This window comes from Festucalex cinctus, chromosome 7, assembly GCF_051991245.1.
Source record: "Festucalex cinctus isolate MCC-2025b chromosome 7, RoL_Fcin_1.0, whole genome shotgun sequence".
NCBI lineage: Eukaryota > Metazoa > Chordata > Actinopteri > Syngnathiformes > Syngnathidae > Festucalex > Festucalex cinctus.
Window position 1 is genome coordinate 29763662 of NC_135417.1, and position 244206 is coordinate 30007867.

Genomic DNA, 244206 nt, shown 5'->3' on the forward strand with positions numbered 1-244206 from the left:
TAGATACACTGTAAGACATACTTATTTTAGACTACAAGTTACTAAATAATTACGAGTAATACTACTACGAGTAATACTGTTTCTACTACTGCTAATACTACTACTACTACTACTACTACTACTACTACTACTACTAGTACTACTCCTACTACTACTACTATTACTAGTAATTAATAGTTAATTACGATGTAATTTTCACGGAATTTCTTCTTATTTCCTTCATTAGCATTCTGCTATTAGCAGTCAGCTTAGCATTCAGCTATTAGCATTCGGCTTTCAGCATCCCACGCAATTTCTTCAGAAATTGCTTAGTCTAGTTGTGGGATGCTGAAAGCATCCCACATATGTTGTTTCTAACCTTTATTATACTTATTATTATTATTATTATTATTATTATTATTATTATTATTATTATTATTATTATTATTATTATTATAGCATTTTATTCTCAACACTTTTTGCAATCAAACTACTCCTACATTTAAATAAATATTTATTTATTTATTTATAAATACATATTTATCGTTTGACTTCATATTACTTACAGTACTCGCATAATTTAATGTTAAAAATCTACTTTTCCCCATTCAGTTTTAATGGGACTGACACTGAATTTTTTCTAAGTCCCATTTGCCACGCCCACTTCCATACAAACAACAGACCATCTTGACTTGCTTTCTGATATTGCTCAGTGGCGCAGTTGGGAGAGTGCATGTACAGTATGCAGGAGGTCGCAGGTTCAAAGCCCACCGCCGACTCTACATTGCACATATGTCGTGGCAATTACATAAACGGATATTAAGTATACCAACTGACTATCACACCAGGAAATGCGTTATACTGACATGATCAAACGCATGTGTCCCAAATCAGCGCTGATGACTTTCAGCGTCAGGTGACACTTTGAATTACAAATACGCCAATTCGCTCTGCTGCTCACAGGTCTGGTGGCTCACTGGCTTAAGCGCTTGCGCCAGGTGAATAGCAAAGACAGTCCGATGAATGGTTCGCTGGTTCAAACCTCGGATGGAGCAACTTTTGGACATACTTCTTTTTTTTTTAGTTAAAACTAAAACTTTCATCTTTTCATTTATAATTTATCCATAATTTCTCATTTGTAATTTACAACCAATTTATCTTTCTTTATTCATTTAACATACATTTTATTGCATGTTCAGACACATACGCTGCTTCCATTTCACAACACTTCAGTGATGCCACCAAGTCTTCTGTGGGTCAGTGGATAGATTGGCAGTGCAGTAGCTCATTGAACAGTAAACAGGAGGTGAGGGTTCAATATCAGTCTCAGACTGGTTGAATTTAAACTTCAGTCTTTTCATTTATAATTCATTCATAATTTCTCATATGTAATTTACAGCCAATGTATCTTTCTTTATTCATTTAACATACGTTTTATTTAATGTATTCTGGTTCAGCAAGACATCTCTCAATTACATTTCACACTTCAATGATAACAATAGCATTCTGCTATTAGCAGTCAGCTTAGCATTCAGCTATTAGCATTCGGCTTTCAGCATCCCACGCAATTTCTTCAGAAATTGCTTAGTCTAGTTATTATAGCATTTTATTCTCAACACTTTTTGCAATCAAACTACTCCTTAATAATACTTCCGATTTACACCGTTCAAATTTCAACTTGCTGACAAAATTCACGCCTTTCGGGCTATTTATCGTTTGACTTCATATTACTTACGGTACTCACATAATTTAATGTTAAAGATCAACTTTTCCCCATTCATTTTTAATGGGACAGAGACTGAATTTTTTCTAAGTCCCATTTCCATGCCCACATCCATACATACAACAGACTCTCATTACCGGCTTTCTGATACTGCTCAGTGGCGCAGTTGGGAGAATGCATTGTACAGTAAGCAGGAAGTTGCAGGTTCAAAGCCCACCGCCGACTGTACATTGCACTTGTGTCCGTGGGAATTATGTAAAAGTATATTAAGTATACCAACTAACTATCATACCAGGAAATCCGTTATACTGACATGATTATACACGTGTCCCAAATCAGCGCTGATGGCTTTCAGCATCAGGTGATACTTTAAATTACAAATACACCAATTCGCACTGATACTCACAGGTCAGGGTAGCTCACGTGGATAAGTGCTTGCCAGGTGCATTACAAAGACAGCCGTATGAATGGCGCGCTGGTTCAAACCCCGAATGGAGCAGTTATTTTTTATTTTCCTTTTCACTATAGTCATAATACAAGTTATCTATTTCGTTCAATGTCATTTGACAAACTATTTCTTCAAAATTAATCCATATTGCATAATGCATTCTATAATTTTATTGAAGTGATTGAACATGTGACCCCATTATTCAGCATCATATGTCACTTTTCAATATAGATACACTATAAGCCATGAGTTTTGAGCCATACAAGTTAGGTCAGTGGATAGCTTAGTTGCCTGCCGCATAGAGAACCTGGGTGCGAATACAGTGTGGGTAACTCTTTAGTAGGAATGCAATATTTAACACTAATCATTGTCACTAATAATTATTTCACATTCATTACGTTTGATGTCATTTGTCATTATTAGGGCCCGAGTAGCGACCGTTGCGAGGTCCCTATTGTTTTTGTAAAAATTCTTCTTCTTCTTCTTCTTCTTCTTCTTCTTCTTCTTCTTCTTCTTCTTTATTCTCCGCAAACGATCGCGATTTTGGGTACCTAAACATTCACGAAAACTCACCGAACTTTGCACACTCCTCAGGTCCGGCGAAAAATTTGACATTATAAAGTCGTCATAACGACGCGACTCTATAGCGCCCCCTAGCATAGAAAAATTAAAACCAAGCCCGGCACGTTTGAGCTAGAGCAACGAAAATTGGCAGGCACGTGGAGCACCCCGAGACGCACAAAAAAGTCTATTGGGACCATGTAGCTAAAATGTACAGGAAGTGAGCTATGAATTTTTTAATGTCCAATTTTGGCCTATTTTGACACATTCACTGTGGTCATGCTTTTCCCCCCTTTGAAAACACTTTTCATCCAATTGACTTCAAACTTGGCATTTATCATCTCAAGACCTAAGGGAACAACTGGGCAAAAAATCTTGCCTTTTCGAAATACTATATGACGGAGGCGGGGCATCAAATATTGCCTTTAAAATTTCATTTGTCCAGAAAGACAAAATGCTGAATAACTCCCATGTAAAAGCTCCAAAAAATCTCAAACTTCTCAGGCAACGTAATAGTCACGGCCTGAAAACATCTATATGATAAAATTCAGTTATACATATAGCACCACCTAGTGGTAACAATAAATGTCATACTTTACGTTTTTAGCTACTGCGCTGAGCTCGTTGTAGGGATCCAGTTGAAAATTGGTCAGAAAAGCCTTAAGATGTTGATCATGCCCCACACAGAATATTGTAACTTTTCGCCAAAGGGCGTGGCCGTTAGGGTGCCGCAAAATCTGAAGATTTTTCGTGAAAATAAAAGCTGCATGAACTTGACCGAGATGATCCTATCTTCTCAAAATTTTACACATTTGATGAGAGTCCAGCCCTAAAGACATCTACGAACTTATATTTCATCTAACTGATAGCGCCACCTAGTGGCAATTTTTTTTCTTACGAATTTTCTTCTACGTTTTTCTCCGAACACGTTAACTGGACCTACTTCATATTAGCTCAGATGAGGGTTTCGGCCTTCATGATGTCACAACACGAAGTTTGTGAGTTTTCGCGAATTGCTGTGGGCGTGGCTAAGCGCTGTTCGCCAAGAAAACAACGCCAGTTTTGAGGGTCTAAACATGCACAGAAACCCATGAAACTTGGCACACACATCTGGCCTGGTAAAATGAGCAATATTTTATTGTTGATTGTGCTATTTTTACAAAAATGACTCAATAGCGCCCCCTAGAAATTTTTAACGAAGCAGCCCCGGTTGTACGTTTAAGCAAGAACGACGAATATTTTTAAGTGTATGAGGGAGCCCAAGACCTACAAAAAAGTCTCTTGGACCCATATGCTAAAATGAACAGGAAGTGAGCTACGAATTTTTGAATGTCCCATTTTTGACGATTTTTGCACATTTTCAGGGGGCATACTTTTGCCCACTTCTCCTACATGTTTCATCCGACTGAGTTAAGACTTGACCTGGACCATGTCAAGACCTGAGCCAACAACAGATGGAAAAATCTTGACTTTTGGAAATACTATATGATGAGGGCGGGGCATCAAAATTTGTGTTTCGCACTGAAAAAGGATATGCTTAAAGGAACACTTTACTTATTGGTCCATTTTTAGCAGCAAAAAGTTGCTACTTTTTCAATAATTAATTTGGTGACGTGATTATTTTTTTATGTACATTTAATAACTTTTAAACCGATGTTAAAATGAATCGAACGCCGGCATGTTTGTTACACGTGACTAAATAACCCGGATGTTTACGTCACTAGTGTGTAAACGACGCTTCACTATGAAACGCAGCCGTGCATCTAGCGTCAAACCCGGAAAGATTAAACCTTATCGCTTCGAGCCAACACGACAAAATAACCCTACCGAAGGAAAGTCTGCCTTGGATGTGAAAGTTGTGGCGCCAGATGGTCTTTTCGGGCACAAAATAAACTTTAACGAACGAGTGAATCAGGCGGGGGGTGAGTGGTGTTCGTGCGGGAGCTGCAGGAATGGACAATCCGCTAATGAATGTGTGCTGTCTGGAAATGAAAGAACTCGAGGATCGGTTCCTTGCGGACAATCTCAACTGCCAATATCCAACAGGTAAAGTGACACACAGCACGAGCAATGCAAAACGTGTGGAACTGACGAACTATTTCAGGAAAAAGAAAAAAATAGTAAAATTAAATGTATCATCGTTACAGCGCCCAACCTCCCCTAGCTGTTTTTTTTCTTTTATTTTTTTGCGTAGCGTCCCGATGATGTAAACGAAAGGTTGCAAGAATTGCAACTCGATTTGTGCCTCGATTTGTGCCGGCTGTTGTGAGAGTGAAGGCTCCGTGTTGCTAGCAGTTGCGGAAGTAGCCGCCAGAGATCCTCCATCGGCTTGATTATTTCCCACGTCTGGTTCTTTAAAGATACTCGGTACTGCGTTGGGCTTTAGTATTAGGCGTGTGGCGTACCCCATCTCAAATTGTAACATATATTCGAAGTCCTCATGCCTGAAATGTTCGCTGCGCGCACGCCTGCTTGTCCTTCGGGAGGTTGACAGCACTTAGCAAACAAACCATTGTCTACTCAAGTATCTTTTTTTTTTTTTTTTTGGGGGGGGGGGGGGGGGGGGTCGGGGGGGGGGGGGGTCTCGCGGGTTTTTCCTTGCCGACGCCTTGCAAAATTTTGCAATACACAAAGGCATAAGTGACGTTTGTGTCCTCTCGTTGTTATGTCTGCGTTCGCCAAGCGAGTATACACACTTGTTACGTCACCACTTGGGGGCGTTCCAACACGGAAGTACTTCTATGTTGAAGAAAAGTTAAATAAATCAATATAAGGGTGTATTCTTCAGCTCTTATGCATTTTTCGTAGCTAAACTAACTATTTACTGCCGATCAAGCCATACATGTAAAATTAAAGGAGCCTTCCTTTAATAACTTCCCGATACATGCTCCAAAAAATCCCAAACTTGACATGTATGTTTATCGTCAAGGCCTGAAGGTATCTCTATGACAACATTCAGTTATATATGCAGCGCCACCTAGCCCTTGAGGCATGAAAAAAAAATACCCCACTTACGGTATTTTGTACAAAAAATGTAAACTCATTCTAAGTGTGATAACTCAGTCATTTAGGAATATTCTTTTACTTTCCACCACTCAAAATATTCACTGGCATCAGACCTAACCAAACATACATATTTTTGTTATTTAGTTTTATGTATTTTTGATAGCCTCTATGGACATTAAAAGCAATATCGTGAATGAAGGCTATGCTTAATAACTCCCCGGTACATGCTCCAAAAAATCCCATACTTGAAATGTATATTTATAGTCAAGGCCTGAAGGTATCTCTATGACAAAATTCAGTTATAAATACAGCGCCACCTAGTCCTTGAGGCTTAAAAAAAAATGCCTCACTTACGGTATTTTTGCAAAAATTGTAGACTCATTGTAAGTGTGATAACTAAGTCATTTACGAATATTCTTTTACTTTCCACCACTCAAAATGTTCACTGGCATCAGACTTATCCAAACATATATATATTTTTATTTATTTTTGATAGCCTTTATGGACATTAAAAGCAATATCGTGAATGAAGGATATGCTTAATAACTCCACGGTACATGCTCCAAAAAAAAATCCCACACTTGACATGTATGCTTATAATCAAGGCCTGAAGGTATCTCTATGACAACATTCAGTTATAAATACAGCGCCACCTAGCCCTTGAGGCTTATATATAAAAAAAAAAAACCCACATACGGTATTTTGTACAAAAAATGTACACTCATTCTAAGTGTGATAACTAAGTCATTTATTAATATTCTTTTAGTTTCCACCACTCAAATTGTTCACTGGCTTCACACCGATCCAAACGTATGTACGTTTCCATTTTGTTTTATTCATTTTTGATTGCCCCTTTGGACAATAAAAGTAACATTGTGCAATGAGTACAACGAGCGATGATGTGTATATACACTTTTACGAAAAATACCAATCAGGGCAACTCATTGCCTAAAAATAAAAAAAAAGACGCTGATTTTTGCAGATCTTAACAATCACCAAAACCCATTGAGCTTGACGCACTCATCACACCTGGCAAAAAAAAAAAAAAATCCACATGTTTATCATGCCATTTTCAAAGAAATTCTGCTTCCAATGTGCCAGTACCCCAATGTGCAAGTTCCCCAACGTACAAGTACCCCAACGTGGCCCGGGCTGCGAGGGCCCTTTATAGCTGCTCGCAGCTCTAGTTAAGTTTTGTTTCTATATTATCCGTTCTATATTCAAGGCAAGGCAATAAGTTTATTTGTGTAGCACATTTCATACACAAGGCAACTCAAGGTGCTTTACACAAGGAAAGACAACACATTAGTATCAACAAACACAGTAGTTAACATTCAGAGCAAAGAAAAGAAAAGTAGGTTACATTGACAATGTTAAAACCTTATACAGCAAACTTTAAAAAAAAATAGCGTATGGAAGTTTAAAATGATAAACATAATAAGGGGGGAAAACACGACATTCAAAAATCAATTTCAGTGTAGACAAGTTAACATCTATTTCGTTATTGTCATTTGACAAACTTTTTTTCAAAATTAGCTTGTACAATTGATCACTAAGGGCGGCACAGTGGCCGATTGATTAGCACGTCCGCCTCACAGTTCTGAGGTCTCCGGTTTGAGTCCAGGCTCCGGCCTTCCTGGGTGGAGTTTGCATGTTCTCCCCGTGCCCGCGTGGGTCTTCTCCAGCTACTCCAGTCACCTCCCACATTCCAAAGACATGCATGGCAGGTTAATTGGGTGCTCCGAATTGTCCCTAGGTGTGCGTGTGAGTGTGGATGGTTGTTGGTCTCTGTGTGCCCTGTGATTGGCTGGCAACCAGTCCAGGGTGTCCCCCGCCTACTGCCCAAAGCCAGCTGAGATAGGCGCCAGCACCCCCCGCGACCCTTGTGAGGAATAAGCGGTCAAGAAAATGGATGGATGGATGGATGGAATTGATCACTAAATACAGTGGTATGAAAAAGTATCTGAACCTTTTGGAATTTCTCACATTTCTGCATAAAATCAGCATCAAACGTGATCTGATCTTTGTCAAAAACACACAGATGAAACATCAGTGTCTGCTTTAACTAAAACCACCCAAACATTTACAGGTTTTCATAATTTAATGAGGATAGCATGCAAACAATGACAGAAGGGGGAGGAATAAGTAACTGAACCCTCTGCCTAAGGATACTTAAAGAGCAATTGAAACCAATTTTTACCAAACAATTTAAGTCAGGTGTGTGCCCAATCACTGATGAGTGGCTTAAAGCTGCCCTGCCCACTATAAAACACACACCTGGTCAGAATTGTCTTGATGAGAAGCATTGTCTGATGTGCACCATGACTCACTCAAAAGAGCTGTCGGAAGACCTGCTATCAAGAATTGTTGGTTTGTATAAAACTGGCAAAGGATACAAAACCATCTCTAAAAGTCTGGATGTTCATCAATCAACAGTCAGCGAAGTTGTGTACAAATGGAGAGAGTTTGGCACTGTTGCTTCCCTCCCAAGGAGTGGCCGCCCACCAAAGATGACGCCAAGAGTTCAGCGCAGACCACTCAAAGAGGTAAAAAATAACCCTAGAGTGTCTGCTAAAGACTTACAGAGATCACTGGCACAGTCCAATATCTCTGTGCATGCATCAACTATATGTAAAACATTGGCCAAGAATGGTGTTCATGGGAGGACTCCACGGAGGAAGCCACTGCTGTCTAAAAAAAACATTGTGGCTCGTTTGATGTTCGCAAAAAGGCACTTGGACACTCCACAGAAGTTTTGGCAAAATATTTTGTGGACTGATGAAGCCAAAGTTGAATTGTTTGGGAGGAACACACAACGTCATGTGTGGAGGAAAAATGGAACAGCTCACCAACATCAACACCTCATCCCCACCGTGAAGCATGGTGGAGGGTGCATCATGGTTTGGGGCTGTTTTGCTTCCTCAGGGCCTGGACAACTTGCAATCATTCATGGAAAAATGAATTCAAAAGTTTATCAGGATGTTTTGCAGGAAAACCTGAGGCCGTCTGTCAGACAGTTGAAGCTAAAAAGAGGATGGATGCTGCAACAAGACAATGATCCAAAACACAGAAGCAAATAGACTTCAAAATGGTTTCAGAAGAACAAAATACACGTTCTGGAGTGGCCAAGTCAAAGTCCAGACTTGAACCCCATTGAGATGCTGTGGCATGACCTCAAGACAGCGATTCATGCCAGACATCCCAGGAATCTGACTGAACTACAGCAGTTTTGTAAAGAAGAATGGGCCAAGATCAGTCCTGATCGATGTGCCAGACTGATCTGCAGCTACAGGAAGCGTCCGGTTGAAGTTATTGCTGCCAAAGGGGGGCCACAAAATATTAAATGTGATGGTTCAGTTACTTATTCTTCCCCCCTTCTGTCATTGTTTGCATGCTATCCTTGTTAAAATATGAAAACCTGTAAATGTTTGGGTGGTTTTAGTTAAAGCAGACACTGTTGTTTCATCTGTGTGATTTTGACAAAGATCAGATCACGTTTGATGGTGATTTTAGGCAGAAATGTGAGAAATTCCAAAAGGTTCAGATACTTTTTCATGCCACTGTACAACACCATATATTGTCAGAGTCACCTATGTAGCGATAATTGGGTCGTCTTTTGGACGAATAATCTGGACGTTACAGAGGTAAATTGTATTTACCTCGATAACCTCTAGGGGCACCATGTTGGCTTTGCTTTGGGTTAACAGGAGCAACCAACGACCAAAATCCTTTCTTCATCAATCATTTATAATCTAAAGTCGCCACACTCGATATTCAGTGGTTCGTTGTACTAACAAAAGAATAATAATCCACTCGGAAACACAGATGACTTAGGCGGAATAGAATTAATAAAACATACATTTATTCACGATTGCTACACTACAGAATCAAAACACTGCCTATCTAACTATTCTATCGTCAGAAGAAAAGAAATAAAATAAAGCTAATGAAAATAAGGAAGGAATGCGAATGAATAAGGAAACAGGGAAAAGAGAAATTTGACCTGCCAGATCTGTGATAGGTTTCAAACGTAAGTTGCACACAGGGGTACGTTGAATTGGAAATCAAACGCAGACTTACGAGAATAGGTGTTGCGTCAAAGCGAGTAGAGACGGCGGTCTTTTTAAAAGGGGGAAAAATAGTCAATGTTCGTTGAAAAAAGGCAAGAAAAAAAAAAAAAAGGGGGTTATTCCACAGGTAAGCAAGGGAGCCGCTCGGGGGCTGACGTAGTTGCGCGGCTCGTCCCTTGATTGGTTGGCGACTCGGCGAGGTTGATTCTCCGGCGAGGTTGGTTCTGCCGGACAGCTGTCCGACTCCAGGTGTTGGAGCTCGGTCCGCTACGCGCCTGCGTACGGGGAAGGCCAGCCGTTGGAGGTGAGCTAGCCGCGGCGGGGCGCCACCGAATAGCAGGTGGCTTAGGTGCACAACCTTGAGTCCGGCGGTACGTTGCAAGTGCACCCCGGGGCCGTGGAGTTCGCCGCTGGCGGGCAATCACCGATGGTGAAAAAAAAAAAACAGGAAAAAAAAAAGGGGCAAAAGAGAATTTAGTCAGCGTTGCAGTTTGCACCTGCTTTGGCGTGGCGTGGAGCGAGTGGCTGCTCTCGTGGCAACGGTTGCTGCCAGAAAAAAAGGGGCCACGTGTTTAGCAAGTTTCTTGGAACAAAGAGTTCGAGCACGCTGGGAAACTTGCAGGTAGAGAGCGATCGGAAGATGATGTTGGAGGAGCGAAGTTGGAAGAGGAAGTTGCATCGGAAGAGAGAGCGCGAGGGGGTCCCCTCGTCTTTTTAAAGTCTATGGGCGGGGCTTCAGTAGGGGGTGGCACACCCTTTCTGTTCGCTCACGCAGACTTAAAAAAAACAACAAGTTATTAAAGGGATTAATAATTTGGCATTAAATTTGGTCAGTCTGGCAAATCAGTTTTCCCACACAACCCGTTTAACACACATCGTAATTAATACATCATAAACTAACTCGTGAGGTAACTTCTACTTGTCTAATCTGACTGAACTGAAAGATATTGATTACCTTTCATTCTTATAGAGTACAAATGAAATAGGACGTTCATACACACGAAGACATAACATGAATCATTTGTAGTTCAGTTATCTGTCAAGAATGATCATGGTATAAATGTGTAACATGCGGTTACTTATATGAATTGTCACTAAGGATAGTTCCAAGTTTCACCACTTGACGGTGCTATTGCTCCATCTAGACGTTCCAGGAGGGGCCCCCTGGAAGGGCGAGACGCCAGAATATCCTTTGTGATTGATAAGAGGTCATGAACATTCCTTTGATCAGTCGTTTGTGTATTCCAAATCATTGGAGCCATTTGCTCGGGCTCCGAGATGGCGGGCTTGAATACACTCCTTCGGCAGACACATAAATTTCTTTGTCACCTGGTCAGCGGCTTCAAAAGAGCTTTGTTGGTGGTTGGGTGACCACCTGCAGAGCTAACCAAACTTAGATCCTGTCTGGGCTTTGGAATTTTTATGCAACTGCATAGAGTTTACTTTAGAAGAAGCAAACCAAAAAAATAAAAAATTTGAGTGTGGACTGGGCCATAGTTGTTACACCTACATGTCCGTGATAACTGAATGGATTGGCCCGCACGAGATCATGGTTCGAACCCTGCTTGGGAAACATTTTAGCACAACTTTGATTTCACATAGTAGTCATTGTATAATTCTTTATAGTTGCGCTTTGTAATAATTTGACACAAAATATCTTCACAATAGTGTTTTTGTTTGACTATTTTATGACTGAAAAGGTTTTAAATGGAGCGATTCACAAACCCCAAAACGTTGAATACTTTGCATTTCAATCCCAAACACGTGTACATGTTGCTGACAAGTTAGGTCAGAGGAAACCATGACTTTGTCAATTGTATGAATGGCAACAGAGGGATACACACAGTTTGGTTTTACCTTTTGCCATCCAATTGAAGAGCAGTTATTTGCTATGCCTGCCACGATATGCCACTGGCATAATTTCAAGAATAATTTAAATGATAATTCAATAATAATAATAATAATAATAATAATAATAATAATAATAATAATAATAATTAGCTGTGAATAAAAAACACTTTCACTTTTAACTCCATGATATACTAGATTTTGTTTAAAATCACTGCATACTGAACTAAACAAAACCGAAATCCGAACCGAACGGTGGATTTTGCTCCACCCCTCTATGTATATATATATATATATATATATATATATATATATATATATATATATATATATATATATATATATATATATATATATATATATATATATATATATTAGTGCTGTCAAAGTTAACGCGTTAAATTTGGCGATTAATATAAAAAAAACGCTTTAAAAAAATTAACGCCGTTAAAGGTTTTTTTTTTTTTTTTGTAAACGTTCCTTTGCTGCCTTGAACCGAGCAAACCGCCACTTAAATTCACAAGAAGAAGAAGAAGAAGAAGACGACGATGACAAAGAAGAAGAAGAAGAAGAAGAAGAAAAACAAGAAAAACAAGAAGAAGACGACAACGACGACGAAGACGACTTCTGGTCACGTGACTTATGTAGCGTCCCTGGCCCGAAGATGGACCGCGACGGACTTTTGGGCGGAAAGTCTCACTTCAAAAATATCACGACGGCTCGTTGGAGAAATCTACTGGTTTGCTCACTTTGTAAAGCTGAATTCAAATATCACCGAAGTTGTACATCGGAATGGAATTGGAGTACTGCCCACTACAATGGTGGTCAGAGAGAGAAGGAGCACACAGCAGGCTGGCATCCATTGCACGCAAGTACCTGTCAACTCATGCAACCACAGTACCCTGTGAGAGGTTGTTCTCGCTCTCAGGCCACATCATTCAAAAGAAGCGAGCTTCTTTGTCCCCTGATAATGTGAACAAACTGGTTTTCCTCAGTAATTGGCTAAGTATAAAGAAGGATTAAGCCAAATTTCTTTCCATGGAGAAAAAAAATATTCAAACGAAACTTTCAGCAATATATATATTTTTTTACATTGACTCAGGCACTTTTTTTTTTTTTTTGAGTGATAAAAAGAACACATTTGTTGTTATTCAGAATTTTATTACACTTATATTACCAGTGGAACATGCACGACATCGCCCTCTGCACTTTTAAATAGGTATGGGTTGTTTTTAAATCTACATTAGAGTAAAGAGTATTTAAAAAAAAAAAAAAGTGCCCGCAATATTGAGTCAAATTTGATGTTTTTGTTTAAAGTTTATATTTTACAGGAGAATAATCGTTTTCAAAAATTAAGGAAGGCGCTTAAAAAATAACTATTAAAAGTTTTTGACTCAAAATATTCTTTGTATGTGATGATTCTACATTAATTTAAACACTGTGCTTGGGTAAATATTTGTTCCAACATTTATATAAAAAAAAAAATGTATCAGTAAAAGTAAAACAAACAAACAAATTAATCGCAATTAATCGCGATTAACTATAACAAATTGTGCGATTAATTAGTTAATTTTTTTTAATCGTTTGACAGCCCTAATATATATATATACAGTGCTACCTCAGCTCACGAACATAATTGGTTCCCAGAAAGGGTTTGTAAGGCGAAAAGTTTGTCTTCCGAACATTTATTTCCCATAAGAAACCATTAAAATGAGATTAATCCGTTCCCAGGTCCCTATAAAACATAATTTTCTACTAAATAAGCCTTAAAACTACACAAAAATATACCTTATTTTATGTATAATAAATGTGCTATTGTATTGTAATTAAAGAAATAAACTGTACTGTATAAATAGTCATTTTATTTACCTTTGTGATGGTAGTTCTTAAGGATGGTAGCAATGGTAGACTTACTTCATTCGCGAGCGTTTCACCGCGTAGAGTGTTTATGGAACGGTTGCCGCTCATTCGCACTTTCGTGCTCACCGGAGCGGAGGAGGTGTGTCCCTTGGTGAACAAGGAAGTGGAGCACTTTAGCGAGTCAACAAAAAGTGAGCACCGCCAACTACTTTCACCTCTTTCCTGGGACTAAACTGCCGTGGCACTATTTTCTCCTATTTTGAGGTACGTGACAGCACTTTCGCTTTTTTTAGTGGCGCGAACTCCATTGACTTAAATGCAAACGCGCCGCCGTCCCTCGCCGTCCCTCGCTTTTGGTGAGAACGTAGCATTAGGCTTAACACTAGCCAGTGGTGGGGTCTTTTTCGGTCCCATAATAGCAAAAGTACACTCAATATGGTCCAAAATGTCTATCAAACAGAAACCGCGCCCGCACTAAAAGAAAGGGGGTGACGAACTGGGAAGCCGCGAGCGAGCGTCATCTTCTCTTGGCCGCCACCGTGGTGCTGTTCGACCGCGTGGTTTGGTTCGTCCGCCGAAAAGTAGTTCGTCAGCAGAGACTATATCCTCGCGAATTTAATGTTCGTGAGGCGAAAAGTTCGTGAGCTTAAGCGTTCGTCAGCCGAGGTATCACTGTATATATATATATATATATATATATATATATATATATATATATATATATATATATATATATGTGTGTATATATATATACATATATATATTAGGGCTGTCAAAGTTAAAGCGTTAATAGATTAATTAATCACAGAAAAATGTCGCATAAAACACGTATTAACGCATATTAATCGCACTATTTTTGTTTTTGGCCTGCACTTGGCCTTGAACGTTACCGCGGATGGTTACATTGAAGGCTGCGCAGGTCAGTGATTAGGTCAATGCACGGCATTTCCTACACCTGTTGTTACAAAATGAGCGGGGTGACTCCAGTTGGTGTGCTTTAAAAAACACCCCGACGGGACTTTAGATAAAACAAAAGTCATTTGTGTTTAATTAATTAATAATTGCTGAATTGCACCCAATTGATATGATGCTGTTACGTTTTGAGCAATACACGCATGCATGCAATTGCGTACATGCATTTAATCAATGTTTGCAAATGACATTCAGATAATAAAATGCATTAATGGCAAAATATTACAGTATTTTGTGTTTATTTTATATTACGCAAATACGCAAGTAATTTAGCTGATTAATCGTGATTAATCAAAATTAAAAAGTGTGATTAATCAGATTAAGAATTTTAACGTTTGACAGCACTAATATATATATATATATATATATATATATATATATATATATATATATATATATATATATATATATATATATATATATATATATATATATATATATATACATACATACATACATACATACATACATACATTTTCTTGACCGCTTATTCCTCACAAGGGTCGCGGGGGGTGCTGGCGCCTATCTCAGCTGGCTTTGGGCAGTAGGCAGGTTCACTTAAAAACGACCCTCTCTCTGTCATACACAACTGTATAATCTGTTAGGGCTGGGCGATTTTGCCCAAAAATAAAATCTCCATTTTTTTTTCCACAAAAAAAATCAATTTACGATTTTTTTCCTTTTTATTTTATTTATTTATTGATTTATTTTAAGAAAACAAGTAAAAATGACATAAGTCAAAGTAATATTTGCTTTTATTTTATCAAACAACAAATAAAAACTTCCCTTTCAAAATTAAAGTGCAAAATGTCTGGCTTAAATAAAATACTTCTAGAAACCAATCAAATACAATGAATTACATTTATAACATGCAACTTAGAACTTTTTTTTTTTTTTTTTTTTTTTTTTTTAGTAATTAAATGACAGAAAACTTAAAACAACTTTTGCTTCTATTGTAACATTAGTAAACATTTTCTTTTAAAAATTAAAGTGCAAAATGTCTGCATGAAATAAAATACTTGTGGAAACAAATGTAACAATACATATTGAATTACATTGCAGTGCAAACTTGTAACTTTTTGTTTTAGTAATTAAATGACAATAAACTCGAAACCTTAGCTTCTATTGAATCTAACACTTAACATAACTAATATTTCCTTTTCAAAATTAAAGTGGAAAATTTCTGCCTTACATAAAATACTTTTTGAAAGTAATAAAAATGCATTTAATAAAATATTTCATTCATAATGACTGTGGCTTAATTGATCATATGGATGTACAAAATCTACAATTGAAATGCTTTAAACAATTCACTAAGTCAATATTTATTAAAAAAAAAAAAAAAAAAAAAAAAAAAAAAGCGGGTTTGGGGAAACTTGAATTAATTAAAGCAGGGGTATCCAAACTTTTTCATTTGAGGGCCACATACAGAAAATCAGAAGGATGCAAGTGCCACATAATGTTATGAAGACAAATGTGTTTAGTCTTAAAAATTGTACAAATAATTTATTTGTGATTTTGCATATTTAGAAAAACGCTACAGTATATAAACCAATTTATTTGTAATATGGCAGTAGGGTTATTATAGTTTTGGAATTTTTCATTTTAGTTTTTACTGTTTTGAGTTTTGTTTTTTTAAATTTGGTTAGTTGTAATTAGTTTTCAGGGTGGTTCTGTTAGTTTTTTTTAATTAGTTTTAGTTCTTTAATAAATGCTTAGTTTTAGTTTTTTTAAATGTGTATTACTTGTGTGCAATATTTTTATTTTGTTTTATTGTAGTTAGTTTTGTAAACATAAAATGTAGTTTCAGTTTTATTTTTTTTTAAAAAGCATCTTCGTTTTTATTTTATTTTGTTAACGAAAGTGTTTTTATTTTATTTTAGTTTTTTCGTTAATTTTAGTTAACTAAAATAAACTTTAATAGCACCTGTGATTTTCGACACCCTCCCTTCTTACTTTGACCATCTCCAAACATTTTTGTTTTTATTTTATTTGAACTGAGTCAAATGCCATTTTTAGCATATGTCGAGGGCCACTAAAAAATGGACGGCGGGCCGCAAATGGCCGTAGTTTGGACACGCCTGAATTAAAGTTTAAATCGTCCACAACAAACAATTCGAATTAATTAAAAAAAATCTATATATCGCCCAGGCCTACAATCTGTCATTTCCTTCTCATTGTTGTTGGTTATGGCGCAATAGTAGTGCCGGGAGTGCTGAAAAATATGCTCCTCCCTCCCCTCACACTGTTCCGTTGGGGTACGCCACTCCCGTTCTGAGTGGACTAGTAAAGCTGCAGACCACCACTCCCACTCACAGCGGAGCCATCTGCATTGCAACTGTTTCTGACTGTACTCCTTCCTCATCAGGGTCCTCAACTCTTCAAGGTAAGAAACATCTCTAGTCTTCTTCACATATAAGATGAGAGGAAGACAATATTTATTTTGAGGACTAGTTCCTACAAGTAGAGGCATCAGCATGTGCAAATATGTATTGTTTGCCGGGAAACACCTTGTGGTTGTTCCACCAGGGCCAGGGAAGTTGTCAGTGTTCCAACCCCAAGTGCAAACTTTTCTGTGCAAATTAGACTTGATATTTCGAGTATCTTTCCAACACCCCAAATTTGCTTGGGTAATACATAAAGATGCTGACATAGAGCCAATATTTTGATTGAGACATAATTCATAATGTCTGGAGACTAATTAATATTATTGAACTGATGTTATATTGAAAACATTTTGACCGCTCGCTGTCATTTACTTTGTGTTGATTATTTTTTGTTGTTGTTGATTAGGGGCAGATAACAAGTTTTACTTCTTTCTGTCCCCTTTCATTTGTCTTTTTTTAAAGGAATGAAATAGAAAAATTGAACTGATGTAATAGTTGAATTTATCAATCATCTAACAATGCATACTTTAGTACAAAGGAAACACACACAACTCCATTCCAGATTTTAAACTACCCAAATGGTAGGCTCTACTTTCTAGTTAGACGCTAGTGAAATGAGCAGGAGAGGCAGTAATGTTACTCAAGAATTGTCTGGTTCTACAAAACAATAACTTTAAAGATAGGAACATTGAAGCACAGACTGCCGGTAAAGTCATGAATCAATGAGCTCATGTTTCTACATGTTTTTTAAGGATTCCTCCCTCCACCCCCCCTTCTTGAGAAACACATCTCACTCATATCCTATTAAGCATAACCAGTAGGGGTGTGCCAAAAAATCATGTTGAGATTCTCATTTATTAATCGAATCGAAATTAATATCCAAAAAATGATTTTATTTAAATTAGAAATGAAGAAGAAGGGGAAAAGGCAGTTGTAGCCCACATGCTGTTTTTGTGGAAAAAGGCACTTACAATACAAAATTAATAAATGTTTAAACAACAACAACAACAAAAAGACACTTTAATGTCTCTATTTGTCATTTTGTCTTGCAAAGCAGACTGGAATAGATCATGACAATGTGCATATCTATAAATTGAAGCAGAAATCATTTGTCAATCAAATCATTTTGAATCGAAAATCGTTTGAATCCAGAATCGAAAATCGTAATCGAATCGAATCGTGAGACAGTCAAAGATTCCCAGCCCTAATAACCACATTTACGTATTCATACAGTGAAATGTTCTCACACTTCCAATGCCTGTGCAAACTATAACAAACACTCAACACGAGCAGTAGGAAAAACAAATCAGCATTTACAAAGATAATATTTTATTTCAAGTTATTTTAATTCTTACTTTAAACTGTACTGTATCATGATAACGGATATGATAAATATAGGCAATATTTTTAACATTTTTAACTTTCTTTTTTTTAATTTTTTTATTTAACAACATTATATGGCTAAAATATAAGAAAAGGAAGTGTGTAAAGTGTACCAGTGAGACTTCTTGTGTTTGTAAAAGCAGCATTTTTGAAACAGATCTTCATACTTGCCAACTTTTGGTGAAAAAATAGGGAGATTTTTGTTCCTTGGTGTCTCGATCGGCCCACTTGCCATTGGGGGTTGGATGGGTTGTTCACCCAAAATCCAGCCATTACTATTAGCAATTAGTTGCCGTGAGAAGGGAGGCGCTGCAACAAGCTCTGATTGATATTTATCGATTGAAGCAAATGGCCACTGTCCGGAAAATGGACTGGGCCTTTGGGGAAACTCAAGAAATTTTCGATGGCCAGTCCTCCCCAAGTGTCAAGTGTCTGGTCATCTCTTTCATTATCCATCTATGCTATGTATGAACCAGTACAGCACTACGGGTTGCAGTCCCCTCTAGGGCTGCCGCTAGTGAATATTTAGGTATTCAAATATCCTACTTCTAATGCATAATCGGGTATTAGGATCAAAATAAAATGTTTCAGCTTGTTGAAAGAACAAGTATGGCAGCCGTGGCTGGCTGGCTCCTCTACCCCTGGTAGAGCCAGTCATCCAGTAACCGGAAGGTCCGTTGTTCAATTCCCTCTCTCGCCAAGTCATGTTCGACAAGACACTTCACACACATTGCCTCCAGTGACACTCACACTGGTGTTCGAATAGTGCGAATGCTTGGTGGTGCTCGGAAGGGCTAGAGTCGCACGCCGGCAGCCACACTTGCATCAGTCTGCCCCAGGGCAGCTGTGGCTACATATGTAATTTAAATCTAAAAGTCGAGTCTCTTATCGATTAATCAATTATTCAATAATTCAACATATGAAAAATCCAATTTGGTCAAAATATGAACTTAATTCATTCTCTGTTTACTAAGCCTGACATATTCACTTGTCTCATTCAATATAAATATATATATATATATATATATATATATATATATATATATATATATATATATATATATATATATATATATATATATATATATATATCAAATGTAAAAAACAGCCATTTAAAAGACTGATAGTTACTAATTTGGTCTGCAACATGTTAGAACATTACAGATCGCTGTATTTACAAAATAAAAGCAGATTTTACAACACATTTTGATCACTTTAAATTAAACAAGTAATTCAAACCATTAATTGAGTAACAAACTAATTGGAAATTAATTTGACAATTAACTAATCGTTGAGTAATTAATCGTTGCACCGCTACACACACACACATATATATATATATATATATATATATATATACATATATATATATATATATATATATATATATATATATATATGTGAAAGTAGTTGGTGGTGCTCACTTTTTGATGACTCGCTAAAGTGCTCCACTTCCTTGTTCACCAAGGGACACGCCTCCTCACACACATACATACACACACACATATATATATATATATATATATATATATGTATATATATATATATATATATATGTATATATATGTATATGTATATATATATATATATATATATATATATATATATATATATATATATATATATATATATATATATATATATATATATGTGTGTGTGTGTGTGTGTGTGTGTGTATATGTATATATGTGTATATATAGATGTATGCATGTACCGGGAGTACATGCTCCAAAAAAATCCCAAACTTGACATGTATGTTTATAGTCAAGGCCTGAAGCTATCTCTATGACAACATTCAGTTATATATATGCACTTACGGTATTTTTACAAAAAAATGTAAACTCATTCTAAGTGTTATAACTAAGTCATTTCTGAATATTCTTTTACTTTCCACCACTCAAAATGTTCACTGGCATCAGACCTAACCAAACATACATATTTTTGTTATTTAGTTTCATTGATATTTGATAGCCTCTATGGACATTAAAAGCAATATCGTGAATGAAGGATATGCTTAATAACTCCCAGGTACATGCTCCAAAAAATCCCATGCTTGAAATGTATATTTATAGTCAGTTAATTCAGTTATAAATACAGCGCCACCTAGTCCTCGAGACAAAAAAAAAAAAAAAGCCTCACTTACGGTATTTTTACAAAAATTGTAAACTCATTGTGTGATAACTAAGTCATTTTTTTTTTTTATGAATATTCTTTTACTTTCCACCACTCAATATGTTCACTGGCATCAGACCGATCCAAACATATGTACTTTTTTATTTAGTTTCATTTTTTTTTTAATCGCCTCTATGGACTATAAAAGCAACATTGTGCAATGAGTACGAGCGATGTGTATATGTACTTTTGCCCAAAAAAAAAAGGCAACTCATTGCCTAAAAATAAAAAAAAGACGCTGATTTTTGCAGATCTTAACAATCACCAAAAACCATTGATCTTGACACACTCATCACACCTGGCAAAAAAAAATAAAAATCCACGGTAATGATTTATCATGCCATTTTCAAAGAAATTCTGCTTCCAATGTGCCAGTACCCCAACGTGCAAGTACCCCAACGTGGCCCGGGCTGCGAGTGCCCTTTATAGCTGCTCGCAGCTCTCGTTTGGGCCCGAGCAGCGACCCCTGGAGGTCCCTCTTGTTTTTGTAATTCTTCTTCTTCTTCTTCTTCGTAAACGTATCGCATTTTTGAGGGCCTAAACATTTACGAAAACTCACCAAACTTTGCAATCTCTTCGGACCCAGCGAAAAATTTGATATTATGAAGTTGTCATAACAACGCAACTCTATTGCGCCACCTATCGTAGAAAAATAAAAAACAATCCCGGCCTGTTTGAGCTAGAGCTACGAAAATTGTCAGGCACGTGTAGCACCCCGAGACGCACAAAAAAGTCAGTGGAAGCCATTTCCTAAAATGTACAGGAAGTGAGCTATGAATTTTTGAATGTCCAATTTTGGCCCATTTTGGCACATTCACTGTGGTCATGCTTTTTCCCCCTTTGCAAACATTTTTCATCCAATTGACTTCAAACTTGCCATGTATCATAGTCCTCTCTTTTTAAAGTCTATGGGCGGGGCTTCCGTAGGTGGTGGCAAACCCTTCTGTTCGCTCATGCAGACTCAAAAAAAAAAAAAAAAAAAATTATTAAAGGGATTAATAATTTGGCATTAAATTTGGTCAGTCTGGCAAATCAGTTTTCCCACACAAACCGTTTAACACACATCGTAATTAATGCATCATAAACTAACTTGTGAGGTAATTTCTACTTGTCTAATCTGACTGAACTGAAAGATATTGATTACCTTTCATTCCTTATGGAGTACAAATGAAATAGGACGTTCATACACACAAAGACATAACATGAATCATTCGTAGTTCAGTTATCTGTCAAGAATTATCATGTTATAAATGTGTAAAATGTGGTTACTTGTATGAATTGTCACTAAGGATAGTTCCAAGTTTCACCACTTGACGGTGCTGTTGCTCCATCTAGACGTTCCAGGAGTGCCCCCTGGAGGGGCGACACCAGAGAGTCCCCCCTGGTTGATAAGAAAGGTCATAAACATTCCTTTGATCAGTCGTTTGTATATTCTAATTCATTGACGTTGTTTTCTCGGGCCCCGCGAAGTCGGGCTTGAATAAACTCCTTCGGCAGACGCATAAATTCCTTTGTCACCTGGACAGCGGCTTCAAAAGAGCTTCGTTGGTGGTTGAGTGACCACCTGCAGAGCTAACCAAACTTAGATCCTGTCTGGGCTGTGGAATGTTTATGCAACTGCAGAGAGTTTGTTTTAGAAGAAGCAAACCAACAAAAAAAATATTAGAGGGTGGACTGGGTCATAGGCCATAGTTGTTACAGCTACTTAGCTGTGTAATTTGGTTTGCAGTGTTTTTTTTTTCTTCCCTTCTTTCTTCCCTTTCTCTTTTCCTATTTCCACTATAATTTGACTGACGTCGTGTTGTGCTGAATTACCGACTTGTGGTCAAATATGGACAAATATGGTCATTTAATAATTTATTAGTAATTTATTAGGGCCCGAGCAGCGACCGCTGCGAGGTCCCTATTGTTTTTGTAAAAATTCTTCTTCTTCTTCGTCTTCTTCTTCTTCTTCTTCTTCTTCTTCTTCTTCTTCTTCTTCTTCTTCTTCTTTATTCTCCCCAAACGATCGCATTTTTGAGGACCTAAACATTTACGAAAACTCACAGAAATTTGCACACTCTTCGGGCCCGGCAAAAAATTTGATATTCTGATGTTGTCATAACAACAAGACTCTATAGCGCCCCCTAGCAAAAAAAATTTAAAACCAATCCCGGCACGTTTGACCTCGAGCTACGAAAATTGGAAGGCACTTGTAGCACCCCGGGACGCACAAAAAGTCCATTGGGACCATGTAGCAAAAATGTACAGGGAGTGAGTTATGAATTTTTGAATGTCCAATTTTGGCCCATTTTTGCACATTCACTGTGGTCATACTTTTCCCCCCTTTGCAAACAGTTTTAATCCGATTGACTTCAAACTTGGCATGTATCATCTCAAGACCTGAGACAACAACTGGGCAAAATATCTTGACTTTTCGGAATGCTATATGACGGGGGCGGGGCATCAAATATTGCCTTTAAAATTTCATTTGTCCAGAAAGACAGAATGCTTAATAACTCCCATGTGCAAGCTCCAAAAAATCTCAAACTACTCATGCAACTTAATAGTCACGACCTGAAAACATCTATATGATAAAATTCTGTTATATATATATAGCGCCACCTAGTGGTGACAATGAATGTCATACTTTACGTTTTTAGCTACTGTGCCAAGCTTGTTGAAGGGATCCAATTAAAAATTGGTCAGAAAAGTCTTAACATGTTGATCATGCCCCACACCGAATACTGTAACTTTTCGCCAAAGGGCGTGGCCGTTACGGTGCCGCAAAGTCTGAAGATTTTTCGTGACAATAAAAGCTGCATTAACTTGACCCAGATTATCCTATCTTCTCAAAATTTCACACAATTGATGACAGTCCAGCCCTTAACTCATCTACAAACTTATATTTCATCTTACTGATAGCGCCACCTACTTGCGATTTTTTTTCTTACGATTTTTCTTCAACGTTTTTTCCAACCACGTTAACTGGACCTACCTCATATTTGCTCAGATGAGGGTTTCCGCCTTCATGATGTCACAACATGAAGTTAGTGAGTTTTCGTGAATCGTTGTGGGCGTGGCTAAGCACTGTTCGCCAAGAAAACAACGCCACTTTTGAGGATCTAAACTGGCACAGAAACACATGAAACTTGGCACACACATCTGGCCTGGTAAAATGAGCAATATTTTATTGTTGATTGTGCTATTTTTCCAAAAATGACTCAATAGCGCCCCCTAGAAATTTTTAACGAAGCAGCCCTGCTTGTACGTTTAAGCAAGATCTGTGAATATTTTTGGGTGTATGAGGGAGCCCAAGACCTACAAAAAAAGTCTCTTGGACCTATATGCTAAAATGAACAGGAAGTGAGCTACGGATTTTTGAATGTCCCATTTTTTACGATTTTAGCACATTTACAGGGGGCATACTTTTGCCCACTTCTCCTACACGTTTCATCCGACTGACTTCAGACTTGACCTGGACCTGGACCTCAAGACCTGAGCCAACGACAGGCGGAAAAATCCTGACTTTTCGAAATACTATATGATGAGGGCGGGGCATCAAAATTTGTATTCCGCAATGAAAAAGGATATGGTTAATAACTCCGGTTAACGGTACATGCTCCAAAAAATCCCAAACTTGACATGTATGTTTATAGTCAAGACCTGAAGCTATCTCTTTGACACCATTCAGTTATATATGCAGCGCCACCTAGTCCTTGAGGCATGAAAAAAAAAAACACCCCACTTACGGTATTTTTACAAAAATTGTAAACTCATTGTAAGTGTGATAACTAAGTCATTTATGAATATTCTTTTACTTTCCACCACTCAAAATTTTCACTGGCATCAGACCGATCCAAACATACGTACTTTTTTATTTTGTTTTATTTATTTTTTATCGCCTCTATGGACAATAACAGCAACATTGTGCAATGAGTACGAGCGATGATTTTTGTAGATCTTAACATTCACCAAAACCCATTGAGCTTGACACACTCATCACACCTGTCAAAAGAAAAATCCACATGTAAAGGTTTATTATGCTATTTTCAAAGAAACTCTGATCCCAATGTGCAAGTACCCAAACGTGCAAGTACCCCAACTGGCCCGGGCTGTGAGGGCCCTTTATTTTTTATTATTATATTATATTATATTATTATTTTTTATTATTATTTTTTTAGTTGTTATTGTTTTTTTCCCCAAACACAATTTATGGCTTTGGACTTAGAGGCTAAATGCTATTGCTTGCAAAGTAATGACTTGTGTTTTACTGTGATCATTAAGTGGACTCACTAGCATTAATTAGCACCATAGATATAAATGTATATGTATGCATCGGCAGCCAGTCTTCACTTTGCTCTAATTCTGTCTCCAAGTCCAGGCTTATATGCTTATATGCTTATATAGTTTAGCATTGGCATGCAAAATCTGAAATAATACATTTAAGTTGGACAAACATTCAAAACACATTTTATAAACTTCGTATTTCCAGCAAATCGATATGCCAACCAGTAGCTTTCAAGCTAAAACAATAACTGTCTCGATTGAGTGCTGTCATCCTCTGCATTCTACAGTGTAATTTCTATATACAGCAGTAGTGTTGATACAGTTGCATTAACCCTTATTCCATGTTCAAACAATATAGTATAGAGAACTAATTAATAGTACTCTCTTTAAGTACATGCATTACAGTTGACCAGTAAGGACTTCGACTACTTTGTTGTGGTGTAACCATGCTCTGATGTAAACGTGCTGCATACAAATGGAAGTTAACGACCAAGTCGAGAGTATTTGCAAAGACGAAAAAGAGACCAGGACAATGGCCAGATTTCTGCGATAAATGACGCTATATATTAATCAATACAGGCTGCTTGAAAGTAGTTGGCTTGTTTTTAAGCGGCCTCAGGTTAGCGGTTAGCACTTGTCCTTTCTCCCCTTTCTCTCCACCACAACACTCCGCTCTCCTTCTTTGCTAGGAAATCACATCCTTCTCAAGGAAAGAGACCACCACTGCCATCAAAGAGGGCACAGTTAGTCACTACAGTGCTTCACTGGCTCAGTACTCAGTAGGAAGTTGCCCAAGACTCTCATCCACCCATTCATAAAAAACAAAAAAACAAAACAAAAAACAGATTTGACGAGACTTCTCGTCTGCGGGTGACAACTTTTGGGTGTCACGTGACAAGACTTCTCGTCTGCGGGTTGTAAAGAGTTAATATTGAAGCTGACAGAAATCCAAAGTAAATGTTCTCTGCCCTCAATGTAATTCCTGGTAAACATGACATCAAGGTCTTCTTCAGTCAATAAATACTATTAAGGATGACAGCTAAATGATCCCTTTTAGAGTAAATACCTGAACTATAATTGATCATGGGTGGATGACTGGTTAGCACGTCCGCCTCCCAGTTCTGAGGACTTGGTTCGAATCCAGGCTCCGACCTTCCTGGTTGGAGTTTGCGTGTTGTCCCCATGCCTGTGTGGGTCTTCTCCGGGCACTCTGGTCTCCTCCCACATTCCAAAGACATGCATGGCAGGTTAATTGGGCCCTCCGAATTGTCCCTAGGTGTGCTTCTGCGTGTGGATGGTTGTTCGTTTCTGTGTGCCCCGCGATTGTCTGGCAACCAGTCCAGGGTGTACCCCGCCTACTGCCCAAAGCCAGCTGAGATAGTCTCCAGCACCCCCCATGACCCTTGTGAGTAAGGGTTAAGGAAATGGATGATGGATGGATATAATTGATCATCATTTTCCCAGTATGTCGTCATCTTCATTACTTTGGAAGGTTTTAAGTGAGAATCACACATTTCTATTTTTTGCTAACAGGAAATGGCTTCAAAGCGAAAAGTGGGTTACAAATGTCGCATAGCCACTGTTCTCTTCCTCCTCCTGGCAAGCATCGCTGGGCTCATTGCTGTTGCCGTCATCCAGGACAACTGGCGGTCCAAAGAATATACTTTAGAGGTAAGCATTGACAAACTAGCACATATCGCTAGCCACCATCGCTAACACAGATGGTGTTGTTCAGCCTCTTTCACGAAGACGTCAACCAGCAAGCAGCTACTTAACTTGTAATAAATTATTTTAAACAGAGGAGCTGAGAAATGTAACTCATCATTTCTGTTACTGCAGTACGGCATAGTGGTTGACTCAGGATCATCTCGGTCCAATATCTATTTGTATGAGTGGCCAGGGGAGAAGGAGAATGAGACAGGAGTGGTAATGGAGAAGTTGAACTGTAACGTTCCTGGTGAGTCCAAACTTGTGTTGCAAGAGAAGTAATAGATAACTTCTTTTTTTTTTTTGCAAGACCATGAAACTCATATTTCCTTGTGCTTGTAGGTGTACCAATCTCTGAATTGAAAATTGATTCGAAGAAAGATGAACAGACATGGGAAGGCTTCAAAAATTGCATGAAAAACATCGCTGCAGCCATTCCTGCTAAGAAGCACAAAACAACCCCTCTCTTCTTGGGAGCTACTGCTGGAATGAGACTCTTACAGTAAGTAAGCAAGTGAGAATTTTACAGTACCTTTGCTGCATTCTCTCAACAGTTTTAGAGGGCCACAGGCACAGATTTAGAGGGTAGAGGCAGCAAAAGCATGTGCAAGGTGGGTTGGAAGGATTTTCGGTCCATTACCTGCACCTTTTCCTCTATTTGGTCAGTGTTTTTTTTTTTTTTTTAATTCTTTTTGTTTGTGGTATGTCCGAGCTGCCCCTGAACTCATATGATATGCACACAAAAGCTGTTACACACATAACTCTCGTTTCGACATACAGTACACAATGATGCTCGCCTCCCTCTGGAGACTGGCCTGGAGGTGGGGCTCGGAGGTCAGTGCTTGGTGGCTGGACCTGCACTGATGAGGCCCAGTCGGGCCCAAAAGGACATTGTGGGATCCCCCTTCTAGCGGACTTACCACCTGTGAGAGGGGCCTTAGATCAGGTGCGATGGGACCTTGGCGGCGACTAAAGTCAGGGAGCTTGGCCGTCCGATCCCCAGCTGGAGAAGCGAGGGACATGGAATGTCACCTCTCTGGATGGAAGGAGCCTGAGTTGGTGTGCGAGGTCGAGAAGTTGACACATAGCCTGGATTTTTTCTACAAGCTTTTCAGAGGTGTTGTACTCTCACTCTGGAGTTGCTCATGGAGAGAGAGGCACAGTGCAGGTATGGGCATATTTGTTGCCCCTGGCTCGATGACGAGAGGTTAGCCTCCCTCCACCTTCGGGTTGGGGAGATGGGTCCTAATTGCTGTTTGGTGCATAAGCAGTACCCACCCTTTTTGGAATCCTTTGAGGAGGTGCTGGGGCTTATCTAGCTGGGGTGCGTCAGCGCTCACATCAACAATGACAGTGAAACCTGGAAGGGCGTGATTGGGAAGCACGGTCCTTCCTATCAAAACCCGAGCGATGTTCTGTTACTGGACTTCTGTGCTTGTCACAGATTGTCCATAACGAACCACCATGTTCAAACATGCGGGTGTCCGTATGTGCACTTGGCATCACCGACTACAGCTTGATGATCGATTCTGTGGTTGTGTCATCAGATTTGCAGCCATATGTCTTGGAAACTGAGGTAAAGAGAGTAGTAAAGCTGTCAACGAATCACCACCTGGTGGTGCCTTGGCTCCATTGGTAGGGGAAGATGCCAGTCCAACATGGCAGACCCAATCGTATTGTGAGTGTTTACTGGGAACGTCTGCCAGGGTCCCTTGTCAGAAGGAGTTTCAACTCCCTGCTACGGCAAAGATTCACCTATGTCCCAGGGGAGGTGGGAGACATTGACTCTGAGTGGACCATGTTCAACGCCTCCATTGTCGGGGCAGCCGACTGGCGTTGTGGCCATAAGGTGGTTGGTGCCTGTCGTAGCAACCCGAGCGGTAATTGATGCCATCAAGCTGAAGAAGGAGTCATATTGGGCCTTTTTCGCCTGTACAACTCCTGATGCAGCTGTTGGGTACCGGCTGGACAAGTGGAATGCAGCTTCAGCGGTCACGAAGGTAAAAACCCGAGCGGAGGGAGGAGTTCACTAAGGCAATGGAAACGACTCAGGAAGGGGAAGCAGTGCACCAGTAAAAAATTAACTGTGTACAGTGGAGATGGGTGCTACTGACCTCAACTTGGGACATTGTGAGTCAGTTGGGGGACTACTTCGAAGACCTCCTCAATTGCACTGCTACGCCATTCTTTCAGGAAGCAGAGTCTGAGGTGACCCTCTCAGGTGGAAGTGACTAAGGTGGCAAGAGCCCAGGGGCGAATGAAACCCGCCTGGAATGCCTCAAGTCTCTGAATGTTGTGGGGCTGTCCTGGTCAACACGACTCTACAACATTACATTAACTGGGGACTGTGCCTCTGGATTGGCAGACTGGGGTGGTGTGTTCCAACAATACGGTTATCACAGCTCCTCAGCCTCCTTGGTAAGGTCTATTCACGGGTGCTGGAACTTAGGGTCCAACGGGAAATTAAATCTGAAATTCAGGAGGAGTAGTGTGATATTGTCCTGGCTGTGGAACTGGGAACAAGCTTTACACACTCGACAGAGTCCACGAGGTGAATGGGAATACGCCCAACCAGTTTACATGTGTTTTGTGGACTTGGCAAAGGCCTTTGTCTGTGTCCCTCGGCGAGGTCTGTGGGGTGCTTCAGGAGTATGGGGTAACGAACCCCTTCATTTGGGCTGTAACGTACCATGACCAATGTCAGACGGGGTTTTTTCTAGCTCAAACTGAGGCAGAGGTGGTGCCATCATGACTATGATGGGTGACTACCGATACCAGGTATCGGCGCACAGGCCGATACCATTATTGGCCGCCCTCCTGCAGCCATTTTATGATCAGGAACTAGAAATTAGAAAGTATATGAATATAAAGTTCCATTACTTTCACACAATTGTAAGGAAAAATAATATACTGGGATATATAGGTCCATCCATCCATCCATTTTCGAAACCGCTTGCTCCTCACAAGGGTCGCGGGGGTGCTGGAGCCTATCCCAGCTGGCTTCGGGCAGTAGGCGGAGTACACCCTGAACTGGCTGCCAGCCAAGAGAGGACCGCTGCTGAACGCCGTCGTCCGAAACTATAGCGGCGGGCGCACGCTGGTTGAGCGTGGCCGGTAGCCGCTGGTCGAAACGCTGTCGTCTGTGCCGCTGGACCAGAGAGAAGACGTGGAGAAGAGATCCAGCAACGAACACATTTCTCAGACGGCACCGACAGACAGTGAATCGTGAAGGGCTAAAGAACAGCATCACATAGGCTCCACCTAAAGGATGAAAGGTTGACATCACGAACCGCACGTTTTGCAAACAGACACTTGTTACGTCGGTACCTACATAGACACATAACAGGCACATAACAGGTCATGAACTCTGGCGCATGCCATGACAATAGCAAGGATGTTTTGGCGGATGATAAATAAAAAGCTACAACAACAACAAACGCAAATCCACTATCTATTTTTATGTACCTGTAATAGCAGCACATAACAAGGGTACCAACTAGGGATGACCCTATCACACTTTGGACCCGAGTCCGAGTCTCTTGGTTGTCTGCCCATCTTGCAATGAGGTGCAGCAGTTAGCAACACATTGCACACAGTGCCTCCGCTTTTCACATTAAAGATAACTTCAGTATCTCCACTCCCAAATGCCTCGGTGCCATTTCCTTGTTTAGCCCTCGGTGCCATTTCCTTGTTTAGCCCCGTTGCTTGATGGCATTAATAGTGTCACTGTAGTAGAGAGAGGCCATGTCGCACACATTGTGTTGAAAATTGAAATGTCACTCTATGGCACCGCCCAACTCCAGATTTAATAAAAAAGTTATAATAATAATGAGGGGTTGGCGGTCGTCGGGGGGGGGGGGCGGCTTGTTTGGGGGAGGGGGGGGTGGAGGTATGGGTGGGTGGGGGGTTGGGTGTTGGGGGTCGGGGTGTGTTCGGGGGTTTGGGGGCCGGGGGTGGCGGGGCCTGGGTCGTGGTGGGTGGCGGGTTTGGGTGGGGTGCGGTGGGGTCGTGGGGGGATGGGGGCTGGGGACCGGTGGGGCTCTGTGGGGGCCCGCTGGGCCTCGTTCTGCGGTCTTGGGCTCGGGGGTGTGGGCCGGGGCTGGGGCGGGGGTGTTCCGGGCGTCTGGGTCAGCTCGCCGACCAGTGTCCGCTCGGGTAGCTTGGGGGTGGCCTTGGTGCTGCCGCGGCCTGGGGATTCCGGGGGGCTGGGGCGGTGCTCGCTTTGCTGGACCGCGGTTGACGGCTTCTTTCTTTGGTGGTGGTCCTTATGCATGCCAGATCCATCGCACCAGCATCTACTGAAACTCAAACAGAAGTTGTCTCTCCCTCCCACAGCCCCTTGAATCAGTGGGTGCTGGTGTCTGTGGATCTCACTTTGCTTTATCTATCCTTCCCTCCTTCCTCTCTTTAGTTTTTCCTCTGGTCACTTGAGATCTCAATTTATTGGAAGTTTGAGGTTTCTGGGGTTGGCATAAGACTCTGGTTTTGTAACCACGCAGGACGGGTTTGGTTGGTGCTGGATTTCACTTTGATGGATTGGATGTACTGGCTTCTTTGGATCTCACTCTGCCTTATCGATCCCTCCCTCCTTCCTCTCTTTAGTTTTTCCTCTGGTCTCTTGAGATCTCGCTAATTTGCTGGAATTTAGAGGCTTCCGGGGTTGGCGTAAGACTTTGATTTTGTAATCATGGGGAAGGCAGGAAGTGTTTGGTCGGTGCTGGATTTCACTTTGATTTATCTTTCTTTTCTCTTTATTTTTTTCTGACCTTTTCTCTGGTCTCCTGACCATTTAAACCTCATGACTCTGGCAAGATTCTGAAGTACCTGGTTAAGGCAAAGGGTAATGGGATATTTATAAGGTTTTAGGTGAATTAATGAGTATAAATTTATACGTATTTGCACGCACACGCACGCACACAAACGCACGCATGCACGCAAACGCACGCACACATACACACACAAAAAAAAAGAGCAATGATGATAAGACGTTGAATCGGTAAGACTACCGAATGAACAATTCTGAGCTCTTAAAAAAAAAAAAAAAAAAGGAGAAACAATAATGCTCAATGTCCTTGACGTAACCCCATGAAGCCTGTTTTCCATGTCTCCCATAGCCAACACAGCTGAGGATCTTTATCAGGCTTCATGCAGATCTTGCTAATTAGCTCATCGTTTGAAACACCTGTGTTGGCTGTGGGGGACATGGAAAACTGAATAGGGGAACTCGAAGACCGGGGATAAGAACCACTGCTTGAAGAGTTCCAATAAGAACTAGAGCTGCGAGCAGCTATAAAGGGCCCTCGCAGCCCGGGCCACGTTGGGGTCCTTGCACATTGGGATACTTGCACGTTAGGGTACTGGCACGTTGGGGTAATGGCATATTGGAAGCAAAATTTCTTTGAAAATGGCATAATAAACGTTTACATGTAGAATATTTTTTTTGCCAGTGTGTGTTAAGCGCAACGGGTTTTGGTGATTGTTAAGACCTGCAAAAATCAGCGTCCTTTTTTATTTTTAGGCAATGAGTTGCCCTGATTGGTATTTTTTGTAAAAGTGTATATACACATCATCGCACGTTGTACTCATTGCACAATGTTACTTTTATTGTCCAAAGGGGCAGTCAAAAATGAATAAAACAAAATGGAAACGTACATACGTTTGGATCGGTGTGAAGCCAGTGAACAATTTGAGTGGTGGAAACTAAAAGAATATTCATAAATGACTTAGTTATCACACTTAGAATGAGTTTACATTTTTTGTACAAAATACCGTATGTGGGTTTTTTTTTTATATATATAATTATTCCTCAAGGGCTAGGTGGCGCTGTATTTATAACTGAATGTTGTCATAGAGATACCTTCAGGCCTTGATTATAAGCATACATGTCAAGTGTGGGATTTTTTTTGGAGCATGTACCGTGGAGTTATTAAGCATATCCTTCATTCACGATATTGCTTTTAATGTCCACAGAGGCTATCAAAAATAAATAAAAAAATATATATGTTTGGATAAGTCTGATGCCAGTGAACATTTTGAGTGGTGGAAACTAAAAGAATATTCATAAATGACTTAGTTATCACACTTAGAATGAGTTTACATTTTTTGTACAAAATACCGTATGTGGGGTATTTTTAAGCCTCAAGGGCTCGGTGGCGCTGCATATATAACTGAATGATAACTTCAGGCCTTGACGATAAACATACATGTCAAGTTTGGGATTTTTTGGAGCATGTACCGGGGAGTTATCAAGCATATCCTTTTTCATTGCGAAACACAAATTTTGATGCCCTGCCCTCATCATATAGTATTTCGAAAAGTCAAAATTTTTCCCCCTGTCGTTGGCTCCGGTCTTGACATGGTCCAGGTCAAGTCTTAACTCAGTCGGATGAAACGTGGAGAAGAAGTGGGCAAAAGTATGCCCCCTGTAAATGTGCAAAAATCATCAAAAATGGGACATTCAAAAATTCGTAGCTCACTTCCTGTTCATTTTAGCACATGGGTCCAAGAGACTTTTATGTAGGTCTTGGGCTCCCTCATACACCTAAAAATATTCGTCATTCTTGCTTAAACGTACAACCGGGGCTGCTTCATTAAAAATTTCTAGGGGGCGCTATTGATTCTTTTTTTTTAAAAAATAGCACAATCAACAATAAAATATTGCTCATTGTACCAGGCCAGATGTGTGTGCCAAGTTTCATGAGTTTCTGTGCATGTTTAGACCCTCAAAACTGGCGTTGTTTTCTTGGCGAACAGCGCTTAGCCACGCCCACAGCAATTCGCGAAAACTCACAAACTTCGTGTTGTGACACCGTGAAGGCCGAAACCCTCATCTGAGCAAATATGAGGTAGGTCCAGTTAACGTGTTTGGAGAAAAACGTAGAAGAAAATTCGTAAGAAAAAAATATGCCACGAGGTGGCGCTATTAGTAAGATGAAATATAAGTTCGTAGAAGTCTTTAGGGCTGGACTTTCATCAAATGTGTGAAATTTTGAGAAGATAGGATCATCTGGGTCAAGTTAATGCAGCTTTTATTGTCATGAAAAATTACCAGACTTTGCGGCACCGTAGCGGCCACGCCCTTTGGCGAAAAGTTACAATATTGGGTGTGGGGCATGAGCAACATCTTAAGGCTTGTCTGACCAATTTCACATGACTATTAAGTTGCATGAGAAGTTTGAGATTTTTTGGAGCTTGTACATGGGAGTTATTAAGCATTTTGTCTTTCTGGACAAATTTAATTTTAAAGGCAATATTTGATGCCCCGCCCCCGTCATATAGTATTTCAAAAAGTCAAGATTTTTTGCGCAGTTGTTGTCTCAGGTCTTGAGATGATCCATGGCAAGTTTGAAGTCAACTGGCCGAAAAATACTTCCAAAGGGGGGAAATGTATGACCACAGTGAATGTGCCAAAATGGGCCAAAATTGGACATTCAAAAATTCATAGCTCACTTCCTGTACATTTTAGGAAATGGCTTCCACTGACTTTTTTGTGGGTCTCGGGGTGATACACGTGGCTGGCAATTTTCGTAGCTCTAGGTCAAACGGGCCGGGATTGGGTTTTATTTTTCTACGCTAGGGGGCGCTATAGAGTCGCATTGTCATGACAACTACATAATATCAAATTTTTCGCCGGACCCGAAGAGACTGCAAAGTTTGGTGAGTTTTCGTAAATGTTTAGGCCCTCAAAAATGCGATCGTTTACGGAGAAGAAGAAGAAGAAGAAGAAGAAGAAGAAGAAGAAGAACTAGAGCAGCGAGCAGCTATAAAGGGCCCTCGCAACCTGGGCCACGTTGGGGTACTTGCACGTCGGTGTCCTGGCATGTTGGGGTACTGTTTCATAGGAAACTGTCTAAATTGCCATGCTTTGTGTTTGCAAAATTTCATGGAAAGGCCAAAAATGATGCACAATTAACAAAATCAAATCAAAATGGTTTGGCACATGGCTATAGAAACTTTTTATAGGTATTAGGCTGATAGGTATGCTTCCCAATATTCACACATCTAGCTGAATCATATAATCGGAAATACTTCATAAAAATGTCTAGAGGGCGCTATTGAGCCATTTATTACAAATTGCACAATAAATCTCTAAAATATTCATTTTCCAGACAGGTCTGGTGTGTGTGTAAAGTTTTGTGAGTTTTCGTCCATGTTTAGACTCTCAAAAAAAGCATTTTTCTTTGCAAACAGTGCATCGCTGCGTGACAAAATAAAAACTTTTCATCTTAAATATCTTAAGATGAAACATGACAAAGTTGAAGACGATTGGGTAAGTTTTGTAGGAGTTTGTTAAAATATGACCCCTATAAAATGGCTTCAAACACCAAAGTAAATCAAAATGGCGGACTTCCTGTTTGGTTAACATATGACTACAGAATACTTTTTTGTAAGACTTAGGCTGATAGGTATCCCAATTTTTACAAATCGAGCTGAATCATACAATCGCAAAAGCTTCATACAAATGTCTAGAGGGCGCTATTGAGCCATTTATTTCAAATTGCACAAGAAATATCTAAAATATTCACGTTTAAGACAATGCTGATGTGTGTGCAAAGTTTCATGAGTTCTCACATGTTTAGACCCCCCCCAAAAAGCAGCATTTTACTTGGCAAACAATGCATCGCTATGGCAACAGCGTGCTACAAAATAAATAGCTTTCGATAACTTTTCATCTTAAACATCTTAAGATGAAAGACACCAAGTTTGAAGATGGTCCAATAAATTTTGTAGGAGGAGTTCGTTAAAATATGACCCCTAAAAAAGGCCACAAAAAATGGCTACAAATCCCAACATAAATCAAAATGGCGAACTTCCTGTTTGTTTAAGCATATGGCTCCAAGAGACTTTTTTGTACATCGTGGGCTCTTATGTATGCCTCCAAATTATCATAGCTCTAGGTGAAACGTACATCTTCAACATCTTAAGATGAATCACACCAAGTTTGAAGATGATCAGATAAACTCTGTAGGAGGAGTTTGTTAAAATATGACCCCTATGAAATGGCCAAAAAAAATGGCAACACATTCCAAAGTAAATCAAAATGGCGGACGTCCTGTTAGGTTTAGCATATGGTTCAAAAAGAGTTTTTTGTACCTCGAGGGCTGTTATATACCTCTACAAATTTTGGTAACTCTAGGTGAAACGTACAGCCGGGCATGCTTTGTTAAAGAGGAGTTTTTTAGCTCAAAATGTGATGCCCGCCCCCTGGGGGACTTCCTGTTGTGTTTAGCACAGGGCACCAAGAGACTTTTTTGTATATCTTGGGCTGTTACATATGTCTACAAATTTTTGTAGCTCTAGCTGCTTCGTACAACTGGGAATGCTTCTTTAAGAAGAATTTTTTTCCTTTGCAAACAGTGCATGCCATGACAACAGCGTGCGACAAAATACAAAGCTTTCAATAACTTTTCATCTTCAACATCTTAAGATGAATCACACCAAGTTTGAAGATGATCGGATAAACACTGTAGGAGGAGTTCGTTAAAATAAGACCCCAATGAAATGGCCAAAAAAATGGCAACACGTTCCAAAGTAAATCAAAATGGTGGACTTCCTGTTAGGTTTCGCATATGGTTCAAAAAGAGTTTTTTGTACCTCCAGGGCTGTTACATACCTCTTCAAATTTTGGTAAGTCTAGGTGAAACGTACAGCCGGGCATGCTTTGTTAAATAGGAGTTTTTTTTTTAGCTCAAAATGTGATGCCCGGCCCCTGGGGTACTTCCTGTTGGGTTTAGCACAGGTCACCAAGAGACATTTTTGTACATCTTGGGCTGTTACATACGTCTACAAATTTTAGTAGCTCTAGCTGCTTCGTACAACTGGGAATGCTTCTTTAAGAAGATTTTTTTTCCCTTTGCAAACAGTGCATGCCACGACAACAGCGTGCGACGAAATAAAAAACTTTCAATAACTTTTCATCTTCAACATCTTAAGATGAAACACACCAACTTTGAAGGTGATCAGATAAACTCTGTAGGAGGAGTTCGTTAAAATATGACCCCTAAAAAAGGCTACAAAAAATGGCTACAAATCCCAACGTAAATCAAAATGGTAGCCTTCCTGTTTGGTTTAGCATATGGCTCCAAGAGACTTTTTTTGTACATCCTGAGCTCTTATGTTTGCCTGCAAATTATCATAGCGCTAGGTGAAACGTACAACCGGGAATGCTTTGTTAAAGAGGACTTTTTTAGCTCAAAATGTGATGCCCGGCCCCTGGGGGACTTCCTGTTGGGTTTAGCACTTGACACCAAGAGACTTTTTTAAACATCGTGGGCTGCTACATATGTCTACAAATTTTCGTAGCTCTAGGTGGTTCGTACAACTGGGAATGCTTCTTTAAGAAGGATTTTTTTCCTTTGCAAACAGTGCATACCACGACAACAGCGTGCGACGAAATAAAAAGCTTTCAATAACTTTTCATCTTCAACATCTTAAGATGAAACACACCAACTTTGAAGATGATCGGATAAACTCTGTAGGAGGAGTTCGTTAAAATATGACCCCTATGAAATGGCCAAAAAAATGGCAACACGTTCCAAAGTAAATCAAAATGGTGGACTTCCTGTTAGGTTTAGCACATGGTTCAAAAAGAGTTTTTTGTAGGTCATAGTCTGTTCCACATGTGTACCAATTTTCGTAGCTCGAGATTAAACGTACAACCGGCAATGCTTCGTTCAGTAAGAATGATTAAACTCTAAATTTGATGCCCCGCCGCCGTCATATAGTATGTCAAAAACTTTAGATTTTTTACCATGATGTTGTCCCAGGTGTTGAGATGGTACATCCCAAGTTGGAAGTCAATCGGGTTAACCGTGGAGGAGAAGCGGGCAAAAGTATGACCCCTGTAAATGTGCAAAAATGGGCCAAAATTGGACATTTAAATACTCATATCTCACTTCCTGTCTATTTTAGGGTACACATACCAAAGAGGTTTTTGTTCATCTGGATGTGCTCCAGGTGCCACACAATTTTCATAGCCGTAGGACAATCATAGCGGGACAGGGATCCGTTTAACTTATGTAGGTGGCGCTCCAGAGCCATTTTTCTGTTATCATCTATGGTGACTTTAAAATATCAAATTTTTCGCCAGGCCTGATGTGTGTGTAAAATTTGGTGAGTTTACGTTCACGTTTAGTGTCTCAAAAATGCGAAGCTAATAGGTATGCCTCCCAGTTTTCACAAATCTAGGTCAAGTCATCTTTAGTTGTGTATCGCTTGAATCATACAATTGGAAATGCTCCATAAAAATGCATAGAGGGCGCTATTGAGCACAACGTTGGGTTACTTGCACGTCAGGGTACTGGCACGTTGGGGTACTGTTACATGGAACAAGGACCATTTAAAATGTTAGTTTTTTTCCCTGCCTTGTCTGTGCAAAGTTTAATGAAAAAGGCCAAAAATGATGTATAATTCCCAAAATAAAATCAAAATAGCAGACTTCCTCTTTGGTTTGGCAAATGGCTACATAATACTTTTTTGTAGGTCTAGCATAATCATACAATCGGAAATGATTCATAAAAATGTCTCGAGGGCGCTATTTATTGCAAATTGCACAATAAATCTCTAAAAATTCATGTTCATGACAAGTCTGATGTGTTTGTGTTTCATGAGTTTTCACACATGTATAAATAAAAAAAAAAAAGCAGCACTTGGCAAACAATGCATGGCAACAGCGTGTGACAAAATAAAAAACTTTCGATTACTTTGCATCTTAAACATCTTAAGATGAAACACACCAAGTTTGAAGACAGTCGGATAAATTTTGTAGGAGGGGTTCGTTAAAATATGACCCCTGAAAAAGGCCACAAAAAATGGCAACAAATCCCATCATAAATCAAAATGGCGGACTTCCTGTTTGGTTTAGCACATGGTTCCAAGAGACTTTTTTTGTACATCGTGGGCTCTTATGTATGCCCTCTTATGGATGGCGAAGTGATCTCGTGCCTCAAGTGGGGGATTGGACTGATGTAATGTTAGAATCTGTAATATGGAAAACCTAACTGCCTCTCTTAGAATGGAAGTTGGGAAATTCAAAACGATTTGGGATGGCTGGTTGATATACGTTACCGGGGGTTTACACCGGTTGCATGTGCGGTGCGGCTGCGGTGCGGTGCGTCTTGACTGCGTGCTCCGGACGCGTCAATTTTTTGGCCAATCCACACCAGCTCCGCACAGCTGTGGTCCGGCAGCTCCGTCACCGACCACTTCCCGCCGTGTCTCGCGCGACCGCGCACGATCATGTGGCATTAAAAACAACGACAAACACACAGAAAGTCTGTGCTCAACAGAGAAGCAGAAAGAGAGGTGGACTTTTATTATTTTGTGGCTTTCTAACTCCAATATAAACCTCTCCTCGTCCATGTTCGCTGGTGTCTAAACCGTGAATGAGCACCTCGCACGTTAACTCCAGGCCCGTCTACGCCCACATCACGTTTTGCTAGCATGCTTGCGAAATAGGAGCTGGCGAGTGTTTTATCTTGAAAGGTAACCAGAAATTTATTTTGAAACTGCTTCGGTCTTCCTGTCCCGCTCGATGTGTTTTGTGCTAGCTTGCCATTTGCCGGAGGCCTACCGCTGCGGCGTCCGGCAAAAATATAAAATAGGTCTATCTTTGCCCAGACTTCCCTCTCCCCGCCACTTCAACCAGCTCCTCCGGCGGGATCTCAAGGCGTTCCCAGGTCAGCCGAGAGACATAGTCTCTCCAGCATGTCCTGGGTCGTCCCCGGGGCCTCCCGCCAGTGGGACTTGCCCGGAACACCTCTCGCGGGAGGTGTCGAGGAGGCATCCGAACCAGATCCCCGAGCCACCTCAACTGCTTCCTCTCGACGCGGAGGAGCAGCGGCTCGACTCAGAGTCTCTCCCGGATGATCTAGCTTCTCACCCTATCTCTAAGGGAGAGCCCGGACACCCTGCGGAGGAAACTAATTTCGGCCGCTTTTATCCGGGATCTCGTTCTTTCGGTCACGACCCACAGCTCGTGACCATAGGTGAGGGTTGGAATGTAAAATGACTGGTAAATCGAGAGCTTTGCCTTTCGACTCAGCTCCTTCTTCACCACAACGGACCGATACAGCGTCCGCATCACTTCAGACGCTGCACCGATCCCCGTCGATCTCCCACTCCATCCTACCCTCACTCGTGAACAAGACCCCAAGATACTTGAACTCCGCCACTTGGGGCAGGATCTCATCCCCGACCCGAAGACGGCACTCCACCCTTTTCCGACTGAGGACCATGGTCTCGGATTTGGAGGTGCTGATCCTCATCCCAACCGCTTCACACTCGGCTGCAAACCGCTCCAGTGAGAGTTGGAGGTCCTGGTTTGATGAAGCTAACAGCAGCACACCATCTGCAAAAAGCAGAGATGCAATGCTGAAGCCACCAAACCGGACTCCCTCGATGCCTCGGCTGTGCCTAGAAATTCTGTCCATGAAAGTTATGAACAGAATCGGCGACAAAGGGCAACCTTGGCGGAGTCCAACCCTCACTGGAAACGAATTCGACTTACTACCGGCAATGCGGACCAGACTCAGACACCAATCGTACAGGGACCGAACAGCCCGTATCAGGGGGCCCGGTACCCCGTACTCCCGAAGCACCCTTCACAGGATTCCCCGAGGGACACGGTCGAACGCCTTCTCCAAATCCACAAAACACATGTAGACTGGATGAGCAAACTCCCACGCACCCTCAAAGATCCTGCCGAAGGTGTAGAGCCTGGTCCACTGTTCCACGGCCAGGTCGAAAACCACACTGCTCCTCCTGTATCCGAGATTCGACTTCCCGACAGACCCTCCTCTCCAGCACCCGTGAATAGACATTACCAGGGAGGCTGAGGAGTGTGATCCCTCTATAGTTGGAACACACCCGCCGGTCCCCCACTTAAAAAGGGGGACCACCACCCCGGTCTGCCAATCCAGAGGCACTGTCCCCGATGTCCACGCGATGTTGTAGAGGCGTGTCAACCATGACAGCCCCACAACATCCAGAGCCCTTCGGAACTCTGGGCGGATCTCATCCACCCCCGGGGCCCTGCCACCGAGATAAAGATCCCATAGAGATAAAGGGAAAAACTCAATCTTCCGGGAGAGACTCAGAGTTGTAGCACTGCTGTTCCAACTTGAGAAAAGGCAGATGAGGTGGCTCTGGCATCTAGTTTGAGTGGCTGCTGGACGCATCCCTGGTGAGAGGAGGCCATGTGGACGATCCAAGACGTGCTGGAAAGACTATGGGGCATATTCACGAAGAATGCGCTGCGTCAGTTAATAGCGCGAAATATTGCACCGCAACTGCACCCGCAGTCTGCGCCCAGTTACCCACCTATTCACTAAGGATATTACTCGAATCATGTACCGACGCAAACACGCCCACAAAACTGACAGTTTGGAGCAAATTTGCACCTGATTTACTACACATGGCAATGGATTTGCGCCAAGAACATGGTTGTAATAGTAACAGTTGCGAGAAAGATGACATTATCAGAAAGCCAGGTTGGGCCGAGAGTAAGCGTTTATAGCGCTGTACGGAGCAGAGAGGACGACAACGATTTTCATAAACAGGTTCATGTGTACTCAGCATAATAACTGGCGCATCTCAATTTTTGTAGCAGTGCAAAACTGGTCTTATCTGTCTTGCAACATTCTAAGATTACATGGCTGCTAACAATCGATATAAACCTTTTCAGTCTGGATTCAGGGCCGTTCACTCTACTGACACAACCCTTGCTAAAGTGACTGAATGAGCTTCTCCTAGCGGTGGACTCCAATACCTCGTCAGTATTATTAATACTCGATCTTAGCGCAGTGTTCAATACCGTCGATCATAATATTCTACTAGAACGCCTCCAAACATTCATTGGTATTTCAGGCTTAGCACTCTCGTGGTTTTGTTCGTACCTCTCAGAGAGAATGCACCGTGTCATCCATGGCAATGCGACCTCTGAGCTCTGTATCGTTACGTGTGGAGTCCCACAGAGGTCGGTACTTGGCCCTCTCTTGTTGAACATTTATATGTTTCTGCTTGCCGATATTATACGTAAATATAACAAACTTTTACTGTTATACAGACGATACTCAATTATATTTGACTCTAGAAATAAATCAAACAAATGTCAAGCCCTTTGAGACTTTGATGTGATTAAGGGCTATCTAAATAAACTTGACTTGACTTGACTCAGTGTGTGTGTGTCGTGTGCTCGGTACATCTGGCAATTTGATAACAGAAAATAGACTGTGCTTGGTGTAAAGACAGGTAAATCCTGATTTTCGTGCTGGGGCAAGTATATTCTCGGGGTTGGTGAATTTGGTAGGCGCGCTACGACTTCCTGGGTGTTCCAACGCACTATGCCTGTCAACGTGTCACGATTTGGCCACAAAAAGTAGCCAAAATGAAGGTGTATTGTGCAGCGTAGGTGGTGTGATGATCTTGATTTTAATGCAAACTCGAGAATCCGATTTCTGGAGAAATTACATTAGAAGGCTGAGCGGCTGGATGAAAATATTGGAATATTTTGGAATTATGTTGAATGATGTTGAATGACATTGAATGGCATGGAATGTTATTCATTGACTTGGAATGAGCTGCATGTTGAAGTTGGATTGGTTTGAATCCGTCAAGAAACGTAGCAATAGTTGAAGGAGGAAACACAGCGGCATAAGAAAAATAAAGTAGCAGGGGAAAAAAATAAGCTGGTTAACAAGGAAGCAAGGCAAGAAGGCAGGAAGGAAACATTGAACCAATAGGCGTGAATCCATGGTGTACCTAATCATTTGTCCAAGATTAAGGTCTTTACCTCTACCTTAAGTTTCATAAAAGAAGCTTTTAATTTCCTAACCCAACTTTCCAGTAGGGAGCTACAAATCTATGTTGAATGGCGAAAAAAGCGTTTTATGCAAACATATTCTTTCCACATTAAATTAACAAAAAAAAAAAAGTTCCATGTGTTACATCGTTTTCAACTTTGAGCAGCTGCCTCTCCTGAGGTCTCTGCACGCCCCTGCAGGTAAGGACGGCAGTTTCTGTATGCCACGTGTTGTGTAGTACCCATAGCAGTGATGCAGCAAAAGTTCCAAATTGGATATACTCCCCATTCATGGAAGTAATATAAGATGTTTATGCTAGCTAAAGAGCTAATACAGTAAATGTCATGTTAGACCAGTGCTACTCAAATAGTGGGGCGAGCCCCCTCAGGGGGGCGTGAGGCACCATCAAGGTTTGACCTCGGGGAACATGCTTTTTTATGTTGATGTTTTTTTTTACTGTCCTAGAACAAAGTGCAAGTTGCGCTCTCATTATTGGTAGAGTGTGCGCAGGGAGCATTCGCTCGGTGGTGTAGGGTTTTGTTTGCACTGAGCATGCGCGCTTTGCACACAGCAAAAAAAAAAAAAAAAAAAAAAATCAGCACAAATTATTTTATATATTTTTGTTTTGCAGGTTAAAGGTTTTTTTTTTTTATGTTTTTTTGTTTTAAATATTGTGCTCCTGAGCTAATGTTGGTAATCAGTTTGAATGCATTATTATTTATTGATTTTATGTAATTTTATTTTTCCGTGTCATATGGTTTGACATGGTCAGTCAAAAAATGTTTATAGTTTAATTAAGGATTTAATTTTATTTTTGAATTACAGATGTACTTTAAATCTTTTCTGTTACAGTTAATAAAGCTATATGTTGTAAGTTGTTCCATATTTCTTTCTTCTTTTATTCTCTTTTACGTTATTAAGGATACAGCGTTATGCAGAGGTGTGCTTATAGCAATTTTATATACAAATGATACTATTTATAGTCACGGGGGGGGGGGGTTTCTTCTTAGTTTCGGGGGGCATGACAGAAAATAATTGAGAAGCACTGTGTTTGACAGACTTCATTCAAATACAAGTTAATTCACTGTGCTACACTGTGCATTTCCTTCTAGGATTGATGACCATCTTGTTTTTGATGAATGTAGTGTAGATACAACTTTTTGATGCACAATTGTTGTTATATTTGCTTCCATTTTTCTCTGCTTTTTTAAAAGAGCGAAGGATATGCAGCGTGCTAGTGAAGTCCTGGATAGTCTGAAACTATATCTCCAAACTCTGCCCTTTGACTTCCAAAATGCATCTATCATTACCGGTCAAGAAGAAGGACTGTATGGATGGATTACTGTCAACTATTTGATGGGAAACTTTCTTGAGGTAAAACCAACCAAGCATAAAAACAGCTTTAAAGTGTGTCTCACAATTTTCTAAAAAAAATAATTAGATGCCACTAACGATAAAGCCCAGCCAAGGCAAGCTTTCTTGTCAGTTTGTAAGCACGTATGCATGACAATTTCAATATGTATTACATGACTGACCATTCCTTTCGCAAATACATTTGTTTCACTATTTCTGAGCTAAGTTTCCTTGTAGCTGATCATCATCATTTCATCATTAACTCATACCAGACTATACAGTATTAATCAAAATAGGCTCATAATGATGTTCATTTTATTAATAAATGTATGTGATATTTATGCAGTATTTATGAGTGTAAAATACATTGGAATTCATTTGGAAAAAGGATTAAACTAGACAGAGTACAGTAGAAGAGCGCATATAAAATTGGCCAGTGTTCCAAAACAGAGCCATGTCTTTTCATACCTACATGCTTTACTTTGTCTTTGCAGAAAAGCCTATGGAACACCTATGTTCGTCCACAGACATCACAGACTGTGGGCTCAATGGATCTTGGTGGTGCATCAACACAAATTGCCTTTGCAGTTAATGAACAACTCAGTGGGCCTGATTACATGCACATCAAGCTCTACGGCTACCCTTACAATGTCTACACTCATAGTTTCCTCTGCTATGGCAAGAATGAAGCTGAGAAGCGGGTCCTGGACAAAGTCATTCAGGTATACCAACTTTATCAGCAGAGGTGGGCATTCTGTCAATATTGATGGAAGGTGATGGAAAGATGAATGACATTTTGTTGACGATAAAGAATGACGGTAAACTTCGAAAAATTGACCAAGCATTGCCGGAAGTCAGTTTTGGTATGTCAATGTAATAATCAATAACCAGGTCAGTACCAACACAACAGACGCCAATTTCGTCAACGAATGAGAGAAACACTGAATGGACGCCCATTTTGCTGACACACCGCAGAGTACTTCCTCTTATTTCCTGGGACTGCGGCCAAGGCATTTTTCTTCCCTCCTTACAGTAAACAACTAAATATACACTTACCAGGGGTCCATTTCACAAAACAGTTTTAGTGAGATCCCTGAGTCTGTTAACCTTGAAGCGTGGGAAATTCTGCATTTTCCGTTTCAGAAAGGAAGGTAACTGAAACCAGAGAAAAAGACATGAGTGAAGAAAGGAATAGTAAAATAACCAATGTCAAGTGGAAAACAGTGGTGACAAAATGTAATTTGGCATGACAGAATTGTGGTTAAAATGAGGTTGACGGGCTCAACAATTGACAGACTGCTCCCATGAAATTTAATGTCAGTCCTAAAATAGAGCCACTATCAGCATTGACGTAAGCCCTGTTAAAATAGCCTTGACAGATTGATGATTACAATTTGGTTAGGAATGAAATATTGACGGATTGACGATGACAGAAGGGAGACCCGACTTGACAATTGGAGAATGACACAAAAATTCACCAAATTCATTGAAGTGCCCAATTTTGTTTAGCAGAGTGCAAGTGTGTGTGTAATCTCCAGGGCCCGGTTGTTCAATTATCGGTTATTTTAACCACTGTTAACTGGGGTTTTAACCCCTAACCGCCGGTTAAATTCTTAACCCGTCATTTACTAACCGGCCGCTAAATAGGTGTTCTTCAAAACATGGTTAGTCACGCCGTTTGTAAACGGCACCGTCAAAGTTAACGGTGTCGTTTACGTTACTGGTTAGCACCGATATATCCCACAATTCCTCTTTTTGTTTACTTCCGGGTCGGAGAAAGCAATGGATACTATCCAAATGACCCCTGGCACTCGCCGGAAAAAAAAGACGCCGAAGTTTTCTGCTGACGAAGAAAACGTTAAACAATCAATGGTTGAAGTAATTTCGGAGTTGTGACATTATTTATTTATTTTTAATTCATCATAATTAGGGCCCTAGCAGCGACCGCTGCGAGGTCCCTATTGTTTTTGTAAAAATTATTAGGGCCCGAGCAGCGACCGCTGCGAGGTCCCTATTGTTCCTGAAGGAATTCTTATTATTAGGGCCCGAGCAGCTACCGCTGCGAGGTCCCTATTGTTTTTCGATCGGATTATTATTAGGGCCCGAGCAGCGACCGCTGCGAGGTCCCTATTGTTTTTGTAAAAATTATTATTATTATTATTATTATTATTATTATTATTATTATTATTATTATTATTATTATTATTATTATTATTATTCTTTATTCTCCGCAAACAAACGCGATTTTGGGTACCTAAACATTCACGAAAACTCACCGAACTTTGCACACTCCTCAGGTCCGGTCACTGTGGTCATGCTTTTTCCCCCTCTGCAAACATTTTTCATCCAATTGACATCAAACTTGGCATTTATCATCTCAAGACCTGAGAGAACAACTGGGCAAAAAGTCTTGCCTTTTCGAAATACTATATGACGGGGGCGGGGCATCAAATATTGCCTTTAAAATTTAATTTGTCCAGAAAGAGCAAATGCTTAATAACTCCCATGTTCAAGCTCCAAAAAATCTCAAACTTCTCAGGCAATGTAATAGTCACGGCCTGAAAACATCTATATGATAAAATTCAGTTATACATATAGCGCCACCTAGTGGTAACAATAAATGTCATACTTTACGTTTTTAGCTACTGCGCTGAGCTCGTTGAAGGGATCCAGTTGAAAATTGGTCAGAAAAGCCTTAAGATGTTGATCATGCCCCACACCGAATATTGTAACTTTTCGCCAAAGGGCGTGGCCGCTCCGGTGCCGCAAAGTCTGAAGATTTTTCGTGACAATAAAAGCTGCATGAACTTGACCGAGATGATCCTATCTTCTCAAAATTTCACACATTTGATGAGAGTCCAGCCCTTTAAGATTATCTACGAACTTATATTTCATCTTACTGATAGCGCCACCTAGTGGCAATTTTTTTTCTTACGAATTTTCTTGTACCTTTTTCTCCAAACACGTTAACTGGACCAAACTCATATTTGCTCAGATGAGGGTTTCGGCCTTCATGATGTCACAACACGAAGTTTGTGAGTTTTCGCGAATTGCTGTGGGCGTGGCTAAGCGCTGTTCGCCAAGAAAACAATGCCAGTTTTGAGGGTCTAAACATGCACAGAAACTCCTGAAACTTGGCACACACATCTGGCCTGGTAAAATGAGCAATATTTTATTGTTGATTGTGCTATTTTTACAAAAATGAATCAATAGCGCCCCCTAGAAATTTTTAACGAAGCAGCCCCGGTTGTATGTTTAAGCAAGAACGACAAATATTTTTAGGTGCATGAGGGAGCCCAAGACCTACAAAAAAGTCTCTTGTACCCATATGCTAAAATGAACAGGAAGTGAGCTATGAATTTTTGAATGTCCCATTTTTTACGATTTTTGCACATTCACAGGGGGCAGACTTTTGCCCACTTCTCCTACACGTTTCATCCGACTGAGTTAAGACTTCGCCTGGACCATGTCAAGACCTGAGCCAACGACGGGGGGAAAAATTTTGACTTTTCGAAATACTATATGATGAGGGCGGGGCATCAAATTTTGTGTTTAGCAATGAAAAAGGATATGCTTGATAACTCCCCGGTACATGCTCCAAAAAATCCCAAACTTGACATGTATGTTTATCGCCAAGGCCTGAAGTTATCTCTATGACAACATTCAGTTATATATGCAGCGCCACCTAGCCCTTGAGGAATAAAAAAAAAAAAACCCACATACGGTATTTTGTACAAAAAATGTACACTCATTCTAAGTGTGATAACTAAGTCATTTATGAATATTCTTTTAGTTTCCACCACTCAAATTGTTCACTGGCTTCACACCGATCAAAACGTATGTACATTTCCATTTTGTTTTATTCATTTTTGATTGCCCCTTTGGACAATAAAAGTAACATTGTGCAATGAGTACAACGAGCGATGATGTGTATATACACTTTTACAAAAAATACCAATCAGGGCAACTCATTGCCTAAAAATAAAAAATAAGACGCTGATTTTTGCAGATCTTAACAATCACCAAAACCCATTGAGCTTGACACACTCATCACACCTGGCAAAAAAAAAAAAATCCACGTTTATCATGCCATTTTCAAAGAAATTCTGCTTCCAATGTGCCAGTACCCCAATGTGCAAGTACCCCAACGTGGCCCGGGCTGCGAGGGCCCTTTATAGCTGCTCGCAGCTCTAGTTATTATTATTAGGGCCCGAGCAGCGACCGCTGCGAGGTCCCTATTGTTTTTGTAAAAATTATTATTATTATTATTATTATTATTATTATTCTTGGGCGGCACGGTAGTCGAGTGGTTAGCACGTCCGCTTCCCAGTTCTGAGGTCTCCGGTTCGAGTCCAGGCTCGGACCTTCCTGGGTGGAGTTTGCATGTTCTCCCCGTGCCCGCGTGGGTCTTCTCCGGGTACTCCGGTCTCCTCCCACATTCCAAAGACATGCATGGCAGGTTAATTGGGCGCTCCGAATTGTCCCTAGGTGTGCGTGTGGATGGTTGTTCGTCTCTGTGTGCCCTGCGATTGCTTGGCAACCAGTCCAGGGTGTCCCCCGCCTACTGCCCAGAGCCAGCTGAGATAGGCGCCAGCAGCCCCCGCGACCCTTGTGAGGAATAAGCGGTCAAGAAAATGGATGGATGGATGGATATTCTTCTTCTTCTTCTTCTTCTTTATTCTCCGCAAACGATCGCGATTTTGGGTACCTAAACATTCACGAAAACTCACCAAACTTTGCACACTCCTCAGGCCCGGCGAAAAATTTGATATTATGAAGTCGTCATAACAACGCGACTCTATAGCGCCCCCTAGCATAGTAAAATAAAAACCAAGCCCGGCACGTTTGAGCTAGAGCAACGAAAATTGGCAGGCACGTGTAGCACCCCGAGACGCACAAAAAAAGTCTATTGGGACCATGTAGCTAAAATGTACAGGAAGTGAGCTATGAATTTTTTTATGTCCAATTTTGGCCTATTTTGGCACCTTCACTGTGGTCATGCTTTTTCCCCCTTTGCAAACATTTTTCATCCAATTGACTTCAAACTTGGCATTTATCATCTCAAGACCTGAGAGAACAACTGGGCAAAACATCTTGCCCTTTCGAAATACTATATGACGGGGGCGGGGCATCAAATATTGCCTTTAAAATTTCATTTGTCCAGAAAGAGCAAATGCTTAATAACTCCCATGTTCAAGCTCCAAAAAATCTCAAACTTCTCAGGCAACGTAATAGTCATGGCCTGAAAACATTTATATGATAAAATTCAGTTATACATATAGCGCCACCTAGTGGTAACAATAAATGTCATACTTTACGTTTTTAGCTACTGTGCCGAGTTCGTTGAAGGGATCCAGTTGAAAATTGGTTAGAAAAGCCTTAAGATGTTGATCATGCCCCACACCGAATAGTGTAACTTTTCGCCAAAGGGCGTGGCCGCTAAGGTAACGCAAAGTCTGAAGATTTTTCGTGACATCAAAAGCTGCATGAACTTGGCCCAGATGATCCAATCTTCTCAAAATTTCACACATTTGATGAGAGTCCAGCCCTAAAGACATCTACGAACTTATATTTCATCTTACTGATAGCGCCATCTAGTGGCAATTTTTTTTTTAACGAATTTTCTTCTACGTTTTTTCTCCAAACACGTTAACTGGACCTACCTCATATTTGCTCAGATGAGGGTTTCGGCCTTCATGGTGTCACAACACGAAGGTTGTGAGTTTTCGTGAATTGCTGTGGGCGTGGCTAAGCGCTGTTCGCCAAGAAAACAACGCCAGTTTTGAGGGTCTAAACATGCACAGAAACTCATGAAACTTGGCACACATATCTGGCCTGGTAAAATGAGCAATATTTTATTGTTGATTGTGCTATTTTTACAAAAATGACTCAATAGCGCCCCCTAGAAGTTTTTAACGAAGCAGCCCCAGTTGTACGTTTAAGCAAAAACGACGAATATTTTTAGGTGTATGAGGGAGCCCAAGACCTACAAAAAATTCTCTTGGACCCATGTGCTAAAATGAACAGGAAGTGAGCTACGAATTTTTGAATGTCCCATTTTTTACGAATTTAGCACATTTACAGGGGGCATACTTTTGCCCACTTCTCCTACACGTTTCATCCGACTGACTTCAGACTTGACCTGGACCATGTCAAGACCTGAGCCAACGACAGGGGGAAAAAATCTTGACTTTTCGGAATACTATATGATGAGGGCGGGGCATCAAATTTTGTGTTTCACAATGAAAAAGGATAGACTTAATAACTCCCCGGTACATGCTCAAAAAAATCCCAAATTTGACATGTATGTTTAGAGTCAAGGCCTGAAGGTATCTATATGACAACATTCAGTTATATATGCAGCGCCACCTAGCCCTTGAGGCAAAACAAAAAAATACCCCACATACGGTATTTTGTCCAAAAAATGTAAACTCATTCTAAGTGTGATAACTAAGTCATTTATGAATATTCTTTTATTTTCAACCACTCAAAATGTTCACTAGCATCAGACCTATCCAAACATACGTATTTTTTATTTAGTTTTATTTATTTTTGATAGCCTCTATTGACGTTAATAGCAGTATCGTGAATGAAGGATATGCTGAATAACTCCCCGGTACATGCTTCAAAAAATCCCAAACTTGACATGTATATTTATAGTCAAGGCCTGAAGGTATCTCTATGACAAAATTTTGTTATAAATACTGCGCCACCTAGTCCTTGAGGCATAAAAAAACAAAAAAAAAAAAAAAAAACAACCCCACTTACGGTATTTTGAACAAAATTTGTGAACTTGTAAGTGTTATAACTAAGTCATTTATGAATATTCTTTTACTTTCCACTACTCAAGGTGTTCACTGGTATCAGACCGATCCAAACATCTGTAGTTTTTTTATTCAGTTTCATTTTTTTTTTGATCGCCTCTATGGACAATAAAAGCAACATTGTGCAATGAGTACAAGCGATGATGGGTATACATACTTTTGCAAAAAAAAAACAGTCAGGTCAACTCATTCCCTAAAAATAAAAAAGGAAGCTGATTTTTGCAGATCTTGACAATCACCAAAACACATTGAGCTTCACACACACATCTCACCTGGCAAAAAAAAATTCACATGTAAAGGTTTATCATGCCATGTTCAAAGAAATTTTGCTCCTAATGTGCCAGTACCCCAATGTGCGAGTACCCCAACGTGCAAGTACCCCAACGTGCAAGTACCCCAACGTGGCCCGGGCTGCGAGGGCCCTTTATAGCTGCTCGCAGCTCTAGTTATTAGGGCCCGAGCAGCGACCGCTGCGAGGTCCCTATTGTTTTTCGTTCGAATTATTATTATTATTATTAGGGCCCGAGCAGCGACCGCTGCGAGGTCCCTATAATTTTTGTAAAAATTCTTCTTCTTCTTCTTCTTCTTCTTCTTCTTCTTCTTCTTCTTCTTCTTCTTCTTCTTCTTCTTCTTTATTCTCCGCAAACGATCGCGATTTTGGGTACCTAAACATTCATGAAAACTCACCGAACTTTGCACACTCCTCAGGCCCGGCGAAAAATTTGATATTATTAAGTCGTCATAACAATGCGACTCGATAGCGCCCCCTAGCGTAGAAAAATAAAAACCAAGCCCGGCACGTTTGAGCTAGAGCAACAAAAATTGGCAGGGACGTGTAGCACCCCGAGACGCACAAAAAAGTCTATTGGGATCATGTAGCTAAAATGTACAGGAAGTGAGCTATGAATTTTTTAATGTCCAATTTTGGCCTATTTTGGCACATTCACTGTGGTCATGCTTTTTCCCCCTTTGCAAACATTTTTCATCCAATTGACTTCAAACTTGGCATTTATCATCTCAAGACCTGAGAGAACAACTGGGCAAAACATCTTGCCTTTTTGAAATACTATATGACGGGGGCGGGGCATCAAATATTGCCTTTAAAATTTCATTTGTCCAGAAAGAGCAAATGCTTAATAACTCCCATGTTCAAGCTCCAAAAAATCTCAAACTTCTCAGGCAACGTAATAGTCACGGCCTGAAAACATCTATATGATAAAATTCAGTTATACATATAGCGCCACCTAGTGGTTACAATAAATGTCATACTTTACGTTTTTAGCTACTGTGCTGAGCTTGTTGAAGGGATCCATTTGAAAATTGGTCAGAAAAGCCTTAAGACGTTGATCATGCCCCACACCGAATATTGTAACTTTTCGCCAAAGGGCGTGGCCGCTACGGTGACGCAAAGTCTGAAGATTTTTCGTGAAAATAAAAGCTGCATTAACTTGACCGAGATGATCCTATCTTCTCAAAATTTCACACATTTGATGAGAGTCCAGCCCTAAAGACATCTTCTGACTTATATTTCATCTAACTGATAGCGCCACCTAGTGGCAATTTCTTTTCTTACGAATTTTCTTCTACGTTTTTCTCCAAACACGTTAACTGGACCTACCTCATATTTGCTCAGATGAGGGTTTCGGCCTTCATGATGTCACAACACGAAGTTGGTGAGTTTTCGCGAATTGCTGTGGGTGTGGCTAAGCGCTGTTCGGCAAGAAAATAACGCCAGTTTTGAGGGTCTAAACATGCACAGAAACTCATGAAACTTGGCACACACATCTGGCCTGGTAAAATGAGAAATATTTTATTGTTGATTGTGCTATTTTTACAAAAATGACTCAATAGCGCCCCCTAGAAATTTTTAACGAAGCAGCCCCGGTTGTACGTTTAAGCAAGAACGACGAATATTTTTAGGTCTATGAGGGAGCCCAAGACCTACAAAAAAGTCTCTTGGACCCATATGCTAAAATGAACAGGAAGTGAGCTACGAATTTTTGAATGTCCCATTTTTGACAATTTTTGCACATTCACAGGGGGCAGACTTTTGCCCACTTCTCCTACACGTTTCATCTGACTGAGTTAAGACTTGACCTGGACCATGTCAAGTCCTGAGCCAACGACAGGGGGAAAAATCTTGACCTTTCGAAATACTATATGATGAAGGCGGGGCATCAAAATTTGTGTTTCGCACTGAAAAAGGATATGCTTAATAACTCCCCGGTACATGCTCCAAAAAATCCCAAACTTGACATGTATGTTTATCGTCAAGGCCTGAAGCTATCTCTATGACAACATTCAGTTATATATGCAGCGCCACCTAGCCCTTGAGGCATAAAAAAAAAATACCCCACATACGGTATTTTGTACAAAAAATGTAAACTCATTCTAAGTGTGATAACTAAGTCATTTATGAATATTCTTTTAGTTTCCACCACTCAAAATGTTCACTGGCATCAGACTTATCCAAACATATATATATTTTTATTTATTTTTGATAGCCTCTGTGGACATTAAAAGCAATATCGTGAATGAAGGATATGCTTAATAACTCCACGGTACATGCTCCAAAAAAAATCCCACACTTGACATGTATACTTATAATCAAGGCCTGAAGGTATCTCGATGACAACATTCAGTTATAAATACAGCGCCACCTAGCCCTTGAGGCTTAAATAAATAAAAAAACCCACATACGGTATTTTGTACCAAAAAACTTAAACTCGTTCTAAGTGTGATGACTAAGTCATTTCTGAATATTCTTTTAGTTTACACCACTCAAATTGTTCACTGGCTTCACACCGATCCAAACGTATGTACGTTTCCATTTTGTTTTATTCATTTTTGATTGCCCCTTTGGACAATAAAAGTAACATTGTGCAATGAGTACAACGAGCGATGATGTATATATACACTTTTACAAAAAATATCAATCAGGGCAACTCATTGCCTAAAAATAAAAAAGGACGCTGATTTTTGCAGGTCTTAACAATCACCAAAACCCGTTGAGCTTGACACACACTGGCAAAAAAAATATTCTACATGTAAACGTTTATTATGCCATTTTCAAAGAAATTTTGCTTCCAATATGCCAGTACCCCAACGTGCCAGTACCCCAACGTGCCAGTACCCTAACGTGCAAGTACCCCAACGTGCAAGGACTCCAACGTGGCCCGGGCTGCGAGGGCCCTTTATAGCTGCTCGCAGCTCTAGTTATTCTTCTTCTTCTTCTTCTTCTTCTTCTTCTCCGTAAACGATCGCATTTTTGAGTACCTAAACATTCACGAAAACTCACCAAACTTTGCACACTCCTCAGGCCCGGCGAAAAATTTTATATTATGAAGTCGTCATAACAACGCGACTCTATAGCGCCCCCTAGCGTAGAAAAATAAAAACCAAGCCTGGCACGTTTGAGCTAGAGCAACGAAAATTGGCAGGCACGTGTAGCACCCCGAGACGCACAAAAAAGTCTATTGGGACCATGTAGCTAAAATGTACAGGAAATGAGCTATGAATTTTTTTATGTCCAATTTTGGCCTATTTTGGCACATTCACTGTGGTCATGCTTTTTCCCCCTATGCAAACATTTTTCATCCCATTGACTTCAAACTTGGCATTTATCATCTCAAGACCTAAGAGAACAGCTGGGCAAAAAGTCTTGCCTTTTCGAAATACTATATGACAGGGGCGGGGCATCAAATATTGCCTTTAAAATTTCATTTGTCCAGAAAGAGCAAATGCTGAATAACTCCCATGTACAAGCTCCAAAAAATCTCAAACTTCTCAGGCAACGTAATAGTCACGGCCTGAAAACATCTATATGACAAAATTCAGTTCTACATATAGCGCCACCTAGTGGTTAGAATAAATGTCATACTTTACGTTTTTAGCTACTGTGCTGAGCTCGTTGAAGGGATCCAGTTGAAAATTGGTCAGAAAAGCCTTAAGATGTTGATGATGCCCCACACCGAATATTGTAACTTTTCGCCAAAGGGCGTGGCCGCTACGGTGACGCAAAGTCTGAAGATTTTTCGTGACAATAAAAGCTGCATTAACCTGACCGAGATGATCCTATCTTCTCAAAATTTCACACATTTGATGAGAGTCCTGCTCTAAAGACATCTACTAACTTACATTTCATCTAACTGATAGCGCCACCTAGTGGCAATTTTTTTTCTTACGAATTTTCTTCTACGTTTTTCTCCAAACACGTTAACTGGACCTACCTCATATTTGCTCAGATGAGGGTTGCGGCCTTCATGATGTCACAACATGAAGTTTGTGAGTTTTCGCGAATTGCTGTGGGAGTGGCTAAGCGCTGTTCGCCAAGAAAACAACGCCAGTTTTGAGGGTCTAAACATGCACAGAAACTCCTGAAACTTGGCACACACATCTGGCCTGGTAAAATGAGCAATATTTTATTGTTGATTGTGCTATTTTTAAAAAAAATGACTCAATAGCGCCCCCTCGGAATTTTTAACGAAGCAGCCCCGGTTGTACGTTTAAGCAAGAACGACGAATATTTTTAGGTGTATGAGGGAGCTCAAGACCTACAAAAAAGTCTCTTGTACCCATATGCTAAAATGAACAGGAAGTGAGCTACGAATTTTTTAATGTCCCATTTTTGACGATTTTTGCACATTCACAGGGGGCAGACTTTTGCCCACTTCTCCTACACGTTTCATCCGACTGAGTTAAGACTTGGCCTGGACCATGTCAAGACCTGAGCCAACGACAGGGGGAAAAATTTTGACTTTTCGAAATACTATATGATGAGGGCGGGGCATCAAAATGTGTGTTTCGCAATGAAAAAGGATATGCTTGATAACTCCCCGGTACATGCTCCAAAAAATCCCAAACTTGACATGTATGTTTATCGTCAAGGCCTGAAGTTATCTCTATGACAACATTCAGTTATATATGCAGCGCCACCTAGCCCTTGAGGCATGAAAAAAAAAATACCCAACATACGGTATTTTGTACAAAAAATGTAAACTCATTCTAAGTGTGATAACTAAGTCATTTAAGAATATTCTTTTAGTTTCCACCACTCAAAATGTTCACTGGCATCAGACTTATCCAAACATATATATATTTTTATTTATTTTTGATAGCCTCTATGGACATTAAAAGCAATATCGTGAATGAAGGATATGCTTAATAACTCCACGGTACATGCTCCAAAAAAAAATCCCACACTTGACATGTATGCTTATAATCAAGGCCTGAAGGTATCTCTATGACAACATTCAGTTATAAATACAGCGCCACCTAGCCCTTGAGGCTTATATATAAAAAAAAAAAAAATACCCCACATACGGTATTTTGTACAAAAAATGTACACTCATTCTAAGTGTGATAACTAAGTCATTTATGAATATTCTTTTAGTTTCCACCACTCAAATTGTTCACTGGCTTCACACCGATCCAAACGTATGTACGTTTCCATTTTGTTTTATTCATTTTTGATTGCCCCTTTGGACAATAAAAGTAACATTGTGCAATGAGTACAACGAGCGATGATGTGTATATACACTTTTACAAAAAAATACCAATCAGGGCAACTCATTGCCTAAAAATAAAAAAGGACGCTGATTTTTGCAGGTCTTAACAATCACCAAAACCCGTTGAGCTTGACACACACACTGGCAAAAAAATATTCTACATGTAAACGTTTATTATGCCATTTTCAAAGAAATTTTGCTTCCAATATGCCAGTACCCCAACGTGCCAGTACCCCAACGTGCCAGTACCCTAACGTGCAAGTACCCCAACGTTCAAGTACCCCAACGTGCAAGGACTCCAACGTGGCCCGGGCTGCGAGGGCCCTTTATAGCTGCTCGCAGCTCTAGTTAGGGCCCGAGCAGCGACCGCTGCGAGGTCCCTATTGTTTTTGTAAAAATTATTATTATTCTTCTTCTTCTTCTTTATTCTCCGCAAACAATCGCGATTTTGGGTACCTAAATATTCACGAAAACTCACCGAACTTTGCACACTCCTCAGGTCCGGCGAAAAATTTGATATTATGAAGTCGTTATAACAACGCGACTCTATAGCGCCCCCTAGCGTAGAAAAATAAAAACCAAGCCCGGCACGTTTGAGCTAGAGCAACGAAAATTGGCAGGCACGTGTAGCACCTCGAGACGCACAAAAAAGTCTATTGGGACCATGTAGCTAAAATGTACAGGAAGTGAGCTATGAATTTTTTAATGTCCAATTTTGGCATATTTTGGCACATTCACTGTGGTCATGCTTTTTCCCCCTTTGCAAGCATATTTCATCCAATTGACTTCAAACTTGGTATTTATCATCTCAAGACCTGAGAGAACAGCTGGGCAAAACATCTTGCCTTTTCGAAATACTATATGACGGGGGCGGAGCATCAAATATTGCCTTTAAAATTTCATTTTTCCAGAAAGAGCAAATGCTGAATAACTCCCATGTACAAGCTCCAAAAAATCTCAAACTTCTCAGGCAACGTAATAGTCACGGCCTGAAAACATCTATATGACAAAATTCAGTTATACATATAGCGCCACCTAGTGGTTACAATAAATGTCATACTTTACGTTTTTAGCTACTGTGCTGAGCTCGTTGAAGGGATCCAGTTGAAAATTGGTCAGAAAAGCCTTAAGATGTTGATGATGCCCCACACCGAATATTGTAACTTTTCGCCAAAGGGCGTGGCCGCTACGGTGACGCAAAGTCTGAAGATTTTTCGTGACAATAAAAGCTGCATTAACTTGACCGAGATGATCCTATCTTCTCAAAATTTCACACATTTGATGAGAGTCCAGCTCTAAAGACATCTACTAACTTACATTTCATCTAACTGATAGCGCCACCTAGTGGCAATTTCTTTTCTTACGAATTTTCTTCTATGTTTTTCTCCAAACACGTTAACTGGACCTACCTCATATTTGCTCAGAGGAGGGTTTCGGCCTTCATGATGTCACAACACGAAGTTTGTGAGTTTTTGCGAATTGCTGTAGGCGTGGCTAAGTGCTGTTCGCCAAGAAAACAACGCCAGTTTTGAGGGTCTAAACATGCACAGAAACTCCTGAAACTTGGCACACACATCTGGCCTGGTAAAATGAGCAATATTTTATTGTTGATTGTGCTATTTTTACAAAAATGACTCAATAGCGCCCCCTCGAGATTTTTAACGAAGCAGCCCCGGTTGTATGTTTAAGCAAGAACGCCGAATATTTTTAGGTGTATGAGGGAGCCAAAGACCTACAAAAAAGTCTCTTGTACCCATATGCTAAAATAAACAGGAAGTGAGCTACGAATTTTTGAATGTCACATTTTTGACGATTTTTGCACATTCACAGGGGGCAGACTTTTGCCCACTTCTCCTACACGTTTCATCCGACTGAGTTAAGACTTGGCCTGGACCATGTCAAGACCTGAGCCAACGACAGGGGGAAAAATTTTGACTTTTCGAAATACTATATGACGAGGGCGGGGCATCAAAATTTGTGTTTCACAATGAAAAAGGATATGCTTGATAACTCCCCGGTACATGCTCCAAAAAATCCCAAACTTGACATGTATGTTTATCGTCAAGGCCTGAAGTTATCTCTATGACAACATTCAGTTATATATGCAGTGCCACCTAGCCCTTGAGGCATGAAAAAAAAATACCCCACATACGGTATTTTGTACAAAAAATGTAAACTCATTCTAAGTGTGATAACTAAGTCATTTATGAATATTCTTTTACTTTCCACCACTCAAAATGTTCACTGGCATCAGACTTATCCAAACATATATATATTTTTATTTATTTTTGATAGCCTCTGTGGACATTAAAAGCAATATCGTGAATGAAGGATATGCTTAATAACTCCACGGTACATGCTCCAAAAGAAATCCCACACTTGACATGTATGCTTATAATCAAGGCCTGAAGGTATCTCGATGACAACATTCAGTTATAAATACAGCGCCACCTAGCCCTTGAGGCTTATATGAAAAAAAAATAAAATACCCCACATACGGTATTTTGTACAAAAAATGTACATTCATTCTAAGTGTGATAACTAAGTCATTTATGAATATTCTTTTAGTTTCCACCACTCAAATTGTTCACTGGCTTCACACCGATCCAAACGTATGTACGTTTCCATTTTGTTTTATTCATTTTTGATTGCCCCTTTGGACAATAAAAGTAACATTGTGCAATGAGTACAACGAGCGATGATGTGTATATACACTTTTACAAAAAAATACCAATCAGGGCAACTCATTGCCTAAAAATAAAAAAGGACGCTGATTTTTGCAGGTCTTAACAATCACCAAAACCCGTTGAGCTTGATACACACACTGGCAAAAAAATATTCTACATGTAAACGTTTATTATGCCATTTTCAAAGAAATTTTGCTTCCAATATGCCAGTACCCCAATGTGCCAGTACCCCAACGTGCAAGTACCCCAACGTGCAAGGACCCCAACGTGGCCCGGGCTGCGAGGGCCCTTTATAGCTGCTCGCAGCTCTTGTTCTTCTTCTTCTTCTTCTTCTTCTTTATTCTCCGCAAACGATCGCGATTTTGGGTACCTAAATATTCACGAAAACTCACCGAACTTTGCACACTCCTCAGGTCCGGCGAAAAATTTGATATTATGAAGTCGTTATAACAACGCGACTCTATAGCGCCCCCTAGCATAGAAAAATAAAAACCAAGCCCGGCACGTTTGAGCTAGAGCAACGTAAATTGGCAGGCACGTGTAGCACCCCGAGACGCACAAAAAAGTCTATTGGGGCCATGTAGCTAAAATGTACAGGAAGTGAGCTATGAATTTTTTAATGTCCAATTTTGGCCTATTTTGGCACATTCACTGTGGTCATGCTTTTTCCCCCTATGCAAAAATTTTTCATCCCATTGACTTCAAACTTGGTATTTATCATCTCAAGACCTAAGAGAACAGCTGGGCAAAAAGTCTTGCCTTTTCGAAATACTATATGACGGGGGCGGGGCATCAAATATTGCCTTTAAAATTTCATTTGTCCAGAAAGAGCAAATGCTGAATAACTCCCATGTACAAGCTCCAAAAAATCTCAAACTTCTCAGGCAACGTAATAGTCACGGCCTGAAAACATCTATATGACAAAATTCAGTTATACATATATCGCCACCTAGTGGTTACAATAAATGTCATACTTTACGTTTTTAGCTACTGTGCTGAGCTCGTTGAAGGGATCCAGTTGAAAATTGGTCAGAAAAGCCTTAAGATGTTGATGATGCCCCACACCGCATATTGTAACTTTTCGCCAAAGGGCGTGGCCGCTACGGTGACGCAAAGTCTGAAGATTTTTCGTGACAATAAAAGCTGCATTAACTTGACCGAGATGATCCTATCTTCTCAAAATTTCACACATTTGATGAGAGTCCAGCTCTAAAGACATCTACTAACTTACATTTCATCTAACTGATAGCGCCACCTAGTGGCAATTTTTTTTCTTACGAATTTTCTTCTACGTTTTTCTCCAAACACGTTAACTGGACCTACCTCATATTTGCTCAGATGAGGGTTTCGGCCTTCATGATGTCACAACACGAAGTTTGTGAGTTTTCGCGAATTGCTGTGGGCGTGGCTAAGCGCTGTTCGCCAAGAAAACAACGCCAGTTTTGAGGGTCTAAACATGCACAGAAACTCCTGAAACTTGGCACACACATCTGGCCTGGTAAAATGAGCAATATTTTATTGTTGATTGTGCTATTTTTACAAAAATGACTCAATAGCGCCCCCTCGAAATTTTTAACGAAGCAGCCCCGGTTGTACGTTTAAGCAAGAACGACGAATATTTTCAGGTGTATGAGGGAGCCCAAGACCTACAAAAAACTCTCTTGTACCCATATGCTAAAATGAACAGGAAGTGAGCTACGAATTTTTGAATGTCCCATTTTTGACGATTTTTGCACATTCACAGGGGGCAGACTTTTGCCCACCTCTCCTACACGTTTCATCCGACTGAGTTAAGACTTGGCCTGGACCATGTCAAGACCTGAGCCAACGACAGGGGGAAAAATTTTGACTTTTCGAAATACTATATGATGAGGGCGGGGCATCAAAATTTGTGTTTCGCAATGAAAAAGGATATGCTTGATAACTCCCCGGTACATGCTCCAAAAAATCCCAAACTTGACATGTATGTTTATCGTCAAGGCCTGAAGTTATCTCTATGACAACATTCAGTTATATATGCAGCGCCACCTAGCCCTTGAGGCATGAAAAAAAAATACCCCACATACGGTATTTTGTACAAAAAATGTAAACTCATTCTAAGTGTGATAACTAAGTCATTTATGAATATTCTTTTAGTTTCCACCACTCAAAATGTTCACTGGCATCAGACTTATCCAAACATATATATATTTTTATTTATTTTTGATAGCCTCTATGGACATTAAAAGCAATATCGTGAATGAAGGATATGCTTAATAACTCCACGGTACATGCTCCCAAAAAAATCCCACACTTGACATGTATGCTTATAATCAAGGCCTGAAGGTATCTCTATGACAACATTCAGTTATAAATACAGCGCCACCTAGCCGTTGAGGCTTATATAAAAAAAAAACCACATACGGTATTTTGTACAAAAAAATGTAAACTCATTCTAAGTGTGATGACTAAGTCATTTCTGAATATTCTTTTAGTTTCCACCACTCAAATTGTTCACTGGCTTCACACCGATCCAAACGTATGTACGTTTCCATTTTGTTTTATTCATTTTTGATTGCCCCTTTGGACAATAAAAGTAACATTGTGCAATGAGTACAACGAGCGATGATGTATATATACACTTTAACAAAAAATACCAATCAGGGCAACTCATTGCCTAAAAATAAAAAAGGACGCTGATTTTTGCAGGTCTTAACAATCCCCAAAACCCGTTGAGCTTGACACACACTGGCAAAAAAAAATATTCTACATGTAAACGTTTATTATGCCATTTTCAAAGAAATTTTGCTTCCAATATGCCAGTACCCCAACGTGCCAGTACCCTAACGTGCAAGTACCCCAACGTGCAAGGACTCCAACGTGGCCCGGGCTGCGAGGGCCCTTTATAGCTGCTCGCAGCTCTAGTTATTATTATTATTCTTTATTCTCCGCAAACGATCGAATTTTTGAGGACCTAAACATTTACGAAAACTCACTGAAATTTGCACACTCTTCGGGTCCGGCGAAAAATTTGATATTATGATGTTGTCATAACAATGTCACTCTATAGCGCCCCCTAGCATAAAAAAATAAAAACCAATCCCGGCACGTTAGACTTAGAGCTACGAAAATTGGCAGGTACGTGTAGCACCCCGGGACGCACAAAAAGTCAATTGGGACCATGTAGCAAAAATGTACAGGAAGTGAGTTATGAATTTTTGAATGTCCAATTTTGGCCCATTTTTGCACATTCACTGTGGTCATACTTTCCCCCCCTTTGCAAACAGTTTTCATCCGATTGACTTCAAACTTGGCATTTATCATCTCAAGACCTGAGAGAACAACTGGGCAAAAAGTCTTGCCTTTTCGAAATACTATATGACGGGGGCGGGGCATCAAATATTGCCTTTAAAATTTCATTTGTCCAGAAAGAGCAAATGCTTAATAACTCCCATGTTCAAGCTCCAAAAAATCTCAAACTTATCAGGCAACGTAATAGTCACGGCCTGAAAACACCTATATGAAAAAATTCAGTTATACATATAGCGCCACCTAGTGGTTACAATAAATGTCATACTTTACGTTTTTAGCTACTGTGCTGAGCTCGTTGAAGGGATCCAGTTGAAAATTGGTCAGAAAAGCCTTAAGATGTTGATGATACCCCACACCGAATATTGTAACTTTTCGCCAAAGGGCGTGGCCGCTACGGTGACGCAAAGTCTGAAGATTTTTCGTGACAATAAAAGCTGCATGAACTTGACCGAGATGATCCTATCTTCTCAAAATTTCACACATTTGATGAGAGTCCAGCCCTAAAGACATCTACGAACTTATATTTCATCTAACTGATAGCGCCACCTAGTGGCAATTTTTTTTCTTACGAATTTTCTTGTACATTTTTCTCCAAACACGTTAACTGGACCAACCTCATATTTGCTCAGATGGGGGTTTCGGCCTTCATGATGTCACAACACGAAGTTTGTGAGTTTTCGCGAATCGCTGTGGGCGTGGCTAAGCACTGTTCGCCAAGAAAACAACGCTAGTTTTGATGGTCTAAACATGCGCAGAAACTCATGAAACTTGGCACACACATCTGGCCTGGCAAAATTAGCAATATTTTATCATGTATTGTCCTATTTTTACAAAAATGACTCAATAGCGCCCCCTAGAAATTTTTAACGAAGCAGCCCCGATTGTACGTTTAAGCAAGATCTACGAAAATTTTTAGGTGTATGAGGGAGCCAAAGACCTACAAAAAAGTCTCTTGGACCCATATGCTAAAATAAACAGGAAGTGAGCTACGAATTTTTGAATGTCCCATTTTTGACGATTTTTGCACATTTTCAGGGGGCATACTTTTGCCCACTTCTCCTACACGTTTCCTCCGACTGAGTTAAGACTTGACCTGGACCATGTCAAGACCTGAGCCAACAACAGACGGAAAAATCTTGACTTTTGGAAATACTATATGATGAGGGCGGGGCATCAAAATTTGTGTTTCGCACTGAAAAAGGATATGCTTAATAACTTCCCGATACATGCTCCAAAAAATCCCAAACTTGACATGTATGTTTATCGTCAAGGCCTGAAGGTATCTCTATGACAACATTCAGTTATATATGCAGCGCCACCTAGCCCTTGAGGCATGAAAAAAAAACACCCCACTTACGGTATTTTGTACAAAAAATGTAAACTCATTCTAAGTGTGATAACTCAGTCATTAAGGAATATTCTTTTACTTTCCACCACTCAAAATATTCACTGGAATCAGACCTAACCAAACATACATATTTTTGTTATTTAGTTTTATGTATTTTTGATAGCCTCTATGGACATTAAAAGCAATATCGTGAATGAGTACGAGCGATGATGTGTGTATATATACTTTTACGAAAAATACCAATCAGGGCAACTCATTGCCTAAAAATAAAAAAAAGACGCTGATTTTTGCAGATCTTAACAATCACCAAAACCCATTGAGCTTGACACACTCATCACACCTGGCAAAAAAAAAAAATAATCCACATGTTTATCATGCCATTTTCAAAGAAATTCTGCTTCCAATGTGCCAGTACCCCAATGTGCAAGTTCCCCAACGTACAAGTACCCCAACGTGGCCCGGGCTGCGAGGGCCCTTTATAGCTGCTCGCAGCTCTAGTTATTATTATTATTATTATTATTATTATTCTTTTCCGTAAACGATCACGATTTTGGGTACCTAAACATTCACGAAAACTCACCAAACTTTGCACACTCCTCAGGCCTGGCGAAAAATTTGACAATATGAAGTCGTCATAACAACGCGACTCTATAGCGCCCCCTAGCATAGAAAAAAAAAAAACAAGCCCGGCACGTTTGAGCTAGAGCAACGAAAATTGGCAGGCACGTGTAGCACCCCGAGACGCACAAAAAAGTCTATTGGGACCATGTAGCTAAAATGTACAGGAAGTGAGCTATGAATTTTTTTATGTCCAATTTTGGCCTATTTTGGCACATTCACTGTGGTCATGCTTTTTCCCCCTTTGCAAAAATTTTTCATCCAATTGACTTCAAACTTGGCATTTATCATCTCAAGACCTGACAGAACAACTGGGCAAAAAATCTTGCCTTTTCGAAATACTATATGACGGGGGCGGGGCATCAAATATTGCGTTTAAAATTTCATTTGTCCAGAAAGAGCAAATGCTTAATAACTCCCATGTTCAAGCTCCAAAAAATCTCAAACTTCTCAGACAACGTAATAGTCACGGCCTGAAAACATCTATATGATAAAATTCAGTTATACATATAGCGCCACCTAGTGGTAACAATAAATGTCATACTTTACGTTTTTAGCTACTGTGCTGAGCTCGTTGAAGGGATCCAGTTGAAAATTGGTCAGAAAAGCCTTAAGATGTTGATCATGCCCCACAACGAATATTGTATCCTTTCGCCAAAGGGCGTGGCCGCTACGGTGCCGCAAAGTCTGAAGATTTTTCGTGACAATAAAAGCGGAATTAACTTGACCGAGATGATCCTATCTTCTCAAAATTTCACACATTTGATGAGAGTCCAGCCCTGAAGACATCTACAAACTTATATTTCATCTAACTGATAGCGCCACCTAGTGGCAATTGTTTTTTTCTTACGAATTTTCTTCTACGTTTTTCTCCAAACACGTTAACTGAACCTACCTCATATTTGCTCAGATGAGGGTTTCGGTCTTCATGATGTCACAACACGAAGTTTGTGAGTTTTCGCGAATTGCTGTGGGCGTGGCTAAGCGCTGTTCGCCAAGAAAACAACGCCAGTTTTGAGGGTCTAAACATGCGCAGAAACTCATGAAACTTGGCACACACATCTGGCCTGGTAAAATGAACAATATTTTATTGTTGATTGTGCTATTTTTACAAAAATGACTCAATAGCGCACCCTAGAATTTTTTAACGAAGCAGCCCCGGTTGTACGTTTAAGCAAGATCTACGAAAATTTTTAGGTGTATGAGGGAGCCCAAGACCTACAAAAAAAGTCTCTTGGACCCATGTGCTAAATTGAACAGGAAGTGAGCTATGAATTTTTGAATGTCCCATTTTTGACGATTTTTGCACATTTACAGGGGGCATACTTTTGCCCACTTCTCCTACACGTTTCATCCGACTGACTTCAGACTTGACCTGGACCATGTCAAGACCTGAGCCAACGACAGGCGGAAAAATCTTGACTTTTGGAAATACTATATGATGAGGGCGGGGCATCAAATTTTGTGTTTCGCACTGAAAAAGGATATGCTTAATAACTCCCCGTTACATGCTCCAAAAAATCCCAAACTTGACATGTATGTTTATAGTCAAGGCCTGAAGGTATCTCTATGACAAAATTCAGTTATATATGCAGCGCCACCTAGCCCTTGAGGCGTGAAAAAAATATACCCCACTTACGGTATTTTTACAAAAATTGTAAACACGTTTCGCAATGAAAAAGGATATGCTTAATAACTCCCCGGTGCATGCTCCAAAAAATCCCAAACTTGACATGTATGCTTATAATCAAGGCGGGAAGGTATCTCTATGACAAAATTTAGTTATAAATACAGCGCCACCTAGCTCTTGAAGCATAAAAAAACAATACCCCACATACGGTATTTTGTACAAAAAATGTAAACTCATTCTTAGTGTGATAAGTAAGTCATTTATGAATATTCTTTTACTTTCCACCACTCAAAATGTTCACTGGCATCAGACTTATCCAAACATATGTACTTTTTTTATTTATTTTTGATAGCCTCTATGGACATTAAAAGCACCTAGTCCTTGAGGCATAAAAAACAAAAAACAAAAACAATCCCACTTACAGTATTTTGAACAAAATTTGTGAACTCGTAAGTGTAATAACGAAGTCATTTATGAATATTCTTTTACTTTTTCCACTACTCAAGATGTTCACTGGTATCAGACCGATCCAAACATATGTACTTTTTTATTTTGTTTATTTATTTTTGATAGCCTCTATGGACAATAAGAGCAACATCGTGCAATGAGTACGAGCGACGACGGGTATATATACTTTTGCAAAAAATACTAATCAGGTCAACTCATTCCCTAAAAATAAAAAAGGACGCTGATTTTTGCAGTTCTTGACAATCACCAAAACACATTGAGCTTGTCACACACATCACACCTAGCAAAAAGAACTCACATGTAAAGGTTTATCATGCCATGTTCAAAGAAATTTTGCTCCAAATGTGGCAGTACCCCAATGTGCGAGTACCCCAACGTGCAAGTACCCCAATGTGGCCCGGGCTGCGAGGGCCCTGTATAGCTGCTCGCAGCTCTAGTTAGGGCCCGAGCAGCGACCGCTGCGAGGTCCCTCTTGTTTTTGTAAGAATTATTAGGGCCCGAGCAGCGACCGCTGCGAGGTCCCTATTGTTTTTGTAAAAATTATTATTATTATTAGGGCCCGAGCAGCGACCGCTGCGAGGTCCCTATTGTTTTTGTAAAAAGTATTATTATTATTATTATTATTAGGGCCCGAGCAGCGACCGCTGCGAGGTCCCTATTGTTTTTGTAAAAATTATTATTATTATTATTATTATTATTAGGGCCCGAGCAGCGACCGCTGCGAGGTCCCTATTGTTTTTGTAAAAATTATTATTATTATTATTATTAGGGCCCGAGCAGCTACCGCTGCGAGGTCCCTATTGTTTTTCGATCGGATTATTATTATTATTCTTCTTCTTCTTCTCCGTAAACGATCACGATTTTGGGTACCTAAACATTTACGAAAACTCACCAAACTTTGCACACTCCTCAGGCCCGGCGAAAAATTTGATATTATGAAGTCGTCATAACAACGCGACTCTATAGCGCCCCCTAGCATAGAAAAATAAAAACCAAGCCCGGCACGTTTGAGCTAGAGCAACGAAAATTGGCAGGCACGTGTAGCACCCCGAGACGCACAAAAAAGTCTATTGGGACCATGTAGCTAAAATGTACAGGAAGTGAGCTATGAATTTTTTTATGTCCAATTTTGGCCTATTTTGGCACATTCACTGTGGTCATGCTTTTTCCCCCTTTGCAAACATTTTTCATCCAATTGACTTCAAACTTGGCATTTATCATCTCAAGACCTGAGAGAAAAACTGGGCAAAACATCTTGCCTTTTTGAAATACTATATGACGGGGGCGGGGCATCAAATATTGCCTTTAAAATTTCATTTGTCCAGAAAGAGCAAATGCTTAATAACTCCCATGTTCAAGCTCCAAAAAATCTCAAACTTCTCAGGCAACGTAATAGTCACGGCCTGAAAACATCTATATGATAAAATTCAGTTATACATATAGCGCCACCTAGTGGTTACAATAAATGTCATACTTTACGTTTTTAGCTACTGTGCTGAGCTTGTTGAAGGGATCCATTTGAAAATTGGTCAGAAAGGCCTTAAGATGTTGATCATGCCCCACACCGAATATTGTAACTTTTCGCCAAAGGGCGTGGCCGCTACGGTGACGCAAAGTCTGAAGATTTTTCGTGAAAATAAAAGCTGCATTAACTTGACCGAGATGATCCTATCTTCTCAAAATTTCACACATTTGATGAGAGTCCAGCCCTAAAGACATCTCCTGACTTATATTTCATCTAACTGATAGCGCCACCTAGTGGCAATTTTTTTTCTTACGAATTTTCTTCTACGTTTTTCTCCAAACACGTTAACTGGACCTACCTCATATTTGCTCAGATGAGGGTTTCGGCCTTCATGATGTCACAACACGAAGTTTGTGAGTTTTCGCGAATTGCTGTGGGTGTGGCTAAGCGCTGTTCGCCAAGAAAATAACGCCAGTTTTGAGGGTCTAAACATGCACAGAAACTCATGAAACTTGGCACACACATCTGGCCTGGTAAAATTAGCAATATTTTATTGTTGATTGTGCTATTTTTACAAAAATGACTCAATAGCGCCCCCTAGAAGTTTTTAACGAAGCAGCCCCGGTTGTACGTTTAAGCAAGAACGACGAATATTTTTAGGTGTATGAGGGAGCCCAAGACCTACAAAAAAGTCTCTTGGACCCATATGCTAAAATGAACAGGAAGTGAGCTACGAATTTTTGAATGTCCCATTTTTGACAATTTTTGCACATTCACAGGGGGCAGACTTTTGCCCACTTCTCCTACACGTTTCATCTGACTGAGTTAAGACTTGACCTGGACCATGTCAAGTCCTGAGCCAACGACAGGGGGAAAAATCTTGACCTTTCGAAATACTATATGATGAAGGCGGGGCATCAAAATTTGTGTTTCGCACTGAAAAAGGATATGCTTAATAACTCCCCGGTACATGCTCCAAAAAATCCCAAACTTGACATGTATGTTTATCGTCAAGGCCTGAAGCTATCTCTATGACAACATTCAGTTATATATGCAGCGCCACCTAGCCCTTGAGGCATAAAAAAAAAATACCCCACATACGGTATTTTGTACAAAAAATGTCAACTCATTCTGAGTGTGATAACTAAGTCATTTATGAATATTCTTTTAGTTTCCACCACTCAAAATGTTCACTGGCATCAGACTTATCCAAACATATATATATTTTTATTTATTTTTGATAGCCTCTGTGGACATTAAAAGCAATATCGTGAATGAAGGATATGCTTAATAACTCCACGGTACATGCTCCAAAAAAAATCCCACACTTGACATGTATGCTTATAATCAAGGCCTGAAGGTATCTCTATGACAACATTCAGTTATAAATACAGCGCCACCTAGCCCTTGAGGCATTTATATATATATATATATATATATATATATATATATAAACCCACATACGGTGTTTTGTACAAAAAATGTACACTCATTCTAAGTGTGATAACTAAGTCATTTATGAATATTCTTTTAGTTTCCACCACTCAAATTGTTCACTGGCTTCACACCGATCCAAACGTATGCACGTTTCCATTTTGTTTTATTCATTTTTGATTGCCCCTTTGGACAATAAAAGTAACATTGTGCAATGAGTACAACGAGCGATGATGTGTATATACACTTTTACAAAAAATACCAATCAGGGCAACTCATTGCCTAAAAATAAAAAAGGACGCTGATTTTTGCAGGTCTTAACAACCACCAAAACCCGTTGAGCTTGACACACACTGGCAAAAAAAAATATTCTACATGTAAACGTTTATTATGCCATTTTCAAAGAAATTTTGCTTCCAATATGCCAGTAGCCCAACGTGCAAGGACCCCAACGTGGCCCGGGCTGCGAGGGCCCTTTATAGCTGCTCGCAGCTCTAGTTATTATTATTATTCTTCTTCTTCTTCTTTATTCTCCGCAAACGATCGCGATTTTGGGTACCTAAACATTCACGAAAACTCACCGAACTTTGCACACTCCTCAGGCCCGGCGAAAAATTTGATATTATTAAGTCGTCATAACAATGCGACTCGATAGCGCCCCCTAGCGTAGAAAAATAAAAACCAAGCCCGGCACGTTTGAGCTAGAGCAACAAAAATTGGCAGGCACGTGTAGCACCCCGAGACGCACAAAAAAGTATATTGGGACCATGTAGCTAAAATGTATAGGAAGTGAGCTATGAATTTTTTTATGTCCAATTTTGGCCTATTTTGGCACATTCACTGTGGTCATGCTTTTTCCCCCTTTGCAAACATTTTTCATCCAATTGACTTCAAACTTGGCATTTATCATCTCAAGACCTGAGAGAACAACTGGGCAAAACATCTTGCCTTTTTGAAATACTATATGACGGGGGCGGGGCATCAAATATTGCCTTTAAAATTTCATTTGTCCAGAAAGAGCAAATGCTTAATAACTCCCATGTTCAAGCTCCAAAAAATCTCAAACTTCTCAGGCAACGTAATAGTCACGGCCTGAAAACATCTATATGATAAAATTCAGTTATACATATAGCGCCACCTAGTGGTTACAATAAATGTCATACTTTACGTTTTTAGCTACTGTGCTGAGCTTGTTGAAGGGATCCATTTGAAAATTGGTCAGAAAAGCCTTAAGATGTTGATCATGCCCCACACCGAATATTGTAACTTTTCGCCAAAGGGCGTGGCCGCTACGGTGACGCAAAGTCTGAAGATTTTTCGTGACAATAAAAGCTGCATTAACTTGACCGAGATGATCCTATCTTCTCAAAATTTCACACATTTGATGAGAGTCCAGCCCTAAAGACATCTACTGACTTATATTTCATCTAACTGATAGCGCCACCTAGTGGCAATTTTTTTTCTTACGAATTTTCTTCTACGTTTTTCTCCAAACACGTTAACTGGACCTACCTCATATTTGCTCAGATGAGGGTTTCGGCCTTCATGATGTCACAACACGAAGTTTGTGAGTTTTCGCGAATTGCTGTGGGTGTGGCTAAGCGCTGTTCGCCAAGAAAATAACGCCAGTTTTGAGGGTCTAAACATGCACAGAAACTCATGAAACTTGGCACACACATCTGGCCTGGTAAAATGAGCAATATTTTATTGTTGATTGTGCTATTTTTACAAAAATGACTCAATAGCGCCCCCTAGAAGTTTTTAACGAAGCAGCCCCGGTTGTACGTTTAAGCAAGAACGACGAATATTTTTAGGTGTATGAGGGAGCCCAAGACCTACAAAAAAGTCTCTTGGACCCATATGCTAAAATGAACAGGAAGTGAGCTACGAATTTTTGAATGTCCCATTTTTGACAATTTTTGCACATTCACAGGGGGCAGACTTTTGCCCACTTCTCCTACACGTTTCATCTGACTGAGTTAAGACTTGACCTGGACCATGTCAAGTCCTGAGCCAACGACAGGGGGAAAAATCTTGACCTTTCGAAATACTATATGATGAAGGCGGGGCATCAAAATTTGTGTTTCGCACTGAAAAAGGATATGCTTAATAACTCCCCGGTACATGCTCCAAAAAATCCCAAACTTGACATGTATGTTTATCGTCAAGGCCTGAAGCTATCTCTATGACAACATTCAGTTATATATGCAGCGCCACCTAGCCCTTGAGGCATAAAAAAAAAATACCCCACATACGGTATTTTGTACAAAAAATGTCAACTCATTCTGAGTGTGATAACTAAGTCATTTATGAATATTCTTTTAGTTTCCACCACTCAAAATGTTCACTGGCATCAGACTTATCCAAACATATATATATTTTTATTTATTTTTGATAGCCTCTGTGCACATTAAAAGCAATATCGTGAATGAAGGATATGCTTAATAACTCCACGGTACATGCTCCAAAAAAAATCCCACACTTGACATGTATGCTTATAATCAAGGCCTGAAGGTATCTCGATGACAACATTCAGTTATAAATACAGCGCCACCTAGCCCTTGAGGCTTATATAAAAAAAAAAAACCCACATACGGTATTTTGTACAAAAAAATTTAAACTCATTCTAAGTGTGATGACTAAGTCATTTCTGAATATTCTTTTAGTTTCCACCACTCAAATTGTTCACTGGCTTCACACCGATCCAAACGTATGTACGTTTCCATTTTGTTTTATTCATTTTTGATTGCCCCTTTGGACAATAAAAGTAACATTGTGCAATGAGTACAACGAGCGATGATGTATATATACACTTTTACAAAAAATATAAATCAGGGCAACTCATTGCCTAAAAATAAAAAAGGACGCTGATTTTTGCAGGTCTTAACAATCACCAAAACCCGTTGAGCTTGACACACACTGGCAAAAAAAATATTCTACATGTAAACGTTTATTATGCCATTTTCAAAGAAATTTTGCTTCCAATATGCCAGTACCCCAACGTGCCAGTACCCCAACGTGCCAGTACCCTAACGTGCAAGTACCCCAACGTGCAAGGACTCCAACGTGGCCCGGGCTGCGAGGGCCCTTTATAGCTGCTCGCAGCTCTAGTTATTATTCTTCTTCTTCTTCTTTATTCTCCGCAAACAATCGCGATTTTAGGTACCTAAACATTCACGAAAACTCACCGAACTTTGCACACTCCTCAGGCCCGGCGAAAAATTTGATATTATTAAGTCGTCATAACAATGCGACTCGATAGCGCCCCCTAGCGTAGAAAAATAAAAACCAAGCCCGGCACGTTTGAGCTAGTGCAACAAAAATCGGCAGGCACGTGTAGCACACCGAGATGCACAAAAAAGTCTATTGGGACCATGTAGCTAAAATGTACAGGAAGTGAGCTATGAATTTTTTAATGTCCAATTTTGGCCGATTTTGGCACATTCACTGTGGTCATGCTTTTTCCCCCTTTGCAAACATTTTTCATCCAATTGACTTCAAACTTGGCATTTATCATCTCAAGACCAGAGAGAACAACTGGGCAAAACATCTTGCCTTTTTGAAATACTATATGACGGGGGCGGGGCATCAAATATTGCCTTTAAAATTTCATTTGTCCAGAAAGAGCAAATGCTTAATAACTCCCATGTTCAAGCTCCAAAAAATCTCAAACTTCTCAGGCAACGTAATAGTCACGGCCTGAAAACATCTATATGATAAAATTCAGTTATACATATAGCGCCACCTAGTGGTTACAATAAATGTCATACTTTACGTTTTTAGCTACTGTGCTGAGCTTGTTGAAGGGATCCATTTGAAAATTGGTCAGAAAAGCCTTAAGATGTTGATCATGCCCCACACCGAATATTGTAACTTTTCGCCAAAGGGCGTGGCCACTACGGTGACGCAAAGTCTGAAGATTTTTCGTGAAAATAAAAGCTGCAGTAACTTGACCGAGATGATCCTATCTTCTCAAAATTTCACACATTTGATGAGAGTCCAGCCCTAAAGACATCTACTGACTTATATTTCATCTAACTGATAGCGCCACCTAGTGGCAATTTTTTTTCTTACGAATTTTCTTCTACGTTTTTCTCCAAACACGTTAACTGGACCTACCTCATATTTGCTCAGATGAGGGTTTCGGCTTTCATGATGTCACAACACGAAGTTTGTGAGTTTTCGCGAATTGCTGTGGGTGTGGCTAAGCGCTGTTCGCCAAGAAAACAACGCCAGTTTTGAGGGTCTAAACATGCACAGAAACTCATGAAACCTGGCACACACATCTGGCCTGGTAAAATGAGCAATATTTTATTGTTGATTGTGCTATTTTTACAAAAATGACTCAATAGCGCCCCCGAGAAGTTTTTAACGAAGCAGCCCCGGTTGTACGTTTAAGCAAGAACGACGAATATTTTTAGGTGTATGAGGGAGCCCAAGACCTACAAAAAAGTCTCTTGGACCCATATGCTAAAATGAACAGGAAGTTAGCTACGAATTTTTGAATGTCCCATTTTTGACAATTTTTGCACATTCACAGGGGGCAGACTTTTGCCCACTTCTCCTACACGTTTCATCTGACTGAGTTAAGACTTGACCTGGACCATGTCAAGACCTGAGCCAACGACAGGGGGAAAAATCTTGACCTTTCGAAATACTATATGATGAAGGCGGGGCATCAAAATTTGTGTTTCGCACTGAAAAAGGATATGCTTAATAACTCCCCGGTACATGCTCCAAAAAATCCCAAACTTGACATGTATGTTAATCGTCAAGGCCTGAAGCTATCTCTATGACAACATTCAGTTATATATGCAGCGCCACCTAGCCCTTGAGGCATAAAAAAAAAATACCCCACATACGGTATTTTGTACAAAAAATGTAAACTCATTCTAAGTGTGATAACTAAGTCATTTATGAATATTCTTTTAGTTTCCACCACTCAAAATGTTCACTGGCATCAGACTTATCCAAACATATATATATTTTTATTCATTTTTGATAGCCTCTGTGGACATTTAAAGCAATATCGTGAATGAAGGATATGCTTAATAACTCCACGGTACATGCTCCAAAAAAAATCCCACACTTGACATGTATGCTTATAATCAAGGCCTGAAGGTATCTCGATGACAACATTCAGTTATAAATACAGCGCCACCTAGCCCTTGAGGCTTATATAAAAAAAAAACCCCACATACGGTATTTTGTACAAAAAATGTAAACTCATTCTAAGTGTGATGACTAAGTCATTTATGAATATTCTTTTAGTTTCCACCACTCAAATTGTTCACTGGCTTCACACCGATCCAAACGTATGTACGTTTCCATTTTGTTTTATTCATTTTTGATTGCCCCTTTGGACAATAAAAGTAACATTGTGCAATGAGTACAACGAGCGATGATGTATATATACACTTTTACAAAAAATTACCAATCAGGGCAACTCATTGCCTAAAAATAAATAAGGACGCTGATTTTTGCAGGTCTTAACAATCACCAAAACCCGTTGAGCTTGACAGACACTGGCAAAAAAAATATTCTACATGTAAACGTTTATTATGCCATTTTCAAAGAAATTTTGCTTCCAATATGCCAGTACCCCAACGTGCCAGTACCCTAACGTGCAAGTACCCCAACGTGCAAGGACTCCAACGTGGCCCGGGCTGCGAGGGCCCTTTATAGCTGCTCGCAGCTCTAGTTATTATTATTATTCTTTATTCTCCGCAAACAATCGCGATTTTGGGTACCTAAACATTCACGAAAACTCACCGAACTTTGCACACTCCTCAGGTCCGGCGAAAAATTTGATATTATGAAGTCGTTATAACAACGCGACTCTATAGCGCCCCCTAGCGTAGAAAAATAAAAACCAAGCCCGGCACGTTTGAGCTAGAGCAACGAAAATTGGCAGGCACGTGTAGCACCCCGAGACGCACAAAAAAGTCAATTGGGACCATGTAGCTAAAATGTACAGGAAGTGAGCTATGAATTTTTTAATGTCCAATTTTGGCCTATTTTGGCACATTCACTGTGGTCATGCTTTTTCCCCCTTTGCAAACATTTTTCATCCAATTGACTTCAAACTTGGCATTTATCATCTCAAGACCTAAGAGAACAACTGGGCAAAAAATCTTGCCTTTTCGAAATACTATATGACGGGGGCGGAACATCAAATATTGCCTTTAAAATTTCATTTGTCCAGAAAGACAAAATGCTGAATAACTCCCATGTTCAAGCTCCAAAAAATCTCAAACTTCTCAGACAACGTAATAGTCACGGCCTGAAAACATCTATATGATAAAATTCAGTTATACATATAGCGCCACCTAGTGGTAACAATAAATGTCATACTTTGCGTTTTTAGCTACTGTGCCGAGCTCGTTGAAGGGATCCAGTTGAAAATTGGTCAGAAAAGCCTTAAAGCCCCAGTGTGTAGCTCACGACCGCCATCTATCGGTCAAACAAGATAATGCAATGATTTTAAGCACACGAACTACGGCGTCCCAGAGACCCTACTTCAACAGCCTACCACCAATTTCACCGGAACAGAACGCAAACAACTTCTGGTATCCCTCGAGTGATGACGTAAGTGAATTGCATTTGTTAGACATACTGTACAGACCCCTAATATTTGTGATTTAGTCATTTAATTTCAGAATTAATATTTTTGTCGGCATTGTTAGGAAATACTGTACGTCAGCTAATGATAATGGCTATCTATGTTCATATTTGTTAGTGCAACTAAACTATGCAACAGAGAACACACAGTTATGTTATATGTTTTATAGACATGTGGACCATCTCAAAGAGGGCGAGGGAGACGAGGAAGAGAATGCGGAAGTGAACGCGGTGTCTCGTAACGTACAATTATGTCATCATGGAAAAATAATTCCATTCGAGCATGCATGTGAATGGCTCAAAACATACCTTTGCTTGGAATATGTGGTATTTAGATTACATCGTTTGCTGATATGTTTAGTATATCGTACAAAAATAATGGTGTTAACTGAACTACACAGATGCAACTCAGACTCGTAACCCCCCCCGTGTCTTGTTGCTACTAACCACTCAGAAAAGTGCTGCTTACAAAAACATTTGAAACCCTTTACTCAGATATCGATTTGTCACCATGTTGAACAATTTTACCTAATAAATATCACTAAGCAACTTAATTAGTTTTGATTGAAGATACAACAGCTTCCTTGTACTTCGATGTGCAGGAATTTACATGGCTTTCACAAATAGTCTTGCTCATATAATAATGTACTTCATTGGCTCAGTGACTTTCAGTTCATTGTTTGGTACCTCATCTGACATACAATTGTTACCTTCTTGCAGAGACTCGTACAGGAAATGACCATGGAGGAACATGAAGATATCCAAGTCCAGCTGATAGACTGACACCAAGAAATACTTTTTGACACATTGCTGACACATCAGCACCACCATGATTTCCTGTACCTGGATCCCACATCAGCACCACCATGATTTCCTGTACCTGGATCCCAGACTGCAGCACCTTGGTGACTTGTGGCAAATAAGTGACACTTTCCCAGATCCTCGAGGACAATACAAAGGTTTTTTACCTGGCATATAATTAGTCCATGTCTGACACTTGCTGTAGTTTGTATAACTTGTATATTGTTGTTGTGTGTTAATTTGTACATTTTGAATAACTAAAAAATACTATTTCCTTTGGCGTCAACATGCAGTGTTCATTCGACACCTAACCTAACACTATTTTACATGACTAGAAATGTAAAACATCAAAAGCCTGGAGAATTATTATAAATGCTTGCAATGACAAGCAATTCTTCATTGGCCAATGAATGTAAGGTACAGTACATGAAAATGAATAAATAAAATAAAGTAAAATAAAAGTCTACATGAAATGAACATATTAACTAAAAAAAAAAAAAATGCTGTTATAATATAATGAGCGACATGAATTGCAGTTGATCCAGAAATTTACCAATACGCTGTGCATTTCAAAATATGGAAAATAGACATACAGGTTTTGGCCAAAAGTAGTGTTACAGAGCAGGTATGTGTTGTACACAGCTAAAATATCTGATTAACTCAATACCATGATGTTTTTTTGTGTGTGTGTGTGTGTGTGTGTGCTGACATTGTCCCCCATTAACATTGCAACATTCCTCAAACTCTCCCGAACACATAGTATGATCTGTAACACTACTTTTCGCCTACTCTATGATGTTATTGGGGCAAAATCAAGGAAGGCTTGTCCATTGATTGTGTGAACAGACTGCAGTAAAAATGAAGTCACTTCAATGTTTGCTGGTTTTATTAAGTTTGACATGCTCCTTGACTGCACAAGTACATGTTATGGAGTGAGGGCACGTTCCCACCAACGATGATATCATATTCTTCAAAGGCTTGCTGAGGAAAGTGAGGGAGGAGTCACTCCATGGCTTCAGACACCTGGTCAGCAGGTCCTGTGTAAAACAAGTGGTGCTTGTACATGTGACCATTCCGTATTGCTTCACACAAAAAGTTCATGTAGTGTGCAATGCCGTCCATATGTAAATGACATACCAAGATGTCGGCTGACTTCAGTTTGTTGCAGCTCAGATATGGTAGGTGGAGATACTGGTGGTACAACACCGAAGCCTTCTGGGGTCCTGCATTCAAGTGTCCTCATTTGGGACATTCCAATTTGGCTGCTGAGGAAAGTGAGGGAGGAGTCACTCCATGGCTTCAGACACCTGGTCAGCAGGTCCTGTGTAAAACAAGTGGTGCTTGTACATGTGACCATTCCGTATTGCTTCACACAAAAAGTTCATGTAGTGTGCAATGCCGTCCATATGTAAATGACATACCAAGACGTCGGCTGACTTCAGTTTGTTGCAGCTCAGATATGGTAGGTGGAGATACTGGTGGTACAACACCAAAGCCTTCTGGGGTCCTCCATTCAAGTGTCCTCATTCGGGGCATTCCAATTTGGCTGCTGACTCTCCCCTTGATATTTTTTTTTCTTGCAGGTCGGTGATGTATTTAAACGGTGCATGAATGCTTGTATACATCAGAATATGGTTCTGGAACCCCTCAAGTTTGGCTGTTGATCTAGTGTGACACAAACAAAAACACAATTATAAAATAAAATAGAATAATTGATGATACTACTATATGTCACCAACTTTCCAACAAAGCCCCCAAAATAGAGGTAAGATCTTTAGTTTTTGGGCCCAAAACATTGTATTAGCTAGATAAAAGTAACTTGACTGCATACTGCATAGAATATGCAAAGGCTGCTTGCTTGTCGAATTTCCGTGGAAAACGTGGCAGCCTGTAAATTCTTGTGCACCCAATTACACAATGGACCAGTACACACTTGAGTGAGAGAGTTCAGACTCTAGCAGTGCTTACGGTACAGCCAGCATTTAAGTCCAGAAAGTTATTCCCTGCCGAAAATTAATTTCGAGAACACTATTTTCACCAACCACAACGAAAATAATTTTCAACTCCTCCACTAATACAGTATGCTTTAGATTCTCCATTGAAGTTATGGGCAAATATACCTCCGAAATCACAGTTACATTACATTACACAATAACTTGCGCATTTACTCTAAATATAACGTGCCAGCGGGAATCTTTTTTTTTTCAAAGCAAGTACCTACATAACGAAATCGTTCGAGTGGTGCGGAGTTGCTAATCAACAGCTACAGTGATCGTAAAACAAAGGTACGAACATCGTATTAATTAGTACAGTGTATACTTTTTCTCTCGCTCTCAAAACGTAAACACAAATGTACTCTTACTTACCGGTCAAGTAGAAAGCAGTCGAAGGCACCGGCACGTCCCAAACCTAGTCTGTTCCTCATTTCTCTCCATCTGGCAAATGCGGCTACAATATAAACTCTTGTTTTGTCGCGCTGAGATAAAATAAATTCCCAAAGTAAGTGTGATGCTTGATAATGCTCTCTTCGGGGACCGGAAACTCTTCTTCTTCGTGGAAATGCGGTCGCCATACAAACCGGAAGTGCGTTCCAAAAACGCGTTAAGAAATGGAGCGCTGAAATTTGTGTTTGACGGCACCCGTAGCAGAAAGATGGCGGCGAAACATGGCGGACACTAGAAGCCGCGGCTCGGACATGTAAGATAATTTGCGATTTCTAGACTAACCGTTATATTTAAAAAAAGTACGTTTATGCGATACAACATATCTTTTTACATACTACTAACACAAACAATTGGTTTTTTTTTCCGAATGATTTATTGTTTCACCACTAGATGCCACTGTATAATACTGAGTGTACCTTTAAGATGTTGATCATGCCCCACACCGAATATTGTAACTTTTCGCCAAAGGGCGTGGCCGCTACGGTGACGCAAAGTCTGAAGATTTTTCGTGAAAATAAAAGCTGCATTAACTTGACCGAGATGATCCTATCTTCTCAAAATTTCACACATTTGATGAGAGTCCAGCCCTGAAGACATCTACTGACTTATATTTCATCTAACTGATAGCGCCACCTAGTGGCATTTTTTTTTCTTACGAATTTTCTTCTACGTTTTTCTCCAAACACGTTAACTGGACCTACCTCATATTTGCTCAGTTGAGGGTTTCGGCCTTCATGATGTCACAACACGAAGTTTGTGAGTTTTCGCGAATTGCTGTGGGTGTGGCTAAGCGCTGTTCGCCAAGAAAACAACGCCAGTTTTGAGGGTCTAAACACGCACAGAAACTCATGAAACTTGGCACACACATCTGGCCTGGTAAAATGAGCAATATTTTATTGTTGATTGTGCTATTTTTACAAAAATGACTCAATAGCGCCCCCTAGAGGTTTTTAACGAAGCAGCCCCGGTTGTATGTTTAAGCAAGAAAGACGAATATTTTTAGGTGTATGAGGGAGCCCAAGACCTACAAAAAAGTCTCTTGGACCCATATGCTAAAATGAACAGGAAGTGAGCTACGAATTTTTGAATGTCCCATTTTTGACGATTTTTGCACATTCACAGGGGGCAGACTTTTGCCCACTTCTCCTACACGTTTCATCTGACTGAGTTAAGACTTGACCTGGACCATGTCAAGACCTGAGCCAACGACAGGGGGAAAAATCTTGACCTTTCGAAATACTATATGATAAAGGCGGGGCATCAAAATTTGTGTTTCGCACTGAAAAAGGATATGCTTAATAACTCCCCGGTACATGCTCCAAAAAATCCCAAACTTGACATGTATGTTTATCGTCAAGGCCTGAAGCTATCTCTATGACAACATTCAGTTATATATGCAGCGCCACTTAGCCCTTGAGGCATAAAAAAAAAATACCCCACATACGGTATTTTGTACAAAAAATGTAAACTCATTCTAAGTGTGATAACTAAGTCATTTATGAATATTCTTTTAGTTTCCACCACTCAAAATGTTCACTGGCATCAGACTTATCCAAACATATATATATTTTGATTTATTTTTGATAGCCTCTGTGAACATTAAAAGCAGTATCGTGAATGAAGGATATGCTTAATAACTCCCCGGTGCATGCTCCAAAAAATCCCAAACTTGACATGTATGCATATAATCAAGGCCTGAACCTATCTCTATGACAACATTCAGTTATAAATACAGCGCCACCTAGCCCTTGAGGCATAAAAAAAAAAAAACACATACGGTATTTTGTACAAAAAATGTAAACTCATTCTAAGTGTGATAACTAAGTCATTTATGAATATTCTTTTAGTTTCCACCACTCAAAATATTCACTGGCATCACTTATGCAAACATATATATATATATTTATTTATTTTTGATAGCCTCTATGGACATTAAAAGCATTATCGTGAATGAAGGATATGCTTAATAACTCCACGGTACATGCTCCAAAAAAAATCCCACACTTGACATGTATGCATATAATCAAGGCCTGAAGGTATCTCTATGACATTCAGTTATAAATACAGCGCCACCTAGCCCTTGAGGCTTATATAAAAAAAAAATAATACCCCACATACGGTATTTTGTACAAAAAATGTACACTCATTCTAAGTGTGATAACTAAGTCATTTATTTATGAATATTATTTTAGTTTCCACCACTCAAATTGTTCACTGGCTTCACACCGATCCAAACGTATGTACATTTCCATTTTGTTTTATTCATTTTTATTGCCCCTTTGGACAATAAAAGCAACATTGTGCAATGAGTACAACGAGCGATGATGTGTATATACACTTTTACAAAAAATACCAATCAGGGCAACTCATTGCCTAAAAATAAAAAAGGACGCTGATTTTTGCAGGTCATAAGAATCACCAAAACCCGTTGAGCTTGACACACACACTGGCAAAAAAATATTCTACATGTAAACGTTTATTATGCCATTTTCAAAGAAATTTTGCTTCCAATATGCCAGTACCCCAACGTGCCAGTACCCCAACGTGCAAGTACCCCAACGTGCAAGGACCCCAACGTGGCCCGGGCTGCGAAGGCCCTTTATAGCTGCTCGCAGCTCTAGTTAGGGCCCGAGCAGCGACCGCTGCGAGGTCCCTATTGTTTTTGTAAAAATTATTATTATTATTATTATTATTAGGGCCCGAGCAGCGACCGCTGCGAGGTCCCTATTGTTTTTGTAAAAATTATTATTATTATTATTATTATTATTATTATTATTATTATTATTATTATTATTAGGGCCCGAGCAGCGGCGGCGGCGGTGCCGCTGCGAGGCCCTATTGTTTTTGTAGGAATTCTTCTTATTATTAGGGCCCGAGCAGCGGCGGCGGCGGTGCCGCTGCGAGGCCCTATTGTTTTTGTAGGAATTCTTCTTATTATTAGGGCCCGAGCAGCGGCGGCGGCGGTGCCGCTGCGAGGCCCTATTGTTTTTGTAGGAATTCTTCTTCTTATTAGGGCCCGAGCAGCGGCGGCGGCGGTGCCGCTGCGAGGCCCTATTGTTTTTGTAGGAATTCTTCTTATTATTATTATTCTTATTCTTATTATTCTTCTCCGCAAACAATCGCATTTTTGAGACACTAAACGTGACCGAAAACTCACCAAACTTTACACGCACATCAGGCCTGGCGAAAAATTTGATATTTTAAAGTCGCCATACATGATAACAGAAAAATGGCTCCTTAGCGCCCCCTACATAGGTTAAACGGATCCCTGTCCCGCTACGATTGTCCGACGGCTATGAAAATTGTGTGGCACCTGTAGCACATCCCAATGAACAAAAACCTCTTTGAAGTGTGTACCCTAAAATAGACAGAAAGTGAGGTATGAGTATTTAAATGTCCATTTTTTGCCAATTTTTGCACATTTACAGGGGTCATACTTTTGCCCGCTTCTCCTACACGGTTAACCCGATTGACTTCAAACTTGGGATGTACCATCTCAACACCTGGGACAACATCATTGTGAAAAATGAAAAGTTTTTGATATACTATATGACGGCGGCGGCGCATCAAATTTAGAGTTTAAAAATTCTTACTTCACGAAGCATTGCCGGTTGTACGTTTAATCTAGAGCTACGAAAATTGGTACACATATGTAACAGGCTATGACCTACAAAAAACTCTTTTTGAACCATATGCTAAACCTAACAGGAAGTCCACCATTTTGATTTATTTTGGAACGTGTTGCCATTTTTTTGGCCATTTCATTGGGGTCTTATTTTAACGAACTCCTCCTACAGTGTTTATCCGATCATCTTCAAACTTGGTGTGATTCATCTTAAGATGTTGAAGATGAAAAGTTATTGAAAGCTTTGTATTTCGTTGCACGCTGTTGTCATGGCATGCACTGTTTTTAAAGGAAAAAAAATATCCTTAAAGAAGCATTCCCATTTGTACGAAGCAGCTAGAGCTACGAAAATTTGTAGACATATGTAACAGCCCAAGATGTACAAAAAAGTCTCTTGGTGCCCTGTGCTAAACCCAACAGGAAGTCCCCCAGGGGCCGGGCATCACATTTTGAGCTAAAAAACTCCTCTTTAACAAAGCATGTACGTTTCACATAGAGTTACCAAAATTTGTAGAGGTATATAACAGCCTTCGAGGTACAAAAAACTCTTTTTGAACCATATGCTAAACCTAACAGGACGTCCGCCATTTTGATTTACTTTGGAATGTGTTGCCATTTTTTTTGGCCATTTCATAGGGGTCATATTTTAACAAACTCCTCCTACAGAGTTTATCCGATCATCTTCAAACTTGGTGTGATTCATCTTAAGATGTTGAAAATGAAAAGTGATTGAAAGTTTTTTATTTCGTCACACGCTGTTGTCGTGGCATGCACTTTTTGCAAAGGAAAAAAATCCTTCTTAATGAAGCATTCCCAGTTGTACGAAGCAGCTAGAGCGACGAAAAATTGTAGACATATGTAACAGCCCAGGATGTACAAAAAAGTCTCTTGGTGCCATGTGCTAAACCCAACAGGAAGTCCCCCAGGGGCCGGTATCACATTTTGAGCTAATTACTCCTCTTTAACGAAGCATTCCCGGTTGTACGTTTCACCTAGCGCTATGATAATTTGCAGGCATACATAAGAGCCCATGATGTACAAAAAAGTCTCTTGGAACCATGTGCTAAACCAAACAGGTAGTCTGCCATTTTGATTTATGATGGGATTTGTTGCCATTTTTTGTGGCCTTTTTCAGGGGTCATATTTTAACGAACCCCTCCTACAAAATTTATCAGACTGTCTTCAAACTTGGTGTGTTTCATCTTAAGATGTTTAAGATGCAAAGTAATCGAAAGTTTTTTATTTTGTAACACGCTGTTGCCATAGCAATGCATTGTTTGTCAAGTGCTGCTTTTTTTTTTATACACATGAAAACTCATGGAACTTTGCAAACACATCAGACTTGTCATGAACATGAATTTTCAGAGATTTATTGTGCAATTTGCAATAAATAGCGCCCTCTAGACATTTTTATGAAGCATTTCCGATTGTATGATTATGCTAGACCTACAAAAAAGTATTATGTAGCCATTTGCCAAACCAAAGAGGAAGTCCGCTATTTTGATTTTATTTTGGGAATTATACATCATTTTTGGCCTTTTTCATTAAACTTTGCACAGACAAGGCATGGAAAAAACTAACATTTTAAATGGTCCTTGTTCCATGTAACAGTTGTCAAGTGCTGCTTTTTTTTTTTTTTTATACACATGAAAACTCATGAAACTTTGCAAACACATCAGACTTGTCATGAACATGAATTGTCCGACGGCTATGAAAATTGTGTGGCACCTGTAGCACATCCCAATGAACAAAAACCTCTTTGAAGTGTGTACCCTAAAATAGACAGAAAGTGAGGTATGAGTATTTAAATGTCCATTTTTTGCCAATTTTTGCACATTTACAGGGGTCATACTTTTGCCCGCTTCTCCTACACGGTTAACCCGATTGACTTCAAACTTGGGATGTACCATCTCAACACCTGGGACAACATCATTGTGAAAAATGAAAAGTTTTTGATATACTATATGACGGCGGCGGCGCATCAAATTTAGAGTTTAAAAATTCTTACTTCACGAAGCATCGCCGGTTGTACGTTTAATCTAGAGCTACGAAAATTGGTACACATATGTAACAGGCTATGACCTACAAAAAACTCTTTTTGAACCATATGCTAAACCTAACAGGAAGTCCACCATTTTGATTTATTTTGGAACGTGTTGCCATTTTTTTGGCCATTTCATTGGGGTCTTATTTTAACGAACTCCTCCTACAGTGTTTATCCGATCATCTTCAAACTTGGTGTGATTCATCTTAAGATGTTGAAGATGAAAAGTTATTGAAAGCTTTGTATTTCGTTGCACGCTGTTGTCATGGCATGCACTGTTTTTAAAGGAAAAAAAATATCCTTAAAGAAGCATTCCCAGTTGTACGAAGCAGCTAGAGCTACGAAAATTTGTAGACATATGTAACAGCCCAAGATGTACAAAAAAGTCTCTTGGTGCCCTGTGCTAAACCCAACAGGAAGTCCCCCAGGGGCCGGGCATCACATTTTGAGCTAAAAAACTCCTCTTTAACAAAGCATACCCGGCTGTACGTTTCACATAGAGTTACCAAAATTTGTAGAGGTATATAACAGCCTTCGAGGTACAAAAAACTCTTTTTGAACCATATGCTAAACCTAACAGGACGTCCGCCATTTTGATTTACTTTGGAATGTGTTGCCATTTTTTTTGGCCATTTCATAGGGGTCATATTTTAACAAACTCCTCCTACAGAGTTTATCCGATCATCTTCAAACTTGGTGTGATTCATCTTAAGATGTTGAAAATGAAAAGTGATTGAAAGTTTTTTATTTCGTCACACGCTGTTGTCGTGGCATGCACTTTTTGCAAAGGAAAAAAATCCTTCTTAATGAAGCATTCCCAGTTGTACGAAGCAGCTAGAGCGACGAAAAATTGTAGACATATGTAACAGCCCAGGATGTACAAAAAAGTCTCTTGGTGCCATGTGCTAAACCCAACAGGAAGTCCCCCAGGGGCCGGGCATCACATTTTGAGCTAATTACTCCTCTTTAACGAAGCATTCCCGGTTGTACGTTTCACCTAGCACTATGATAATTTGCAGGCATACATAAGAGCCCATGATGTACAAAAAAGTCTCTTGGAACCATGTGCTAAACCAAACAGGTAGTCTGCCATTTTGATTTATGATGGGATTTGTTGCCATTTTTTGTGGCCTTTTTCAGGGGTCATATTTTAACGAACCCCTCCTACAAAATTTATCCGACAGTCTTCAAATTTGGTGTGTTTCATCTTAAGATGTTGAAGATGCAAAGTAATCGAAAGTTTTTTATTTTGTAACACGCTGTTGCCATAGCAATGCATTGTTTGTCAAGTGCTGCTTTTTTTTTTTTTATACACATGAAAACTCATGGAACTTTGCAAACACATCAGACTTGTCATGAACATGAATTTTCAGAGATTTATTGTGCAATTTGCAATAAATAGCGCCCTCTAGACATTTTTATGAAGCATTTCCGATTGTATGATTATGCTAGACCTACAAAAAAGTATTATGTAGCCATTTGCCAAACCAAAGAGGAAGTCCGCTATTTTGATTTTATTTTGGGAATTATACATCATTTTTGGCCTTTTTCATTAAACTTTGCACAGACAAGGCATGGAAAAAACTAACATTTTAAATGGTCCTTGTTCCATGTAACAGTTGTCAAGTGCTGCTTTTTTTTTTTTTTATACACATGAAAACTCATGAAACTTTGCAAACACATCAGACTTGTCATGAACATGAATTGTCCGACGGCTATGAAAATTGTGTGGCACCTGTAGCACATCCCAATGAACAAAAACCTCTTTGAAGTGTGTACCCTAAAATAGACAGAAAGTGAGGTATGAGTATTTAAATGTCCATTTTTTGCCAATTTTTGCACATTTACAGGGGTCATACTTTTGCCCGCTTCTCCTACACGGTTAACCCGATTGACTTCAAACTTGGGATGTACCATCTCAACACCTGGGACAACATCATTGTGAAAAATGAAAAGTTTTTGATATACTATATGACGGCGGCGGCGCATCAAATTTAGAGTTTAAAAATTCTTACTTCACGAAGCATCGCCGGTTGTACGTTTAATCTAGAGCTACGAAAATTGGTACACATATGTAACAGGCTATGACCTACAAAAAACTCTTTTTGAACCATATGCTAAACCTAACAGGAAGTCCACCATTTTGATTTATTTTGGAACGTGTTGCCATTTTTTTGGCCATTTCATTGGGGTCTTATTTTAACGAACTCCTCCTACAGTGTTTATCCGATCATCTTCAAACTTGGTGTGATTCATCTTAAGATGTTGAAGATGAAAAGTTATTGAAAGCTTTGTATTTCGTTGCACGCTGTTGTCATGGCATGCACTGTTTTTAAAGGAAAAAAAATATCCTTAAAGAAGCATTCCCAGTTGTACGAAGCAGCTAGAGCTACGAAAATTTGTAGACATATGTAACAGCCCAAGATGTACAAAAAAGTCTCTTGGTGCCCTGTGCTAAACCCAACAGGAAGTCCCCCAGGGGCCGGGCATCACATTTTGAGCTAAAAAACTCCTCTTTAACAAAGCATACCCGGCTGTACGTTTCACATAGAGTTACCAAAATTTGTAGAGGTATATAACAGCCTTCGAGGTACAAAAAACTCTTTTTGAACCATATGCTAAACCTAACAGGACGTCCGCCATTTTGATTTACTTTGGAATGTGTTGCCATTTTTTTTGGCCATTTCATAGGGGTCATATTTTAACAAACTCCTCCTACAGAGTTTATCCGATCATCTTCAAACTTGGTGTGATTCATCTTAAGATGTTGAAAATGAAAAGTGATTGAAAGTTTTTTATTTCGTCACACGCTGTTGTCGTGGCATGCACTTTTTGCAAAGGAAAAAAATCCTTCTTAATGAAGCATTCCCAGTTGTACGAAGCAGCTAGAGCGACGAAAAATTGTAGACATATGTAACAGCCCAGGATGTACAAAAAAGTCTCTTGGTGCCATGTGCTAAACCCAACAGGAAGTCCCCCAGGGGCCGGGCATCACATTTTGAGCTAATTACTCCTCTTTAACGAAGCATTCCCGGTTGTACGTTTCACCTAGCGCTATGATAATTTGCAGGCATACATAAGAGCCCATGATGTACAAAAAAGTCTCTTGGAACCATGTGCTAAACCAAACAGGTAGTCTGCCATTTTGATTTATGATGGGATTTGTTGCCATTTTTTGTGGCCTTTTTCAGGGGTCATATTTTAACGAACCCCTCCTACAAAATTTATCCGACAGTCTTCAAATTTGGTGTGTTTCATCTTAAGATGTTGAAGATGCAAAGTAATCGAAAGTTTTTTATTTTGTAACACGCTGTTGCCATAGCAATGCATTGTTTGTCAAGTGCTGCTTTTTTTTTTTTTATACACATGAAAACTCATGGAACTTTGCAAACACATCAGACTTGTCATGAACATGAATTTTCAGAGATTTATTGTGCAATTTGCAATAAATAGCGCCCTCTAGACATTTTTATGAAGCATTTCCGATTGTATGATTATGCTAGACCTACAAAAAAGTATTATGTAGCCATTTGCCAAACCAAAGAGGAAGTCCGCTATTTTGATTTTATTTTGGGAATTATACATCATTTTTTGCCTTTTTTATTAAACTTTGCACAGACAAGGCATGGAAAAAACTAACATTTTAAATGGTCCTTGTTCCATGTAACAGTTGTCAAGTGCTGCTTTTTTTTTTTTTTTTTACACATGAAAACTCATGAAACTTTGCAAACACATCAGACTTGTCATGAACATGAATTTTCAGAGATTTATTGTGCAATTTGCAATAAATAGCGCCCTCTAGACATTTTTATGAAGCATTTCCGATTGTATGATTATGCTAGACTTACAAAAAAGTATTATGTAGCCATTTGCCAAACCAAAGAGGAAGTCCGCTATTTTGATTTTATTTTGGGAATTATACATCATTTTTGGCCTTTTTCATTAAACTTTGCACAGACAAGGCATGGAAAAAACTAACATTTTAAATGGTCCTTGTTCCATGTAACAGTACCCCAACGTGCCAGTACCCTGACGTGCAAGTAACCCAACGTTGTGCTCAATAGCGCCCTCTATGCATTTTTATGGAGCATTTCCAATTGTATGATTCAAGCGATACACAACTAAAGATGACTTGACCAAGATTTGTGAAAACTGGGAGGCATACCTATTAGCTTAAGACCTAAAAAAAAGTATTCTGTAGCCGTATGCTAAACCTAAAAGGAAGTCCGCCATTTTGAATTTATTTTGGGAATTGCGCACCATATTTTGCGTTTTGATTAAACTTTGCACACACAAGGCTTGTCAAAAACATTTTAGATGGTCCTTGTCCTATTTGACAGTACCCCAACGTGCCAGTACCCCGACGTGCAAGTACCCCAACGTGGCCCGGGTTGCGAGGGCCCTTTATAGCTGCTCGCAGCTCTAGTTATTATTCTTATTCTTATTATTCTTCTCCGCAAACAATCGCATTTTTGAGACACTAAACGTGACCGAAAACTCACCAAACTTTACACGCACATCAGGCCTGGCGAAAAATTTGACATTTTAAAGTCGCCATACATGATAACAGAAAAATGGCTCCTTAGCGCCCCCTACATAGGTTAAACGGATCCCTGTCCCGCTACGATTGTCCGACGGCTATGAAAATTGTGTGGCACCTGTAGCACATCCCAATGAACAAAAACCTCTTTGAAGTGTGTACCCTAAAATAGACAGAAAGTGAGGTATGAGTATTTAAATGTCCAATTTTTGCCAATTTTTGCACATTTACAGGGGTCATACTTTTGCCCGCTTCTCCTACACGGTTAACCCGATTGACTTCAAACTTGGGATGTACCATCTCAACACCTGGGACAACATCATTGTGAAAAATGAAAAGTTTTTGATATACTATATGACGGCGGCGGCGCATCAAATTTAGAGTTTAAAAATTCTTACTTCACGAAGCATTGCCGGTTGTACGTTTAATCTAGAGCTACGAAAATTGGTACACATATGTAACAGACTATGACCTACAAAAAACTCTTTTTGAACCATATGCTAAACCTAACAGGAAGTCCACCATTTTGATTTATTTTGGAACGTGTTGCCATTTTTTTGGCCATTTCATTGGGGTCTTATTTTAACGAACTCCTCCTACAGTGTTTATCCGATCATCTTCAAACTTGGTGTGATTCATCTTAAGATGTTGAAGATGAAAAGTTATTGAAAGCTTTGTATTTCGTCGCACGCTGTTGTCATGGCATGCACTGTTTTTAAAGGAAAAAAAATATCCTTAAAGAAGCATTCCCATTTGTACGAAGCAGCTAGAGCTACGAAAATTTGTAGACATATGTAACAGCCCAAGATGTACAAAAAAGTCTCTTGGTGCCCTGTGCTAAACCCAACAGGAAGTCCCCCAGGGGCCGGGCATCACATTTTGAGCTAAAAAACTCCTCTTTAACAAAGCATACCCGGCTGTACGTTTCACCTAGAGTTACCAACATTTGTAGAGGTATATAACAGCCCTCGAGGTACAAAAAACTCTTTTTGAACCATATGCTAAACCTAACAGGGTGTCCGCCATTTTGATTTACTTTGGAATGTGTTGCCATTTTTTTTGGCCATTTCATAGGGGTCATATTTTAACAAACTCCTCCTACAGAGTTTATCCGATCATCTTCAAACTTGGTGTGATTCATCTTAAGATGTTGAAAATGAAAAGTTATTGAAAGTTTTTTATTTCATCACACGCTGTTGTCGTGGCATGCACTTTTTGCAAAGGAAAAAAATCCTTCTTAATGAAGCATTCCCAGTTGTACGAAGCAGCTAGAACGACGAAAAATTGTAGACATATGTAACAGCCCAGGATGTACAAAAAAGTTTCTTGGTGCCATGTGCTAAACCCAACAGGAAGTCCCCCAGGGGCCGGGCATCACATTTTGAGCTAAAAAAAACTCCTCTTTAACGAAGCATTCCCGGTTGTACGTTTCACCTAGCGCTATGATAATTTGCAGGCATACATAAGAGCCCATGATGTACAAAAAAAAAGTCTCTTGGAACCATGTGCTAAACCAAACAGGAAGTCTGCCATTTTGATTTATGATGGGATTTGTTGCCATTTTTTGTGGCCTTTTTCAGGGGTCATATTTTAACGAACCCCTCCTACAAAATTTATCCGACTGTCTTCAAACTTGGTGTGTTTCATCTTAAGATGTTTAAGATGCAAAGTAATCGAAAGTTTTTTATTTTGTAACACGCTGTTGCCATAGCAATGCATTGTTTGTCAAGTGCTGCTTTTTTTTTTTTTATACACATGAAAACTCATGAAACTTTGCAAACACATCAGACTTGTCATGAACATGAATTTTCAGAGATTTATTGTGCAATTTGCAATAAATAGCGCCCTCTAGACATTTTTACGAAGCATTTCCGATTGTATGATTATGCTAGACCTACAAAAAAGTATTATGTAGCCATTTGCCAAACCAAAGAGGAAGACCGCTATTTTGATTTTATTTTGGGAATTATACATCATTTTTGGCCTTTTTCATGAAACTTTGCACAGACAAGGCATGGAAAAAACTAACATTTTAAATGGTCCTTGTTCCATGTAACAGTACCCCAACGTGCCAGTACCCCGACGTGCAAGTAACCCAACGTTGTGCTCAATAGCGCCCTCTATGCATTTTTATGGAGCATTTCCAATTGTATGATTCAAGTGATACACAACTAAAGATGACTTGACCTAGATTTGTGAAAACTGGGAGGCATACCTATTAGCTTAAGACCTACAAAAAGTATTCTGTAGCCGTATGCTAAACCTAAAAGGAAGTCCGCCATTTTGAATTTATTTTGGGAATTGCGCACCATATTTTGCGTTTTGATTAAACTTTGCACACACAAGGCTTGTCAAAAACATTTTAGATGGTCCTTGTCCTATTTGACAGTACCCCAACATGCCAGTACCCCGACGTGCAAATACCCCAACGTGGCCCGGGTTGCGAGGGCCCTTTATAGCTGCTCGCAGCTCTAGTTATTCTTATTATTATTCTTCTCCGCAAACAATCGCATTTTTGAGACACTAAACGTGACCGAAAACTCACCAAACTTTACACGCACATCAGGCCTGGCGAAAAATTTGATATTTTAAAGTCGCCATACATGATAACAGAAAAATGGCTCCTTAGCGCCCCCTACATAGGTTAAACGGATCCCTGTCCCGCTACGATTGTCCGACGGCTATGAAAATTGTGTGGCACCTGTAGCACATCCCAATGAACAAAAACCTCTTTGAAGTGTGTACCCTAAAATAGACAGAAAGTGAGGTATGAGTATTTAAATGTCCAATTTTTGCCAATTTTTGCACATTTACAGGGGTCATACTTTTGCACGCTTCTCCTACACGGTTAACCCGATTGACTTCAAACTTGGGATGTACCATCTCAACACCTGGGACAACATCATTGTGAAAAATGAAAAGTTTTTGATATACTATATGACGGCGGCGGCGCATCAAATTTAGAGTTTAAAAATTCTTACTTCACGAGGCATTGCCGGTTGTACGTTTAATCTAGAGCTACGAAAATTGGTACACATATGTAACAGGCTATGACCTACAAAAAACTCTTTTTGAACCATATGCTAAACCTAACAGGAAGTCCACCATTTTGATTTATTTTGGAACGTGTTGCCATTTTTTTGGCCATTTCATTGGAGTCTTATTTTAACGAACTCCTCCTACAGTGTTTATCCGATCATCTTCAAACTTGGTGTGATTCATCTTAAGATGTTGAAGATGAAAAGTTATTGAAAGCTTTGTATTTCGTCGCACGCTGTTGTCATGGCATGCACTGTTTGCAAAGGAAAAAAAATATCCTTAAAGAAGCATTGCCAGTTGTACGAAGCAGCTAGAGCTACGAAAATTTGTAGACATATGTAACAGCCCAAGATGTACAAAAAAGTCTCCTGGTGCCCTGTGCTAAACCCAACAGGAAGTCCCCCAGGGGCCGGGCATCACATTTTGAGCTAAAAAAAACTCCTCTTTAACAAAGCATACCCGGCTGTACGTTTCACCTAGAGTTACCAAAATTTGTAGAGGTATATAACAGCCCTCGATTTACAAAAAACTCTTTTTGAACCATATGCTAAACCTAACAGGACGTCCGCCATTTTGATTTACTTTGGAATGTGTTGCCATTTTTTTTGGCCATTTCATAGGGGTCATATTTTAACAAACTCCTCCTACAGAGTTTATCCGATCATCTTCAAACTTGGTGTGATTCATCTTAAGATGTTGAAAATGAAAAGTTATTGAAAGTTTTTTATTTCGTCACATGCTGTTATCGTGGCATGCACTTTTTGCAAAGGAAAAAAATCCTTCTTAATGAAGCATTCCCAGTTGTACGAAGCAGCTAGAGCTATGAAAAATTGTAGACATATGTAACAGCCCAGGATCTACAAAAATGTCTCTTGGTGCCATGTGCTAAACGCAACAGGAAGTCCCCCAGGGGCCGGGCATCACATTTTGAGCTAAAAAACTCCTCTTTAACTAAGCATTCCCGGTTGTACGTTTCACCTAGCGCTATGATAATTTGCAGGCATACATAAGAGCCCACGATGTACAAAAAAGTCTCTTGGAACCATGGGCTAAACCAAACAGGAAGTCCGCCATTTTGATTTATGATGGGATTTGTTGCCATTTTTTGTGGCCTTTTTCAGGGGTCATATTTTAACGAACCCCTCCTACAAAATTTATCCGACTGTCTTCAAACTTGGTATGTTTCATCTTAAGATGTTTAAGATGCAAAGTAATCGAAAGTTTTTTATTTTGTCACACGTTGTTGCTATAGCAATGCATGGGAATTGCACACCATATTTTGCGTTTTGATTAAACACCTAAAGCTATGATAATTTGCAGGCAAACATAAGAGCTCAGGATGTACAAAAAAAGTCTCTTGGAGCAATATGCTAAACCAATCAGGAAGTCCACCATTTTGATTTACGTTGGGATTTGTAGCCATTTTTTGTGGCCTTTTTTAGGGGTCATATTTTAACGAACTCCTCCTACAAAATTTATCCGACTGTCTTTAAACTTGGTGTGCTTCATCTTAAGATGTTTAAGATGCAAAGTTATCGAAAGTTATTTATTTTGTCGCACGCCGTTGTCATGGCGATGCATTGTTTGCCAAGTAAAATGTTACTTTTTTTTTTTGGTCTAAACATGTGCAAAAACTCATGAAACTTTACACACACATCAGGCTTGTCATCAGCATGAATATTTTAGAGATTTCTTATTCAATTTGCAATAAATGGTTCAATAGCGCCCTCTAGACATTTTTATGAAGCTTTTGCAAATGTTTTGTGTTTTATGATTCAGCTAGATTTGTAAAAATTGGGATACCTATCAGCCTAAGACTTACAAAAAGGTTTCTAAAGCCATATGCTGAATCAAAAAGGAAGTCTGCCATTTTGATTTACTTTGGTATTTGTAGCCATTTTTTGGGGCCTTTTATAGGGGTCATATTTTCAACAGAACTTATCAGATCGTCTTCATTCTTTGGCGTGTTTCATCTTAAGATATTTAAGATGAAAAGTTATTGAATTTTTTTATTTTGTCACACGCCTTTGCTGTAGCCATGCATTGTTTGTGAAGAAAAATGCTTTTTTGAGAGTCTAAATATGGGTGAAAACTCACAAAACTTTGCACACGCACCAGACCTGTCTAGAACATGAATATTTTATTTAGAGATTTGTTGTGCTATTTGTAATAAATGGCTCAATAGCGCCCTCTAGACATTTTTATGAAGTCTTTCCGATTATATGATTCAGCTAGATGTGTGAATATTGGCAGGCATGCCGAATATATTCAAAAAGTATTCTATATAGCCATGTGCCAATCCATTTTGATTTTATTTTGTTAATTGTGCATCGTTTTTGGCCTTTCCATGAAACTTTAAAAACACAAAGCATGGCAAAAACGTTTACAATTTAGATGGTTTCCTATTTGACAGTACCCCAACATGCCAGTACCCCGACGTGCAAATACCCCAACGTGGCCCGGGTTGCGAGGGCCCTTTATAGCTGCTCGCAGCTCTAGTTATTATTCTTATTCTTATTATTCTTCTCCGCAAACAATCGCATTTTTGAGACACTAAACGTGACCGAAAACTCACCAAACTTTACACGCACATCAGGCCTGGCGAAAAATTTTATATTTTAAAGTCGCCATACATGATAACAGAAAAATGGCTCCTTAGCGCCCCCTACATAGGTTAAACGGATCCCTGTCCCGCTACGATTGTCCGACGGCTATGAAAATTGTGTGGCACCTGTAGCACATCCCAATGAACAAAAACCTCTTTGAAGTGTGTACCCTAAAATACACAGAAAGTGAGGTATGAGTATTTAAATGTCCAATTTTTGCCAATTTTTGCACATTTACAGGGGTCATACTTTTGCCCGCTTCTCCTACACGGTTAATCCGATTGACTTCAAACTTGGGATGTACCATCTCAACACCTGGGACAACATCATTGTGAAAAATGAAAAGTTTTTGATATACTATATGACGGCGGCGGCGCATCAAATTTAGAGTTTAAAAATTCTTACTTCACGAGGCATTGCCGGTTGTACATTTAATCTAGAGCTACGAAAATTCGTACACATATGTAACAGACTATGACCTACAAAAAACTATTTTTGAACCATATGCTAAACCTAACAGGAAGTCCACCATTTTGATTTATTTTGGAACGTGTTGCCATTTTTTTGGCCATTTCATTGGGGTCTTATTTTAACGAACTCCTCCTACAGTGTTTATCCGATCATCTTCAAACTTGGTGTGATTCATCTTAAGATGTTGAAGATGAAAAGTTATTGAAAGCTTTGTATTTCGTCGCACGCTGTTGTCATGGCATGCACTGTTTGCAAAGGAAAAAAAATATCCTTAAAGAAGCATTGCCAGTTGTACGAAGCAGCTAGAGCTACGAAAATTTGTAGACATATGTAACAGCCCAAGATGTACAAAAAAGTCTCTTGGTGCCCTGTGCTAAACCCAACAGGAAGTCCCGTAGGGGCCGGTCATCACATTTTGAGGTAAAAAAACTCCTCTTTAACGAAGCATTCCCGGTTGTACGTTTCACCTAGCGCTATGATAATTTAGAGGCATACATAAGAGCCCACGATGTACAAAAAAGTCTCTTGGAACCATCTGCTAAACCAAACAGGAAGTCCGCCATTTTGATTTACGTTGGGATTTGTAGCCATTTTTTGTGGCCTTTTTTAGGGGTCATATTTTAACGAACTCCTCCTACAAAATGTATCCGACTGTCTTCAAACTTGGTGTGCTTCATCTTAAGATGTTTAAGATACAAAGTTATCGAAAGTTATTTATTTTGTCGCACGCCGTTTCATGGCGATGCATTGTTTGCCAAGTAAAATGCTGCTTTTTTTTTTTTGGTCTAAACATGTGCAAAAACTCATGAAACTTTACACACACATCAGGCTTGTCATAAGCATGAATATTTTAGAGATTTCTTATTAAATTTGCAATAAATGCTTCAATAGCGCCCTCTAGACATTTTTATGAAGCCTTTCCGATTATATGATTCAGCTAGATGTGTGAATATTGGCAGGCATGCCTAATATATTCAAAAAGTATTCTATATAGCCATGTGCCAATCCATTTTGATTTTATTTTGTTAATTGTGCATCATTTTTGGCCTTTCCATGAAACTTTACAAACACAAGCATGGCAAAAACGTTTAAAATTTAGATGGTTTCCTATTTGACAGTACCCCAACATGCCAGTACCCCGACGTGCAAATACCCCAACGTGGCCCGGGTTGCGAGGGCCCTTTATAGCTGCTCGCAGCTCTAGTTAGGGCCCGAGCAGCTACCGCTGCGAGGTCCCTATTGTTTTTCGATCGGATTATTATTATTATTCTTCTTCTTCTTCTCCGTAAACGATCACGATTTTGGGTACCTAAACATTTACGAAAACTCACCAAACTTTGCACACTCCTCAGGCCCGGCGAAAAATTTGATATTATGAAGTCGTCATAACAACGCGACTCTATAGCGCCCCCTAGCATAGAAAAATAAAAACCAAGCCCGGCACGTTTGAGCTAGAGCAACGAAAATTGGCAGGCACGTGTAGCACCCCGAGACGCACAAAAAAGTCTATTGGGACCATGTAGCTAAAATGTACAGGAAGTGAGCTATGAATTTTTTTATGTCCAATTTTGGCCTATTTTGGCACATTCACTGTGGTCATGCTTTTTCCCCCTTTGCAAACATTTTTCATCCAATTGACTTCAAACTTGGCATTTATCATCTCAAGACCTGAGAGAAAAACTGGGCAAAACATCTTGCCTTTTTGAAATACTATATGACGGGGGCGGGGCATCAAATATTGCCTTTAAAATTTCATTTGTCCAGAAAGAGCAAATGCTTAATAACTCCCATGTTCAAGCTCCAAAAAATCTCAAACTTCTCAGGCAACGTAATAGTCACGGCCTGAAAACATCTATATGATAAAATTCAGTTATACATATAGCGCCACCTAGTGGTTACAATAAATGTCATACTTTACGTTTTTAGCTACTGTGCTGAGCTTGTTGAAGGGATCCATTTGAAAATTGGTCAGAAAGGCCTTAAGATGTTGATCATGCCCCACACCGAATATTGTAACTTTTCGCCAAAGGGCGTGGCCGCTACGGTGACGCAAAGTCTGAAGATTTTTCGTGAAAATAAAAGCTGCATTAACTTGACCGAGATGATCCTATCTTCTCAAAATTTCACACATTTGATGAGAGTCCAGCCCTAAAGACATCTCCTGACTTATATTTCATCTAACTGATAGCGCCACCTAGTGGCAATTTTTTTTCTTACGAATTTTCTTCTACGTTTTTCTCCAAACACGTTAACTGGACCTACCTCATATTTGCTCAGATGAGGGTTTCGGCCTTCATGATGTCACAACACGAAGTTTGTGAGTTTTCGCGAATTGCTGTGGGTGTGGCTAAGCGCTGTTCGCCAAGAAAATAACGCCAGTTTTGAGGGTCTAAACATGCACAGAAACTCATGAAACTTGGCACACACATCTGGCCTGGTAAAATTAGCAATATTTTATTGTTGATTGTGCTATTTTTACAAAAATGACTCAATAGCGCCCCCTAGAAGTTTTTAACGAAGCAGCCCCGGTTGTACGTTTAAGCAAGAACGACGAATATTTTTAGGTGTATGAGGGAGCCCAAGACCTACAAAAAAGTCTCTTGGACCCATATGCTAAAATGAACAGGAAGTGAGCTACGAATTTTTGAATGTCCCATTTTTGACAATTTTTGCACATTCACAGGGGGCAGACTTTTGCCCACTTCTCCTACACGTTTCATCTGACTGAGTTAAGACTTGACCTGGACCATGTCAAGTCCTGAGCCAACGACAGGGGGAAAAATCTTGACCTTTCGAAATACTATATGATGAAGGCGGGGCATCAAAATTTGTGTTTCGCACTGAAAAAGGATATGCTTAATAACTCCCCGGTACATGCTCCAAAAAATCCCAAACTTGACATGTATGTTTATCGTCAAGGCCTGAAGCTATCTCTATGACAACATTCAGTTATATATGCAGCGCCACCTAGCCCTTGAGGCATAAAAAAAAAATACCCCACATACGGTATTTTGTACAAAAAATGTCAACTCATTCTGAGTGTGATAACTAAGTCATTTATGAATATTCTTTTAGTTTCCACCACTCAAAATGTTCACTGGCATCAGACTTATCCAAACATATATATATTTTTATTTATTTTTGATAGCCTCTGTGGACATTAAAAGCAATATCGTGAATGAAGGATATGCTTAATAACTCCACGGTACATGCTCCAAAAAAAATCCCACACTTGACATGTATGCTTATAATCAAGGCCTGAAGGTATCTCTATGACAACATTCAGTTATAAATACAGCGCCACCTAGCCCTTGAGGCATTTATATATATATATATATATATATATATATATATAAACCCACATACGGTGTTTTGTACAAAAAATGTACACTCATTCTAAGTGTGATAACTAAGTCATTTATGAATATTCTTTTAGTTTCCACCACTCAAATTGTTCACTGGCTTCACACCGATCCAAACGTATGCACGTTTCCATTTTGTTTTATTCATTTTTGATTGCCCCTTTGGACAATAAAAGTAACATTGTGCAATGAGTACAACGAGCGATGATGTGTATATACACTTTTACAAAAAATACCAATCAGGGCAACTCATTGCCTAAAAATAAAAAAGGACGCTGATTTTTGCAGGTCTTAACAACCACCAAAACCCGTTGAGCTTGACACACACTGGCAAAAAAAAATATTCTACATGTAAACGTTTATTATGCCATTTTCAAAGAAATTTTGCTTCCAATATGCCAGTAGCCCAACGTGCAAGGACCCCAACGTGGCCCGGGCTGCGAGGGCCCTTTATAGCTGCTCGCAGCTCTAGTTATTATTATTCTTTATTCTCCGCAAACGATCGCGATTTTGGGTACCTAAATATTCACGAAAACTCACCAAACTTTGCACACTCCTCAGGCCCGGCGAAAAATTTGATATTATGAAGTCGTCATAACAACGCGACTCTATAGCGCCCCCTAGCATAGAAAAATAAAAACCAAGCTCGGCACGTTTGAGCTAGAGCAACGAAAATTGGCAGGCACGTGTAGCACCCCGAGACGCACAAAAAAGTCTATTGGGACCATGTAGCTAAAATGTACAGGAAGTGAGCTATGAATTTTTTTATGTCCAATTTTGGCCTATTTTGGCACATTCACTGTGGTCATGCTTTTTCCCCCTTTGCAAACATTTTTCATCCAATTGACTTCAAACTTGGCATTTATCATCTCAAGACCTGAGAGAACAACTGGGCAAAACATCTTGCCCTTTCGAAATACTATATGACGGGGGCGGGGCATCAAATATTGCCTTTAAAATTTCATTTGTCCAGAAAGAGCAAATGCTTAATAACTCCCATGTTCAAGCTCCAAAAAATCTCAAACTTCTCAGGCAACGTAATAGTCACGGCCTGAAAACATCTATATGATAAAATTCAGTTATACATATAGCGCCACCTAGTGGTAACAATAAATGTCATACTTTACGTTTTTAGCTACTGTGCCGAGCTCGTTGAAGGGATCCAGTTGAAAATTGGTCAGAAAAGCCTTCAGATGTTGATCATGCCCCACACCGAATATTGTAACTTTTTGCCAAAGGGCGTGGCCGCTACGGTAACGCAAAGTCTGAAGATTTTTCGTGACAACAAAAGCTGCATGAACTTGGCCCAGATGATCCAATCTTCTCAAGATTTCACACATTTGATGAGAGTCCAGCCCTAAAGACATCTACGAACTTATATTTCATCTTACTGATAGCGCCACCTAGTGGCAATTTTTTTTTTAACGAATTTTCTTCTACGTTTTTCTCCAAACACGTTAACTGGACCTACCTCATATTTGCTCAGATGAGGGTTTCGGCCTTCATGATGTCACAACACAAAGTTTGTGAGTTTTCGCGAATTGCTGTGGGCGTGGCTAAGCGCTGTTCGCCAAGAAAACAACGCCAGTTTTGAGGGTCTAAACATGCACAGAAACTCCTGAAACTTGGCACACACATCTGGCCTGGTAAAATGAGCAATATTTTATTGTTGATTGTGCTATTTTTACAAAAATGACTCAATAGCGCCCCCTCGTAATTTTTAACGAAGCAGCCCCGGTTGTACGTTTAAGCAAGAACGACGAATATTTTCAGGTGTATGAGGGAGCCCAAGACCTACAAAAAAGTCTCTTGTACCCATATGCTAAAATGAACAGGAAGTGAGCTACGAATTTTTGAATGTCCCATTTTTGACGATTTTTGCACATTCACAGGGGGCATACTTTTGCCCACTTCTTCTACACGTTTCATCCGACTGACTTCGGACTTGACCTGGACCATGTCAAGACCTGAGCCAACGACAGGGGGAAAAAATCTTGACTTTTCGGAATACTATATGATGAGGGCGGGGCATCAAATTTTGTGTTTCGCAATGAAAAAGGATATGCTTAATAACTCCCCGGTACATGCTCAAAAAAATCCCAAATTTGACATGTATGTTTAGAGTCAAGGCCTGAAGGTATCTCTATGACAAAATTCAGTTATATATGCAGCGCCACCTAGCCCTTGAGGCGTGAAAAAAAAATACCCCACTTACGGTATTTTGTACAAAAAATGTAAACTCATTCTCAGTGTTATAACTAAGTCATTTATGAATATTCTTTTACTTTCCACCACTCAAAATCTTCACTGGCATCAGACCTATCCAAGCATACGTATTTTTTATTTATTTTTATTTATTTTTGATAGCCTTTATGGACGTTAAAAGCAGTATCGTGAATGAGTGATATGGTTAATAACTCCTCGGTACATGCTTCAAAAATTCCCAAACTTGACATGTATATTTATAGTCAAGGCCTGAAGGTATCTCTATGACAAAATTCAGTTGTAAATACTGCGCCACCTAGTCCTTGAGGCATAAAAAAAAACAAAAAAAAAACTTAAGGTATTTTGTACAAAATTAGTGAACTCATTGTAAGTATTATAACTAAGTCATTTATGAATATTCTTTAACTTTCCACTACTCAAGATGTTCACTGGTATCAGACCGATCCAAACATATGTACTTTTTTTTATTTTGTTTTATTTATTTTTGATAGCCTCTATGCACAATAAAAGCAACATCGTGCAATGAGTACGAGCGATGATGTGTATATGTACTTTTGCAAAAAATAACAATCAGGGCAACTCATTGCCTTACAATAAAAAAAATAAAAAAAAGTCGCTGATTTTTGCAGATCTTAACAATCACCAAAACCCATTGAGCTTGACACACACATTACACCTGGCAAAAAAAAAAAATCTACATGTATATGTTTATCATGCCATGTTCAAATTAATTTTGCTCCTAATGTGCCAGTTCCCCAATGTGCAAGTACCCCAACGGGCCCGGGCTGCGAGGGCCCTTTATAGCTGCTCGCAGCTCTAGTTAGGGCCCGAGCAGCGACCGCTGCGAGGTCCCTATTGTTTTTGTAAAAATTATTATTATTATTATTATTATTAGGGCCCGAGCAGCGACCGCTGCGAGGTCCCTATTGTTTTTGTAAAAATTATTATTATTATTATTATTATTATTATTATTATTAGGGCCCGAGCAGCGACCGCTGCGAGGTCCCTATTGTTTTTGTAAAAATTATTATTATTATTCTTCTTCTTCTTCTTCTTCTTCTTCTTCTTCTTCTTCTTCTTTATTCTCCGCAAACAATCGCGATTTTGGGGACCTAAATATTCACGAAAACTCACCGAACTTTGCACACTCCTCAGGTCCGGCGAAAAATTTGATATTATGAAGTCGTTATAACAACGCGACTCTATAGCGCCCCCTAGCATAGAAAAATAAAAACCAAGCCCGGCACGTTTGAGCTAGAGCAACGAAAATTGGCAGGCACGTGTAGCACCCCGAGACGCACAAAAAGGTCTATTGGGACCATGTAGCTAAAATGTACAGGAAGTGAGCTATGAATTTTTTAATGTCCAATTTTGGCCTATTTTGGCACATTCACTGTGTTCATGCTTTTTCCCCCTAAGCAAACATTTTTCATCCCATTGACTTCAAACTTGGTATTTATCATCTCAAGACCTAATAGAACAGCTGGGCAAAAAGTCTTGCCTTTTCGAAATACTATATGACGGGGGCGGGGCATCAAATATTGCCTTTAAAATTTCATTTGTCCAGAAAGAGCAAATGCTGAATAACTCCCATGTACAAGCTCCAAAAAATCTCAAACTTCTCAGGCAACGTAATAGTCACGGCCTGAAAACATCTATATGACAAAATTCAGTTATACATATAGCGCCACCTAGTGGTTACAATAAATGTCATACTTTACGTTTTTAGCTACTGTGCTGAGCTCGTTGAAGGGATCCAGTTGAAAATTGGTCAGAAAAGCCTTAAGATGTTGATGATGCCCCACACCGAATATTGTAACTTTTCGCCAAAGGGCGTGGCCGCTACGGTGACGCAAAGTCTGAAGATTTTTCGTGACAATAAAAGCTGCATTAACTTGACCGAGATGATCCTATCTTCTCAAAATTTCACACATTTGATGAGAGTCCAGCTCTAAAGACATCTACTAACTTACATTTCATCTAACTGATAGCGCCACCTAGTGGCAATTTTTTTTCTTACGAATTTTCTTCTACATTTTTCCCCAAACATGTTAACTGGACCTACCTCATATTTGCTCAGATGAGGGTTTCGGCCTTCATGATGTCACAACACGAAGTTTGTGAGTTTTCGCGAATTGCTGTGGGCGTGGCTAAGCGCTGTTCGCCAAGAAAACAACGCCAGTTTTGAGGGTCTAAACATGCACAGAAACTCCTGAAACTTGGCACACACATCTGGCCTGGTAAAATGAGCAATATTTTATTGTTGATTGTGCTATTTTTACAAAAATGACTCAATAGCGCCCCCTCGTAATTTTTAACGAAGCAGCCCCGGTTGTACGTTTAAGCAAGAACGACGAATATTTTCAGGTGTATGAGGGAGCCCAAGACCTACAAAAAAGTCTCTTGTACCCATATGCTAAAATGAACAGGAAGTGAGCTACGAATTTTTGAATGTCCCATTTTTGACGATTTTTGCACATTCACAGGGGGCAGACTTTTGCCCACCTCTCCTACACGTTTCATCCGACTGAGTTAAGACTTGGCCTGGACCATGTCAAGACCTGAGCCAACGACAGGTGGAAAAATTTTGACTTTTTGAAATACTATATGATGAGGGCGGGGCATCAAAATTTGTGTTTCGCAATGAAAAAGGATATGCTTGATAACTCCCCGGTACATGCTCCAAAAAATCCCAAACTTGACATGTATGTTTATCGTCAAGGCCTGAAGTTATCTCTATGACAACATTCAGTTATATATGCAGCGCCACCTAGCCCTTGAGGCATGAAAAAAAAATACCCCACATACGGTATTTTGTACAAAAAATGTAAACTCATTCTAAGTGTGATAACGAAGTCATTTATGAATATTCTTTTAGTTTCCACCACTCAAAATGTTCACTGGCATCAGACTTATCCAAACATATATATATTTTTATTTATTTTTGATAGCCTCTATGGACATTAAAAGCAATATCGTGAATGAAGGATATGCTTAATAACTCCACGGTACATGCTCCAAAAAAAATCCCACACTTGACATGTATGCTTATAATCAAGGCCTGAAGGTATCTCTATGACAACATTCAGTTATAAATACAGCGCCACCTAGCCCTTGAGGCATAAAAAAAAAAATACCCCACATACGGTATTTTGTACAAAAAATGTAAACTCATTCTAAGTGTGATAACTAAGTCATTTATGAATATTCTTTTAGTTTCCACCACTCAAATTGTTCACTGGCTTCACACCGGTCCAAACGTATGTACGTTTCCATTTTGTTTTATTCATTTTTGATTGCCCCTTTGGACAATAAAAGTAAACATTGTGCAATGAGTACAACGAGCGATGATGTGTATATACACTTTTACAAAAAAATACCAATCAGGGCAACTCATTGCCTAAAAATAAATAAGGACGCTGATTTTTGCAGGTCTTAACAATCACCAAAATCCGTTGAGCTTGACAGACACTGGCAAAAAAAATATTCTACATGTAAACGTTTATTATGCCATTTTCAAAGAAATTTTGCTTCCAATATGCCAGTACCCCAACGTGCCAGTACCCCAATGTGCAAGTACCCCAACGTGCAAGGACCCCAACGTGGCCCGGGCTGCGAGGGCCCTTTATAGCTGCTCGCAGCTCTAGTTCTTCTTCTTCTTCTTCTTTATAGGTCGCTTGCACATGTCGTCACTTCCGCCTCGGATTTCTCGTAGTCGCCATGCTGGGTGGCCTCCATTTACGTAGCGATTCGGTCTAACACGTATCTATCACGTTTGTTTTCTGCGTTTAAAATGGTACATTGTTGCTGCATCGTTGGCTGTTCGAACAAAGCCAAGGGGGAAAATGGTCGGTCTTTTTTCCGAATTCCGAAAATAATTAGGAACCAGGGCCTGGAGACAGAGGAGTGCGGACTCCGGAGGGAAGTCGTTACTTTGGGCTCGTGTGTGCAGCGATCACTTTGTGAGCGGTAAGCTTGTTTACCTTTATTTCATGCATGAGGATTAATAACGTTTCGAGCGCCCATATATGGGCAAGTTGCTTATGTTTTGGATTCATGAGCAAGCAAGTTCGGTAGTACAAGCTGGCTAGCGGACGTTAGCCGAAAGCTAACATCGAACATTTTCACCCAAGTAGTGCCAGTGCAAAGTGTTTACTGCTGAAATTGGATTGATTAGTCTTGGGCTTTTAATGCCGATAACATGTTTTTTGGTGGCAAAATGTAAACTTGGAAAAAAAAGAGACAGAAGGGGCTGATGCAAGAAAACAGACCCCCGGGGGTGATGCAAGAAAACAGACCCCCGGTAGCCTACACATCATGCTAAAGAACTTATTCACGCCCACCCTACTGCGGTAAAATAACCAGTCTTTCCATATTTTATTTGTTTATTTTAACAGGTCGCCCTGCGCCCGTTTTTCTGTCCAATCATCCCGACTGGGCTCCAACATTAAAGTTGGGTCCCAAGTTACAACATCTATGTCTCAGCCCAGTCAGTGCCAAGATATGAACGTGCACAGGAGAGACAAGCAAAGAAAAGACGACTCGAAGTGGCAGAGATTGTTGCAGTTATGCAGCCAGATGGTTCCAGTAACCTGTACCCTCAAGTACTGCTGACATCATTGACTCTGGTATGCCACTCAGAATTCATTACATGATATATTGTATGCATGAGTGAATGTATGTGTTTGTTTGTGTGTGTACACGCACCTTATATTTTAGAGACATTTGGAAGTGTTTATAGAAATAAGTATTTGCCTGTAGCAATGTTCATACATTAAAAAATGCAACAAAATGTGTACATTTCTTTTACACTGACAAAAAAACTATACTACTTTACTATATTAAACCTATTACTGGTACCGTATTTTTTTGTGATTTTTTTCTTTATTTTTTTCTTTAGGGATCTCATGCCACACCGACTTGATTGCCAATGACATGATGGAAACGAAGGCGAGCATCAAAGCATTGCAGGAGGACAACATGCGACTGTTTGTTTGGCGCTAATAAAGGCAGCGTTTATACAAATTCTGTTGTTGGGTTTGTTTACAAAGCTATACATAAGACAAATGACAGGATTTGACTCAATGTGCAATATGGTCCCTCTTAAAGTAATGGCATAAATCTCTATTATTTCTAAAAGCACAAAAAATGAAGTGAATAATGATTAGATGTAGTAATTTCAGGGTTAAAAATTGAACTGTTAATTAATGTAGTTTATTTTAGCACAGGTGCCTACCATCCTGATGACGGTATGATGTAATGTTGATGGGGTACGCAATGACTTTCATTATGCTATGTACAGAGGAAAAAGTTGCTCTCTTTTAAATTTGTTTAATGTAAGACAAGTACCAGTACTGTGTTACAGTTTTCCCAATAATCCTTGTTTCACACTTGTCACAAAACCACTGTCCTTTTGGCAGTCTAGATTGGCACACTTCAAGTGATATCATTTGATTTTACAATCTGCTGCAGCACAAAAAACTACTTTATTCCGCATCTTTGAAGTACATGAGCAAGTGGTAGGTGACAGCGGCTGAGCAGGAACACTGGAAGTCCACTGCTGATCTAGTAAATGCTCTCCCGAGCAGTTCAGGTAAGGAGGGGACTTTGGGAAAAAAAAACTCTGGCTTTTCCAACTGGCCAAAACGAGCGATCTGGGTGGACTCGCTCGATCACACTTTGTCCACACCACAAAGTCGCAGAAGTTCGTCCAGTTAAACTCATCTGTGCCTGAATCTGAAAATATTACAAACATTGTAATGAAAATATGAAACATAGAATTAAATAAGAAACTACAAAAAGTAAAGCCATACATACCTGGTAATACTATTGGTGTTGTCGTGACAAGTGATGGGAATTGTTGCCATCTGGCACCAGACAGAAATTGGGTGTTGTGACAGCCTCCTTAACCGTGAGATCATAAGAAAAGCTGTCAGTATGCTCAGTAGTTACCATGAACACGTTTTATTGTACTGGAAACTGAAACTAAAAATACGTCCTCTGAGAGTGGTTAACCTTAACCATTTAGAATAAGTTGATTAAGTAACATGTAACTAGTGAAAGGGTAGCATTAAATTTAATTAAGCCACGGGGAGGCTGTGCAGTTACTTTTTATTCTTATACGCTCTGCCATATTTGCCTGTTATAAAATGATTAGAAAAACCACATCAGGTAAACCTAGCTGTGCATGTAAACACAATGATAACAGGAAGCCTGAGAACAAATCAACATTTTTGTGTGCAGAATTACCAACACCATGTGGTTTACTTACGTGCAACAGCAACCGTTTCTTCTGATGCGATGTTAAAGTTTACACTCTGTATCCACCCGCTTACAAAATAATTGTAAGCCTCCAGGGATTTGTTGGCGTGTTATGGAGCATGTTGTCAACACGAGGTAGGGAAAGATGTCCAGAGATGTCACATTTGGCCAGCAAGCTTTCTCCGTCAAAAAAAAAATCACCCTTGGTCAGGACGTAATTAGGATCAATCCCGCCACACAGAGACACCTTCTGCCTGTATCGTTGTTTTTGATCTTCCGGTGAATCGTGAAAATACTGCGAAAATTACATCAGGTTGATAAGCTCTACCGTGTAACTCGCGAGTTGTACCTTGTGAACCGGTGGACACCCAATATGGCGCCCGAAGGAAAAACTCCCATGATGCATTACGATGTGCAAGCGACCTATTCTCTGCAAACGATCGCGATTTTGGGTACCTAAACATTCACGAGAACTCACCGAACTTTGCGCACTCTTCGGGCCCGGCGAAAAATTTGATATTATGAAGGCGTCATAACAACGCGACTCTATAGCGCCCCCTAGCGTAGAAAAATAATAACCAAGCCCGGCACGTTTGAGCTAGAGCAACGAAAATTGGCAGGCACGTGTAGCACCCCGAGACGCACAAAAAAGTCTATTGGGACCATGTAGCTAAAATGTACAGGAAATGAGCTATGAATTTTTTAATGTCCAATTTTGGCCTATTTTGGCACATTCACTGTGGTCATGCTTTTTCCCCCTTTGCAAACATTTTTCATCCAGTTGACTTCAAAATTGGCATTTATCATCTCAAGACCTGAGACAACAACTGGGCAAAAAACCTTGACTTTTTGAAATACTATATGACGGGGGCGGGGCATCAAATATTGCCTTGAAAATTTCATTTGTCCAGAAAGAGCAAATGCTTAATAACTCCCATGTTCAAGCTCCGAAAAATCTCAAACTTCTCAGACAACGTAATAGTCACGGCCTGAAAACATCTATATGATAAAATTCAGTTATACATATAGCGCCACCTAGTGGTAACAATAAATGTCATACTTTACGTTTTTAGCTACTGTGCTGAGCTCGTTGAAGGGATCCAGTTGAAAATTGGTCAGAAAAGCCTTAAGATGTTGATCATGCCCCACACCGAATATTGTAACTTTTCGCCAAAGGGCGTGGCCGCTACGGTGACGCAAAGTCTGAAGATTTTTCGTGACAATAAAAGCTGCATTAACTTGACCGAGATGATCCTATCTTCTCAAAATTTCACACATTTGATGAGAGTCCAGCCCTAAAGACATCTACGAACTTATATTTCATCTTACTGATAGCGCCACCTAGTGGCATTTTTTTTTTCTTACGAATTTTCTTCTACGTTTTTGTCCAAACACGTTACCTGGACCTACCTCAGATTTGCTCAGATGAGGGTTTCGGCCTTCATGATGTCACAACACGAAGTTTGTGAGTTTTCGTGAATTGCTGTGGGCGTGGCTAAGCGCTGTTCGCCAAGAAAACAGCGCCGGTTTTGAGGGTCTAAACATGCACAGAAACTCATGAAACTTGGCACACACATCTGGCCTGGTAAAATGAGCAATATTTTAATGTTGATTGTGCTATTTTTACAAAAATGACTCAATAGCGCCCCCTAGAAAATTTTAATGAAGCAGCCCCGGTTGTACGTTTAAGCAAGATCTACGAAAAATTTTAGGTGTATGAGGGAGCCCAAGACCTACATAAAAGTCTCTTGGACCCATATGCTAAAATGAACAGGAAGTGAGCTACGAATTTTTGAATGTCCTATTTTTGATGATTTTTGCACATTTACAGGGGGCATACTTTTGCCCACTTCTTCTCCACGTTTCATCCGACTGAGTTAAGACTTGACCTGGACCATGTCAAGACCTGAGCCAACGACAGGGGGGAAAATCTTGACTTTTCGAAATACTATATGATGAGGGCGTGGCATCAAAATTTGTGTTTCGCAATGAAAAAGGATATGCTTGATAACTCCCCGGTACATGCTCCAAAAAATCCCAAACTTGACATGTATGTTTATCGTCAAGGCCTGAAGTTATCTCTATAACAACATTCAGTTATATATGCAGCGCCACCTAGCCCTTGAGGCATAAAAAAAAATACCCCACATACGGTATTTTGTACAAAAAATGTAAACTCATTCTAAGTGTGATAACTCAGTCATTTATGAATATTCTTTTAGTTTCCACCACTCAAAATGTTCACTGGCATCAGACTTATCCAAACATATATATTTTTTTATTTATTTTTGATAGCCTCTGTGGACATTAAAAGCAATATCGTGAATGAAGGATATGCTTAATAACTCCACGGTACATGCTCCAAAAAAAATCCCACACTTGACATGTATGCTTATAATCAAGGCCTGAAGGTATATCTATGACAACATTCAGTTATAAATACAGCGCCATCTAGCCCTTGAGGCATATTATATAAAAAAAAAAAAAACACATACGGTATTTTGTACAAAAAATGTAAACTCATTCTAAGTGTGATAACTAAGTCATTTATGAATATTCTTTTAGCTTCCACCACTCAAATTGTTCACTGGCTTCACACCGATCCAAACGTATGTACGTTTCCATTTTGTTTTATTCATTTTTGATTGCCCCTTTGGACAATAAAAGTAACATTGTGCAATGAGTACAACGAGCGATGATGTCTATATACACTTTTACAAAAAATACCAATCAGGGCAACTCATTGCCTAAAAATAAAAAAGGACGCTGATTTTTGCAGGTCTTAACAATCACCAAAACCCGTTGAGCTTGACACAGACTGGCAAAAAAAAAATTCTACATGTAAACGTTTATTATGCCATTTTCAAAGAAATTTTGCTTCCAATATGCCAGTACCCCAACGTGCCAGTACCCTAACGTGCAAGTACCCCAACGTGCAAGGACCCCAACGTGCAAGGACCCCAACGCGGCCCGGGCTGCGAGGGCCCTTTATAGCTGCTCGCAGCTCTAGTTAGGGCCCGAGCAGCGACCGCTGCGAGGTCCCTATTGTTTTTCGTTCGAATTATTATTATTAGGGCCCGAGCAGCGACCGCTGCGAGGTCCCTATTGTTTTTGTAAAAATTATTATTATTATTATTATTATTATTATTATTATTATTATTATTATTATTATTATTATTATTATTATCCTTTATTCTCCGCAAACGATCGCGATTTTGGGTACCTAAACATTCACGAAAACTCACCGAACTTTGCACACTCCTCAGGCCCGGCGAAAAATTTGATATTATTAAGTCGTCATAACAATGTGACTCGATAGCGCCCCCTAGCGTAGAAAAATAAAAACCAAGCCCGGCACGTTTGAGCTAGAGCAACAAAAATTGGCAGGCACGTGTAGCACCCCGAGACGCACAAAAAAGTCTATTGGGACCATGTAGCTAAAATGTACAGGAAGTGAGCTATGAATTTTTTAATGTCCAATTTTGGCCTATTTTGGCACATTCACTGTGGTCATGCTTTTTCCCCCTTTGCAAACATTTTTCATCCAATTGACTTCAAACTTGGCATTTATCATCTCAAGACCTGAGAGAACAACTGGGCAAAACATCTTGCCTTTTTGAAATACTATATGACGGGGGCGTGGCATCAAATATTGCCTTTAAAATTTCATTTGTCCAGAAAGAGCAAATGCTTAATAACTCCCATGTTCAAGCTCCAAAAAATCTCAAACTTCTCAGGCAACGTAATAGTCACGGCCTGAAAACATCTATATGATAAAATTCAGTTATACATATAGCGCCACCTAGTGGTGACAATAAATGTCATTCTTTACGTTTTTATCTACTGCGCTGAGCTCGTTGAAGGGATCCAGTTGAAAGTTGGTCAGAAAAGCCTTAAGATGTTGATCATGCTCCACACCGAATATTGTAACTTTTCGCCAAAGGGCGTGGCCGCTACGGTGACGCAAAGTCTGAAGATTTTTCGTGAAAATAAAAGCTGCATTAACTTGACCGAGATGATCCTATCTTCTCAAAATTTCACACATTTGATGAGAGTCCAGCCCTAAAGACATCTACTGACTTATATTTCATCTAACTGATAGCGCCACCTAGTGGCAATTTTTTTTCTTACGAATTTTCTTCTACGTTTTTCTCCAAACACGTTAACTGGACCTACCTCATATTTGCTCAGATGAGGGTTTCGGCCTTCATGATGTCACAACACGAAGTTTGTGAGTTTTCGCGAATTGCTGTGGGTGTGGCTAAGCGCTGTTCGCCAAGAAAACAACGCCAGTTTTGAGGGTCTAAACATGCACAGAAACTCATGAAACTTGGCACACACATCTGGCCTGGTAAAATGAGCAATATTTTATTGTTGATTGTGCTATTTTTACAAAAATGACTCAATAGCGCCCCCTATAAGTTTTTAACGAAGCAGCCCCGGTTGTACGTTTAAGCAAGAACGACAAATATTTTTAGGTGTATGAGGGAGCCCAAGACCTACAAAAAAGTCTCTTGGACCCATATGCTAAAATGAACAGGAAGTGAGCTACGAATTTTTGAATGTCCCATTTTTGACGATTTTTGCACATTCACAGGGGGCAGACTTTTGCCCACTTCTCCTACACGTTTCATCTGACTGAGTTAAGACTTGACCTGGACCATGTCAAGACCTGAGCCAACGACAGGGGGAAAAATCTTGACCTTTCGAAATACTATATGATGCAGGCGGGGCATCAAAATTTGTGTTTCGCACTGAAAAAGGATATGCTTAATAACTCCCCGGTACATGCTCCAAAAAATCCCAAACTTGACATGTATGTTTATCGTCAAGGCCTGAAGCTATCTCTATGACAACATTCAGTTATATATGCAGCGCCACCTAGCCCTTGAGGCATAAAAAAAAAATACCCCACATACGGTATTTTGTACAAAAAATGTAAACTCATTCTAAGTGTGATAACTAAGTCATTTATGAATATTCTTTTAGTTTCCACCACTCAAAATGTTCACTGGCATCAGACTTATCCAAACATATATATATTTTTATTTATTTTTGATAGCCTCTGTGGACATTAAAAGCAATATCGTGAATGTAGGATATGCTTAATAACTCCACGGTACATGCTCCAAAAAAAATCCCACACTTGACATGTATGCTTATAATCAAGGACTGAAGGTATCTCTATGACAACATTCAGTTATAAATACAGCGCCACCTAGCCCTTGAGGCTTATATGAAAATAAAATAAAATACCCCACATACGGTATTTTGTACAAAAAATGTACACTCATTCTAAGTGTGATAGCTAAGTCATTTATGAATATTCTTTTAGTTTCCACCACTCAAATTGTTCACTGGCTTCACACCGATCCAAACGTATGTACGTTTCCATTTTGTTTTATTCATTTTTGATTGCCCCTTTGGACAATAAAAGTAACATTGTGCAATGAGTACAACGAGCGATGATGTGTATATACACTTTTACAAAAAAATACCAATCAGGGCAACTTATTGCCTAAAAATAAAAAAGGACGCTGATTTTTGCAGGTCTTAACAATCACCAAAACCCGTTGAGCTTGATACACACACTGGCAAAAAAATATTCTACATGTAAACGTTTATTATGCCATTTTCAAAGAAATTTTGCTTCCAATATGCCAGTACCCCAATGTGCCAGTACCCCAACGTGCAAGTACCCCAACGTGCAAGGACCCCAACGTGGCCCGGGCTGCGAGGGCCCTTTATAGCTGCTCGCAGCTCTAGTTATTCTTCTTCTTCTTCTTCTTCTTCTTCGTAAACGATCGCGATTTTGGGTACCTAAACATTTACGAAAACTCACCAAACTTTGCACACTCCTCAGGCCCGGCGAAAAATTTGATATTATGAAGTCGTCATAACAACGTGACTCTATAGCGCCCCCTAGCATAGAAAAATATAAACCAAGCCCAGCATGTTTGAGCTAGAGCAACGAAAATTGGCAGGCACGTGTAGCACCCCGAGACGCACAAAAAAGTCTATTGGGACCAGGTAGCTAAAATGTACAGGAAGTGAGCTATGAATTTTTTAATGTCCAATTTTGGCCTATTTTGGCACATTCACTGTGGTCATGCTTTTTCCCCCTTTGCAAACATTTTTCATCCAATTGACTTCAAACTTCGCATTTATCATCTCAAGACCTGAGAGAACAGCTGGGCAAAACATCTTGCCTTTTCGAAATACTATATGACGGGGGCGGAGCATCAAATATTGCCTTTAAAATTTCATTTGTCCAGAAAAAGCAAATGCTTAATAACTCCCATGTTCAAGCTCCAAAAAATCTCAAACTTCTCAGGCAACGTAATAGTCACGGCCTGAAAACATCTATATGACAAAATTCAGTTATACATATAGCGCCACCTAGTGGTTACAATAAATGTCATACTTTACGTTTTTAGCTACTGTGCTGAGCTCGTTGAAGGGATCCAGTTGAAAATTGGTCAGAAAAGCCTTAAGATATTGATGATGCCCCACACCGAATATTGTAACTTTTCGCCAAAGGGCGTGGCCGCTACGGTGACGCAAAGTCTGAAGATTTTTCGTGACAATAAAAGCTGCATTAACTTGACCGAGATGATCCTATCTTCTCAAAATTTCACACATTTGATGAGAGTCCAGCCCTAAAGACATCTATTAACTTACATTTCATCTAACTGATAGCGCCACCTAGTGGCAATTTTTTTTCTTACAAATTTTCTTCTACATTTTTCTCCAAACACGTAAACTGGACCTACCTCATATTTGCTCAGATGAGGGTTTCGGCCTTCATGATGTCACAACACAAAGTTTGTGAGTTTTCGCGAATTGCTGTGGGTGTGGCTAAGCGCTGTTCGCCAAGAAAACAACGCCAGTTTTGAGGGTCTAAACATGCACAGAAACTCATGAAACTTGGCACACACATCTGGCCTGGTAAAATGAGCAATATTTTATTGTTGATTGTGCTATTTTTACAAAAATGACTCAATAACGCCCCATCGAAATTTTTAACGAAGCAGCCCCGGTTGTACGTTTAAGCAAGAACGACGAATATTTTTAGGTGTATGAGGGAGCCCAAGACCTACAAAAAAGTCTCTTGGACCCATATGCTAAAATGAACAGGAAGTTGGCTACGAATTTTTGAATGTCCCATTTTTGACTATTTTTGCACATTCACAGGGGGCAGACTTTTGCCCACTTCTCCTACACGTTTCATCTGACTGAGTTAAGACTTGACCTGGACCATGTCAAGACCTGAGCCAACGACAGGGGGAAAAATCTTGACCTTTCGAAATACTATATGATGAAGGCGGGGCATCAAAATTTGTGTTTCACACTGAAAAAGGATATGCTTAATAACTCCCCGGTACATGCTCCAAAAAATCCCAAACTTGACATGTATGTTTATCGTCAAGGCCTGAAGCTATCTCTATGACAACATTCAGTTATATATGCAGCGCCACCTAGCCCTTGAGGCTTATATAAAAAAAAAATACCCCTCATACGGTATTTTGTACAAAAAATGTAAACTCATTCTAAGTGTGATAACTAAGTCATTTATGAATATTCTTTTAGTTTCCACCACTCAAAATGTTCACTGGCATCAGACTTATCCAAACATATATATATTTTTATTTATTTTTGATAGCCTCTGTGGACATTAAAAGCAATATCGTGAATGAAGGATATGCTTAATAACTCCACGGTACATGCTCCAAAAAAAATCCCACACTTGACATGTATGCTTATAATCAAGGCCTGAAGGTATCTCGATGACAACATTCAGTTATAAATACAGCGCCACCTTGCCCTTGAGGCTTATATTAAAAAAAAACCCACATACGGTATTTTGTACAAAAAATGTAAACTCATTCTAAGTGTGATGACTAAGTCATTTATGAATATTCTTTTAGTTTCCACCACTCAAATTGTTCACTGGCTTCACACCGATCCAAACGTATGTACGTTTCCATTTTGTTTTATTCATTTTTGATTGCCCCTTTGGACAATAAAAGTAACATTGTGCAATGAGTACAACGAGCGATGATGTATATATACACTTTTACAAATCAGGGCAACTCATTGCCTAAAAATAAAAAAGGACGCAGATTTTTGCAGGTCTTAACAATCCCCAAAACCCGTTGAGCTTGATACACACTGGCAAAAAAAATATTCTACATGTAAACGTTTATTATGCCATTTTCAAATAAATTTTGCTTCCAATATGCCAGTACCCCAACGTGCCAGTACCCTAACGTGCAAGTACCCCAACGTGCAAGGACTCCAACGTGGCCCGGGCTGCGAGGGCCCTTTATAGCTGCTCGCAGCTCTAGTTATTATTATTAGGGCCCGAGCAGCGACCGCTGCGAGGTCCCTATTGTTTTTGTAAAAATTATTATTATTATTATTAGGGCCCGAGCAGCGACCGCTGCGAGGTCCCTATTGTTTTTGTAAAAATTATTATTATTATTATTATTATTATTAGGGCCCGAGCAGCGACCGCTGCGAGGTCCCTATTGTTTTTGTAAAAATTATTATTATTATTATTATTATTATTATTATTATTATTATTAGGGCCCGAGCAGCGACCGCTGCGAGGTCCCTATTGTTTTTGTAAAAATTATTATTATTATTATTATTATTATTATTATTATTATTATTATTATTCTTTATTCTCCGCAAACGATCCCGATTTTGGGTACCTAAACATTCACGAAAACTCACCGAACTTTGCACACTCCTCAGGCCCGGCGAAAAATTTGATATTATGAAGTCGTCATAACAACGCGACTCTATAGCGCCCCCTAGCGTAGAAAAATAAAAGCCAAGCCCGGCACGTTTGAGCTGGAGCAACGAAAATTGGCAGGCACGTGTAGCACCCCGAGATGCACAAAAAAGTCTATTGGGACCATGTAGCTAAAATGTACAGGAAATGAGCTATGAATTTTTTAATGTCCAATTTTGGCCTATTTTGGCACATTCACTGTGGTCATGCTTTTTCCCCCTCTGCAAACATTTTTCATCCAATTAACTTCAAACTTGGCATTTATCATCTCAAGACGTGAGAGAACAACTGGGCAAAAAGTCTTGCCTTTTCGAAATACTATATGATGGGGGCGGGGCATCAAATATTGCCTTTAAAATTTCATTTGTCCAGAAAGAGCAAATGCTTAATAACTCCCATGTTCAAGCTCCAAAAAATCTCAAACTTCTCAGGCAATGTAATAGTCACGGCCTGAAAACATCTATATGATAAAATTCAGTTATACATATAGCGCCACCTAGTGGTAACAATAAATGTCATACTTTACATTTTTAGCTACTGCGCTGAGCTCGTTGAAGGGATCCAGTTGAAAATTGGTCAGAAAAGCCTTAAGATGTTGATCATTCCCCACACCGAATATTGTAACTTTTCGCCAAAGGGCGTGGCCGCTATGGTGCCGCAAAGTCTAAAGATTTTTCGTGACAATAAAAGCTGCATTAACTTGACCGAAATGATCCTATCTTCTCAAAATTGCACACATTTGATGAGAGTCCAGCCCTCAAGACATCTATGAACTTATATTTAATCTTACTGATAGCGCCACCCAGTGGCACTTTTTTTTCTTACGAATTTTCTTCTACGTTTTTCTCCAAACACGTTAACTGGACCTACCTCATATTTGCTCAGATGAGGGATTCAGCCTTCATGATGTCACAACACGAAGTTTGTGAGTTTTCGCGAATCGCTGTGGGCGTGGCTAAGCACTGTTCGCCAAGAAAACAACGCCAGTTTTGAGGGTCTAAACATGCGCAGAAACTCATGAAACTTGGCACACACATCTGGCCTGGTAAAATGAACAATATTTTATTGTTGATTGTGCTATTTTTACAAAAATGACTCAATAGCGCCCCCTAGGAATTTTTAATGAAGCAGCCCCGGTTGTACATTTAAGCAAGATCTACGAAAATTTTTAGGTGTATGAGGGAGCCCAAGACCTACAAAAAAGTCTCTTGGACCCATATGCTAAAATGAACAGGAAGTGAGCTACGAATTTTTGAATGTCCCATTTTTGACGATTTTTGCACATTCACAGGGGGCAGACTTTTGCCCACTTCTCCTACACGTTTCATCCGACTGAGTTAAGACTTGGCCTGGACCATGTCAAGACCTGAGCCAACGACAGGGGGAAAAATTTTGACTTTTCGAAATACTATATGATGAGGGCGGGGCATCAAAATGTGTGTTTCGCAATGAAAAAGGATATGCTTGATAACTCCCCGGTACATGCTCCAAAAAATCCCAAACTTGACATGTATGTTTATCGTCAAGGCCTGAAGCTATCTCTATGACAACATTCAGTTATATATGCAGCGCCACCTAGCCCTTGAGGCATGAAAAAAAAATACCCCACATACGGTATTTTGTACAAAAAATGTAAACTCATTCTAAGTGTGATAACTAAGTCATTTATGAATATTCTTTTAGTTTCCACCACTCAAAATGTTCACTGGCATCAGACTTATCCAAACATATATATATTTTTATTTATTTTTGATAGCCTCTATGGACATTAAAAGCAATATCGTGAATGAAGGATATGCATAATAACTCCACGGTACATGCTCCAAAAAAAAATCCCACACTTGACATGTATGCTTATAATCAAGGCCTGAAGGTATCTCTATGACAACATTCAGTTATAAATACAGCGCCACCTAGCCCTTGAGGCTTATATATAAAAAAAAAAAAAATACCCCACATACGGTATTTTGTACAAAAAATGTACACTCATTCTAAGTGTGATAACTAAGTCATTTATGAATATTCTTTTAGTTTCCACCACTCAAATTGTTCACTGGCTTCACACCGATCCAAACGTATGTACGTTTCCATTTTGTTTTATTCATTTTTGATTGCCCCTTTGGACAATAAAAGTAACATTGTGCAATGAGTACAACGAGCGATGATGTGTATATACACTTTTACAAAAAAATACCAATCAGGGCAACTCATTGCCTAAAAATAAAAAAGGACGCTGATTTTTGCAGGTCTTAACAATCACCAAAACCCGTTGAGCTTGACACACACACTGGCAAAAAAATATTCTACATGTAAACGTTTATTATGCCATTTTCAAAGAAATTTTGCTTCCAATATGCCAGTACCCCAACGTGCCAGTACCCCAACGTGCAAGTACCCCAACGTGCAAGGACCCCAACGTGGCCCGGGCTGCGAGGGCCCTTTATAGCTGCTCGCAGCTCTAGTTATTCTTCTTCTTCTTCTTCTTCTTTATTCTCTGCAAACGATCGCGATTTTGGGTACCTAAACATTCACGAAAACTCACCGAACTTTGCACACTCCTCAGGCCCGGCGAAAAATGTGATATTATTAAGTCGTCATAACAATGCGACTCGATAGCGCCCCCTAGCGTAGAAAAATAAAAACCAAGCCCGGCACGTTTGAGCTAGAGCAACAAAAATTGGCAGGCACGTGTAGCACCCCGAGACGCACAAAAAAGTCTATTGGGACCATGTAGCTAAAATGTACAGGAAGTGAGCTATGAATTTTTTAATGTCCAATTTTGGCCTATTTTGGCACATTCACTGTGGTCATGCTTTTTCCCCCTTTGCAAACATTTTTCATCCAATTGACTTCAAACTTGGCATTTATCATCTCAAGACCTGAGAGAACAACTGGGCAAAACATCTTGCCTTTTTGAAATACTATATGACGGGGGCGGGGCATCAAATATTGCCTTTAAAATTTCATTTGTCCAGAAAGAGCAAATGCTTAATAACTCCCATGTTCAAGCTCCAAAAAATCTCAAACTTCTCAGGCAACGTAATAGTCACGGCCTGAAAACATCTATATGATAAAATTCAGTTATACATATAGCGCCACCTAGTGGTTACAATAAATGTCATACTTTACGTTTTTAGCTACTGTGCTGAGCTTGTTGAAGGGATCCATTTGAAAATTGGTCAGAAAAGCCTTAAGATGTTGATCATGACCCACACCGAATATTGTAACTTTTCGCCAAAGGGCGTGGCCGCAACGGTGACGCAAAATCTGAAGATTTTTCGTGAAAATAAAAGCTGCATTAACTTGACCGAGATGATCCTATCTTCTCAAAATTTCACACATTTGATGAGAGTCCAGCCCTAAAGACATCTACTGACTTATATTTCATCTAACTGATAGCGCCACCTAGTGGCAATTTTTTTTCTTACGAATTTTCTTCTACGTTTTTCTCCAAACACGTTAACTGGACCTACCTCATATTTGCTCAGATGAGGGTTTCGGCCTTCATGATGTCACAACATGAAGTTTGTGAGTTTTCGCGAATTGCTGTGGGTGTGGCTAAGCGCTGTTCGCCAAGAAAACAACGCCAGTTTTGAGGGTCTAAACATGCACAGAAACTCATGAAACTTGGCACACACATCTGGCCTGGTAAAATGAGCAATATTTTATTGTTGATTGTGCTATTTTTACAAAAATGACTCAATAGCGCCCCCGAGAAGTTTTTAACGAAGCAGCCCCGGTTGTACGTTTAAGCAAGAACGACGAATATTTTTAGGTGTATGAGGGAGCCCAAGACCTACAAAAAAGTCTCTTGGACCCATATGCTAAAATGAACAGGAAGTTAGCTACGAATTTTTGAATGTCCCATTTTTGACAATTTTTGCACATTCACAGGGCGCAGACTTTTGCCCACTTCTCCTCCATGTTTCATCTGACTGAGTTAAGACTTGACCTGGACCATGTCAAGACCTGAGCCAACGACAGGGGGAAAAATCTTGACCTTTCGAAATACTATATGATGAAGGCGGGGCATCAAAATTTGTGTTTCGCACTGAAAAAGGATATGCTTAATAACTCCCCGGTACATGCTCCAAAAAATCCCAAACTTGACATGTATGTTTATCGTCAAGGCCTGAAGCTATCTCTATGACAACATTCAGTTATATATGCAGCGTCACCTAGTCCTTGAGGCATAAAAAAAAATACCCCACATACGGTATTTTGTACAAAAAATGTAAACTCATTCTAAGTGTGATAACTAAGTCATTTATGAATATTCTTTTAGTTTCCACCACTCAAAATGTTCACTGGCATCAGACTTATCCAAACATATATATATTTTTATTTATTTTTGATAGCCTCTGTGGACATTAAAAGCAATATCGTGAATGAAGGATATGCTTAATAACTCCACGGTACATGCTCCAAAAAAAATCCCACACTTGACATGTATGCTTATAATCAAGGCCTGAAGGTATCTCGATGACAACATTCAGTTATAAATACAGCGCCACCTAGCCCTTGAGGCTTATATAAAAAAAAAAAACACATACGGTATTTTGTACAAAAAAATGTAAACTCATTCTAAGTGTGATGACTAAGTCATTTATGAATATTCTTTTAGTTTCCACCACTCAAATTGTTCACTGGCTTCACACCGATCCAAACGTATGTACGTTTCCATTTTGTTTTATTCATTTTTGATTGCCCCTTTGGACAATAAAAGTAACATTGTGCAATGAGTACAACGAGCGATGATGTATATATACACTTTTACAAAAAATACCAATCAGGGCAACTCATTGCCTAAAAATAAAAAAGGACGCTGATTTTTGCAGGTCTTAACAATCACCAAAACCCGTTGAGCTTGACACACACTGGCAAAAAAATATTCTACATGTAAAGGTTTATTATGCCATTTTCAAAGAAATTTTGCTTCCAATATGCCAGTACCCCAACGTGCCAGTACCCCAACGTGCCAGTACCCTAACGTGCAAGTACCCCAACGTGCAAGGACTCCAACGTGGCCCGGGCTGCGAGGGCCCTTTATAGCTGCTCGCAGCTCTAGTTAGGGCCCGAGCAGCGACCGCTGCGAGGTCCCTATTGTTTTTGTAAAAATTATTATTATTATTATTATTATTATTATTATTATTATTATTAGGGCCCGAGCAGCGACCGCTGCGAGGTCCCTATTGTTTTTCGTTCGAATTATTATTATTATTATGATCTTAGTGGCGGCGCATGAGCATGCTGCGGCTTCAAGCTCTCCCCATTTGTGCGTGTTTTTCGTGTTTTTCTATGTGTATTTTTGTAAGCTGTTCGACTGTACCGGACTTTAAAATCAACTATAACCGGGTGGACTTGCTAAACATCAGCTTCCAGCAGAAAATGACTGTTTGTGGCGACTTTCATCGCATGCATGATATTCCGGATGAGATAGTGAGACCAGCGGGGTCTCCGTGGATTGTTATCGGGTCTGGTAGGCGACGGAGGCGGCGCCGCGAGAGGAAGCAGAAGCGTGGCTGCAGAGCCGGCCTGCTAACTCGGCTCAGGAAACAGCCACTCAAACCATCGCTGCCAAGCATTTACCTCTCAAACGCCAGATCCATGGTGAACAAGACGGACGATTTGGATTTACAGCTGGCTGGAAGTCGTCACGTTCAAGAATGCAGCACGTTAATCATTACGGAGACGTGGCTGCACTCACAAATACCCGACGCTGCGATGCAGCTAGCCGGCCGCACGCTACACAGATCGGACAGGACCAGCGACTCCGGAAAAAGGAGAGGTGGTGGGCTTTGCATCTACGTGAATGAAGGTTGGTGTAATAACAGCACTGTACTGGACAAACATTGTTCCCCGGACCTGGAATTCATGTCGGTGAGATGCAGACCATTCTTCTTACCAAGAGAGCTAGCTGTTATTATCATCACTGCCGTCTACATACCACCGGATGCTAATGTAAAAACCTCTCTTTCTCTACTGCTTGACGCTATAAACAATCATCTGTATGCCTACCCAAATGGCGCGCACATCATTGCAGGAGATTTTAATCAGGCAAATCTCAAAACGGTTTTACCAAAATTTTACCAACACGTGAAATGTCCAACAAGAGGTGATAAAACATTGGATCATGTGTACTCTAACATTAAGAGTGCATATAGAGCCATACCCCTCCCCCACCTGGGACAGTCTGATCACATCTCACTGTTCCTGGCCCCAGCATACACCCCTCTCAGCCGTCAAAGCAAGCCCAAAAGACAGACCATTATCACCTGGCCTGACGACGCCCTCCCCCGACTCCAGGACTGCTTTGAACAGACTCAGTGGGAGACTTTCCACCACGAAGACCTGGCCACATTCACAGATACAGTACTGTCTTACATCAGGTACTGCATGGGCACGGTTACGGTGGAGAAGACCATCCAGGTGCACCCAAACCAGAAGCCGTGGATGACGAGCCAAGTCCGCTCGCTTCTCCGGGCCCGGGATGCAGCCTTCAGATCAGACGACGGTGCACTCTACAGCACAGCTCGTGCCAACCTGAGGAGAGGCATCAAGATCGCCAAAGCAGCCTACAAGGAGAAGATAGAAGGGCAACTCAACAACCCCCGACAGATGTGGCAGAGCATACAGTCCCTCACCAACTACAAGGGCTGTGCTGCGACTCCTGGGGACTCAGACGCGGCATTAGCAGAGGAGCTAAACAGTTTCTTTGCTCGCTTTGAATCCCAAACTCAGAACTCAGTCACACCACCCCATTCTCCATTACAACTCCCACCAACTTCTGGCACCACCTCACTGATTGTAGTGGTGGAAGACGTGAGACGTGTGCTCCGTGCTGTCAACCCCAGGAAGGCCACAGGACCGGACGGTGTTCCGGGGAAAATACTTAAGGCATGTGCTGACCAACTAGCACCAGTATTCACGGATATTTTTAACCTGTCACTGGAACAAGCCCACATTCCAGCCTGCCTAAAATCAGCCATCATCATTCCAGTCCCGAAGAAGTCACCCACAATAAATCTAACCGACTTCCGTCCGGTAGCACTCACCCCAGTCATCACAAAGTGTTTTGAAAAACTGGTACTAAGACACATTAAAGCTTGTCTCCCCGCCACTCTTGATCCATATCAGTTTGCATATCGGCCAAATAGATCCACTGAGGATGCAATAACAATCGCCCTCCACGCTGCATTGAGCCATCTCGAGAAAAGGGGAAGCTATGTCAGAATGCTTTTTATTGACTACAGCTCAGCCTTTAATACAATAACACCGGACATTCTTATCCCCAAGTTGGCTAACCTGGGGCTCCCACCTTCCACTTGCTCTTGGATTAAGGACTTCCTGGTCGATCGACCCCAGCACGTCAAGCTGGGTCCCCATCTCTCATCCACCTGCACACTGAGAACTGGCTCACCTCAAGGCTGTGTGCTGAGCCCACTACTTTTTTCACTTTACACACATGACTGTAGACCCACCCACCCTGAGAACATCGTTGTGAAATTTGCGGATGACACAACAGTGGTGGGGATGATTACAGAGGGAAATGAGGCGGCCTATAGGGATGAGGTCTTTAGACTGAGTGAGTGGTGTGCCCTCAACAACTTAACAATGAACATTTCCAAAACAAAAGAACTCATTCTGGACTTCCGACGGAATAAAACTCCCCCTGCCCCTCTGTACATCAACGGCGAAGGCGTGGTGCGCGTGGAGACCTTCAAATTCCTTGGGGTTCACATCTCTAAAGACCTCTCCTGGACAACTAACACCACAGCACTAGTTAAAAGGGCACAGCAGAGACTGCACTTCCTGAGATTACTAAGGAAGGAGCAACTTAACACCAAACTGCTGGTGACCTTCTATAGATCAGCAATTGAGAGTCTGCTGACCTATGCTGTGTCAGTATGGCACTCAAGCTGCACAGAAGCGGACAGGAAGAGACTGCAGAGGGTCATCAACACAGCACAGAAGACCATCGGCTGCCCCCTTCCTCCACTGTCTACCATCTACAACTCCCGGTGCCTCGGTAGGGCAAGAAAAATCATCAAGGACCCTACACACCCTGGTTTCCACTTCTTCAGCCTGCTGCCCTCTGGTAGGCGCTACAGAGCAATATCAACAAAAACAAACAGACTCAGAGACAGTTTCTTTCCAAAAGCTGTCATCATACTCAACTCCACTATGCACTGACAACTGACCTGGACTCATTTAAGGACTAGCATTGCACTTTTGCACATTTGTACATTGCAATATGTACAGTGGTTTTATACAGTATTGGTTTTATTTTATTTTTTAACCTATTTATTTTATTGTATATATTTTTATCTGTCTATTATGTGCGCACTTATGGCAGAGCTTTCATTTCATTGTACTTGTATAATGACAATAAAGGCTAATAATCTAATCTAATCTATTAGGGCCCGAGCAGCGACCGCTGCGAGGTCCATATTGTTTTTGTAAAAATTATTATTATTATTATTATTAGGGCCCGAGCAGCGACCGCTGCGAGGTCCCTATTGTTTTTGTAAAAATTATTATTATTATTATTAGGGCCCGAGCAGCGACCGCTGCGAGGTCCCTATTGTTTTTCAAGGAATTCTTATTATTCTTCTTCTTTTTATTTGTTATTATTCTTTTCCGCAAACAATCACATTTTTGAGACACTAAACGTGAACGAAAACTCACCAAACTTTACACACACGTCAGGCCTGGCGAAAAATTTGATATTTTAAAGTCGCCATAGGTGATAACAGAAAAATGGCTCCATAGCGCCACCTACATAGGTTAAACAGATCCCTGGCCCGCTACGATTGTCCGACGGCTATGAAAATTGTGTGGCACCTGTAGCACATCCAGATGAACAAAAACCTCTTTGATGTGTGTACCCTAAAATAGACAGGAAGTGAGATATGAGTATTTAAATGTCCAATTTTGGCCAATTTTTGCACATTTACAGGGGTCATACTTTTGCCTGCTTCTCCTACACGGTTAATCCAATTGACTTCAAACTTGGGATGTACCATCTCAAGACCTGGGACAACACCATGGTAAAAAATCGAAAGTTTTCGACATACTATATGACGGCGGTGGGGCATCAAATTTAGAGTTTCAAAACTCTTACTAAACGTAGTATTGCCGGTTGTATGTTTAACCTAGAGCTACGAAAATTGGTACACATATGTAACAGACTATGACCTACAAAAAAGTCTGTTGGTGCCATATGCTAAACCCAACAGGAAGTCCGCCAGAGGCGGGGCATCAAATTTGGAGTTTCAAAATTCTTACTTAATGAAGCATTCCCGGCTGTACGTTTCACCTAGAGTTACCAAAATTTAAAGACATATGTAACAGCCCTCAAGGTACAAAAAACTCTTTTTGAACCATATGCTAAACCTAACAGAAAGTCCACCATTTTGATTTACTTTGGAACGTGTTCCCATTTTTTTGGCCATTTCATAGGGGTCCTATTTTAACGAACTCCTCTTACAGAGTTTATCCGATCATCTTCAAACTTGGTGTGATTCATCTTAAGATGTTGAAGATGAAAAGTTATTGAAAGCTTTTTATTTCGCTGCACGCTGTTGTCGTGGCATGCACTTGTTTGCAAAGGAAAAAAAATCTTCTTAATGAAGAATTCTCAGTTGTACGAAGCAGCTAGAGCTACGAAAATTTGTAGACATATGTAACAGCCCACGATGTACAAAAAAAGTCTCTTGCTGCTTTGTGCTAAACCCAACAGGAAGTCCCGCAAGGGCCGGCATCACTTTTTGAGCTAAAAAACTCCTCTTTAACGAAGCATTCCCGGTTGTACCTTTCACCTAGCGCTATGATAATTTGGAGGCATACATAAGAGCCCACGATGTACAAAAAAGTCTTTTAGAACCATATGCTAAGCCAAACAGGAAGTCCGGCATTTTGATTTACTTTGCTATTTGTAGCCATTTTTTGGGGGCCTTTTATAGGCCTCATATTTTCTACAAAACTTATCAGATTGTCTTCATTCTTTGGCATGTTTCATCTGAAGTATTGCCAGTTATACGTTTAATATAGAGCTACGAAAATTGGTACACATATGTAACAGACTATGATCTACAAAAAAGCCTGTTGGTGCCATATGCTAAACCTAACAGGAAGTCCGCCAGAGGCAGGGCATCAAATTTTGCATTTCAAAATTTTTACTTAATGAAGCATTTCCGGCTGTACGTTTCACCTAGAGTGACCAAAATTTGAAGACATATGTAACAGCCCTCGAGGTACAAAAAACTCTTTTTGAACCATATGCTAAACCTAACAGGAAGTCTGCCATTTTGATTTACTTTGGAACATGTTGCCATTTTTTTGGCCATTTCATAGGGGTCTTATTTTAACGAACTCCTCCTACAGAGTTTATCCGATCATCTTCAAACTTGGTGTGATTCATCTTAAGATGTTGACGATGAAAAGTTATTGAAAGCTTTTTATTTCGTCGCACGCTGTTGTCGTGGCATGCACTGTTGGCAAAGGAAAAAAAAATCCTTCTTAATGCAGCGTTCCCAGTTGGACGAAGCAGCTCGAGCTACAAAAATTTGTAGACATATGTACACATTTGTCCACATATATATATTTACATATGCATGTAAAAAAATTATGTCAGGCTAAACTAAATGGTTGATTAGGCCCCACACATTCTCACCTTACCATACCCGGCCCTCTTTGCAAAAGGTTTGAACACTCCTGGCCTAAACCTAGGTGTATACTCAAACTATGCACGCACATAAAGCCTGGAACAAAATGTGTAATTTAGAGGGTTCTTGTTTTGTTTTTTGTATTCCTTATATTTCATGTCATTATACTTGACACACTATTTTTACTACTCACTGAATCAGTTATAAGAACATTTAATTGATACAATCCAATCACATCCTAGAGAATTGAAAACACATTCAATCATGAGGTTGTTAAGACACATTTACTTCTGTAGCACTTAACCACAAACAAGTTGCGACAACCCCCTGATCTAACCCTCCAACCGGGCAAGGAAAAACTTTCAGGGGTCATATTTTAACGAACCCCTCCTACAAAATTTATCCGACTGTCTTCAAACTTGGTGTGTTTCATCTTAAGATGTTTAAGATGCAAAGTAATCGAAAGTTTTTTATTTTGTAACACGCTGTTGCCATAGCAATGCATTGTTTGTCAAGTGCTGCTTTTTTTTTTTTATACACATGAAAACTCATGGAACTTTGCAAACACATCAGACTTGTCATGAACATGAATTTTCAGAGATTTATTGTGCAATTTGCAGTGAATAGCGCCCTCTAGACCTTTTTATGAAGCATTTCCGATTGTATGATTATGCTAGACCTACAAAAAAGTATTATGTAGCCATTTGCCAAACCAAAGAGGAAGTCCGCTATTTTGATTTTATTTTGGGAATTATACATAATTTTTGGCCTTCTTCATTAAACTTTGCACAGACAAGGCATGGAAAAAACTAACATTTTAAATGGTCCTTGTTCCATGTAACAGTACCCCAACGTGCCAGTACCCTGACGTGCAAGTAACCCAACGTTGTGCTCAATAGCGCCCTCTATGCATTTTTATGGAGCATTTCCAATTGTATGATTCAAGCGATACACAACTAAAGATGACTTGACCTAGATTTGTGAAAACTGGGAGGCATACCTATTAGCTTAAGACCTACAAAAAGTATTCTGTAGCCGTATGCTAAACCTAAAAGGAAGTCCGCCATTTTGAATTTATTTTGGGAATTGCGCACCATATTTTGCGTTTTGATTAAACTTTGCACACACAAGGCTTGTCAAAAACATTTTAGATGGTCCTTGTCCTATTTGACAGTACCCCAACGTGCCAGTACCCCGACGTGCAAGTACCCCAACGTGGCACGCCTTTGCTGTAGCGATGCATTGTTTGCAAAGAATTTTTTTTTTTTTATATGATTCAGCTAGATGTGTGAATATTGGGAGGCATACCTATCAGCCGAATACCTCGACAAAGCATTCCATAGCAATGTGAACAAACACAAAAAGCATGGAAAAACATTTACAATTTAGACGGTTTCTTATGAAACAGTACCCTAACGTGCCAGTACCCCGACGTGCAAATACCCCAACGTGGCACGGGTTGCGAGGGCCCTTTATAGCTGCTCGCAGCTCTAGTTAGGGCCCGAGCAGCGACCGCTGCGAGGTCCCTATTGTTTTTGTAAAAATTATTATTATTAGGGCCCGAGCAGCGACCGCTGCGAGGTCCCTATTGTTTTTGTAAAAATTATTATTATTATTATTATTATTATTATTATTATTATTATTCTTCTTCTTTATTCTCCGCAAACGATCGCGATTTTGGGTACCTAAACATTCACGAAAACTCACCAAACTTTGCACACTCCTCAGGCCCGGCGAAAAATTTGATATTATGAAGTCGTTTTAACAACGCGACTCTATAGCGCCCCCTAGCATAGAAAAATAAAAACCAATCCCGGCACGTTTGAGCTAGAGCAACGAAAATTGGCAGGCACGTGTAGCACCCCGAGACGCACAAAAAAGTCTATTGGGACCATGTAGCTAAAATGTACAGGAAGTGAGCTATGAATTTTTTTATGTCCAATTTTGGCCTATTTTGGCACATTCACTGTGGTCATGCTTTTTCCCCCTTTGCAAACATTTTTCATCCAATTGACTTCAAACTTGGCATTTATCATCTCAAGACCTGAGAGAACAACTGGGCAAAACATCTTGCCCTTTCGAAATACTATATGACGGGGGAGGGGCATCAAATATTGCCTTTAAAATTTCATTTGTCCAGAAAGAGCAAATGCTTAATAACTCCCATGTTCAAGCTCCAAAAAATCTCAAACTTCTCAGGCAACGTAATAGTCACGGCCTGAAAACATTTATATGATAAAATTCAGTTATACAAATAGCGCCACCTAGTGGTAACAATAAATGTCATACTTTACGTTTTTAGCTACTGTGCCGAGCTTGTTGCAGGGATCCAGTTGAAAATTGGTCAGAAAAGCCTTAAGATGTTGATCATGCCCCACACCGAATATTGTAACTTTTCGCCAAAGGGCGTGGCCGCTACGGTAACACAAAGTCTGAAGAATTTTCGTGACAACAAAAGCTGCATGAACTTGGCCCAGATGATCCAATCTTCTCAAAATTTCACACATTTGATGAGAGTCCAGCCCTAAAGACATCTACAAACTTATATTTCATCTTACTGATAGCGCCACCTAGTGGCAATTTTTTTTTTAACGAATTTTCTTCTACGTTTTTCTCCAAACACGTTAACTGGACCTACCTCATATTTGCTCAGATGAGGGTTTCGGCCTTCATGGTGTCACAACACGAAGTTTGTGAGTTTTCGCGAATCGCTGTGGGCGTGGCTAAGCACTGTTCGCCAAGAAAACAACGCCAGTTTTGAGGGTCTAAACATGCGCAGAAACTCATGAAACTTGGCACACACATCTGGCCTGGTAAAATGAACAATATTTTATTGTTGATTGTGCTATTTTTACAAAAATGACTCAATAGCGCCCCCTAGAAATTTTTAACGAAGCAGCCCCGATTGTACGTTTAAGCAAGATCTACGAAAATTTTTACGTGTATGAGGGAGCCAAAGACCTACAAAAAAGTCTCTCGGACCCATATGCTAAAATGAACAGGAGGTGAGCTACGAATTTTTGAATGTCCCATTTTTTACGATTTTAGCACATTTACAGGGGGCATACTTTTGCCCACTTCTCCTACACGTTTCATCCGACTGACTTCAGACTTGACCTGGGCTATGTCAAGACCTGAGCCAACAACAGACGGAAAAATCTTGACTTTTGCAAATACTATATGATGAGGGCGGGGCATAAAAATGTGTGTTTCGCACTGAAAAAGGATATGCTTAATAACTCCCCGATACATGCTCCAAAAAATCCCAAACTTGACATGTATGTTTATCGTCAAGGCCTGAAGGTATCTCTATGACAACATTCAGTTATATATGCAGCGCCACCTAGCCCTTGAGGCATGAAAAAAAAATACCCCACTTACAGTATTTTGTACAAAAAATGTAAACTCATTCTCAGTGTGATAACTAAGTCATTTAGGAATATTCTTTTACTTTCCACCACTCAAAATATTCACTGGCATCAGACCTAACCAAACATACATATTTTTGTTATTTAGTTTTATGTATTTTTGATAGCCTCTATGGACATTAAAAGCAGTATCGTGAATGAAGGCTATGCTTAATAACTCCCAGGTACATGCTCCAAAAAATCCCATACTTGAAATGTATATTTATAGTCAAGGCCTGAAGGTATCTCTATGACAAAATTCAGTTATAAATACAGCGCCACCTAGTCCTTGAGGCATAAAAAAAAAAAAATGCCTCACTTACGGTATTTTTGCAAAAATTGTAAACTCATTGTAAGTGTGATAACTAAGTCATTTATGAATATTCTTTTACTTTCCACCACTCAATATGTTCACTGGCATCAGACCGATCCAAACATACGTATTTTTTATTTAGTTTTATTTATTTTTTTGATCGCCTCTATGGACAATAAAAGCAACATTGTGCAATGAGTACGAGCGATGATGCGTGTATATATACTTTTACGAAAAATACCAATCAGGGCAACTCATTGCCTAAAAATAAAAAAAAGACGCTGATTTTTGCAGATCTTAACAATCACCAAAACCCATTGAGCTTGACACACTCATCACACCTGGCAAAAAAACAAAAAAAAATCCACATGTTTATCATGCCATTTTCAAAGAAATTCTGCTTCCAATGTGCCAGTACCCCAACGTGCAAGTACCCCAACGTGGCCTGGGCTGCGAGGGCCCTTTATAGCTGCTCGCAGCTCTAGTTATTATTATTATTATTATTATTATTATTATTATTATTATTATTCTTCTTTATTCTCCGCAAACGATCACGATTTTGGGTACCTAAACATTCACGAAAACTCACCAAACTTTGCACACTCCTCAGGCCCGGCGAAAAATTTGATATTATGAAGTCGTCATAACAACGCGACTCTATAGCGCCCCCTAGCATAGAAAAATAAAAACCAAGCCCGGCACGTTTGAGCTAGAGCAACAAAAATTGGCAGGCACGTGTAGCACCCCGAGACGCACAAAAAAGTCTATTGGGACCATGTAGCTAGAATGTACAGGAAATGAGCTATGAATTTTTTTATGTCCAATTTTGGCCTATTTTGGCACATTCACTGTGGTCATGCTTTTTCCCCCTTTGCAAACATTTTTCATCCAATTGACTTCAAACTTGGCATTTATCATCTCAAGACCTGAGAGAACAACTGGGCAAAAAGTCTTGCCTTTTCGAAATACTATATGATGGGGGCGGGGCATCAAATATTGCCTTTAAAATTTCATTTGTCCAGAAAGAGCAAATGCTTAATAACTCCCATGTTCAAGCTCCAAAAAATCTCAAACTTCTCAGGCAATGTAATAGTCACGGCCTGAAAACATCTATATGATAAAATTCAGTTATACATATAGCGCCACCTAGTGGTTACAATAAATGTCATACTTTACGTTTTTAGCTACTGTGCTGAGCTCGTTGAAGGGATCCAGTTGAAAATTGGTCAGAAAAGCCTTAAGATGTTGATGATGCCCCACACCGAATATTGTAACTTTTCGCCAAAGGGCGTGGCCGCTACGGTGACGCAAAGTCTGAAGATTTTTCGTGACAATAAAAGCTGCATTAACTTGACCGAGATGATCCTATCTTCTCAAAATTTCACACATTTGATGAGAGTCCAGCTCTAAAGACATCTACTAACTTACATTTCATCTAACTGATAGCGCCACCTAGTGGCAATTTTTTTTCTTACGAATTTTCTTCTACGTTTTTCTCCAAACACGTTAACTGGACCTACCTCATAGTTGCTCAGATGAGGGTTTCGGCCTTCATGATGTCACAACACGAAGTTTGTGAGTTTTCGCGAATTGCTGTGGGCGTGGCTAAGCGCTGTTCGCCAAGAAAACAACGCCAGTTTTGAGGGTCTAAACATGCACAGAAACTCCTGAAACTTGGCACACACATCTGGCCTGGTAAAATGAGCAATATTTTATTGTTGATTGTGCTATTTTTACAAAAATGACTCAATAGCGCCCCCTCGAAATTTTTAACGAAGCAGCCCCGGTTGTACGTTTAAGCAAGAACGACGAATATTTTTAGGTGTATGAGGGAGCCCAAGACCTACAAAAAAGTCTCTTGTACCCATATGCTAAAATGAACAGGAAGTGAGCTACGAATTTTTGAATGTCCCATTTTTGACGATTTTTGCACATTCACAGGGGGCAGACTTTTGCCCACTTCTCCTACACGTTTCATCCGACTGAGTTAAGACTTGGCCTGGACCATGTCAAGACCTGAGCCAACGACAGGGGGAAAAATTTTGACTTTTCGAAATACTATATGATGAGGGCGGGGCATCAAAATTTGTGTTTCGCAATGAAAAAGGATATGCTTGATAACTCCCCGGTACATGCTCCAAAAAATCCCAAACTTGACATGTATGTTTATCGTCAAGGCCTGAAGTTATCTCTATGACAACATTCAGTTATATATGCAGCGCCACCTAGCCCTTGAGGCATGAAAAAAAAATACCCCACATACGGTATTTTGTACAAAAAATGTAAACTCATTCTAAGTGTGATAACGAAGTCATTTCTGAATATTCTTTTAGTTTCCACCACTCAAAATGTTCACTGGCATCAGACTTATCCAAACATATATATATTTTTATTTATTTTTGATAGCCTCTATGGACATTAAAAGCAATATCGTGAATGAAGGATATGCTTAATAACTCCACGGTACATGCTCCAAAAAAAATCCCACACTTGACATGTATGCTTATAATCAAGGCCTGAAGGTATCTCTATGACAACATTCAGTTATAAATACAGCGCCACCTAGCCCTTGAGGCTTATATAAAAAAAAAAAAAAATACCCCACATACGGTATTTTGTACAAAAAATGTACACTCATTCTAAGTGTGATAACTAAGTCATTTATGAATATTCTTTTAGTTTCCACCACTCAAATTGTTCACTGGCTTGACACCGATCCAAACGTATGCACGTTTCCATTTTGTTTTATTCATTTTTGATTGCCCCTTTGGACAATAAAAGTAACATTGTGCAATGAGTACAACGAGCGATGATGTGTATATACACTTTTACAAAAAAATACCAATCAGGGCAACTCATTGCCTAAAAATAAAAAAGGACGCAGATTTGTGCAGGTCTTAACAATCACCAAAACCCGTTGAGCTTGACACACACACTGGCAAAAAAATATTCTACATGTAAACGTTTATTATGGCATTTTCAAAGAAATTTTGCTTCCAATATGCCAGTACCCCAATGTGCCAGTACCCCAACATGCAAGTACCACAACGTGCAAGGACCCCAACGTGGCCCGGGCTGCGAGGGCCCTTTATAGCTGCTCGCAGCTCTAGTTATTATTATTCTTCTTCTTCTTCTTCTTTATTCTCCGCAAACGATCGCGATTTTGGGTACCTAAACATTCACGAAAACTCACCGAACTTTGCACACTCCTCAGGCCCGGCGAAAAATTTGATATTATTAAGTCGTCATAACAATGCGACTCGATAGCGCCCCCTAGCGTAGAAAAATAAAAACCAAGCCCGGCACGTTTGAGCAAGAGCAACAAAAATTGGCAGGCACGTGTAGCACCCCGAGACGCACAAAAAAGTCTATTGGGACCATGTAGCTAAAATGTACAGGAAGTGAGCTATGAATTTTTTTATGTCCAATTTTGGCCTATTTTGGCACATTCACTGTGGTCATGCTTTTTCCCCCTTTGCAAACATTTTTCATCTAATTGACTTCAAACTTGGCATTTATCATCTCAAGACCTGAGAGAACAACTGGGCAAAACATCTTGCCTTTTTGAAATACTATATGACGGGGGCGGGGCATCAAATATTGCCTTTAAAATTTCATTTGTCCAGAAAGAGCAAATGCTTAATAACTCCCATGTTCAAGCTCCAAAAAATCTCAAACTTCTCAGGCAACGTAATAGTCACGGCCTGAAAACATCTATATGATAAAATTCAGTTATACATATAGCGCCACCTAGTGGTTACAATAAATGTCATACTTTACGTTTTTAGCTACTGTGCTGAGCTTGTTGAAGGGATCCATTTGAAAATTGGTCAGAAAAGCCTTAAGATGTTGATCATGCCCCACACCGAATATTGTAACTTTTCGCCAAAGGGCGTGGCCGCTACGGTGACGCAAAGTCTGAAGATTTTTCGTGAAAATAAAAGCTGCATTAACTTGACCGAGATGATCCTATCTTCTCAAAATTTCACACATTTGATGAGAGTCCAGCCCTAAAGACATCTACTGACTTATATTTCATCTAACTGATAGCGCCACCTAGTGGCAATTTTTTTTCTTACGAATTTTCTTCTACGTTTTTCTCCAAACACGTTAACTGGACCTACCTCATATTTACTCAGATGAGGGTTTCGGCCTTCATGATGTCACAACACGAAGTTTGTGAGTTTTCGCGAATTGCTGTGGGTGTGGCTAAGCGCTGTTCGCCACGAAAACAACGCCAGTTTTGAGGGTCTAAACATGCACAGAAACTCATGAAACTTGGCACACACATCTGGCCTGGTAAAATGAGCAATATTTTATCATTGATTGTGCTATTTTTACAAAAATGACTCAATAGCGCCCCCTAGAAGTTTTTAACGAAGCAGCCCCGGTTGTACGTTTAAGCAAGAACGACGAATATTTTTAGGTGTATGAGGGAGCCCAAGACCTACAAAAAAGTCTCTTGGACCCATGTGCTAAAATGAACAGGAAGTGAGCTACGAATTTTTGAATGTCCCATTTTTGACGATTTTTGCACATTCACAGGGGGCAGACTTTTGCCCACTTCTCCTACACGTTTCATCCGACTGAGTTAAGACTTGGCCTGGACCATGTCAAGACCTGAGCCAACGACAGGGGGAAAAATCTTGACTTTTCGAAATACTATATGATGAGGGCGGGGCATCAAAATTTGTGTTTCACAATGAAAAAGGATATGCTTGATAACTCCCCGGTACATGCTCCAAAAAATCCCAAACTTGACATGTATGTTTATCGTCAAGGCCTGAAGTTATCTCTATGACAACATTCAGTTATAAATACAGCGCCACCTAGCCCTTGAGGCTTATATAAAAAAAAAAAAAAAATACCCCACATACGGTATTTTGTACAAAAAATGTACACTTATTCTAAGTGTGATAACTAAGTCATTTATGAATATTCTTTTAGTTTCCACCACTCAAATTGTTCACTAGCTTCACACCGATCCAAACGTATGTACGTTTCCATTTTGTTTTATTCATTTTTGATTGCCCCTTTGGACAATAAAAGTAACATTGTGCAATGAGTACAACGAGCGATGATGTGTATATACACTTTTACAAAAAAAATACCAATCAGGGCAACTCATTGCCTAAAAATAAAAAAGGACGCTGATTTTTGCAGGTCTTAACAATCACCAAAACCCGTTGAGCTTGATACACACACTGGCAAAAAAATATTCTACATGTAAACGTTTATTATGCCATTTTCAAAGAAATTTTGCTTCCAATATGCCAGTACGCCAATGTGCCAGTACCCCAACGTGCAAGTACCCCAACGTGCAAGGACCCCAACGTGGCCCGGGCTGCGAGGGCCCTTTATAGCTGCTCGCAGCTCTAGTTAGGGCCCGAGCAGCGACCGCTGCGAGGTCCCTATTGTTTTTGTAAAAATTATTATTATTATTATTATTATTATTATTATTCTTCTTCTTTATTCTCCGCAAACGATCGCGATTTTGGGTACCTAAACATTCACGAAAACTCACCGAACTTTGCACACTCCTCAGGCCCGGCGAAAAATTTGATATTATTAAGTCGTCATAACAATGCGACTCGATAGCGCCCCCTAGCGTAGAAAAATAAAAACCAAGCCCGGCACGTTTGAGCTAGAGCAACAAAAATTGGCAGGCACGTGTAGCACCCCGAGACGCACAAAAAAGTTTATTGGGACCATGTAGCTAAAATGTACAGGAAGTGAGCTATGAATTTTTTTATGTCCAATTTTGGCCTATTTTGGCACATTCACTGTGGTCATGCTTTTTCCCCCTTTGCAAACATTTTTCATCCAATTGACTTCAAACTTGGCATTTATCATCTCAAGACCTGAGAGAACAACTGGGCAAAACATCTTGCCTTTTTGAAATACTATATGACGGGGGCGGGGCATCAAATATTGCCTTTAAAATTTCATTTGTCCAGAAAGAGCAAATGCTTAATAACTCCCATGTTCAAGCTCCAAAAAATCTCAAACTTCTCAGGCAACGTAATAGTCACGGCCTGAAAACATCTATATGATAAAATTCAGTTATACATATAGCGCCACCTAGTGGTTACAATAAATGTCATACTTTACGTTTTTAGCTACTGTGCTGAGCTTGTTGAAGGGATCCATTTGAAAATTGGTCAGAAAAGCCTTAAGATGTTGATCATGCCCCACACCGAATATTGTAACTTTTCGCCAAAGGGCGTGGCCGCTACGGTGACGCAAAGTCTGAAGATTTTTCATGAAAATAAAAGCTGCATTAACTTGACCGAGATGATCCTATCTTCTCAAAATTTCACACATTTGATGAGAGTCCAGCCCTAAAGACATCTACTGACTTATATTTCATCTAACTGATAGCGCCACCTAGTGGCAATTTTTTTTCTTACAAATTTTCTTCTACGTTTTTCTCCAAACACGTTAACTGGACCTACCTCATATTTGCTCAGATGAGGGTTTCGGCCTTCATGATGTCCCAACACGAAGTTTGTGAGTTTTCGCGAATTGCTGTGGGTGTGGCTAAGCGCTGTTCGCCAAGAAAATAACGCCAGTTTTGAGGGTCTAAACATGCACAGAAACTCATGAAACTTGGCACACACATCTGGCCTGGTAAAATTAGCAATATTTTATTGTTGATTGTGCTATTTTTACAAAAATGACTCAATAGCGCCCCCTAGAAGTTTTTAACGAAGCAGCCCCAGTTGTACGTTTAAGCAAGAACGACGAATATTTTTAGGTGTATGAGGGAGCCCAAGACCTACAAAAAAGTCTCTTGGACCCATATGCTAAAATGAACAGGAAGTGAGCTACGAATTTTTGAATGTCCCATTTTTGACAATTTTTGCACATTCACAGGGGGCAGACTTTTGCCCACTTCTCCTATACGTTTCATCTGACTGAGTTAAGACTTGACCTGGACCATGTCAAGTCCTGAGCCAACGACAGGGGGAAAAATCTTGACCTTTCGAAATACTATATGATGAAGGCGGGGCATCAAAATTTGTGTTTCGCACTGAAAAAGGATATGCTTAATAACTCCCCGGTACATGCTCCAAAAAATCCCAAACTTGACATGTATGTTTATCGTCAAGGCCTGAAGCGATCTCTATGACAACATTCAGTTATATATGCAGCGCCACCTAGCCCTTGAGGCATAAAAAAAAAATACCCCACATACGGTATTTTGTACAAAAAATGTCAACTCATTCTGAGTGTGATAACTAAGTCATTTATGAATATTCTTTTAGTTTCCACCACTCAAAATGTTCACTGGCATCAGACTTATCCAAACATATATATATTTTTATTTATTTTTGATAGCCTCTGTGGACATTAAAAGCAATATCGTGAATGAAGGATATGCTTAATAACTCCACGGTACATGCTCCAAAAAAAATCCCACACTTGACATGTATGCTTATAATCAAGGCCTGAAGGTATCTCGATGACAACATTCAGTTATAAATACAGCGCCACCTAGCCCTTGATGCTTATATATAAAAAAAAACCCACATACGGTATTTTGTACAAAAAAATTTAAACTCATTCTAAGTGTGATGACTAAGTCATTTCTGAATATTCTTTTAGTTTCCACCACTCAAATTGTTCACTGGCTTCACACCGATCCAAACGTAAGTACGTTTCCATTTTGTTTTATTCATTTTTGATTGCCCCTTTGGACAATAAAAGTAACATTGTGCAATGAGTACAACGAGCGATGATGTATATATACACTTTTACAAAAAATATCAATCAGGGCAACTCATTGCCTAAAAATAAAAAAGGACGCTGATTTTTGCAGGTCTTAACAATCACCAAAACCCGTTGAGCTTGACACACACTGGCAAAAAAAATATTCTACATGTAAACGTTTATTATGCCATTTTCAAAGAAATTTTGCTTCCAATATGCCAGTACCCCAACGTGCCAGTACCCCAACGTGCCAGTACCCTAACGTGCAAGTACCCCAACGTGCAAGGACTCCAACGTGGCCCGGGCTGCGAGGGCCCTTTATAGCTGCTCGCAGCTCTAGTTATTCTTCTTCTTCTTTATTCTCCGCAAACGATCGCGATTTTGGGTACCTAAACATTCACGAAAACTCACCGAACTTTGCACACTCCTCAGGCCCGGCGAAAAATTTGATATTATTAAGTCGTCATAACAATGCGACTCGATAGCGCCCCCTAGCGTAGAAAAATAAAAACCAAGCCCGGCACGTTTGAGCTAGAGCAACAAAAATTGGCAGGCACGTGTAGCACCCCGAGACGCACAAAAAAGTCTATTGGGACCATGTAGCTAAAATGTACAGGAAGTGAGCTATGAATTTTTTAATGTCCAATTTTGGCCTATTTTGGCACATTCACTGTGGTCATGCTTTTTCCCCCTTTGCAAACATTTTTCATCCAATTGACTTCAAACTTGGCATTTATCATCTCAAGACCTGAGAGAACAACTGGGCAAAACATCTTGCCTTTTTGAAATACTATATGACGGGGGCGGGGCATCAAATATTGCCTTTAAAATTTCATTTGTCCAGAAAGAGCAAATGCTTAATAACTCCCATGTTCAAGCTCCAAAAAATCTCAAACTTCTCAGGCAACGTAATAGTCACGGCCTGAAAACATCTATATGATAAAATTCAGTTATACATATAGCGCCACCTAGTGGTTACAATAAATGTCATACTTTACGTTTTTAGCTACTGTGCTGAGCTTGTTGAAGGGATCCATTTGAAAATTGGTCAGAAAAGCCTTAAGATGTTGATCATGCCCCACACCGAATATTGTAACTTTTCGCCAAAGGGCGTGGCCGCTACGGTGACGCAAAGTCTGAAGATTTTTCGTGAAAATAAAAGCTGCATTAACTTGACCGAGATGATCCTATCTTCTCAAAATTTCACACATTTGATGAGAGTCCAGCCCTAAAGACATCTACTGACTTATATTTCATCTAACTGATAGCGCCACCTAGTGGCAATTTTTTTTCTTACGAATTTTCTTCTACGTTTTTCTCCAAACACGTTAACTGGACCTACCTCATATTTGCTCAGATGAGGGTTTCGGCCTTCATGATGTCACAACATGAAGTTTGTGAGTTTTCGCGAATTGCTGTGGTTGTGGCTAAGCGCTGTTCGCCAAGAAAACAACGCCAGTTTTGAGGGTCTAAACATGCACAGAAACTCATGAAACTTGGCACACACATCTGGCCTGGTAAAATGAGCAATATTTTGTTGTTGATTGTGCTATTTTTACAAAAATGACTCAATAGCGCCCCCGAGAAGTTTTTAACGAAGCAGCCCCGGTTGTACGTTTAAGCAAGAACGACGAATATTTTTAGGTGTATGAGGGAGCCCAAGACCTACAAAAAAGTCTCTTGGACCCATATGCTAAAATGAACAGGAAGTTAGCTACGAATTTTTGAATGTCCCATTTTTGACAATTTTTGCACATTCACAGGGCGCAGACTTTTGCCCACTTCTCCTCCATGTTTCATCTGACTGAGTTAAGACTTGACCCTGGACCATGTCAAGACCTGAGCCAACGACAGGGGGAAAAATCTTGACCTTTCGAAATACTATATGATGAAGGCGGGGCATCAAAATTTGTGTTTCGCACTGAAAAAGGATATGCTTAATAACTCCCCGGTACATGCTCCAAAAAATCCCAAACTTGACATGTATGTTTATCGTCAAGGCCTGAAGCTATCTCTATGACAACATTCAGTTATATATGCAGCGCCACCTAGCCCTTGAGGCATAAAAAAAAAATACCCCACATACGGTATTTTGTACAAAAAATGTAAACTCATTCTAAGTGTGATAAATAAGTCATTTATGAATATTCTTTTAGTTTCCACCACTCAAAATGTTCACTGGCATCAGACTTGTCCAAACATATATATATATTTTTTTATTTTTGATAGCCTCTGTGGACATTAAAAGCAATATCGTGAATGAAGGATATGCTTAATAACTCCACGGTACATGCTCCAAAAAAAATCCCACACTTGACATGTATGCTTATAATCAAGGCCTGAAGGTATCTCGATGACAACATTCAGTTATAAATACAGCGCCACCTAGCCCTTGAGGCTTATATAAAAAAAAAGAAACCCACATACGGTATTTTGTACAAAAAATGTAAACTCATTCTAAGTGTGATGACAGTCATTTATGAATATTCTTTTAGTTTCCACCACTCAAATTGTTCACTGGCTTCACACCGATCCAAACGTATGTACGTTTCCATTTTGTTTTATTCATTTTTGATTGCCCCTTTGGACAATAAAAGTAACATTGTGCAATGAGTACAACGAGCGATGATGTATATATACACTTTTACAAAAAATACCAATCAGGGCAACTCATTGCCTAAAAATAGAAAAGGCCGCAGATTTTTGCAGGTCTTAACAATCCCCAAAACCCGTTGAGCTTGACACACACTGGCAAAAAAAATATTCTACATGTAAACGTTTATTATGCCATTTTCAAAGAAATTTTGCTTCCAATATGCCAGTACCCCAACGTGCCAGTACCCTAACGTGCAAGTACCCCAACGTGCAAGGACTCCAACGTGGCCCGGGCTGCGAGGGCCCTTTATAGCTGCTCGCAGCTCTAGTTATTATTATTCTTCTTCTTCTTCTTCTTCTTTATTCTCCGCAAACGATCGCGATTTTGGGTACCTAAACATTCACGAAAACTCACCGAACTTTGCGCACTCTTCGGGCCCGGCGAAAAATTTGATATTATGAAGGCGTCATAACAACGCGACTCTATAGCGCCCCCTAGCGTAGAAAAATAATAACCAAGCCCGGCACGTTTGAGCTAGAGCAACGAAAATTGGCAGACACGTGTAGCACCCCGAGACGCACAAAAAAGTCTATTGGGACCATGTAGCTAAAATGTACAGGAAATGAGCTATGAATTTTTTAATGTCCAATTTTGGCCTATTTTGGCACATTCACTGTGGTCATGCTTTTTCCCCCTTTGCAAACATTTTTCATCCAGTTGACTTCAAAAATGGCATTTATCATCTCAAGACCTGAGACAACAACTGGGCAAAACATCTTGCCTTTTTGAAATACTATATGACGGGGGCGGGGCATCAAATATTGCCTTTAAAATTTCATTTGTCCAGAAAGAGCAAATGCTTAATAACTCCCATGTTCAAGCTCCAAAAAATCTCAAACTTCTCAGGCAACGTAATAGTCACGGCCTGAAAACATCTATATGATAAAATTCAGTTATACATATAGCGCCACCTAGGGGTTACAATAAATGTCATACTTTACGTTTTTAGCTACTGTGCTGAGCTTGTTGAAGGGATCCATTTGAAAATTGGTCAGAAAAGGCTTAAGATGTTGATCATGCCCCACACCGAATATTGTAACTTTTCGCCAAAGGGCGTGGCCGCTACGGTGACGCAAAGTCTGAAGATTTTTCGTGAAAATAAAAGCTGCATTAACTTGACCGAGATGATCCTATCTTCTCAAAATTTCACACATTTGATGAGAGTCCAGCCCTAAAGACATCTACTGACTTATATTTCATCTAACTGATAGCGCCACCTAGTGGCAATTTTTTTTATTACGAATTTTCTTCTACGTTTTTCTCCAAACACGTTAACTGGACCTACCTCATATTTGCTCAGATGAGGGTTTCGGCCTTCATGATGTCACAACACGAAGTTTGTGAGTTTTCGCGAATTGCTGTGGGTGTGGCTAAGCGCTGTTCGCCAAGAAAACAACGCCAGTTTTGAGGGTCTAAACATGCACAGAAACTCATGAAACTTGGCACACACATCTGGCCTGGTAAAATGAGCAATATTTTATTGTTGATTGTGCTATTTTTACAAAAATGACTCAATAGCGCCCCCTAGAAGTTTTTAACGAAGCAGCCCCGGTTGTACGTTTAAGCAAGAACGACGAATATTTTTAGGTGTATGAGGGAGCCCAAGACCTACAAAAAAGTCTCTTGGACCCATATGCTAAAATGAACAGGAAGTGAGCTACGAATTTTTGAATGTCCCATTTTTGACAATTTTTGCACATTCACAGGGCGCAGACTTTTGCCCACTTCTCCTACACGTTTCATCTGACTGAGTTAAGACTTGACCTGGACCATGTCAAGACCTGAGCCAACGACAGGGGAAAAAATCTTGACCTTTCGAAATACTATATGATGAAGGCGGGGCATCAAAATTTGTGTTTCGCACTGAAAAAGGATATGCATAATAACTCCCCGGTACATGCTCCAAAAAATCCCAAACTTGACATGTATGTTTATCGTCAAGGCCTGAAGCTATCTCTATGACAACATTCAGTTACATATGCAGCGCCACCTAGCCTTTGAGGCATAAAAAAAAAATACCCCACATACGGTATTTTGTACAAAAAATGTAAACTCATTCTAAGTGTGATAACTAAGTCATTTATGAATATTCTTTTAGTTTCCACCACTCAAAATGTTCACTGGCATCAGACTTATCCAAACATATAGATATTTTTATTTATTTTTGATAGCCTCTGTGGACATTAAAAGCAATATCGTGAATGAAGGATATGCTTAATAACTCCACGGTACATGCTCCAAAAAAAATCCCACACTTGACATGTATGCTTATAATCAAGGCCTGAAGGTATCTCGATGACAACATTCAGTTATAAATACAGCGCCACCTAGCCCTTGAGGCTTATATAAAAAAAAAAAAAACACATACGGTATTTTGTACAAAAAAAATGTAAACTCATTCTAAGTGTGATGACTAAGTAATTTCTGAATATTCTTTTAGTTTCCACCACTCAAATTGTTCACTGGCTTCACACCGATCCAAACGTATGTACGTTTCCATTTTGTTTTATTCATTTTTGATTGCCCCTTTGGACAATAAAAGTAACATTGTGCAATGAGTACAACGAGCGATGATGTGTATATACACTTTTACAAAAAAATACCAATCAGGGCAACTCATTGCCTAAAAATAAAAAAGGACGCTGATTTTTGCAGGTCTTAACAATCACCAAAACCCGTTGAGCTTGACACACACTGGCAAAAAAAATATTCTACATGTAAACGTTTATTATGCCATTTTCAAAGAAATTTTGCTTCCAATATGCCAGTACCCCAACGTGCCAGTACCCCAACGTGCCAGTACCCTAACGTGCAAGTACCCCAACGTGCAAGGACTCTAACGTGGCCCGGGCTGCGAGGGCCCTTTATAGCTGCTCGCAGCTCTAGTTAGGGCCCGAGCAGCGACCGCTGCGAGGTCCCTATTGTTTTTGTAAAAATTATTATTATTATTATTATTATTATTATTATTATTATTATTATTATTATTATTATTCTTCTTCTTCTTCTTCTTTATTCTCCGCAAACAATCGCGATTTTGGGTACCTAAATATTCACGAAAACTCACCAAACTTTGCACACTCCTCAGGTCCGGCGAAAAATTTGATATTATGAAGTCGTTATAACAACGCGACTCTATAGCGCCCCCTAGCGTAGAAAAATAAAAACCAAGCCCGACACGTTTGAGCTAGAGCAACGAAAATTGGCAGGCACGTGTAGCACCCCGAGACGCACAAAAAAGTCTATTGGGACCATGTAGCTAAAATGTACAGGAAGTGAGCTATGAATTTTTTAATGTCCAATTTTGGCCTATTTTGGCACGATCACTGTGGTCATGCTTTTTCCCCCTTTGCAAACATTTTTCATCCAATTGACTTCAAACTTGGCATTTATCATCTCAAGACCTAAGAGAACAGCTGGGCAAAACATCTTGCCTTTTAGAAATACTATACGACGGGGGCGGAGCATCAAATATTGCCTTTAAAATTTCATTTGTCCAGAAAGAGCAAATGCTTAATAACTCCCATGTTCAAGCTCCAAAAAATCTCAAACTTCTCAGGCAACGTAATAGTCACAGCCTGAAAACATCTATATGACAAAATTCAGTTATACATATAGCGCCACCTAGTGGTTACAATAAATGTCATACTTTACGTTTTTAGCTACTGTGCTGAGCTTGTTGAAGGGATCCATTTGAAAATTGGTCAGAAAAGCCTTAAGATGTTGATCATGCCCCACACCGAATATTGTAACTTTTCGTCAAAGGGCGTGGCCGCTACGGTGACGCAAAATCTGAAGATTTTTCGTGAAAATAAAAGCTGCATTAACTTGACCGAGATGATCCTATCTTCTCAAAATTTCACACATTTGAAGAGAGTCCAGCTCTAAAGACATCTACTAACTTACATTTCATCTAACTGATAGCGCCACCTAGTGGCAATTTTTTTTCTTACGAATTTTCTTCTACGTTTTTCTCCAAACACGTTAACTGGACCTACCTCATATTTGCTCAGAGGAGGGTTTCGGCCTTCATGATGTCACAACACGAAGTTTGTGAGTTTTCGCGAATTGCTGTAGGCGTGGCTAAGCGCTGTTCGCCAAGAAAACAACGCCAGTTTTGAGGGTCTAAACATGCACAGAAACTCCTGAAACTTGGCACACACATCTGGCCTGGTAAAATGAGCAATATTTTATTGTTGATTGTGCTATTTTTACAAAAATGACTCAATAGCGCCCCCTTGAAATTTTTAACGAAGCAGCCCCGGTTGTACGTTTAAGCAAGAATGACGAATATATTTAAGTGTATGAGGGAGCCCAAGACCTACAAAAAAGTCTCTTGTACCCATATGCTAAAATGAACAGGAAGTGAGCTACGAATTTTTGAATGTCCCATTTTTGACGATTTTTGCACATTCACAGGGGGCAGACTTTTGCCCACTTCTCCTACACGTTTCATCCGACTGAGTTAAGACTTGGCCTGGACCATGTCCATACCTGAGCCAACGACAGGGGGAAAAATTTTGACTTTTCGAAATACTATATGATGAGGGCGGGGCATCAAAATTTGTGTTTCACAATGAAAAAGGATATGCTTGATAACTCCCCGGTACATGCTCCAAAAAATCCCAAACTTGACATGTATGTTTATCGTCAAGGCCTGAAGTTATCTCTATGACAACATTCAATTATATATGCAGCGCCACCTAGCCCTTGAGGCATGAAAAAAAAATACCCCACATACGGTATTTTGTACAAAAAATGTACACTCATTCTAAATGTGATAACTAAGTCATTTATGAATATTTTTTTAGTTTCCACCACTCAAAATGTTCACTGGCATCAGACTTATCCAAACATATATATATTTTTATTTATTTTTGATAGCCTCTATGGACATTAAAAGCAATATCGTGAATGAAGGATATGCTTAATAACTCCACGGTACATGCTCCAAAAAAAAATCCCACACTTGACATGTATGCTTATAATCAAGGCCTGAAGGTATCTCTATGACAACATTCAGTTATAAATACAGCGCCACCTAGCCCTTGAGGCTTATATAAAAAAAAATAAAAATACCCCACATACGGTATTTTGTACAAAAAATGTACACTCATTCTAAGTGTGATAACTAAGTCATTTATGAATATTCTTTTAGTTTCCACCACTCAAATTGTTCACTGGCTTCACACCGATCCAAACGTATGTACGTTTCCATTTTGTTTTATTCATTTTTGATTGCCCCTTTGGACAATAAAAGTAACATTGTGCAATGAGTACAACGAGTGATGATGTATATATACACTTTTACAAAAAATACCAATCAGGGCAACTCATTGCCTAAAAATAAAAAAGGACGCTGATTTTTGCAGGTCTTAACAATCACCAAAACCCGTTGAGCTTGACACACACACTGGCAAAAAAATATTCTACATGTAAACGTTTATTATGCCATTTTCAAAGAAATTTTGCTTCCAATATGCCAGTACCCCAACGTGCCAGTACCCCAACGTGCAAGTACCCCAACGTGCAAGGACCCCAACGTGGCCCGGGCTGCGAGGGCCCTTTATAGCTGCTCGCAGCTCTAGTTATTATTATTCTTCTTTATTCTCCGCAAACAATCGCGATTTTGGGTACCTAAACATTCACGAAAACTCACCGAACTTTGCACGCTCCTCAGGCCTGGCGAAAAATTTGATATTATGAAGTCGTCATAACAATGCGACTCTATAGCGCCCCCTAGCATAGAAAAATAAAAACCAAGCCCGGCACGTTTGAGCTAGAGCAACGAAAATTGGCAGGCACGTGTAGCACCCCGAGACGCACAAAAAAGTCTATTGGGAACATGTAGCTAAAATGTACAGGAAGTGAGCTATGAATTTTTTAATGTCCAATTTTGGCCTATTTTGGCACATTCACTGTGGTCATGCTTTTTCCCCCTATGCAAACATTTTTCATCCCATTGACTTCAAACTTGGCATTTATCATCTCAAGACCTGAGAGAACAACTGGGCAAAACATCTTGCCTTTTTGAAATACTATATGACGGGGGCGGGGCATCAAATATTGCCTTTAAAATTTCATTTGTCCAGAAAGAGCAAATGCTTAATAACTCCCATGTTCAAGCTCCAAAAAATCTCAAACTTCTCAGGCAACGTAATAGTCACGGCCTGAAAACATCTATATGCTAAAATTCAGTTATACATATAGCGCCACCTAGTGGTTACAATAAATGTCATACTTTACGTTTTTAGCTACTGTGCTGAGCTTGTTGAAGGGATCCATTTGAAAATTGGTCAGAAAAGCCTTAAGATGTTGATCATGCCCCACACCGAATATTGTAACTTTTCGCCAAAGGGCGTGGCCGCTACGATGACGCAAAGTCTGAAGATTTTTCGTGAAAATAAAAGCTGCATTAACTTGACCGAGATGATCCTATCTTCTCAAAATTTCACACATTTGATGAGAGTCCAGCCCTAAAGACATCTACTGACTTATATTTCATCTAACTGATAGCGCCACCTAGTGGCAATTTTTTTTCTTACGAATTTTCTTCTACGTTTTTCTCCAAACACGTTAACTGGACCTACCTCATATTTGCTCAGATGAGGGTTTCAGCCTTCATGATGTCACAACACGAAGTTTGTGAGTTTTCGCGAATTGCTGTGGGCGTGGCTAAGCGCTGTTCGCCAAGAAAACAATGCCAGTTTTGAGGGTCTAAACATGCACAGAAACTCCTGAAACTTGGCACACACATCTGGCCTGGTAAAATGAGCAATATTTTATTGTTGATTGTGCTATTTTTACAAAAATGAATCAATAGCGCCCCCTAGAAATTTTTAACGAAGCAGCCCGGTTGTATGTTTAAGCAAGAACGACAAATATTTTTAGGTGCATGAGGGAGCCCAAGACCTACAAAAAAGTCTCTTGTACCCATATGCTAAAATGAACAGGAAGTGAGCTATGAATTTTTGAATGTCCCATTTTTTACGATTTTTGCACATTCACAGGGGGCAGACTTTTGCCCACTTCTCCTACACGTTTCATCCGACTGAGTTAAGACTTGGCCTGGACCATGTCAAGGCTTGAGCCAACGACAGGGGGAAAAATTTTGACTTTTCGAAATACTATATGATGAGGGCGGGGCATCAAATTTTGTGTTTCGCAATGAAAAAGGATATGCTTGATAACTCCCCGGTACATGCTCCAAAAAATCCCAAACTTGACATGTATGTTTATCGTCAAGGCCTGAAGCTATCTCTATGACAACATTCAGTTATATATGCAGCGCCACCTAGCCCTTGAGGAATCAAAAAAAAATACCCCACATACGGTATTTTGTACAAAAAATGTACACTCATTCTAAGTGTGATAACTAAGTCATTTATGAATATTCTTTTAGTTTCCACCACTCAAATTGTTCACTGGTTTCACACCGATCCAAACGTATGTACATTTCCATTTTGTTTTATTCATTTTTGATTGCCCCTTTAGACAATAAAAGTAACATTGTGCAATGAGTACAACGAGCGATGATGTGTATATACACTTTTACAAAAAATACCAATCAGGGCAACTCATTGCCTAAAAATAAAAAATAAGACGCTGATTTTTGCAGATCTTAACAATCACCAAAACCCATTGAGCTTGACACACTCATCACACCTGGCAAAAAAATAAATAAAAAAAAATCCACGTTTATCATGCCATTTTCAAAGAAATTCTGCTTCCAATGTGCCAGTACCCCAATGTGCAAGTTCCCCAACGTGCAAGTACCCCAACGTGGCCTGGGCTGCGAGGGCCCTTTATAGCTGCTCGCAGCTCTAGTTATTATTATTATTATTATTATTATTCTTCTCCGTAAACGATCGCATTTTTGAGTACCTAAACATTCACGAAAACTCACCAAACTTTGCACACTCCTCAGGCCCGGCGAAAAATTTGATATTATGAAGTCGTCATAACAACGCGACTCTATAGCGCCCCCTAGCGTAGAAAAATAAAAACCAAGCCTGGCACGTTTGAGCTAGAGCAACGAAAATTGGCAGGCACGTGTAGCACCCCGAGACGCACAAAAAAGTCTATTGGGACCATGTAGCTAAAATGTACAGGAAATGAGCCATGAATTTTTTAATGTCCAATTTTGGCCTATTTTGGCACATTCACTGTGGTCATGCTTTTTCCCCCTCTGCAAACATTTTTCATCCAATTCACATCAAACTTGGCATTTATCATCTCAAGACCTGAGAGAACAACTGGGCAAAAAGTCTTGCCTTTTCGAAATACTATATGATGGGGGCGGGGCATCAAATATTGTCTTTAAAATTTCATTTGTCCAGAAAGAGCAAATGCTTAATAACTCCTATGTTCAAGCTCCAAAAAATCTCAAACTTCTCAGGCAACGTAATAGTCACGGCCTGAAAACATCTATATGATAAAATTCAGTTATACATATAGCGCCACCTAGTGGTGACAATAAATGTCATACTTTACGTTTTTAGCTACTGCGCTGAGCTCGTTGAAGGGATCCAGTTGAAAGTTGGTCAGAAAAGCCTTAAGATGTTGATCATGCCCAACACCGAATATTGTAACTTTTCGCCAAAGGGCGTGGCCGCTACGGTGCCGCAAAGTCTGAAGATTTTTCGTGACAATAAAAGCTGCATGAACTTGACCGAGATGATCCTATCTTCTCAAAATTTCACACATTTGATGAGAGTCCAGCCCTAAAGACATCTACGAACTTATATTTCATCTTACTGATAGCGCCACCTAGTGGCAATTTTTTTTCTTACGAATTTTCTTGTACATTTTTTCTCCAAACACGTTAACTGGACCAACCTCATATTTGCTCAGATGAGGGTTTCGGCCTTCATGATGTCACAACACGAAGTTTGTGAGTTTTCGCGAATCGCTGTGGGCGTGGCTAAGCACTGTTCGCCAAGAAAACAACGCCAGTTTTGAGGGTCTAAACATGCGCAGAAAATCATGAAACTTGGCACACACATCTGGCCTGGTAAAATGAACAATATTTTATTGTTGATTGTGCTATTTTTACAAAAATGACTCAATAGCGCCCCCTAGAAATTTTTAACGAAGCAGCCCCGATTGTACGTTTAAGCAAGATCTACGAAAATTTTTACGTGTATGAGGGAGCCAAAGACCTACAAAAAAGACTCTTGGACCCATATGCTAAAATGAACAGGAAGTGAGCTACGAATTTTTGAATGTCCCATTTTTTACGATTTTTGCACATTTTCAGAGGGCATACTTTTGCCCACTTCTCCTACACGTTTTATCCGACTGACTTATGACTTGACCTGGACCATGCCAAGACCTGAGCCAACAACAGACGGAAAAATCTTGACTTTTGGAAATACTATATGATGAGGGCGGGGCATCAAAATTTGTGTTTCGCACTGAAAAAGGATATGCTTAATAACTCCCCGATACATGCTCCAAAAAATCCCAAACTTGACACGTATGTTTATCGTCAAGGCCTGAAGGTATCTCTATGACAACATTCAGTTATATATGCAGCGCCACCTAGCCCTTGAGGCATGAAAAAAAAATACCCCACTTACGGTATTTTGTACAAAAAATGTAAACTCATTCTAAGTGTGATAACTAAGTCATTTAGGAATATTCTTTTACCTTCCACCACTCAAAATATTCACTGGCATCAGACCTAACCAAAGATAAATATTTTTGTTATTTAGTTTTATGTATTTTTGATAGCCTCTATGGACATTAAAAGCAATATCGTGAATGAAGGCTATGCTTAATAACTCCCAGGTACATGCTCCAAAAAATCCCATATTTGAAATGTATATTTAGAGTCAAGGCCTGAAGGTATCTCTATGACAAAATTCAGTTATAAATACAGCGCCACCTAGTCCTTGAGGCATAAAAAAAAATGCCTCACTTACGGTATTTTTGCAAAAATTGTAAACTCATTGTAAGTGTGATAACTAAGTCATTTATGAATATTCTTTTACTTTCCACCACTCAATATGTTCACTGGTATCAGACCGATCCAAACATACGTATTTTTTATTTAGTTTTATTTATTTTTTTTATCGCCTCTATGGACAATAAAAGCAACATTGTGCAATGAGTACGAGCGATGATGTGTGTATATATACTTTTACGAAAAATACCAATCAGAGCAACTCATTGCCTAAAAATAAAAAAAAGACGCTGATTTTTGCAGATCTTAACAATCACCAAAACCCATTGAGCTTGACACACTCATCACACCTGGCAAAAAAAAAAAAAATCTACATGTTTATCATGCCATTTTCAAAGAAATTCTGCTTCCAATGTGCCAGTACCCCAATGTGCAAGTTCCCCAACGTGCAAGTACCCCAACGTGGCCCGGGCTGCGAGGGCCCTTTATAGCTGCTCGCAGCTCTAGTTATTCTTCTTCTTCTTCTTCTTCTTCTTCTTTATTCTCCGCAAACGATCGCGATTTTGGGTACCTAAACATTCACGAAAACTCACCGAACTTTGCGCACTCCTCAGGCCCGGCGAAAAATTTGATATTATTAAGTCGTCATAACAATGCGACTCGATAGCGCCCCCTAGCGTAGAAAAATAAAAACCAAGCCCGCCACATTTGAGCTAGAGCAACAAAAATTGGCAGGCACGTGTAGCACCCCGAGACGCACAAAAAAGTCTCTTGGGACCATGTAGCTAAAATGTACAGGAAGTGAGCTATGAATTTTTTTATGTCCAATTTTGGCCTATTTTGGCACATTCACTGTGGTCATGCTTTTTCCCCCTTTGCAAACATTTTTCATCCAATTGACTTCAAACTTGGCATTTATCATCTCAAGACCTGAGAGAACAACTGGGCAAAACATCTTGCCTTTTTGAAATACTATATGACGGGGGCGGGGCATCAAATATTGCCTTTAAAATTTCATTTGTCCAGAAAGAGCAAATGCTTAATAACTCCCATGTTCAAGCTCCAAAAAATCTCAAACTTCTCAGGCAACGTAATAGTCACGGCCTGAAAACATCTATATGATAAAATTCAGTTATACATATAGCGCCACCTAGTGGTTACAATAAATGTCATACTTTACGTTTTTAGCTACTGTGCTGAGCTTGTTGAAGGGATCCATTTGAAAATTGGTCAGAAAAGCCTTAAGATGTTGATTATGCCCCACACCGAATATTGTAACTTTTCGCCAAAGGGCGTGGCCGCTACAGTGACGCAAAGTCTGAAGATTCTTCGTGAAAATAAAAGCTGCATTAACTTGACCGAGATGATCCTATCTTCTCAAAATTTCACACATTTGATGAGAGTCCAGCCCTAAAGACATCTACTGACTTATATTTCATCTAACTGATAGCGCCACCTAGTGGCAATTTTTTTTCTTACGAATTTTCTTCTACGTTTTTCTCCAAACACGTTAACTGGACCTACCTCATATTTGCTCAGATGAGGGTTTCGGCCTTCATGATGTCACAACACGAAGTTTGTGAGTTTTCGCGAATTGCTGTGGGTGTGGCTAAGCGCTGTTCGCCAAGAAAACAACGGCAGTTTTGAGGGTCTAAACATGCACAGAAACTCATGAAACTTGGCACACACATCTGGCCTGGTAAAATGAGCAACATTTTATTGTTGATTGTGCTATTTTTACAAAAATGACTCAATAGCGCCCCCTAGAAGTTTTTAACGAAGCAGCCCCGGTTGTACGTTTAAGCAAGAATGACGAATATTTTTAGGTGTATGAGGGAGCCCAAGACCTACAAAAAAGTCTCTTGGACCCATATGCTAAAATGAACAGGAAGTGAGCTACGAATTTTTGAATGTCCCATTTTTGACAATTTTTGCACATTCACAGGGGGCAGACTTTTGCCCACTTCTCCTACACGTTTCATCTGACTGAGTTAAGACTTGACCTGGACCATGTCAAGACCTGAGCCAACGACAGGGGGAAAAATCTTGACCTTTCGAAATACTATATGATGAAGGCGGGGCATCAAAATTTGTGTTTCGCACTGAAAAAGGATATGCTTAATAACTCCCCGGTACATGCTCCAAAAAATCCCAAACTTGACATGTATGTTTATCGTCAAGGCCTGAAGCTATCTCTATGACAACATTCAGTTATATATGCAGCGCCACCTAGCCCTTGAGGCATAAAAAAAAAATACCCCACATACGGTATTTTGTACAAAAAATGTAAACTCATTCTAAGTGTGATAACTCAGTCATTTATGAATATTCTTTTAGTTTCCACCACTCAAAATGTTCACTGGCATCAGACTTATCCAAACATATATATATTTTTATTTATTTTTGATAGCCTCTGTGGACATTAAAAGCAATATCGTGAATGAAGGATATGCTTAATAACTCCACGGTACATGCTCCCAAAAAAATCCCACACTTGACATGTATGCTTATAATCAAGGCCTGAAGGTATCTCGATGACAACATTCAGTTATAAATACAGCGCCACCTAGCCCTTGAGGCTTATATAAAAAAAAAAACCCACATACGGTATTTTGTACAAAAAAATGTAAACTCATTCTAAGTGTGATGACTAAGTCATTTCTGAATATTCTTTTAGTTTCCACCACTCAAATTGTTCACTGGCTTCACACCGATCCAAACGTATGTACGTTTCCATTTTGTTTTATTCATTTTTGATTGCCCCTTTGGACAATAAAAGTAACATTGTGCAATGAGTACAACGAGCGATGATGTATATATACACTTTTACAAAAAATACCAATCAGGGCAACTCATTGCCTAAAAATAAAAAAGGACGCTGATTTTTGCAGGTCTTAACAATCACCAAAACCCGTTGAGCTTGACACACACTGGCAAAAAAAATATTCTACATGTAAACGTTTATTATGCCATTTTCAAAGAGATTTTGCTTCCAATATGCCAGTACCCCAACGTGCCAGTACCCTAACGTGCAAGTACCCCAACGTGCAAGGACTCCAACGTGGCCCGGGCTGCGAGGGCCCTTTATAGCTGCTCGCAGCTCTAGTTAGGGCCCGAGCAGCGACCGCTGCGAGGTCCCTATTGTTTTTGTAAAAATTATTATTATTATTATTATTATTATTATTATTATTATTATTATTATTATTATTATTATTCTTTATTCTCCGCAAACAATCGGGATTTTGGGTACCTAAACATTCACGAAAACTCACCGAACTTTGCACACTCCTCAGGCCCGGCGAAAAATTTGATATTATTAAGTCGTCATAACAATGCGACTCGATAGCGCCCCCTAGCGTAGAAAAATAAAAACCAAGCCCGGCACGTTTGAGCTAGAGCAACAAAAATTGGCAGGCACGTGTAGCACCCCGAGACGCACAAAAAAGTCTATTGGGACCATGTAGCTAAAATGTACAGGAAGTGAGCTATGAATTTTTTTATGTCCAATTTTGGCCTATTTTGGCACATTCACTGTGGTCATGCTTTTTCCCCCTTTGCAAACATTTTTCATCCAATTGACTTCAAACTTGGCATTTATCATCTCAAGACCTGAGAGAAAAACTGGGCAAAACATCTTGCCTTTTTGAAATACTATATGACGGGGGCGGGGCATCAAATATTGCCTTTAAAATTTCATTTGTCCAGAAAGAGCAAATGCTTAATAACTCCCATGTTCAAGCTCCAAAAAATCTCAAACTTCTCAGGCAACGTAATAGTCACGGCCTGAAAACATCTATATGATAAAATTCAGTTATACATATAGCGCCACCTAGTGGTTACAATAAATGTAATACTTTACGTTTTTAGCTACTGTGCTGAGCTTGTTGAAGGGATCCATTTGAAAATTGGTCAGAAAAGGCTTAAGATGTTGATCATGCCCCACACCGAATATTGTAACTTTTCGCCAAAGGGCGTGGCCGCTACGGTGACGCAAAGTCTGAAGATTTTTTGTGAAAATAAAAGCTGCATTAACTTGACCGAGATGATCCTATCTTCTCAAAATTTCACACATTTGATGAGAGTCCAGCCCTAAAGACATCTACTGACTTATATTTCATCTAACTGATAGCGCCACCTAGTGGCAATTTTTTTTATTACGAATTTTCTTCTACGTTTTTCTCCAAACACGTTAACTGGACCTACCTCATATTTGCTCAGATGAGGGTTTCGGCCTTCATGATGTCACAACACGAAGTTTGTGAGTTTTCGTGAATTGCTGTGGGTGTGGCTAAGCGCTGTTCGCCAAGAAAACAACGCCAGTTTTGAGGGTCTAAACATGCACAGAAACTCCTGAAACTTGGCACACACATCTGGCCTGGTAAAATGAGCAATATTTTATTGTTGATTGTGCTATTTTTACAAAAATGACTCAATAGCGCCCCCTAGAAGTTTTTAACGAAGCAGCCCCGGTTGTACGTTTAAGCAAGAACGACGAATATTTTTAGGTGTATGAGGGAGCCCAAGACCTACAAAAAAGTCTCTTGGACCCATATGCTAAAATGAACAGGAAGTGAGCTACGAATTTTTGAATGTCCCATTTTTGACAATTTTTGCACATTCACAGGGCGCAGACTTTTGCCCACTTCTCCTACACGTTTCATCTGACTGAGTTAAGACTTGACCTGGACCATGTCAAGACCTGAGCCAACGACAGGGGGAAAAATCTTGACCCTTCGAAATACTATATGATGAAGGCGGGGCATCAAAATTTGTGTTTCGCACTGAAAAAGGATATGCTTAATAACTCCCCGGTACATGCTCCAAAAAATCCCAAACTTGACATGTATGTTTATCGTCAAGGCCTGAAGCTATCTCTATGACAACATTCAGTTATATATGCAGCGCCACCTAGCCCTTGAGGCATAAAAAAAAATACCCCACATACGGTATTTTGTACAAAAAATGTAAACTCATTCTAAGTGTGATAACTAAGTCATTTATGAATATTCTTTTAGTTTCCACCACTCAAAATGTTCACTGGCATCAGACTTATCCAAACATATATATATTTTTATTTATTTTTGATAGCCTCTGTGGACATTAAAAGCAATATCGTGAATGAAGGATATGCTTAATAACTCCACGGTACATGCTCCAAAAAAAATCCCACACTTGACATGTATGCTTATAATCAAGGCCTGAAGGTATCTCGATGACAACATTCAGTTATAAATACAGCGCCACCTAGCCCTTGAGGCTTATATAAAAAAAAAAAACCACATACGGTATTTTGTACAAAAAAATTTAAACTCATTCTAAGTGTGATGACTAAGTCATTTATGAATATTCTTTTAGTTTCCACCACTCAAATTGTTCACTGGCTTCACACCGATCCAAACGTATGTACGTTTCCATTTTGTTTTATTCATTTTTGATTGCCCCTATGGACAATAAAAGTAACATTGTGCAATGAGTACAACGAGCGATGATGTATATATACACTTTTACAAAAAATACCAATCAGGGCAACTCATTGCCTAAAAATAAAAAAGGACGCAGATTTTTGCAGGTCTTAACAATCCCCAAAACCCGTTGAGCTTGATACACACTGGCAAAAAAATATTCTACATGTAAACGTTTATTATGCCATTTTCAAAGAAATTTTGCTTCCAATATGCCAGTACCCCAACGTGCCACTACCCTAACGTGCAAGTACCCCAACGTGCAAGGACTCCAACGTGGCCCGGGCTGCGAGGGCCCTTTATAGCTGCTCGCAGCTCTAGTTATTATTATTCTTCTTTATTCTCCGCAAACAATCGCGATTTTGGGTACCTAAATATTCACGAAAACTCACCGAACTTTGCACACTCCTCAGGCCCGGCGAAAAATTTGATATTATGAAGTCGTTATAACAACGAGACTCTATAGCGCCCCCTAGCGTAGAAAAATAAAAACCAAGCCCGGCACGTTTGAGCTAGAGCAACGAAAATTGGCAGGCACGTGTAGCACCCCGAGACGCACAAGAAAGTCTATTGGGACCATGTAGCTAAAATGTACAGGAAGTGAGCTATGAATTTTTTAATGTCCAATTTTGGCCTATTTTGGCACATTCACTGTGGTCATGGTTTTTCCCCCTTTGCAAACATTTTTCATCCAATTGACTTCAAACTTGGCATTTATTATCTCCAGACCTAAGAGAACAACTGGGCAAAAAATCTTGCCTTTTCGAAATACTATATGACGGTGGCGGGGCAGCAAATATTGCCTTTAAAATTTCATTTGTCCAGAAAGAGCAAATGCTGAATAACTCCCATGTACAAGCTCCAAAAAATCTCAAACTTCTCAGGCAACGTAATAGCCACGGCCTGAAAACATCTATATGATAAAATTCAGTTATACGTATAGCGCCACCTTGTGGTTACAATAAATGTCATACTTTACGTTTTTAGCTACTGTGCTGAGCTCGTTGAAGGGATCCAGTTGAAAATTGGTCAGAAAAGCCTTAAGATGTTGATCATGCCCCACACCGAATATTGTAACTTTTCGCCAAAGGGCGTGGCCGCTACGGTGCCGCAAAGTCTGAAGATTTTTCGTGACAATGAAAGTTGCATTAACTTGACCGAGATGATCCTATCTTCTCAAAATTTCACACATTTGCTGAGAGTCCAGCCCTAAAGACATATACGAACTTATATTTCATCTTACTGATAGCGCCACCTAGTGGCAATTTTTTTTTCTTACGATTTTTCTTCTACGTTTTTCTCCAAACACGTTAACTGGACCTACCTCATATTTGCTCAGATGAGGGTTTCGGCCTTCATGATGTCACAATACGAAGTTTGTGAGTTTTCGCGAATCGCTGTGGGCGTGGCTAAGCGCTGTTCGCCAAGAAAACAACGCCAGTTTTGAGGGTCTAAACATGCGCAGAAACTCATGAAACTTGGCACACACATCTGGCCTGGCAAAATGAGCAATATTTTATTGTTGATTGTGCTATTCTTACAAAAATGACTCAATAGCGCCGCCTAGTAATTTTTAACGAAGCAGCCCCGGTTGTACGTTTAAGCAAGATCTCCGAAGATTTTTAGGTGTATGAGGGAGCCCAAGACCTACAAAAAAGTCTCTTGGACCTATGTGCTAAAATGAACAGGAAGTGAGCTACGAATTTTTGAATGTCCCATTTTTTACGATTTTGGCACATTTACAGGGGGCATACTTTTGCCCACTGCTCCTACACGTTTCATCCGACTGACTTCAGACTTGACCTGGACCATGTCAAGACCTGAGCCAACGACAAGGGGAAAAATCTTGACTTTTCGGAATACTATATGATGAGGGCGGGGCATCAAATTTTGTTTCGCAATGAAAAAGGATATGCTTAATAACTCCCCGGTACATGCTCCAAAAAATCCCAAACTTGACATGTATGTTTATAGTTAAGGCCTGAAGGTATATCTATGACAATTTTCAGTTATATATGCAGCGCCACCTAGCCTTTGAGGCGTGAAAAAAAAAATACCCCACTTACTGTATTTTTACAAAAATTGTAAACACGTTTCGCAATGAAAAAGGATATGCTTAATAACTCCCCGGTGCATGCTCCAAAAAATCCCAAACTTGACAGGTATGTTTATCGTCAAGGCCTGAAAGTATCTCGATGACAACATTCAGTTATATATGCAGCGCCACCTTGCCCTTGAGGCAAAACAAAAAAATACCCCACATACGGTATTTTGTACAAAAAATGTAAACTCATTCTAAGTGTGATAACTAAGTCATTTATGAATATTCTTTTACTTTCCACCACTCAAAATGTTCACTGGCATCAGACTTATCCAAACATGTACTTTTTTATTTATTTTTGATAGCCTCTATGGACATTAAAAGCAATATCGTGAATGAAGGATATGCTTAATAACTCCACGGTACATGCTCCAAAAAAATCCCACACTTGACATGTATGTTTTGAGTCAAGGCTTGAAGTTATCCCTATAACAACATTCCATTATATATACAGCGCCACCTAGCCCTTGAGGCATAAAAAAAAAAATACACCAACTTAACGGTATTTTTACAAAAAAAAAAAAATCCACATGTCAAGGTTTATCATGCCATTTTCAAAGAAATTCTGCTTCCAATGTGCCGTACCTAAACTTGCCAGTACCCCAACGTGCCAGTACCCCAACGTGCAAGTACCCCAACGTGGCCCGGGCTGCGAGGGCCCTTTATAGCTGCTCGCAGCTCTAGTTTATTTTGTTTTCTCTCTGTCCATTTTTAGAACTTGTCTTAAAAAACACATTTTTATTCTTTCTCTTTTTTGACTCAGCATGAGACTTGGAATTTTATTACTGATAAGAGGTAACATGATTAACTCTTCATCAGAATAATCCCGAACGTCAAAGTCAAGCCCTCGATAGTCTCTCTTTTTCTTGCGCTCAGTGGGCATCATGAAGGCTGCATTAGCCACGAACACAGAGTTAACCACACTGTTAAAATGTTAGCGGCGGTCCTTAGGTGTGTTAACTTTAACAGAAAGTTAACAGCTGGTTAAAGTTAACAGAGTTTTGAACAACAAGATAACAGTGCCGTTAATGTTAACGGTCGATTAAATCTACTTAACCAATGGTTAAAGCTTTAACCGAGTTTTGAACAACCGGGCCCAGGTTAATATCTGCCTTGTTTATGCATATACAGACTAAAATTCAGTGACGTCTTGAAAAGATTTAGTGCTGAAGCATCTATTGTGCTGCCAACAGACAAGAGGCATCCAGACAAGGATACATTATGTCATTAAAGATAATCACAGTATGAGTACAGTATAGACATTGTGTTTCTTCAGTCTGTAAGAAATGCATTTCTTTTCTTGAAACAATAAGCGAAGTGATTATGAGAGTGCGGAGTATGTATACTTGTATGTGAGAGGTATACATAACATTAAACCTTAATGTGAATGTGACATGGGACAATATCACCCAAAAAACATTTTCAAGAAAGAGTACAAGTACAGATATGATTCAGTGACTGAATTTGGTAAATACACGATGAAATGGCCTGGTAATAAAAGAGATACTTCTGTGAATTTCACAAGCCGTGACAGCTCATTTCCTGCTGTGGCCCTGTGCCTGCGTGATGTCAGCAGTCCATAGCAGCCCTCCTCACTGTTGACTCTTACCAGCGGTGACGAGCTGTCACTAAGTTTCTTTTTTTGTTTTCGTTTTTGTTGCGACCCAACATTTTATACCGCCAACAGAGTGACATAGCAAATTGTTTGCTACTCAAATGGGCTATAATAAAGCCGTAATAAGCATGATGATGACCCGTTTATCTGTCTTTCTGTCGCTAGCACTGTTATAGGGTGTCAGCTATAAATAGTCGGCTTGTGTGTGTGTTAGTTGAGCTTGTTACCCGTTCTCCGTTGTTCTCTTTTCTTAATGGCTTTAACTCGGTAGCAGGCTGTTCCAGGTCTCCGTCTTTCTTTTTCATAAAAATTCATTTCTGGGAAGCCAAAACAGGCTCACGCCATCCTCCCATCGGTTTGAAAACCGGCAACGCAATGTGACGGCATTTTACAAATTCAGATGGAGAAAAAACACGTACGAACAGCCTACCAGCAGGGACGCTGTGATTTGCTGACGTCATATCCAATTAGGCCGCTGGGAGTGCGTCACTGGGGAGATTTTGTGCGGGTAATTTAAAAATTATGAAATACTCTGTTAATATGTTTTGATTCAATAAGCCCCTCATTTTGCCGTGTATATTACATTGTTCAAAACAACATATTAAAATTTGTCCCTAGCTGTCCCTTACCCTTTAATGCCGAGGTCAGACTACTCGATTTTTTTTTGTCTTACACGACAGTTGCGCTGTCACATTACCCGATAAATTCGCTCCGTGTCGTGGATGGGGCGTGTTGTCACACTACAAGTCTGAACGTGACAAGACACCAGCCGATCATCGCGTGTTGTCTTGGGGAGGTGGGACAAAAAAAAAAAAGAGGCACGGACAGGGAGTGTTTGCGGGTGAATGGAGCACGCATGGGACAATTGTGATGTGAGCGCATTGCTTGCGCTCCCTGCTCCTCAATAGTGTTTAAAATATGATTTAATAGCCAACACTGTATTTTAATTTATTTAGGCCTACATGCGCCGAGGTAATATAGCCGATTTTGTTAATTAATTTGCGTGATGACATCTTTTTCTATTATTTTATCAAACACTTAAATATTATATTATTTGAGTATTTTTTATACTGCTCAATTTATTCATATTCGACTTGGTGCATTGGATAGTACGCCACTCACTCCGAGGGGGGGAAAAAAAAACTTTCAAGTGAGAGCGGGTGACAAGGCGGCCAGGCCTGGCCCGACTATATGAAAATGTAATCGATCCTCACTAAATATGTGCCCATCCCCCAAACCTTTGAAATTATAAGAACACCAGTCACAATATATATATATTTTTTGGTCCTCTATTCACGTTGCCGTTGCCTGACGATGGGTTGCATGCAGGCGTGCGCGCTCCATGCAGCCACAGCGCTGCAGCGGGACGCTTTTTTTTTTTCCCCCTCCGACTTGCACCTGTCTGCATGGCCCCATCCCATGAGATATCCAGGGGATAAAATAATTAATTAATTAATTAAAAGAGCTATAAAGTGCTGTTCAGTGTGTGATTGACGTTTCGCTCCCTCTCGCTATTGGTCGATGCTGTGGAACCAAACGGACGACGACGTAGGTATGTCACATTATGCGTCAAGACGAGCAAAAATTCTAACATGCTAGACTTTCGTCGTGATGGTCATGAACCGTCCCGGTCAACAGGCGACCAGTCGTTGAACGTGTCACACTACACGGGCGACGCTACGTCAAGACAACCCAAAATTGTTTACGACATGCCCCGTTTGTCCGCGACACGTCGGTCGGGCTAAAATCAAACTGTTTTCGTGTAATCTGACCAAGGCATAAATCAGCGGTGCCCAAGTCTGGTCCTTGAGAGCCCCTATCCAGCCTATTTTCCATGTCTCCCTCCTTCAACGCAGCTGAATCTAATAATCAGCTCAATCAGCCAGTTTACAGAAGCCTGATAACGATCCTGATCATGAATCAGGTGTGTTGGTGGAGAGAAACGTGGTAAACAGGCTGAATTGAGGCTCTCGAGGACTGAACTTGGGCACCCCTGCTTTAAGTGTAATGAAAATAAATAGCAATATGTCTACAATAGAATGTACTATCTAAATAATAAATGTCCACATCATTACCCTCTCATCAGCTAAAGCCTGGTTCACAATAAAGAGAATCGGGCTGTTTTTGTCCCGATATTGCCCATTCCCGACCAAGGACGTCAAATGCCCGACAATGTTTCATTTTATAAGATTATTTTATCAGATTATCTTTATATGTGAAAAGTGTTAAGAGTGGATTTGTCCCGATAATTGGGTCCAAAAGCAGTCGGGACCGACAATCTTAAATAATGAAAATGTTCAATATTTACGACAAAAATCTTAACGTTGAGGTGCGCCTGCGCCACCAACTGTGACGTCAACCGGAATGTAGCCAATCAAGAGGCGCCCTAACTGGAAAAGAAAAAGTGTGCGTATACAAAAACAACAAGCATATCTGAAAGCATATCCGACCAGAAGCACAAAGTCCGGTGGACCTCTATCATGCTTGGGGAGCTGTGGGAAGCACAATGAGAAGTAGTTGGCAAACTACCATCATTACTTCCTGTTCGCCGCGTTTGTCTTCCATGGTGTGTCTCGTCGTTTCCAAGTGGTTTCAGTCGGGGGGGGGTTTTCCCCCCCTTCCGGTTTTGATTAGATCACGTATAATCACGCGAGACGTCTCTCACGGAGGACTGGAATCTTGACCATTGTTGAGAAGATAATCTTTATGTTTGTGAGGGAGCTGTGATGAGATTATCTGCGCACTTCTCACACAATACGACCAAAGCTGTTAAATGCCCATTTTTTTTTATCTTTATGTGTGGCATCTGACAAAGATAAAAAATCTTTTAAGATTTGAAAAATCCTTATATGTGTACCAGGCTTTAGTTTCCTTACAGGCCTATTTAATTGCTTTCCTTTGCTTACTCCATTCTTTTCTCTGAACTTTCCATCTTTCCCTAATGCTGCAGGAATCATCGGACCCAGCCAACATTAACAACCCCTGTTACCCCACAGGCGTGAACATAACCATTAAGGCCTCGGCCATTTATGACACAGAGTGCACAAAGAAACCAAAGAATTACAGTCCGAATCAAGAATACTTCATGGTAGGATCTGGCAACTCAGATCAATGTGGGAGAATGGTACAATCCATATTTGATTTCACCACTTGTTCCTCGACTCACTGTTCCTTCAATGGGGTTGAGCAGCCGCCAGTCACTGGGGAATTTATGGTAATATGCAGAATACACGGGCATTTACACGCACGCACACATGCACACACGCATAACTTGTAAAATAACTATGTTGGTATTGTTTATTTCTTCTGTCTTCAAGGCATATGCAGGCTATTTCTATGTCGCTCGAGCTTTGTTGATGAAGGAACAAACCAACCTCATCAGACCGTCACAGTATGATGAATTCAATACCTCAATCATCCAATTATGTAATACACCTTGGAGTGAGGTAAGCTCTTCCAATTGCTCTACCATCACAGTAATTAAACAAACGGGGCACTCGCCGAGTGCTCAAAAAAAAGGCAGAACTGAAGTTTTTATGTTGACCTAACAATTGTTTCATTATACACACCCCACGCATGCACACACACACATGCACACGCACTCGCACGCACACCACACGTTAGTAAGATAGCCAATGGCAGCACTATAGAGACATTAATACTTGTTTTCCTCATTACCAAGTAGCAGCATGATTGAGGAGCAAAAAAGCAGACTCGTCATGAAAATAATGTGTTGGTGTTGAGTGGTAGAAGGTAAGGTTTTCACGTATCCTAGTAAAAGTAAGGAACACTTTCACTCAACTAGACAGACACACCGTGACTGGACTGTTGAGGACAAAGTGCTCCGCTCGTCTGCGCTTGTAAGCAAAAGCACAGGTGGGATGGATCGAAGTGGATCAAAACATTTTCAATCAAATGGAGGGTGTAATCTATTTTTGTTGTTTAAGTGTTACTTTTAAACTCTATGCTTTAGAAATATTAGAGCTATAAGTTTCTAGCTTCTTAAAAATAACACAGTAAAAATATATCTACATATCCATCCATCCATCCATCCATCCATCCATCCATCCATCCATTTTCTTAACCGCTTGCTCCTCACAAGGGTCACGGGAGTGCTGGAGCCTATCCCAGCTGGCTTCGGGCAACAGGCGGGGTACACCCTGAACTGGTTGCCAGCCAGAGACGAACAACCATCCACACTCACAATCACACCTAGAGACAATTCGGAGCGCCCAATTAACCCGCCATGCATGTCTTTGGAATGTGGGAGGAGACCGGAGTACCCGGAGAAGACCCACGCAGGCAAGGGGAGAACATGTAAACTCCACTCAGAAAGGCCGAAGCCTGGACTCGATCTTGCGTCCTCAGTACTGGGAGGCGAACATGCTAACCACTCATCCACCTTGCCGCCCATACATCTACATATATACTCTAAAATCTGGAGAATGCTGAAGCGCCCCAAAAATGGGCTACATACGCATCTGCTGTAAAACATTTTAATCTGTTTCATAACATGTAATTTCAACGTGCAAACATCCATAATAATAACCTGGACTGTTTATTTTACTTTACTTTAGCACACAACATTTTGTTTATCACTTATAACAGACCCTACATTTTCCATTTCTTATAACTCTGTAATAAACATTTTTTGCTATGAACAATACCTACAGGTCCAACCATTTGGGTGAACGAGACACTCACCCTGAAGCTGTCACATAAGGTGTATCTGTAGTGTTTTGTATGTTACTTCCAGTTGTAACAAGTGTAGTGATTGGTTGTGTACTACTCATCTTCGTGTCAGTAGTAACTGGCGTTTCAACTGGTGCTGGACATAATGGTCTCACATGTGTGTGATTTCTTCTGATACAGATAGGCCCAGAAATACTTGGACAGTAATTTGGAAACAACTGTAACCAAGTAATCGGGTAAGCAATGGAGTAAAGTCAGAAGAATTAAGTAAGCAATGAAGTAAGGAGGGTAGAATCGAGTAGCAATGGTGTCAGGAGTGGCAAACGTAATAAGCAATGGAGTAATACTCTGTTGAAATCAGGTCACATTTGCATTAGTATACAAAGCTAGCATTAACATGCTAAGCTAACATTAGCATGCTAACTTAGCATTAGCATGCTAAGCTAGCATTAGCATGCTCAGCTAACATTAGCATTAGCATGCTAACTTAACATTAGCATGCTGACATTAGCATTAGCATGCTAAGCTAACTTAGCGTTAGCATGCTAAGCTAACTTAGCATTAGCATGCTAAATTAGCCTTAACATGCTAACTTAACATTAGCATTAGCATGCTAAGCTAGCATTAGCATGCTAACTTAGAATTATCTTGCTAACTTAGCATGAGTATGCTAAGCTAGCATTAGCATGCTAACTTCACTATCACTATCATGCTCACTTCCTGTTGACTTCAGGTCACTTCCTGTTGACTTCAGGTCACTTCCTGTGTAAATCAGGTCACTTCCTGTTGCAATTGGGTCACTTCCTGTTGAAATCGGGTCACTTCCTGTTGATTTTAAGTCACTTCCTATTGATTTGAAGTCACTTCCTGTTGAAATTGGGTCACTTCCTGTTGAAATCTGGTCACTTCCTGTTGAAATCAGGTCACTTCCTGTTGATTTAAGGTCAATTCCGGGTAACCCTGTTGAAATTAGTTCACTTCCTGTTGAAATTACGTCACCTCCTATTGATATGAGGTCACTTTCTGTTAAAGTCAGGGCATATCATGGAAAGAATCCCAGGCATACCTAATCAATTGGCCAAAATGGTCACCGCCTTGGGGGGCCAGGTTGGCGAGAAACCTGGGTATATCACTTGTCTAAAATGGCCGCCGTGCTTGGTAAGTTGAAAAATGGCCTCCGTGCGTGGTAAGTTAGGTGGTAAGATGGAAGAGCTCATGGCATGAATTGGTGGAATATATTGGAGTTGGAATGAAGTGAATCGGATGAAAAATTTGGAAGTAAATGTGAAATGTAGAATCGCCCATGTAGAATGTGGGAAATAATCGGGTGCGAAATCGAGAATTGTGGGGAACACGTGAAATTTGGAACTGAAAAGCTGGAAGAGCTCATGGCGTAAAATGGTGGAATATATTGAAGCTGGATTGAAGTCAATCGGATGAATGATGTGGAAGTAAATAGAAAATGTAGAATGTAGGAAATAATCGGGTGTGAAATCGAGAATTGTGGGTAACACATGAATTTTGGAACTGAAAAGCTGGAATAGCTCATGGCGTGAATTACTGGAATGTCTGGAAGTTGGAATGACGTGAATCGGATGAATAATGTGGAAGTAAATGGAAAATGTAGAATGTGGGAAATAATCGGGTACGAAATTGGAAATTGTGAATCTTGGAACTGAAAAGCTGGAAGAGCTCATTCCGGGAATTACTGGAATATATTGAACTTGGAATGAAGTGAATCGGATGAAAAATGTGGAAGTAAATGTGAAATTTTGAATCTCCCATTAAGAATAATGGGGAAAAATCGGGTACGAAATCGGGAAATGTGGGTAAGGCGTGAATCGTAGGAATAAGAAAAATGCACGCGATGTTGGCGTGAATATTTGGAATCGTTTGAAATTGGAACGGAGTGAATCGGGTGAAAAATGTGGAAGTAGAAAATGGACAGAAAAGTGCGAGGAATAAAATATAAGAACTAGAAATGCCATTTCTGGGGAAATGGCGTGTGAAGGCTGGAGAGCTGAATGAATACCTGTGGAATGATTTGGAATAATGTTGAATGATGCTGAATGTTGTTGAATGATATTGAATGGTGTTGAATTATATTGAATGATGTTGAATGATATTGAATGATGTTGAATGATACTGAATGACATGGAATGAGCTTAACATGCTGAAGTTGGAATGGTTTAAATTCATCCAGAAATCTAGAAGCAGTTGAAGGAAGACAAATACCACAAAAGTAAAAATAAATCAGCAAGAAACAAGAAAACAAGGAAGAAATCAAGTAAGAAATGGAGGAAGTAGCAAGTAATCGGGTAAGCAATGGAGTAAAGTGAGAAGAATTAAGTAAGCAATGAAGTAAGGAGGGTAGAATCAAGTAGCAATGGTGTAAGGAGTGGCAAACTTAATAAGCAATGGAGTAATAGTCACTCTGTTGAAATCAGGTCACATTTACATTTGTATACTAAGCTAGCATTAGAATGCTAAGCTAACATTAGCATGAATATACTAAGCTAACATTAGCATTAGCATGCTAACTTAGCATGTTTTATTTATTTATTTATTTTTATATATAAAAACATTTATTGAAAAAACAACAATACAAAACACAACAGCCAGGGGGAGACAAATACATATGAAAACAAACCTACAAAAATATATTGTACAGTTCACATAAATATAAGGTTTTGCTTGCTTTCTTATTTGTGGAATGCCCAATAGACTTAATATATTGTTTAACTTCATTTTCGAACATGAAAAAACTTGGTCTCTGCTTCGTGTATCGACATTTGTGTATGTGCCATTTTTCCAATATGAGAACAAAAAATGGGGCCCGGCCGGGCACAGCCCGAAGAGGCAACGTGGGTCCCCCTTCCCACGGCCTCACCACCGGTGGGAGGGGCCAAAGGGGTCGGGTGCAGTGCAGGCTGGGTGGCAGCCAAGGGAAGAGACCTTGGCGGACCGACCCCCGGCTACAGAAGCTGGCTCTTGGGACATGGAATGTCACTTCTCAGGCAGGGAAGGAGCCCGAGCTGGTGTGTGAGGCTGAGAAGTTCTGACTAGACATAGTCGGACTAGCCTCCACACACAGCTTGGGCTCTGGTACCAGTCCTCTCGAGAGGGGTTGGACTCTCTTCCACTCTGGAGTTGCCCATGGTGAGAGGCGCAGAGCAGGTGTGGACATACTTATTGCCCCCCGGCTCTGTGCCTGTACGTTGGGGTTCATCCCGGTAGACGAGAGGGTAGCCTTCCTCCGCCTTTGGGTGGGCGGACGGGTCCTGACCAAGATTACAAACGTGCATATGCACCAAACAGCAGCTCAGAGTACCCACCCTTTTTGGAGTTCTTGGAGGGTGTGCTGGAGAGCGCTCCCTCTGGGGACTCCCTAGTCCTGCTGGCGGACTTCAACGCTCACGTGGGGAATGACAGTGAGACCTGGAGGGGCGTGATTGGGAGGAACGGCCCCCCTGATCGGAACCCGAGCGGTGTTCTGTTATTGGACTTCTGTGCTCGTCACGGTTTGTCCATAACGAACACCATATTCAAGCATAACGGTGTCCATATGTGCACTTGGCACCAGGACACCCTAGGCCGCAGGTCGATGATCGACTTTGTAGTCGTGTCATCGGATTTGCGGCCGCATGTTTTGGACACTCGGGTGAAGAGAGGGGTGGAGCTGTCAACTGATCACCACCTGGTGGTGTGTTGGCTCCGATGGTGGGGGAAGATGCCGGTCCGACCTGGCAGACCCAAACGTATTGTGAGGGTTTGCTGGGAACGTCTGGCGGAAACCCCTGTCAGAAAGAGTTTCAATGCCCACCTCCGGCAGAGCTTCTGTCTTGTCTCGGGGGAGGCGGGGGACATTGAGTCCGAATGGGCCATGTTCCGGGCCTCCATTGTTGAGGCGGCCAATTGGAGCTGTGGCCGTATTGTGGTCGGTGCCTGTCGCGGCGGCAATCCTCGAACCCGCTGGTGGACACCAGCAGTAAGGGATGCCATCAAACTGAAGGAGTCCTATCGGGCCTTTTTGGCCTGTGGGACTCCGGAGGCAGCTGACAGGTACCGGGTGGCCAAGCGGAACGCGGCTTCGGCGGTTGCTGAGGCAAAAACTCGGACATGGGAGGAGTTCGGTAAGGCCATGGAAAACGACTTCCGGTCGGCTTCGAGGAAATTCTGGTTCACCATCCGGCGTCTCAGGAGGGAAAAGCAGTGCACCATTAACACTGTGTATAGTGGCGATGGGGTGCTGCTGACCTCGACTCGGGACGTCGTGAAGCGGTGGGGGGAATACTTCGAAGACCTCCTCAATTCCACCAACACGTCTTCCTTTGAGGAAGCAGAGTCTGGGGACTCTGGGGTGGGCTCTCCTATCTCTGGGGTCGAAGTCACTGAGGTGGTTGGAAAGCTCCTCAGTGGCAGGGCCCCGGGGGTGGATGAGAACCGCCCGGAGTTCCTAAAGACTCTGGATGTTGTGGGGCTGTCGTGGTTGACAAGCCTCTACAACATCGCGTGGACATCGGGGACATCTCTACACCCCCCGCAGGATCCTCGAGGGTGCGTGGGAGTTCGCTCAACCAGTCCACATGTGTTTTGTGGATTTGGAGAAGGCGTTCGACCGTGTCCCTCGGGGAGTTCTGTGGGGGGTGCTTCGGGAGTACGGGGTGCCGGGCCCCTTGATACGGGCTGTTCGGTCCCTGTACGACCGTTGCCTGAGTTTGGTCCGCATTACCGACAGTAAGTCGGATTCGTTTCCGGTGAGGGTTGGACTCCGCCAAGGGTGCCCTTTGTCACCGATTCTGTTCATAACTTTTATGGACAGAATTTCTAGGCGCAGCCGAGGCGTTGAGGGGTTCCGGTTTGGTGATCTCAGCATTGCATCTCTGCTCTTTGCAGATGATGTGGTGCTGTTGGCTTCATCAAGCCGGGGCCTCCAACTCTCACTGGAGCGGTTCGCAGCCGAGTGTGAAGCGGCTGGGATGAGGATCAGCACCTCGAAATCCGAGACCATGGTCCTCAGTCGGAAAAGGGTGGAGTGTCGTCTTCAGGTCGGGGATGAGATCCTGCCCCAAGTGGAGGAGTTCAAGTATCTTGGGGTCTTGTTCACGAGTGAGGGTAGGATGGAGCGGGAGATCGACAGGCGGATCGGAGCAGCGTCTGCAGTGATGCGGACTCTGTATCAGTCCGTCGTGGTAAAGAAAGAGCTGAGCCAAAAGGCAAAGCTCTCGATTTACCGGTCGATCTACGTTCCAACCCTCACCTATGGTCACGAGCTGTGGGTCGTGACCGAAAGAATGAGATCCCGGATACAAGCGGCCGAAATGAGTTTCCTCCGCAGGGTGTCCGGGCTCTCCCTTAGAGATGGGGTGAGATGCTCGGTCATCCGGGAGGGACTCAGAGTCAAGTCGCTGCTCCTCCGCGTTGAGAGGAGCCAGCTGAGGTGGCCCGGGCATCTGGTTCGGATGCCTCTTGGACGCCTCCCTGGGGAGGTGTTCCGGGCATGTCCCACTGGCGGGAGGCCCCGGGGACGACCCAGGACACGCTGAAGAGACTATGTCTCTCGGCTGGCCTGGGAACGCCTTGGGATCCCGCCGGAGGAGCTGGTTGAAGTGGCTGGGGAGAGGGAAGTCTGGGTTTCCCTCCTGAAGCTGCTGCCCCCGCGACCCGACCCCGGATAAGCGGAAGAAGATGGATGGATGGATGGATGGATGGATGGATGAGAACAAAATTAATTATATGAAAAGCGTTTTGACATCTAGATGTCATGGTTTGGCTCTCAGGCCTCTGTTTGTTTTCTTTCCAGCACCCAAGTGATTGGTGGGCGTTTCCCACCTTAATGACCGCACCTGTTCCTCATGGACAATCAATGGACTTTAAAAGCCACTGCGCCACTACTGCTGACTGCCAGATTATTCACCTTGCTCACTGCTGTGCTGCCAAGTGTTTATTCGAGCGTTTTCATAGTCTTTCATAGTTTTTCACGTGTCATGTATTACTACGTCGCCCTTTGTTGTACTTTGTAAAATGTTTGGATTTTAGTTTCCGTTCTCTCACCTAGACTTGTAGTGTTACCTTTTACGTGTGCGCTGTTGGCCACGTTTTCTTAAGTTGAACTTTCTATTTCGTGTTGTATGATGTTTGTTGTGAATCCTTGCTTTTTGTAAGCAAGTGTTTTTCGTTAATCACTATTTTTCTCCTTGTCTTTTGCAAGTGTTTTCGGTTGAGTTGTTTTTGTACTGGTTGTCTGACCAGCTTTTTCGGTTGTTTGTTTCCGCGCATCTCAGCGGAATAAATTCCTTATCATCCTTCCTCTGGTCTGCGTATTCTGGGATCCACTCTCGCCGGCTACCCCGGCCCCCCCTAACAGAATAATCTGGCCATGGATCCCGCAGGCCCGGAAGAGGTACGTCACGCTTTGGCCAGTCAAAGGAAGTTGGTGGGGCAGCATGACAAATCGCTGCGTGATATGCAGGAGGCGATTTCCACGCTGGCCCGCCAATTTGGGGAGCTTTTGACCCGGGTCGGTCAAGCAGAAGCATACGCTTCTCCCCGAGCTAGCTCGACTCCTGACTTAGAGCAAGCGCTGCCTTCTAATGTTGCTATTAGCGAGCCTTCTCTGCCACATCCGTCACGTTACGGAGGAGACCCCGGTATGTGCAGTACCTTTTTGCACCACTGTTCCCTGATTTTTGACCAACAACCGCTTACGTATGCCCTTGATCGCTCCAAGGTAGCATTTGTTATGAGCCTTTTGACTGGCCAAGCAGCCTCTTGGAGTATGGCCGTGAGCAATTCAGCACCTGAGCTCCGGTCTTCCTTCCCCGATTTTGTTCGTGAATTCAGATGCGTGTTTGATCATCCTGTGACGGGGAAGGAGGCCGGAGGCCAGTTACTTGACTATGTGCAGGGCCGGCAATCAGTCGCAAACTATTCTATTGGATTTAGAATCCTGGCCGCAGAAAGCGGGTTTGACAATCGAGCGCTTTGTTGTATATTCCGGCGAGGACTTTCACCCGTATTGAAGGACGAGTTGGCAGTTCGCGACGAAACCACGAACTTGGAAGAACTCATAGCCCTGAGTATTAGACTGGATAATCGTATCCGGGAAAGACGCCGAGAACGGGGCTGCGAGCAAAGCAGCCAACGCAGAGACATGTCAGGATCCGTGACTGACGCCGTAGCGGACGAACCCATGCAACTGGGGAGTGGTCGACTTCACCCAGCAGAGCGGCTGCGCCGATCTCGGAGTGGGGCCTGCTACTACTGCGGTCAAGTGGGACACCGCGTCGCCGGCTGTCCAGCCAGAGCTTCACGGGGGCAACAAGGAACAACGCTGCTCCGCTCTCTACAAGCCCCGGCTGATACCCCGGTCTCGTCATCTACACCACAGCGTGAGTGCATTCGGACGGGGGTAGAGAAGAGTATGGTGGGTTCTAGAACTGTCAGCCACACTAGGCTCGAACTTCCAGGGGAGGTAACGGGGCCAGGAAATACTGTTACAGTTATAGCGCTTATTGACTCTGGGGCCGATGAGTGTTTCATGGATCCTGGTATTGTTGAACAGTTGGGTTGTCCCTTAGAACCCCTTAGGGAATGTAAAGAGGTGCTGGATCTTGACGAACGCCTCCTGGCCGCTATTGAAAACGTTACGGCTCCGGTTGAGTTAAGGTTGTCAGGTAACCACGTGGAGCGTCTTCGTTTTTTTGTTATGCCGTCCCGTTCGGTACCCATTATTTTGGGACTTCCGTGGCTTAAGAAACATAATCCAGAGATCGACTGGTCCAAGCCGGCCTTGGAAAACTGGAGCGAATTCTGTCATGCTAACTGTCTAGTATCCGCCGACCGCGATAAACCTACCTCTCCGCCTATGTTTCTGGAGGCAATCTGCCTTGACAATGTACCGAGAGAATATCATGATCTTAGTAAGGTTTTCAGTAAGGACCGAGCCCAGTCGTTGCCACCCCATAGACCCTACGATTGCGCAATCGACTTGATTCCCAATGCGCCACTTCCTTCCTCCAGATTGTACAGGGTTTCGCAACCGGAACAGGCGGCCTTGCATGACTATATCTCTTCCTCCTTGGCCGCCGGCTTAATCCGTCCGTCGACTTCACCGGTAGGATCAGGGTTTTTTTTCGTCGAGAAGAAAGATAAGTCGTTACGGCCCTGTGTTGATTACAAGGGTCTCAATGATATTACTATAAAGAATAAATACCCCTTGCCCTTGCTTGATTCAGCGTTTGCGCCACTGCAAGCCGCCACAGTTTTTACAAAACTTGATCTTAGGAGTGCATACCACTTGGTTCGGATTCGGGAGGGGGATGAGTGGAAAACTGCTTTCAAGACCCCGCTGGGACATTTCGAATACCTAGTAATGCCGTTCGGACTAACTAACGCACCATCCGTGTTTCAGTGTTTAATTAACGACGTCTTACGAGATATGCTGGATCAGTTCTGTTTTGTTTATCTTGACGACATCCTGATTTTTTCACGCGATCTCAAAGAGCATAGGATTCACGTACGCAAAGTACTCCAGCGATTACTGGAGAACCGGTTGTATGTAAAAGCTGAGAAATGCGAATTTCACTTAGACTCGGTCCAGTTTCTGGGCTTCATAGTGGAGAGAGGACAACTTAGAGCAGACCCAGCTAAGATTCAGGCTGTGGTGGATTGGCCCTCTCCATCGTCTAGGAAACAGCTGCAAAGGTTCCTAGGGTTTGCTAATTTCTATAGGCGCTTTATCCAAAACTATAGTCAAAGGGCACAACCACTTACACGGCTTACATCTGATAAAGTTCCATTCCAGTGGACTCCGGAAGCGGAATTAGCTTTTTCTGAATTAAAACAATTGTTTTCTACTGCACCAGTGTTGAAGCATGCTAACCCAGAACTTCCTTTTGTGGTCGAGGTCGACGCATCCAGTTCAGGAGTGGGGGGGGTCCTTTCCCAACGCTCCCCGGATGACCAGAGGCTGCACCCCTGCGCGTTCTTCTCAAAGAGGCTTAGCCCTGCAGAGGTCAACTATGACGTTGGGAACCGCGAACTTCTGGCCATCGTACTGGCTCTACGGGAGTGGAGACACTGGCTGGAGGGAGCGAAGGAACAATTCATAATCTACACAGACCACAAGAACCTGGAATATATTCGTGCAGCCAAAAGAAAGAACCCACGGCAGGCAAGATGGGCTCTGTTTTTTACTCGTTTTGACTTTGTGCTGACTTATCGCAGGGGAACTTTGAATCAGAAGCCAGATGCCCTTTCACGCATCTATGACCACGCCACAGAAGCCATGGTTCCTGAACCTATTCTGCCCGAACGCTGCATCGTGGGAGCATTGCAATGGACTATCGAACGGAAAGTTACCGACGCACTGGCCGGTATCCAAGTACCGGAAGAGGTTCCTCCTGGGAAATTGTTTGTGCCCCCTCAGGTACGCCCGGATGTTCTACAATGGGGACATGAGTCCAACCTCGCGTGCCATCCTGGAGTCCACCGCACGCAATACCTGGTGGAACAACGGTTCTGGTGGCCGGAACTCAGTAAAGACGTCTCAGACTTTGTGAGGGCTTGTGTCGCATGTGCCTGTGGAAAGGCGTCCCACCAAGCCCCTGCTGGGCTACTACGGCCCCTACCGGTACCCTCTCGCCCTTGGTCCCACATTGCCATGGACTTCATCACGGGGCTGCCGGTGTCAAGAGGTAACACTGTGATTCTGACCGTAACAGACAGATTTTCAAAGCTTGGCCATTTCGTGGCCTTATCAAAGTTGCCGTCTGCATTGGAGACGGCAAAACTGTTGATCAAGCACGTGGTTCGGCTCCATGGCATCCCCCTCGACTTGGTCTCTGACAGAGGACCACAGTTCGTGTCCCAAGTCTGGAAGCGGTTCTGCAGGGCATTGGGAGCCACCACGAGCCTGTCATCGGGCTACCACCCGCAAACCAACGGCCAAACGGAACGCCTGAACCAGGAACTGGAAGCAGCGCTTCGCTGTGTGTGCCTGCAGTCCCCCGCATCATGGTCATCACACCTAGCCTGGGTTGAGTACGCACACAACACGTTGGTCTCCTCAGCGACAGGTCGATCTCCGTTCGAGGCTGCTTACGGTTACCAACCCCCGCTGTTTCCATCCCAAGAGGGACAAGTAAACCTCCCGTCCGTGCAAATGCACCTTCGCCGAGCCCACAGAGTCTGGCGGGAGACCAGAGCGGCCTTGTCCCGTACTGCTGCCCGGAACCGGGCCATCGCTGATCGGCGCCGCCGCCCAGCACCGACCTATGCCCCGGGAGACAAGGTATGGCTATCCACCCGAAACTTACGGCTAGCAGGCGGGGCCAAAAAGCTGGGGCAGCGGTATGTTGGCCCTTACGAAATTGTGACTGTGGTTAATCCCGTGGCCATGAAACTTTGTCTCCCGCCATCCATGAGGGTCCACCCAGTCTTCCATGTCTCCCAGCTCAAGCCTGTTGTCTCCAGTGAGTTAGCTCCCGCTCCAGTGACTCCGCCGCCTCCACGACTGCTCGACGGTGACCCTATCTACACAGTCAGAGAAATCCTGGACTCCAGACCTCGCGGCAGGGGTGTCCAGTATCTGGTCGACTGGGAGGGCTACGGGCCGGAGGAGCGGCAGTGGGTCCCCCGCTCCTGGATCTTGGATCCGTCCCTCCTGCGGGACTTCCATTCAGCTCACCCCTCGAAACCAGGTGGTCCGCCAGGGGGCGTCCGTTAAAGGGGGGGTACTGTCATGGTTTGGCTCTCAGGCCTCTGTTTGTTTTCTTTCCAGCACCCAAGTGATTGGTGGGCGTTTCCCACCTTAATGACCGCACCTGTTCCTCATGGACAATCAATGGACTTTAAAAGCCACTGCGCCACTACTGCTGACTGCCAGATTATTCACCTTGCTCACTGCTGTGCTGCCAAGTGTTTATTCGAGCGTTTTCATAGTCTTTCATAGTTTTTCACGTGTCATGTATTACTACGTCGCCCTTTGTTGTACTTTGTAAAATGTTTGGATTTTAGTTTCCGTTCTCTCACCTAGACTTGTAGTGTTACCTTTTACGTGTGCGCTGTTGGCCACGTTTTCTTAAGTTGAACTTTCTATTTCGTGTTGTATGATGTTTGTTGTGAATCCTTGCTTTTTGTAAGCAAGTGTTTTTCGTTAATCACTATTTTTCTCCTTGTCTTTTGCAAGTGTTTTCGGTTGAGTTGTTTTTGTACTGGTTGTCTGACCAGCTTTTTCGGTTGTTTGTTTCCGCGCATCTCAGCGGAATAAATTCCTTATCATCCTTCCTCTGGTCTGCGTATTCTGGGATCCACTCTCGCCGGCTACCCCGGCCCCCCCTAACACTAGAGGGATAACTATTGAAGCCAAACAGTATAATTTCAAAACAAAGAGAAAGTTGTGGTTCGACAATCATGAAAACAGAATTAGAAATATCTTTCCAAAATGTTTTGGAAAACGGGCAATCCCAAAACAAATGAAATATATCCTCAGGAGAATTTTCACAAAAAGAGCAGCCATTGTTAATATTTTTCTTCATCCTCTGTAGAAAAACTTTGCATGGATAACATCTATGAATTATTTTAAAAGATACTTCTTTCACTTTGTTATTGATCAAATATTTGGAAGGCAAATTCCAAATTTTGGTCCAGTCAAGGTTAGTAATACAATTATTCCAATAAAACACAACATAAGGTACAGAAGCAACATCTTTCTGGAACAACTTTCGTACATTGCAATTATTATTCCGCTTATGGGAAAAACAAATCGCATCAATTTCTGTTTTGGTTGGATCGATAGACAGAGTTAGGTTGAAGTTGTAACCAACTAAATCTTTAAACAAGGTAATAACACCAGTAGGAATTGCATTTACAACGGCATTAAAGTCAGAGACAGAAATCGTAATATTATACTTCAAAACAAACTCCTGGTAAGTCAAAAACAAGCCATTTGAATTAAACATTTGACCAACCAAAAGAATATTATGAGAGAACCAAACTGGATCAAATAAGGATTTACGTTTATGTATAATATCTGCATTATTCCATAGATAATATCTATGGGGTAAGAAGTTATGTTTATAAATCAAAGACCATGAAAGAAGCATCTGCTTATGGAAATTAGACAATTTAATGGGAAGTTTTGGAATGCTGTAGTTGCAAAACAAAAGAAATTTGAGGCCTCCAAGCTGCGAAAAAAACAAAATTTGGGATCAAATTCCGGATTGAAAATGGGTTCCTTCAGAATTGTTTGAATTGTTCGCGTGAATTTTAGAAATAGTTTGAAATTGGAATGGCGAAAATCGGATGAATTATGTGGAAGTAGTTACACGTCAAAAAAGTGGGCGGAATAAGAAGAAGAAGAAGAAGAAAGAATGAATAACATATGTGTGAAGGCCACCAGCCTTCACACAATAAGAATAAGAACTAGAAAATGCCATTTCTGGAGAAATGGCGTGTGAAGCCTGGAGAGCTGAATGAATACCTGTGGAATGATTTGGAATAATGTTGAATGATATTGAATGGTGTTGAATGGAAAGTGTAGAATGTAGGCATAATCGGCTCCGAAATCGGAAATTGTGAATTATTGAACTGAAAATCTGGAAGAGCTCATGGCGTGAATTACTAGAATGTACTGAAGTTGGAATGAAGTAAATCGGATGAATAATATGGAAGTAAATAGAAAGTGTAGATTGTGGGAATAATCGGCTACGAAATCTGAAATTGTCAATTTTGCAACTGAAAATCAGCAATAGCTTGTAGCATGAATTACTGGAATGTACTGAAGTTGGAATGAAGTAAATCGTATGAATGTGGAAGTAAATGGAAAGTGTAGAATGTGGGAATAATCGGCTATGAAATTGGAAATTGTGAATTTTGGAACTGAAAAGCTGGAATAGCTCATAGCATGAATTATTGGAATGTACTGAAGTTAGAATTAAGTCAATCGGATGAATAACGTGGAAGTAAATGGAAAATGTAGAATGTGGGAATAATCGGCTACGAAATCGGAAATTGTGAATTTTGGAACTGGAAATCTGGAAGAGCTCATGGCGTGAATTACTGGAAAATATTGAAGTTGGAATGAAGTAAATCGGATGAATAATGTGGAAGTAAAGGGAAAGTGTAGAATGTGGGAATAATCGGCTACGAAATCGAAAATTGTAAATTTTGGAACGGAAAAGCAGGAATTGCTCAGAGCATGAAATACTGGAATGTACTGAAGTTGGAATGAAGTGAATCGGATGAATAATGTGGAAGTAAATAGAAAGTGTAGAATGTGGGAATAATCGGCTACGAAATCGGAAATTGTGAATTTTGGAACGGAAAAGCAGGAATCGCTCAGAGCATGAAATACTGGAATGTACTGAAGTTGGAATGAAGTGAATCGGATGAATAATGTGGAAGTAAATAGAAAGTGTAGAATGTGGGAATAATCGGCTACGAGATCGGAAATTGTGAATTTTGGAACTGAAAAGCTGGAAGAGCTCATGGTGTGAATTACTGGAAAATATTGAAACTGGAATGAAGTGAATCAAATGAAAAAGGTGGAAGTAAATGTGAAATGTAGAATCTCCCATGAAGAATAATGGGGAAAAATCGGGTACGAAATCGGAAATTGTGAATTTTGGAACTGAAAAGCTGGAATAGCTCAAAGCATGAAATAATGGAATGTACTGAAGTTGGAATGAAGTAAATCGGATGAATAATGTGGAAGTAAATGAAAAATGTATAATGCGAGAATAATCGGCTACGAAATCGCAAATTGTAAATTTTGGAATGGAAAAGCAGGAAGAGCTCAAAGCATGAAATACTGGAATGTACTGAAGTTGGAATGAAGTGAATCGGATGAATAATATGGAAGTAAATGTGAAATGTAGAATCTGCAAATTGTAGAATATGGGAATAATCGGCTACAAAATCGGAAATTGTGAATTTTGGAACTGAAAAGCTGGAAGAGCTCATGGTGTGAATTACTGGAAAATATTGAAACTGGAATGAAGTGAATCGAATGAAAAAGGTGGAAGTAAATGTGAAATGTAGAATCTCCCATGAAGAATAATGAGGAAAAATCGGTTACTAAATCAGAAATTGTGAATTTTGGAACTGAAAAGCTGGAATAGCTCAAAGCATGAAATAATGGAATGTACTGCAGTTGGAATGAAGTAAATCGGATGAATAATGTGGAAGTAAAGAGAAAGTGTAGAATGTGGGAATAATCGGTTTTGAAATCGGAAATTGTGAATTTTGGAACTGAAAAGCTGGAATCGCTCAAAGCATGAAATACTGGAATGTACTGAAGTTGGAATGAAGTAAATCGGATGAATGTGGAAGTGAATACAAAGTGTAGAATGTGTGAATAATACGAAATCGGAAATTGTGAATTTTGGAACTGATAAGCTGGAATAGCTCATAGCATGAATTACTGGAATGTATTGAAGTTGGAATGAAGTCAGTCGTATGAATAACGTGGAAGTAAATGGAAAATGTAGAATGTGGGAATAATCGGCTCTGAAATCGGAAATTGTGAATTTCGGAACTGAAAAGCTGGAAGAGCTCATGGCCTGAATTACTGGAATATAATGAACTTGGAATGAAGTAAATCAGATGAATAATGTGGAAGTAAATAGAAAGTGTAGAATGTGGGAATAATCGGCTACGAAATTGGAAATTGTGAATTTTAGAACTGAATAGCTGGAATAGCTCATAGCATGAATTTCTGGAATGTACTGAAGTTGGAATGGTCAATCGGATGAATAACGTGGAAGTAAGTGGAAAATGTAGAATGTGGGAATAATCGACAACGAAATCGGGAATTGTGAATTTTGGAACTGAAAATCTGGAAGAGCTCATGGTGTGAATTACTAGAATATATTGAAGTTGGAATGAAGTAAATCGGATGAATAATGTGGAAGTAAATGGAAAATATAGAATGTGGGAATAATCGATTATGCAATTGGAAATTGTGAATTTTGGAACTGATAAGCTGGAAGAGCTCATTGTGTGAATTACTGGAATATATATTGAAGTTGGAATGAAGTAAATCGGATGAATAATGTGGAAGTAAATGGAAAATGTATAATGTGGGAATAATCGGCTACAAAATCGGAAATTGTGAATTTTGGAACTGAATCGCTGGAAGAGCTCACGGCTTGAATTACTGGAATATATTGAAGTTGGAATGAAGTAAATCGGATGAATAATGTGGAAGTAAATGGAAAATGTATAATGCGGGAATAATCGGCTACGAAATCGAAAATTGTAAATTTTGGAACTGAAAAGCAGGAATCGCACATAGCATGAATTACTGGAATGTACTGAAGTTGGAATGAAGTGAATCGGATAAATAATGTGGAAATAAATGTGACATGTATAATCTCCAAAATGTAGAATGTGGGAATAATCGGCTACGAAATCTAAAATTGTAAATTTTGGAACTGAAAAGCAGGAATCGCCCAGAGCATGAAATACTGGAATGTACTGAATTGGAATGAAGTAAATCAGATGAATAATGCAGAAGTAAATGGAAAATGTATAATGTGGGAATAATCGGCTACGAAATCGAAAATTGTAAATTTTGGAACTGAAAAGATGGAATCTCTCAGAGAATGAATTACTGGAATGTACTGAAGTTGGAATGAAGTGAATCGGATGAATAATGTGGAAGTAAATGTGAAATGTAGAATCTCCAAAATGTAGAATGTGGGAATAATCGGCTACGAAATCGAAAATTGTAAATTTTGGAACTGAAAAGCAGGAATCGCTCAGAGCATGCAATACTGGAATGTACTGAAGTTGGAATGAAGTAAATCAGATGAATAATGTGGAAATAAATAGAAAGTGTAGAATGTGGGAATAATCGGCTACAAAATCGGAAATTGTGAATTTTGGAACTGAATAGCTTGAATAGCTCATAGCATGAATTTCTGGAATGTACTGAAGTTGGAATGAAGTCAATCGGATGAATAACGTGGAAGTAAATGGAAAATGTAGAATGTGGGAATAATCGACTGCGCAATCGGAAATTGTGAATTTTGGAACTGATAAGCTGGAAGAGCTCATTGTGTGAATTACTGGAATATATATTGAAGTTGGAATGACGTAAATCGGATGAATAATGTGGAAGTAAATGGAAAATGTATAATGTGGGAATAATCGGCTACATGGGTTCAAACCCAGGTTGCAACAATTTTTTTTCCCCGACTTCAATTTCTGAAAGTCATGTCCAGTAATTTAGCATCCAATTATTGTTTTTCTGTATTTATCCATATTCTAGAACACTTCAATGATAACAGCAAGTCCACTGTGGCTCAGTGGGTAGTGCAGCAGAGCTTTGATCAATAAACAGGAAGTTTTGGTTCAAATACCACTATAGACTAGTTGCAGGTCACATTTTCTTTTTATTGATTTATCATTCAACTACAAATAATAATTAGTCATTTTCACAATCAAAATATAAAAATATAATATAATACAACCATAGTTTAAATTGTGTGTAAAATACTGACGTCCAGGACAATGATTCCCCGTACAAGTTGAATTGCTCATCTGAGTGAAATTACAAATTTATGTTTTGATTGTGGCCGGCTGATTAATTAGCCCGACATTATATATTATCCTATTTTTATTTATTTATTTATTTATTTATTTATTTTTATTTATTATTTTTTTTTTTTGTAATTTATAAACCCATTTGCAGGCCTGATCCGGCCCACGGGCCTTATGTTTGACACCCCTGGTGTAGTTAAAATTGCTATATAAAAAGCAAACTGCTAATTTTTGGTATGTCTCAGGATGCTACACACACGCCTCCCAATTTTGATAGCTAGAGGTCAAAAGTACCGGGGTCGGCCTTTGTTAAACCTCTGAGCTACAGAGAGATTTTTTTCAAAATTGTCTTAAACAACTTTAAAATATCATATTCTTCGCCAGGTCCGATGAGTGTGTGAAATTGGCTGAGTTTTCATGCATGTTTATAATAATAGATGAACAGAACGATTTCTTCAATTAAAATAGTGACGCTCAGGCTGTGATGAGAATAATTTCTAGAAAAACAAGAGGTACATCGAAGTGGCCACTGCTGAGGGCCTACCAATAATAGGTGGGAAAATCATCCTTCAATTACAACAGGGACCTCGCAGTTGTCGCTACTCAGGGCCCTAACAATAATAATAGGCGAAAAGAATAATTCCTTCAATTACAATAGAGACCTCGTAGCGGCCGGTTTTCAGGCCCCAATTAAGCAGCAAGTATTTTGAGGAACTTGAGGAAAGTTGAGGTGATAACAGATTTTTTTTTTATATGTACACAGTACAACCTCCATTTAGCTTAGTTTGTAAAAACATCTGGGGCAGCATGTTGATGAAGTGGCTTCCTCACAGAGGTTCTGGGTTTATATCTTGGCTCCGGGCTCCTGGAATTTACATTTTCTATCCACACGCATCGATTTTCTCTGGGTACTCTTGTACCATTTAACAAATATATAAACATATAACAAATTCTAAAGTTTGCAGTGACACTGGATTCTTATTGCTTAAATGTGTGCCCGCTAGTTTCTTGCAACTTCTTCTCTACTTACATTCTATTTTTTTTAAGGGTTCCTGAACAACAGCCACCAAAATCTAAAGAAAAAGAACACCATGCAACATTAGTCCTCTCACACGTGTTGCTCTCATGGAATACACTGATGTTTTAAGAGAAGTTTTCAACTGCTTAAAAGACGCATCATTACTTGGTTGAAATACAAATTGCACAACTTCAGGGGCATTAAACTTTACAGGTTCCATTGGAAGTGACAGATAAAGTGCAAATGCTGCACGTTAAAGAACCCATGTAACATTTGCTATCTTGATATGTAATATTTTTCATCCAAATCATAAAATAACCCATTCTAATTCCTTTATTTTTCTTTGTAGCTGAGGATGCAAATGACATGGATCAGTGACAAATACCTTCGCACCTATTGCTTTGCATCTCATTACATCTTCACTTTGATGGCCAATGGTTACAAATTTGACACCAACACATGGAAAGACATTCACTTTCAAAACAAGGTAAGTTTGAATGAATTAAAAAAAACAAAAAAACAAAGTCAGTATATTTTATGTAGTTGTCACTGTGTGTGTGTGCATAGACATACACCGATGTATGTGAAAGGACATATTTACAAAGTTGGTGAGCAATAACGTGCTTGTGCTGTCACCACTAGCCTTTAGATGTTGCAGATGTATGTCACCACCCATCTCAAAGATTACATCCCAGTCATCTGCAGTGAAAGAAATTGAAAGGCAGAGGCAGACAATCTTTCAGTTCTGGATGTCCTGAAGACATGCCTTTTTTTTTTTTTTTTTTTGCAAAGAATGATGAAAAATGAAAGCCCCTTTTCCATGGCATATCAGCTCACACGCGAGATGTTCCTCAACAGCTGGCCGTGTTCCCAAATGACGAACCAACTGACAAGAGGCTTTGTGTGCTGTTCATTGCCTTTGGGTGTCTGGGAGGATTTCTGGCAGTAGTTCCAAACAGACACACTTGAATTCATTATCAGAATTGTAATGGGAATTTGGCTTTTCTGACACATTGTTGGAACACTACAGACTATTGACAGGATTTTTGGAATTTTACAAGGCACCGGAAAAGTTCGAATAAATGATTAACAGCTGTATAATTTAGAGGGCAAATCAACCCCAAAAAATGCTTTACAATAATTTTCAGCATTTACACATATGGTATTCTGATTATTATTTCACTTATTCCCCTTACTTTTTCAGCATCATTCAACTCCCACATATGTCCTATTTACACTGTTCCAATTTCAACTTGCTCCAAAAATCCATGCCTCCCAGGCTCATATTTTCTCATTTAACATACTTAAACATCATCAATGAATGAATTTTGAGTGTCCGTCATTCGGCTATCATCAACAGTCAAGACAACCTTCCGTCATTGTCAATCCATCAATGTCTCACTGTAATCATCAAACGTTCATTTGTCATTCCTTCAGCGAAAAGGGTGTACGCCATGGTATCTGTCATTGACGGGCCTTTCGTCAATATTGATGGAATGCCCACCATCATTGATCTTCCGTCAGGCTGGCATAGAATTGCATGTGGCGTTACTGACACCTACCTGGAGATAACACACTTCCAAGGTCATTGTTTGTGACACCAATTGCTGTCATGGTTTCATGAACTAAAATTCCAAACATATTAAAAATACAGTCAGGAAATTAAAATGCAATGTTTATAATTGTGAATAAGTAAGCGTTATTGACTCATTGTGCATTTTAGACAATTGAAGTGCAGTGTGTCTAATGGAGATCAGTAATTGGCTATTTAACTAGAAAATGCAAATCATTCTTCCGGGCAAAGGGCTCCACTGACCGATGACATCGTACTACTGCATTTCACCCCATTCAATAAGAGTGATGTGCTCAGATAGTAGTTCAATTTGTTCATTGAATTCACATGGAACCTTTGTCTCCATGTAGTAAAGATAATGAATATTAACTGAACTTTGATTTGTGTTTTGATATATTTTTGTAATGAAATAGAAAAAAAGATAATTCAGGCAGATTACTGGAGGGGAAAAAGTAACTGATTTGCATTTCCTGCCCAGCACAGCCAATCACACGGATTACAATGACAGAAAAATCTCAATACTTAACCTGTGGCTCAATTGTAAAGTCAGTGCTAAAGCAGGTACCAGTATGTGGGAAGATGGGTTTCAAATCCCACCTCAGGAAATTGCAGTTCAAGTTCTGTTCTGTTTATTTTATTTTTTTTAATGATTGATGATGATCTTTACATCATACACCTTTCAATATACTTAAAAAGCATTCCACAACATTCCACAAGCATTCAAATATTACAGGGGTGGGCGTACCCGTCCTCAAGGGCCAGAGTCCTGCAGGTTTTGGAGGTTTCCCTATTCCAACAAAAGCTGATTTCAGTCAACAGGATCGTTATCAGGCTTATTCAGTGCTTGCTGATGAGCTCATCATATATCAACGGTGTTGGAGAAGAGACACATCCAAAACCTGCAGGGCCCCTGAGGACCGAGTTTGCCCACCCCTGAAATTTTACTGTTCAGGTTTCAGCATTCACATGCAATTTCTCCAGAAATTTCACGTCTAGTATGTTTCTTAACATATCGTAATATTGTGTTTAGACTAGTGGGGTTGCATATAACATGTGTCTTGTGGAATACGAGTTAAGCAGCAAAATGTACCTGTTTTTATCCAACTCAGGGGGCGGCTATTTTGCCACTTGCTCTTGACTGAAAATTACATATATCACAGTTGTTCACAGGGCTCAGGTAACGGCCAATTACAGCTCAGCTTCAGAGAACAGTTGACCCCTGATTGGTCGTTACCTGAGCCCTGATGTCATTTTCAGGCGACAGCATGTGGCAAAAAAGATGAACTGGCGGATTTTGCTGCCTAACTCATATTTCGCAAACTTAACATTGATCAACATTGATTTTCGACTTGTGGGTGCTGTTGGAAATTTTTGGTTAACTTGTTCTTATTTTCCAAAGTTGTACTTTTAAAATGAAGGCAATAATCATGAATTCACCAAAGGTGCCTGTTTGTTTGGACCCCAATACAAGACAACAAGAATGACTGCACACAAGCTCTGTGAGAGTTGGTCTGTTTGTATGTCCAGAATTCACGCAGAATACAAAGTTCTCAGTTGAGGGCCATTTTCTCTTTAATCTACGTTGCACAATACCAAAAATTAGCTTTTTTCCCTTTTCGGTTGCATCTTCATTTAGTGGTTCCAAATATTCAATGTCATGTCATTATCAAAGTTCACAATGACCTTGTGACTATCGTTATACATAATATTGTAATAGTATAAATACGACTAACCGATTTTACTGGTCAGTGTAACGTATTGCTTAACTGTGAACAAACTTGAATCATTCTAGCAAATACTTGGAAACCAATGATTAAGTGTAACATTATTCAAATGTGTGAAGTTGTTGCTGTTAATATAACGTAATCTGTCCAAATAATTTAACAAAACATAATGTGTATAATTTATATATGTGTAAAATTTCATTACTTTTTAAAGCATTAAATAAAATTTTGAATTGAATTAATCAATTTGTCATGCAATAATCAATGATACTGAAAATGGTTTGTTAGCATATTATGAGAAAAATAATGTCTGATATGATACAACAGGGCACATACATCATATTATTATAAAGAACATTTTTGGCTTGACTTTCTCTTTAATATGTGTTTTTATCTTCTTTTCAGGTAAAGAACACCAGTGTAGGTTGGAGTTTGGGATACATGCTTAGTAGCTCCAATATGATTCCTTCTGAGGTGAATGAAGTCCTCCCACTGACTGATCCCGTCTTTGCTGGTCTTATCTTTTTATTTTCAGCTCTGACCATTATTACTGTCATCTTGATTTTCATCATTCTTATTCGCACATGTTATTAATTTGAAGGACTCCTGGTCATTTTGACCATTTTTCCCTATACACGTGGGAGCCCAACGGATGGCCATTATGACCTGGACACTTTTTGCTAATCCTGAGACGCTGATCTTATGTTAATTGGGCCATTACTGGTGCACTGCAGCAAAACTACAAGCTGAACTTGAAGGAAACTTGTTTCCCGATCACTTCACAAAAAGAACAACTGTAATTTGTTCACAATGCCTGACTTGACTTCGTTTAAATAAATAAAAATAAAAATTAAAATTAAAAAAATACAAAATGGTATGAAACCACAAAAATACAAGTAATAAAAACAAAATCCAAACATATTTACAATTGCCAGTGAGTGAGTGAATGAGTGAGTGAGTGAGTGAGTGAGTGAGTGAGTGAGTGAGAGAGAGAGAGAGAGAGAGAGAGAGAGAGAGAGAGAGAGAGAGAGAGAGAGAGAGAGAGAGAGAGGGGGAGCGAGGGAGCGAGTGAGAGAGAGAGGGGGAAGCGAGAGAGAGAGAGAGAGAGAGAGAGGGGAAGCGAGGGAGAGAGAGAGAGAGAGAGAGAGAGAGAGAGAGAGAGAGAGAGAGAGAGAGAGAGAGAGAGAGAAGGAGAGATAGAGGGGGAGCGAGTTAGAGAGTGAGAGAGAGAGAGAGAGAGAGAGAGAGAGAGAGGGAGAGAGAGAGAGAAGGAGAGCGAGAGAGGGAGCGAGTGGGAGAGAGAGAGAGAGAAGGAGAGAGAGAGGGGGGAGCGAGGGAGCGAGTGAGAGAGAGAGGGGAAGCGAGGGAGCGAGAGAGAGAGAGAGAGAGAGAAAGAGAGAGAGAGATTGAGAGAGAAAAGGAGAGAGATGGGGGAGCGAGTGAGAGAGAGAGAGAGAGAGAGAGAGAGAGAGAAAGAGAGAGAGAGAAGGAGAGAGGGGGAGCGAGGGAGTGAGAGACAGTGAGAGAGAGAGGGGGGGAGTGAGTGAGAGAGAGAAGGAGAGAGAGGTGGAGCAAGGGAGCGAGCGAGTCGAGAGAGAGAGAGAAGGAGAGAGAGGGGGAGTGAGGGAGTGAGAGACAGCGAGAGAAAGAGGGGGAGCGAGTGAGAGAGAGAAGGAGAGAGAGGTGGAGCAAGGGAGCGAGCGAGTGAGAGAGAGAGGAGAGAGAAGGAGAGAGAGGGGGAGCAAGTGAGAGAGAGAGAGAGAGAGAGGGAGAGAGAGAGAGAGAGAAGGAGAGCGAGAGAGGGAGCGAGTGGGAGAGAGAGAGAGAGAGAGAAGGAGAGAGGGGGGGAGCGAGGGAGCGAGTGAGAGAGAGAGAGAGGGGAAGCGAGGGAGCGAGGAGAGAGAGAGAGAGAGAGAGAGAGAGAGAGAAGGGGGGAAGCGAGGGAGGGGGGAGAGAGAGAGAGAGAGAGAGAGAGAGAGAGAGAGAGAGAGAGAAGGAGAGGGGGAGCGAGGGAGTGAGAGACAGTGAGAGAGAGAGGGGGATTGAGTGAGAGAGAGAAGGAGAGAGAGGTGGAGCAAGGGAGCGAGCGAGTGAGAGAGAGAGAGAAGAGAGAGAGAAGGAGAGCGAGAGGGGGAGCGAGTGAGAGAGAGAGAGAGAGAGAGAGAGAGAGAGAGAGAGAGAGAGAGAGAGAGAGAGAGAGAGAGAGAGAGAGAGAGAGAGAGAGAGATGTCCTTGTTGTGTGACCTGCTTTTCAGCACTCTCAGCATCTGTCTGCATGGTTAGAACATAGCCAGCACTGCCGTCGTGTTTCCCAGCAACATTTGCCATGTATATCTTTCAGTCAAGACCTTGTGAACATTGTGTGATTATCGTTGCACTCATGTTTAACTTGACATTTAGCCATTTTCTGAGGGAGATAGTTTGTTGCTGAAACAGTTCCACGCTGTGCATGGTTCTGATAATGCAGTCTATCTTCTTCCACACCTTTGTATTTTTATTGATGTGCGAAAGTTAACCGTCACATACCCTTGATCAAACAGAAACGTGTCAAAAAGTTATTAAAGTTGTCACCTTATGTTTTACATGAATGATCTTCTCCAAGCCCCACCCATGACACACTGCTTTGTGATCGCTGGTGATTTTTGTAATAAACAAAACAGAAAAGAGTTTAAATAAATACCATATTTTCACGACTATAAGGCACACCTAAGAGCCTTCAATTTTTTTAAAAGCTGACCATGCGCCTTATAATCCAGTGCGCCTTATATATGGATCAATATTGAGCCGCAACAGGTCTCGCTGTCAAGACGCTATCGGTGACCCTGCACGATCAGTGACGCGCATGCGCAGAAGATCCCGCCATCTTGGATCGCTAGCTAATACTAATACTTTACCTCAGAGAAAATAATAAAACAGCTGTTTATTCATTTTGGGAGTGAATGGAGTTGTCAGAAAGCTGGTTTGTAATCTATTAATAAAGTTTGACTGACCTATCTGACTGTTTTGTTGACATTCCCTTTAGCGCAGCACCATCTAATAGTAACCCCAGCCTCTACTGTAGCGCCTTATATATGGAAAAAGTTTTAAAATATGTCATTCATTGAAGGTGCGCCTTTAATGTGGTGTGCCTTATAGTGCGGAAAATACGGTAGTATAAATCCATAGAAAATTACAAGTATAAAAACTAAATCCACAATAATGCATGCCCCTCTTACTGACTGTGACTGAGGCTCACTCCAATTTGAAGGAGACTGGAAGGGGCGTATGGCAGGCAGGCAGCCGCTACTCTTCACTCGGTCTTGCACCTGGCTGGCTTCGCTCGGTTCAGAGAGGGACCAGTGTTTGAGAGTGGACAAGAAATAATAACACAGAGCCTCACCAGCTTGCTCAGCTGTCTTGACCCGTGTTTGCACGCGATGCTGTCTTGCCCCCCAAAGCTTTGCATGGCATCAGCCTTCTTGCCCACAATATTTTTTTTCATCTACACATTTATCCATCCATCCATTCTCTTGACCGCTTATTCCTCACAAGGGTCGTGGGGGGTGCTGGCGCCTATCTCAGCTGGCTCTGGGCAGTAGGCAGGGGACACCCTGGACTGGTTGCCAACCAATCGCAGGGCACACAGAGACGAACAACCATCCACACACACAAGTACACCTAGGGACAATTTGGAGCGCCCAATTAGCCTGCCATGCATGTCTCTGGAATGTGGGAAGAGACCGGAGTACCCGGAGAAGACCCACGCGGGCACGGGGAGAACATGCAAACTCCACCCAGGAAGACCGGAGCCTGGACTCGAACCGGAGTCCTCAGAACTGGGAGGAGGACGTGCTAACCAGTCAGTCACCATGCCGCTTTACACATTTATAAGAGATGCAATTCCTTCTTTCTTGAACAGCTTTCGGCTGACTATTGCTGCAGCATGCTTGTAAATGCGCTGAAAACTCAGTGTTGATGTGTGTATGGGTGTGTTTTGTTTTGTTTAAAAACAAACAAACAAATGAGGCAGTGTGTTTTAGGGATGTAACGATAAGGGCAATATTGTGATATTGTGATATTAATTAATATCATCGTCGTCATGTTCACAATATTAGAAAGGAACACCTGTTAAAAAAAAGTCAGGTTGATTTCCATTTGTGCAGTTCTAGCACCCTCTATTGGCTAGTTTATTAGTGCAATTTGATTTTCATTAGTGATGTTTTGGCCTTCTATGTTTAAAATCTATGCTAATTGTCAGATGAAGGGGAACCTAATTTGCTTGTGAAGCGATCAATGTGTGCTTGCATTAGCTTTTTTTTTTTCAATATTGTGACCTTTTTTTTAAATATCGATATATATTATATATTCTAATATATTCTTGGATCTGCATTGAAACTTTCATGCACGCCTTCGACGGGAATGGATCCCATTTGACTGATTCAATTTTCAAAACCTAATGAAACAAAATGGCATTATATGTACTTTTCGAAAATAAAAACACTTTGTTGTTTCTTTACTTTATTTGTCTTTTATTAAACCTACAAATGTGTCTGATCATTTTGCCTGACCCGGGATTGGCCGGCAACCAGTTCAGGGTGTACCCTGCCTACTGCCTGAAGCCAGATGGGATAGGCTCCAGCACCCTCGCGACTCTCGTGTGGAAAGGCGGTTAAGAAAATGGATGTATATATGTATATATATATATATATATATATATATATATATATATATATATATGTATATATATATATATATATATATATATATATATATATATATATATGTATATGTGTGTGTGTGTGTGTGTGTGTGTGTATACTACTGTTTCTACTAATACTTCTAGTAATTAATAGTTAATTACTTTTTAATTTTCAGAGTTTACCTTTCTGTTTCCTTCATTAGCATTCAGCTATTAGCATTCGGCTTAGCATTCAGCTATTAGCATTCAGCTTTCAGCATTCCCACGCAATGCAATTTCTCCAGAAATTGCTAAGTCTAGTTGTAGGAATGCTGAAAGCATTCCCACATATGTTGTTTCTAAACCTTTATTGTTATACTTATTATTGTGGGAAGGCTGAAAGCATTCCCACATATGTTGTTTCTAACCTTTATTATTATTAGGGCCCGAGCAGCGACCGCTGCGAGGTCCCTCTTGTTTTTGTAAGAATTCTTCTTCTTCTTCTTCTTCTTCTTCTTCTTCTTCTTCTTCTTTATTCTCCGCAAACGATCGCATTTTTGAGGGCCTAAACATTTACGAAAACTCACCAAACTTTGCAGTCTCTTCGGGCCCGGCGAAAAATTTGATATTATGTAGTTGTCATAACAACGCGACTCTATAGCGCCACCTAGCGTAGAAAAATAAAAACCAATCCCGGCCCGTTTGAGCTAGAGCTACGAAAATTGGCAGGCACGTGTAGCACTCCGAGACGCACAAAAAAGTCAGTGGAAGCCATTTCCTAAAATGTACAGGAAGTGAGCTATGAATTTTTTAATGTCCAATTTTGGCCTATTTTGGCACATTCACTGTGGTCATGCTTTTCCCCCCTATGCAAACATTTTTCATCCCATTGACTTCAAACTTGGCATTTATCATCTCAAGACCTAAGAGAACAGCTGGGCAAAAAATCTTGCCTTTTCGAAATACTATATGACGGGGGCGGGGCATCAAATATTGCCTTTAAAATTTCATTTGTCCAGAAAGAGCAAATGCTGAATAACTCCCATGTACAAGCTCCAAAAAATCTCAAACTTCTCAGGCAACGTAATAGTCACGGCCTGAAAACACCTATATGAAAAAATTCAGTTATACATATAGCGCCACCTAGTGGTTACAATAAATGTCATACTTTACGTTTTTAGCTACTGTGCTGAGCTCGTTGAAGGGATCCAGTTGAAAATTGGTCAGAAAAGCCTTAAGATGTTGATCATGCCCCACACCGAATATTGTAACTTTTCGCCAAAGGGCGTGGCCGCTACGGTGACGCAAAGTCTGAAGATTTTTCGTGACAATAAAAGCTGCATGAACTTGACCGAGATGATCCTATCTTCTCAAAATTTCACACATTTGATGAGAGTCCAGCCCTAAAGACATCTACGAACTTATATTTCATCTAACTGATAGCGCCACCTAGTGGCAATTTTTTTTCTTACGAATTTTCTTGTACATTTTTCTCCAAACACGTTAACTGGACCAACCTCATATTTGCTCAGATGGGGGTTTCGGCCTTCATGATGTCACAACACGAAGTTTGTGAGTTTTCGCGAATCGCTGTGGGCGTGGCTAAGCACTGTTCGCCAAGAAAACAACGCTAGTTTTGATGGTCTAAACATGCGCAGAAACTCATGAAACTTGGCACACACATCTGGCCTGGCAAAATGAGCAATATTTTATCATGTATTGTCCTATTTTTACAAAAATGACTCAATAGCGCCCCCTAGAAATTTTTAACGAAGCAGCCCCGATTGTACGTTTAAGCAAGATCTACGAAAATTTTTAGGTGTATGAGGGAGTCCAAGACCTACAAAAAAGTCTCTTGGACCCATGTGCTAAAATGAACAGGAAGTGAGCTATGAATTTTTGAATGTCCCATTTTTGACGATTTTTGCACATTTTCAGTGGGCATACTTTTGCCCACTTCTCCTACACATTTCATCCGACTGACTTTAGACTTGACCTGGACCATGTCAAGACCTGAGCCAACTACAGGCAGAAAAATCTTGACTTTTGGAAATACTATATGATGAGGGCGGGGCATCAAATTTTGTGTTTCGCACTGAAAAAGGATATGCTTAATAACTCCCCGGTACATGCTCCAAAAAATCCCAAACTTGACATGTATGTTTATAGTCAAAGCCTGAAGGTATCTCTATGACAAAATTCAGTTATATATGCAGCGCCACCTAGCCCTTCAGGCGTGAAAAAAAAATACCCCACATACGGTATTTTGTACAAAAAATGTCAACTCATTCTAAGTGTGATAACTCCCATGTTCAAGCTCCAAAAAATCTCAAACTTCTCAGGCAACGTAATAGTCACGGCCTGAAAGCATCTATATGATAAAATTCAGTTATACATATAGCGCCACCTAGTGGTAACAATAAATGTCATACTTTACGTTTTTAGCTACTGTGCCGAGCTCGTTGAAGGGATCCAGTTGAAAATTGGTCAGAAAAGCCTTAAGATGTTGATCATGCCCCACACCGAATATTGTAACTTTTCGCCAAAGGGCGTGGCCGCTACGGTGACGCAAAGTCCGAAAATTTTTCGTGACAATAAAAGCTGCATGAACTTGACCGAGATGATCCTATCTTCTCAAAATTTCACACATTTGATGAGAGTCCAGCCCTTAAGACATCTACGAACTTATATTTCATCTTACTGATAGCGCCACCTAGTGGCAATTTTTTTTCTTACGAATTTTCTTGTACATTTTTCTCCAAACACGTTAACTGGACCAACCTCATATTTGCTCAGATGAGGGTTTCGGCCTTCATGATGTCACAACACGAAGTTTGTGAGTTTTCGCGAATCGCTGTGGGCGTGGCTAAGCACTGTTCGCCAAGAAAACAACGCCAGTTTTGAGGGTCTAAACATGCGCAGAAACTCATGAAACTTGGCACACACATCTGGCCTGGTAAAATGAACAATATTTTATTGTTGATTGTACTATTTTTACAAAAATGACTCAATAGCGCCCCCTAGAAATTTTTAACGAAGCAGCCCCGATTCTACGTTTAAGCAAGATCTACGAAAATTTTTACGTGTATGAGGGAGCCAAAGACCTACAAAAAAGTCTCTTGGACCCATGTGCTAAAATGAACAGGAAGTGAGGTACGAATTTTTGAATGTCCCATTTTTGACGATTTTTGCACATTTTCAGGGGGCATACTTTTGCCCACTTCTCCTACATGTTTTATCCGACTGACTTATGACTTGACCTGGACCATGCCAAGACCTGAGCCAACAACAGACGGAAAAATCTTGACTTTTGGAAATACTATATGATGAGCGCGGGGCATCAAAATTTGTGTTTCGCACTGAAAAAGGATATGCTTAATAACTCCCCGATACATGCTCCAAAAAATCCCAAACTTGACATGTATGTTTATCGTCAAGGCCTGAAGGTATCTCTATGACAACATTCAGTTATATATGCAGCGCCACCTCGCCCTTGAGGCAAAACAAAAAAATACCCCACATACGGTATTTTGTACAAAAAATTTAAACTCATTCTAAGTGTGATAACTAAGTCATTTATGAATATTCTTTTACTTTCCACCACTCAAAATGTTCACTGGCATTAGACTTATCCAAACATGTACTTTTTTATTTATTTTTGATAGCCTCTAATGGACATTAAAAGCAATATCGTGAATGAAGGATATGCTTAATAACTCCACGGTACATGCTCCAAAAAAATCCCACACTTGACATGTATGTTTAGAGTCAAGGCTTGAAGGTATCCCTATGACAACATTCCATTATATATACAGCGCCACCTAGCCCTAGAGGCATAAAAAAAAATACACCAACTTAACGGTATTTTTACAAAAAAAAAAAAAATCCACATGTCAAGGTTTATCATGCCATTTTCAAAGAAATTCTGCTTCCAATGTGCCGTACCTAAACTTGCCAGTACCCCAACGTGCCAGTACCCCAACGTGCAAGTACCCCAACGTGGCCCGGGCTGCGAGGGCCCTTTATAGCTGCTCGCAGCTCTAGTTATACTTGTTATTATTATAGCATTTTATTCTCAACACTTTTTGCAATCAAATTACTCCTACATTATACTTCCGATTTACACCGTTCAAATTTCAACTTGCTGACGAAATTCACGCCTTTCGGGCTATTTATCGTTTGACTTCATATTACTTACAGTACTCGCATAATTTAATGTTAAAAATCTACTTTTCGCGGCACGGTAGTCGAGTGGTTAGCACATCCGCTTCACAGTTCTGAGGTCTCCGGTTCGAGTCCAGGCTTGGACCTTCCTGGGTGGAGTTTGCATGTTCTCCCCGTGCCCGCGTGGGTCTTCTCCGGGTACTCCGGTCTCCTCCCACATTCCAAAGACATGCATGGCAGGTTAATTGGGCGCTCCGAATTGTCCCTAGGTATGCGTGTGAGTGTGGATGGTTGTTCGTCTCCGTGTGCCCTGCGATTGGCTGGCAACCAGTCCAGGCTGTCCCCCGCCTACTGCCCAGAGCCAGCTGAGACAGGCGCCAGCAGCCCCCGCGACCCTTGTGAGGAATAAGCGGTCAAGAGAATGGATGGATGGATGGAAATCTACTTTTCCCCATTCAGTTTTAATGGGACTGACACTGAATTTTTTCTAAGTCCCATTTTCCACGCCCACTTCCATACATACAACAGACCACATTGACTGCCTTTCTGATACCCTCTTAGTGGCGCAGTTGGGAGAGTGCATGTACAGTAAGCAGGAGGTCGCAGGTTCAAAGCCCACCGCCGACTGTACATTGCACATATGTCTGTGGCAATTACATAAACAGATATTAAGTATACCAACTGACTATCACACCAGGAAATGCGTTATACTGACATGATCAAACACATGTGTCCCAAATCAGCGCTGATGACTTTCAGCGTCAGGTGATACTTTGAATTACAAATACGCCAATTCGCTCTGCTGCTCACAGGTCCCTGGCTTAAGCGCTTGCGCCAGGTGAATAGCAAAGACAGCCAGATGAATGGTTCGCTGGTTCAAACCCCGGACGGAGCAACTTTTGGACATGGACATACTTCTTTTTTTTTTTTTAGTTAAAACTAAAACTTTCTTCTTTTCATTTATAATTCAACCATAATTTCTCATTTGTAATTTACAACCAATTTATCTTTCTTTATTTAACATACATTTTATTGCATGTTCACACATTCGCTGCTTCCATTTCACAACACTTCAGTGATGCCACCAAGGCTTCTGTGGGTCAGTGGATATATTGACAGTGCAGTAGCTCATTGAACAGTAAACAGGAGGTGAGGGTTCAAATTCAATCTCAGACTGGTTGAATTTAAACTTCAGTCTTTTCATTTATAATTCATTCATAATTTCTCATATGTAATTTACAGCCAATGTATCTTTCTTTATTAATTTAACATACGTTTTATTTAATGCATTCTGGTTCAGCAAGACATCTCTCAATTACATTTCACACTTCAATGATAACAATAGCATTCTGCTATTAGCAGTCAGCTTAGCATTCAGCTATTAGCATTCGGCTTTCAGCATCCCACGCAATTTCTTCAGAAATTGCTTAGTCTAGTTATTATAGCATTTTATTCACAACACTTTTTGCAATCAAACTACTCCCACACAATATTTCCGATTTACACCGTTCAAATTTCATCTTGCTGAGAAAATTCACGCCTTTCGGGGTATTTATCGTTTGACTTCATATTACTTACAGTACTCGCATAATTTAATGTTAAAGATCTACTTTTCCCCATTCAGTTTTAATGGGACTGACACTGAATTTTTTCTAAGTCCCATTTTCCACGCCCACTTCCATTCATACAACAGACCATCTTAACGGGCTTTCTGATACTGCTCAGTGGCGCAGTTGGGAGAGTGCATGTACAGTAAGCAGGAGGTCGCAGGTTGAAAGGCCACCGCCGACTGTACATTGCACATGTGTCCCTGGCAATTACATAAACGGATATTAAGTATACCAACTGACTATCATACCAGGAAATGCGTTATACTGACATGATCAAACACGTCCCAAATCAGGTGACACTTTAAATTACAAATACGCCAATTCACTCTGATGCTCACAGGTCTGGTGGGTCACGGGGTTAAGTGCTTGAGCCAGGTGCATAGCAAAGACAGGAGAGAGAGGAGTGCTATCGCGAGATGCTGTGACTATCGCGTGACCGGTAGCGAGACTGGGAAAATCTAACATGGCGGCGCCCTGCTGCTAAAATAGAATTAGCTTTATATTTCTAATTAAACCCGAATTTAACGATTAGATAAATTCGATTTTTTTCTTTTCTAAGAAAGATCGGAAATATTATCCAGTGTGGACGACCTCGAACGTTTTATTGACTATTTTTATAGCTGCGCGATGGATGATCTGGCGGCTAGTCGGGATAATCCTTCGAAAAAAAGGAAAAATGACTCGTCAACAGATACGGACGATTTAGCAACCGCCGACGTATCGGTGAGTATGCTGGATTCCATAAATAAAAAACTTGACGTCCTCTGTCTTATCCGCGAGGACGTCAAAGAATTAAAGGCAAGTTTGGAATTCGTTAGCCAACAGGTAAGCGATCTCCAAAGAGATAACTCCGAGCTACGCTCCTCTCTCGTCGCTGTCACAGCTGAGTTGGAGACGACTAAAAAGGAAAATAAAATGCTAAAGGAAACGGTCTTAGATGTTCAATCCCGTAGTATGCGGGAAAATCTAATATTCTCAGGTATATCCGAAAATTCCCCAGATAATCCAGAGAACGAGATAAAAATTTTTATGACATTATCGCTAAAGATCCCTCAGGAGACGGTAAATAATATCTCTTTTCACCGTGTACACCGGCTCGGATCTCGTAAGGGCAATAAGCCCCGTCCTATTATTGCTAAGTTCGAACATTTTAAACATAAAGAATTGGTAAAAAGTAAAGGTCGGGAGCTCAAAGGGACATCTTTCGGGATGAATGATCAATTCCCAAGAGAGATAAACGAGCGGCGAAAAGTACTGTTTCCTATAATGAAACAAAATAGACAGGAGGGTAAACGGACTTCGATGGTCGTTGATAAATTATATATCGACGGCCAGCTATTCCGAAACCCAACCTCGACCCCTTGGCTGTTCTAACTGATAATTGGTAGATTTGGGGGGGGTGGAGGTATGGGTGGGTGGGGGGTTGGGTGTTGGGGGTCGGGGTGTGTTCGGGGGTTTGGGGGTCGGGGGTGGTGGGGCCTGGGTCGTGGTGGGTGGCGGGTTTGGGTGGGGTGCGGGGGGGTCGTGGGGGGATGGGGGCTGGGGACCGGTGGGGCGCTGTGGGCGCCCGCTGGGCCTCGTTCTGCGGCCTTGGGCTCGGGGGTGTGGGCCGGGGCTGGGGCGGGAGTGTTCCGGGCGTCTGGGTCGGCTCGCCGACCGGTGTCCGCTCGGGTGGCTTGGGGGTGGCCTTGGTGCTGCCGCGGCCTGGGGATTCCGGGGGGGGGGGGGGAGTGCTCGCTTTGCTGGACCGCGGTTGACGGCTTCTTTCTTTGGTGGTGGTCCTTATGCATGCCAGATCCGTCGCACCAGCATCTACTGAAACTCAACAGAAGTAGCCTCTCCCTCCCACAGCCCCTTGAATCAGTGGGTGCTGGTGTCTGTGGTTCTCACTTTGCTTTATCTATCCTTCCCTCCTTCCTCTCTTTAGTTTTTCCTCTGGTCACTTGAGATCTTAATTTATTAGAAGTATGAGGTTTCTGGGGTTGGCATAAGACTCTGGTTTTGTAACCACGTAGGAGGGGTCTTGTTGGTGCTGGACTTCACTTTGATGGATTGGATGTACTGGCTTCTATGGATCTCACTCTGCCTTATTGATCCTTCCCTCCTTCCTCTCTTTAGTTTTTCCTCTGGTCTCTTGAGATCTCGCTAAATTTGCTGGAATTTAGAGGCTTCCGGGCTTGGCGTAAGACTCTGATTTTGTAATCATGGGGAAGGCAGGAAGTGTTTGGTCGGTGCTGGATTTCACTTTGATTTACCTTTCTTTTCTCTTTATTTCTTTTTTTTCTGACCTTTTCTCTGGTCTCCTGACCATTTAAACCTCACGACTCTGGCAAGATTCTGAAGTACCTGGTTAAGGCGAAGGGTAATGGGATATTTATAAGGTTTTAGGTGAATTAATGAGTACAAATTTATACGTATTTGCACGCACGCACGCGCACGCACGCGCACGCACGCAAACGCACGCACACACGCAAACGCACGCACACACACACGCAAACGCACGCACACATACACACTCACACACAAAAAAAAAAGAGCAATGATGACAAGACGTTGAATCGGTAAGACTACCGAATGAACAATTCTGTGCTCTTTTTTAAAAAAAACAGCAAAGACAGCCCTATGAATGGTTTGCTGGTTCAAACCCCGGATGAAGCAATTTTTTTTTTTCTCAGTTTCATAATGCAACAAGTTAACATCTATTTCGTGAAATGTCATTTGACAAACTTTCTTCAAAATTAATCCATATTGCATAATGCATTCTATAATTTCATTGAAGTGATTGAACACGGGGCGGCATGGTGGTTTAGTGGTTAGCACGTCTGCTTCCCAGTTCTGAGGACTCCGGTTCGAGTCCAGGCTCCGGCCTTCCTGGGTGGAGTTTGCATACTCTCCCCGTGCCCGCATGGGTCTTTTCCAGGTACTCCGGTCTCCTCCCACATTCCAAAAGACATGCATGGGAGGTTGTCCCTAGGTGTGATTGTGAGTGTGGATGGTTGTTCGTCTCTGTGTGCCCTGTTATTGGCTGGCAACCAGTCCAGGGTGTCCCCAGTCTACTACCCAGAGCCAGCTGAGATTGGCGCCAGCAACCCCCGCGACCATTGTGAGGAATGAATGGTCAAGAAAATGGATGGATGGATGATTGAACACGTGACCCCATTATTCAGCATCATATGTCACTTTTAAATATAGATACACTATAAGCCATGAGTTTTGAGCCAGACAAGTTAGGTCAGTGGATACCTTAGTTACCTGCCGCATGGAGAATCTGGGTTCGAATACAGTGCGGCTAACTATTTAGTAGGAATGCAATATTTAATACGAATCATTGTCACTAATAATTATTTCACATCCATTACTTTTGATGTCATTTGTCATTATTAAGTTTTGTTTCTATATTATCCATTCTATATTCAAGGCAAGGCAAGTTTATTTGTGTTGCACATTTCCTACACAAGGCAACTTAATGTGCTTTCCTCAAGGAAAGACAACACATTGGCATCAACAAACACAGTAGTTCACATTCAGAGCAAAGAAAAGCATTGACAATGTTAAAATCTCATTATTATAACATTGGAGCAGTTGCTTGCGTGCTTCCTCTGTGGTTCAGTGGGTACAACACTGATTCCTATCCATGAGTTCGCTGGTATGATACCAGTCTGGACCCTTTATTTTTTATTATTTTTAAGTTACAACTGAAATCCCTTGACAACAGCCATTTTCTTTTGTCAAAAATTGTAAAACGTGGCCTGGTAATGCTTGTGATGTTCACATCACATTTATGCTAAGAGATATAAATCTAAACCAACTCACTAAATACAATACTATGTATTGTCATAGTCATCAACATGTCCATGATAGCTGAATGGTTAAAGCAATGGATTGGCCAGTGGGAGATTGTGGTTCGATCACTCGTTGGGAAAGGTTTTATCACAACTTTGATTTCATATAGTAGTCATTGTATAATTCTTTATAGTTGCACTTTGTAATAATTTGACACAAAATATCTTCACAATAGTGTTTTTGTTTGACCATTTATGCGTTCTTAAAGTTTTAAATGAACAATTCACATTCAAACCCAAAAACGTTGAATACTTTGCATTTCACTCCCAAACACGTGTACATATTCGGGTTTTTTTTTTTCTTTTTTAAACAACAGCAGAGAGAAAGCTTTGACAAGCAGCTTGACAGAAAGTGGTGGCTTCAACCATTGGTAGTTATTGTGTGAAGGCTGGAGGCCATCTACTTCCACATTTTTCACCCGATTCACTCCATTCCAATTTCAAACTATTCCAAAAATTCACGCGACACGTTCTTGTATTTTTATTATTCCTACGATTCACGCCTTACCCACAATTCCCGATTTCGTACCCGATTTTTCCCCATTATTCTTAATGGGAGATTCTACATTTCACATTTAATTCCACATTTTTCACCCTATTCACATCATTCCAGCTACAATATATTCCAGCAATTCATGCCATGAGCAATTTCAGCTTTTCAGGTTAAAAATTCACACCTTACCTACAATTCCAGATTGCGTACCCGATTATTTCCCACATTCTACATTTTCCATTTACTTCCACATTATTCATCCGATTCACATAATTCCAGCTTCAACATATTCCAGCAATTCATGCCATGAGCTATTCCAGCTTTTCAGGTTCAAAATTCACACCTTACCCACAATTCCAGATTACGTACCCGATTATTTCCCACATTCTACATTTTCCATTTACTTCCACATCATTCATCCGATTTACATCATTCCAGCTTCAATATATTCCAGCAATTCATGCCATGAGCTATTCCAGCATTTCAGTTCCAAAATTCACACCTTACCCACAATTCTCGATTTTGCACCCGATTATTTCCCACATTCTACATTTTCCATTTACTTCCACATTATTTATCCGATTCACTTCATTCCAACTTCAATATATTCCATTTCACGCCATGAGCTCTTCCAGCTTTTCAGTTCCAAAATTCACGCGTTACCCACAATTCTCGTTTTCGCACCCGATTTTTTCCCACATTCTACATTTTCCATTTACTTCCACATTATTCACCCGATTGACTTCATTCCAACTTCAATATACTCCATCAATTCACGCCATGAGGTCTTCCAGCTTTTCAGTTCCAAAATTCACGTACCCACAATTCTCGATTTTGCACTCGATTATTTCCCACATTCTACATTTTCCATTTACTTCCACATTATTTATCCGATTGACTTCATTCCAACTTCAATATATTCCATTTCACGCCATGAGCTCTTCCAGCTTTTCAGTGCCAAAATTAACGTGTTACCCAAAATTCTCGATTTCGCACCCGATTATTTCCCACATTCTACATTTTCCATTTACTTCCACATTATTCTTCCGAGTCACTTCATTCCAACTTCAATATATTCCACCATTTCATGCCATGAGCTCTTCCAGCTATTCAGTTCCAAAATTCACGTGTTACCCAAAATTCTCGATTTCGCACCCGATTATTTCCCACATTCTACGTTTTCCATTTACTTCCACATTATTCATGCGATTCACTTCATTCCAACTTCAATATATTCCACCATTTCATGCCATGAGATCTTCCAGCTTTTCAGTTCCAAAATCCACGTGTTACCCACAATTCTGGATTTCGCACCCGATTATTTCCCACATTCTACATGGGCGATTCTACATTTCACATTTACTTCCACATTATTCATCCGATTCACTTCATTCCAACTTCAATATATTCCACCAATTCATGCCATGAGCTCTTCCATCTTACCACCTAATTTACCACGCACAGCGGCCATTTTCCAACTTACCATGCACAGCAGCCATTTAAGACAAATGATATGCCCAGGTTTCTCGCCAACCTGGCCCCCAAAGGCGGCGGCCATTTTGGCCAATTGATTAGGTATGCCTGTGATTCTTGCCAGGATATTCCCCGACCTGAACAGGAAGTGACCTATATCAACAGGAAGTGACCTCATATCAAGAGGAAGTGACCTAATTTCAACAGGAAGTGACCTACAATCAACAGGAAGTGACCTAAAATCAACAGGAAGTGACCCGATTTCAACAGGAAGTGACCTGATTTTAATAGGAAGTGACCTCATATCAACAGGAAGTGACCTAAAATCAACAGGAAGTGACCCTATTTCAACAGAAAATGACCCGACTTCAACAGGAAGTGACCTAATATCAACAGGAAGTGACCCGACCCGATTTCAACAGGAAGTGACCTGAAATAACAGGAAGTGAGCATGCTAGTGCTGAGTTAGCATCCTAATGCTAGCTTAAGCATGCTAATGCTAATGTTAGCTTAGCATGCTAACGCTAATGTTAGCTTAGCATGCTAATGTTAATGTTAGCATGCTAATGCTAAGCTAGTATGCTAATTATTTTATGTGTTTTGTGATTTCTAAGTATGTTCTTAAATTTTATCTGGTTTTATTTTCTTATTTTATGTACAGCACTTTGGTTCCCTTGTGGATTTTTAAATGTGCTATACAAATAAAGTTGATTGATTGATTGATAATGCTAATGTTAGCTTAGCATGCTAATGCTAAGCTAGCATGCTAATGCTAATGTTATCTTAGCATGCTAATGCTAATATTAGCATGCTAATGCTAAGCTAGTATGCTAATGCTTAACATACTAATGTTAAGTCAGCTTAGCATGCTAATGCTAATGTTAGCTTAGCTTGCTAATGCTAATGTTAGCTTAGCATGCAAATGCTAATGTTAGCATACTAATGCTAATGTTATCTTAGCATGCTAATGTTAGCTTAGCATGCTACTGCTAATGCTAAGTTAGCATGCTAATGCTAATGCTAAGTTAGCATGCTAATTTTAATGTTAAGTTAGCATACTAAAGCTAAATTAGCATGCTAATGCTAATGTTCGATTAGAATGCAAATGCAAATATTAGCAATAGCATGCTAATGCTAGCTTAGTATACTTATTCAAATGTGACCTGATTTCAACAAAGTGACTATTACTCCATTGCTTATTAAGTTTGCCACTCCTTACACCATTGCTACTCGATTCTACCCTCCTCCAGCCTTCACACGCCATTTCCCCAGAAATGGCATTTCTAGGTAGGTTCCATGTTTCAAAATCGGCCAGCAGGTGGCAGCAGAGTATTAGCAATCAGCCAAGGCCATGTTGCAGACAATTTTCTTTGCCAGTGTCCATTCAGTGTTCAGCATCAGATGTCACTTTTAAATATGACTTAAGCCATAAGCCATGACTTTTAGCCCGACAAGTTAGGTCATCGATATTATTGATACCTCGACAGTATCGATACCGGATCAATACTGGCACTAAAATATCGATCTAATTAGTTTAGTTTCAGTTTGGCTCAACTTTGTAGTAGATTGCATGAACACATACAGTATTGTACTCAAAAAATATTCTTTGTTTGTTTGGTTTTATATTTGTTGTTGTTCACTACAATTACATAAAATGCCACAATCATTTAACTACAACTTACTACTTAATAATTACTAGTAATACTACTACTGTTTTTACGACTACTACTACTACTACTACGACTACTACTACTACTACTACTACTACTACTACTACTATTACTAGTAATTAATAGGTAATTACTTTGTAATTTTCACAGTTTCTTTGTTTCCTTTATTAGCATTCAGCTATTAGCATTCGGTTAATGTACAGGTTGATGTTATTTCCTGCTTGGCATTGCTGCCTGTCGCACCTCGTCCGGTGCCCATGGGTCAGCTGCAGGGTCGTCAGCCAGGAACCACCAGTCATTGACGTTTCGCCCCTTTATTCCTGGGTAGTGATTCCAAGTGTTTTTTGCCAAGTGTCTTTTTGTCAAGTATTTGCAGCGATTTCAAGTATCTTTGTAAAATATTGTAGTGATTCCAACTGTCTTTTACAAAGTATCTTTTGTCAAGTTTTTACAATGATTTTTACTTTTGTGGGGATATGGGTTTAGAATAAGTTAGTATTGTATTTTAAATGTATAACTTTTGGCAATAAGGTATTTAGAATGTATAAGTTTTAGCAATAAAGTATTTTAAATGTAAAAGTTTTGACTACAAAGTATTTTAAATGTATAAGTTTTGACTACAAAATATCTTGAATATATAAGTTTTAAATGTATAAGTTTTGACTACAAAGTATTTTAAATGTATAAGTTTTAACAATAAAGTATTTTAAATGTATAAGTTTTGGCAATAAAGTATTTTAAATGTATAAGTTTTGGCAATAAAGTATTTTAAATATATAATTTTGGCAATAAAGTATTATAAATGTATAAGTTTTAAATGTACAAGTTTTAACTACAAAATATTTTAAATATATGTTTTGGCAATAAAGTATTTAGAATGTATAAGTTTTGGCAATAAAGTATTTAGTATATATAAGTTTTAAATGTATAAGTTTTAACTACGAAGTATTTTAAATGTATCAGTTTTGACTACAAAGTATCTAGAATGTATAAGTTTTAAATGTATAAGTTTTAACAATAACGTATTTTAAATGTATAAGTTTTGACTACAAAGTATTTAGAATATATAAGTTTTAAATGTATAAGTTTTGGCAATAAAGTATTTTAAATGTATAAGTTTTAACTACAAAGTATTTTAAATGTATAAGTTTTAAATGTGTAAGTTTTGGCAATAAAGTATTTTAAATGTATAAGTTTTGACGAGTTAATATACAGGTTGATGTTATTTCCTGCTTGGCATTGCTGCCTGTCGCACCTCCTCCGGTGCCCATGGGTCAGCTGCAGGGTCATCAGCCAGGAACCACCAGTCATTGACGTTTTGCCCCTTTAATCCTGGAACGTCTCCTGGTGGCGGAGCAGTGACAGGGACGTCTCCCTGTCACCCCCTGCAGCTGATGTCGGGGTTAGCTCTTTCCCCAGCTCCTGTTCTTCCTCCTCAGCCAGAGCCAAAAGCTGCCTTTCTCTACCTCCTCTGCCAGATCTTTTATTGCCTTTCGGAGCTTCCCTCCAGTCACTCCTGCGTCCCTCAAGAGGCGTGTGGCAGACAGCCCCACATAGCCTCGGCAGCCAACTCCTACTGGATAGATGGTGGTCTTCCAGCCTACTTCCTGGCACTCAGCAGCCAGCTCCGAGTACTTGGCCTTCTTGCGCTCAAATGCGGCCTCAATCTCCCCCTCTGCTGGTACAGTCAGCTCGATGAGGTGAACCACTCTTGCCTCGGTGGACCACACTACGATGTCAGGGCGGAGAGACGTAGTGATGATCTCTGTGGGGAACCGGAGCTGCCTATTGAGATCAACCCTCATGTTCCACTCATGGCCAGGGGAAAAGGGCCTTGTGATGTTTGTTGGCCTGGTGTACCTTTGCCCCCCTTCTGTGACAAAGCTGGTAAAGTTCTCTGCCGATGGTGATTCTTTGCAGCCCTGTCGACACCCCTCCAGCACCTCAGCTAGCTTCCTCAGGACCTGGTCATGGCGCCATCTATCGCGCCCCTGAGAGAGTGCAGTCTTGCAGCCCGACAAGATGTGCTGAAGGCTTGCGTTGGGAGAGCTGCAGAGTGAGCAATATTCCTCGTTGCCGAACCATTGGTGAAGATTACGAGGACAGGGAAGCGTGTCATAAGTTGCACGAATAAGGAAGCTGATCCTTGCCTGTGGGATCTTCCACAGGTCGGACCAACTGATGTTTCGGTTGACAACTCCCTCCCATGTTGTCCAGCTTCCTTGTCGGCCCTGTGACACGGCCTTGATCTTGTAGTGGTCCTCCTCCATCCTTGCCACCTCCGCCACCACCATCTGCTTTTGCTCCTTGCGGTTTGCCTTGGACCAGAAGCGTGGTGCTTCTCCCCATCCTAGGCCTGCTCTTCCTGCCTGGACTCTGCCCAGGATCTCTTGGTGATGCAGCCTACTGACAGCTTGGTCAACCTCAGACTGGGCGTTCCACTTTCGGCCAGTAGGAACCTTCGCGTTGGCGTTCCTCACTGACTGATCAGTGGACTCTCTTAGCTCGAGAACCAGCCTGGACTTCTCTTGCATGTAGCCCAAAATGATAGACTGCAGGGGCAACTGCAGTGCGTTCTTCCCAAAGAGACCCGTCTCAGAAAGGCACCGTGGCAGTCCCAGCCACTTTCTGATGAATGAATTGGCTTTTCCATCCATCTTACTCACGGTGGATGAGGGGATCTCGCTCATTTTCAAGGGCCACATCACCCTCCTGTAGAGTACGAACTGGTAGCGCTAGACTTTGTACTTCCCAGGGAGCTGGCTTTGGTCGATTCTTGACAGACCGTCTGTGAGCTGTTTCATGATGGTCCTCCCCATCTGTTTGTCAGACAACTCTGCAGTTTACTGCCTCCCCAGGCTTTTGATGGGTTGCTCAGACAAGAGGGGGATTTTCTCTCCCCCGACGACAAAGATGGTGTTGTCGTTCCTGACTCCCATTCTGAGTGACAGGCTACGGGATTTGGAGGGTTTGATCCTCATTCTGGCCCATGACATCAACTCATCCACCCTTCTCAGCAGTCGAGATGTACATGCTGCTGTCTGCAGGAGGCTGGTGACGTCGTCCATGTAGCACCTCAATGGGGGTAATCTCTGTCCAGATGGTAGTTTGGTTCCTCCAACCATTTGCCTTGCTCCGATGAGAATTATCTCAAAGGCTGCCACAAATAAGACTGGAGAAATGGCACACCCCATTGCGATTCCCACTTCTAGCTGCTGCCACCCGGTGGTGAAATCCTGGAGGGCAAAGCACATCTGCAGATCGCTGAAGTATCGCACTATTAGCTTCTTGATGCAGGGAGGCATGTGGAAGAACTCCAGGGCGTAGTTGATCAGCTGGTGTGGGACCGATCCGTACGCATTAGCGAGGTCAAGCCAGATGACGTGGAGGTCGGTCTTCTCCCGCTTGGCCTTCTGGATCTGGTCCCAGATCATCGTAGAGTGCTCTACACACCCTGGGAAACCTGGGACTCCTGCTTGCAGCCTACTGACAGCTTGGTCAACCTCAGACTGGGCGTTCCACTTTCGGCCAGTAGGAACCTTCGCGTTGGCGTTCCTCACTGACTGATCAGTGGACTCTCTTAGCTCAAGAACCAGCCTGGACTTCTCTTGCATGTAGCCCAAAATGATAGACTGCAGGGGCAACTGCAGTGCGTTCTTCCCAAAGAGACCCGTCTCAGAAAGGCACCGTGGCAGTCCCAGCCACTTTCTGATGAATGAATTGGCTTTTCCATCCATCTTACTCACGGTGGATGAGGGGATCTCGCTCATTTTCAAGGGCCACATCACCCTCCTGTAGAGTACGAACTGGCTGGTGACGTCGTCCATGTAGCACCTCAATGGTGGTAATCTCTGTCCAGATGGTAGTTTGGTTCCTCCAACCATTTGCCTTGCTCCGATGAGAATTATCTCAAAGGCTGCCACAAATAAGACTGGAGAAATGGCACACCCCATTGCGATTCCCACTTCTAGGTGCTGCCACCCGGTGGTGAAATCCTGGAGGGCAAAGCACATCTGCAGATCGCTGAAGTATCGCGCTATTAGCTTCTTGATGCAGGGAGGCATGTGGAAGAACTCCAGGGCGTAGTTGATCAACTGGTGTGGGACCGATCCGTACGCATTAGCGAGGTCAAGCCAGATGACGTGCAGGTCGGTCTTCTCCCGCTTGGCCTTCTGGATCTGGTCCCAGATCATCGTAGAGTGCTCTACACACCCTGGGAAACCTGGGACTCCTGCTCTCTGGCAATTGGTGTCGATGTAACAATTGTCTAGCAGGTAGGAGGTCATCCTTCTGGCCAGCACTGAGAAGAAGATCTTTCCTTCTACATTCAGCAGGGTGATGCTTCTGAACTGGCCGATTTCTTTGGAGTTCTCTTCCTTTGGAATGAAGACCGCTACGGCCCTTTGCCACTCTGATGGGATGAGTTGCTTTTTCCAGGCAGTTCTCATTAGGTGCCAGAGAAGCTCTAGTACCTTGGGGCAGTTCTTATAAAGCTTGTAGGGCATTCCGTTGGGGCCTGGTGCTGATGATGATCTTGCTTTCTTCACAGTTTGTCTGACCTCACTGAGCTTCGGGGGCATGATGTTGAACTCAGTCGTCGGTGGCGCAGGCTGAGGCACGTACCCTGGTGTACCTAATGGGACGTTTCTCAGAAGATCACTGTACTGCCTTTTGACATGCTGTTCCATTTGCTCCCTGGTAGTCTCGAACTTCCCGGATTTCTTCTCCTCCAGCAGTTGTCTGGCATGCTTAAAGGGATCCTTGAAGAAACTGGCTCTCTCTTTCTGCTTCCGCTGACTACGCTTTCGGATGCGTTCAACTCTGCAGAGCTTAGATAGCCTTTGTCTGACCTCCTCCCACAGAATTTTCAGACCTTCTCTCTCTGGCTGGGTTGTCTTCCTCCAGCTCTTGCGGAGTTGTCGGCGTCTTTGCACAAGCTGGGCGATCTCCCTTTCCCTCCTCCCTCTTTCCCTTTCCCTTGGGGCAGTACTCTGTTTGGAGGCGGCTTCACCAAACCTGTCTTTGCAGGTCTGGTATATAATGCCCCCAAACAGGTTAAGCTTGGCTTCAACGCCTCCGTGCAATCTTTCCCCCAGAATCTTGATCAGGTGTGTGTCCAAAGTGCACCATGCCTCTACTTCATTTGACTTTGGCCATTTGAGCTTGTTCCTTCTTGTCGGTTTCTTGGTCTCTGCCTGTAGCTCTGATCTGTGCGAGATGGTAGGGGTTGGGTATTGGTGCTCACGTGGGGGCTCATCCTCCACCGAGGGGCTTTCTTTCTCAACGCCCTCTGCGCTTTCAGCAACGTTGGGTCCGTTAGCGCTGTGGTTTTCTACCTGGCTTCTGGTCCCTCTTGTCTTACCCGCTGCCGCGGTGCAAGGTTGCTGTTGGCCTCTCTGACCACACTTTGCCTTCCCCTGGTGGATTCGTAGTCCTCTAAGAGAGGCTGTCCCACTCGCGAGAGACTAGTGGGTTGGGTAACTAGCCGCCCACTCCCGGTGCGGGCTTTCCCTGCTGCCATCCAGTCTGTCCTGGCTGTCCTCCAGTCTTCCCTGGACTCCAACTCATTCAGCTATTAGCATTCAGCTTTCAGCATTCCCACGCAATTCTTCAGAAATTGCTTAGTCTAGTTGTGGGATGCTGAAAGCATCCCACATATGTTGTTTCTAACCTTTATTATTATTATTATTATTATTATTACTTATTATAGCATTTTATTCTCAACACTTTTTGGAATCAAACTACTCCTAAATAATACTTCCAATTTACACCGTTCAAATTTCAACTTGCTGACAAAATTCACGCCTTTCGGGGTATTTATCGTTTGACTTCATATTACTTACAGTACTCGCATAATTTAATGTTAAAAATCTACTTTTCCCCATTCAGTTTTAATGGGACTGACACTGAATTTTTTCTAAGTCCCATTTTCCACGCCCACTTCCATACATACAACAGACCATCTTAACTTGCTTTCTGATATTGCTCAGTGGCGCAGTTGGGAGAGTGCATGTACAGTAAGCAGGAGGTCGCAGGTTCAAAGCCTACCGCCGACTGTACATTGCACATATGTCCGTGGCAATTACATAAACGGATATTAAGTATACCAACTGACTATCATACCAGGAATTGCGTTATACTGACATGATCAAACACATGTGTCCCAAATCAGCACTGATGACTTTCAGCGTCAGGTGACACTTTGAATTACAAATACGCCAATTCGCTCTGCTGCTCATAGGTCTGGTGGCTCACTGGCTTAAGCGCTTGCGCCAGGTGAATAGGACATGGACATACTTCTTTTTTTTTTTTAGTTAAAACTAAAACTTTCGTCTTTTCATTTAGAATTCATCCATAATTTCTCATTTGTAATTTACAACCAATTTATCTTTCTTTATTCATTTAACATACATTTTTTTAATGTTCGTTCAATGACACATTCGCTGCTTCCATTTCACAACACTTCAATGATGCCACCAAGTCTTCTGTGGGTCAGTGGATAGATTGGCAGTGCAGTAGCTCATTGAACAATAAACAGGAGGTGAGGGTTCGATACCAGTCTCAGACTGGTTGAATTTAAACTTCAGTCTTTTCATTCATAATTTCTCATATGTAATTTACAGCCAATGTATCTTTCTTTATTCATTTAACATACGTTTTATTTAATGCATTCTGGTTCAGCAAGACATCTCTCAATTACATTTCACACTTCAATGATAACAATAGCATTCTGCTATTAGCAGTCAGCTTAGCATTCAGCTATTAGCATTCGGCTTTCAGCATCCCACGCAATTTCTTCAGAAATTGCTTAATTCGCTCTGATGCACACAGGTCAGGTTAGCTCACGGGTTAAGCGCTTGAGCCAGTTACATAGCTAATACAGCCCTACGTGTGGTTTACCAGTTCAAATCTGCGATGGAGCAACTTTTTTTTTTTTCTGACTCTTCATTAGCATTCTGCTATTAGCAGTCAGCTTAGCATTCAGCTATTAGCATTCGGCTTTCAGCATCCCACGCAATTTCTTCAGAAATTGCTTAGTCTAGTACTTATTATAGCATTTTATTCTCAACACTTTTTGCAATCAAACTATTCCTACATTATACTTCCGATTTACACCGTTCAAATTTCAACTTGCTGACAAAATTCACGCCTTTCGGGCTATTTATCGTTTGACTTCATATTACTTACAGTACTCGCATAATTTAATGTTAAAGATCTACTTTTCCCCATTCAGTTTTAATGGGACTTACACTGAATTTTTTCTAAGTCCCATTTTCCACGCCCACTTCCATACATACAACAGACCATCTTGACTTGCTTTCTGATACTGCTCAGTGGCGCAGTTGGGAGAGTGCATGTACAGTAAGCAGGAGGTCACAGGTTCAAAGCCCACCGCCGACTGTACATTGCACGTGTCCCGTGTCAATTATGTAAACGGACTTTAAGTGTACCAACTGACTATCACACCAGGAAATGCGTTATACTGACATGATCAAACGCATGTGTCCCAAATCAGCGCTGATGACTTTCAGGGTCAGGTGACACTTTGAATTACAAATACGCCAATTCGCTCTGCTGCTCCCAGGTCTGGTGGCTCACTGGCTTAAGCGCTTGCGCCAGGTGAATAGCAAAGACAGCCCGATGAATGGTTCGCTGGTTCAAACCTCGGATGGAGCAACTTTTGGACATGGACATACTTCTTTTTTTTTTTTAGTTAAAACTAAAACTTTCGTCTTTTCATTTATAATTCATCCATAATTTCTCATTTGTAATTTACAACGAATTTATCTTTCTTTATTCATTTAACATACATTCAACATATTGTAGTTTTTTGTTGTAAATTTGATATTGACCCTTTGCTTTCTTTCTGTATTTCTGTTTCATAGTTTTCACTGTGTTTTAAAATAAACCACCCGTTCCAAACTCTCCGCCATGCATAATCATTGATGCCAAGGGCAGCTACAGATGTCTAAATGGTCCTCAGATGTCTTGGCTTAAAAAAAAAAAAAAAAAAAAAAAAAAAAAAAAGTCTACAAATGGTCTCAAAGTGAAAGATTTTTTAGATGTCTGTTTAGACGTCTTTTAGACGGCTAAAAAAAGGTCCACAAATGGTCTAAGTCAATTATAGGTAAATAAAATACGCGTTGGCAAATGTTACGCAACCAAACAGTCGCTTCTGGGTCACGCAACTTGCGTCAAGTCAAATATCCAAAGTGGAAAAAAACATCCAAATCGCCCGTTATCCGTTTTCTCCATTTTCCATTTGTGCACAAAATCGGAAAATGGAAAACGAGTCGTTATCCGTTTTTTCCATTTTTGTTTTGGAACGAATATTGAGAAAACAAGTCATTTTTTCGTTTTTCCACTTTCCGTTCAGTTTGGAAAAACGATTGAACAAATCATACACGGATTTAGACTGTTTTTCCCACTTTGGTTATTTGGTTTCACGCAAGTTGCGTGACCCGGAAGCGACTGTTTGGTTGCGTAACACGTTGATTTGCCAACACGTATTTTATTTACTTATAATTTACTTATATTTGTTTTGTGAATTATTGTTATATTTGTTTTGTGAATTATTGCTTTTGGGTTTTATTTGTATTTTAATGTGTTGGTCTAAAAGGCGTCTAATAGACATTGTAAACGAGTTATGCGAAATGGCCACTGGGTGGCAGTTGTGTGCCGTCAGCCTGGGGTGAGCAGTTAATTAAGTTTGGAAGGTTTCACCTGCTCAGGTGACACAGTCTGCTTCTCTGTCGTTGTTTGACATGCCAAACGTGTGCTACTCCATGTGTTCCTGTTGTTTGGATCTCAATGTAAATTTGCTTTTGACGATTTTCATCACTGCCGTTGCTGTTAATCTGTTTACGCATTATTTCTTTAAATAGGAGGTGGACCTCTGATGTGACTGTTGCAACTCTTTTAGCACTCTTGGTTTGTGAAACAAGATGCGTTAATTTTCTTGAGTTATTTAATTGATTGTAATGTCTGTTTTAATATTAGATTAAGTGTGTTTATGTCTAGGTAAAAATTAGTGGTGTATTTTTTTTTAAGTGCTTATTTTGTATTATTAAAGTTTGTTTAGTTAAGTAGTTTTTCGTTGTAAATTTGAGATTGACCCTTTGCTTTCTTTCTGTATTTCTGTTTCATAGTTTTCACTGTGTTTTAAAATAAACCACCTGTTCCGAACTCTCCACCATGCGTGATCATTGATGCCAAGGGCAGCTCCAGATGTCTAAATGGTCCTCAGACGTCTAGGCTTTAAAAAAAAAAAAAAGTCTACAAATGGTCTCAAAGTGAAAGATTTTTAGATGTCTGTTTAGACGTCTTTTAGACGGATAAAAAAGGTCTACAAATGGCCTAAGTCAATTAGAAGTAAATAAAATACATGTTGGCCAATCAATGTGTTACGCAACCAAACAGTCGCTTCCGGGTCACGCAACTTGCGTCAAGTCAAATATCCAAAGTGGGAAAAAAAACGTCCAAATCGCCCGTTATCAGTTTTCTCCATTTTCCATTTGTGCACAAAATCGGAAAATGGAAAATGAGTCGTTATCCGTTTTTTTTTTCATTTTCATTTTGGAACGAATATTGAGAAAACAACTCGTTTTTTTGTTTTTCCACTTCACGTTCTGTTTGGAAAAACGATTGAACGAATCATACACGGCTTCCCATGGCTGCCTTTAAGTTGGATTTAGACAAACATAACTGGTCTGAGGTTTATTCAAATAACGATCCCAATACTGCATAAAGTAAATTTCAGTCAACCATTATCTCGTTATACAATAAACATTGTCCATTAATTAAAATTACAAGGACGTATAAAGGTCCAAATAAGGCACGGATGACGAAGGAGATAGAGAATGCATGTAAAATATATATATATATATATATATATATATATATATATATATATATATATATATATATATATATATATATATATATATATATATTTTATACAAAAGACTACATTGAGAACTGTGGAAGCTGAAACAAAGTACAAGACCTATAAAAATAAACTCTTAAATATTATACGAACAAGTAAGAAAGATCATTATCATGCATTATTGAAATTGATGACATTTCTGACCTAGCCAATAATTTTCATGAGTATTTAGTTAACGGCAGTAACTTGGCAAACGAAATCCCAGAACCAAGAAACAAAAATGAAATAGATAAGTACATTGTAAATAATTCTTCCACTATGTTCCTTTATGCTGTTAATGATACAGAAGTATTAAATGTTGTAAAAACATTTAAAAAAAAAATTAAAAATCCACTGACTGTTCTAACATTGATATGACACTAGTAAAAAGTATTGTAGAATATATTGTGCAACCTTTCACATACATTTGCAATTTGTCATTTAAAACTGGTATATTTCCATCAAAAACGAAAACCGCAACTATTTACAAAAGTGGGGATAGGCACACATTTAATAACTACAGACCAATATCACCGTTGCCACAAAAATTCTAGAAAAAATATTTATATACAGACAGGATAATTTTATTGAGAAACATAAGCTCTTAAGTGAAAATTAAAATGAGTTTAGAGAAAAACGGACCACCTCAATGGCACTCATGGAACTCGTAGAAGCAATATCTACTAACATAGAGAATAAAAAAAATACTGTTGGGATTTTTATGGATTTAAAAAAAGCTTTTGACACCATGGATCATTCTATATTAATGAATAAATTCGAGTAATATGGCAAAAGAGGTTTAGCATATAAATGGATGAAAAGTTATTTGGATGATAGATATCAGTTTATGCAGTTTAATAATATACAATCAAAACACTTGAAGATGACTCATGGTGTCTCCCAAGGGTCTGTGTTAGACCCTAAATTATTTATACTGTATGTAAATGATAACTGTTATGTCTCATATATATTGAAAAGTGTCTAATTTGCTGATGACACAACTCTTTACTGTTCAGGAGATAACCTGGAGCAGCTTCTGACCACTGTGGAGTATGAATTGAAAACATAAAAAAATTGGTTTGACATGAACAAATTATTAAATTTGAATAAAACCAAGTTCATAATTTTTGGCACTAGACAAATTACTCATCTAGTTAAAATTATGGTGAATTCAGTTGAAATAGAAAGTGTGTATGAAAATACATTTCTTGGTAGTTATTGATGACAAATTATGTTGGAAGCCACACGTAGAAAATGTCAAAAGGAAAATGTCAAAAGGAAAATGTCAAAAATCATAGGGATAAAACTAAGGATGTCCTGAACATGAAATCATTATATACATTATACATTTCATTATTATCAACATATCTGATCTATTGTGTGGAAATCTGGGGGAATGCATACAAAACAAATGCCAACTCTGCTTTCAAATTGCAAAAAAAGAGCCATAAGAATGTAGCGATAATTGGGTCGTCTTTTGGACGAATTAATAATCTGGACGTTACAGAGGAAAATTGTAATTACCTCGATAACCTCTAGGGGCACCACGTTGGCTTTGCTTTGGTTAACAGGAGCAACCAACGACCAAAATCCTTTCTTTATCAATCATTTATAATAGAAATCACTACACGCAATATTCAGTGGTTCGTATAATAATCCACTCGAGAACACAGATGACTTAGGCGGAATAGAATTAATAAAACTGCATTTATTCACGATCGTTACACTACAGAATCAAAACACTGCCTATCTAACTATACAACCGTCAGAAGAAGGGAAATAAAATAAAGCTAATAAAAATAGGGAACGAAACGAACGAATAAGGAAACAGGAAAAGAGAAATTTAACTTGCCAGATCTGTGATATGTTTCAAATATAAGTTGCACACAGTGATATGCCAAATTGGGGATCAAACGTGCACTTACGAGTTGGGTGCTGCGTTGAACGAGCAGAAACGGGAGGTCTTTGGAAAAGGGGGAAAAATAGTCAATGTTCGTTCCAAAAGGCAAACAAAATAAAAAAGGGGCTATTCCACAGGTGAGCAAGAGGGCCGCTCGGGGGCTGACGTAGTTGCGCGGCTCGTCCCTTGATTGGTCGGCGAGATCTTTCTCCGGCGTGGTTGGTTCCGTTGGACCGGTAGACTCCAGGTGTTGGAGATCGGTTCGCTGCGTGCCTGCATCCGGGGAAGTCCAGACGTTGGAGGTGAGCTTGCACTGCGGCGGGGCGCCACCGAATAGCAGGTGAGATGCGGTGCGGCAACCTTGAGTCGGGCGGTACGATGCAAGTGTACCACGGGGCCGCGGGACTCGTTGATGGCGGGCAGTCACCGATGGCGAAGAAAAAAAAGGGGAAAAGGAAGTAAAAGAGTCTCTTTGGGGGTCAGCGTTGAATGGGCACACCTGCTCCGGTGTAGCGTGCAGCGAGTGTCTGCTCTCGGGGCAACCTGTTGCTGCCAGGAACAAAGGGGGCCACGTGTTTGGAAAAACATTGGCACAGCACCAGAGTCTTCGAGAGTGAGAGTCCAGGAACAGGCTCGCGGCAATGGGGAAGCAGAGAGGAAGAAGACAGAAAGAGATGAATGATAGCACACATCGCAATTAATGCATCATAAACTAAGTACTTTGTGAGGTAGTTCCTACTTGCCTAATCTGACTAAACTGAAACATATTGATTACCTTCCATTCCTTATGGAATACAAATGAGATAGGACATTCATACACACAAAGACATAACATGAATCATTCGTAGTTCAGTTATCTGTCAAGAATTATCAAGGTATAAACGTGTAAAATGCGGTTACTTGTAAGAACTGTCACCAAGGATAGTCCCAATTTTCACCACTTGGCGGCGCTGTTGCTCCATCTAGACGTTCCAGGGGTGCCTGTGGGTCATTGCCCCCTGGAGGACCGATGCCAGAGCATCCTTTTTGGTTGATATAATCAGTTAGCTGTATCTGCTAGGTCGTAAAAGGCTTCCCTCTGACCCCGGGAAGTCAGGCTTAAACAAACTATTTTGGAAGACACATAAATTCCTATGTGACCTGTTCAGCGGCTTCAAAAAAGCTTTGTTTGTGGTTGAGTGACCACCTGCAGACCTAACCAAGATTAGATCCTTCCTGAGCTGTGGAATATTTATGCAACTGTGCAGAGAGTTTACATTGGAAGAAGAAAACCCCCAAAAAATTAGAGGGTGGACTGGGCCATAGGCCATAGTTGTTACAAGAATTATTAATCGATCAAAATATACAGAATCAATACATCCACTATTTATTAAATTTAATACAATGAAATGTTATGACTTGTTTGAGTTTAAAATAGCACAAATAATGTACAAAGTACACGACAATCTACTCTGCCACATTTCTCAAACCTTGTTTGAAATTAGACACAGTCCTTATGATTTAACATCTTTACCCCCAAGTAGGGGCCAAATGATCTCATTACCTAACAAAACCAGAGAAGGGCCTTTTTGCCTTGCACATTTGTATTAATTTAATCGTTCACGTATTAGCATCCACCTATCATTTGCGAATGCATACCAAGGAGGGTGCGGTTGGCCCTTCCCTCTTCGAATACGAGATGAGGTCCATTTGTCCCTGCACTTTTGAATGAGTTGTTGTCCGATCAGTTAGCCACCTATCATATGTAAATGCAGCCACTACACAGCCATTATGCTGGAATGTGCCCCATTTGTCCCACACACCAATACTCAACTGAATCATAGGCCAAATGGACCCAGATGTCTCCTTGTTTCTTGTTGAGAACAGGCAAAGTTGAGAATTTGGTTGAGTGACGAGAATGAACCAGTTGTATTCTCGCAGTCAAACTGCAAGAAATATACAATTTTATTGTCTGGAAAATTTGGTGTTTGTCATTAAATCCTGCTAACTTGTTTGTTGAAAATAAGACATTCCTTACCGTTTGTGTGTCCTTTGTATGCAAACATTTGCTATAGCATAAAATGTATGTATGTGTGGCTTGGAGAAAATGTAGGACTTAATCTGTATAAAAAAATAAAAATAAAAAAAAAGCATTTGCAACTTGTCCCTTCACACCCTTATCAGATCCTTAGGATCATCCCCTGAATAAAGGTGCAAATTAGGCAGGCCAAATTGACCCAGATGTCCCAGATTGTTCTTGTGGTACATTGAAAACAACAGTGCAACACCTCCCCTCACCTCCCCCGAACCGGGACTGACAAATTTGCCCTAATCTCTAATGTTTGGAGGTCCTTTGTGGCAAACTGCATACAATCCAGGCAGGCACATCACCATAGACGAACAGCTTTAGCCAACAAAGGTTCGCAGCCCTTTCACCCAATATATTCCTTCCAAACTAGACAAGTTTGGGATAAAGTTCTGGGTGGCATGTGACCTAAAGACAAAATATGTCTGCAACATGATCCCCTATCTTCGGAAAGACCCCAGCCGTCCCAAGGGAGTGAGAGTGGGGGAAGACGTCGTGATGAATCTTATGGATCCATTCCTGGACAAAGGCAGAACTGTGACAACGGACAATTTCTTTACATCTCAAAGAAATTGTCCGTTGTCACAGTTAGGGGTGTCCCGATCCGATACTGATATCGGATCTGTATCCAATATCAGACAAAAAAACAGTATCGGATTTTTTTTGTCCATGTCCAAAAATATCCGATATTTGCACACATATATAACGAACAAACTTCCGCTCCTGATTTTCTATCCAGCAGCGTCTGCACCGAGCATGTCGCACTCACATGATCAAACAAACAAGCATGCATGTGAATTAGCTTTTAGCTAACTGAGGAAGAGAGAATGTCAACAGTGTGGGAGTATTTTTCATTGAAACAAGAAAAAGACAGCGGACAGCAACATTTGTCAAAAGCAGAAGTTCCCTGTGGTCGAAAAGAAAGGGAGAAGTTTAATCTAACCAACCTCATCAAGCATTTGAAAAAGTATCACAAACGAGAGGATGAGGATTTTGAGAAGAGAACCAAGGCGAATAATCAGACAGTCAACGCTCTCTGAATCATTTTCACACCGTAAAACTCCCACGGGACGGCAAAAAGGCTTCACGTAAGTATCACTGAAAAGATCGCTTAATTTATTGTGCTTGATGGCCAGCCTGTCAATCGTTAGTACTGTCGGCTTTAAATGTAATTGAGCACCTCACGCCTCGCTAAGTTATTTCGAGCGGCCACTATTTCGTAGGTAAAACTATACCGCGGATGTATGGTGACGTTCAAAGGTGTATAGCGGCTTATTTGGCAAATGCTCACGCTGTTAGCTTCACCACGGACATCTGGAGCTCAGAGCAACTTCATTTAACATAGAGGAGCATAGTATAGAAGCAAGCTAATGGGGCGGCATGCTGAAATGCTCATCTTCTTAAAAAAGAATCTCCATATTATGCTTGGTCTGCAGAAAGGGGATTTGGAGGAATAGTGAAATTAACCAACTGTGTTTCTACTTTTATTAGAGTTACATATTCATTTTTATTCATTTTAAATTGGAGCTTGGGACACGTTGAGCAGTGAGAGAGTGGCCAATATTGTGTTGGTTATATTTTTTTTGTTCCGCCCCCGCTGTTCCCACCATAGTGACCATACAGTGTCACTCTATTCATATATATATATATATATATATATATATATATATATATATATATATATATATATATATAAGATTCTATATGTACTGCTGTAAATTGTTATTTTGCACTTCAAAGAGTATAATTTGTTTTTGTTTACTTTATTCGGGTTATTTCTCAGGGTCCTTTATTTTGTATTTATTTTATTAAAATGCCTGGACATACTTATAGTTGCAGTTAGGTCACCCAAATTTAGGAATAAACGGGTCATATTTTCTCATACTTAAGGTGCTGATTATTCCTTATTTAAATAATTATCACTTGATCAAGTTTCTTCTAACATTTCATACTAAAACAAACGTATCATTCCTGCTGATATGGTATCGGACTGATATTGTTAATTTACAGTACTCTAAGCTAAAATATCAGTATTGGATCGGAAGTAGAAAGTGTTGCATCGGGACAGCCCTGCTGATATGGTATCGGACTGATATCGGTATCGGACAGTATTAAGGCTGAAATATCGGTATCGGATCGAAAGTGGAAAAAGGTGTATCGGGACACCCCTAGTCACAGTTCTTCCTTTGTCCAGGAATGGCTCCATAAGATTTATCACGACGTCTTCCCCCACTCTCACCCCCTTGAGGGTGGGGTCTTTCCCAAGATAGGGTATCATGTTGCAGACATATTTTGTCTTTTAGGTCACATGCCGCCCAGAAAAGCAGTTTGCCACAAAGGACCTCCAAACATTGGAGATTAGGGCAAACTTGTCAGTCCCGGTTCGGGGGAGGTGAGGGGAGGTGTTCCACTGTTGTTTTCAATGTACCACAAGAACAATCTGGGACATCTGGGTCCATTTGGCCTGCCTAATTTGCACCTTTATTCAGGAGATGATCCTGAGGATCTGATAAGGGTGTGAATGGACAAGTTGCAAATGCTTTTTTTTTTTGGATACAGATTCAGTCCTACATTTACTACAAGCCACACATACATACATTTTATACTATAGCAAATGTTTGCATACAAAGGACACACAATCAGTAAGGAGAATGTCTTATTTTCAACAAACAAGTTAGCAGGAATTAATGACAAGCATCAAATTTTCCAGACAATAAAATTGTATATTTCTTGCAGTTTGACTGCGAGAATACAACTGGTTCATTCTAGTCACTCAGCCAAATTCTCAACTTTGCCTACTATCAACAAGAAACAAGGAGACATCTGGGTCCATTTGGCCTCAGATTCAGTTGAATAGATTCAAGTTGAATATTGGTGGTCCATTTGGCCTCAGATTCAGTTGAATATTGGTGGTCCATTTGGCCTCAAATTCAGTTGAATAGATTCAAGTTGAATATTGGTGGTCCATTTGGCCTCAGATTCAGTTGAATATTGGTGGTCCATTTGGCCTCAAATTCAGTTGAATATTGGTGGTCCATTTGGTCTCAAATTCAGTTGAATAGATTCAGTTGAATATTGGTGGTCCATTTGGCCTCTGATTCAGTTGAATAGATTCATTTGAATATTGGTGGTCCATTTGGCCTCAAATTCAGTTGAATAGATTCAAGTTGAATATTGGTGGTCCATTTGGCCTCAGATTCAGTTGAATATTGATGGTCCATTTGGCCTCAAAATCAGTTGAACAGATTCAAGTTGAATATTGGTGGTCCATTTGGCCTCAAATTCAGTTGAATATTGGTGGTCCATTTGGCCTCAAATTCAGTTGAATATTGGTGGTCCATTTGGCCTCTGATTCAGTTGAATAGATTCATTTGAATATTGGTGGTCCATTTGGCCTCAAATTCAGTTGAATAGATTCAAGTTGAATATTGGTGGTCCATTTGGCCTCAAATTCAGTTGAATAGATTTAAGTTGAATATTGGTGGTCCATTTGGCCTATGATTCAGTTGAATAGATTCAGTTGAATATTGGTGGTCAATTTGGCCTCTGATTCAGTTGAATAGATTCATTTGAATATTGGTGGTCCATTCGGCCTCAAATTCAGTTGAATAGATTCAAGTTGAATATTGGTGGTTCATTTGGCCTATGATTCAGTTGAGTATTGGTGTGTGGGACAAATGGGGCACATTCCAGCATAATGGCTGTGTAGTGGCTGCATTTACATATGATGGGTGGCTAACTGATCGGACAACAACTCGTTCAAAAGTGCTGGGACAAATGGCCTCATCTGGTATTCAAAGAGGGAAGGGTCAACCACACCCTCCTTGGGGTGCATTCGCAAATGATAGGTGGATGCTAATACATGAACGATTAAATTAATACCAATGTGCAGGGCCAAATGTCCACAGTCTGGTATATGAAAACGGGGGGGGGGGGGGACATAATGGGATATTAAGTGATAAGGGGTACAAGTGTCTACAAAAAAAACAAAACAAGAACTAATATTAAGCAAAGATGTGTATCTGTAAAAGGTGTTAATTTGTGGAATAATTTGGGAATTGACCTGAAAAGATGTGACTCACTTTTTGAGTTTAAAAAAATTCTTTAAAAGCAAAGTTAAAAAAATTACTTGTGTCAGATAAGAGCATGAAAATTGTATATATGAGTATATAATTCATAAATGTATTATGCTATATGTCTAGGAATTTCATGTATATATGTTATTGCCAAATGCACGCATGTCTGCTCTTGCATACATAACAAGGTTTATACATTTTATTTTAAAAAATATCAACCTAGGCGGCACGGTGACTCACTGGTTAACACGTCCGCCTCCCAGTTCTGAGGTCTCGGGTTCGAGTCCAGGCTCCGGCCTTCCTGGGTGGAGTTTGCATGTTCTCCCCATGCCCGCGTGGGTCTTCTCCGGGTATTCCGGTCACCTCCCACATTCCAAAGACATGCATGGCAGGTTAATTGGGCGCTCCGAATTGTCTCTAGGTGTGCTTGTGAGTGTGGATGGTTGTTCGTCTCAGTGTGCCCAGCGATTGGCTGACAACCAGTTCAGGGTGTACCCCGCCTACTGCCCAAAGCCAGCTGCAATAGGCCCCAGCACCCCCGTGACTCTTGTGAGGAGCAAGCGGTTAAGAAAGTGAATGGATGGATGAATTTATATGCAGTATTGTTACTATCTCCCCCCTTTTTACACATTTTTATGGCTCACAACTCAAAATTATTATCCAATCCACTTAAACTCTCACTACATGCAATTCTTACATAAAATGTATAATAACTTTGTAATATTTACAAAAGGTTTTCGTTTTTCTAATTGGTATAGTGTTCCCTCGTATATCACTGGGTTCATTCATTTTTCTCTTCTTAAAAAAACACAGTTGTACAAACATCCACAAAGTCCGCGCAATTTTTTCAAAGCAACTATGAATTTCAAAAACAATAGGGACCCCTTAGCCTTCATTGCTCGAGCCCTAATTTGCGAAAGAACACTGGCTTGGAGGGGTAGAATTTTATAATCTGTCCATAGTATACTAATAGTCTGACATTTTTTTAAAACTAATTGTATCATACTATATCTTGTATTGTTTACAACAGTGGTATCAAACATACGGCCCGTGGGCCGGATCAGGCCCGCAAATGGGTTTAACCCGGCCCGCGAGATGATTTTGTAAAGTAAAGAATATTTGTAATGTCGGACCAATTAATCAGCTGGCCACAATCAAAACATTATTAACATTAAAATTTATAATTTTACAAGCAGTTTTCAAATCCAAAATTCACAATTTCCGATTTCGTAGCCGATTATTCCCACATTATCCATTTTACATTTACTTCCACATTATTCATCCGATTTACTTCATTCCAAGTTCAATACATTCCAGTAATTCAGGCCATGAGCTCTTCCAGATTTTCAGTTCCAAAATTCACAATTTCCGATTTCGTAGCCGATTATTCCCACATTCTACAGTTTCCATTTACTTCCACATTATTCATCCGATTTACTTCATTCCAACTTCAATATATTCCAGTAATTCATGCTATGAGCGATTCCAGCTTTTCAGTTCCAAAATTCACAATTTCCGATTTCGAAGCCGATTATTCCCACATTATACATTTTCCATTTACTTCTACATTATTCATCCGATTTACTTCATTCCAACTTCAATATATTCCAGTAGTTCAAGCCGTGAGCTCTTCCAGCTTTTCAGTTCCAAAATTCACAATTTCCGATTTCGTAGCCGATTATTCCCACATTCTACACTTTCCATTTACTTCCACATTATTCATCCGATTTACTTCATTCCAAATTCAGTACATTCCAGTAATTCATGCTATGAGCTATTCCAGCTTTTCAGGTCCGAAATTCACAATTTCCGATTTCGTAGCCGATTATTCCCACATTATACATTTTCCATTTACTTCCACATTATTCATCCGATTTACGTCATTCCAACTTCAATATATATTCCAGTAATTCAGGCCATGAGCTCTTCAAGCTTTTCAGTTCCAAAATTCACAATTTCCGATTGCGTTGCCGATTATTCCCACATTCTACATTTTCCATTTACTTCCACATTATTCATCCGATTCACATCATTCCAGCTTCAATATATTCCAGCATTTCACGCCATGAGCTATTCCAGCTTTTCAGGTTCAAAATTCACACCTTACCCACAATTCCCGATTTCGCACCCGATTATTTCCCACATTCTACATTTTCCATTTACTTCCACATCATTCATCCGATTCACATCATTCCAGCTTCAATGTATTCCATCAATTCACGCCATGAGGTCTTCCAGCTTTTCAGTTCCAAAATTCACACGTTACCCACAATTCTCGATTTTTCACCCGATTATTTCCCACATTCTACATTTTCCATTTTCTTCCACATTATTTATCCGATTGACTTCATTCCAACTTCAATATATTCCATTTCACGCCATGACCTCTTCCAGCTTTTCAGTTCCAAAATTCACGCGTTACTCACAATTCTCGATTTCACACCCGATTATTTCCCACAGTCTACATTTTCCATTTACTTCCACATTATTTATCCGATTGACTTCATTCCAACTTCAATATATTCCATTTCACGCCATGAACTCTTCCAGCTTTTCAGTTCCAAAATTCACACGTTACCCACAATTCTCGATTAAGCACCTGATTATTTCCCACATTCTACATGGGCAATTCTACATTTCATATTTACTTCCATATTTTTCATCCGATTCACTTCATTCCAACTTCAATACCCATATGAAAAAAGCCTATATGATATATATATGGCAAGCATTATACATTCCTTTCATAAATTGAGTAGAATTTCTTTATAAGGACTGTGTATGTCTTATATAATATCTGTGCAATTATGGCCCCTTTCATACCAAAAACAACCCATAAATCATATAGGGGATTTTCAAACTCTTATATGAATATTACAAGTTCTACATATGTTTTATATATGCAATTTAAAATGTTTGATATATAATACAAATAACTATTTAAAACAATTTATATATGAACTTTATAAGAACATATTAAAGTTTTCATAAAAAATCACTTACATTTAATATCTAAATCTAGTAAATTAGTTGTAAGTATTTTAGGCAATTTAAATATGATTTTAATAAGTTAGTAATGTTAAATGCTTACAAATTCCATATTAGGATTTAATACTATTACTATATTTATATGATAGATTAATGTATTTATCCTTATATGTATATCATGTGCATTGTACAAAGGACATATGCAATTTGAATACAGTCCACAATTGTGTCAAAATCTTTTATTCCAGACACACACACACACATTATTTACACCCACACGCACACACACACCCACACACGCTTTAATTTGCACAACATCAAACGACGTGGGTAAACTAGTCCTTCCATCTGACTGTCAAAGATGACATATTCCCAAAACACTGACATTCTCATCTAACAGCATGATGGTTTCAGGGTCCAGATTTTTAGGTTTATTCTTTGCCCTGATTTCGGAGAGCTTTGAGTTGATCACAGTACCAATATGTGATGGGATGACATGAGGCCATTTTTGTAATGTTGCTCCTGTAAGACAAACAACATAAATAGCTATTATTAACTGACCAGCATACACAATTTCCATCTGCAGAAATAAAACCACTTAAAGGATATCTCTGGTGGCCCATTTCAAGGTATTGATGGGACGGAGCAATATTGTCAAGTTTGATAAATATCTTGTGTTTCTATTTTTGTGTCTCGTTTTGTATGTGCCAAAATAATTCCCCTGGTTAATTTTAGCGCACGGCGCACACCCATTAGTTACTATTAAATACTATTGAGTGATGCAACAGATAAGTAGGGCAGTAGGTGGGGTACACCCTGAACTGGTTGCCAGCCAATCACAGGACACGCAGAGAGGAACAACCGTCCACACTCGCAAGCATACCTAGGGACAATTCGGAGCACCCAATTAACCTGCCATGCATGTCTTTGGAATGTGGGGGGAGACCAGAGTACCCGGAGTAGACCCACGCAGGCACGGGAAGAACATGCAAACTCCATCCAGGAAGGCCGGAGCCTGGACTCGAACCGGAGTCCTCAGTACTGGGAGGCGGACGTGCTAACCACTCAGCCTGATATTTACTGATTTATTCTTATTTTAATGGAAAGGATGCAACCTGACCCGCTCACAGACAAGCTCCTGCCTTTAATTGCCTTGATTCAGAATGGTAAAAAAAAAAAAATGCCACATTGAATAGGTGGACATGGCTGAGCTAAGACGGCTTTCAACGTGGTGACGTCACGGCTTCGCTTCTTGCAAGCGAGTATGGCTGTAACCAGCAGTTGTCATGGTGTCTTGATAAATACGTTCTGCAAGCCATTATAAACTTTCTTTAATACAACAGTGAATAAATGTGTTGCAGTTTTACTTGATAAACTATATACAGTATATTTCTCCTTTTGACCACCACAGGTACATTTTAAACACTAACAGTATGTCAGAAACTGTTAAGAAACTTACTATATATTGCATCCACTTTGTTTTTTTCAAGAGCCTGACGGCGTGTTCCTGAGGAATCCCTAGATGTTCCTCGTAGGTTGCTGACAAGTAGCACATCCATGGGAAAGACAGCTGTCAGAAGCGTTCTTATAAAACAGGAGGCAGAATTGGCATTTTGAGCCACAGCCCAAGCCAGCTTGTTGATGTGGACGATTGACCCAGGAACAATTTCTACCTATTAAAAAAAAAAAAAAAAATCTAAAAATGTTTTCTCAGAAATATGTAACAAAAATAAATAAATAAATAAATACTCAACCCAACTTTTTTTTATAGCGCACTTTAAAACAACCATTGCTGTATAGAAAGTGCGATACATGGAGTAAAATCAGTCATACAAGAAAACAGACAAACAAAAGGAAGAAAACAGTTAAAACAAATTAATAACACAAATACAGCAATCAATAAAACACCACAACAATGTCACGTCTCATGCTGACTAAAAAGCCATAGATTTAAAATTTGTTTCAAGACAAGTTTTAAAAATGGATAGAGAGGGGGGTTGCAACAGACAAGGCGCAATCCCCGCTTAGCCTTCACTTAGTCCTCGGTATATGTTGTCAAGTCATTAGCAATGCCATCTTGTTTTACCACCAAAAGGCAGAGTAAACCTTTTGGTTGTAAATCAAGATTAAGACTTGAGAGATCAGAGGTGATTTTGATAAATAATCATTTTAAAAGAACAGGCCAGAACAGAAGGCAATTTAAAACAAAAAACAAAACTGCTGAGTAACTAAGAGCTTGCAAAGCAAGAGAGAGAAAAGTGTTTATACAGTAGTATATAAAACTACCTGATCTTCTATGGAAGATTTGGGATGGTCATGAACACCAGATGCAGAGGTTTGTTGAACACTAGGAGATGAAATTTGCCCTGCTTGGAAGTCAGAGCTGAAGGAAGTTGTGGAACCACGGGACTTGAGGGCAGTCTTGAGCTCACCAATCATATCTGGTATCTCTGTAAACACAATTACATTTTGAACTCAATACCTGATTACCTGCACAAACCACTGTGCAATGGTGTGGGCATGACAATCTGTCAGTCATCATGATGTCATTATTTCAGGTCAGACCAGTCAATCCGAGTTGTTGGAAACAGGAGGAGATCGTACTTACTGGTAATACATCACATGGCGCAGTACAATCTAGGTGTTTGATTGTATGGCGCCTGCATGTGATTTTACCGAATAAGTATGTTGTCAACGCACATTGGCTGTCACCAGAGAGGGATGCACTGGGCCCATATGTAATGTCGACAGCATTAATAGACACCATTAATACAGTATATTAGCAAAAAAAAAAAGTTTATTTGGTGTTGAGTTGCTCTTGAAATAATGATGGCAATACTGACTGACAAATTGGCATGTCCACCACTGCCCACCATATGCCCCTATGTGGGCAAAATAAGTTTTCAGGAGCATCAAAGTTGGTCGTTCGTCCTGGACATTTACTGGGCTTTGCACACCACTGCACCCACCACTGCCCAGCATCATCTCTACAACTGGCTGACAGCCCCCTAAAGCAGAGAAAAAAAAAATGCTTTTTAAAAAAAAAAAAATTATTTTATTTTTTTTAAAGACACGTGTACACCAGCAAAGGTGTTTGGTATGGAGCACCTTACATTCCCATGCTCATTTAACTGTTGTTGTATCTAGAATTGAGTGTGCAAAGGTGTTTTCGCCAAGCACCTTTTGTACATGAGGCCTCTGGTTAGTCAGCAATTTCCTCACTGCATTAAATACTGACAAAATACAGTACTTTGGAAATGTCTGGTTTGAATGTGCCTTTAATTTTCTCTGAATAAGCAACAAATATGTCAGAGAAATTAAAATTTGAGGCCTTGGTATGAGATTATTCTGGGATTTTAGCGGAGGAAATCCATTTCCATCCATTTTTTGACCGCTTATTCCTCACTAGGGTCGCGGGGGGTGCTGGCGCCTATCTCAGCTGGCTCTGGGCAGCAGGCAGGGGACAGTCTGGACTGGTTGCCAGCCAATCGCAGGGCACACAGAGAAAAACAACCATCCGCACTCACAAGCACACCTAGGGACAATTCAGAGCACCCAATTAACCTGCCATGCATGTCTTTGGAATGTGGGAGAAGACCCACGCAGGCACGGGGAGAACATGCAAACTCCAACCAGGAAGGCTGGAGCCTGGACTCGAACCAAAGTCCCCGGAACTGGGAGGCGGACGTGCTAACCACTCATTCACAGTGCCACCTAGCGGAGGAAATCAAATACAAGAAACCAGATGCAATACAAGAAAAGTGCCTGGCTAAACCAAACCAAAAAGTACTGTTGTGTGTTGGTTGATTCACAACCATACTCACCTCTAACCAACATGTTTTTCAGTTTTTCATTCTCACTTCGCAATCTTGTATTTTCTTCCTCTAGTTCATTCAGCTTCTGAGTTTGTTGTTGGTTGAAAATTGGTTGATATTTATCGATAAGCTTTTTGGCAACATTCTTTTGTGGTTTTGTTATCGATTGTTTTTTACTTTGAGTCTGTAAAATAAATTAAAACAGTTACTTTCACTGAAAGTACAACACACTTATTCCTGGAATAATGCAAAACCCACTTTCAACGGAGGATTGGCCAATAGTTACTGATTAAAAATAAAAAAACAAATAAATAAATATCTGCATTTGCATCATCAGGCAAAACGCATGCCAACATGCTCCAATATATGAACACGTGTAATGTGTCAATTCAATTGATTGTTTGTTTATTACTTTGATTTGCAGCAACTTCTGTAATTTCTTTATAACTATTTCTTTCTGTCTTTTCGAAGAAGAGTCAGTTGCCCTAGATTCTCACTCATCTGAAATGTATTTCTCCGCTCTAAGATGAATAAAGTACCAATCTATCAAGTGTAGTTTAACCTTCTTAGACAGTATTACATAATATATATATATATATATATATATATATATATATATATATATATATATATATATATATATATATATATATATATATATATATATATATATATATATATATATACATATATATGTTTAAGATTTTACTTACTTGTGGTGATTCACCTAGATCAGTTTCAGAATCAGAGTCTGTATATCGACATGGCGGAATTGAGGGTCTTTTTTTGGGCAGGTGCTCATCCTTGTTGACAGACAAATATTGTTTAATTTTGCCATTTGTTTGGAAACGATTACCTGAAATGAAAAATAGACAAAACAAATTACATTTCCCTTATGTAAATGTATGTAATGATATGGAAACTGACATTGGGTTAAAAAAAAAAAAAAAATCACTTACTGCTGACGAACTTGACAGATGCTCTGTAAACTGGCCAACCATGTTTGGGTTTTTTACCTTTCTGCCACTCCACAATGGCCAAGTAGTCAGATACAGGATATCCATTGTCATCAAACTTGGAATCATCATAAGACTTTATAGCATCTGTCTTCACTTCACTATACTTCCCAGCATCCTCTCCATTACACCACACTACCACTGCGAATCTTCTTGTCATACTACAATTACAACAAATTGTGAGAGTTTAAACAACATAAACTTGGCTATAGCATTAACAAATCTGAATAGACAAGTTTATACATGTTTTGTCTTTTGACATTTTTTTTCCTGTTTTATGTCAAATTTTGTATTACTGTTAAATATTGTCTGCAACTAAATTAAAACTACTAATACAAACGTTAAAATATTAAAAATGTTGGCGAATGACTTACTGAGGAGAAATTCGATACTTTAGCTAGCACAACACTAGCAAACGTTCATCCTTGGTGGAATACAGGCTGTAACGTAACTTACTCAAATATAACTTAAAACTCAAAGGAGCAAGTTGAAAATGTTTCTACCTTGTTGGCAATAAGTCAGAAGGGACTTTGGTGTCCATGTTTTCGCTGCCTCGCTGGTCAACAACTTTTTTCAGACGAAAAAGCCACAGAAAGCAGCAAGTAACGCCATCTCTCTTCTGGTCTATCCCGCTTGGATTGACTTCTGGCTTGTCATTGGCTAACTACGTAGCAGTTCAAATCGATGTCAACCAATCACGCTCCACCTAGCTTAATCGTCTCCGAGGTCGTGTTATCTGTCTGTGTTCTTTTCTTTCACCTCCAAGCAAGCACAAAAGAAGTCTAAAAATGCCAAAACGAAAAATATACTGTCTTCATGATACTGCGGGAAGAGAGAGAAAGATTCCTCGTCGTACCCTGAGTCGATGGAAAAAAAGGTACATTATGTGTGCGTAGCATGAGTTCATGAAAGCTAAGCTATTTTATGCTAACTGCAGCCTGTACACGATGCTAGTGTGCTATGCTATCGGTGTGTACAGGAAGTTAACACTATATAAAGTCTAGGCTACACAGGCTGTATGCACAAATCTATATTGTCCAATATTTTAACATCTGTATCATTAAAACTGTTTTAGGAAAATAAAAGACGTTCAATTTAATGAGCATTCTTCACAAAAAACCGACAGTGTAAGTAGAATACACTTAAAAATTAATATAATTTTTTTCCCCCAATATATCATGGTTTTCTTTTTTCCTTTTTCCACCATTTTAGTATCATTTTTCACATTCATCAGGGGAGACAAAGCCATCCACATCCACCAATGAGCAGGTGTGTCTGTCAATAATCATAATAAAAATTGTTTATCTTTATCTTTTACTTTACATTTTATTTTTTAGGATTCGAACCTTTTGACATGTCCTCCAGAGCCAGAAGAGAATTTATCAGAAATACAGGTATATATATATATATATATATATATATATATATATATATATATATATATATATAGTTTTTTGTTTGTTTGTTTTTGGGTTTTTTTTAAACAAATTTCACAATAGAAAAATGTATTGCTTTCATTTTTAGGATGTCAACCTTTTGTCTTGTACTCCAGAGCCAAAGGAACGATTTTCATCAACAGTGCAGGTATAGAAAATTTTTATTATTGTTTAGATCTATTTCTCATTAATTTTACAATGGAGTAGTGATATTTAATTGTTTTTAGGAATTCTGCCTTTTGCCACACCATCCACACCCTAATGAGGTGCCCTCATCTGAGGTACTGGTATTAAAATTGTTCAGATAATGTATACATTTTTTAAACTGCATCTGGGAATGGGATAATACCATATGTTTTATTTATTTAAAGGATATAACCCTTGCACATGTTCCAGAGACACAAGGACTATCTATCTATCTATCTATCTATCTATCTATCTATCTATCTATCTATCTATCTATCTATCTATCTATCTATCTATCTATCTATCTATCTATCTATATATCTATATATATATCTATATATCTATCTATCTATCTGTTACTCTTATTGGTATTTACTCTTCCAACTGCCTAAGTAATAATTTAGTCCTACTTGAAACCAGGCAGTGGTGTTTTAGAACAAATCCAGGCAAAGTTTAGAATCCACTATGTTCCTAATTTAATTATGATTTTAATCATAGTACAACAAAAAAATATTTAGTGTCAAAGTTTCAGAAACATCAGTTTACCATGTTGCATGTGAAATGTCTCTAACATGACAGCAAACACATTAATTGAAAGTTATACTTTTTAAATCCCTTTTTTTTCTCATTTACAGAATGATACTATAACACCAGTAACGGAGTCCACAGAAGGGTGGCCAACTTATGAAGAGGTACCATAAGAAATTTAGCAGTAATGCATGGGATATTTAATAGCATTGTTTATGAATATGTGTGTGACTTTGAAAATTTAGATAGTCCCATTTCCAATACATAATAATTTTTAAATGAAAATAACTTTTTTTTTTTTTTTTTTTTTTTTTAACAGAATGCACCAAGATCCACACCAGATGCATCTTGGCTGAGCATACTTGCCTTCTCTCTGAAACACAATGTAACTGGGGCATTGATGGAGGATTTGCTGAAACTGTTAAGGTTATGCAGCCCTGATTGTGCCCCCATTCCACGTAGCAAGTACATGCTGGAGAAAGCTTTTCAAGACTTTGTGGTAAAGTCAGAATATCATCACTACTGTGGAGTGTGTAGCTCTTATATTGGCATCGCTGCAACTAAGGACAATGAATTAAGATGTAGCATCTGCTTGTCAACTGTACAGAAAAGTCAGAACATTGAGATGGGAAACTTGTTTGTTTGTTTGCCTTTGAGGGACCAACTCCAGAGTCTCTTAGAAAATCAGCCCATTATGAACAGTGTGTCACAGCAAAACAGAGATGTTTTTACTGATATCTATGATGGGAAGTTGTACAAACGTCTGAAATCTCTTAGTGATTCTTTTGTGTCACTATCCTTCAATTGTGATGGTGTGCCTGTATTTCAGTCATCTAAATTTAATATCTGGCCATTACTATGCTGTATTAATGAATTACCTCCCGTGAAAAGAGATAAGCATGTTCTATTATGTGCTTTGTGGTTTGGTTCATCTAAGCCAATAATGACCAGCTTTCTCAAACCTTTTGTAGAGGAATGTAAAAGTCTTGCCCAGATTGGCCTTTCTTGGCATGATCCAGCAGATAAATCAGCTAAAACTGTAAAGGTATACGCATTGTGCGCCATTTGTGATGCAGTAGCACGGCCGTTGTTACAAAATTTCAAACAGTTCAATGGAGAGTATGGATGTAGTCAATGTCTTCATCTCGGTGAACAACTAAGGAAAGGTAATGGTACTGTGAGAGTGTATCCTTTCAAGGAGGGCATTCCTGAACTTAGACAACATGATACAACTGCAGAAATAGGTCAAATAGCTGGAAATAATGGTCACAGTGTTTTGGGTATTAAGGGCCCATCTCCAATAGTTGACTTGCCACATTTTGACCTCATCAACGGTGTGGTTCCTGATTATATGCATTGTGTATTGCTGGGGGTTTGCAGACAAATGTCAACTTTATGGTTTGATTCTAAATATCATAATCAGCCATGGTATATTGGGTTGAACACCGCAGGAGTGGATGAAACTTTACTGGAAATCAAGCCTCCGAGTACTTTTTCACGAAGCCCACGGTCTATTGTTGAGAGAAGGTTTTGGAAAGCACATGAGTGGCAGAACTGGCTGTTATACTATAGTGTGCCAGTCCTAAAGGGCATACTCCCAAGCAAATACCTTTGTCATTGGGCATTGCTTGTGGAGGGTGTAAGCATTTTGTTAGGGTCACAGATTAACCAAGAAGATATTGACCATGCACGAAACTCCCTTGAGCTTTATGTTAAGTCTGTTCAGTGTTTGTTTGGTGAAGGGCAAATGACATTTAATGTACACTCACTCCTACATTTGAGCAATAGTGTTGAGAACTTGGGCCCTCTCTGGGCCCAGTCAGCTTTCATGTTTGAAAACTATAATGGGTATTTGCTTAAGCAAGTAAAAAGCAGCAATGCAGTACCTCAGCAGATATGTAAAAGAGTCGCTTGGTCTCGTGCATTGCCACAAATAGCTAATGCATGTGCGCAAAGTGAAGTTTCACCTGAAATGAAGTTATTCCTCCGAGAAATGACCTCAACTAAACATCAAGTAAGAAATGCTGCAAGATTTGACAAAGTGACAGCTCTTGGGGTGCCAAAGATAGGGAAAGTATCTGAAAAGGACCTGATAGCATTGCATGGTTTTGTAACCCCAGGCTCCATTGTTCGATATTATAGCAGAATAGTTGTTATTAATGGAGAGGTCATTCACAGTGGTGCTTATGCAAAGACAAAGAAAAGAAACAACAGTGTGGTGATTTTGAAAGATGAACACATTTTCAAAATTTCATATTTTTTCAGTGTGAATGAAGATCAGCATTTATATGCAGTAGGCAAGGTTGGAAATTGCACTGTACAGAAACTGGTTCAAGGGAAGAGTGTAAAAACCTCAATGACCTTTGTTAAGACTGTTCATTTTCCAACTGGCTTTGAAAGAGCTATTGATAGCAATGAAATAATAAGACCATGTGTTTACATAAATTGTGCATCTGGTCCTATTGTTTGTGAAGCTATCATGACGTACTATTGTTAAGAACAAAAATGAGATTGTGTTGTACAGTATTGTAATAAAATTGTGAAAAATTGAAAGTATCCATCCATCCATCCATCCATTTTCTTGACCGCTTATTCCTCACAAGGGTCACGGGGGCTGCTGGCGCCTATCTCAGCTGGCTCTGGGCAGTAGGCGGGGGACACCCTGGACTGGTTGCCAACCAATCGCAGGGCACACAGAGACGAACAACCATCCACACTCACACGCACACCTAGGGACAATTCGGAGCGCCCAATTAACCTGCCATGGATGTCTTTGGAATGTGGGAGGAGACCGGAGTACCCGGAGAAGACCCACGCGGGCACGGGGAGAACATGCAAACTCCACCCAGGAAGGTCCAAGCCTGGACTCGAACCGGAGACCTCAGAACTGGGAAGCGGACGTGCTAACCACTCGACTACCGTGCCGCCAAATTGAAAGTATGTTTTAAGTTATTAAAACAAAAATACTTGTAATATATATATATGCATTTCATGAATATTTGACTTTTTATTGTTGTATTTATCTTGATTTATCAAAGAGTAGATTTAGTTGGTTGTCAACATACAGCTGTGCTCATAAATTAACATATTCACCCGAGAGGTATGTAAACTTATGAGCAACTGTACAAAGTATACATTTGAGTTACAGCTGTCAAATATATATATATTTTTTAATCAGGTTAATCACATTTTAGAATTTTGATTAATCACGATGAATCACTTAATTAAAAAGGCTTTTTATTTTAATTTTTTTTTCATTTTCTGAACCGCTGGCTGCTCACAAGAGTCGCCGGGGGTGCTGGAGCCTATCTCAGCTGGCTCTGGGCAGTAAGCAGGGGACACCCTGGATTGGTTGCCAGCCAATCGCAGGGCACACAGAGACGAACAACCAACCATCCACACTCACAAGCACACCTAGGGACAATTCGGAGCACCCAATTAACCTGCCGTGCATGTCTTTGGAATGTGGGGGGAGACCGGAGTGCCCGGAGAAGACCCATGCGGGCACGGGAAGAACATGCAAACTCCACTCAGGAAGGCCGGAGCCTGGACTCGAACCCGAGTCCTCAGAACTGGGAGGTGGATGTGCTAACCAGTCAGCCATGTGTTAACTCTTTTGAATTTTAATAAGGACGTCTTCAACATTTTTTGAACCACTTGCACGCACATCCTCTTTTTCTCAGCAGTTAATTACTTGCATAATTTAAAATGGAAAAAAAAATGACCCCGATAGTTTGCCATGAACAAATATTTTGAATGATCATCCACAGTCAAAATTAATAGAGATTAATCTGCGTTATTACATGATTAATGCGATCATTTCTTGTGATCAATTAATTAGTTAACGCTTTAACTTTGAAAGCCCTAATTTAAACACAACTGTGCATAATGGCATGCCATATATATTTGCACAAGAACAGCAGTGATATAATTTAAGTAGGTTCTTTTTATACAAAATATATAAGACTTGGTATTGCATTGGGCATGTCTGACACGCATGATTTTAAACATACATAAATTGTATGCATTTTGTATTTGGGAGTTTTGTGACATATAAAATCCACATAGAATTCTGTTAAAACAGATAAGATTCATATGCAATTTTTATAGGACTTTTTCATATGGGTATGTTTCACCAATTCATGCCATGAGCTCTTCAATCTTACCACCTAACTGACCACGCACGGCGGCCATTTTCCAACTTACCATGCACGGCGGCCATTTTAGACAAATGATATGCCCAGGTTTCTCGCCAACCTGGCCCCCCAAGGCGGCGGCCATTTTGGCCAATTGATTAGGTATGCCTGGGATCTTGCCAGGATATGCCCCGACCTGAACAGGAAGTGACCTATATCAACAGGAAGTGACCTAATTTCAACAGGAAGGGACCTAAAATCAACAGGAAGTGACCTGTAATCAACAGGAAGTGACCCGATTTCCATAGGTAGTGACCTGATTTTAACAGGAAGTAACCTTATATCAACAGGAAGTGACCTAAAATCAACAGGAAGTGACCCAATTTCAACAGGAAGTGACCTATTATCAATAGGAAGAGACCCAATTTCAACAGGAAGTGACCTGAAATCAACAGGAAGTGAGCATGCTAGTGCTGTTAGCATAATGTTAATGTTATCTTAGCATGCTAATGCTAAGTTATTATGCTTATGCTAATGTTAGCTTAGCATGCTAATGCTAAGTTAGCATGCTAATGCTAATTTTAGCTTAGCATGCTAATGCTAAGTTAGCATGCTAATGCTAATGTTAGCTTGGCATGCAAATGCTAAGTTATCATGCCAATGCTAGTGTTAGCTTAACATACTGAGAGGGTAACTATCTTGGTTTGAAGTTATGTTTCACATTGTCATGGTTCGGTTCTCAGCCCTGTTGTGCTTTTGTGTGTGTTTTCAGTGTCAATGACAAGGGGGGCGTTCCCCAGCTCCGCACCTGCATCGAGTTGGCAATCAGGACTATAAGAGGACTCCGACAAGCAACAGCCAGCTGTCGGATTATTACTTGCTCATCCTCGTGTCCAAGTGTTCTCCGCGTTTCCCCATTGGTAAAAGTTTTTGAATCTGCCGTCGTCTTTAGTTTACTTATATTCACGTGTGTGTTTCCGCGTCGCCTTTTGTTGTTATACTCGCGTTGATTGAGTCCGTGTGCATTTCGTGTCGTCCTTGCCGGTCGCAAGTGATTTATGTTTTTCTAGTCCTTGCTGTTAGCAAGTGTTTTTTGTTACGTTAGTTCTCCTTGCCGTTTGCAAGCGATTTTGGTTATGTTAGTTTTCCTTGCAGTTGCAAGCGCTTTGTGTTACATTCGTGTTCCCTGCCTTTTGCGGGAGTTTTGTGTTTCCCAATTCCTCCTTGCCTTTTGCAAGTGTCTTTTGTTACTTCCGTGTCCCTCGCCTGTGTGCAAGGGCACCGCTGTAAATTTCGTTGTCTTGCCTGCGCGCAAGCTTTGTGCAATCGGTTTTTCAGAAAGAATAAATCGAGATTGTTTTCCTCCTCTGAGCCTGCAGTTTTGGGATTCATTCTTTATCGACTCAGCTGAGTCCTTACAGAATAATCCGACCACCATGGATCCCGCAGACTCGGAGAAGGTGAGACGGGCGTTGGCCAGTCAGGGGCAAAGGGTGGTGCAAACTGAAACCTCCTTGGTGGAACTCCAAGGTATGGTAGGCAGGCTTGCTCACCGGTGCGAGGAGATGTTCGCGATGTTCGAGCAGCTCGGTTTCCGTGGAGTGCTGAGCCCGGAACTTCCGCGAACGGACCCAGCCACCACTGCTCCTCCAGCAGCTACAAGGGAACCCGTTTTGCCCCATCCGTCGCGCTACGACGGACAGCCGGGTGGCTGTGCTCAGTTCCTGCATCAATGTTCGCTTATCTTCGACCAGCAACCATACACCTACGCTCGTGATCAATCTAAGGTTGCTTTTATTATGAGCCTCCTGGCTGGTCAAGCCGCTACCTGGGCTATGGTGGTGAGCAACTCACGACCAGACCTCCGGTCCTCCTTCCCGTCTTTTGTTTCTGAGTTTCAACGTGTGTTCGATCATCCAGTCAAGGGGAAGGAGGCCGGAGGTCGGTTGTTAGATTTAGTGCAGGGGGAAAGATCCGTCGCAGACTATTCAATCGCGTTTCGTATTCTGGCCGCAGAAAGCGGGTTTGATGATTGTGCTTTACGTAGTATCTTTCGTCGGGGACTGAATACCGTACTGAAAGATGAACTGGCGGTCCGCGATGACACGAGCTCTCTCGAAGGGCTTATTGAGCTCACCATACGGTTAGATAACCGTCTTCGAGAACGGCACCGGGAGCGGGCTTGTGAGCGGCATGGGCTCTCCACCAACCTCCGAGGGCCTGGACTCACGCTCAGCGAGGACTCCGAGGCACGTTCCCTTCCGGGTGCCCCAGTGGATACCGGGGAGCCCATGCAGGTCGGAGGAGGACGCCTGCCTCCCGAGGAGCGCCGCCGTCGATGGGTCACGGGAGCCTGTCTTTACTGCGGCCAACCTGGGCATCGGGTGGCTGCCTGCCCGGCGAAGCCACCACGCCGGACGCAACCGACCACCCGACTCGGAGGACGGACCAATGAGACCCAGGAGTCCGGAACAGACTCGAACCAGGGTAAGCACCTACCGGGGGGAACCGAACCCTGCCCTTCGAGGAGGGCGAGTTGTGAGATTAGACGGTTAGAATTGTCGGGGGAGTTGTCTGACCACGGGATGAATTTTAAGATTAAGGCACTCATTGATTCTGGCGCCGACGATTGCTTCGTTGATCCAGGTGTGGTAGAGGCGTTGGGAAGCCCGGTAGAACCGTTAGAGAAGGTTAAGGAGGTGTTCGACCTAGATGGGCGGTTACTAGCACAGGTCCGACATGTTACCGGGCCACTAACATTGAGACTTTCGGGAAATCATGTTGAGAGAAGGAGTTTTTTCGTGATGCCCTCCCGTGCAGCTCCGCTAGTATTGGGGCTCCCTTGGCTAAAGACGCATAACCCCGATATCAATTGGGAGAAGCCCGCGTTGGAGAACTGGAGTCCCTTCTGCCACGCCCACTGTTTGAGGTCGGCTGAAGGGACCACCACGGTGTCCGTAGGACCGGTTCCCGAAGCAATTTGCCTCGATCAGGTTCCTAAGGAATACCATGACTTAGGAAAGGTGTTTAGTAAGGACCGTGCCCAGGCATTGCCGCCCCATAGACCTTACGATTGTGCGATTGAGCTGATACCCAATGCGACACTACCGAGTTCTCGCCTGTATCAAGTATCTCAGCCGGAACAAGAAGCCCTCCGGGAATATATTTCGAGTTCGCTGGCCAGTGGTCAGATCCGTCCGTCTAAATCACCCGTGGGGGCGGGGTTCTTTTTCATAGAAAAGAAAGATAAGACACTTCGTCCCTGTGTTGACTATCGGGGATTGAATGAGATAACAGTTAAAAATAAGTACCCGCTTCCACTGTTGGACTCGGCCTTCGCTCCGTTACAGTCTGCCCGAATCTTTTCGAAGTTAGATTTACGCAGTGCGTACCACTTAGTACGCATCCGAAAGGGAGATGAATGGAAGACCGCGTTCAAGACTCCCCTTGGTCATTTTGAGTATTGCGTCATGCCTTTCGGGTTAACGAATGCGCCCGCGGTGTTCCAATGCCTAATTAACGATGTCCTCCGGGACATGTTGAATGTTTTCTGTTTTGTGTATTTGGATGACATTCTAATCTTCTCGCGAGACGAGCAGGAGCACCGACAACATGTTCGCCTGGTGCTCCAGCGCCTTTTGGAGAATCGACTATATGTCAAAGCGGAGAAATGCGAGTTTCATTCCAAGTCGGTTCAGTTCTTGGGCTTTATTATTGAGGGGGGGCAGCTGCGAGCAGACCCAATCAAGACACAGGCGGTGGTCGAGTGGCCGAGTCCCACGACACGTAAGCAGTTGCAAAGGTTTTTGGGCTTCGCCAACTTTTATCGCCGGTTTATTAGGAACTATAGTCTCCGGGCCGCCCCTCTTACCAGGTTAACGTCGAGTAAGGTTCCGTTTAGGTGGACCCCGAGCGCCGAAGCGGCCTTCACAGAACTTAAGCAGTTGTTCATAAATCCACCCGTATTGCTCCACTCTAATACTGATATTCCCTTTGTGGTCGAGGTTGACGCGTCGGATTCAGGAGCGGGGGCGGTCCTGTCCCAGCGGTCGCCAGAAGACGGGAAGCTCCACCCCTGCGCCTTCTTCTCCAGGCGACTAAGCCCAGCGGAGCGCAACTACGACGTGGGGAATCGGGAGTTACTGGCGATCGTCCTGGCACTACAAGAATGGAGACACTGGCTGGAGGGCGCGAAGGAACCGTTCCAAGTACTGACAGATCATAAGAACTTGGCGTACCTTCGGTCAGCGAAGAGACTCAATTCCAGACAGGCACGCTGGGCCCTACTTTTCACCAGATTCAACTTTGTTGTGGACTATCGCCAAGGTTCCCGGAACCAGAAGCCGGATGCTTTGTCCCGTATGCACGACGTGGCTACTCCCGAGGCTGGGACGGAACCCATTCTTCCCGAGCATTGTTTTGTGGGCGCAGTGCGCTGGGAGGTGGAGAAGAGGGTTACTGAGGCATTGGAGGGAATCGCCATCCCGGAGGACTGTCCGGACGAGAGACTGTTTGTCCCGGACCCCTTGCGGGCGGAGGTCCTGCAGTGGGGTCACACCTCGAGAGTCGCCTGCCATCCGGGTATTCATAGGACTCTCGCCCTCATCGGCCAACGTTTTTGGTGGCCGGAGATGAGGAAAGACATCACCGAGTTTGTCAAGGCCTGCACCGCTTGTGCATGTGGGAAGTCCTCCCACCAGCCTCCGGCGGGACTACTGCGACCTCTACCCGTCCCTTCGCGACCGTGGTCCCATATTGCCCTTGATTTCATCACGGGCCTCCCTAGTTCTAGAGGAAATACCGTGATCATGACTGTGGTAGACCGATTCTCCAAGCTGGCACATTATGTCGCTCTCTCCAAATTGCCTACATCCTGGGAGACCGCACAACTCCTCGTCCGGCACGTATTTAGGCTTCATGGACTGCCGGTGGACTTGGTGTCAGACCGTGGGCCGCAGTTCATCTCCCAGGTCTGGAAGAAATTCTGTAAGCTGTTGGGAGCCACAGCCAGCCTGTCGTCGGGGTATCACCCGCAGACTAACGGCCAGACAGAAAGGGCCAATCAAGACCTGGAAGCCGCCCTCCGATGTGTCTGTCTGCACAACCCCGAATCTTGGTTCACGCATCTACCCTGGATAGAATACGCCTCCAACACCTTACCTTCTTCTGCTACAGGACTTTCACCCTTCATGGCGGCGTATGGTTACCAGCCACCCCTGTTCCCGTCACAAGAAGGCCCCATCGAATTACCCACAGTTCAGCAGCACCTACGCCGGGCCCACAAGGTGTGGCGGGAGACCAGAGCGGCGTTGTCCCGCACAGCTGAACGCAATAAGGAGATAGCAGATCGCCGGCGGCGGCCAGAGCCAGCTTACCGACCTGGGGACAAGGTTTGGCTCTCCTCCCGGGACCTGCGACTGGCTGGTGGGGCTAAAAAATTGGGTCCGCGCTTCATTGGACCATTCGAAATCCTCGCCATGATTAACCCTGTGACAGCGAAGCTCCGTCTGCCCTCCTCTCTCAAAGTGCATCCTGTGTTCCACGTCTCCCTCCTTAAGCCTGTGACTCCGAGCCCTCTGAATCCTCCCGCGCCAGCTCCGCCTCCTCCCCGGTTAGTGGATGGGGATCCTGTCTACACAGTGAGAGAAATTTTGGACTCTAGGTGCAGGGGCCGGGGCTTCCAGTACCTGGTGGACTGGGAGGGATACGGACCGGAGGAGCGCCAGTGGATCCCCCGCTCCTGGATCCTGGACCCGTCCCTGTTAGACACGTTCTATGCTGCGCACCCGGATAAACCAGGTGGTCCGCCAAGGGGCGTCCGTTAAGGGGGGGGTACTGTCATGGTTCGGTTCTCAGCCCTGTTGTGCTTTTGTGTGTGTTTTCAGTGTCAATGACAAGGGGGGCGTTCCCCAGCTCCGCACCTGCATCGAGTTGGCAATCAGGACTATAAGAGGACTCCGACAAGCAACAGCCAGCTGTCGGATTATTACTTGCTCATCCTCGTGTCCAAGTGTTCTCCGCGTTTCCCCATTGGTAAAAGTTTTTGAATCTGCCGTCGTCTTTAGTTTACTTATATTCACGTGTGTGTTTCCGCGTCGCCTTTTGTTGTTATACTCGCGTTGATTGAGTCCGTGTGCATTTCGTGTCGTCCTTGCCGGTCGCAAGTGATTTATGTTTTTCTAGTCCTTGCTGTTAGCAAGTGTTTTTTGTTACGTTAGTTCTCCTTGCCGTTTGCAAGCGATTTTGGTTATGTTAGTTTTCCTTGCAGTTGCAAGCGCTTTGTGTTACATTCGTGTTCCCTGCCTTTTGCGGGAGTTTTGTGTTTCCCAATTCCTCCTTGCCTTTTGCAAGTGTCTTTTGTTACTTCCGTGTCCCTCGCCTGTGTGCAAGGGCACCGCTGTAAATTTCGTTGTCTTGCCTGCGCGCAAGCTTTGTGCAATCGGTTTTTCAGAAAGAATAAATCGAGATTGTTTTCCTCCTCTGAGCCTGCAGTTTTGGGATTCATTCTTTATCGACTCAGCTGAGTCCTTACACACATTGCCATGAATATTTATTATGTAAGTTAGTGATTTGACATGAATATATAATTAGTTTGGTGAACTTAAATCTATGCTATTTATGTCTATCTATTCATGCTATTGCTATTAGTTTTATGATGAATAAGTATTAGGGGTGTGAATTGCCTAGTACCTGACGATTCGATTCGTATCACGATTCACAGGTCACGATTCGATTCGATACCGATTAATCCCGATACGAATGGTCACGATTCGATACCGATTAATCCCGATACGAATTTATAAGTCGATTGTTGCGATTTTTTTCCATTCAAATTTAGAAAATACTATCAGTAAATTTGTACATGTACACTGTAAGATTTGTATGAATATATTTATCTAAAACTTGAGGCTTATAACCGTGAGCCACTGTACACAAACAGTTTGCAATCTGTTTCACATTTGAACAGCATTAAAATAAAAATATTAAGGCTTAATGTGCCGTTCATATAACATTCTTCCATGCTCAAGGTGTGAATCCTAAAAAAAAATAAATAAAAAATAAATAAAAAAAATCGATTCTGCCGATTATTGAATCGATTCGAGAATCGCGCGCTGTAGTATCGCGATATATCGCCGAATCGATTTTTTTTAACACCCCTAATAAGTATTAACCTTAATTTGACACGGCTGGCTGATTATTCTTAGATTGCATATCTGCACCCGGTGTTTTTTGGGCAAGGAGAATATCAGTTGTGTTTTCCTTCAAGCTAAGGTCACAGTAACCTCCAGACACAGGGTTCAACACATAGTTTAGGTATCAGCCGTGTTCTTCAGCAAGCTAAGGTCCCAGTAACCTCCATACACATGGTTCAACACATAGTTTAGGCATCAGACGTGTTTTTCAACAAGCTAAGGTATTTTTTTGATAAGGACTGTTTTGGATTGTGCAGCACACGAACTTGGTGCTCTTTGTCTTTGAACAGTATAAATGTAAGGGCTGCGTTTTAGACCGCGCTCCTTTTCTTGTCGACCTGTTTACGGGTGCGAGCAATCGTGAGATAAGAAAAGCAGCCCGGATCCGATTGTCTGTATTTTCCTGAACTCCAGAGCTTTAACAACGGATGAACCAAATATTTTGCTTTTGTTTAATTTATTGAGCGACTTCCTTCTTTGAAGAAAAACGAACACGCATGGTGTAAGGTAAACATCTACCGGGTGTGTGGGTGTCCAAAGGGGCTTTTCCCCGGGACAGTAATTGGGACCCTAATCTGCATGCATATATGCTGTTAATGGTAATATTAAAATACTAAAATTAGAAGTTGCCCACACACGCAATAGTGACACGAAATTTCTAACAATACTAATGCTAAGTTAGCATGCTAATTCTAAGATAGCATGCTTTTGTTAGCTTTGCATGTTAATGCTAAAGTTAGCTTAGCATGCTAAGTTAGCATACTAATGCTAATGTTAGCTTAGCATGCTAAGTTAGCATACTAATACTAATGTTAGCTTAGCATGCCATTGCTAATATTAGCTTAGCATGCTAATGCTACATTAGCATGCTAATGCTAAGTTAATAGGCAAATGGTAATGCTAGCTTAGCAAGCCAATGCTAATGGTAGATTAGAACGCTAATACTATATTAGCATGCTATTGCTAATGTTAGCTTAGCATGCTAATGCTAGCTTAGTATATTAACGCAAATGTGACCTGATTTGAATGTGACTATTACTCCATTGCTTAAATTTGCCACTCCTTACGCTATTGCTACTCGATTCTACCCTCCTTACTTCATTGCTGACTTAATTCTTCTCACTTTACTCCATTGCTTACCCGATTACTTGCTACTTCCTCCATTTCTTACTTGATTTCTTCATTGTTTTCTTGTTTCTTGCTGATTTATTTTTACCTTTGTGCTATTTTTCTTTCTTCAACTGCTTCTAGATTTCTGTATGAATTCAAACTTTTCCAACTTCAGCATGTTAAGCTCATTCCATGTCATTCTGTATCATTCAACATCATTCAATATCATTCAACACCATTCATTATCATTCAATATCTTTCAATATCATTCATCATTCAACATTATTTCAAATCATTCTACAGGTATCATTCAGCTCTCCAGCCTTCACACGCCATTTCCCCAGAAATGGCATTTCTAGTTACCTAAATAATTGTGATTAATATTTTCTTCATAATTGAGCAGCCCTACTATATTGCACTTTTGTTTGATTGTTTGCACACTTATATTTTCCATTTATCTTGTTAGTACATTCTGCACAACCTTAAAATAATAAAATAAAATGTATTAATCCCCAGTTCAGGCCCTTTGATGTTGGCTAGTCATCTTAAATGTGGAAATATTTGTCTTAAGCCTCACAGTCCTTAAAACTGGCTGTTAACACTCAAGGCTAATAAGTATCTTAAAATAAGCAGAATGATATCTGACAATCATATTTCAAGTAAAAACAGACTTGACAGACTCTTACAGCATTTTAGCTTATTCTGCTCTTGCATAGTATATAATTCTCAAAACAAGAAAAATAAGACTATGGCTTCATATAAGTGTTTAAGTCTAGGTTAGATAATAGATTTTTTTTTCTTGAACAGACTCTTAGAGCATTTTAGCTTATTATGCTTTGAAAATTAACTAATTTTAGGATTTACAAACTAAGTAAGAAAT

General features: G+C 40.6%; 2 protein-coding genes and 3 long non-coding RNA genes across 6 annotated transcripts; 3 read left to right on the forward strand and 2 right to left on the reverse strand.

Annotated features, from left to right (window-relative positions):
• Positions 1 to 13603: 13603 nt before the first annotated feature.
• On the forward strand, positions 13604 to 186058 carry entpd3 (ectonucleoside triphosphate diphosphohydrolase 3). 2 transcript variants are annotated; one of them, XM_077526344.1, is made up of 12 exons: positions 13604 to 13686; positions 16747 to 16853; positions 25955 to 26083; positions 26212 to 26349; positions 26518 to 26635; positions 26728 to 26887; positions 43400 to 43559; positions 44033 to 44260; positions 162439 to 162702; positions 162806 to 162934; positions 182096 to 182233; positions 185449 to 186058. In XM_077526344.1, exons 3-12 carry the CDS (start codon positions 26075 to 26077, stop codon positions 185635 to 185637), a joined length of 1533 nt encoding a protein of 510 aa, XP_077382470.1. In that variant the 5' UTR covers positions 13604 to 13686; positions 16747 to 16853; positions 25955 to 26074; the 3' UTR covers positions 185638 to 186058. The 2 variants fall into 2 exon arrangements, with proteins under 2 accessions (XP_077382470.1, XP_077382471.1); XM_077526345.1 differs by lacking the exons at positions 13604 to 13686; positions 16747 to 16853 and having other exon boundaries at positions 25935 to 26083.
• Positions 104257 to 105552, forward strand: LOC144021997 (uncharacterized). The gene is made up of 3 exons (XR_013284238.1): positions 104257 to 104558; positions 104987 to 105217; positions 105490 to 105552. It is a non-coding gene; the product is annotated as an uncharacterized LOC144021997 (long non-coding RNA).
• LOC144021998 (uncharacterized) lies at positions 106057 to 107037 on the reverse strand. The gene is made up of 3 exons (XR_013284239.1): positions 106861 to 107037; positions 106407 to 106493; positions 106057 to 106325 (listed from the first exon to the last, which is right to left on the reverse strand). It is a non-coding gene; the product is annotated as an uncharacterized LOC144021998 (long non-coding RNA).
• Positions 186059 to 215256: 29198 nt separating the features above from the next.
• On the reverse strand, positions 215257 to 229831 carry LOC144022439 (uncharacterized). Its single transcript, XM_077527221.1, has 8 exons — positions 229241 to 229831; positions 228681 to 228898; positions 228435 to 228577; positions 227731 to 227905; positions 226193 to 226356; positions 225366 to 225579; positions 224292 to 224428; positions 215257 to 215382 (listed from the first exon to the last, which is right to left on the reverse strand). Exons 1-8 carry the CDS (start codon positions 229276 to 229278, stop codon positions 215257 to 215259), a joined length of 1215 nt encoding a protein of 404 aa, XP_077383347.1. The 5' UTR covers positions 229279 to 229831.
• Positions 229832 to 229884: 53 nt separating this feature from the next.
• Positions 229885 to 233480, forward strand: LOC144022865 (uncharacterized). The gene is made up of 6 exons (XR_013284422.1): positions 229885 to 230006; positions 230075 to 230131; positions 230262 to 230321; positions 230401 to 230454; positions 230995 to 231051; positions 231207 to 233480. It is a non-coding gene; the product is annotated as an uncharacterized LOC144022865 (long non-coding RNA).
• The last annotated feature ends 10726 nt before the right edge of the window (positions 233481 to 244206 follow it).

Coding starts and splice junctions, on each gene's coding strand:
- entpd3 (XM_077526344.1), top strand. Junction 26,350..26,517: donor CCAAAGAATATACTTTAGAG/GTAAGCATTGAC, acceptor CTGTTACTGCAG/TACGGCATAGTGGTTGACTC. Junction 43,560..44,032: donor TGATGGGAAACTTTCTTGAG/GTAAAACCAACC, acceptor TTGTCTTTGCAG/AAAAGCCTATGGAACACCTA.
- LOC144022439 (XM_077527221.1), bottom strand. CDS start 229,278: ATGGACACCAAAGTCCCTTCTGACTTATTGCCAACAAG. Junction 226,357..227,730: donor GAAAAACATGTTGGTTAGAG/GTGAGTATGGTT, acceptor TTGTGTTTACAG/AGATACCAGATATGATTGGT. Junction 225,580..226,192: donor AATCTTCCATAGAAGATCAG/GTAGTTTTATAT, acceptor TTTTTTTAATAG/GTAGAAATTGTTCCTGGGTC.